At 41.2% G+C, this 252,687-nt stretch overlaps 8 protein-coding genes and 1 long non-coding RNA gene across 31 annotated transcripts; 2 read left to right on the forward strand and 7 right to left on the reverse strand.

Annotated features, from left to right (window-relative positions):
• The first annotated feature begins 25,374 nt into the window (after positions 1 to 25,374).
• Positions 25,375 to 166,557, forward strand: caska (calcium/calmodulin-dependent serine protein kinase a). 11 transcript variants are annotated; one of them, XM_044132282.1, is made up of 28 exons: positions 25,375 to 25,562; positions 75,841 to 75,953; positions 86,308 to 86,413; positions 88,202 to 88,279; positions 88,562 to 88,634; positions 111,550 to 111,652; positions 117,474 to 117,649; positions 119,029 to 119,151; positions 122,399 to 122,482; positions 122,571 to 122,670; positions 123,221 to 123,238; positions 123,648 to 123,769; positions 133,989 to 134,066; positions 137,521 to 137,601; positions 148,710 to 148,898; positions 149,041 to 149,119; positions 149,706 to 149,791; positions 152,558 to 152,626; positions 153,361 to 153,429; positions 153,992 to 154,027; positions 156,459 to 156,500; positions 156,895 to 157,091; positions 157,988 to 158,103; positions 161,626 to 161,706; positions 161,777 to 161,857; positions 161,941 to 162,143; positions 162,541 to 162,624; positions 165,420 to 166,557. In XM_044132282.1, the coding sequence occupies exons 1-28, from the start codon at positions 25,504 to 25,506 to the stop codon at positions 165,594 to 165,596; spliced, it is 2,823 nt and encodes a 940-aa protein (XP_043988217.1). In that variant the 5' UTR covers positions 25,375 to 25,503; the 3' UTR covers positions 165,597 to 166,557. The 11 variants fall into 11 exon arrangements, with proteins under 11 accessions (XP_043988217.1, XP_043988218.1, XP_043988220.1 ...); XM_044132283.1 differs by having other exon boundaries at positions 161,641 to 161,706; XM_044132285.1 differs by lacking the exon at positions 156,459 to 156,500.
• On the reverse strand, positions 67,191 to 68,800 carry LOC122840113. Its single transcript, XR_006372169.1, has 2 exons — positions 68,449 to 68,800; positions 67,191 to 67,819 (listed from the first exon to the last, which is right to left on the reverse strand). It is a non-coding gene; the product is annotated as an uncharacterized LOC122840113 (long non-coding RNA).
• LOC122840111 (probable G-protein coupled receptor 82) lies at positions 95,648 to 102,766 on the reverse strand. Of its 2 annotated transcripts, none has more exons than XM_044132293.1 (4): positions 102,657 to 102,766; positions 99,501 to 100,291; positions 97,342 to 97,476; positions 95,648 to 97,261 (listed from the first exon to the last, which is right to left on the reverse strand). In XM_044132293.1, the coding sequence occupies exons 2-4, from the start codon at positions 100,284 to 100,286 to the stop codon at positions 97,022 to 97,024; spliced, it is 1,161 nt and encodes a 386-aa protein (XP_043988228.1). In that variant the 5' UTR covers positions 100,287 to 100,291; positions 102,657 to 102,766; the 3' UTR covers positions 95,648 to 97,021. The 2 variants fall into 2 exon arrangements, with proteins under 2 accessions (XP_043988228.1, XP_043988229.1); XM_044132294.1 differs by having other exon boundaries at positions 97,037 to 97,187; positions 102,657 to 102,744.
• On the reverse strand, positions 107,168 to 113,143 carry LOC122840112 (probable G-protein coupled receptor 34). 5 transcript variants are annotated; one of them, XM_044132296.1, is made up of 6 exons: positions 113,101 to 113,143; positions 111,544 to 111,634; positions 109,507 to 109,900; positions 109,286 to 109,408; positions 107,968 to 108,532; positions 107,168 to 107,881 (listed from the first exon to the last, which is right to left on the reverse strand). In XM_044132296.1, exons 5-6 carry the CDS (start codon positions 108,492 to 108,494, stop codon positions 107,308 to 107,310), a joined length of 1,101 nt encoding a protein of 366 aa, XP_043988231.1. In that variant the 5' UTR covers positions 108,495 to 108,532; positions 109,286 to 109,408; positions 109,507 to 109,900; positions 111,544 to 111,634; positions 113,101 to 113,143; the 3' UTR covers positions 107,168 to 107,307. The 5 variants fall into 5 exon arrangements, with proteins under 5 accessions (XP_043988231.1, XP_043988233.1, XP_043988232.1 ...); XM_044132298.1 differs by having other exon boundaries at positions 109,286 to 109,431; XM_044132297.1 differs by lacking the exon at positions 113,101 to 113,143 and adding an exon at positions 112,297 to 112,410.
• A 5,935-nt stretch (positions 166,558 to 172,492) lies between the features above and the next one.
• Positions 172,493 to 178,033, reverse strand: nyx (nyctalopin). The gene is made up of 5 exons (XM_044132301.1): positions 177,943 to 178,033; positions 177,760 to 177,824; positions 175,811 to 176,097; positions 173,982 to 174,286; positions 172,493 to 173,442 (listed from the first exon to the last, which is right to left on the reverse strand). The coding sequence occupies exons 2-5, from the start codon at positions 177,779 to 177,781 to the stop codon at positions 172,614 to 172,616; spliced, it is 1,443 nt and encodes a 480-aa protein (XP_043988236.1). The 5' UTR covers positions 177,782 to 177,824; positions 177,943 to 178,033; the 3' UTR covers positions 172,493 to 172,613.
• A 2,306-nt stretch (positions 178,034 to 180,339) lies between these two features.
• Positions 180,340 to 195,606, reverse strand: ddx3xa (DEAD-box helicase 3 X-linked a). Of its 6 annotated transcripts, none has more exons than XM_044132302.1 (21): positions 195,252 to 195,580; positions 193,511 to 193,559; positions 192,576 to 192,623; positions 191,891 to 191,950; positions 190,948 to 191,040; positions 190,760 to 190,831; positions 189,037 to 189,210; positions 188,577 to 188,703; positions 187,716 to 187,823; positions 187,534 to 187,633; positions 187,323 to 187,458; positions 187,086 to 187,183; positions 186,910 to 187,008; positions 186,659 to 186,819; positions 186,414 to 186,558; positions 186,186 to 186,330; positions 185,050 to 185,231; positions 184,771 to 184,888; positions 184,533 to 184,686; positions 184,001 to 184,122; positions 180,340 to 183,412 (listed from the first exon to the last, which is right to left on the reverse strand). In XM_044132302.1, the coding sequence occupies exons 1-21, from the start codon at positions 195,294 to 195,296 to the stop codon at positions 183,330 to 183,332; spliced, it is 2,319 nt and encodes a 772-aa protein (XP_043988237.1). In that variant the 5' UTR covers positions 195,297 to 195,580; the 3' UTR covers positions 180,340 to 183,329. The 6 variants fall into 6 exon arrangements, with proteins under 6 accessions (XP_043988237.1, XP_043988238.1, XP_043988239.1 ...); XM_044132303.1 differs by having other exon boundaries at positions 189,103 to 189,210; positions 195,252 to 195,578; XM_044132304.1 differs by lacking the exons at positions 190,760 to 190,831; positions 190,948 to 191,040.
• A 3,501-nt stretch (positions 195,607 to 199,107) lies between these two features.
• On the reverse strand, positions 199,108 to 203,731 carry nup35 (nucleoporin 35). 2 transcript variants are annotated; one of them, XM_044132311.1, is made up of 9 exons: positions 203,593 to 203,731; positions 202,011 to 202,178; positions 201,797 to 201,933; positions 200,999 to 201,056; positions 200,813 to 200,921; positions 200,580 to 200,649; positions 200,350 to 200,478; positions 200,139 to 200,267; positions 199,108 to 199,368 (listed from the first exon to the last, which is right to left on the reverse strand). In XM_044132311.1, exons 1-9 carry the CDS (start codon positions 203,603 to 203,605, stop codon positions 199,291 to 199,293), a joined length of 891 nt encoding a protein of 296 aa, XP_043988246.1. In that variant the 5' UTR covers positions 203,606 to 203,731; the 3' UTR covers positions 199,108 to 199,290. The 2 variants fall into 2 exon arrangements, with proteins under 2 accessions (XP_043988246.1, XP_043988247.1); XM_044132312.1 differs by lacking the exon at positions 203,593 to 203,731 and adding an exon at positions 203,358 to 203,504.
• A 97-nt stretch (positions 203,732 to 203,828) lies between these two features.
• On the forward strand, positions 203,829 to 215,950 carry dnajc10 (DnaJ (Hsp40) homolog, subfamily C, member 10). 2 transcript variants are annotated; one of them, XM_044132309.1, is made up of 25 exons: positions 203,829 to 203,894; positions 205,882 to 206,124; positions 206,217 to 206,379; positions 206,494 to 206,544; positions 206,677 to 206,759; positions 207,487 to 207,618; positions 208,580 to 208,673; positions 209,014 to 209,091; positions 209,239 to 209,282; positions 210,075 to 210,140; positions 210,229 to 210,294; positions 210,397 to 210,486; positions 210,567 to 210,674; positions 210,743 to 210,857; positions 210,972 to 211,099; positions 212,159 to 212,275; positions 212,351 to 212,452; positions 212,551 to 212,611; positions 212,788 to 212,882; positions 213,736 to 213,869; positions 213,947 to 214,000; positions 214,560 to 214,707; positions 214,909 to 215,031; positions 215,125 to 215,232; positions 215,318 to 215,950. In XM_044132309.1, the coding sequence occupies exons 1-25, from the start codon at positions 203,886 to 203,888 to the stop codon at positions 215,327 to 215,329; spliced, it is 2,424 nt and encodes an 807-aa protein (XP_043988244.1). In that variant the 5' UTR covers positions 203,829 to 203,885; the 3' UTR covers positions 215,330 to 215,950. The 2 variants fall into 2 exon arrangements, with proteins under 2 accessions (XP_043988244.1, XP_043988245.1); XM_044132310.1 differs by lacking the exon at positions 203,829 to 203,894 and adding an exon at positions 204,493 to 204,850.
• An 11,344-nt stretch (positions 215,951 to 227,294) lies between these two features.
• frzb (frizzled related protein) lies at positions 227,295 to 244,608 on the reverse strand. Its single transcript, XM_044132313.1, has 8 exons — positions 244,251 to 244,608; positions 236,596 to 236,844; positions 234,681 to 234,716; positions 233,467 to 233,526; positions 233,129 to 233,194; positions 231,834 to 232,038; positions 231,526 to 231,589; positions 227,295 to 230,275 (listed from the first exon to the last, which is right to left on the reverse strand). The coding sequence occupies exons 1-8, from the start codon at positions 244,453 to 244,455 to the stop codon at positions 230,219 to 230,221; spliced, it is 942 nt and encodes a 313-aa protein (XP_043988248.1). The 5' UTR covers positions 244,456 to 244,608; the 3' UTR covers positions 227,295 to 230,218.
• Between the last annotated feature and the right edge of the window lie 8,079 nt (positions 244,609 to 252,687).

The following is a 252,687-nucleotide window of genomic DNA, read 5'->3' on the forward strand; positions in this document are numbered from 1 at the left end:
AAAGGTTCTTATGCGTTTAAACTTTTAACCCGAAGGGTAAATAGTTTTTCTTGAACTGCACTATATTTGAAATGACAAATCCCTTCTGCTTTAAATACTATTCTGTTCTCTGGAGAACAAAGTCGAAGTTGTTGAGCTGAGCTGCACCCACAGAGGAAGCTGAGAATATGTTGCGGCTGCTGATAAAGTGACTCTGCGATGAGTTGTTCTGTCTTATTAGACAATAGTTCTTTGCATAACTCGGTTCATTTGTCCTAATAGAGCCGCAGCAGAAACGGATCTTGTTGTATTTCCTCATTTTTTGATTGTTTTGCTGTCTGCCTGTGCAATAAGGAGTCGGAGCCGAGCAGCATCTGTGCTCTCTGTCAGACGCGGGAGAAGCCATTGTTCTGTTCCATTTACTTCACAAGTTCAGCTCCAGAATGTGAACGACTTCAGATCTGATTTAACCGCGCTCGAAACTCGAGAAGAGACACGTACAAAGTGACAAGTATTTTATCATTAAGACCAGTTTATTGTAGCTCATGTCACCAACAAGACAGTTCAAGACAAATAAACAAACATAAATAAATAACAGTAGCAAAATAGAGACGTAATGAAAAGTTGTCACGCAGACAAAAATGAATAAATGTTCCAGTTATTATTGATCAAATGCAACTAACTCTAAGCAGGTTGCCAAAGTTCCTTCAAATGAGTTAAAAGAACAACATTTCAGCTGTTTTACAGTTTTCTGGAGGTTTATTCCTGGTTAGTGGAGTATAAAATTCGATTGCTGCTTCTCCATGTTTGAGCAGAGTGACCAGAATCTGACAGCATGACCTACATTCTGAATAATTTAGCGTAAGGTTGTCCGATTATCTTAGAGGCGCTCAGAGTATTGAAATGTCTTTACCAAGCAGCAGTCAGTAGATCTCTGTTAATTCCACATGTTTGATCCCAACACACACACTATTCAAAGTGTGTGTTTCACTTTAAAAGTGACACACACACACACACACACACACACACAAACATAAAAACTTTAAAGCTCCACGAAATCTCCATCTCCTCTTGTTTAGACGTCTTTCAATATGGCAGCATATGTGGCAAGATGACAAACGTTAATATGCTTTCTTACTCAAAGTCATTAATTATTTTAAATACAAATAGCTTTTAATGACACACACACACGCACACACACACAAACCCACTTTCTCACTATTCTCTTTACTTTATTAGGAAACTGCAGGTGTTCATAAACTTTTGACAGGAATCTTTTCTGTTCCCGTGGACAAACTCCACCCACACTGAGTGACACTCAGAAGAAGTGGAGGGAAACATAAATACTCTCTTCATGACTCATTTATCTTGATTTCAATCAGCGGGTCAATTTGACCCTGAACAGTATGTGTGTCTCAAGTTCAAATATAAAGATCACCCATTGAAAAGAAATAAAGTGTAATACAAGAAGATTTTGTTTGTAGGTTTTTTCCAGTGGACAAATGAGTAAATGAGGAGGCTGTTGTTATTGATCCTTAATTTCTGAAAAATAAAAAAGCATCTTTGCACAAATATTGATTGAAATTGTTAGTATTGAAGCTAATAATCAGATACAAAAATGTTTTGGAGGAATATTTTAGCATAATTAAACACTCCCCGGGTCAAATTGACCCACGAACATCATTGCTGTACCTCATAAACGAACACAACAGGAGGGTCAAATTGACCCGTTTTAAAGTTTAACAATTTTTTAAAAATAGTTGGAAGTATATTTTTTGCATGAAACTTTTTCTATTTGTCTTAATGGGTGCACTCTACATATAATTTGAAAAGTTATTCATTTTACACATTTGTCCCCCCCCCCTTTACTTTTTACATAGATACTGTTCGGGTCAATTTGACCCAGCAGTCAAGTTAAAGTGCCAAAAAAGATTAAAACATGTCCAATTCTGTATGTTTCCTTGGAGCTATAAACCATATTTCCCCACATACGCATACACACACCACACCACACCAATACATGCACACACACACACACACACACACACACACACACACACACACACACACACACACACACTACATTTTGAATCCGAACCCTGGAAGGAGAGGGTGAGTGTGTATCTATTACCCTGTTAATTGAATTCAAAGCAGCTGCATGAATATCAAAACGTTCTGCCACATATCTAGTTTACAGTGCCTTCCATCCCGGAGCACTGATAACAGAAATGTGTTTATGGACGTCCTGAAAAGAGGAGAGGGGTGGGGGGAGCGGTTTACTCAGGAATACTGTGAAGACACAGTCAGCCATTAAAAACTGTATTGGGGGGATATCTCTTCTCCTGCCACAGAGGCTTAAAACGTTATTCTGTAGCTTAGATAGCAGCACAACAGTGCTGAAGTGTTTCTCCTGATTTATTCAAAGCCCTCTCTGGAGAAAAACACTGTTGCCTTATTCATTAGATTTCTTTGGTGGCTCTAAGTAGCCGTAGAAGCCAGAGTCAATCGAAGGCAGATCACGTTATTGGTGCTCAGACAACGCCGTGCCACAGGAGACCGCCTCAGGAATAGTTATCCCTCTTCTCTTTCTGGCCGGCTTCGCTCCGTCTCCCACCTTCCAAACCTGACCCCATTCACACGCTTCAGTGGCCGCTTGCATTGTGGGCAGCCCGGCTGATTGTCCGGAGCCCGGTGAAGCCAGGTTCACCTTAATCTCTGACTCACATGCCGGGACTAAAAGGCTGAGGAGCAGTGAGCAAAAGCAGAGGTGGAACCACACAATGAAGAGATTCACCTGAAGAATGCTGGAAGGCGGTGATTCTTCTAGCTTTCCCCCCCCCTAATGTTCAAATTTTGGTTGTATCAATCGGACCATAAGGTGTTTGAGGTGTCTACAAAGACATCTTTTTAACCAGACTGAATGTTGTTGCTGTATAGTTAGCCTTTTATTTATTTATTTATTTATTTATTTTTGACATTGCTGGTTTTCAGCAGCAGTTGGGTCTTTTACTCTGACTCAGTTTCAGAACAGGTAAACATCTGTAGTATTGATACCAGGAAAATTGGTGAACCTTCATCCGATGAAGTCAGTGTACTTTATTCTGACTTTGACAGTTTGACACCCAGTATCGATGCCTAGGACTCTTATTTTGAAGTAAAACTGAAGAAAGGAGTGGAGTAGTTCTTCTGGAAACTTTGTAGTTGTCAGCCATCTTGGTAGGCATCCGTAACCAGCTATCATGACAGTTACTATGATGATGATAAACAAGCCACATTCTCGAGTCGATAGTGACAGCAGTGATTTTTGTTTCATGTGGCTCAGAAGTGTCTATTCGCTCTTTTTGTTGGACTCAAATCCATCATCATGGCTCATCATGATTTGTGCTACTTTTGCCTACCAAGATGGCGGCTCAGTCCTGTGGGAGCTTTGTATAAAATAGAAATATCCTCTACTGTTTTCACAGCGGCACAGTGAGAGGGCATTGAAGCATCACACGAAAATAAAAGTTTTAAGATATGTAAAAAAAAAACCAGAATAATACAAGACTATAAGATACAATCTAAATCTAAAATACCTTCCATTTATATCCAGGGATTCTGCTCAACAACTTGTTATGATCCACCTGCACAAAGTCTGAAGACTTGGATTTTGATCAGGAGTGTTTAAAGCTCATACCAACTCAAAATGCTTTTACAGCGTACAACCAGCTTCACCCATCCACACTGAAAACAGTCACACATTCACACACAAGCTGGCAGTATTGTAAGGCAACATGTTAGTCTTGCTCTTAAGCACTTTGGCAGATGGCGGGATTAACTGGAATGAGACTTGCAACCTTCAAACACAAACAGTTTGTTGGACTTATTGGCCACATGTTTATTTTCATTCAGCTGCTTTTGAACCCAACATGAGTTTACACACAGATGATCTGTTTATTGAATTAAAGAACCAATATCAACAGAAACAGGAGTATGAATTCTGCATAAAAACAACTTAAAACAATTCATATGCAAGATTTAAGCAATTTTATTATTATATATCCACTAAATCAAACTCTTTAGTCCCCGTAACCATCACCATTTAACTTAGGCGATAGTTAAGTTAAACAGTATTAAACAGACTGATTTTGATATGGAAGTATGAAATATCAAAATGAGTTTAAAATCCTCCTTCCAACTCAACGAAGGAGGCAGAAATACAGTGGATGGTTTCAGCTGCATGTTTACAGTCCAGCTGCTGGAAATAACGAAGAGAAAATGAAGATTTAGGCTGTCGGTCATGAAATATCAGAGCCTCACAAATATCAACTTTTAATGCTTCAAAGTCACAGCGAACTGAAAACGTGCCCCAAGTAATGAGGAGGTGATGAAAGTGTTTGTGATTAAAAAAAAGAGGTGAGTGCTCCTACACCCAGCAGAAAAAACCCCCAACTAACTTTGATCTTGAAGCTAAGTCAAATATGGCAAATAGTAAAGTTCAGTCCCCACAATGCACCTCTGTGGAACCGACGAGGTCATTTTATGTCCTTGCCTGTACAATAGGGTTCTGGCGCTTGTTAGACACTCAGTGCTCTGGATTGGTTCAAAGTAAATAAAAGCAATTGTAATTTTTTTTTACCAAAAATGGAAATGTTTTCTTTCCAACTGAAGCTGCCTGTCAGAGATCTTTTGTCTTGGTTATGAATATGTGTGCACATATCCGGTGAGAGTTATGTTTTTTTTTTTTTTTTCTTGACTTTCAGCTGAGATGGGAAGGTGGAGGTTGAGTTTGTTATGTAGCTTCATTTTTAATTTAAATTTCTTTTTGTTGAAAATGCCATTAGAAGGGCTGAAACTGGTGAATAGTAATTAAAAAAAGCACACTGTTTTGTCAGTTTTGTATTGTTGAGTGTATAGAAGAGTTTGTGTGTAGTGAGTTGTGTAGTGTATATTCTTCTTTTTATTGATTTTAATAAAAATAATTGAGAATAAATAAATAAAAGCAATGCAAATAGCTTGACATGACCTAACACAGAGAGCTGAGAGCGTGAGGATCTCAGCTTGTTTGTTTATTCATGATTAATCTTTGTTTCTGTCTTGACTTTTGATCAGTCGTTCTCAGTAGTCATTGAGGTTACATCAAGTTACTCTTTGTCACAGTTAGATGAATGTTTCCCCATGTATTAGTGTTTGCTTTTCCTTTCTTCCCTGTGCCATCCCTCTCTCTCTCTGTCTCTAGCTCTCCCTCAGCCTGCCTTCTCCTCCTCCCTCTCAGCTGCACTCAGTCAGTAATCACGCTCCCAGAAGTTAACCACGTCTATTTCTGCGGTTCTTTCCATTTGCTCGGTGTTCCCTGGTTCCCCACAGAGTTTTTCTCCCAGTTTGTAAGTTTCTTGTTGTAGTTTTTTTTCTTAATACTCTTTTTTTATTATCGTCTACTTCCTGGATTCTGACCAGACGTCAACCGACCAGTCCACATTTACAGAATCGAATCAAATATGGTTGCAGTCAACTGTGCTATGTTTGTGTTGGTTTGTGCAGCAAAACGTTCCTTTGTGACATTATATTTCCTAAGATTAAGACAAAAAAAAAAGTTTTCAGAGTACAACTAGACATCAACCAAAACCCCCCCAAAAATGAACAAAGTTAAACAAAAGAGACATAAATTAATTGTGACATATCTATGCAGCTAAACCGTTCGTACCACAGTTGATTGACAGCAAATTTGTTTGATTTTGTAAATATGAGGGTGCTTGTTGAAAACACCAAAACAGAACATTCAGTCTGTTACAATATGCTGTCAGTCTCCCATGGCAACCATTCAAGGTGCCTAAGCACTACCTCTCACAAAGCTCCGCCCACTTCCACACAGATCCTCCAGACTTCAAGTCAGAATATTTGAGCATCAAAAAAATGTTTGTGCTGCCATCATTTTAAAAGGTTTCCAGAGGTCATGAAAGGTCAAGATTCATGACTGACTGCACCTGTTAAATTAGGAAAAGGCCTCAGAGTGACAGACTGACTTTCCCATCTGTTAGGACTTGAAGTTAGGATCTAACATTAGATTCAAATCTCCACCGTTTCTTCACATGCCACACTTATTTTTGTTTATTGTGACATTGATGTACTTACAGCAGAAATAACACAAACTTAGAACAAACTCCCTTGTACTCTCTCACCACTCCGAGTCCCTCGTTTCCAGGAAATGATCATCCTTCATCACCATGTCAGCCATAACTCCAGCTGACCTCTGTCTGCTGGACAGAGGCTAATCTGATAATGTCAATATCATCCAAGCGTCAGATAATCCTACGGATGAGCTTTGGTGGACCTTCGACCTTTGCCTCATCCCCTCGGTTCCCTTCGCTTCTCCTATAACTTCCTTCCAGTCAGCCAGCACCCCTCGTTTGGGTTCAGTGGGGCGGACTGTCAGGTAGAGGAGCTGATTAGGGAGGCAGAGCGGAGAAAACAACTCTGTGGACGGAGTCGATAACAAAATGTCGGGTCTTAATGGGGAGGCAGAGACGAACAGGATGAATTATTGGTATGATGAAGGCAAAAAGGATTAGCAGTGCAACAGTGACTAAGGAGAGAAATGATGGGAAGGAGGAGAGAGGGAAACAGTTTCCATAGTAACTTGTAGTTGTGTGAGAGTGGAGGGATGAGGCGAGATGGGAGAGACGGTGATGTAGAGTTGTCATTCTTTAACTGCTCTGATCTGCTGCTGATCCAGTGGATTCCTAAAAGTCTCTCCTCTGTGGGGGAGTTCATGGATCCAAAAGCTTCTTTTACCATGGCAGATAATGTGGCAAGAGGAGAGAAAGTCCCAGATGTGTTACAAATGAAATGCGGACATTAGAGTCAGTCAGGTCTCGGAGACGACGATTTATGTCAATGGAAGGAAAACAAAGACGGGAGATGAATATCAGAACTTCAACGTGTTTTTTGGACAGTTTTCAGACATTAAAAGTTTCTGTATTGGTATCAGAAATTACTTTGTCACAAATACTTTGTCGCAGGGCAGAGCAGGTTCCTGGGGTGGAGTTTGTAAAGTTAGTATAATAAAAATGACAGCAATAATTTGGTTTATTTAGCCTGTTGTATAGAAAAAACATGTGGATGTTCATTTTTCAGTCATACTTTGACCATGCTATTCATACATTTATAAATGTCAGAGTTCCAAAGTACTTCAATTCACAAGCTAATGCTAACCCTAACCTAAATAGTTAGTTGGCAAGCTAAATAGGTCTGAGCTAAATATTTAGCTTCCTAATGAAGTATTCAATTTAAAAGCTAAATATTTAGATTGTAAACTAAACATTTTGCTGGTGAATTAAAGTAGTTTGGATCTCTGACATTTATATATGAATGATTAACATGGAGAAAATATGACTGAAAAATCTATTACTTGATTTGTAAACTAAATATTTATCTTGTTAATTGAATATTTAGTTTGGAACTTTGACATTTCTAAATGCATGAATGACATGGTGAAGATGACTGAACAAATGAGCCTTTTGATACATTTTGTTCAACCTTGACATATTATCAAATTTCTGGCCTGTAGGTTTTTGTTTTGTGGTTTTAAAATGTTTTGTGAAAACATAGGACAGAATTTGGACAGAAGTTTAATGGTGTCTGCAAAGTCCTTTAACATATGAACATAATAAACAGAAACAACAGGAAGAATAAAAACATATTGGTGTGCATCTTTTCCTGTTTGAACAATTTTTTGAGGTAGCTGAGAAACAATACCAAAATAAAATACCAATAAAGTACGAATATTACCACGCTAGTATCAATCCGATATGCCAGCTTAGTATCAATATTATTAATATTTTGTACTGATCTGACTACTACAAGTAAATCTGAAAGGGGCCAAATGCTTTTTAACATCAGTGTGTGGATTTTCTCTCTGTCCAAAGCCGATTTTCTGAGCAGACTAAGATTAATAAGACAGATCCTCAAGGTCACTGCTGAGCTGCTATTCATTTTTTTTTTAGATTAAGAAAGGAAGAAATGTTCCTGGTGACGTGTTGGGTCCAAAAGCGCCACAATCTCAATTTGACAGCCGGTCCGAGTGAATGACTGCATGCACAAGGGGGGTCTGAGCGTCCAGCATGCGCCACCGTGTGCAAGCATGCGTGCAGTTTTTAATAGCTTTGTTCCCTTCAGAGGAAGCAGAGAGGCAGCAGCCCAGGCAGAGAGAGATAAAGTGTTTTGAGATGCAGCTATAGCAGCAGCAGCAGCAGCAGCAGCAGCAGCAGCAGCAGCAGATCTGGGCTGTTCTTACTGCTCTGCTCTGTGGAAATACTCCAGCATGGAGAATCTCCTGTGATCTCCAACGACCCTGATCCCACCTCGTTTTTGTTTTCGGTTCCGGCGCTGCTGCTTCAGAGTCCGAACGTCAATGTCGGTGTATGAAAACATTCGAACCATTCTCCTGCAAAAACTTTGATTCCTCCTTTGCATGTGCAGCAGAGAGAGAGAACGAGCTGTGATAGTTTGTCCTTTAACTGAGTCATGCTGAGCTGTGTTGCAACTGGAAGATGGCCTTGTTTTAGTTTTGTTTTTTCCTGATGCCACTATTTCCACGTTGGCCATTTTCTGAGGTAAAGTATAGAGCCTGATGAGCTTTAAAAGGTGATGTAAGCTGAGCAGCATCACTGTGTGCGTGTGTGTGTGTGTGTGTGTGTGTGAGGCGGATGCTCACTGTGGGCTCAGATGCGGCTCAGGGAGGCGAAATGTTTAAGATAATTTTCCAGCAGAATTAGCCTGAAACAATCTGAACAAAAGCTGGGAGTAATTATAACTACAGGTGGGAGACATAAACCTAGAATTTTATCGCAATAAAAGCTTGTGTTGCTGCTGTGATAATGAAGATTATGATTTTTTTTCTTAACCGTTAATTTCTTATTTCTTTAGGTAATTGTGAAGCTGTGACTGCATGGCACAACGTTCGTAGCGCCACAAGCATAAATGTTGTTCTCGGGAAAAATATTCACATTTGCAAAAGAGACCTTGTGAACACCGCTTGCTTCAGGTTGTGTCGTTTCTGTAACTGACGGTCTGACGGGACTCCCACCTGGTCCCCTGGCCGCCATTTACACAGAGAGAACAACCAGGATCTAGACTTTTGCCATGTAGCTAGGGCTTGGCAATAGATTTATTTATTTATTTATATTCAGTCATATTTTAATTACTTACATATTTGTATTATTAACATTATTAACATTTTACACCTTGGATGGAATAGCTTGTTAACTAATAAGCACTTTCCACTTGGGGATCAGGAAAGTCTATTATATTTTAAATAAATGGTAATATTTATTGCAATTGATCGTCCAATCGAATGTTCAATCATTTCACTAAACTCTGATCCAAAGCCGCACAGCATTCTGGGGGATGTAGGCAGAGGAAAGGCTTTAGCTCAGGGGTGGGCAACTCCAGGCCTCGAGGGCCGGTCTGCAACTTTTAGATGTATCTCTACTTAAATAATGAGGTCATTAGCAGGACTCTGGAGAACCTGACTGCACTGAGGAGGAGATTCAGCTGTTGGATTCAGGTGTGTTGGACCAGGGAGACTAAGAGTTGCAGGACACCGGCCCTCCAGGACCAGGACAGCCCACCCCTGCTTTAGCTGCTCAGCCTCTCACATCCAGCTAAGAAAACTTGGTGGCATCAACTAACTCACTTCCTGGTTGGTTCCATAGCAACTACCTCTTGAGTAACATGCGGTTTTGCCATCGTGATTCATCACTGCTGAAAAATAACAAACTGGCGTTGAGTTAAAACTGTGGCTAGAACAGGAAAGGTCACCTCTCCAGTTTGACAGCATTTCGGATATTTTTAATGAAAAACCTAATCAATAATCATTAATATTGCCTGATTTGAAACCGCTGTATCATTTTTTTTTTTCAACCATATTGTCCAGCCCAACATGCAGCACAACCAACAAACTCAAGATTATGAAGCGCCAACATTCAAAAGCAGCATTGTTTGTATTTATGCTGCATATGGATGACTTTATCATGTTCTTATAGCAACGGTGATGAAGGAAAAGATTTTGCAAACAGAGATAGACTAGACAAGCCTAAGGCTGAAAACATAAAGAGATAATCTCACTAAAAATAAACACTAAGATGAGTGGTTTCCCCAGGCCGGCGGTGGGTCCAAACGCATCACGAGGATTCCTCTGTAATCGCTGTGTGTGCGTGTGTGTGTGTGTGTGTGTGTGCGTGTGCGTGTGTGTGTGTGTGTGTGCGTGTGTGTGTGTGTGTGCTTGTGTTTGTTTCTAATACCTTGTGAGGACCATTTTCCTGACACATTCTATGTTGTGGGGACACACTGCTCCTTGTGGGGACCGAAGCCTGGTCCCCACAAGGGGAAACACTGTTTTTGGGTCAGGGGTCAGATTTAGGACTAAGGTGTGAATTGAGTTTTGATTAGGGTTAGGTACGTAATGGATAGGGTTAGGATAAGGGTAAGGTTTAGGCTGTAGAAATGGATGGAAGTCAATGGAAAGTCTCCACAAAGATAGCCATGCAAACGTGTGTGTGTGAGCTTTTCTCTAAGGAACATCAAGTACACCCCATCATGCCTTGGCACTTTGTTGCAATTACAGCAAATCCAATGAACAGGGGAGCTTTTTACCGGATCAGAAGACTCTAATATCATCATGTACCTGTGGCGTCTCCAGAGGAGCTATCATGATAAGGGGCTAGCAACTGAGGAAATGTATCAGAGTTAATCCTGAGGAGGAGAGAGCATCAGCTAATGGACAGACGGGGAGCAGCTAGGACTGCTCTAATGCTTCATCTCTGTCTGGGAGTTCTCAGTTGTCATTTGGAGTTTGAGTGTTTGGATGCAAGGCAGCGAGCTCTGCTGAGTCGCGGTTGAGGCTGTTGTTATGCCTGCCAGTGCAGGCGGATCAATTCAGTAAACAAGCAAAGGGGAAGGCATGAGCCGGTTGATCAACTGTTCAGTCGATGGGCCCTACAATCACCTGCTGCACAGAAATATGAGAACTGCTTTATAGAAACAGATGTTGCTCCTCTGCACTAGAAAAAAAAGTCATTTGGAGAAAAAGTGGTCAGAAGTGTGAGGCATGACTCGGCTAGCGAAGAAGAAGTGATGAAGAGAAGGTCATTGCTAGCTGCGTTTCCGTTGACCATTAGATTGTGCAATTTGACATTTGGAAAATAAATTAGCTTTTTACTTTTTACTTTAGTTGTTTTCCATTTATTGGAAACACCACAATTGCCAAAGTGTGTTTTTTTCCACATTCGTGGAATATTGACAACGTTTTGCGCACATTTGGAATGGAAACACAGCTACTGACACGATCAACACTAAACGACTAAAACATGCAGGACAATGAGGACGAGCATTCAGACTCTCTGGTTCAAAAATAAATCATCCCACTCTGAAATAAAACGGGAGAGTAAGGAGTCCTTTAGTTCTACGCAATGAAAAGGAAGTCATGTGATTTCATTAGGGCTCAGTCACTTCAGGGTGTCCAGAGGAATATTCTGTATCAATAACCATCTGACGGGAATGTTTTTGCCCCAGTAGATTAATTGTACAAATAGATACTCTCATGCTTGCACACACTTAAAATGCTTCATTAGCCTCCTCTGATGAGCGCAGCTCCAAAGGCCCATTAGCACTTCGCAGGCGGCCCACAGATGTACCAACGGCCCACTTTACCATCACTGATTTGCACACAATCACACATTTGTTGTGTTTATATATGACTCTTTTTATTTTCTCCTGTTTTTTAATTGCCCTCTCTCTCTCTCTCTCTCTCTCGTCGCTTCTCTTCCTCCACTCTTGGAATCTCTTTCGTGAACCTTTTCATTCCATTTCCATCAGTCGTTCCTGTGATCATACAATAACACGTTTATGAAGGAAAATAACGGCGCTGATTATAATTGCACATTAAGTCAGAGCAAATGAAAGCTTTTGCCGCCATATGTTAACGTCTGTATTTGTGACAAAGTGCAATGCTGCTCGCTGAAAGGAAACTTTAGATCTTAAAGTGGCAGCACCTGGTGGACTGCCAACAGATGGCCGAGCGATTAGATAATGAAATAAAGTTTTAGCTGTTTGAAGGAGAATCACTTTAAGCCTGTAATCTAACATCACTTTGTTTACTATGGGATTGTGTTTATGTTCTATAGTGTCTAGATCCAGAAGGCGTTAGTGATGTTGATCCCAGTTTTTCTTTGTGTATTTGTTTGGGTGACTCTATGCTGACATCGGCTGGAAGACAAACTGACCACTTTTTTCTCCCCCACTTTCTTCTTCTACTACTCTCCGATTTGTATTCATTTTTTAAGAATTATTTCAACTCTTAAAGGGGCAGTCTTGTGTAAATTAGACTTTTCTGAGCTTTAAATTATATTATAATATTATCCACTCTTGAAAAACATAGCTGCACTGTTGCTTTGATGCTGTCATGCATGCTTAAGAAATTCTTTAATCTCCATGACAACCATTCAGTTGTCCAGCGCTGGATTGAGGATGAAGCTCCTCCTCTGAGCTGCATTTTCCAAGCTTCTGAGTTTCCAGCATATAGAGCAGCCCTTTGCCCCCATGACCCCCAATCAGCTCCTTCAGACTAGCCAGCAGCATTTAGCAAACACCTGGTAGAAATGACTTTCTGAAGGTGGAGTTTCAGAAAGAGCAGAAGCTTCTTAAAGAGACAGAGACCCAGTTTCTTTTACGAAGCTAAATTAACAACACAATTACTTGATTGTTCTATAAAATGGCACTATGTGGTTGGAAAACATAATACTGCCCCTTTAACTCTTTGTTTCCTCTCCGTAGTTTTCTAGGCTCTGTCTTGGCCTGTGACAGTTTCCTGGAGTTGGTGATGTCATCAACTAATTGCTTCCCTCTCCTGCTCTTAACTCTTTACTTTATTGAACATCCACAATAATCCCACATCACTTCGTCTGTTTCTGTTTGTGTCTCTGCTCTGTCTCCTCAAACCTCCAGTCGGTCGTTGCAGTCGTCTGCTGGCACTGAGCCAGGTTCTGGTTCTGGTTCTGGTTCTGCTGGAGGTTTCTTCCTGTTAAAGGGAACTGTTTCTACTTCACAGTCGCTCCAATCTTTGTGATCACTGTAAAGTCAACAACTCAACACAAACGATTGTATCTTCATGTTTGTCCAGGAGTGAATCTGCAAGTCAACGGCTGGGTGCAATCTGCTGGGTTTGCTTAGAAAGAAAAGATTTTGAATAATAAACTGATTTATAGCTATAATCAATGTGTGATGGAATTGCTATGATTTTTTTTCTGTAAAGTTCTTGAAGATCACACTTGTGAATTGGTGCTATAGAACTTTTTGTAAGTTCTTCCGTGATTTCATTCTGCTACCTACTGCAGATGGTAGCAGTGTGTGTGTGTGTGTGTGTAGGCTCTTTACACACACACCCAAAATGGACATCATGATGAGAGACATTTGCTTTCATTTGGTGTTGAGTCACTGTAGGAAGAAGTTTGAGAAACGCCACATAGTGCACTTAGTAAGATGTCAGTGCTGATTATTGATTAGAAAATGTTATCAGATTAATCCGATTCTAGCAATGTGATTAATCATTATGGCTAACTCTCAAAAAGTTGGAGGAAAGATGAGGAAAAAAAACCTGTGGAATCCAATACAATTTTAAATCAAGAAATTGATGTTTTAAAAAAAAAAATTAATCTGATTTTCAGTGTTTATTATAAAATCTAAATTAAAATGACTTATTGAAGATGAGGACAGAGAATATAAATAGCTTAAATTATTGGGTATTCTCATTGTTCTGATTGGCTGTCAGTCGGATTTATCCAGTTGTTTTGCTTCTAAAGCTAGAAATGGAAAAGTTTCTCATAAGAAAAAGTCAGAAGGAACCGTCCAGCAGACCTGCTGACATAAAAAAACAAACTGTGGAGATAAAATAAAATCTGATGGGAACAATATAAAAATATTCCATATGTCCTTATCAAAACTGAGGATTGTGGTGTAAAGCTGTATCTGGTAATATATCAAACATCAGATTGATAAAGTCAGAATTTGTTACCTGATCAAACTTTTCCAGCTCAGAAATGATTGCCAACTAAAATCAGTAGGTATGAGGTTAGCTTTTATGCTAAAACAATACAATAATTATTGAATAGAAAATAAAAGTGAGGGGTGGGGAGTCGAATTCAATGTTTCTTTACACGTTTAGTCACAATGTTTGCAGAGGAGAAGCTAAAGCTGCTTGGGGGTCCGTGGCGTGGAAAAGTTTTGGAACCAAGTTAACCCTCCAGGGGAGACGAGCTTTCAGGTCAAAATAGAGAGTTAGATTATGTAACATTATCGCCTTAAAATGTTCAGATAAACCGCATGTGTTCACACATTAATGTTGACAGCCCAATGAAACCGTTTCATCTCGGCTACATAGCAACAAGCGTCTCTCTTCCATTTCGTTAGCATGTCTCTCACTTCACCCGGCGTCTTCACACCTCCAGGCTATTTTTTATTTTTTTTCACCACCGTAGGGATATTAGAAAGTAAACCGTTGGGAACCGTTCCACCTGGGAGTCGGATTTAATTCAGCAGAACAATAAAAGGTAGCACAGACACTGGTTCTGTTGCTGCCGTCCTCCGTGGACTTGACGGCGGTTCGTATTTGCTCCAGTTGCTGCAGCAGGTCGGCGGCGCCCAGCGGGCGGGATGAGGAAGAGGTTTCACACCTCTGCCTCCGTGTTTTCACCCGACCGCAGGAAGACACGACGGCCTTTGAGAAGCAAGTAGCAGCTGTCGCTGGGTGTGAAATGTGCATGACGCCTCTGCGCCTCTGAGGGGAGCCGTGATGGAGTCCAGCTGTGGACCGTGCTCTGCTGCTTGAAGAAGGGAAGACCAGTGGAATGAAAACCACGGGAGTTGTTTTTATCTCCCCCCCCAGCATTCACACGCTTGTGGGACATGTTTAGGCTGAGGAAGATGTTGCTCCTCTGGATTCCAGTGCTCTAAACTTTCTAAAGAAAAGAAAGCACACACGCCGGCGTTTGCCATTCATCTCGTTGCTCCTCCGATCTTCACTTCCGCTGATAAGCTCTCTGCAGACGGCCCCTCTGCAGCAGTCAGCCTGACGGATGAGCTGCCTGTTGCTTTTGGACTAACTCACGTCCATAAATGAACGGACGGGCAAAGCGTACACAAGCACAGGGCTCGCCTTTCATTCATGGTGTCAGCGCCACAGCTAACCCAATTATTCATCCATTCTGCGGGCTGCGAAGTCCATTGATCCAGCCCATGTTAACCAGGATTGAATTCTGCTTTTGTTAATAACATTAGAGGGGCCACAGCCCCCCTCTCCTCTTCCTACTGCCTCTTATAGCAGTCTTGTCAGGCACTGGGGATTCAGGTCGGTCTTCCTGGTTCTTTTTGGAATTTATTCATCCTGTGAGGTTTGAAAAGGAAAGCGTGGAACAAGACACAAATGTTGTCTTCTGTGTTTTTGTGTCTTTATCTTTAAAGAGGCAGTATTATGTATTTTCCAGCCACATAGTGCCATTTTTATAACACTATCAAGAAGCTGTTAGCTTCAGTTGTTAAAATAAATGCTGTATATCAAATAGGACTTAAAAGAAATGTTACTTTGTAATCTGTCGCCTTACAATTCTGCCTCTATTGCTTTAAAAACTCCAGTTTGCCATCATATTGCAATACAGCAACACACACACACACAACACACACATTCACAACAGACAATTAATCTAAGAATCCTTGCGTTCTAGGATTCTTTCAATCGTAGTTCTGTATCCATTGACCATATTGTTACAAAAATTGTTAAATAAATTTGCTTAATGGAAACACTCCAATATATATAAAAAACCTCATTTTTTAATAAAATGTTTTGTCACTGGGATGAGTTTTTTTTGTTTTGTTAAGATTTTTTGGCAAACTTGAAATTGGTTTATTTCACAAAAATTACAATGGAAACGCTTTTTCCACATGTGATCAACAACCGAATGTTGCCACTGGCACAACCACAAAGAAGAAGATGACAGGAAGTGGTTGGAGGATCGTGGCGCAGAATGTTTCTTAACAACTTATCATGTGAACTGAACCAAAACACTCTGACAATTTTACACGTAGATGAGCTGCAGAATTCAAAGTCAAGCTAGCATAACTGACCTACTTCTTCTGTCACAATTTTGGTTTTATTAAAACTTTTCCCTAGCCTGTGAAGTGTGAGATTTTGTTATGTAGTTGTCATGGTATATTGTATATTGTCTATTAGTAGCAAAGCACTATGTCACTTCTTCTTTTATATATCACACTACATTTAAGATTTAACGCATTATGTTGATCATTTAACAGCTAAAGCCAATTCTTTATGCATTATTGGTGGAGGCATTTTCGAGGTACACATTGTCCATGTCTCCTTTATTTAACCAGGAAAATAGCTCACTGAGATTAGAAACCTCTTTCCCAAGAGTGACCTGGTCAATGTAGGCCTCTCTCTTGTGTGCACCGAGTTGTCAGAAAGTCTTATGGCAGAAAGGACAAAACACATGACCATAATACCTCTGTCTTTTGCTTGCTAAGAGAAATCAACAGCATTTATTTTTGAGTGCTAAAAGCTTCAGAATCTCAATTTTCAAGGAGTGCAGAAATGGATCTGTGCTGCCAAAGTACATTTCACAGACCAAACACTAAATATATTGGGTTCATTGCAGCACTGCCAGTGAAATGAAGTTGAAGTAATCGTCTTCTTGCTCTCAGCTCTCAGACTACAGGGAACGGTCAGAGTATTAGAGACTGACACCGGAGGATGTTGATGTCTGCACACGTTGTTTTTCCTGAAGCCTTCTACTGCGGGAGTTCTGTTTATTCTGCTCCTGAAAAATAGAACAAGCTCTGCTTCAGACTTCAGCTAGAGGCAACGCTTAATGTTCCAGAACCAAACCCAGCAGAGGGCATCGTCAAGAAGATCTGATGATCTGCATCTGTGATGTGCTCCGGAGCCAGTCACGCGTCAGACGCAGCCGTCGCTGATGGGCCGTTTGAAGAGAGAGTAAATACAGTTGTTTCTAAAACAAGTAAATTAAATATTAATGCGCTGTGTGTCTGGAAACAGTTTATGCTGCAAACATTGTGCAGCATCTGGAGTCACGTTGCGCAGAGCATGAATTCTTTACGCCATGTTGGAAGCACATAATGCATTGAACTTACAAGCCAGTAGCACAGAAAGATAAACAGATCTTCCTGCGCTGTGGAGCGGCTGAAGACGTCCAGCATTCAATCAGATGAGCACTGAGGTTCGGGTTGTTTGGAATCGTCCAATCAATGTCAAGTTGTGCAGACCATATAGCTAACATTTAAAGCAGAAGTATTTTGTGTTTTCCAGACACATAGAGCCATTTCATGTGTCTGGAACTGTCACCTTCAGTTGTTATAAAAATGGTGCATATATCAAATATGACTAAAAAGAAGTTTGACTTTGCAATTTAACGGCTTGGAATTTTGGAATTGGCCCTCTGTCTCTTTAAGAAGCTGCTCTTTAAGGAAGTGATCACAACATGGCTCCTCTGTTAACCCTTTAACAACGTTTTTACCAGCGTTATACTGAGCGGTAGCCCCAATGATGAGTGTGCAGTTCCATCAGGTGTTTGCCAATTGCTGCTGGCTAGTCTGAAGGAGCTGAGTGGAGGAGTCATTTGATTTTACACAATACTGCTGCAGTCACACTTCCTGTTTTCACACTGTTCTAATTTTGCCACTGTAATAGGATTATTTCTTGGGTTTTTTTCCAACTCTACTAGGTTCATTACTTTTGTTTAGTGTTTCTCTTGGTTTATGAAATGTTTTGTTTCATTGTAACTATTTGGTCCCGACTGAATGTATGTCTGTTTTGTGCTCTTTTGTGATTGGTGGTGGTAAATATGCCCCCCTTCACCATAAACATTCATCTCCACCATCAAGATTTTATTGTAATGTTTGTAGCGGAGCCAGTCAGAACAGTGGGGATCCTTAACTAAACAAATAAACATACTGCATCGTCTGGAGGGAAGATATTAACTGCTCAACATATCTCAATAGAGCCCCACATCAGAAAATTTGAATAATCTGCTTTTCTAAAATCTTGTCTGCTGCTAATTTGTTGTATTAAGTGAAATAGTCAGTCCTCATGTTTAAGAGCTTATCCGCCCTCAGACTACACAGCAAAAAAAAAATAAAAAATTCGTGATAGTGTCAATAAAGAAACTGGTATTCTATGGTACTTTTTCTCCTCTGGCTTTAGAGAGTTTTACATTCATAAGGTTGTGTTTTCATAAGACAAGGAAATATTGCTGTGCTTCGGGTTCTGCATCTCATATTAGACTGAATAAGCAGCCTGTCAAGGAGTGATAAGTCACAGAGGTACAAAACGATTTCTTGTCAAAAAATAAATTGTGTCAGTGGACCAAATTAACGTGGAAGTGCTACAAAAAAAGGAAGGTGTTGCCAGCCGAATCTAATGGTTCACAAAACATCACATGTAGATAGACCTCAGATGACAGATTTAAAAAAAATAAAAATAGAAAAGCAAAGTGGAGCGATTGTGAAAGCAGTCGCTCCGGGGGAGCGGATGACTTCCTCCAGATCACAGGAGCGCTGAGGGGCTCCAACAATATCTGTGATCATCCTCCTTTCACATCAGACGGATCCACACAATCACCCCCAGATCTCTGAGTGGCCTCTTTAAGCAAACTGTCACTCACGTCTCTTCATTCAGAGGAGACCTGCAGCGAGAGCCGCCCAGGGCATCAGCATCTGGAGTGTGTCCTGGTGGAAACGACTTGTTTTTCATCGTTATGGCTTACGGAAAATGAAAACCTACAGTTTGATTTCTCAGGAGATTTGAATTATTTTTAAGGTGGAAAAGTTAGGCTGTGGCTGACACGGTTCTGTAAAAGGCTGCTGACTTGACATGTTTTCAGCCACCATAGAATTGCTCAAACGGAAATTAGGAGCAGAAAAAAATGCCTAGTGGAAACGTAGCAGCAGTTTTGAATAAAACTGACGTTTAAAAAAAAAAAACACGTTTTTGCGCTAGTATGAGCTGGTTTTTCCAGCCGTAACAAAACTAGTGCATTTGGCAAAACTGCAGTGGAAACACTTTCTTCACATCACACGAGTCAAATGATGCTACTGGCAGAAACGACAAAGAAGACAGGAAGTGGTAGGAGGAAGATGTTGTCTTTCAGCCAACATGCAGCTGGTTCCACCAGAGCTCTGAGTCTCTCAGCATCATACAGTTCAGAAAAAGTTGTCATTTCAACGTATAAAATTTGTTTCTCCAAACTACAATATCTCCAAAACGCCACATATGTAACCACTTCCAAGTAGGCGGGGCTTATCACTCCAATGCCTGAGTAAGACCCAGATGTCTCCTCTGATTGGCTGATGGGTGATGAGCACTGCGTTATGAATATATCTCATGTAACTGTTTACATCGGTCTCTGCTTTTGATTTTTTATGGGTTATCACGTGAGCAAACTTATTCCCATGTGATTTTAGTTTTTCTTTTAATAGAAACACCACAATTGATGGCCATCTACCCTGATCACCTGTTATAACATCTACAAATTAGAGCCGCCACTGCTGGTTACATGCTGTTGCTAAGGTACGTACCTCTTCTGGCGTTTTCAACATTTTGTTGAATTCCTCAGCGAGAGGAAAATGGATTCGTGACTGTCCACACCCCACCGGCCCAGAGACAACACTTTGTAAAAACTCTTTGCAGTAATTACAGCTGTGGGCCAAATTGGCCTTATTGTCAAGACAGAACAGCTCCTGTTCTGGAGATGGATGACCTCTGCTGGTTTGTTGCAATGTTATTAAGTCAAATCACAAATTCTACAAGAATTTGACCTCTGGGCTTTGACTAGGCTATTGCAAAAACATCTTAGCATGTTTTTTTGGGCGGGGTCAGGGGGTTTACCCTTAATGCTTGGGGCTCCTGTCACTCTCAAAGATGAAATGCATGTTGCAATGTTTAAGAATTTGCCTCTCAATATTTTAAATGTAAACACTTTCACATAACATGATACTCTCACTGCTATGCATATGTGTGGGAACAGTGATCTGAGATTTCTTCACACAAAAGGCAGGAAGGCAGATCAGTTGGGGGATCATGTGACCAAAGCTGCTTCTTCCACAGATTTATTTTGGTTAATCACTTTCTCACTCGAGGCCATGCAGGTTTTCATTCTTCTGTCCCTTAAAGGGACAGTATTATGTGTTTTCCAGACACATAGAGCCATTTTAAGCACAATCAAGTATGGTACCTTCAGTTGCTATAAAAAACCTGCTTATATCAAATATGACTTAAGAGAAATTTGACTTTGTAATTTAATGGCTTGAAGTTGAGACTGTGTCTCTTTAAGAAGCTCCTGCTCTTTCAGAAACTCCGCCTTCAGGAAGTCATAACATATTTTCTCTTTTAACCCTTTAAGAATGTTTTACCAGCATTGCACTGAGAAGTAGCTCTTATAATGAGCTCAACTGACACACAGTTCCACCAGGTGTTTGCTAATTGCTGCTGGCTAGTCTGAAGGAGCTGAATGGGGGAGGTGGAAGCTTGGAAATTGGAGCACAATTGGACCTAAAACTGGTGTGGGCCAAAATCAGTCTGGCTTTTCAATGCCAGACTGATTAAATATCAGTGATCGGCCAGAAAACTGCAATCGGTGCACCTCTAATTCTTTTTATTAATAACAGCAATAATAACAGTTACTCCATGAAAGCTGCCATAAAAACAAAATTCCAAATTTAATACATCCAACCAGCTTCTGGCCCGGCTCTGACTGGATGGTTTGTGAAACTGTCACCACTCTGGCACTGTGTAGCAATATGTGACGTTCTCCTCGTTTATGTCTAGGAATATGACACTGAACCTCAGGAGTCTCACAGCATTATGACATGTTATCCAGCCTGACCAGGTGAACCGGTCTGCTGCTGTGTTCAGCGTCCATCTGACGCTGAAGGAGTTTAGGACCAGCTCCGCTTCAGGAGACTTTATGGTTTGTGCTAAATAGGTCAAGTGCACCAATATTATTTACTGTACGTCTTTTTTATATAGTCAAAAATTACCTCTCTGGTTTTCTCCGGTGCATATTTTAAAATGAAACTTTTAAAAGCTGGAGACGTCGGTGTCTGCTCTGATAACATGCAAGTAACCGCACGTGCTTTCACTATACCGCTGTGACCCCAATATCACCCGACAAGCAAATCTTCTCTGTGTTTGTGATTTCCGACTGCGGCTAAGAACCTCCGGGTAACGCACACGCGCACATGCACACACACACACACGCACGCATACCAGCGCCTCTCCAGCTGAGACTAGAAGAGTGTGTTTGTAAGAGATAAGATTTTTCTCTGATGTCCTGATTTCTCTGCCGTCCTAAGCCAAATAGGTTCAGAGCTTACGACCTAGCAAAAAAGAATAAAAAAATTTCCCACTGGCTCGTACACGCAGCCTCCCGTCGTCGGCGAGGGCTCAGACTGCCGCCGAAGGTTTTCAGTGGCCCAAACAAAGGAACTCTGTGCTAAATAAGCAGACCCGCATCGAGGGAGCTCAACCAGCGCGTACAGGGAAACTGCTGAGGGGCTCGTTTAATTACACCAGACCCTTTTTGTTGTAAAGAAGAAAAAAAACCACATAAATAAAAGAACAAGCTCATCGTCGTTCACTAAATCTGCTTAATTATTCACTTGACGTTAATTAGGCAATCATCTGGCAATAGATTCAGAGTGAATGAAACATAAATCTATCCATGTTGTGCTTACAGTGGCTTTCTTTTAGGTCATGTTGTTTGGTGCTACGGGGGATTTGGGGGCCTACTGTGTACCCAGGGGCCACTGCAGGGAGGGGCCTCTCAAGTAATCTGGATTGAAAAAAGAGGTTTACTGTGTCAAAATTTTAAAAAATTCTAATTAATTAATGTCATGAAACTCATTCTGGCTGAACAGAATGACTAAGAGACCAGAACAAAACATGTAAAAAAGAAAAGGAAAAGAGTTGGAGAAAAGAAAGGCGGAGCTACTTTGTTGTTCCAGAATTTAATTTAACTTTGGTTAAAACTACCTTATTAATCCCAAAGAGAAATGAAATGTAACTCATGTTTTCTTCACAGAGTTGTAGTTTGAAGCTGATGCCTGTTGGCAGGAAGGTTTTCCTGTAGCAGTCTGTGTTACATTACATGTAGAGAACCCTCTGACCCTATTGTAGGACAATCTGATGAAGGATTGTCCTTAATGCCGCAACACATTATTTTCACCTTATCTTTGATTTTTGAGGTATCATTTGAGCTTCTACTATGTTAATCAGCTGCTCCCTGTTGTAAAACATCATGTTGCTATGGTAACATGTCATAACAAATGCCCAAATGTGAAACCGTAGTAGCAAAAGTCCTTCCAGCTGCACAGAATCTAAAACCAGAGAGAATAGTTTATGGTAGAAACAAGGGGATTTAAGTTTTTAAAATAGGGATCAGGGGGAATCTGAATGAAAGCAAAATGGCCGCTCCAACCTGCTGCCGCAAATTAGCGGCGCAGTGCTAGAAACGGAGGTGAGCAGCTCAACTAAACATTGACTGGCAGTGTCAAGGTGAGGCCCAACAGATTTAAAAACAGACAATGAAGAAGCATACAGAGTAAAAGTCTGCCTCTACACCTGCAGAAAGAGAGAAAAAAGAGAAACCATAGCAACAAACATATGCATATATAATATTTAACACCAGCCACCGAAGGGGAATGTGACAGGACATATTAAAGACTATTACTATTACTGTCATCAAAGACAGTTATAGTAATACCAAATGATTGGTATTGATACACAGCAGACTGTATATCAGTACTAGCCAAGCTAAACTTTGTGAACCTCATGGACTCAGTATCTGTCACAGTCACAGAGCCAGTCATGTTACGTTATTCAATTTGTTGCGATGAGTAAAGTCTGGTCATTTCATGAAGATGCCCACGCTGTGAGGGTAAACAGGAATAACCTGTCTTCAGAAGACATTTCAGACATATAGGGAGGCGGCTTTGAAAACCTGCCAACCTCGTATTGCTGTCAATAAAATCACAGAGCTAAAAATGGCAACATTGCAAACGATTGTAACGTAATGGAACCAATCAATGACTGTGTCAAATGGTGATAATATCTGCGCATCATCAAGACCAGAGAGCAGAGCCGGGTCGTTCATTTGTTAAAATGATCGGCCATTAACGGCGAACTGCGTGCACAGATGTCATTAAGCGCAGCAGTCTAATATTAGCAATGCAGTAGCAAATGAGAAGCGTGGTCTGATGAATAACTCTCCAGGCAGAAAGGCTGTGGAGGTGGAAGAAACAGCTTAAAGCCAATCGTTTCAGCGCAAACCGTAAAAGTAATTGTGTTTCACTGTTTCTTGCTAAACTAATTTGTTTTTATATATTGTCACCTCTTACCGTAAATACACGTCTATATATTTTGTTAAAAATGTATATAATAGACCATCACAAAGTAGTGCATGGTTGAAAGGAAAATTCTGCAACTTTTTTTGATAATTTTTCTGCTTCGGTCTAACAGTAAAATCCAGCACAAGCATTCACCTCATTGGAGCACACCTGTATGATTTAAAGGAGCCTTATCATGTATTACATGTACAATGTTACCTTCAGTTGGCATGAAAATAGTGTATTTATGAAATATGACTTAAGAGAAATTTTACGTTGCAGTTTGATACCTTGAAATTGGGCCTCTGTCTCTTTAAGAAGCTCCTGCTCTGGCTCCAGTATCACAACATTTCTCCATAAAGCAGTTTGCAAACATTCTTTAGACTGAGAAATAGTTCATTAATAAGCTCTGCAGATGCACAGTTACTGCATCCCACGCGGTGTATGTAAGTAGCTGCGTTTCCATTCCAAATGTGTGCATAATATTTGAAAAAGCAAACGTGGTCGAAATCACATGTGAATAAGTTTGTTCACATGATAAGTCATTAGAAAACATGCCACGCCATGATCCTCCAACTACTTCCTGTCGTCTTCTTCTTCGTGGTTTGCGCAAGTGGCAACAGCTGGCTGTTGATCATGTGACTCGTGATGTGATGAAAAAAGCGTTTCCATAAGTTTTGCAAAATAAAGCAATTTCAAAACATAAAAAGACACCCCCACGTCATTCTAGCGCCTAAACCTTTATCAAAAATCTTTCCCAACCCCGTAATTGGCATGTTTCCGTTTAGCAAATACATTTTTGAAATGTCAATTCGTACAATTATATGGTTAGTGGAAATGCATCCACTGAGAGTTGACTGAATCTTCAGGGCAGTTTTAATCCCAAAATATTTAGGTTTAATTTCATACAAAAAAAAGTTACTTTTGGAATGTAACCATTTTCGAACATATTTACGAACTAACACACCTCATTCTGTTTTGTATTAAAAATTTCTTACACTTTAGACCCTCTCAATCTCCTTTTCATAGTATACAGACCATGTGAAGAAGGTTCTTCTAAAGTCATATAACTTATTTCATAGATAACAGTTTCAGAGACTAGTAAGCGCACTGTCCCTAATGTTTCCGGGTGGGAATTCCACTTTATTCCCGTCCATTGATCAAGTCTAGAGAAACTGCGGTTTTAGAGCAACGTATATGGCGCCGCAGCTCCACCATGTTGGCTCAAATCCGTAAAGGACTGAACCGAAATCCCCGCGTATCTGGCACGCGCCAAGATGGAGGACGACGGAGCAGTTTCATAACTCCCGAGTAGGAGGAGCGTTGCTTTCTGGAAGCTCCGCGGAGCAGAGCGTCCGAGCAGCGCTCAGCCGACGGTGGTAGGACTGCGAGGTTAACCGACGGTCTGAGAAGTGCAGCTGGAGGAGCGAAGACGGGGTGTGACGCCCCCGAACAGTCCTCTGTAAAAAGGAGTTCACCCGGGCTGTGAGTAGCACGCGCGGAGAAGTGGACTGTCCGTGTATCCCGGGAAGCTGTAACGTAAAGAGCCGTGGATGTGGGGACCAGCACAGCCCACCTGGATCCGCGCTGTAACCCGACTCTGATGGACTGAGCGGCGCTGTCCGCCGGCTCCGCTCCCGCTTCCCATCCTCTCTGAGCTCCACATGCAGAGCCGAAGGAAAGTGTCAGGGAGCGGACACAGCAGCAGCAGGAGAAGAAGAGTTTCTCATGTTTGACAGCTTTGCTTTCTGAGACACCGGGAGGCTCAACTAAAGGCGGGGCGGAACCGGGGGTGGGGGGGCTCTCAGACTGGACTGCTGAGCTCTCCTCGTCCCGACACCCCAACTGCACCACAGCCTTATTTTTGGGTGGCGGTGGGTCGAATCCGGAGGCAACAACTGGGAACGAGAAACCTATCTTGTGACTCTTTCCAGGCAGCCGGTGTGTTGTCGTTTGTTATTGTGAAGCGGTCAGCCGCCCCTGGCCTCCGGAGTCCCAGATCTAGGAGCATTACCAGTTTGGGGGAACGTCTATATTTCGTGGAAGTGTGGGTGATAATTCATCCCCGGCCGGGCTCGGACTATGGCGGACGACGACATTCTGTTTGAAGATGTGTACGAGCTCTGCGAGGTCATCGGAAAGTAAGTGCCGCTGCTGCTCTCTTCCTCTGTGTGGGCGCTTCTTATAACGCAGGTCACCCGGGCTTTCTAATCAACTCCTCCTGAGGACCTGTCACGCGCAGCTCCAAAACGCACGCGGGAAGAGCTTGGCGTCAGTTCTCCTGGAGCTAGTGGTGCTGTTGTGGTTTCGTTCGCCTTAAATATTCGGACTACAAGCAGTCATTTCCCAAAAGCACCTTGAGCTTAAGTAGTGTTGTTTTGTGACAGTAAAAAAAACGGAGCAGGGTTTCATTCTGAGTTCATCGTTGCCTGTTGCAGCCGCCCTAACACACATTAACCGGCCGTAAAATGTGTGCGCTTTGACCCAGTGACAGTTGGCAGGTTGATGAAGAGATTAAAGGGGCATGGCACAAAGAACGTCATGAGTCATGCACACTGCACATCTGGTCTTCCTTAGTGACTGGAAGACTTATCCAGGCTACTTGCAGGAATAGTGACTGCAGAGAGGGAGACATGACAGTAGAGTCCGAGAGTGATGCAACTTTAACCATGTTGTTGTTGTAATCTTGTAAGAAACAAGCTTACCAGATTGTTAATATTCTCAAATAATTAAAATTCCACTATAACAGATATGTAAATAACCCCAAAACTTAAGATTTTATGGTAGTAGTGTAAGCTGATATCATAAATGATAATCATGTTCAACAAAGTCACCAGTGGGCTTGGTTAGACTTCACAGGGGCAGTAGCCCAGAGCCCCAGGTTTTGGGGGTGGCCCACAGACCTTTTCTTTCTTTTTTTTAATGAATGTGTATTTTTGCAAACATTGTACTTTGTTTAAACGTCAAAGGTGCAAATTAGGTGAGTTGTATTACCTAATGCAACCTAATCTACTTAAATAAAAATTCTTGTTTATTTATTTTCAAATACTTAAAGGAATCTTAAGTATTTGAAAATTATGAATTTATAGTGGATTTTTTATGGGAACAACATGGAATTATTGGCTAGTAAATGTATTAAACATACATTTCCTATACCTGCTGCTATGTAGGACTACCTATTAATGTACATTAGTACATTGTCATTAGTAAACACATTTTTCCTTAGTGGATGGAGCATCAAAACTGGCTCCAGTCTAAGGGGCCTCATCCTTGTAAATCCGGCCCTGCCAGTGGCACAAATGTTTGAACACCTGCTGTCAATTTTGTCTTGTAGCCCCTTCAGGTTTTTTTTTTCTGGCCCTTTGTCTGTTGATTAGATTTGTGTTGCTTTGTCCATGTGTTTTGGATCATTATCACGACTCATCAAGTCTCAGTGATGACTCGTTTGAAGTTTACAGGGAAAGTTTGTCAAAATTTTATTTTAAATCTCCTGGTTTCATAATGTCATGCATGTTAACAAGGTCTTTTGAAGCTAAATGGGTCCACAGCATCACAGATTCCCTGCCATGCTTATCAAGGGACCATGAAGTGCATTTCTACATTTTCTTTCCTTTGTTCAACCCAAACCCACCTGGGGCATCTGAATTACTTTTTTGTTTATTTATCTTTTCAAATGTAAAGTTTATCCCCAGAACCAGAACCAAACAAGGAGAAGCAGCATTCAGCATCTATGCACCACAAATTTGGAACAAACTCCCAGAAAATTGTAAAACAGCGGAAACACTGACTTCCTTTAAATCTCGACTAAAAACCAGCCTGTTTAGGATTGTATTTGAAACGTAATCAATTACAAATTTAATGATGGAACTTGACTCATTGTCGTGTTTTGATTGTTGATTCTATGTTGCATTGTGTTTCTGTTTGATTTGATGTAAAGCACTTTGAAATGTGCTATACAAATAAAATTTGATTTGATTTAATTTTTGATTTGTTAGTTAAGAAATAGTTATTTTAATTCTCTATGAGTGTGCCTAAGTAGTCACTTATTAGCACAGTGGATCAGAAATTTGGTCATGCCATCAGTTTTATGAGTTCCAAGAATCCAGTATGGTTTTTCGACATGTAAAGGTACCAGTAGTTGTGACAACTCTGATTTGGAGAATGAATCCTTAACATGGGATCTTCTTCCTCCACTGTGTGAACATGCTTTCGTTAAACTTCGAGTTTTTTAGGCTGCATTCACACCAGCTCTCTTTAGTTTGCTTTAGCCAAACTATAGTATGTTTGCCGAGAAACTCTTAATTTGTTTGGGGAGCTGTGAATGAACAATCGAACTGTAGGCCAAAGTTTAATTGAAATAAAATCCGGTGCAGTTTGAATTCATATGTGAATACAAACGGACGAGAGACCGCTCCTAAAGCTGGAAGTGGACTAAGCGCAGGGTATTATGGGTAAATGCAACCAAAACAAACGTGCTAGTCTAACTCTAGTGAGAGAAATGGCTCACTGTCTTCTGAAAAACGAGACATCTTACCACTGTTAAAATCTGACACCACTCCATTTTTTTACATTTTGTGAAGAAGGAAGTTCCACTCAGTGTCTTCTTCAGAGGTCTTTGTGTTGTTTCCTTCAGTGGTTCTTGGTGCAGCGCCAACACAGGTGAGGAGGGGAACAGGTTCTTCAAAGGGTTGGGACATTTGGCAGTGTGAAAGCGGACCCCCCCCAGCTGAAAATGTAATAAATGTTGCAATTTTGGTCCCCAAATCCAACCGAGTCCAAGAGACTATCAGCCGAGAAAATACCCTTAGTGTGAGGTTTTACTGCTGCAACAAAAAAAGATTTAAAATGGGTTTTTTTCCCATATTTTCCAGTGTTGCCAGTAAACATGTCAAAAATTTTTGCTTTGTTCAGCTGCTGTATTTGCTGTATCTACTTTACTACTAAATAGAGGTGGAAGTCTGTTCCAGGCAAAGGTGTTTCTATCGTTAGGAGTCATTCAAATCGCTGGGCTTGAACCAAGCTACTCATTGCCTGAACACATCGTTGAACACCTGATTCAGGAGGAGCTTGGCTCAGGCGCCACCATGTGAGTCAGACCATGCGGGCCGACTGGTTGTGGGACCGCTCTGTGGTGTCGCAGAGATGGTTGACTGTCTAATGGGGGCGACGAGGCCTGGAAGTCAAAGAACGTGTTTAGGCAAGCCTGACTGTGCTCTTTTCTTCTCCTCCGCAGTCACAAGCAATCTGTTTCTCACTCAAAATGCTTTCAAGTGTGGGCCCGAAGAATGAGGCTGCTCTCCCTGGTCTCTGTCCTCATGCACGAAATACAAACATATTCCTCAACAAGCAAAAAACACAACATCCTCAACCTGGATGTCGAGGAACACTCCAAATTCAAGTGGCTTGATTCAGCTCAGTCTGACGGCCCCTGAATTGTGGCCTGTGGTTGGATTTGACAGCTTGTCTGAAATTTGCGGCGTTCAGAGGATGAGAGGCTCCTTTCATTGTCCCAGCTTCCCTGACCCAGAAACAGACCAGACCGCAGTCAGGAAAGGCTTCACTTTAAAAGTTGTTTGTCTTTCGGCGTGTGCTATCTGCAAGGTTTATACCTGTGTGGTGTAGCGTATGAGCTGCTAAACATAGGTTATCCTGAGTGGTGCTTGGAAAGCGGCTCCCTGATTTTCCTGTAGGTTGTGGGAGCTGGATTTGTAGTGTCTTGAAGGAGTATTGATCTTGTACCACTTCTTTTTCATCTTCCAGTCAAGAACCTCCATGTTTTTTCTTGGGATTTTACACGGCAGACCAACACAAAGCAGGGCATAGTTGTGAAGTTGCAGAAATAGGGCATATGGTGTTACGTTTTTTAATTCTAAGATATAAAAATCTGAAAAATGTGACACACTTCCTGGATCTGGTTCTTTCAGAACAAACTCTTTGAAATAAAGCTGCAGGTCTTCTAGAATATGTTCTGTTTGCACATATGGGGACCTATAGACATGTTGCATGTTCTTGTTTATATCAGGAAATTTTGCAGCACCCAACACTGGAGAGCAAAAACACGATTCTTGTACTAACCATTCATAGTCTTTTTGTTTTAAGCTGAATCTGAACACACTAAATTCCGCAGCACATCTACATATTAAGATTGTCAAAGTCAAGCTAGCATAGTTGACCTACTTTTTTAATTAAAACTTTTTCCTGGCTTGTGAAATATGACACCATTGGACCTTGTTATCCAGCTATCCTAGTGATGACAATTATTAGCAAAACATTGCATCCCTTTTTCCTTTGTGTGTCATACATTTAAGATTTAGCGCGTGATGTTGACAACTTAACCACTGAAACCAATGGTAATCATTGTGTACAAGCGGGTTTTTTAGCCCTCCAACAGGGAGCTGGAGAGCAGGATCCTGCATGTGTGACATGCCCATTTTTGTTACATAAATTAAAGAGAGAGATATTTCATTAAAGGTAAACATTTGGACTCATCTTGTTTTCTACCAAATTACTGGAAAGACCAAGCTTGACCATGTGCAAAGTTCGCATAATGAACATTGAGCCCTTTGGGAACAATGCAAATACACGGAGCCAAGGTATGGTATACCAAACGGTACAGAGGTCTGTGCGAGGTGTTGTGTGATTGGTCAGGAGTTTGTGACTGTGTTTTACGTTGAAATGCGCTTGGACCTCAATGTTGATATTTCAGTTCAACTAGTCCACTTGCACTAATCCGTTTTTTGTATCCGCAGGTGACATGAATACAGAAGACAGGATGAGAAACAATGTACTTTCTTTTTTTTTTCAATTCTTCACTAAATAACTACAAAGTCAAAAACTTTGGGAAATTGCAACGTTCATGTGTCATGTTGCGTTCTTTTCATGACACTTCGTTAAATCAAAACGGAGGATGGAGGGAGTAATTCCGTCTAAGCGTGGATTAATATTTAAAAATGATGTAAAATTGTCACTCTACCTTGCAAAGCAGATTGAGGTAGATCACGAGGATCCTTTGCACACCTACAGCAGAAATAATTTCTTGGTAGAGAACTGGCTCTACCTTCCTTATCACCTAATGTCCAGATGAAATGAGACAGTGGTTACATAACACAGCAAAATATTTCACAGGGACAAATACTCTTGCGAGGCTCTGTATGTAGAAGCTGGACGCGCATCCTTGGTCTGTCCTGGTGGTTTTGTTTTACAGGTCCTCTCCCTCTCCAGCCTGTCACTCCAGCGCGGTTTGTGTCCCAAAAACAAGAAGGGCTCGGCGAGGGTGGGAGGAGAGTAAATGGAGAGGTTAGGAGCACAAAGACAGGACTGCGTGGAGTAAATGTGGGAGGAGGGGAAAAGAGAGAGCGGCTGCACTGGAGATGGGATGAGTGAGTGAGCAGCAGAGGTCGGGGGTACAGTGGAAGGAAGCAGTCCATTAGTTTGACTCACACATCAAGAGACACTGTGTGCCTTCAGGCCATTCACTTTTCTAGTTCATCCTCAGAAAAGAGTGATGCATTGGTGTGTGTGTGTGTGTGTGTGTGTACTTGTTTAGCTATCCTATTTAGGACCATTTCTACCATAGTTCTTAACCTTAAGACTGGTGGGTCTCATGGGGACCAAAGAGTGGTCCTAATACGTTACGTTGGACCCCCTTGTGTAGGGTTAGGGGTTAGATTTTTAGAGGTATGGTGTGAATTAAGATTCGGCTAAAGTTTGGAACAGACAGTAATGGTCTATCCCTAGCCCTAGGAAAAGTGTTTGGGTTAGGCACCAATGCAGATTCTAAACTCAATGGAAGTCAATATAAAGTACTAATATAAATGGAAATGCAAATTTGTGTGTTAGAGGTTTTCCCCCAGAAAACTTGCTGAGCTAGGGCAAGTCATCCATCGACCTGTCTTGTTTTTGATTTAAAAAGTGTTTGAAGTTGACAGGAAATGTGAAGATATCACCAGGTAATTATGTGCTTTTGGAAGACATAGTTGACAATATTTAAACAGCCTTAAAAAAAAATCACTTGCTATCATTGTTAGCTTAGTGACTAGCAAGTGAAGCCTGGTCACTGGGTCTGCCTTCATGTGGCAGTATATTACTTTTTAATGAAGGCAGCGAGGAGAGTTCAAACATCCCAGCTGAACATTTCAGTATTGCTATTTAAACCTCTGGATGCCACATATCACCATGGCTACTCCACGGCAAGTAAGAGAAATGAACCTCCATTTGCATTCCTCATGGCCTCCGAGGACACTCTGGGGTGCAGTAAGAAGGCTTAATGTCAGGATAACTCTCAGACCAAGGAGGTTATGTTAAGTGTGTGCATGCATGTGCATGGGTGTGTGTGTGTGCAGCACGTGTCACTTCTTAATTTTGTTTGGTCCACTGTGTCCCTTTCCCTGAGGTGACGGAGTAAAGCCTGAGAACTGGCCCCTGTCTCAGGGTGTGTTCACCTAATGGCCCAGCTGGCCACTTCAAATCCCCAACCTTCTTTTGTTGCTGCCTTTTCCCCCTCTAACCAGTGTTGTGCACATTTAGTCTGTTTTAGACCGAGCGTATTTACCGGCCAGGCATTTCCACATGTTCCTAATTAAACGTGTGAAACACTGACCTAGATGTGTGGAAGCAGCTGAAGCCAAGGCCCTCTCAGAGCCCCGGGGCTCTCTGTGGTAACGGTGGTTAGCTTCTCTCACTGATGATCGGCATCGCCATCCTCATTGTGTCTAAATGAATCTGGCAGAGGACAGATTCTGATGACAGCAGCTCCATTGAACAGATTGGGGGCTCCTGGGCTAGGGATTGGTATTGGTCGCACAATTTTTCATTATCCATGTTTTGTTTTTGTTTAAATTGTGATCATTTTGATTTATCTTTCTGGTGATGTTTGCTAATCCCATGACATACAGGTGTTTAGACATAAAATGTAACTATGAGGTGTAACTGGTGTTATGAAGTAGCCTGGCCTTCGCCTTCATGCGTAATTCAGCTCAGATTTTAATCTCATTTCAGAGCTAGGCCTGGACTTTCTCCCACTGACTTTCTAAAAATTAACGAACAGAAGGAGGAGTTGTGAACGATGACGTCAATTTTCTGCGTTGTTTTAGAATTGTTGTGTAGCTAGCTAGTTTTAGCGATGGCAGCAGACAAAGTGAACAAAGCCTTTCGGTCCATGTTGGCCATACTTCCAAATATTTAATTAACTTCAACAGTTGAGTCATTCAGCTCGGCACTTCTCTCTTGGCATTGGAGGATGATTGTTACTGCAGTCAATTTCCGTTAAGCTTCATACACGTTGCACACGCCAGGGCTAAATGTTAGCGATTGGGTAGAAGTTACAATTTCCAGGAAGCAATAGTTTTTCAATAGCTCAAAGTCCAGACCCTCTGGATGAAGCGAAATGTGGAATAAAGTGCTGCTGAAGTAGCCTACTTACTAATCCAAAAACTGTCCTCTGGGCTTTTTGTTTGGTTAGTTTTTTTAAGAGCAGTATTTATGAATTGTAGGGTTTTGACTGTAGTCATGTGCTGTCAGTCGTACCATCTGTTGGTAAAAAAAGACAGGGATGGATTTTAAAAATACTTTTGTCGTTACTGCAGTAAATACCAAAAGATATAAAAAGACTGTTCCTCTATTATATTGGTGTCCTGAAGAAGCCTATTGCAAATGGGAATATTTTTCAAAAACATTATTTGTGTTTGTGGTGCTATGAACGCTGTGCCAAGCAGTCACAGTTATATAGTTACCTAAAAAAAAAGTAATACATAGTCTTTTTAACTATTATCACAATAGTACCACAAAATATCCCAATAAAATTCCAAGTTCATATCACCCACCCTTATTTCAATCTATAGAAAGTATTTTTTATGAATGCACAGCTATTAAAACTTTGACCAATATCTATACCCAATATTAATACTGCTGTTATAGTGATAGCTATACCAAAATTTTCATTCAATTTCTTAAATTTGATTAGTCGATTAATTGTCAGAATAATCGACAGAGTACTCGATTTCTAAAATAATCCTTTACAACAGCCCTAGTTTGGATACATAACAAAATGATGCACAACAGTTAATCTGTATCGCTTTGCATTTGGCTCTTTTTTTTTGCCCATCTCTTGTGCTAAACCTTGTAAATCTTTCTTAATTGGCTGCAGTTTTTTAAACAACATCCAAATAGCAATTAGCATATTTTCCCCCCAATTTGTCAGCACTGTGACTGAATTGGGGCTGCGGTCTGTGGGGAATAACATACATGTCTCCGTCTCTGGGGGCCATGCCAGCTCTGTGTGTGCGTGTGTGTGTGTGTGTGCGTGTGTGTGCGTGTGTTTATGTGTGTGGGTAAGCGGCACACATTATACAATCTCAGGCTCTCCGTGGGGGGCTTAGGCGAGCAGAATCTGCTGAGAGGCTGCTTTCCGCACGCACAATTACACAGACATGATGTAACGGAGAGATCTTACTCCGAACCACTGAAATATTCATCCCTCCTCATCATGTTGGGGGTAAACACTCCCCAGCAGGCTCCAGCATCTCCGCAAGGTGCCTGCCAGCACTCCGAAGACAAAGCTCCATCCAGTGTTTGTCGGAATCTCTGCAACAATAACACCTTGTCATGGTCATTGTAAGAACAATGTTGCACTTGGCGTAATGTGATTATTGTGTCTATTTACAGTTACAAGTCAACCATGAATTTGCTCTGTTGTTGGAAGTAAATGTTTTTGGAAAATGACATTCTCCCTTCAATCCATTGAGTGCAGTTTGTGTAGAGAGTGAAAAGATTATAATTTTTTTTAAGTTGCTTGAGTCTGTTATCCAAGGACCAATTCTCCAGTCTTTATTTCCTATTTAGAGCATAGTGGGAAGTAGGAAGTAGATTTGATATTGATATTGCATATCGGTCCGATATCATTGAACAAATTAGTATCCGATTATATCAGCCTGCATCTAAAATTTCTGAAATAAGCATGCCAGTTGAAGCAATGGATGTCTTCAGTCTGGTGCTTTGGTCTCAACTAGACAGTTTTGTTTTGCAGAGACTTCATAATTGATTTTTGTTGTTCCGGTTGATTTGTTCATTTATTTTCGATAATTAAAGCGTCTTCCAGTTCAGGTGTTAAGTGTTCATTAAAGTTTAAAGTGCATTGATCTTTGAGAATGTGCTCTTTCATGAGTATGCCATTAGATAACTTGAAAATGGTTTCAAAAGAACGATAATATCCTTTATCTCAATAACTTCTCGAACTGTTGGACTGTTGAAAATTGTAGGTCTGCGCAAAACTTTGTGAATGTTGAGTGAAGTTGCATTAATAGTTGTGATCGCGTCCGCAACATCACAACTTCTGGTTTAAATTTTTTTTCTTTGAAAAAATTAATATGAAAGTCAAACTTTTAGAAAAACAAGAGATTACCAACTATTTTTTGTGAATATAGACCTGTTAGCTTGCTAGCTAGAGATAGAGCAGTCTGTGTTTTCAGCTGTCGATCCATCCCTGTCCTTTTCATTCTGGTGTTGGGCAGGTTGTAAGTGAATATTTCATTAAGTACATAAAGCATTCTTAAGGAGGTCGTTGCTGCATGCTGTGTTCAGTAGGTTTAATCAGGGCAAAGCCTGTTGCCAAAAACACAAACAAGAAAGACCCTTATCAGATTGATTTTGGCCGTCAAACCCACCTGACTGGACAAACCGAGGGACCAAACCGACGCAGTCCGGCATGTTTACTATGAGATATGTACCTTGAAGATGTGAGACGGCTCTATAGGTGAATGTTTGCTGAAGGGCTGGCAGCTGACTCACCACCCTTCAGTTGTTGTGTGTGTGTTTTTTTTTTCTCATGCAGGGATTAGGCTGCAGTTTGAGCATTTTTTTTCATCCACTTCTCCAAAGTTTGTTTACATTTTCCCTTGATTTCGTAATTAACATCCTCAGCTAACTCATATACATCCCATCTGCGCTCGTAGGCATTCTGAGAAAAAAAAAAAAAAAGACTTGAACGGCTGCCTCCTGCTTGTGGATAACAACAGGTTTGTGCAGTTTTCTAAAATCAGGATTTGTTTTCTTTTATTATACATGGAATAAACCTGGGCTGCTGCTGCTGGGTTATTTCTATCATTAAAGAAAATAAAAGTTCAGACAGCCCAGCCCATATTCTTCCATTATTTTTAATAATGGAAGAATATGAGCTGATGTAAACACAGTGGGGAAGTCCTTTCACACATTGTTTAGTGATCTTTACAAATTGTCACTTTAAAACAGCTAACTTAATCAAATCGGAAACAATCATTTCTTGGTATCTTCTGATGTTGAGCTAGCAGCTAGCTTGACGTAAGCTTAAAAGATGTCTTCTGGCATGGTTTTAACAAAGGTTTTCAGCTTTTTTTCCAACTTGCAAGTTAATACATTCTGGCGTCCAGCTGAAAGTATAATGTTCCTAAATGTGACTTTGAGACATTCTGTGTGACTCCACATTGGTGTCAGGGTTTCCCCCAGTGTGTTATAAGCCTGGCGGGCCTTCAGGCTTTTCTTGTGCCCCCACCAGGCTAAGCACTCCTTTAAGTCTTTTTAAATGTTTGCATTTTAAAATAAGAGTTTATAGTTGGAGTTCAGGCATTAATATTTCAATCCTTCAATAACACATAATTATCAAGTGATATTTTCAAATTTCCTGTCAACGTTAAAAAAATTGTTTAACTGAAAAACATGACGGGTTGCTGGATGAATGACTGCCCTAGCACCCAACCACTGGGCTTAGAAGTTTTCTGGGGGGAAACTTTGAGTATTATTTTTATGCAAACTTCTAAAGTTGGATGCACACTAGTAGTGCTTTGTGTGGCGTTGTAAAGGGACTTTTTTTTTTTTAAGGTTTACATATAATAATGTTATAATGTTATTCCTTAATCAAAAACATACTCAGAGTGTTGCCTTGATTCTTTAATGCATGTTTAAGGAATCCTTTAATCTCCCATGGCAACCATTTGGGGGTGACTAAATGCTTGTTCTCACAAAGCTCCACTTTTTACACTCAGCTCCTCCTCTGAGCTGCCGTCTCCAGCTCAGCTCCTCCAGACTAGCAGCAGCAACACCTGCACATCTGCTGAGTTTATCATACAAACTACCTTCTGTGTGAAGCTGCTAGGATTGTTGTTAAAATCTTAGTGGAGGAATGTTGTGATGACGTCCTGAAGGCGGAGTTTCAGAAAGAGCAGGAGCTTCTTAAAGAGACAAAGGCCCATTTTCAAGGAATAAAAAAACAAAGTCTAAATTTTTTAAGTCATGTTTGATATATACAGGATTTTTATAACAACTGAAGTTAACATAGTTTTATAGAATAGCACTGTGTGCCTAGGAAATATATAATACTTCCCCTTTAAGATAAAAAGCATCTCACTAAAATGCCGACGTCATTAGAAGGGATTGCTGGATCCTACACTGTGGAGCAGCAGATGGCAGCCAGATACACACTCGTGTGTGTGTGTGTGTGTGTGTGTGCATGTTGTTTCAATGGAAATGACTAGCACTGCATTTTCTGATACATGTCATATGTTGCTGAAGTGCTTTGATTTTACCATTAATGAACCATTAAGTCGGCTTGAAAGCCCAATCTAGATTCGACTGAAATCGGCGCTTCCTCTTGTTTAGAAAAAGTTCTTTCTGGGTTGCACCTCTGGCAGTGTTAGCACTTGTTGAATTTTACAGTCATTCATAATAGTTTGATCACAGACTTACTTTTCTGAACACAATTAAAAATTCAGAATATCATTTTTATGAGTTCAGTGTCTCTTAAGTTTGTGCTGTTTGTTTTAATATTGTACTATTAGACAGTGGAAAGTGCCCTGATGACCTAAAATTTAAATAAATGTTTCATAATATACTCATACAGGCTTTAACCCAGAAAATGTTTTTCTTGTAATTTAAGACGTTCCCTTGCTAAAGTGGCGTCTTCATTCTGCTAACATTATTACCATATTCTCGTAATTAATCCAAAATTCTCATCGTGTGGTCCTGTTGTACTCAGTGGTACAACTAGCAGAAGGAACTGAAATGAAAACCACTTTTTGGACATATTTTATGTCATTTGTAATTTAGAAAAGAAAGCGAAGAATAAATCGATCAAGTCGAATCTGGTTGTAATATAATCATTCTGAGGTTTTATTTTTACGCCGTATCGCTTCGGGCTGCTCCGGACGAAGACCGGTGCACACCCACTGACACGAGGCGAAACCTCCAGTTAGTTGAGCGACTCTGTGCGTGTGTGTGCGTGTGCGCTTGTGTGTGTGTGTTGGTGACAAAGTCCTTGTCGTTTGAGTCAGAGTTTGTGGTCGCCGCAGGTTTCTGTTAGCCAACAAGGATACAGCGCCTTCATGAATGCGTTATTAATGAACCATATTCCCGCTGACCCGTGTGTGTGAACGCACCCCCGCGGAGACGTGGCGTGTGTGTATAATTAGTTTGAACAGTGGGTTCACAGCACGCGCACCCACATTTAGAAAGGTGGTGAGAAGCTCAAGTCACGCGCGACAACGCCGGCGCTCCCTCTACTCCTGTTATATCTCTTCCTGCCTAAATCAGCGCCTGGATTCAGCTACCAAACGCTGCCGCGGCAGCCAATCACATTTTATCGCTGCTTTTCACTCTCCTCGGCAGTTTTTATTCTTTTTTCTTTTTTTTTTTCTTCACTTGGCTCTCGTCGAGTTGGAGTCTTTTCACTCCAAACCAGTTTCCACGCTGCGTGCCAAAGCACACACACAGTCACCTGGGTTACAGCTGCTGCAAAAACATCACCCTCTGTGCAGCACATAAGTAAAACTCCACTCCACCCCCAGCTCCACCTTACCCCCCCCCCCCCCCCCCTGACCCTTCCCCCGCTGGCCTGAAAGATTACATCCCGGAGTTTTACGGCTCCGTCCTCCCACACAGAGCAGCTGTTCTTCCACTGATCCCCCCCCAACTCTCCCTGGTTACTTTCAAAATGTTCATGTTGGACAGTACTGCTGAGGAAACCACAGATGAAGAGGTTACAGTGTCACAAAAGAGAACCCCCTATGCTAGCAGATGTTTTGAGGCCATAGAAGGGAAATTTTAGAATAATCTCCACTTTTTCTTTGCTTGATAAAGCCTATTGTTGGGTCTATAAAAGATGTGGCACACATATTTGTTTTTGAAAAAGTGAGGAATCCCCCCTTTTTTTGTTTTTACAAATAAAATAGAGGTTCTTCAAACCCCAAACGGTGTTTTAAAGACTCCATGACTCCAAGACAATGCAAGATAAAACAATCCTTTATTAGTCCCACAAGTGGGAAATTCAAGCTGTCATGGCAGAAAGAGGACAGAACAAAAGAGTAACAGAAATGAAAAACAGCTGAATAAAAAGCAGCACAGTGTGGAAAAAAAACACACAATACAAGCTAAACTGGAAATATAAATACGAAAATATCAATATATGTACAAAACAATACAGCTGTGTGCATATATAAATACATACACATGCATTTGCTGGGACTATATAGATATGTGTGTGTATATGTACACACACAAGTGTACATTTACAAATCATACATATGTGCACATACACACACACACACATTCATAGATATACACCGACAGACATGTAAATGTATTTTCACTCAGAGAAATATTGTGTAACAAGCTTATTAATTGTAATATTCTATCATGTAAATTTGACTTTTTTGAGGTTTGTTTCTTGCTGAACTGAGCATCAGCTGAGCTACTTCTCAGCGAAACGCTGGTAAAATCGTTGTTAAAGGATTAATAAAGGAGCCATGTTGTGACGACTTCCTAAAGGCGGAGTTTCAGAAAGAACAGGAGCTTCTTAAAGAGACAGAGACCCAATTTCAAGGCATTACATTGCAAATTCAAATTTATTTTAAGTCATATACAGCAATTTATAAGATCTGAAGGTAACACAGTTACTTGATTGCGTCATAAATTAATAGATAATAAATAATAAATAGATAATTTCTCTTTAGTCAGTGTAGAATTATCCAGGTTAGCGCTGACTCTTCCATGTATTGTAGTTTATTCCTACTTGTCCAATCCAAAGGTTTGCTCTATTACAAATTCTGAATACGCAACTTTTCACTTGTTAGTGGCTGATTGCCAGTGTTTGACACAACGTTGAAATTTGTTTTGGTAAATGTATAGAAACCCATTTGTCTACTAAAATCTTAGCAACATTAAAAAGGAAATAAGTACCTTTAGATGGTGGTCTGATTGTTGACAGTTTACTCAAATATGCATTAAGGAAGAACATGACTTGGATCAGCAGGCTCAACAGGTTCCAGAGTAAAACTCATGAAACATGGTCTCAAATATTTAGTGAGATCCACAAGATAAGCTTGTTTTCTGCCTCAAGGCCTCTCTTTCTTCCCCAGCGGTGGGCCCATTGCCAATGGAAACACGAAGGCCTGTGTGAATTCTCTTCCTCTACACCTCCGTTATCAGACCCACACGTTTCTTAACGTCTCTGTTAAAGATCTAATCATTCCTCTCCGTTTGTGTTTCCAGCCGGCCATCCTCCACGCTGAGGCAGATGTGTGCAAAACACAGTTTTATTTAATTAACCTTTACTTTGCGCGGCAGGTCAATTAAGATCAAATTTACACGTACAATGTAATTAGGCGAGGCTGGCTCGCGCATTCATCCTTGCAATTAAGAAGACGCAGCGGCTCACCCGCATGGCAGCGCCGCCGCTTCTGCTTTCAGCAGCCGTCGTTTGGCATGCTGCTGCTGCCGGTGGCGTTGTGAACGTGGACGAGTTTATAGGTGGTGGGATCATCATTGCTCTCAACAGCTACAGATGAGAGCAGCTGCTGAATTATTGGCTATTGGTAATGAAAACATCACCTTAAGGTTGGCTAAGAAGCTTAATTGAATGTCAGATTCACGCAGAGTCTACATGATCGTCTGAGCTGTAGCTTCCGCTGTCCTCTAGCCTGAGCTATAACTGATCCTACATGCTCCTTTGCTCAGATGGAGCTTCCTTACTGAACCTAAAAGATCTAAATCGATAGCATCGGAATAAATTATGGCATGGGAAAGTAGTTCTCCTCTCCAACCCTGTTATGCATTAATGGCTGTAAAGTAATTTGATCACCAAGATAAACCAGACTGCCATGAATTGTGCGTGTGTGTGTGCCTGGGCATGTGCGTGTGTGTTAGAACATGTTGAAAACTTCAACTGTGTGGATCTCAGAGTATCATTTTTTCACCTCTGCTGAGCCCGATGCAGCTGCGACTCAAATGTCATTGGAATGACCCAAAAATACCATTCTGATTGTAAAAGTGATGACTTGACCTGCTCTCCGATTAATTCAGCTACTATTTATCTGATGCTATTATTTATATTATAAAGGGTTGTCAAAAGAAACCCTTTGGTTTCTGGTGAAAGAAATGCTAGCTGTTCTGAACCCTAGATCTGAAGGGGATTGATTTAAGCTTAACACACTGTATGCACGATATAAACAGTATACGTTAGAAACAATAGAAATAAATATAGCCTTTGATAAAGATCTGCAGTCTGCCGGCCAACCGCAGTAATCCTTGATGGTATCTGCAGTAAGTGAGGATGTAGCTTATGAGTGTCATGCTAAAGTGAATAATTTATCTGGGAGTATTTTGACTTGGAGAAATACTGACAGGTGGACAAGAAACATTTTGTTAGCACTTTGAGAATGTAGCCACTGGCTAAACATCAGTGAAGTCTGACGCTAAGGTTGGCATCTGCTTTGGAACTTCCTGTTGCTGCCAAACTAAAGGGCTATTTTCACAATTCTCCTTAAAAATCTAAAATATGAACACTGATCAAAGCCATCCTACTCTGACCAGAGGATTTCTTTTGAAACGCAGCAACATAGTAATTTCCTCCAATTCAAGGCCCAGACCTTTAAAGTCGCAAACAAACAGAAAATAATCACAGGATCAGATTTAAAACTTCCCTTTAACCTCGTCCGGTCATGAAGTACAATCAGGGACGTTGTTGAACTTGATCCCATGTCGTTCTCCTTCTAACACTGATTTTCACTGACGTCACAGTCGAACAGCATGCCTCTCCTTTAGCCTGTGCTCTCAAAAGACACACCGCTGTAATTCCAAATCATTTTCCGGCCACCTGGTTGCTCTGAATTGCAGTTTCTTTCTTTCTTTCTCGTTATTCTTTCTTTGCTAACACTCTCCAAATTGATCTCGATTTGGCTCTTAGAATAACAAGCACTTTTGTGGCTGTTGGTACCAAGCAATGAAGAGTGAAGTCAGCCAACATATTGTGCAGTGTGTTCTCCTGCCAGCCAGGTGGTTACACACCTACAAAGACTCGGAGGCTCTAACGAGGTAGTAAACCATTCAAACCAACTGGCTGTTAATTGGACGGCGGCGCACTCGGCTCCGCTCGCCTGGGGGAGCTGTGGAAGAGTGCGATCGGGAACTGTGGCTGGAATGTTTGTGAGTCTCCGTGGGATGCGGCTCCTCCTCTGTTTGGTTGTGCTTCTCCCAGCCTCCGTCCCATAAAGCCAGCCCAACGCGCTCCCGTTTTCATCTCGCACTTCGCCATCCAGTCGCCTCCGTTCGTCTGGCTGAAAGGATGTTTTATTCGCTTCGCTGCAGATTTCAGGCTGAATTGTTTTGTGTTTTGCACAGATGGAAATATGGAGCCGCCGGCCACTTTGTCAGGCACACTTGTTCTGTTGCTTTTGTAACACATGGTAAAAACGACTTGCTGGAGATTAGATCAAGAGTTGTAATGTGGATGAAAGGAGATTTAAGTTGACATATCCATTGAGGGAAATGAGGGCAAAAATGCCTGTTTGGGGGCGTGCTCCGGTGGCGTAGAGGGTAGCGTGCCCCACGTTTGGAGGCCTTCAGTCCTCGACGCGGCCGTCGCGGGTTCGATTCCCAGACCCGACGACATTTGCCGCATGTCTTCCCCCCTCTCCTTGCCCCTTTCCTGTCAGCCCACTGTTGTATAAGGGACACTAGAGCCCACAAAAGACCCCCTGGTGGGGAAAACAAACAAACAAACAAAAAAATGCCTGTTTGATGTAAGAAGATAAAGGCCACCTGTTTTAAGATTCTAGAGAATTAAAGTAGCCCAAAAAACTACTCATCACAACAGAGGTCAAGTCAAGTTTACTAATGTATAACATTTCAGCAACAAGACAGTTCAGAGTGCTTTACACCATAAAAACATAAGACCAATTATTAAACAACCAATAAACATTACATTTTGCCATCAGACATTTCATCAAGCAAATCATCATTTGCTTGATGAAATGTCCTTCAGGTGACAGAAGGCCAACTTTGTAACCGTCTTTATGTGACTGTGAAGGTTCAGGTCAGAGTTCATCGCCTCTCCCAGGTTCCTGATCTCTAGTTTCCAGCTGTAATAAGTGAATCTGTGTGCTGACTCTAGATCGTTTCTCTTTTGGTCCAAATGAAATCTTCACTTTTGTTTCTGTTCAGCTGGAAAAAGTTCTGGCACCTCCAAGCATTGAGCATCTTTTCAGTGCTCAGATGGGCTCTGTTATACGAGGAATATCATCCATAAACACCCAACATGTGGGAGTTTGAAGCAGCAGATAGAGAATCACCATTTAAAGGTAAAACGTCATGTTTCCAGTGCTAGTGAGGTGTACCTAATAAAGTGTCCGACCTTGCTGAACGTGTCCAGCTTTGACTTGGATTTGCTTGTAGGCTGAGCCTGGTAATCTGATGCTCTGGTGCCTCTCATGCAAAATAAAAATAAAAAAATAGTTTTTTATTTTTTTCAGTTCATCTTCATCAAGTTTTGCTTTGAATAGTTTTTTTTGTGAATGATATGAGTGAACTCCAGAGAGAGACAGGAAGTGGTTATCTCTTAGCAATGCCAACCACTTCCTGGCTGATATCGATTAGATGGTAGCGCTGATTTTTTTTTTTAGGGGAATGAACGGCGTTTAGCGCCTCTGCTTGGAATCTAAGCTCCTTTTAGCTCCGCCATCAATCAGAAGGGTGTTACGGCTCCGAAAGTGATCGGAAACGCTGAGCGGCAGACGCGAAAGAGACGGAAAGGCCTCGACGTGGAGGGCTTTAACAGGCCGGAGCCGCGTTTGGCAGGGCTATTATGGCTGTGGTGACATATTGTCTGACAGATGGGCGACACATGCTCTGTGTCTCAGTGCCATTGTAAGAGCAACTGGGGCTTGGCGGCAGAGGCGCAGAGCTTCAGGAGACGCTGCGGGAAAAGCTTAGTCTCTGTTCAAGCTGCCTCAGCCTCTCAGCACAGCCTCGAAACTCTTATCTCTAATTCACCCTCTTATATGGAACCTATTTATTTTATCGTTTGTGTTAAATTGATCTTAGAGTCGTTGAAGGAAATAGCGCATGCTCTGTTTTATCAGCACTTTAATTTTTATCTGGGCCTAGAGCAGAGGTCATAACCGTCGCAATTCAACAAGTTGTTTTCGCCTTAACTGCAACCAACTCAGATCTATGTGGCTCTTTTAAAAATATGTGGTTTTATGTCTCCTGTGAAAGTGTTTAGAGGTTAAAGAACCATGAGAAAAAAGGAGACATTTGAAAAAGAAGAGGGATTTAGAGGCGGGCATTTATCGTATAAGTTATTGTCATGCATTCCTTTTCATGGTACTAATTCAGATTTATTGTTGTCTTGATGGATTTTAATTAATAATGTTCAAATCTGCTGGCCGAGAAATTGTTGCACCCCTAAAGGAAATGTTTGTCAAGAGCGATATTTATCTATGTGCTCTATTATGCATTCACAGACATAGAGAACCAGGAATGTTGCTTTAATTATTTCATGCATGTTCGAGAAATTCTCTAATCTCCCATGGCAACCATTCAGCTGTGAAGAATGTCTGGGTGGACCTAGCCCCGCCTTTGAGCACGAAACTCTGCCTCAGAGCAGCAGCTTCTAAGTTTCCGCATCATAGCGCTCCCCTGCCCCAGGACTCCCTCACTCTGTTCCTTCAGACTAGCCAGCATCGATTAGCAAACACCTGGTGGAACCGAGCCTCTGCTGACCTCATTGTAGGAGCTGCTTCTCTGTTAATCGCTGGTAAAAAGGTACAAATTTTGTTAAAGGCTTAATGGAGAAACAGTGTTGTGATGATTTCCTGAAGGCGGAGTTTCTTAAAGAGACAGAGACCCAATTTCAAGGCGTTAAATTAAGAAGTCAAATTTCTTTCAAGTCATGTTCGATATGTACAGCATTTTTAGAACAACTGAAATGAACAAAGTGCTATAAAATGGCTCTATGTAGCTGGAAAACATAATGGTGCCTCTTGAACAGAGTTTAGCCCGTTAAATACGTTAAACTTCTGGGTAACCACACATTAGTTTTCAGTCTGATTCAGAGTTAGCCGTTGTTGACACCTATGTAATGATTAAGTGTTGCATGTTATTGAACAGACCACTTCCTTTTGGCTAATTTAACCCTCCATTCTATCTTGTATGGACGCCGTCATGACATTGTGGAATTGTTGTAATTTTCCTACCGTTCTACTGAAACAGGAAGGGAAATCTATTGGCACATCAGCCCCACTGAGATGTTTATTCACCAGCCGCCACACTCCACACTCTGTGGACTCGCCGACTCTTTCTGTGCCACTCCTTCTCCTGGCCTTGATCAGAGTCTCGACTCTTTATTTGCTCTCCTTTTCTGTGTTGTGAGGAGCTTAAATGGAGCTGTCATTACTCATCCATTCTGTTCATAGAGCTCCTCTCTGTTAGACAAAGTCTCTGCAGGAAGGAAAGCAACGTAAAGGAGCTAGCTTAGACTTCTCGACGACCTGCCATCAGTGGAGGAAGACTTGCCTGATGACCACCACATCGTGGCCTGGAGACAGGAACACGCTCCCCGTCATGCTCTTGTCCTCCACAGCAGCTGCTGTTTAATAACTTCCTTGTTTCTCCATTTTTGTCGCCTGCTGCAGTTGGGATTTGTGCTTACGCAGCGGAGAGTCGGCGACAGATATGATGGAGTGCGCGAGTCGCTCGCCGCATTGACAGGCCCGCTCGGTCTCGCAGATATCCACCCTCTCTCCTCTTCCAGTCTGTGGGAACACCCACAGGCTGTCTGCTGGGGGGAGTTGAGATTCTCTCACAGAATGAGTCAATGCTAGGAGGAGGAAGAGGAGGAGGAGGAGGAAGGCTTCTGAGGCATGATCACACAAGCCTGCTCTCTGGTCAGCCGCGCTCAGGCAGCATTCAGGTGCCGGAGTCACGCGGGGCGGAGCGGTGCCGACTCGGTGCCGACTCGGTGCCCGGGTTGCAGCTGTTTGCCATCTGCGTTGCCGAGGCATCCGTAATTGCCGCGCGTCCTTTACCTTCTGAACTCCCATGTGAGAGACTGTCCGACTATCGCGAGCCAGCATGTGTCACCTGGTAACCATGGAAACAGAAATTAAAGCCTACACACGTGCGCTATTAGGGCTTTATGTCAGTCTGGCCCTCATTGCACGTTGTGCTGAGTGAACAGTGGAGGCCTCTGCTCCAGCCTCACAGTTAACGACAAACTGCAGTAAAATAAATGACAATGAACGATTTATCGTATCGCTTATCGTGAAAAATTCTTATCACGATAAGAATTTCCATTCATCGTCGTCTCGATAAAATCTGTTAATGATGTTAATAAACAAAAATAACAAAACCAAACTGTTACGTTATTTTACTGGAAATGTTATTTTTACTATTTTCTCCGCTGTTCCGCAAGTATGAATGAATTTGTGCTGCGTGGAGTTTAGATATGCGAGTCCTCCTTTAAGTAAGTAACATCTAGAAGAAGTCCATTTAAAATAGGAACGCTTTTCAAGAGGCACTATGACTGCTGTGCCGTTCATTGACAGCCATGCATTAGGCTTTCATCAACATTTTTATTATCACAACAGTAGCACAAAATTTAATAAAACTCCGATTCCCCATCGCCCCCTAGACAACAGAATTTTGTCATCTTGACAAACACTGTCAGGTTGGGCTGCTCATCAGGAACATGATTAAATGTGATCTATGAACCGAAGCACTAACCTTGATTGCTGTACCACTCAAGGCACAGCAAAGCCGATGGGTCAGTTACATTCACTGGTACATCTTTGATCTGAGTGAAGATTAGGAATGTTTGGTGAGCATGAAAAGAGCTGAAGTGATTATGTAATAGTTTCCCTCCCCGTATCACAACCAGTGCAGCGCTGGATGAACGTTAGCCGGCGTTAGCCTGAACACACTCCGCTTTAAACGACGAGGAGCATACGCTGTTTGAGCAGTTAGCTACTTTACAAGACCTCTGCTGGGTAAACAAACATTACACATGCCTGAGTCAACTGTCACACACACACACACACACATATGGCACAAAAGGCACAACTAAAGCATTGTACAAAATGCTGGGTTGCTGTCTGAGCGACCATATGGGCTTGTGTGTGTGTGTGTTTACTAAACAGGTGGAGGAGATGGAAGTGTTTATGTGTTGTGTGACAACAGGAGTTTAGGGCTGTGCTTGCATATAATCATCCAGAATCAGTAGTTAAGAAAAAATCTGGGGAAAAAAAAAGGGTCTCGATGTATGAAAGGAAGGAAAACATCTCAGTTTTTTTGGGGTGGATTGTGACCTTCCAGGTTTGAAATATCACGTTACGATATTATTGTCCACACAGCTTAACATGCACACAGAGTCCCAGGATGTCCTTCTACTTTTTTTCCCCCTCTCCCCTCAATGCGATGGGAAGTGATGTAACCATGATGTATTTGTTGAAAGGAAAGTGAAAGTCTGGCGTCGCCGTCAAACGGGGAGAGGGGATAATTGCGGAGCTGTCCGAGCCGCCGGAGATCAAAGTTGAACCGAAGCAGTAACCTTGCGACTACAGGAGAGATGAATGAGATCATAATGGAGTCAGTGATCTCTGTGATCTACTGCAGCTTCACTGGGATCAGAATGTCGATTTTTATTAGACTTTTTTATGATACAATGAGCTCCACAGGAAGGAAGGTTTCTTTGCAGCGGTGATCCCACAGCACAGAGCGAGACGGGGAAGCTTTTAGGATCATCTCCATACTGAGCTCACCGCAGCCTGCTACATTTCAATTTCTGATTTCTGTAAATCAGAAAAAAATAAAATAAATTTGCAGTCAAAATATTTGACAGGGTAAATAAGATGTAAAAAAAAAAACAACAACAAAAAATAAACAATCAAAAAACTTAAAGGAGCTTCTTAATGTGTTTTTGTTTCCCTAGTAGGCAAACAAGTACAGGACAGTTCAAAATACTTTACATGATGAAATTATAAAACAATAAGTGACATAGAAAAGAAAAGTTCAAATTAGAATCAGTGATGTTCCAGCTGAATGCATTAAAAGCAACTCTAACATAAGTGGGATTTTAGCGTTGATTTAAAGGAACTCAGTGTTTCTGCTGTTTTTCAGTTTGCTGGAAGTTCCTTCCAGATTAAAGCAGCATAAAAAGTGTTTTAAAGACTGTTGGTTATTGGGCATCAAACAATAACAAACAGAAACTCCTACTGGGGCAAATTTACTTTTAGAACAAAACAGATGCTGCAGCATCCAGGTCGTCATTGGCGAGCAAGTTACCGAGGGCAACCACGAGAATAATGATGTAGTGTAATGTTTCATTCTATGGTTAAAAAGACTAAATTTTGCAACGAAAACCAAACGGAAACACAGTTTGTAGAAATTACCATTACTCTATTTGGCATGTTTTTCACTTTTTACCTGACATGCTTAAAGATTTTCAGGGAGCAGAAAAAGCCGAGGCTGTAATAATGTTGGAAAAAAAATAAAAAATCCCTGAAGGTTCACTGCGCTTCTTGTTAGAAGTCATGTTTTGGTCTTACTGAGTTTGTGTATGTACAGAATGTGTGTGTGTGTGTGTGTGTGTGTAGTGTGTGTGCGGAGTGGTGGTCCTGTGTGTGACTTCTTGGTGTGTATGTGGGCTAATCTTAGCTTTAGCTCCGGATTAAGGGACATAAGCTCATGACTAGTGCTGCTGGACAGTGTTGCTCTGTAAGAGCAAGCTGTACCAGCAGCAGAGGTGGAGCCCTAGCAGAGGGAAGCACACATGCATCAACCGACCTGTTCTTCAATTTTAGGTCTCATTGTTTTGCGTCTGTTACAAGTCACTGTTCCTGTCTGTCATTACATTGTTGTGTTTTCTGAAAACATCAGAGCACTCAGTGTGGCCTCCTGCTGTTACGCGGCAACATTTATGCTTAACGACGAAGGGAAACAAAAGTCCGATAAACAAACAAACAAACAAATAAAAAAAAAAAAGACAGCTTGGAGTGGGAGGATTCCACCATGGTGTCGGACCATACGTCAAGCTCTGGTGATGAGGGAAGGACATAGCAACCCGCAATAATTTATTTCAAATGAGGAAAGAAAGAGACAGAAAAAGCATGCTGTGACAATCAGCAGAAATGAAACAAAGAAGACAGATGGCAGGCCTTTGCTTCCGGCCAATAAAAATAGAAACTTTTGCCAGAGTTGTAGTCTGTCCAAGATTAGAAAGACGGTTTTAGAAAGAGGACAGGGTGTTAGGGTACACTTCAACCTATCTGGTAACTGCGCCTAAAGCTAATATAGGTACAGTGCTTATAAAAGTATTCACCTCCTTGGAACTTAAATCAGTCATGATTTACAAAATTTAGCTTTTTTGAAAGTGTTAATCTTTCAATAACATGATTATCAAGTGATATTTTCAAATTTCCTGTCAACTTTAAACATTTTTTAGCTTAAAAATACAACAGGTCACTGGATGAATGACTGAGCTAACACCCAACCAACGAATTTAGCAAGTTTTCTGGGGGAAAACCTTGTCCACCACAACACAACGCAACACAACGCAACGCAACACAACACAATGCCACCAGGTTGCACTGGAAGGATTCTATCAAATCTGTTCGAGCTTTTTCCATAGTTTTTATATTTTTTAATGTAATTTTTTAAAGCTTCACATGTAGGTGGTGTGGTTAAGCAGAGCATCGACCGATCAGTCAGGCCTCCTCTCCTCTCTGTCTAATCGGAGCTGGAACCCAGAAGCAGAATAGTACAGATTCTCTTCATCTGCAGGTGTGGGAGTCGTTACTGGGACACTTGGTGAGGTATTTCAGATTTTGTTTTCATCTCTAAAAACAGGAAGAACCATTTCAGAGCTGGAGGGGAGCCTGGCTGTTTCAGACAGACTGGTAGGAGTTGAGTCTTTTAGGGCTCATTCCCAGCAGCCCTGTTTAGTCCGTTTGCCTTGAAAGTCCGGTTCACTTGGGAAAGTGGGGATGTGCAGTCGAGCTCTGATATGAACCAAAAACGTGAACTCTGATCCGCCTACTAATCTCCATTCAGTTGAAGTGAACTCTTGCATGGTTCGAATCTATATAAGTGGACAGGAGACCTCTTCAAAAACATTAAGCATACTGCAGCACAGGGTATTCTAGGTAAATACAACCGAAATAAACCTGGAAATCTTAAATGGTCAAATGGTCTTTTACCAAAGAGAAATCCTAAAACCACTGAAATATGACAATATTTCATTCTTGTTTATATTTTGTAAAAGAAGAAAGTTGTACCCAGTGTCTTCTATGGAGGTCTGTATGTTGTTTCTTTCACTAGTTCTTGGTGCAGCGCCCCCACAGGCGAGGAGGTGAAGAGGTTTTTCCAAAGGGTTTGGATCATTTGACTCTATGCAGTGTGAAAAAAGAACACAAAAGAAACAAATGTTGCAATTTTAGTCCCCAATCAAAGCAGAGTCTACCGGATTATCAGGTGGAAAAACACACTTAGAGCTGCTTCCCATACATAAGAAGTCCATCCGCAGGTGCTAACTGCATACTGTAGGAATAGTGAAATGTGCAACAACAATGCAAATCCCTATAATGATAAATTGCAATAATAGTAACAATAAAACAAAGCTAAATAAGATGGGTTCATAAATTCTACCGATTTTAGGTGAAATGTAAAAAGTTCATCAATAATGTAATTTTGACATAAAAATGTGAAGGAACCCTGGATGTTGGATCAAACCTAGTTCCTCCCTCTGCTGCCACCACAGAGCTCCTAACCCAGCTGGATGTTTCTTCTTTCTGCTTCAGGCTGCCTGCGGTCCACATGCTGCTGCCGCTAACAAGCAGGAACTTTTATCCTGACAAGTCTCTGCGGACTCTCAGTTGGCTTTACACACCACGCGGCCCACTTCATGGCAGGGATCTGCGTGTTCTGAACGCCTGGCCGTTTGGGACCTGGACCTTTGGGAAAACATAACTAGCATGGAGAGCAGTGCTAACTCACTGAAGAAATCAGGCTTGGCTTTAACTGTGGACGTCTTCCTGTCCGTCTGTGTTCCCTCTGAAGGTCATAACACCTCTTCTGATTGGTGGAAAACATCAAGCTGGTCCTCAGGTTCAGGGTTGAGGAAGGCTGAGGCACTTCCAAGTCTCCTTTACTCAACCCGGTGTTTAAAACGAGGTCTAAGCCTTCATTTTCCTGATTTATGACATATGTTATTAAGATAATGACTCAGCATGGCGGTCAGAGGTAGACATAACACCACAGCTTTGTTGCTGTTTTCTATAAAATCACATACCCTAGAGCTGTGGGCTACAGAGGAATCTCATGAGTTTCTGTGGCTTGCAGTGAGCGACCTGAACAGGACGCGGCTCTGAGATGTTGTCCAACTGGGAAGTCGATGTGAAACGTCCAGCTGTTTTTCTGCTGGGACGTACAAAGTTTGTGTATTTTAAAATAGGCCTCGGTTTGTTTTTTTATCCAAGTAGAGCAGGACAGCCACCCAGCTTGTTTCCACACCCCATAAAACCCTGAGCTTCACCCTGGCCTCCTTCTTTTGGAAGTTACTGTTTGATTGTTGTTTGGTTTTGGCCTCCATCAAAATACCACATTTTTGCTGATTAATGATACTGAAAGCATGATTCATCTACGGCAGACCAGATTTTGCTTTTTTTGATCCCATTGCGCATTCACACCTCCCCAAACAAACGACTTTCTAGGCAAACGGACTAGAGTTTGATTTAATTAGACTAAACAAGGCCGGTGTAGATGCACACTAAGAAGCACTGGAGCAATGTCATTAATACTGTTGTTATTGATCTCAATCAGAATTTAAAATTCTATCATTGATCCGTCTCCATTAGAGGAGAAGGATCTGTGTCTAAAGTCTGCGCTTTTTGCTTGGACGTCTATCTAAAACGGCTTGGCAGCAGTTCAGGCTGGTAGGATGCATCCAGTTGTAATATTTTCAGCATCAGTTTGGAAAAGATGTGATTTTATTTGTCTTTTGTGGATGAATAAATGTTGAACTTGAGATGTTTTTGGTTTTTTTTAATAACCCTAACGCAGAGATTAATCTAGTTTTCTGGATCAGCGTAACAGAAAACTAGATTAATAGACAACTGAATACTGTGAGCATTGAGAATGAACAGAAGAGCTCCAAATACAGGACCATGCAGAACACCTAGTAAAGCAAACAAAATAGACTTAAATGAGAGCAACGTACAACAGTAGGAAAAGGACGTCAAGCTAACTTCCATGAGCTGAGCAGCACCTGAGGACAGTTTCCGTTTGGAGCAGTTTGGAACAGATTGATGAGACGCTGAGCGGGTTCTGTTCAGATGTAGTGGGAACACAGTTCAGCCGCCTCTCCAGTCAGGTTTCCTTTGTCCTGGTCTCCTCTGCCTTCACCTCTTGGTGTTGCTCTCCTACAGACCACAGGAGTATCACGCGACGCTTACAGGAGAACTTCTCTCCCCGCCCGTTTCTCGGCTCTTTGCTTTCTGTGCAGGCGAGTTAGGTTTGGGGCGGCAGGATGGCGCGAACATCTCTGGCTGCTGACCAGTGAAATGATCCTCACGGCCCAGTGACTCACGCACGCAGAAATCTCTGGCAGAAGTCTGGGAGTTACGCAAGAAGGCCTTGCAGCTCCGAGCGTGCGATATTTGAGGAGACGGCGAGGAAACCTCGTCCCGTCCGCTCATCTGTGGCCTGAAATGCGTCTTCAGAAAAGTTTCTGTGTGTTGTGGAGAGAGAGGGGGAGAGTTGCGTCCCCACCGAAAAGCCGTTTGACTGAGTGCTGCTGCTGTGTGGCTGTTTCCTGGGCCACTCTCAACTTGGTGGGGTCGTTAACTTTTATGGACTGCAGCCTGAGCTCGGAGGAAACGACCGAGCCAATATGCTGACCACTGTGCGGATCCAGCCCCCTCCACCCGCCACCCAGACGTCTGCGTAAAGTCCTCAACGTGATGAATTGGCCTAGATATTGGTAAAAGACAAACCCAGAGTGGTTCTGTTGGGGAGAGTACAGCAGCTTTTCACTCACAGCTACCCATTTAGATCCTCTGTGCTGTTAATCAAAAGTTGGATTGATTTCATCGATTTCTGCGCCGCCGGAGCCCCACAGCCGGAGCTGGGCTGTTTTTTAGGGGTGGGAGTGTTGAGTACTTTAAAGGGTGCTGGGGGGATTTTTGGCACCGCGGTTTCTGCTCTTTTTGTCAGAGGACCTCACTGCTGTGCACTCTGTTGAGTGCATCTGAGCGGCAGAAAGGCTGGCGGCTGTTTGTTTTTTTTGTTGTTGTTTTTATTCCCTCCCATCCCAAAAGCTCCAGGCGAACGGGAGGTCTGACTTGGTGTAATCACACACACGCTTGTCCTACTCCATAATATGAGGCCGCGGGGCTGGCCGCTGATCCAAGAGCTTCCACATTTCAAACTATGAGCTAAATCAGCTCTGCTACTGACCAGAGCCAGAGCCATGCGGATTTCTAAAATTAGGGATTCACTAATCCAAGTTCTGACTCGCCAATAGGGATTTGAGCTGATCTTTGATTTACACCGTCTTTAGAAGCTGTAAGAAGATATTAGAACTTACAGCTGGGTGTGTTGGACCAAACCATTTTAATTTAGAAGTTTGGTTTCTAAGATAGCATCTGTTTCAGTATCATCTTAAGAGGCAAAAGCATACGAAGGGAAAAAAATGACCATTAACTGAGTTATGGAGCTCATTGATCGGCTTCAAGGTATTTCTGTTTCCCAAGCTGCATTTGAAACTGGGTGAATTTTCCATAAATAATTTGGTGTCTCGTTCCGCAGAAAGATCTTCATCATACAGTAGTGTACGTTTTCAATTTCTTATCCATATTCTAAAAATGCTTAAACATGTATTGTCTATGTTACAGAATTTTAAAAACCTATGATTATTGTGTTCATTGAGATTTTGCTTCTTGATTGGATTGATTTCTTATTTAGTCTTTTTTTCCCCTGAGAGGATGAAACCGTCTTTAGGAAGTCAGACTAGCGATTGTTGGTGTTAGCACAGTTAGCATTAGTAAAACAATGGTCTACTGTATATTCCCTAAAGAATGTAGATACTTCCCACAACAGATTGAAAGCTTAAAAGAATCTTTCAGTGTGACCACTTCCCTAACTATTAGTTTTAATTTGTACAATTATCAAGCATTTATTTGTTCTTAATGTTTCTTATGCCTCTAGTTTCTCCAGGCTACGTTTTTTCTACGTCTCCAAACAATGGAGGGGTTTTACAGTTTCAGAGTGCTGACGCAGCACTCCCATCTACAGGATGTGGGTCACCACTTCACTCCGCTTACACCTGCAGGGCATCAGGAAGCTGTGTCAAAGTGAGAGCGATTCATACAGGCTGTCTGGTTATCAGGTGTTTATTCCTCTAAAGCCTAATGACTCCACACTGTGGTCACCACCTGATCTGGGGCCAGTTCGGATGTCAGATCCCACGGCGGTGATGGATGTAGGTCCTCCTGCTGAGGTCACATCATATTATGGCGACCTGTGGAACACCTTGGCTGTCGCCCCTTGGAGCTCTAATCCATCATGGAGTCTCAGGTTCAACTGCGTCCGTTTTCAAATGTGAAGAGATTTTATGAGCCTGAGCTCCAAAAGTGAGCGTCAGATTAGAGCTGCGTTTCCACTGACCGTAAAAATCTAAATTACTGAAATAAGTTTGCTTAGTGGAAACACGGCAGCTTTGAAGAAGCTCACGTGTTTCAAAATTAGACTACGTGTTTTTAATGGCTTGTCACGTGAACAAGTTATTAAAAACGTGAGATTTTAATTTTGTTTCTTATTCAACTGAAACAACGCAATTGGTTTTTTCGACAGTAGCGGAATATCGTCAAAGTTTCTAATGGAAACCCAGCTACTGATGAGGCTTTTCAAGGCCCATGCTTCTTTTTGTATTTTTTATTTATTTGAAGTCTAAATGATTTTGACTGTTTAGGCTTTTAGCAATATTTGGAAGAATTTCAACATCATCCTGAGTTATGGATAAAGGCTGATCCCTAAGCTTTTACATGAATTTACTAAACTCTTAAAAAGTCTATCAGTTCATATCTCTGGCTAATGCATTTCAGAGTACTGAGTTCTGACATATTCAGTAAATAGGAAGAAATAAACAGATTTTCCAATATTTGACCTACCGATCACAAATCAAGGAGAAGTTAGGCTCTTCCTGTCTTTGTATGATTTATTTCCAAATGATCCATGTTAGAGGCCACATGTTCACACCAGAACACACAGCGTTCTGCCTGTGGGACAATAAGCCCATAAGTGGACGTTGGGTCATTCTAGGTTCTGTGCGTCTGCTGCTGAGGACCCTCAGTGTTTTCCTATTGGTTGTCCTATGATGAAAACCCCCCAAAGCTCATCAATGATTTAGTGCTGGGATGATGCCATAGAACTAATGGTCCATCATGGCCATTAATGATGCAGCAGATGTATATGTGCACACTGGGATCATGACATCAAGCAGCAATTGGAACATTTTATTTTCTGGGAATGTGGGAATTATTTTTTCTCTCTCTTTCTTCCTCTCCATCCTGGATAAACGACGATTTATTTGACTCTTTAAAAGAGCGGTGTCCCCTTTAAACACAATGTGCTGAAATATTATTTTATCAACCAAATCAAAGCGGTTTTTAACTATTTTCTGTCAGATTTTATCAGTCTCTCCCTCCAGTTTCTTGCAAATTATCATAGAAATTCATGCAACAATCAACAAATCACTGCACTTTACCATACAAATGCATAATTGTGAGTTTATTGCAGAGTTTTCACTAAAATGGCCAAAAATGCTGTCTCAGCGTTAATTGATGTTAGATTATAGTCCATTATTTACATGTCAAGTAATAAAAGTCATTTCCATAAGCACAAATATCATAATTATTTTAAAATCAGTACCACAAACACTTTGATTTTTATTGTACAAAACCACAAAAACAATTGCAAAATCCTGGAGGGACTGAAAAGATGTTCAGTATTGTTTAATTTTAAGAAATCATCAGTGTCTTAATGGATTTTATCGATAAATTCTGGCACAACCGGCCCTTTAAGAGCATTTCAGATCTTGATTTGGTCCAAAACAAAAATGAGTTTGACACCTCTGCCTTAAAACATTTAAAAACAGAGTTGTTAAACTTTCATACAAATGAAATATATGTTTTTTGGACATATAACTTGATTATGTACAGTACAGACCAAAAGTTTGGACACACCTTCTAATTGAATTCAGTTAGAAGGTGTGTCCAAACCTTTGGTCTGTGCTGTATGTTTTACTTTTTGCCTGTCTACATGAATAAGAAAGGAGAACGTGGTTTCATGGACCTCTGGGAAAATAAGGAAGCAAAAACAAAATTGACTTGTTTTTCAAAAGTCCTTGAAACTGTGATGTGGAGTTTCAAATCCTATTTTGACTCACTGCTGGAATACCTAACCATACCTTCCATTTCTCCTGTCTTGTTAATGAGGTACCAAACAACAAGATCTTGTTTTACCCCGCTAACTTATTGAGGACATAACAGAAGGAACTGGCTGGCTACAGTTCATGAGCTGAGCCGTCTGTGGTACAGTCATGTTGGGTTTTTGCCTGTCAGTATCGTAGCCTGCATGTGTTAGAATGTGGAGCCTGTTTGTACGGCAGCATTCAAACACCAGGAAGTTCAAAATGCTTCTCAGAAAACTAGTCACACACAGAGAAAACAATCTCATTAAAACCTAGAAATGCATCAAAAGAACAATGGTAACAATTCCGGCATCAAGTAAAAACAACACATTCAAATGCAATTTGCTTTTCAAACAAGTGAAAAGCCAAGACATGGTAGAAATGAACGACCAACTCACCAAACTCAAATCACCTCTGAATTATCAGGTCAATACAGACATGGCACAGAGACATCATATGACGTTTGCTTGCTCTCAGTAAATAAAGCCAAACCGCTCTCTCGATTTCATCCGCCATTGTACAAAGAGACTGCAACCAAGAATCAAGAGGCTTGGCCCAACCTGGGTCTTTTCTCACTTTTCTCAGCCCCAAATCTATAGCAACTTTGACACTTGATATCAACCGTTTTATTTCAAAGTTTGAGGCATTGGATGCCTTTTTGAAATGCGAAACGCATTTGACCTGAAAACCTCTTTAGGCAACAAACTCCGTCTATTTGATGTTGGGACCAGAATACAGGGTTTCCCCCAGAAAACCTGCCTAGCTCAGTGGTAGAGGCACAAGTGTTAGTCATAATTTGGAAGTAGTAACATGTCAGGTCAGCAGGAAGGTGCAGCGGCGGTGCAATTGGGGCGCACTTACCTACCGCCCAGTTCAATGGGTCAACTATGTACCTAGCTTAATCCACCTTTACTGTCACTGCTACTGGAGTATAAAAAAACCCATTTAAAATAAACAAATGACTCTTAGCCTGGTGGGGTACAGGGTTAGCCTGGTGGTCCGCCAGGCTTCTAACACACTGCGGGAAACCCTGTAGGATGTTTTGCTTTCGTTGATGTTGGTGTAAAATAAGTCCAACCATTACCTGCCAGTCTACAACCTAAATGGTCTCCGCGGTCCCCCCAAATAGGTTTATCAAATAAAAGTCCAGGTGGGTTTGCATAGGGAGGTTGTGTGAAAAACTGAGCATGAAAAGTTGATTCCATTTTCCACCCAAGCTCAAGGTTAGAGTTAGGAAAAGGAAGGGAGGACAGAGATGGAAGAAAGGTCTCTTAGAAGTGTGCCACCTGGGAGCTGGCTGCTCATTCAGTTGTCCACCCCTGCGTGGGTGGAGGAAAGAAAGCCTCTCGACTGCAGCACTCAGAGCTGTCACTCTTCATGCCTTTCTTCTCATCGGCTGGGAGCAGCATGCACACACTCCTCTCTGCAGAAACTAGAAGATGAGGCATTTTCCAACTCATGAAGCTCAGTTTTTTTTGTTGTTTCATCTTTCAGTGAGCAGAATCTTGTGGTTTTTAACTCTAGATAGACTACGATCAGAGTTTGACTGGATGCAGAAGTTCAGCCCACTCATCCAGTCAACATGGTCACAAATCTGGGCTACACACTGCCGTCCATAGAGTCACCTGGACAACTTTTGTGCTTGATCAAAGTTACATCACAGAGTTGGAGACGAAGCAAACGGTAGAGTAGACTAGAAGGTTTGAATTGGGCCTCTACAGAGACTACGTACAAGAACTGCTGGTAGTTACTCTAACTGTGCTAATTGGTAATACAAGATGAGTCCCATCTAACTGCAGGGCGTTGTAACACCTGCTGCTCTGTCGAACACACACTGTGTGACGTTGCCTCTGGTCTTGATATTCAGAATTAATGATCATTAACAGAACCGTTTCTTATGGCTCTTGCAAAGTTGCACATAGCAATAGATAAGAACTTTAGCTCTATTATATTTTGTAATGTTAATTCTTATGCACATCACATTGTCACAATAAAGACAAGTTAATTAACTATAATCTGTGTTGTTGGATCTGAGAAGAAGAAATGTAACAATGCGGATTTAACTGTAATTTGGATTTTCAGTGACATTCAGAGTTCTCTCAATTTGGGTTGTTTTGAGAAAATAGTTTTTTCCTTAAAACATTTTAATATCACGATGGTTACATCTTACATTTACCTAGAAAATAAAATGAAGCCTCTTGGTTTAAAAATTACACTCAAATGTAAAGCCTGCCTGCATTATCCAGTCACATTCAAAGTAGCATGGCCATGTATTTACTATACTCCGTTACTTGACTGGCTGAAGTCATGTAATACTCAATGGCAGAGCTGAGCGGTACAAAGGCTGTGTGAGGAAATGCTTTTAGAGGAGCTTGAGTAGAAAAGCTGAAGCGGGACATTCTGTCATAAGCTATCAGTCTCACCCATCTGCCCTTCTCTCTCCCCTCGCCCCTCTGTGTTCTCCCTGTTGCATCTTCTCTGGGTCAGGGAACAGGTAATGTGTGCACATTTGAATCTGCCGTCTGGAACTCGTTTTGTATTTGATGGGCCGCCCAGCATGTGGCTCCCTGTTTGCTCCGGCCGTGACCCTCTTTCTTTATGCTAGCAGAGATTCAGCCTGTGCTTCCACATCAGCACCTCTCCTGACTCTCTTCAGAGACTGATTAACTGGAGGTGGACTAAGAAACCATCCATTCATCCATCCATCCATTTTCTGTTCACTCTTGTCCCTAATGGGGTCAGGAGGGTTGCTGGTTCCTATCTCCAGCTACGTTCCAGGCGAGAGGCTGGTTCACCCTGGACAGGTCTCCAGTCTGTCGCAGGACTAAGAAACCAGTTACCCAGTATTCAGTTTTGACCCTGACCAGTGATTGGCCAATCATAAGTTTGAAAAATGTCTGCTCTTTATCTGAACACTGAACATGACAAACATGCTAACAAAATATCCAAAAAGGAAATAATTGTCTTTTGAACATTTTTTAACAACCCGACAAATGTTGTGAAAAGCAGCCCAGATTTTAACTACTAACCCAAAGCTGTTTTTTTCCACTATGACATGTTTAAAAGCAGCCCTATTGGACAGAAACCCACCCAATCTGGCAACACTGAACACACAGTGATCGCCATGGGAACATGTTGTTTACAAATAAAACACCCTATAGCAGGGTCTCTTTATGGCGTGGAAATAATCTTCACAATAAGAGTTTGTCTAAATTCACTGCAGTGTAGCCGCCATGTTGGAACGGCTGGACTGTAGACTTCTGCTCTCTCAATTTTTATGGGGTTTTAGTTTTCTATTATCGTTGTTCTCAGAGTTCGAATATAACTTTTTGGCCGTTTTTTTTTAACAGAGATTTAATTTTTGCTCTTCTACCTAGGTGTTTAGTTTTAAACCCCATCAGTATGGAGGGGTGCAAACAGGCAAGGTAAAGAGAAACCCACGAGTCGGCGTAAGCCTCTTTTCTGATCGTCTGGCCGCTGCAGATAGTCCTGACTCATAATTGCCTCCTCGCAGAGGCTTTACTGGTTAGAAGACAACTTTGCTGAATCACCACCTTAAGAAATCTTGAGAAAAGAGGCAGAGAATTTTCCAACACAAAGACGTAAAAGCAGAAGAGCGCCCACTCTCCTCGGTGCATGGCGGATCGGCTCAGTGATTCACACTGAACTCGTTTACATGTTTTCCTCCTCAACCCCCACCCCACATCGCTCTGTTTCACCACTCTGTGATCTGACATCAAAGCCGAACGGTTTCACAAGCTCCTCCATCTCAATCAAAAGACCTCGGGATCGGCGGGGAGGACCTCTGATGGCAAGGACGCTAACGGTTTAAAAGCCCTAATATTGTGTGTTTCTCTTGGTGTTTGTCTTCTTTCTGTGGCTGATTCTTCTCATCAGACGGTACAAAAATGCAGCTACAGCAACTTGTACCATAGAGCGTCAGCACAGAGCAAAGAAAAAAAAAGGCTTCTAAGTTAATTACCAGGAGTGGGGCAAAATCGTAATGAAATGGCATCACTGGCATGTTACCGAGAGTAGGACTGGAGCTGTAGATAAAAGAACTGGAGTAGACAGAAAAAAACCGAGCGGCAGCGTCTGTACTTCAGGGGAAATGACTTTTGCAGACGCTATTTAGTTCCTCTGATGCTCTTCTCTCTCTGCACAGCAACTTGCGCTCACAGAAGTTAGATTGGTTTTACATCTCAGCCCCCTGTGTCTGCGCTGGGCTCGTCGCACCCCGTGAAGTCTCCTAGTCAGATGTTGAAGCACACTGGAAACACTCGTCTTCCCTTAATAGCTCACTTATTCCTCATGCTTGCTTCTTGTTATTACGTCCTTGTCCTTCCCTTGAAGAACACGTGGCAAACAAAGCTGGAGAAGAAACGGGTCGTTCTTTCGTTCCTTTCCATCTGTTTCTGTTAGCTTATTAAATAACTGAGCTCGGACAAAGACGCTGTGGAATATCAGAGCTACACGGAGAAACCACAGTCCCTGTAGCTCCCCACTTAGTTCCTTCAGACTAGCCAGCAGCAATTAGCAAACACCTGGTGGAACTACACATCTGCTAAGCTCATTACCAGCAGATGTTGTGATGACTTCCTGGAGAGCTGGAGCTTCCCTTACAAAAAATCCCATGAATTTCACATGTGGTTCCCATTTTCCACGTGGGATGTCTATCACAGGGATACACATCACATGTGTATGATACACATGTGGAAATATGTGATACATGTTTTCACATGAAATATTCCAACATCACACGTATACAGGTGCTTTTAGATGTGATTCACATGCCATTCACATATGAATATTTGTGTGAACCACATGTGTGGTTTTAATGTGGTACATGTGTTTCATATGTGACTTTCACAGGAGAATTTCATGGGATTTTTTTGTAAGGGTTCTTAAAGAGACAGAGGCCTAATTTCAAGGTGTTAAGTTACAAAGTTTAGCTTCTTTTAAGTCACATTTGATATACATAGCGTTTTTACAACAACCGAAGGTAACATAGCTACTTGATTGTGCTACAAAATGGCACTGGGTTGGTGAAAAACATAATCTGTGCCTTTTAAAAGCGTTTAATTCGACAACTGTTGGTTTGCTAGCAAGACAAAGACCAGAGCATCAGAGGAATCTCCTATTTTTATAAAACGCTACGTGCCAGGTAGCACCTGGTGTCGGTGAACTTAGGTTCTCCTTCGGTTTAGTTAATGGCTCACATTTTTACACATTCTAAGTGTGAATATCCTGCGTCATAAAAAACACATTTTGGGACTGGATTATGTAATCAATCAATTGATCCGTGCAATCCTGTGGTGAATTTCAGGCCCTGGATAACAGGAAGACTGAGGACTTTCTGGAACATCTCCTTGTACAACCAAGAGGTTGCACAAGATAAATAATTAATTACTGCCAATTACAGATGTAAAAAACAATATTAAATAAATCAATTGAATGATTTTATCTAAAATTCTCCAAGAGAAGAGTTTGACCTCGGGAGATTTGAGTCCCCCCCCCCAAAAAAAAGTATTTTTGGTAAAGACTTCTGCTGAACATACTTTCAGGTACTAGAAATAATCTAGTATTTGTATAAACTAATCTGGAGATTTTTTTTTAATCATAATTTAGTCTGTCACCTGTGTTGCAGAGAAAGCAGATGAAACAGATGCTTGTTGCTGGACAGCTAGCATGTTACTCAGCATGCAGGCTCTGGCGAAGATCTGCAGAGCAGCTCCTGCGATGGGAACGCTTGTCTTTCCATCCACCTGGGAAAACGCTCAGGTTCCCTGGCAGGGACAGCAGGGAGCACCGCCGACATTCCCATCTCTCTTGCGTTGGGTGAAATTTCCCAGTGATGTTCCAGAAGGATGGCGAACGCTTCCTTGCAGCAGAGCACAGAGTTCCTTTATGGCTGCTTTAGTGATATCTGCCGATTTTTTTCTGGCATGAAATAATTTAGTTGTTTTTTTTGTTGTTTTTTTTCATTTAAAGTTGGAAACTGCAGTGGCACCATTGACATTTAAATCCCAACTTACAAAGGCAGTGTTATTGGGGATCCAGGCTGTTATCTCTTGTCGAAGGTTAAACAGACGTAAGACGTCTTTCATGTTGTCATTTCTCCGTTCCATCAGCTGAGAGATTCTTTTTGGAGTTTCTCTGCAACCTATAAAGAAATTGCAGTTGAAGATTTGCCTTATTGAAACTATTTTTCATCACTGTAACACACAAAACGTGATTTTTCCATTGGAGCCAGTCCACCACGGGTTGGGAATTATAACACGCTTCACATATGGGCCCCTGCTATGGACTTTATGCAACGCTCCTCCAATATTGCAGCAATGATCCTGTTGTGTTATTTCTAGGCCTGTCGCAATAAATCAAATGATTATATGATAATTTAAAACAACCTCATTCGTTTCCATTTGCGTGATTGTTTTTGTCTCTCTCTCTCTACTGAATGAGAAAAGGCTTCAGTCTGGTGCCTTGGTTTCAACAAGTCTTTTCTTTGAAGGACAGTTCAGTGTCTATTTTGTTTGTTGTTTCTATTGGGTTTTTTTTTATTATCTTGGACATCTCAAACGTCTTCCAGTTCCAGTGTTTAAATGTTCATCAGAATTTCAAGTTTATTGTTCCTTGAGAATGTGTTCTTGCCATTATTACTGTTATATTACTTGGAAATGTTATCGTTTATCGCGATAAGTTCTGGGACAATTTATCGTCAAGCAAAATTTGTTATTGTCACTGGTTGGAATGGGTGGAGAAAAGTGTTGGATAAGATAAAAGGCTGTTGAGAAGAATGAAGGGAAAGATCAGCAAGACAGAAGTGAGACCAGTAATGTCGACTGGTTTGGAGACCGTCCCAAACTGGGGGTTTTGGACTGACTTACTGTGCGTTTCTCATTTCTACCTCATCACTGCGTTTTGCACACAGAGGTCTGGATGAGTTGGTCACAAAAAACCCCCCCAAAGACTGGATGTGTTCAGAAAACCAACGGCACCGAAAGCATCTTCTTTACAACAGAGAAACCGGACAAGGCACCCAGACGTGACGTTAAGGTCGATCTCGTTGAAATGCGCCGACGTCCACGCTCCTTTCAAGCTGCTGGTTTCTCACCAGAGCCTGAACACCTTAGCGGGTTGTGAGGCAGTTCCTCTGGTCTGAGCATCTATTTTATGTCAGAACTCAGTGGTGTGATCCAGCATGAGTCCATCAGAGCTCACCCCACAATCTGAACGGCTGTTCTGCGAGACGTTGTAGGGAAAACCTGTCAACTGTGTGTGTGTGGACTGTCAGTGAGCCTCGCAGGTGCTGGCATGTCCTGGCTTCTGCCTAATCCTCATGGGAGCGTAAATAAGCAGCCTAGCTGTGCCTCCTTACATAACCGCTATGCCTGGGAGAAAGAAAGAGAGAGAGACAGAGATTCGAGGGTGTGAGAGCATGAATACAGGGATGGCCAGATGCAGAGAGGGACCGCCGAGGAGAAAATAGCAGCTCCGCAATTAGCTGTTAAAAGAAGGTGTAGACGCATGGCCGCAATTTCCTGATTCGTTGTTACGGCCTCCTCTCATTCCCTGCCAAGCGTGGCCGATTGAAAACATTTGATTACTTGTTGTTCTGGTCCTCACACTCACCAAAACTCTTTCTGACTCTGTCAGGGGGAAGAAATGATAAGAGTTTAACTGAATTTCTGCCAAATCTGGATCCATTTACAGGGATCTTTGGTGGAATGCATCGGTACTCGTGCGCATGCAGCCAGCGGCCACACGGAGGCTCGGATAAAGTTGGCAACGGAAGAGTGAGGCACAACTGTAAACCCGCAGAGACACAAGCATCGGGTGAAAACCAGACATCTTTGTCCTTCTGTTAAGCCAGGGGTGTCAAACTCAGTTTCATTTTAGGCCTTATCAAATACCTGACTGTTCTTAAAGGGCCGGTTATGCTAGAATGTATTGATAAAACCCATTTAACTGCTAAAATATTCATAAATAGCAGTCCCTCTTGGATTTTGATTGTTTTTGTGGCTTTTTGGAATCACATATATTGTGATGCTAATTCAGATATATTTGTAAGACATTTTTTTATGATGTTTGCGCTAATGTATGATGTTAACTGTGACTTTTTGGTACTCGCTGCATCGATCACAGTCTATAACAGCAGCGGTCATTTAAACCCAATGTTTTTAACCAACTTTGAGAAAATTTTGCAGTAACATCAGAAACAATTTGGGGATCTGTTGATTTTTGTATGAATTTTGAGGATTTGTGAAAAACTTTGGGGTCTTATTGAGGTAATCTGGACTCTAGAGGGCCACAGAAAAAGCTATGGTGGACCAGATTTGAGTTTGACACGTGCACTAAACAATTCTGCGCTGATTTGTGTTGGTCTGTCACATAAAATCTCAATAATAAATCTAAAACTGATACTCAACATTATAAAGACAGAAGAAGAGTTTGCTTCATCTCCAACAGTACTGACAGGAGTGAAGGAGATGCTAACGGAGTTTCCTGCTGCAGACTGTTAGCACGACGTTAGCAGGAATCAAACCCGTGCTGCTGGCTTTGCTAATTATTACGGCACGTACGATGGGATGATTCAGCAGTAGCTGTGTTTCCACTGACCATAGCATTACGTAAATTGAAAGTATAAAAATAAATCTGCTAAATGGAAACAATTATAAATTTTTTTTTTTAAAACTCACGTTTTTCGATAACGTTTTTCACCAGTTTGAGGTGGGTTTTTTTCCATCTGTATCAGAATAGATGTATTTCGCAAAACTGCAATGGGAACACTTTTTTTTGCATCACACGAGTCACGTTGTTATGGATGTTACTTCTGGTGAAAACGACTAGGAAGGATATTTGTAAAAAGAACAAACAACCAAACAAAAAAAAACTATTTGGGATAAAATAAGTGTATTTGAGTCACATTTTCCTGCTGTGTGATCGCAACCAGAGTTCGTCCGTCCGTCACGTTTCAAACACTGGGACTGACTGTCCCGGTCAGCATGAGCTTCCCGTTTGGTCAGTGACCAGGATGACCGTGCAGAATACCTGTCCCGCTGTTTTCTGGGTTGCTTTAGGAACTGCAGCCTCCTGCATTTTCACTGCACACCATGACAGTCCTCTGCCTTCCTAAAACACCAGGTTTCATTTGTATGAGCTGTTGAAATGTGTTCGCTTTTTGTCCCTTTTCCCACAACTTCCCTTCATAAGCGAGGCAAAAGCTCGGACGGCCGTTGAGTGAAAGCTGATTGAAGCCTCGATGTTGGCCGCTGAGTCAATTTGTGTGTGTTCCGCGTTAGCGAGAGAGAGGAAAAGAATGAGTTGTTGCCAGTCTGAGATGTCTAAAAGCTGTCAATTAAATGCTGTTTAACAATTCCTGGCGCATCAAAGCTGACCGCTCTGACTTTTCCGGGGAGGAAGGATTGCAAGCTCAGTTGGTCAGCCGTCCATCCGTCTCTTATTAGTGGCAGACTGCAGTGAAATACTGCAGAAATGTTTGTGTTCCTCTGAGGATGAAGCGCTGTGGTTCTTTCATCAGGTACCAGGATTTCTCCTGGCTGCCTCACCGCATTGTTTGGACTTATTGCTGTGAATTCACTCAGAGACTCAGCCAAATCCTTTTCACATGTTGACTTCAATCCACTTTGCTCATAAGCAATCGGCTGGCAGCTCGTTAGCCTAGCGTGGTCTGAATGACCAAATAAACACTTGCAAGTGAACTGAAAACTACGGAAACCAAGATGGGACTTTTTCTGCATAGACTTTTTCTCAACGGTTTTTCCTCAAGATTAAGAGATCATTTTCAGTCTTGTCCAGATGAATTAATTTCCGATTTTCTCAAGAGAACGGGTTAATCTTGAGAAAACAAGGTTTGTTGAAGATTAGTGTGTGTGTTAAATCAAAATGCACAGCACAATGGCATGCATTTAAGGATGGAATCTGGTTCATCTAACCAGGAATCTGGTTCATCTCAAACCATCGGGAAATAAACTTGTTAAACCATTGAGCAAAAGTAAATGTGGAAAACATTTGCTCTCGGCTTCCATAGAAAACCGTCATATGAAATCATTTCTGTAAAAGCCTTGATTAGTTTTGGTCTAATTTTGCATATCTGCACATTTTGTTACATCTGGTTTGATGAAGTAGATTTCTAGAGCTGCTTTGCTCCTGGTGGCAGCATGTTGGAGTAGCTTTGCTTCATTGAGTCTGATTTGTTTTGGTTTTTTTAGCATTAATTTATGGTTCTTCTGGTGGAATCATTGCATGTGTGGACAGTTATTCCCTCTGGTTCTGGATTCTGTGCAGCTGAAACATTACTCAAAAGTTATTTTTCACTTTTGGGTCGTTGTTATGGTGCGTATTGTTTTTACAACTGGCTGCAGCGTATTAGCATGCAATGAGTTAGTTTCCAACTTTTTAAAAGTCCTGCTATGAGCTCTGACTAGGTGTGTTACCTCCACAGACAAATGAGCTCAACTTGAACCAGCAGAAGCCACAAATACATTGTGAAAAAATAACTGTGGTAAACAATGGCGGTCACTGTGTTCAGCGTCCATCATGGCGCCTCGTATGATTGAGTAACATAGTTGCAAAGGCTCAATATTGAAAACATTTTCTCAGTGAACTATAATTCCTGAATTCACAACTGCTAAATGTTTGTCTAACTGGACCCATTCAAAATGGACCGATAAGAATTTAAAATTACGTCGAGATATTTTGTGACGATGAAAACTAACTATTACTTATTTTTTTAGGTGACTGTGTAGTTGTGACTGCATCCCACAGCAGCGATGGCTCCACGAACACAAACACTGCTCTTGAGAAACATCCAGTTGTGATCTGCTTCTTTAGGACACCAGTCACATAAAGATTGATTTGTATCACTGATCTGCACACAGTGACTGCATTTAATCATATTTTCAAATTTATTGATATTAGTTGATTTTCTTAATGAACAAACAGTGGAGAAAATAGTAAAAATAACAATCCTAAGAACACGGAAAGTTTTTTTAAACATTACTTGGAATTTAATGTGACAATAAATGTATCACGATAAATGCTAAACAATGCGATAAATTCCCACCCCTACATCATTCTGCGTCACTTTGCAGCAGGAATCCATGCCTCAGTGTGTTGCATGAAGTCATGATACAGCGTAGATGTAGTTAACCTAGAGCTGCTGCTCCTCTGAGCCGGGTTGGCGAGTAGGTGTGGAGAGGGGGCGGCTGTAGCTCTGTAACAAAGCTGCTGTAGAGTCCTGGTTTGTTTGGAGGAGCCTGTCCTGGTTGGGTTTAAATGTGTGGACAACGTTGGACTGATTTCTTCCTCTCTGGGCTCTTCCTGCTGCCTCCCGCCTCTCCTAAGGCTCCCTGCGAAGTGTAAACGTGCTAACGACATTCATTTAGCATCAATTCTCTCTAATGAATCCTCCAGGCTGAAGTTTCATTATGCCTTCAAACAGAATTGGGCCCGAATCACTTTGTTAATTTGTTTCTCATCATTCTCATTGTTCCCTTTCATTATGTCTGTTATATTTTTCTTTTCTTGCAGGCAGTTTCTGTTTCTCCAGGATTTCTTTTCCTGTATTCATGCTGGTGCTCTGTGTGCATGGGCCAGTGTGGGCCGTCTCATAGCCTTGAAGAAAAATACAATATCTTCACATTAAATTAGAAACTTGAAATAAAAGCATAAAATACGATCAAATTTCTATTCTACACAATAGAATCAACAGTTAGCTGTTTCATATTATGCCACACCATTGGTTTATTTATATGCTTGTTTGTTTTTTTAACAAATTGAGAAAAATCAAAAGTTAAACCCTACTTCAGTCACAAGTAGTTTGATATTAAAATGAGTGTTGGTTGAAATGTACACAGTGGCGAAAGACTGAAGCTAAATATAGCAGAAACACCCACTTGAGATTATGTGTTTATCGCTAGCATTAGCTTGCTAATTAGCATGGCTACGTTAGCAGCTGTGTTAGCTTGCGCTCTTCCTAAACAGATCAACCGCTCCAGATTTTTTAGTGGGCCAGTTTAACTTTCAAACTTTCGTTCTAAGATGATTTAAATTAGTCTGCAAACAAAGTCTCCACCTAAATTTACAGCCTGTCTTGGCGCGTCAGAGCTGTACCATTCTCAAATTAAAGTTAGGGGCTGGAAATGGACATTCATGGCTCAGCGACTCTAACCTTCACGTTTTAAAATGTTTGTGTATTTGAAGTGGCAGTGAAGCTCGTCCTTCTGTCTCTCGCTGTGACCTACCTGACATGCCCATGTGTTTCCTGAGATCTGTGAGAGACTGTTGAAGCGATGAAGTCGGGTCCTGCACGGCTGAGGGCGTTTGCAAATCGGGGGGGTGGGGGGGGGGTGATATAAGCGATTGATGTCCCGCGGACTGGTCAGCAAATCACCCTTTACGACATCAACACACACAGAAAGCCACGGACAGATGGCACACCCCGTCTTTTTGATGCTGCTGTAAATTCCCCGTCGTTACCCTGACAAACACGCTTCTCTCCACCAGGGTTCCCTAAATCCTCCTCCAGCGCCGGTCGCCATGTGAACGACGCCCCGCCCACCGCACCGTAAGCTCGGCGGCAGAGCAGAGAGAGTGAAGGCTGTTCCGTTTTCATTATGCGCTCATTTCTGCGAGCTGTGGCAGTGAAGGCCGTGCTCATTTACTTTTCACGCTGCTGTAAATTTTCGTCCCCATATCTGACATACCTGCACACACAGTTCAGCCCTCACAGCCGGGAGCTACTTCACCTTGTTTTACCTTTAATTAAACGTATCAATAATTTCAGAAGATCAGAGATTTAATAAAAACAAAAACAAAGTTAGAACTAAACAAGTGGAATGTTTTTGTTTATGGAACAAATCTGTCTACACAGAAACCATCCAGACTAGATCAGTTTTTACTTTTGAAGGGCAGAATTATGTTTTCCAGCCGTGTAGTATCATTTTATAGCACAATCAAACAACTGCTACCTTCAGTTGTTGTAAAAATGTTGTATATATAAAATATGACTTAAAAGAAATTTGACTTTGGATTTAGCGCCTTGAAACTGGGCCTCTGTCTCTTTAAGAAACTTCTGCTCTTATTGTAACTCCGCCTTTAGGAAGTCATCTCTTAATGGCTTCCTATTAACCCTTTAACAACATTTTTACCAGCCTTTCACTGAGAAGAGGCTCCTATGAGCTCAGCGGATGCTTAATTTCACCAGGTGTTTGCTTATTGTTGCTGACTAGTCTGAAGGAGCAGAGTGGAGGATTAGCTGGTGCTAGATCCACCCAGGGATTTCACGCAGCTGAACGGTTGATATGGGAAATTGAAGGATTTCTGGATGAAAGAATCAACCTGATATAAAGCAAAAAAAATATGTGATTTTGAGGTAACACCGCCCCTCAATCAAATATATCATTCTATGAAGTAGAACAGTGCTGTAACTTTTTTAATTATTGTGAGTATTTTTATGTAGTTATGCACACTCCATGTTTCGTGTTTAAAGATGTATTCATAACGATGGTTGAGTGATGCTTAGTTCCTTACGATTCAGCCAGTTGACTGCTGAAAGAAGAGGCAGACAATGTAAGATTCATTTCTTCCATCCAACTGCTGTTCATTGAAAACTTCTGTTTACATCAACATGTGACACGTTCATTCATTTTAAATTATAAATGAATGAAATAAACAAAACAATAACTAAATAAATTAGGTTCCTGGATAATAAATAAACGTTAGGATATTCCAGAAATACACTGCTCGCCTCCCCTTCCTGTCCACATTCCCGCTCGTTTTTTTGTTTTTGTTTCGTTTTCCCCTCCCCGCCGTTCTCTCCTCCTTCCTGTTCTTTCAGCGCGGCTGGCTGAAGAGCAGAAGCGATCGGAACAAGCCAAGTGCAGCTGACTCCCATTCAGAGCTGGAACGGCTGCGGCTGCGTGCAGCTGAGGCCCATTCAGACGCCGCGCGCCTCCTTTATGTGCAGGCAGAGTTCTTCAGAGAAACCCAGTTCCGCCACTTTAAGCTGTCAGAGCTTCAGATGGTGTTCTCTCCACTCCTCTGCACCTCCCCGTTCTCTGAGGCAGAACCGGTGCTGATGTTTCCTACTTCATCAGGGAGCTTGACGAACACAGGCTGCTTTGCAGATAGAGCTGGTATAAACAAAGTATGTTGTTTACTGCTAGTAGCTACCGTCAGTATTGTGTCAGTGTTCAATTTTGGTCTATCAACTCACTTTAATTGTCTCGGGGTTCGGTGACACAATGCTGTTGACTCAATACCACAATCAGGGAGCCTTTGAAACGTTAAGTATGAGGACAAACTGTTAATGAACTAACTTTCTCTTGCTCAAATGCAACATACATGAACATTCAGGTCATTTTCACAGGCTTGAACTGAAAACACATTCAACTTAACCTTCCATCTTTAGCCGTTTTCTCTTCCTCTACTTCACACTGTCTGTCCTCTCTAGTTGTGATACTCGGCGCTCAGCAGCCGGGTTCTCAGCCAGACAGCCAGCGCTGTTGTCTTTTCAAAAACAAAGTCAATTTTAATGTTTCATCATATTTCAATTAACTTCAAACTATGGTTAGTGTGCGGTAAGTGCACAAATAATAGAAGCCATAAAAATATTTCATTCTGAAGGTATTTTGCCACGATGAATTAGAGGTGAGACCAAGTCAGTGTTTTGCAAGTCTCAAGTCTTTATCCTCAAGTCCCAAATCTGAACATTTTAATTTCAAGTTCTTTCGAGTCTTTTTTTTCTTTCCAAGCCTCTGAACATTTTTTCAAGTCCAGTCTAAAGTCTTATTATGAATGATTCGAGTCCAAGTCATGTGACTGGAGGAAACCCTGCTGAGTCTCACGTTGGTAATACTCACATTTCTGATGGATGGAAGAGGGACAGAGATGCTGCTCCCTCTTTGTCTTTTCTAGTTTGGAGCCGTGTCTGGATGGACGAGGTGTCTGAGTCGGATACCAATTTAAGCGTCGTTGCTACCAAACATCTGACATCTTTAGAAAATCTTTAATAATTTCCTCTTCGCTTGTAATATTTTGTTTTAGTGAGTTTTCACTAAAGTAACAAGCCACGGTCCTGCTTAACTTGTGTTTATGTCATTTTCCTCTGTGTGTGTCATTAAGGTAAGAAGGCCTCACTGGATGCCGTTAACACTTAGCATCACCCCGGATGACTTCACATCTAAATTACTTCTAACCAACCTTCCTATCCGTTTTCCTCCCTCTCGGGTTCCTCTGGATCGTTTTGCCACTATTTTTTATTTATTCCGCTTCCCCTCCTTCCTCTCTTCCCCTCTGTTCTCTCCCTTGTTTTGTCCCTTCTCCTCGAGGGCTGCCTGGTATTTGCAGAGCGGTCAGCTTCGAGCGCGGCCCCTCATCGGCAGTGACGTGAAGGCAAGGGGGGGGGTTGGAGGTGAAGTGGCTGGACTGCAGCATGTGAGGCAATAACAGAGCAGCGGAGGGCTCAGCCAACATCGCAAATGACTTCTTTTTGACCCTGTGTGCCTCCAGAAAGTTCGCGGCTGAGACTCTTTCCTGATTGAACTGCTTTTCCTCTCTGTGTCGACGTCCTGAAAGTGACGGATCCATCGCCTGTACGCCGGTGTTATCTTCCAGCTGGAGAGATGGAGTTCTCCTCGGAGCCCGACTCCTCAGAGTGGAAACAGTGTTAGAAAAAGCTTATTTTCTGGCTCTTTGCTCGGTTTTGGAGGCAGAGTCTTGATGCCAGACGTCAAGATGTTCATGTTGACAGTGAGCTCTGATGTTGAGGAGGCTGTTGAACCCCAGTCACTCAGCCCTGGATAAGTGGATTAACTGACTAAACGTAAAGATTTTCAGCAGTGAATGTGGAATTTATCACCTCTGCGCCCTTCCTAAGGTGATCTTAGTTAATTGCGCTCAGAAACGGGTCGTAAACGGAACCTTTATCGCTGGACGGAGAGCTGGAGAAAAGGCAAAGTGTACAGTTAACGTCAGAATTACGAGACGACATTACGCACACTCACAATACTTTCATGGAAATGACCATAATAAAACCATGCATACTTGTATTGCTTCCAAAAGAACGCAGATAAAATCTCCACAAAGTTTGACCAGTAACTTTTATTGATGTGTTGAACTGTGACAAGAAAACAGAAAAATAGCAAATCCAAAATGACCAGCTCCCCTCTGTTTTCTTTACTTTCTGACCCCTTCAGTTAGCTTTAATTCCTCCTCTAAATATTTATTTGCCTCATGTAGTGCATTCAGTGTAGAGGGACTTCCCACATTGGTAGCTGGTATAATTAGACAAGTGTGTTTAAGGTTCACACAATAATTTAATTCCTTACTTGCCAGTGAGTCAGAATATCTGTACTGGTCGTTTGTTTCTGCCGTGAGAATTTCAAAGTTTCCTTTTGTCTCTTTCACTTGTGAGTTCAGAGGGAAATCAAAGTGAGCCTTCAGGCAGTGTGAAGTCCCACCTCACCTTTGTGACGCTAAGCCGCTTTGGCTTGATCGCCATCTGCTCAAGGAGTCCGCATTTGTGCATGAAGACTTCCAGTTGCACACACACACTTGAGCAGCCCTGGTGATGTTTGAGACGCAAACAAGTCGTTACTCCACGGTCTGCTGCAGCCAGGGGGCAGCGGTTTGTTTAGCTGTGAAATGGCAGGACTCTCACATTCAGCACCGAGGTTGTGCCGAGTGTAATTTGCCGCGGGGTGTGTAACTCGCTCAAGGTTTCAGGTCGGCGGGACCATGTGCTCGTTGGAGGTGTTTCTGTGTCTCTGCTTGTTAAATGCTGCTCCTCCAGAGAGAGCCCGGCTAACTGCTGCGGTTTTCACTTCACCCACAGGACGGTTTCCAAGCTGATGAGGCTCAGACTCGCCGGCCGCTCAGAAGAAAAAAATAATATCCCCGCGTTTGAAACTGATGATAAAGACTCAAACGTTTCTATTTGTTCCATGTTGGACCCTCCAATGTATCTGCAACCACTAATCGTGGAGGACGCCAGAATGTTCAAACATAAAATATTGTTCATTTTTAGCAGGACTGTCACAGTAGCAAATTCTGCCGGACGATAAATTAGACATTCTAATAACTTTCACAATATTAGAAGGTAGGGGTGGACATTGGTCATATTTCTCATTTAGCATAAGAATTTTCATTGATTGTTGCGATAAATTCCATTTAATTATTACCAAAAAAAACCCCAGAACTGTCTGCGTTGTCAGGATTATTTACAAAATTTTGTCCACTCTTTAATCAATAAGACTGCCAGAAAATAGAACAAAATGAGAAAGCTCTGATGAAATGCAGTGACTGTGTGTGGTGATACAAATCACACTTCTTTATGGTTCTGACGTCCTGATGAACACTGTTACGAACGGGAATGTTTTTCAAGAGCAGCATTTGTGTCTGAAACACAAATAACTTTATCTTACAGTTACTTCCCATAAATATCGCAGCATTTTAATATTTCGCTCTGCCTTTAATGATTCCATCTATAAAGGAGTGGCTGGCTCCGCGGGGGGTCCCCCATGCCGATCAGGAGATCAAACGCAGGTTACCCGCTTTACGCTGCGCCTCAGTGGAAGTGGCACTGAAGGTCGGCTTCTCCAAAACGACTCTGAGCGCTTCCCCCAGTCAGCAGCGCAATCCAGAGATGAACTCTGAAGGTCTGTGTCGAAGTTAATTGACTGCTTGATGGAACATCAGCATAATGTGTCCTGCTGCAGCTCATCAATCCCAAAGACCTAAAGCCTCGCCCGCAACGAAGCTATAAAAACCCTCGCGTGACGCCTTGGCTGGCCTATATTGGGAACATACAGGCGCTTTACGAGTGTTTCACGGCTTAATGATCTCCATTATAAAAAAAAAAAAAAAATGATGATCTGCTGTATGTCATCTGGTGAGTTAATGGCGGCTCAGCAGGAAGGCTTCCCCACCTGCCAGTCAGTGATGTAAGACATCACATTTGTAACCTGCTGCGCCGTCGCAGAGTAAACAACTATAGAAAGTACTTGAAGAGATTAAGAGCACGCTGCTGCCAGAGATAGCCTGCACGGCTATTCTTAGGCGAGATCAGCTGCTTCATTTATCTTTAAATCCACACACGCTGACATGTTGACTTGATGACACGCTTAGATCGCCACGCACTGTTGAGGCAGCCTGGAGGCCGGGGAGAGCCCAGTACCATGGTGAGGTGTGGAGCTTTATGAAACAAAAGGTTTTTTTTCTGCAGCTTGTACTTTCACCCCAACCTGTGGACCTGATAATGAACTAGAGACACTAAGTGGACTCCTTAACTGTTTAACAGAAAGGGCCACTCCCTCTACTGAGGCCCTGCTCCATTGTTTGAGTTCTCCACTGTTATCTTTGTGGATCTGGTCGGCTGCTGAATACTAACTATGTTTCCTTTGACCACGTCATTGTGCAATTCAACGCTTTGAAAACTAAATTTGTCATGGAAGCACGCCAATTTCGAAAAGTGTAGGCACAAGGTTTTTGGCCTTATTGAAATAAGTTCATTTTTCAAAACTGCAATGGAAATATTTATTCGTGTCACACGAGCCGCATGATCAAAAACCGGATGTTGCCACTAGCGCAAACCGCAAAGAAAAAGACGACAGGAAATGGTAACCTGAGCAAGTTACTCAACAGGTTGTTGCTATGGTTACCAAAAAGTCCACTAACCTTAATTAGCTAGATGTTGGAGGTTGAGTGGCTAAAGCCATTCCTCTGCCTACATCTCCCAGAATGCTTTGGTGTTCTGGATCTGAGTTCAGTCAAATTATTGAACATTCTATCATACATACTATCTGCTGATATTGATTATGTGCCTATCGCGATATATATAATTGATTAACTGACCAGCCCTAATTAATATAAGCAAATATTGCAATAATATTGATTTTGTTTGACCCAGAAATTCCTCACTCTTCTTCTTCTCTGTTTTCATAATATACACAGATCTTTCACAAGCACTGGCACCACTACAAGCTAAAATAAATAAAAAAGGATGTCTCATTTAGCCATATTTTATTTTGAAATGGAATCTGGTGGAAAAGTTGGATGAGTTTTTGTGTCTTTTCTTTTTGCCATGGAGCTCAGAACTGCTGACGTTATAGATGGAGGCCATGGATCCGCAGTCCACCATTAATACCTCTAATTTGGAAATACTTTAGACTGCCTCTAAGAACACTTATTTCCTATTTTAATAGTTCAAGCACCAAATACACCTTGATATCCATCAACACATTTACAGTCTATTTCATTTCTGCTCTTTTTGTTACAGTCAATCACTGTCAAGGAAAACAAATGGCTCTCCTGGATTGGATTCTTTGAAAATGGCGGCTAACAGCATGTCTGACAGCAACTCGCTGATGAGTTTTGGCTGCATTTTGTTCATAATAACACAGAAATGCTCTAGAGAAAGAGACGAGGCTTCACTCTACCTACGTTTCTACTGGTTACATTCATGTCTTCTCTTTTGAAACTGGCATCAGTGTCACTTTAAGCTAACGTTAGCCTTCTTTTTGGCACCAATGGCTGCTCCTCTGTGTGTTTGTGTGTGTGAAATGAGACCACTCAGATGTTTCCATGTGCTCACTGTTCTCTCTCTCTCTTTCTTTCTCACCGTCTGTGTTGCACAGGGGTCCCTTCAGCGTGGTGAGGAGATGCATCAACAGGGACACTGGCCAGCAGTTTGCTGTCAAAATCGTGGATGTGGCCCAGTTCACCTCCAGCCCTGGACTCAGCACAGAAGGTGGGGCCCTCACTGATGAAACCATCTCTACTTCCTTTGTCTTTCAGTCTATCTGTTATGTCGTGTCCAAGAGTAAAGCGTGTGTGTGTGCGTGGGTGTGTGTGTGTGGGTGTCCCATGCGCAAAATGTTGCTGAAGAAAAGGAGATAGCCATTCACACGTTTAACATCTATTCTTATGCCAAGTTAATTAGCAAGCCTCAAAATGTGAAAAGCTGTTTGTGATTATCCAGGCAAAAAAATAAATAAAATAAACATGCTGCCCTGAATCAAGCCATTTCTATCCAGAAGTAGACTCTGAAAATATGAAAATACATTTGAAGATGAAGATTATTTATTTCCTTTGTCTTACTGTTATACTGCCTCAGAAACCGCTCAAGAACTCTTCATGTTTGTGCTTTTTAAAATCTGAAGATAAAAATCCAGCTTTCTTGGTTTGTGTCATTGCTAACTGCTACGCTAACATTAGCATATCGATTTTCTGTTTTGATGTGATTCATTGATAAGATGGCCTGTTGCTCATTTTGGTAACTCTGGTCATCATTAACGTCAAAGAAAGGAAAAATAGAAAAAATTAAAATAAATACATTCTTATATGTTTTGGTCTTTCATGCACACAAAAAAAATAGTTTTATAAAAAAAAAGATTACTTATAAAAACTCAGGACAGTAGAGATTTGAGAGACATTTGTGTTTAACTGACAAAATGCAGATTTAAAGTTCTGCGCATTACTGTCTGCGACAAATAATGTGCCAACACATCCACATGCTAGCTTTGACATGTCTCTAAATCAAAATTGTCTTATTTTAATAACTTTATATTCTAATATGCCATTTAGTAATTCAACCTGTCTGCTTGACTGTCCACACAAATGAGCCTCCTAGCGTGTTTAATTCCTAACAGGAAGTCATAGTTATTTTTGAAGCAATCTGATTGGCTGACAAGTTTTAGCTTTGCGCTACACTGCCCCCTATGGGTTTGGCATGTTTAAAACAATAATCAGTGGCAGATTTGTGCTGGTTTGTGTGGATGAAGTCCTTTCTGAAACCGATCCTGCATGTACTATACGATGTAGCAGAAATTTTTTAATAAAAATCCATTTACATGTGGACAAGGTCTTAAAGGCTGGTAGAGAAAATAGTGAGATTGACATCAGTTAATTCATATTCTTGGCTTATAATTTAGTTCTGCAACTTCACATAAAACTAGGCTGTAATTTTTCTTAAAACTTTGATACTAGTCATTTTAAGGAAGCTTTGATCGGGGTTGGATTAGGACATCCGAAGCTTTGTCAACTCTGCTTGCCTTTCTACACGCTGGCCTACTTTCTCATTCACTCTGTTGGAGTTTCCCCGTTCCGTCTGGATTATTATGCTGTGATTGGACTGGTCCATTGTGGCACTGCATTGCCAAATAATACCTTGGGCACCTTAACAGCGACTGCTAATGAAACAACAGACGGTTTCTATTGACTATAAAGGTTTTGGTCAATTTTAACCAGTATTTCCCACTTTGTGTTCCACCATGGCAGACTTTATTACAGGACATTAATATAAGCTGGAGTTTAAAAAACAAACAAAAAAACCTATACAGACATTTAAGGTATTAGAAAAGCAAGAACCGTCCCTGGTTTCCTCCCTCGGCGAGTTTTTTTATTTTTCAGTTTATTACAGAGTTGTTGTGCACCAGTAATCCTGAAAAGACTGCTGAGTATCGTCTAGACAAAACATGCAGAGGACTTATCCGACATCTCCCACGGGCCAGGAGAACGATGGAGGGACGGATGAGGGAACAAAAGAGGAGGAGAGATTGAATTACAGATATTCGCAGGGTGGAGTAGGGAGCGATAAGCTTGATACAATGGAGAGGGAGCGAGGAGGAATGCAGAGAGAGCGGCCGGTCCGCTGAAAAGCTGTTTACCACAGAGTCCATATTAAACAGTTTGAGAAGCGTGGTGTCTCTCCGCATCATCTTACTGCAGTGAACCTTTTTTTTTTTTGCCTTTCAGAAAGACAGCATGTGGTGGCTAAATATTGAACTGCTCTTTGAAACGTCAACAGTTTATTTTCTTAAATTCGAAACCAGTTGTTTGTTGTTTTTTTTCAATGCTGTATTTTGAAACAGCATTGAAATCTCTGCTTTCAGGTTTCATTTGCTAAATTTGGCATCAGATGACTAATCAGAAGAGCAGATCTGAAACCGGGTATTATTAACACAGTAAAAACATTCAACTGTAATCCTCGGCGCGTCTGAGATTTTCCATCTTTAAAGCAGGAGTGAAACCATTGTTGCTGCTTTCATCAGAGATGAGAAGAGACGTATTAGATACATTACATGCAGGAGCAAATCTGAGTTTCTTCAGGATGTTTTCTTGGATGTTGCATCTCTGGATGGTCAGGTTGACCAGTTTGCTTCTCCTCTTCTCATCACATTTGGTAGGATGCAGAAATTAGTCCGATATTGCGATAAATGATCATCTTGTTGCTGTGAGACAATGTTCAAGCAATATAATGGTAAAGGCATAATAATGCAAGCACCTATTCTCCAAAGATCAATAAACTTCAATTTTAATGAACATTTAACAGTGGAACTGGAAATCATTTGAAATATCTAAAATAAACAAACAGAAACAGTCTGTAAACAAAACTCACCTCCAAAAGAAGACCAAACTAAAGACTTTTATTATCATCCAGTTTTTGATAGCAAAAGAGAAAAGCGCTAAATCATGCAAATTGAATATATTGAACTCATTTTAATTTATTATGTGATTGATTTATTGTTTATTGTGAGAGGCCTAGTAGAAACTGACATCTGTTTTTTTTTCCATGAAATATAAGTATGCACCAAATCAATATTGCAAAGAACAGAATACAATAACTGATGGGAAACGTGTTTGAAATGTCACATGCTCCTTGTCAATAAACGGTTTGAAAGCTATCGAGATGCTCACCAGATAGAGTCTCCTTGTTGTCAGACGTCTAGACCAGACTGACTGGAAGATATGACGTTAAATTACAAAGTAAAATTACTCTTAAGTCATATTTGATATTAATAGCATTTTATGACCGCTGAAGGTAACAGTTACTTGATTGTGCTGTAAAATGGCACTATGTGCCTGGAAAACACATAATACCGCCCCTTTAATAATCGAGGTGCTGGAATTATTCGATACTTCAAACTTAAATCCTCCAAGGGTCTGAATAGTTTTGCATTCGTGAGCCAGAAACACCCTGAACACAACCCAGACTAATGGAAGTGGGTCAGAATGCTTTGTGACTTGGGAATGGATTGGTCAACCGCAGCTCACACACACACACACACACGCACACACACACAAGCCGTGTAGAGGTCTGTCCGTTTGATGAATAGGTCAGCCCTCTGAAGGGATGAAAGTGAAAACCAAGATAGAGAATGAAGAAAATTCATCATGCGCCATCAGCATCTCTGACCTCTTCTTCCGTCTTCCTCCGCTGTCCTCCATCCTTTATCTGTCTCCTCCTGCCGTCTTCATGTTCTGTTTCTGTCATGGCTGCAGAAACGGACGGGGATCCCATCTGCTCGTCGCTCGCTTTCTTGTTTTTTATTTCCGTTTAGCAGAGGCTTTCTTGCTGACTGTCTCTTTCCTCCCCTTGTTTGTCCCCTAAAACAGCCCCCTGGTTATGGGGCTGAGTGCCAGCAGAAACATCAAGACTGCTACATTTAGTCGCCTCTTTGCCTTGTTTACGCATTTCAGAGAAGGAATCATATTGGTCCTGTTCTGTAGCGTCGAAATGAAGTTGCTTTAACTTGAATTAGAGTCTAATTTCACTGTGGATCTCTGCATGTGCAGCTGATTTTAATAATCTGACAACATCATATTGGGCGGAGTCCTAATTACATGGGACAAATGCCTTATAAGTGAAATAATCTGTAGTGCTTCATCAAAAATAAGGAATTATTTACTTAAAACAAGCCTCTATATCTTGCTGAAAAGTTATGTGTAAGTTAGTAGACTTGAAATAAGATAAAACTAAGATATTTGTACTAGAAATTAGACCAAAAATACAGTGGAGGGGTTTGTGTTTTTGCAGTGTAAACACCTTCTTGAAATTATAGCGGCTAACGAGCTGCTGAACCTGAGGGTTCACTTAGTTTGTCCCGTGAATGAACAGACAGATCTATACCGTCTGTCCACACTCTTCCATCAGGCGTACAGTTTTCCAGTCGGATCCACGTCTTCCCGCTTTTCTTTTAACGTTTATTTGTCAATAACGCTGTTGATTACACTTCAGCTCCATGATCAGTGGATGTGTCCTGGTTTCGACTGCTCCAACACACACACACACACACACACACACACACACACACACACACACACACACACACACACACACACACACAAACACTTGCAGACACATAAAGGCCATTTAAGAAGCAATGACAGTGACTTTCCTCAGGCAGTCTTCCGTTGCTCTGTGACACCGGCTGGGTAATTCGCCTCTCGTTTTGACGAAGCATAATTTGGGATCTCCAGCCGGACTTCCGGCGACTGATATCAGCAGAGAGTTCGTCCCGCCACAGTAAAAGCGGTGTTTTTAGCAGCATTAGCATCGTGGCAGAGCCAACGGGGGCCTAAGGCTCCTCCCGCATACTCCCTTTGGAGGACTGGCTTAATGTTAGCGCTGAAGCTAACGGCTTCAGCTAATTAAATATCACTGCGACTACATGGTGAAGCTATGCGGCGTGTTCACTCACAGCGCTGCGTGGTGTGATTACCAGCTACTCCATTGCTGCTTTGCAGAAATATCAACTGTGCTCCACCCTCCTCCTCATCAGTCCTCGTGGCTATAAATCCCCTTCAGCAGACGCAGCCAGGGACACGTGGGACATGTCCCACTGGGACTGGGGGGTGACTGGTGTCCCAGCCTTCATCCAGACTGAGCTGGTGCAGAAGTGTCAGTCAGACAGGCAGTTAATAAAGTTAAGTGCTCTTTGAATAAACTGATCAAGATTGTTCCCGTCCAGACAGGTTGTAAACATGACCTGCGTTGCTCTGCTGGGCTGTCTGAAGCTCCCACTGCGGCTGCCAACGAATGATGAATGGACGAAGAGATTGAGAGTCTGAATGGAAGGATGACAGCAAGACAGAGGGAGAGGATGTTGGTACAAAACAGAAAAACAAATAAATTTCTCACTGTTTGTCAATCATTGTGCGAACCAGGAAGAGGCGAGACGAGCTGGGACTCTTCCCACCTGATGTTGTCGACATTGCTGTAGTGAATTGGCAGGGGGATGTCAGCAGGAATGATCAGAATACCTGGAGTCAACGTTAATCTGTTGGAGATTGTGAAGAACCAGCTGATTAGCAGAATGGATAACTTTTTATTGTGTGTCTCAGTTGACCTTCATGTTTGACTTGATTTATATTCTTCTGTACATGGTTCAGTTAATCTGAATGGTCTAGGTTCTGTTAAAACATCCATATTCTGTGTTGTAATGGGGGAAATAAGAGAAGAACCAGTATGACACCCCATCGTCTCATGGTGCTGATGGTTATTGATTAGCGGCGCTGCAAGTGGAAGCAATACACATGGTGGGGTGGATTCTCAGTCATCCAGGGCCTGAGAGTCCTAAATGTGTTAGTAGAAGGCAACTGGCCTTGACTTGTTCCTTAAAGATATTTCAACTTTCATACACTAAAAAGAGGAAGTGGCTTCAGATTTTATATTTCTAACACCTACTCTTGCAGCTCTGATTAGTCTCTCCAGGCAGAACTTCAAAAATTCATGTATTGGGATATGTGACCAAAAGAACTCACATGGAATCGTTAGAAACACGTCTGGGTCATTGGATTATCCCTAATATGTTTGTGACATATTTTTAAGGGGTTTTTAAGCCCAGCACTCCACTTGTTTCATTAAACTTACTTATTTAGTGAAATAAGTAAGTTTTATTTCACTAAAACTTACTTCAATCTACTTTCAGAAAGGTTTAGGGTGAGAGTGGAACGTCTTCCGATTTGAAGCAGGATCTATTGAACTTCTGCTGATGACTTTATGGATGAATTCCCACCAGCCCTGTTCAGTTTGCTTTCATCTAACTCTTGTTCGTTTGCCTACAAAGTCCGGTTTTACTCCAAAGAAGTAAACTCCAGTCCTCCTACAAAGCTTGATCTCTGTTCAGTTAAAGTGAACTCTAGTGCTGTTCGAATGTGAACGCCAAGCAGACCGGAGACCACTCCGAAGCAGGAAGTGGACACCAGTACAAGGTATTCTGGGTAAATACAACCAAAACAAACTGGTAAAAGACAATGAGCCGTTACTCCTGTTGGTGCTAGACTCCTAAGACAAAAGAGACATATTACAACCTTTAAACTCTAACGCCACTCCATTTTTGTTTACTTTTGTGAAGAAGGGAGTTGCACACAGTGTCTGCTTCAAAGGTTTTTGTGTTGCTTCCTTCAGTGGTTCTTGGTACAGCGCCACAACAGGCAAGGAGGGGAAAAGGTTTTTGTTGCAGGGCAGTGTGAAGATGTAGCAACCGTTGCAGTCTTGGTCCCAAATCACAGCAGAGTCTGCTGGACTTTGTGTGAAAGAAGACAACTTTTATGAACCAAGCTGGAAACGGTGTTTGAGGCTTCAGTTAAAACCAGCGACTTAGAGCTCAGCTGCCGCGATGCACTGCTGCGCCTGCAGGACAGGGGAAATGAAAACACATGGCAGGAAGCAAAGTGAAAGACCTTTAAGGATCATGATGGGAGCCGAGGCTCCGAACACTGTTACTGTTTTGTTAGGGTTTATTCTTTCTCGTTGGACAAAGCTAGTAATCTTCTGTCTGTGTTTTCATCTCTCTTTCTTTTTTTTTTCTTGAATGGAGGGTAGGAATGGTGGATGGTCTCATAACTGATTTTTCTTGTGTAAATATTCCAACTTGTTGCGTTATTTCAGCATGAAAACATAAAACAACTGGATGCTAGCGTAGCTGTGTTTGATCTTTCTGAAGCAGATTCCACAAACTGCGAGTGTTTCATTTATTTAGCCTGCAGTGGCCTCAGAAGAGAATATCTCACTGTCAACACTGGTGGATTAAACAAGCCTGAAAAGAATGAGAAGCAATTTACAGCACACCATCTGAAGGAAGCGCGTAGTTTTCCACCACTCCAAGGATGTACTTCCTTCTCAACAAGCCATAGGAAAGTGAATTATTACAGATAATCATTTCCCAGAACCCTTTTTTTCCACTCCGTCAAAATCCGAACCAACCCTTTAATCCATGCCTGAATGACAGGTTATTACTGTCGACAACTTTTGATCCGTGAAGGAAAACATGTATTTTCCTTTCCAATTCTTTGACATTTTCTCCATCAAGTCCAAACGCTTCTTACCGGACACAAAAAAATCCCTTCAAATCGGCTTCAGCTTTGGTTGATTCAGGTAGAGTAAGTATACCGAGAACGGGAGAGAGTAGTGTGTGAAGGAGTTGTTACAGGTTATTAAAGTTGTCCTCCTCCGCTGTAGCTTTCTTCTCTTCGGAGCGTCCACGTGGACAGATTTGATTTAAAGTCGCTCCTCCGCTGGTACCTCTGCTAATCGCTCAAACGCGCCTCCAGACGCCACTGCTTTCATCCCATTTTACATGACAGAGCAATTTTCCGTCGGCATCAGAGGAGGTGACGGTATATTGATTCATCTGAGCTGCTGTTTTTCTTCTTCTTCTTCTTTTCCCTCTTCTCCATGCCCGCGCGAGTGGCTGTCATCGCAGATTTGCTGCCGTTAAACATCACCTGAATATCTGTTGAAGTAAAACTGTTGTTTTGTTATTTTCTTTCTTTTTTTTTCCCCTCACTCTGCTTTTGCTCTCCTGAGAATCTGAGCTGTGTCTGCTCAGTTTTTATCCCACTGTCATGTCTCTCCCCGGTGATTCCCCTAAACAAGCAGCCCGCATTGTTCTGTTCAGCTTCACTAACCCTCCTCCATCAGCCCTCCTCCTCATTACGAGCCAATTAAAGCGCCGTAGACACTCTCTGCCGGGCTGCAGCGAGACGATCTGGAGTAATGGTATGCATGCAAACAAATGGCACTTGAAAGCACATAGGGGAGCTGAGGGCTGCTAGAGTTTTTTTTTTTGCATGAGACCCCCTCCTGCCGATGAGTCATCATGGTGGGTCTTTAGGAGTGCATGCCTCATGCTGAGCTCTGCGTTTTCCATCCATAACAGCTTCCTAAAATATAGACAGCTCTTGTGTTGGATCAAGCGGCTCAGAGGAGAGGTTTGTCGGTGAGTAAACGGCATCATAAACACAGCAGACTGTAAAGCTGTGGAGACGTTTAAACCAGGTTCAGTTTATTAAAGGACAAAAAGCCACTGTGAAAATAAGTTTTAGAGAGAAATGAAGCGACACAGGAGAGACGGTGGCAGAAGGTGCTCTGACCACTACAGCGTCCCAAGCCGATACTGATATCGGGAATTGATTTGATATTGGCTGAAATACGATTGTCGGATTATACCGGCGTGCATCTAAAACCTCCAATATAAGCCTGATAGAAACACTCTGCTCCAGCATTTAGTCCGCTCCAGTGTTTCTCTCCAACAACACTTGCATCTTGCTAGTAATAAACGGGTCAGTTGTTCTCATACATACATATTGTTATTGACTATTGTTCTGTTTTTGAGTAATATCACTTGATCAATCCTTTATCAATATTCCACACTAAAAAATAGGTAATCAAAGTATTTGCCTCGGACGCGGCGGTGGAGCAGAGGTAAAACGTACGACCCAAACATGGAGGCATCAGTCCTTGTCCTGGGTGTCACAGGTTCGAGTCCCGGCCTGATGACCTTTGCCGCGTTCCTTCCTCCCCTCTCACAACCCACTTATCTGCCTGACCACTGTCAAACAAAGGCCTCTAGTGCAGGTAAAACCAAAAAAAAAAAAAAAAAAAGTATTTATGACTCTCCTTGATATGGTATTGTGCCAATATTGGTATCAACCAATATTCAAAGCTGCAATATCGGTATCGTATCTGGAGTGAAAAAAACACCTTGCAATGAAGTCAACCATGCCTAGCAACAGGGTCAACCATGCCTAGCAACAGGGTCAACCATAATTGGTAATGCTAGTTTGGTCTTGGGAAGTAAACAACTGGAGCGGATACAGAGGGTTCGGAGTGGGAAAGGAGGAACTCCCTCTGACTTCTAACGTCAGTGTCACAGTTAGACAACAGCTGACTGGGGTGTGTGAAGCAGCCAGGTGTTTTACAGCTGTTCTACTAGAGCTGTCCGAATACTGTAAATCTTTAAAGGTTCTGCTTGGTCCTACGGCAGAGATGCAACAGAAGCAACTGGAATGTGACCAGGAAACTTTGTTTGTTCAACTTTTCAACGTCTAATCAGTTTGGAGGCAGAGGTTCAGGCCTGACACACAGAGTGGAAAATTTTATTGCGGCACTTTTTATAAGGTCATTCCAGTCCTTTCAAAGGTCACAATTTACTACGAAGAAGGAATCAGACTGGTTTTTTTATGCAGGAGGAAGAAAAAGTATACACACCCCTGTCACAAGACATCAGAGGAACGTATGTAGGCTGAGAATAATTATCTATTTACCCAAAAACAAGAGCTTAATATCTCTTAATTTCAAACAATCTTCACAGCAGTCAGGTGATAACAAGCAGCTGCTGGATTGTTTTGGAGGCTCCACATTAAAGAGGCTAATGAAGTGAGATATTGTGGCACTAAACTCACAGGGCATGATCAAAGCGTTTCTCATCATATTTGAGCAAATGCTTTTGAAGTGCGTATCGCCTGTTTCTTTTTAAGAGCTCTAGTCTGCTTTTTGGGCCACCAGACCAAATAAGCAGCTGGGATTTAACACGCAGGGAAAAGTTTTCGGGTACTTCCTGAAACTTCTCGTGTCGTTGTTGTTTTGTTGTTGTTGTTTTTAGGGGGTTGTGGGAGGCGGGGGTGCTCTCGGCTCCAGTGTGTTCGATAGTGAAGCAACAGGAAACAGAGTCGTGAGAGGAGGCAAACCGAACCGCAAACCGAACCGTGACGACCGCGTCCAGAACCCAGTGCTCCGTGCAGGGTTCGCGCGCACCGCCGCGCCCTTTGGAGCTACTTTTAAACCCGGAATGTGATATTTAGTCGTTCAAAAAACAATTATCTAAGAGTGGCTTTTGACATAACTCACAAGTGAAGGCCTAAAAGATCCCAACATCAGAGATGAAGAAAATAAAACGACGGAGATAAAGTCGGAGTCTTCCGTTACATTTTTTCGACTTTATATCTCATAATTTTACTTCTTTACCCTTTTTCCAGGACGGCTCTAACAATGCCATGAGTGCTTACTGTGTTTCTTGTCTTCTTCTGTGTTTCCTCAGATCTAAAGAGAGAGGCCAGCATCTGCCACATGCTGAAGCACCCCCACATCGTGGAGCTGCTGGAGACCTACAGCTCCGACGGCATGCTCTACATGGTGTTTGAATTGTAAGCCCTCGTTACCAGGTCACATCTGAAGGACACACAGAGAGAGATGGATCAGTAGTGGGGAAGAAAAAAAAAAAACAGAGGTGGATATTACAGTGTGTTTTAAGTAAAATGAGGTGGGACTCAGAGAGGCGTCCACGCAGCCAGGCAATGGAAGAGGAACATGAAGAAGAAGCGTGTCCTACAGCGGTTTTATGTAATCAGCACGGATACGAGAAAGCTCGTTAGCCGAGGACGGTCCGCGGTGAGAGGAACGAGGAGAGACAGAGCGGCCTCGCGGAGGAAGAAAAGATAAGATTAAGATTTCGCACTCGCTGCTACCTCCAGCTTCTCTAAAAGTTTTCCCCGGAGCTCCTCCCGGCCCGCTCTCTATCTTCATCTCTCTCGCTCTTCCAGAACTAATTCCTTTATCGTGTAATTCTGTTATCGCCTCGACGGGCAAAACGCTCGCGCCGCGCCGCTCTACCACGCGCACAGAGAGGGGACTTGGAAGGAAATGCAAGTGAGCTCCATTTAAAGGGATTTTCATGCTTTCGGAGCTTTTGTGTGTGTGTGCCCGTTTTTTGGGGTTTTTTTTTTTCACATACACATGCCCCGTCTCTCCGTTCCAGATTCCAGGCCACACTAAGCTGGAGGGTGGAGGAAACAGGTGCAGCTAACAGGTTACAGAGCTGCACAGCAGGGTGCCCCGGGGCGCAGTGGCTGCAGCGGCCTCAAAGTTTGGAGGCCACTGAGCTCCACCGTTTCGCCATGAGTTCGAGTCCCTTTGCAGCATTTCTTTCTGGCCACTTCCTTTGAGATTACTGTCTATTAATCGTTGGGAATAAATAATTCAGTAAGACTTTATATTATGGCAAATGCAAAAGTAAAAATAAAATAAAAGGAACAAACGTTTGCCAAAAAACTCGGAAATGTCTGAGCTCAAAAAGTCGTAAATTTGCAATGAAAAAAGTTTGAAAAGTTAAACATTTTCAACTTTAGAGACTCTGAAAGTTTCCTGATGGGGTCAGCCATTTTTTACTAAAGTCAATATTTTTGACTTTACAAGCTCAGAAAATTTCCAAAAAATATGTCAATTAACCTTATTAATCAATCCAAAGCTTCTAGATGACATGGTGTGTTGTACTGTGACTATAAAACAATGGACAGGTCATAAACATCACTCAGATGAGGCTTAGTAATGTTATCTACTAAAATTAAACACCTTACTAAGGTGGGTGTTTAAATGATGCTCAGATGCTGCTGACATGTTCCAAGAGGTCCTTCACGCCCAAACACTCCACCAGCAGGTGGAGCCATTGACACAAGGTGGCATAGATCCATGATTTGATCTACCAGAATTTCTCAGCTGACATTCTAGGAGATTTTCGGTGGATCTGTGTGAGTGATAGCTTTGACTAAGTTTTCACACTTGGCTCTTGATTTAAAGACATTTGAAATGTAAATAGAAGTAACCAGAGAGAGGATCAATGGTCCTATTTACCTCCACAAAGGTCTGAAAATCAACCACCTCACTAGGTCACATCTGCACCTGCGTGGTTGACAATAAGTCGCCCCGCTGTTGCCAAATCAGCAACTTTGTTGCTGTATCTAACAATGTTTAGGATTTAAAAAAAAATTGGTACTGGCCAAATCTGGAACCGGCTTTGTAGAGATTGGTGATCGCCCTAAACGCAGTTCTAAACTTCAGCTCCATTAGCTTCAGATCTCATGTAAATGTCCTTTGTGGTGATTTGTCCTGAGTTCAGACGTGAGATTAAAAACGTTCCCTCTGTTTGTGTCTGTCAGCATGGACGGGGCAGACCTGTGCTTCGAGATCGTGAAGAGGGCAGACGCCGGCTTCGTCTACAGCGAGGCAGTGGCCAGGTGAGCAGCGAACTGTTCGCTTTTCCTTCAGAGCCTCGCCAAAGTATTCTTTTTTTTTTTACATTTTGTTACATTAAAACTACAAATTTCAACATGTTTCTGGGACATTTTGGGAAATGATACATGGGTTTTCTAATTTGAGTTGTAAATGAAAACACGTTAAATGTGGTGTCCATTTGTAGTCTCTTTTAATCTCTTGTTTGGATACTTTCAAGCTGTTTATGTCATCAGGGTGAACAAACGCTGAGTTGCAACACTAACTACATGACTTCTTGATTTCAGTCATTACATGAGGCAGATCCTCGAGGCGCTGCGCTATTGCCACGACAACAACATCATCCACAGAGACGTTAAGGTACCTCTGACTTCATCTTCCTCATGCTTGGCTGTCACGTTTAGACGTCCTTCGTTTCCTCTTTGCTCTTCCTCCACACATTCTGAACCATCGCATAAATAAAAAAACAACAAACATTTAAACGTAACTTTGTCGACAATTAAATAAATAAATAGTAGAATTAAAACAAATAATTAGGGAATGAGCTGCTTACTATGTGTTTATATTGCTTATTTTCAATGTAAGTAAAAAAAAAAAAACAATACTAGATTAAAACAAACAAAACAAAATGAGAAAAGTAACAGAAAACAAAGTCACTAATACAGACATAGATAAACAATATTGACGATTCATTATTATCAAAAATAACTTGCTTATAAAACCTGACTCAGCTCCTCCTCAGCTGCAGTTTCCAAGCTCCCGCCTCTCAGAGCAGCTCTACCCCACTCAGCTCCTTCAGACTAGCCAGCAGCAATTAGCAAACACTTGGTGAAACTGTGCGTCTGTTGAGCTCATTACAGGAGTTACTTGTTGTGATGACTTCCTGAAGGCAGAGAATGTTGTGTTCTGTGTTTTTCTGTATGTTTATTTCTAGTTTCCTGTGTGTCTGAGTCTCTGTGTTGTCCTGTCTCCCCGTGATTAGTCCCCAGGTGTATCTCGTTCCCTGATTTCCTCTTGTGTATTTAGTGTCACCTGTGTGTGTCTGTCTTCGTCGGGTCCTCAGTCTGTGTACGTCTAGTTTACGTCTGATGTCACTACAGTCTCTGTCCATTCTTATCACTTGTGCTACCTGTGTCGAGCCCTGGATTCAGCTCAGCAGTGCTGCCTTGTTGTTGGACGATTGTGAATAATTTCTTTATTAAACTTCATCATCACTCACCTAAGCTGGGTCTCTAGCGTCTACCTCACCACCTCAAACACCGGAAACCATGACAGGAAACTAGAAATAAACATACAGAAAAACACAGAACACAACAGAGAAGCAGGAGTTTTTAAAGAGACAGAGACCCAATTTCAAAGTTTTAAATTACAAAGTACATTTTTTATGTCATATTTGATATGTAGCATTTTTTTCACAACTGAAGGTAATATAGTTACTTGAATGTGCTGTAAAATGGCATTTTGTGCCTGAAAAATACTAATACCGCCCCTTTAACATTTTAATGGGTTTTATTGATACATTCTGGAAAACTCGGCCCTTTAAGAGCATTTGTGATCCTGATTTGGTCCGTAATGAAAATGAGTTTGTGCGGTAGAGATTCAGAGTTCCACTTTGTTGCAGGATGGTGAACACCTCTGTTATCGCTGTGGCTTTGTGAGCTTCCTGTGTTTCTCAGCGCCCTTTAAAAGCACAGACTCACATTCAGAGGGCTCACAAAACCAGACTCGTTAAATATGGATCAGGGTTCCAGAGCCGCATGAAAGTCAAAGGATTCATTTAAAGCCCCTGACGGTCATAAGTCCCTCTCTCCACTGTACTTATCTCCCCAACACGCTTTGCTGAACGCCTCCCCCCGGTTTCACTTGCGTCTATCCGTTTTCTGCCGATGTTTTCCCACCATTAGATCAGATTAAATCTGTTTAGCGGCCCGAGTCGCGGCAACCCGTTGTGAAGGTTGAACCATCTTTTTCTGGGACCCCGCGTTCGTGCTTCGACGCACCGTTTCCTAGTCAAGAGCCGAGCCGAATGTCAAATCTGGAAGTCACAGGTGCGAGGAATCTGTAAACGCTGCGAGACGTTTGATGGGAAACATAAATCCCTACAGCTCACTTATCAGCAGCCGTACTTCTTTTATCTGCAAACACACTGAGGTGAGAGGCTCTCCTGTCGAAGTACAGAGGGATTTGGATCCTATATGAACTGGATAACCAGAAATAAAACTGCGTCTGTGCAGGAGGAGGGGGGTTTGCACAACCGGTGGTTTGCGTCTCTTTTTTTTCTGCCACTAGTGGCCTTTATTTGCAGCGGCTCTCGTTGTTCTGAGTGATTTCAGCCCGCCATCTTGTTTTACAGTTTCTATTTTTTGGGGGACTTTAGCTTCCAGAAGGGATGATTAAAATAAAAGCAACTAAGAACAAGATAAAAACTTATTAAAATTGGAAATTGGACTTGGTATAAAAAAAACCCTAAAATTTTATTTTCCAAGCGTGATCGCCCAGCCGTAGCACTACCACCACCCTGTTTGGTAATTGCTTTAATGGCCATTAAATCAAAGTCTATATGTCGTCAACATCATGTTGCATTATTTAAAATTATTATTAATTTCACTTTCTACTAGTTTTTAGATATTATAGATATAACTATTTAAAAAGCTCCTCCAGGGAGAAGTGCTGTGAATGAGCTTTTGCTACAAGCGTTATGATGCTCACATGGAACTGCTGTTCTGTTCAGTTTGTCTGTGTGTCGCTGTCAAATCAACCCAAAGGAATTAATTAATCATCCACAAAGCATAATGTAACTCTGTGCTTTGTGCGCTGAGAAAACATCATGCTTTATTATTTATTTTACATTTTATTTAGAATTTCTAATTACACTTTCTGACTACAGTTTAGTTTTTGCATGTTTGACCATGCAGTCACTCTATTGTTTATGTCATTTTCAGTTTCTTTATTACTTATTTTCCACTTCTACTCCTAATTGCACTCACTGAATAAATCAAAGTTGTTTTTACGTTTAACCAAGCTTGTGAAACTTTTCGTATTTAAGTGTTGTTCGGACGCAAAGTAATCAAATAAATTTGTAAGTCAGTACATTTCTGTCCATGTTTAACAAAAGGAAATGTTTTAAGTCAGGTCAGTACTGCTGTTCTGCATCAGATCGATTTCAGCCAATACTAAACCTCAGATATCGGTATTGGAAGGTAAAGAAGTTTATTTTCTCCTTACCTTTGGCTCAACCTTGTTAATGCGGCAGCTTATTGCTGTGGAGGATACAGATGTGATGACACTACTTACATCCCCATTGTTAAAAAAATAAAATATGTGGGAAGATAAATGATTGTATTGTTGTTGGGGGTTTTTTGCAGTTTTTGAAGGCAGCAGTTCTGTGTCCCTTACAGGCCCAGCGAGGCTCAAATGCCACATTTTGCATATGAATAGCTACAAGTGTGACTGATGGCGGCGAGACGCATTTCCCCACAGAACACATGAATGTCAGCTGTTTGACAGGAGAAAATGGCCTCGGTCCAATTGGACCTCAGAGCCATGTACTGGCGCTGCTCACAGGATCGTTAGTGGTGTGTGTGTGTGTGCGTGTGCGTGTGTGTGTGTGTGATGATGGGTGGTTTTATCACGGAGCTAACGACTTCTATAATGGCATCCAATGATCCTTGAGGTGTTGACCGTGATGCTCTGTGATGGACGGTTCTCCTTCAGTCATGCATCAGGCAGGTAGGGTCAGATGTTTCTAGAAATAAACTTTGGTAGGGTGGGGATTTTTTTATTTTTTTTTATTTTCCATTGGTTCCGTTACCAATGACTTCCTGTTTTTATTAATTAATTTTTTTCTTTTTTTTAACTTATTTTAGATATCTTCCAGTTCCGATGTGGCGTGTTCTTCACTAAATTACAGTTTATTGATCTTTGAGAGGACAAACTTGCATTATTATGCTATTATCAATATATTAGTTTAAATGGTTTCAGAATGACAATATTATCGTTTATCGCAATAATTTTTGGAATAATTTATCGTCCAGATAAATGAATTGTGACAGCCTGGCTGTAGCTTTTTATGTGGCCTTCCAGACTCTATAGAGACACATAAATAAACTTCAACATAACAGTTTAAAATATTATTAAATCAAAGCAGTTTTTATCTGTATACGGCCAAATTTCAGTCAGTCCCTGCTGCTTTTTGTGATTCTGTGTATTTCCACTGTCAATGGAAAATACAGAAGAAAAAGAAAAAAAATACACACCTCAAGTTTTAAGTATAACCCTTCCCCATCTGTCAGGTTTCATCAAGCAAACAAAATGAGTTGACTCATGTTTCAGTTTAGTGATTCCTCATCATCAACCCTCTTGGTTAGTTTAATCTGCATTATTATCATTGCGGTTTATTTCACATCAGGTATATTTGCAGCTGCGTTCACTCTTGGTGGGTCAGGTTAATGGAGAACTTCCTCTTTATAGTTCTGCTGCAGACACCTTGCATAAGTATTCAACCACCTTGGGTCTTTTTGCTCCGCCTGTCATGTTACAGCAGTAAACTCCAGATCATATTGTTGGGATTTTGCAGGGAAAAAACAAACCATGTCTGTACTATTTTTATGCATTTCAACTATACACAAGATTTTGAACTGCTTGTCAGTAACTGTGTGTAGTCCTGATTATAGGGAATGTTTTACTGTAATTGTGTGTAAATACACACTTAGCAGCATAAACTGATAAAAGCTGCTTACCAGATGTTAATTGGTTAGGGGTTTTTTCAGTTTCTAAAAGTAATCTTTTTTTATTCTTAATTATATTTTTCATCATCAGAGACGAAAATGTGATTCACCTACTGACTGGAAGTAGAGTTGGTTCTGAGGATATTTAGCAGCTAAGAGTGTTTGATTTAATTAGGACGTCTGTTGACTCATTGCGTGGGCGTTTGTTGTGAACTGTTATTGTTCAGTGGAAAAGATCTGAATCTGCATTCAAATTCATTTTAAACGTTAAACCAGGGGTTGTTGGTATTTTTTGGCTCTTTTGATGCCTTCAAGTCGGGTCTGTCCTCTAAGTGTGGCTTATGTAACGACCAAGGTGCGATGGTGTTACCTGTAAATGCTCAGTTATGTCCATATGCGGCTGAATGAGTCGGTAGGTTTGAAGTGAGAAGTGATCAGATTCATCTATTAGGAGTCAAAACTGAAAAGATTAAGGTAGAAATGTGTAAAAAGCCCAAAAGTATCTTCATAATCTCACACTGAACATTTTAGAAAGATTTTGTGATTACTCAAATTTCCTGGGAACTTTTAATTGGTTTGTAATAGTCGCTATTGACCAGACTTGACCAGAACCAATATTTACATCGCCACTGCAACAGAGGGCGCCATCTTGAGTTCACTAAAGCCCCTTTTCCTTTTTTTATTTTCTAGTTTCACTCCAGCCGGTTGAAGTCTGGTTCAGTTCCACATGAAGTAGGTGTGTCTCCATTGACAGTGTGTGGGTGTGAATATGGACAGGAACATGCGGCGCAGGGTCTGTAGTCGACGCTCTGATGATTTTGCATGTGCACCCTTGGTTGGCCAGTTTCTAAGAAATCTTTGTTTAAATTTGTTCGCTGTGTGTTGTCCCATCTAGTTGACACCACATGCACTGTTCCACCACAACTGAGGTTTGGACTCAAGGTTTTGACCATGGAATTATCAGGGGTTCGCTATCTGGCCAACCCCTACAGTGTTGTCAAAAATTGAAAATGGTGTTTGAGATGTTGTTGTTTATAAACCCATGGGCTAATCAACAGATGCAGTGTGCAGTACCTTAAGCACATTACCCAACTTGGCTGGTATCAGGAAGTGTGTAGGATGGAATCTGACTGAGGAATGATGTGTTAAAGCTACAACCTTTAAAATGCTACGGGAACCACGAGAAAGCTATGAAATACCCAGTTTTAAATAAAAATCTGTTGAACTGTTCAAATCAACAGAAGAACGGGACGTCACTGAGTCTTTAGCAAGAAAGCAGCGAAGAATATGACTAAGCCAACACACCGCTGGAAATAAAACTTTCTCCATGGCGACACACATGCCTCCAAACTAAAAGTTACAGAAACCATGTGGGGTGAACAGAGGAGGAGACCGGAACCAGGACTTTGGACCAATCACCAAGGAGGAATGGTTCCAGATTCTCTCTCTTCCTGTTCCAACCTTGTGAAGCCTCAATGTGCAACGGAGTTGGACAATGAGACAAGCATAATGGAAGAAGATGCTATGCTTAGATAACATGACATGAATGGCAGAGCTTCATAGATTCCTGTCACACACACACACACACACACGCACACACACACACACACACACACACACACACTTTCAGCACATCCACACTCAGAGTAATTCCTCATTTATAATTTAGTTCCGATTACTGAACAAGCTTTGTGACACACATATATCAGATATTTATAACCTGTTTAAGTCACAGGTTAAACAAGGAGACACAAAAATGAGGTCAAAGGTCTGAGGTCAGGACTGTAGGATGGTCACCCTGAGCTAAGAGCAAATGAACTTTCAGATTATCTTTGTTGTCATCCAACAGATGCAGAACGATGCATATCAGAAACCAGTCAGACAAGCTGTAAAAAAAAAAAGAAGAAGAAAAAAATGACAGAATAAAAAAGAGGAAGCCATATAACTATTAGTGCAAACTTCCCATCTGCTTAAATATTTGAGCAGGTCGTGCAGATTATTTTGTTTTTGACATGGGGAAAAATATCTTCTTATAAGAGAAATAATCTGCGAATGGAACAAAAGCTTCACCAATATTAAGAAATTATTGAGTTAAAGCAAGCTAAATTATCTTGCTGAAAAGTTACTTGTTAGTTTTTGTCTTATTTCAAGCACATGAAAACTAGAACATACCAGAAACTAAACCAAAATCACTTGGTAAGATTCTGTTTTTGCAGTTCTGTAGAACTGAACATTATCTTCATCTTCTAAAGCTTGATGAAGCTTTCCTGTCTGATGTAGCTTCAAACAGGAAAGGAGGATGCAGGGTTTGTGTAATACTATGTACCTCTAAAGAGGCACAAACTGTGCAAAAGCAATAAAAAATAAAAAAATAAAATAATTTTTCTTCCCAAATTGTCCAGCAGAACCAGAACCAGGCCCTGTGTCCTGCTGTGTCCGACTGGAACCGGGACAGAGAGGATTCGGAAGCACTGGAGTTTTTCTTTTTCAATCCAATAAAGACTTTGATTCAACTTGTTAATAAAATTAGTAGATTAGATCAAAATGAACAAGTCGGGCACCACCTGATTATCAGGGATGTGACAGCCACGCGGTTCAGTCTCAGTTATTGTCTACAAATAACTGTCTGCTAAGGTTTAGGTATTGAAATAAAGATTAATGAAGGTATAAGCCCAGCTTTCTTCAAACAGAAATTATGATAGACCGCTCCTGTATATGAGTTTATTAACAAAAAGAATGCAATTCTTTCACAAGAATACAGTTAAAATACTTTAATAAAAAGAACTCTTGAAGCTATAGTAACAATATAAAAAAATAATGAAAACAAATAAACTACTAAAAAGTAAATACCAAGCTCTCACCAAGTCCTGTTGCCTCTCACAAGATGGCTGACTAAACAGACAACTAGAAACTAGTTTAGGCGTTGCTTTTTTTTTTTTAGCTATCTCTTTCAAGTCTAAGCACCATTTATAGCGATAATTGTTTTTGAACACTTGCTGCTTGCCGAGGCACAAACAGACATTTAGCTCGTTGTAGAGCTATTTCAGATAAGCTAGCAAAAGGAAAAAGATTTAAAAATATCAGTAATGTAGACAAGCTCATGTTACTGGACTATCAGTGATGAAACCACGCAGTGGAATCAAGTTTGAATCACTGATAGTTTTGGTTACTGCTTTCCATTAACTGTTACCTTAGTTTAGCTAGCATTTAGCGTTTCAGAAGACTGACATTTAGCTTGCTCTACGGCTATTTCATATAGGCTAGTGAAAAGAAAGGAAAGAAGAAATACCAGTAAAAAAAAGCAGACAAGCTCATCTTCCTGGACTCTCAGTATGTTAGCAAACCGGAGCCATCCATCCGGTTTGGAACAGTCTTAAGCATCGACAATGCAAAAACACAATGAAATACACAATGAGGCAAAACTTAAGTTGCTTATTCCTGACTAATTGACCTCTGTCCAGACAAAAACCTTATTCAAACAGTTTTTAAGAACCAAGGATATTTATGGTGAACATTACGGGCAAGAGAAGGGATCCAGTGGATGTTTGTGGCGCCACGGTTAGCCTCTTCTTTCAGTTCCTGTTGCTGCTCTCCAGCTAAGGGAAAACAATGGCGGCTGATGCTCAGTTGCCAAGGTTTTATTCCTTTGATGGAATAAAACAGAAGACAACTTCTTTCATGGACTGGCCTGTTAACATGATGTCACATATTCACTCAGTGAAGCTCCTCCTCTTCCTGCTAAATGGAAAGTAGGTTAATGCAATGCATTGTGGGATTCATAGTTCTTCTGTCAGTCTCTTTGATCTTCTTCATGGCTGAAGGCCCAGCACACATGCATTCTGTCCCATGTTGGACCTGTTGCATCTCTGCTGTGTTGTTGTGACATAATGAGGCATTTTGGGGGGAAACATTATGTCTAAAACACTTTCAGCTTGACATGTTGGCTCTTCTTCATGTTGTACTGGTTTTTAAATGCATAAGAAGTAGTCCAGACACATCTTACTTGTCGCACTTGATCTGTTAACTTCTTTCGCAAGCTAACACCACACTCGATAAGATCACATTTCCTTCCCCGACTTTTTCTGTCTTCTGATTTGCACTCCCTGTAGTCGTCCAAACCGTTTGGCCTTTGTTAAAGTCCAGCTTGTTATTCCTTAGAAGGCTCAGGGCCTGCTGGCGAAAGGTCCTGTCCAACAGGAAGTACATCACGGGGTCAATGGATGATCTCAGAACGGCGAGCAGAAACAGGCAGTTCTTTACCTAGAGAGAGAGAGCAGAGAGAATGTGATGCTATCTGCTCCAACGCCAGGAGGTGAGACATGGAGGTGGAAATCAGTTACCTCGATGAAGACGTTCAGGGGATTACAGGTGGTGGCAGAACAGGAGGAGTCCAGCGAAGAAGACTGATAATGAGCCAGAATGATGAAGATGGGTTTGAAGATGTGATATGGCAGCAGACACAAAGACAGGACGACCTGCACAGAGTTTAAAAAAATTGTAAAACATCACCGAACCACCTTCCTTTTCATAAAGAGATGTATACAATTTGCAATAAGGTCGAAGCATAACAAACTGTGGAAAAAGTGACGCTCTATGAATACTTTCTGGATGGACTGTATGTCTTCCATATATGGTGCAATATAGTGTAAAAGAGAAATGGTGGTTTAAAGTGTCGATGTCGTTGTTGCTTTGAATGTAGAAGATGCACAACATTGGTAGAAACACCGTTTAGCTTTATGCTCAGAGAAATGTGGAGCCACACTGCTGATGTCTTTTATCCAAACATCTCCACTCTCCAGGATGGCATCCGGAGAACATGAACATACTTCACTTTTTTAATTACTTCCTTTCTAAGCTGCCAGGATTTCTATCCATCCTACGCCGGTTTAGAGCAGATCCTTCCTGACAAAGACTTCATGTTTGATCCAGAACAAAAATGCCGTTAGTCCATCACTTGAAGAGTCAGCTCAAATCGATGGCACCGTTTTTTTGTGACTTCCCTTAAAGTAAAATACATTTTCTGAAACAGGAAGGGAAGGTTCCTTTCTGTAATATAAACTGGTTTCCAAACAAGCCAAGACTTCTCTACAGTGAAGTACAATAGATTTTCAGACTTTTTAACGCCTTTTTTAATTTTATTCTGTTGACTACGCATCTTTTCTTGGATCATTTTCCAAAAGAGGAATAGTTGGTTTCTGTAACAGATTAACTAGAATGGGGGCGGGGGAAAATGTCTGCACAGATCAGAAAGATGCAACATTTGCTGATGGTTTTTAGCTAACGTCTCTTTGCTAATCCCTTAGGAGCCAAAGACAACGATGTGTGTCAAACTATGTGGTGTTCACTATTTCTCATTGATTCAGACAAAGAAGTTGAGAGGAAATTAGTTTATTTGCGGAATAGGTCGCAGGATTATTTCTGTTTCACTTTGGGTGCATGATACCAACAGCTGCTGGAGCCACGTAGCCAGTGGCTGAACATTGACGTAGATAACAGTGAGACTGCAGCAGAAACCAAATATCTGCTGTTTCTGTTTACGTTTAAGCTACCGATAGCATTACGTTTAATGATATCGGTATTACGTAATACCATAATACCGATATTACGGTACTACGTAATATCGTATGTATCATACATACCTTCTGCCAGAAGTTAAATGAGCAGCTTAAATATTTTTTCCACGTTGCAGCTGCTTAGGCAGATAAATACTGTAAGTTCAGTTATTTATTCTGTATTTTCCTTTCTGCAGTTGGGATGGAGTGAATTTTAATTTAGGATGTCACTATGCAACATGTTGCTCTAGCAGGATTCACATGTTTTGACTGTGTGCAGAACAGCAATAAAAACCATCTAAAACATATTAGTTCTGAAATCTGACGTTTACAGAAGAGTTGTCCGACTTCCCAATCGGGAAAAGCAACTTCAATTTCTCCGAGGTTGGACTTCCCACTCAGAAAGTGGGAAAAACTCTAACTACCCTCAGTCAGGACTTTAAGGCCGCTCCTCGCGTCAACAGTTGAAAGCTGTGACGCGAAAGAAAACCAAAGTCAGTGTCACATGTTACACAATGTTACACTGAACAAATGAAAGTGATGCTTGCTGATGGACAGCAAAGCTTAATATTGTGTTCATAAAATGCAAACAATGTATACTTAGTTGTTTCCATTTTCAAATTCCGACGTGTCCAACTGTGTTAATTGGAACGCTGTTATCTATGGCCTGACCCAGCTCCTGGTTCTGTCTTCTGAGGCAAATGGAGAGCCTCAACAGTGTTGTTTCATCTCTTGCATTTAAAAAGTCGTCTGCAAGACCTTCAGAAAGATGATTGGTCGAAACAACCTTAAATGATTACAGGAAAGTGCAGGACTTTTGAATAAAAAATTGTTGAAAACTATGTTGCTTAATACTTTTGTGATTAACTCGAGACCTGGAAGTTTGACTCATCACAAACCAGAACATGATGACGATGAAACTTAGTTTTGAAAGAACTCTTAGTCACCTGGATGACCACGATGTTCCTGGAAACCCGCGCCAGCAGGCTCTGTGAGCGGGTGATGTTTGCGTTGCGGCGCGAGCGTTTGATGTGCTTCAGGACGGTGATGTACGAGACCAGCACCAGCAGGTAGAGGACGAAGAACAGAATTACAAGGGAAACGCTGGTGGTTGAAGAAACGCTGCCTCCTATTTCCACCACCGGGCTGTAGCACACCTCCTCACGTCTTGTAACTTCGTTTATGGAGTAGTAAACAGTCACCGGAACGATGGCCCCCACTGCCACCACCCATAGAATGGCGCACACCCCGTTTGCGAAGGAGACCCGCGTGAGACTCGAGAAGAAGCTGTTGGGCAGCAGTGAGATGCAGGCGCTCGGCCGGGAGGTGTGGGTGTTCCGAATGAGCACGGCAAACCGGCTGAGAGCGACCCAGGCGAGGATCAGGAGGCTGATGTAGATGTTGATGTGGAGCACAGGGGTGATGCCATGCAGGACTATCTGACATGGGATGTCCCTTATGGACCAGTGCGTGCCCTTGGCGAAGTACACCGCCAGGAAGGGCACCATGATGGCCATCAGCAGGTTAGAGATGCTCAGGTGGGTGAGGTAAATGTGTATGGGGGAGATGGAAGGGATGCAGCGCAGGAACACCCACAAAGACAGCAGGTTCCCCGGCAGAGCGGTGAGGAAGAGGAGTGCGTAGATGGAGGGGAGGAAGTAGAGCGTTGCCGCTGAGGGACACAGGGAACAGGAGGCATTATGGAGCGAAGGTTGAGACAATGGGTCCTCCATTTAATCTGAAAGATAACAAATGGAGATCAACTTTAAACAAAAGTCTTCATAGATCTTTTTAGTTGTTAAACCACAAACTTTAATATGTTTAATTTAAATTTAATATGAATGTGAGAAGCAGCTGTGATGCTGCGTGAAGTGAATGGAAAAGGATAGATGATTTTCAAAAAATTAGCATCAAAAAGTGGAACGTGCATTTGTATTCAACCCCGTTGTTGAGAAGGTTGAGAGTCGACGCAACCAGTTGCAATGACGAGTGGTGTGACTGCTGCTGCATTGGCAGGTGTGCAATCGCTGCCCTGATGGAGAAGGAACTGGGATAGGAATCCAACTGGTTCATCAAACCTGCTGTCAACCATTAGGACTGTGGGAAATGAAGGAATCTGACACAAGAAATGTAGAGAACCGGTACGCCTGACTATAAAACAATAATCGGTCTGTGCAGCTCACAGGGTATGCATGATATTCCCAAGTATGTGGGAGCCTTAATAAATGCAAAGTGTGTCAGCTAGCTGTTGTGTCTTACTAAGCACTCAGAGGTTTATAAGAGAGGCTTGGTGAACAAATATCCAACATTACCTGTCATGGAGTTGGAAAGGATCAACGTAACTTTGGCTCTTGAAGGGTTTCAAAGTAGGATGTAGTCTTCTTGTGTCTAAGTTGGACAAGTACCTGTGGTTGTGGTGAGGTCATTTCTGTATCATGCCGCGCTGGTAAAGCAGAAGTTAAGTGTGTTGAGGCACTAAGTGTCTGTCTGACCAACACACCCACATATGTTTGTTTTTGTTTGCGCTACGGGAAATTTCTTTTGTTTTTCTTCATATCGTATTTTAGATGTTTTTATTTTCCAGACTCAATTTAATTGTAATTCCTGCCTGATTTCAGAAAAATTAATCGCAAGACGTTGATCCAGGAGTTAAAGACACAGTCTGGGTCTTCTGTCTATGGCAAACCAGTGGACCTAGTGGTTGAGTTTTGTTGTTTAGCTACAGAGAGTCCCTCCATGTCTTCCTACCACCTGTCTGGAAGACTGTTTGGGTTAGCATGGCTCCTTTCCTTCCTGTTTTAGAGAAAACCTTTTACTTTAAGGGAAGTTAGAAAGACATTGCCACCAGTTTCAGCTGACATTTCGACTGAATCTTTTTCTGGATCAGACATGAACTCTGTCAGGAAGGATCGGCTCCAGCCCAACGCAGAATGGCAGAAATTATGGCAGGTTAGAATGAACGTAATTAAAACCACCAATCTTCTTTCTCTACTGATGTTGCACATGTCGTGCTAAAAAATAATGTGTATTAGCAATGTCATCCTTGTGTAATTTGTTGCCCAACATGGTTTCAGAGGGGAAGAGCATTTCTGTAACTGTAGGCTGGTAAAACCAGATGTGCACTGGACGCCTCACTAGGATCTTGGTGGGGAAAGTAGCAGCTAAGTGGTGCTAGCTAAAAGGATTGTATAATTAAAAAATTACACAAAGAAAAATAACAAAAAGCAAACACAGCGGATGACAGATCAACATCTAGTAACATGTAACTGAAGGGAAAGAAAAGGGCGTATGATTTTAAATCATCAAGTACTGATCAATGTTCTGTGTATTATAAATCAAAGGCAGATCTGAACAGGAGGGCTTTTAACCCCAATATAAAGGAACTCTGTGTTTCAGCAACTTTGCAGTTTGGAAGTTTGTTTTGGTTTGTTTTGCATAGAAACCGAAGCAAATATGCAACAAACTGGCTGTGGATGTCAACAAGAGAAACATTACATTTTGCCAAGTCATCTTTACACATCAAAATATTGCTCAGTGTTTCATTGATCCTGGTTCAAAAGCGACTCTAAACAGGTGGATCTTTTAGTCTAGATTTAAAGGAGCTCACTGTCTTGGCTGTTTTTGAGTTTTCCGGAAGTTTGTTCCAGATTAGTGGTGCATAGAAGCTGAATGCTGCTTCTCCAGGTTTGGTTCTGGTTCAGGGGATGCAGAGCAGAACCAGAAGACCTGAGCGATCTGGATGGTTGATACAACAGCAGGAGATCTTTAATGTACTGTGGTACTAAAAAAAAAAAAAAAGAATCAAGGTGTGGTGATGTCCCTGTCAAAGTCCTGAGGGCATTTTAAGTACTGTGGCCAGACGATAGAAAAGTTAAGTTATTCATAAAGAAACTATTTGTGAATGGAAGCCAGTCTGGAAAGAGCAACAAGCGAAGTATCCTAGGCAACAAGAAGAGAGGCTGCTGAAGTCAACAATAATATTCCAGTAGTTTCTGGTTCTGCAGCCTTTGAATGCTGAGGTTGTTTTCTCCCTGACCGTGAGTCACAGGAGAGTTTCTGCATTGATATAACCTGCCACCATGCAAAGTGTGGTTTCTACATACCTGTGGTCTCAGTTCGGACAGTATCCTCCCCACCTCCAGCCAAGCATTCACAGGTACAGACAGACAGACAGACAGAGAGAGAGCTGCTCAGGAGCCGGCCGCTCGACAGTGAGCTCTGAGAGCTTCTTCCTCTTTATCTACGACTGAGCATTTTAAACGCTGCAGAAGTGGGCTGGTTATCTGTAAGCCTCAACCTTCATTTCACTTCATCTAAATTTATTTCAACTTCAAACAGTAAGCAGAGCCAGATAGACCACACAGAAGACGGCTACTGAGATATTTCAGGTTTTGTTGTGCATTCTTTTTTTGTTGTTTTTTTTGTCAACTAGCTTCCTTTTGTTGCAGAATTAAGTTGTTTCCCACACACAGGAGTTTGTTTTGTTGAATTTCTGCAGAGCACAATAGTGACGTTATTCTTCCCGTGAAATGCAACTTCATACTTTTGTTTTACTCGTTTTAAAGCCCTCTCCATTACTGCTGGAACGACAATTGTTTTATACCACATACAAAAGAAAATGGAGATATCATTACTTTAACCCTGCAAACGTGCAGTGGAGAACTTTTATGTTTCCCTGTGAAGCTTCTAAAAGCAACACAAAAAAAATGGGAGTAAGATAAATCCGTTTGGTCACATTACAGTTTCCCATTCAGCTACGCAGGGGTCTCAAACTCAGTGTTGGCATAGTTACTTTGAAAAAGTAACTTTAATCGGACTACTGATTACTCCTTGAAAAAGTAACTTAGTTATATTACTGACTACTTGATTTGGAAAGTAACTAAGTTACATTAAAAGTAACTTTTTAGTTACTTTCAGCAGCTGCTAACAACAACGCTCCGCCTCCTGTGAAAATCACATTGATCTTTGCCAATACTTAATTGTAATCTATTTTATAATGGTAACATCAACAATGTGTCTCCACTGATAAGGTTGAACTGAAGAGGAGATTGTAGAAAAAACAGTACAAAAAAATAAAAAACGTGAGTAATTTGTGTGGTCCACTGTTGTCTGGAAAACTCTAAGAATGATTTTAAAGCCCCCCCCTAAATCCCCCCAGCCTCCAGGTTCTGTGTTACGGCCCTGCGTTTGGTGTCAGCGCAGCGCACAGAGCTCCTCCTGCAGCTCCACAGCTCAGATGGCTGCACAGATTTGTGACACTTATCTTAATATTAATAATTAGTTTCCATTACGTTTCCATTATAATTATTGGCAACTACGGACACGTTTATTCGTGGCTGTTTTCACGTTTATTGCGCTGTTCAAATTGGTCTCGATGTTTGCCACTTTCTGGAGCGCAACGCGAAGCTCGACGTCATTCAGAGGTAATATATTAACTTGACATTAACAAAGACACAGCGGGACGGATCATCCGGGAAATGATGGCCAGGGAGAGACTGAGTAAAACTACCTTAATGACGGACAAATTCTGGGATTTATTATGAGTCTCTGCTTATTTCCAAACCCAAATGAGCAACTTCACGTTCAAAAACAAGCCCAAAAAGGCGCAACCCGCCGCTCATTAAATTTGCAAGCGACTTAAAAAAAATGAAGCCCAAAACCGCTTATAATACTCGGATTTGGCGACAGAAACTGAAAATAGTTCCAGTTTTTCCACCAACAAAATCTCCCTCCATTGTTTACATTTCTGTCGCATAGAGCCGTCGGTCACTCGACAAGACGAGTAGAGGAAATACGATTAAATAACAAAAGAAGATAGTAACGCAGTAACGAAAAGTGATTTTGATAAGTAACTGTAGCCTGACTACTCGATTTGAAATAGCAACGCGTTAGATTACTCGTTACTGAAAAAAGTGGTCCGACGTCAGTAACGCGTTACAAACTAACGCGTTACTGACATCACTGCTCAAACTCCAGTCCTCGAGGGCCGCAGTCCTGCAACTTTTAGATGTGCCTCTGCTGCAGCACACCTGAATAGAATAATTAAGGCTCTGGAGAACTGATCTACACAAGGTGGAGGTAATTAAACCATTTCATCCCAGTGTTTTGTAACTGTGGCACATGTAAAAACTGCAGGACTGCGGCCCTCGAGGCCTGGAGTTTGAGACCCCTGAGCTACAGGAACGACGGATTTAAAGGCAGTCTTAAATTCATTAAAATATAAATTTTTGTCCCTAAATACGTTAATCGTGTATCTTAAATTTTGTGGCAGGACCGTTTCATCTTGTATATTCCATGTAGCAGGACTTTTCTGTCAGGGAAAACATTTGACATCTTCATTGCGTTCTGTGACTCAAGGCAGTTTAGGCCAAGGCTAACTAGCTGCTAACATACCATTGGTAGCTAGCTAGCTTTTTTGCATTTGTCATCGAGACGGTTATGACTACTGCTAACTAGCTACTAACATAGCCTTGCTAGCTAGACAGCTGTTTTGCATCTATTAATGATTAAGTGTTCATTTATTGCTGGTTGCCTGGACGATGTTTATCTTCTTCTCACTTTTATGCCACAATCATTCTGAGCATAAAAGCTCGGCACTACGATGATAAGACTATAGACAGCCATAAATGGTGTGAGAAACACAGGCCCTTCACAAGAAGAGCTCAGGAAGTCACATATTTAGTGTGTGACTTCCTGTGACATCATGAGAACCTAAGATAAAATAAAGAAGATAACTGCTAACCTCCACTTGTTTGGTTTACTATTAGGTTCAATCTCCAGATGCCTGAAGGACCCCAAAATGTTTAACCCAAATCACAGAGTTTAAAGGATATTCTTATAAATATTTAGGAAATGTATATAAACCTCTCAATATAAAAAGGTATTTAAAAAACTTGTAAAAATGTCTCATTAGCCTTGAAACATGCATATAAGCATAAGTTTGTTCATTCTAGTTGAGCTAAAACAGAAAACGCTGTGAGGTTTTTATTGACTGTATGCAAATATATGGTTCACATGTAAGTCCTGCTTCTCCATTGTTCCATTTTGAACTAATGACTTACATTTACTGAACATAAAAATGTGTTCAGTGCATCACCTGAGTGAAAGCTGAGGAATTTCTGTAACATCCTACCATCGTCCTGAAGGGGGCGATGATGTTCCATTTCAGAAGCACTGCAGAAGGAGTCAGTGGTGAAGAGTATCACTTTGCATTTGGTAAAAAGATGTTTTTGGATGTTTGTTCAGTCTTTATGAAATATGATCCTCTCCTTGTCAGTTTTCTACCAATACTGAAGAATATGGTTCTTTATTAACCAGATAAATAAATGAATAAATAAAAGCTTTTAGACTGAGATGTCTTTTCCATGGGTTCTCTGGTCAAGAGGTCACCTGCACACACTTCAGAAACGCAAATCACTTCAAATAAAACAAAAAATAGCAGCAATCATGTATATTGATTCCTGTAGTGATCAAATGTTTATTGCATTTTATATGATGAAATAAATTATTTTCTTCTAGTCTTTCCTCGTTTCTAAAACAAACCTGAATGATTATTCAGAGGAGAAACCTAATTGAATAATAAAAAACATTTCAGTGACCTTTCCTCCATTCTCCTACCAATAATAACCTAAACACAACCTCCTGCTCCCTCTCTGACAACATCCAAACCGGGGAGCAAAACAACTAAACATTGACTTGATCTAAATTTATTTTGATTGTTGGATTGAAGACTGGACGGAGATAAATGTTTCTGAGCAGATCTCTGAGAGCATTTTAATAATCTCTATTGTTCTCATACAGAGTAAGCTTTTAATAAATCATAACCTGTGTTTTAAAGCATCTCCAATAAATAGACAATTATTAAATCCGGGTTTGACCACTGGTCCTTTTATAGCCGCCCCCAAAAAGTTTTCTTTCTGTTTTTACTTCTGAAATAAAGAGTTAGTAAAACTCAGGTCAGGATTGAACTCATTCCTGCTCAGTCTGGTGTAAACTGTTAAAATCTGGAACTACAGGTTGATAAATGCAGCACAGACTTTTTAAACTATCAAGTTCAGCGTCATCATACAGAGGATGAACATGCAGCTAAGCTAAAGGAAACTTCTTTAGGCCCTTCTGACTCATTAAAGAAATGTTTTGGCCAAACGCATCCGTACGTCTGAAACATAAAATCCAAATACAATACATTTAATTTTGCATTTGTAATGTGATGAATTGTGAAAGTCAAGGGGTTTAAATAGTTTTGCAAGACACATTACATCATGCTCCTTCCCTATATATATGTAAATAAATAGTTATTCTAGCAATAAATGCATACATTTTGCTAATATTTTTGGTTACATGCAGAGTTTCCCCCAGAAAACCTTCTAAACCCGTTGGTAGGGCCACCAGGCCGGTCCACCAGCAACCCAACATGCTTTTGTGTTTAAAAACTTGTAAAAGTTAAAAAAATTTGGAGGTGCGCAAGCAGGCGTCATAAGTTGGAAGTAATAGTGTGTGTGCAGGTGGTCGCCCAGTTCAATGCGTCAACTATAGAACTTCATCTGTCTTTACTTTCACTGTTATTGGCATATAGCAAATACCATTTAAAATAAATAAATGACGCTTAGACTGGTGGAAGGACAAGTAAAGTCTCATGATACACAGAGGAGAAACCTTGTTGCCTTGTCCATCAGTCCCCACATTGAATTGTTCAAAGTTGAAGACAAAAACTGGGAATCCCAGTAAAGTCTCTGGATCTGCGTATTCTGCAGCTCAGCTGGCGCTTGATAAAACATCTTTTTTCTCGTCCACATTGCTGAAGGTATTCGACTCTCTCTTGTCGGTCCTGCTGTCCAGTTCGGTGCTGGAGTTAGCATCGATGGTTCCGATGGTTCCGCTGGTTTCTCGGGTGCAGAACACACTCGACATGAAGCGCCGCACCTCCTTCCTCACCGAGGAGGACAGCATGAAGAACATGACGGGGTCCAGGCAGCTGTTGAGAGCGGAAAACACCAGGGAAATCTCGTTGAACTTGTCGGCCAAGTCGCGCGTCCCAGAGGTCTCCTTGGAGATCTGGGTTTTTATGTAGAAGATCCGGAAGGCATGATAGGGGACGAAGCAGAAGACGAACAGAAACAGGACAAAGAAGGACTTGCGGGCGACTCGATTGTAGTGGGGGGCTGTGGGAAGGTCCGGTCTCCGCTGCGACCTCCGCAGGAGTTTCAGGGCGATCTTTCCGTAGGACAACACCAGAGAGATGAAGACCAACCAGAAGACAACCAGCACAAAGATGTTGATGTGTGCTTTCCACAAGTCTTCCTGCGGAATCGTCCTGTAGTGGAAACACCTGAAAACAAAAAGAAACAATCACCTGCTGGGACTTTTGAAGCAAAGCACAAGACCATTGTGTAAACTCTTCTAACTGCGACTTACCTTTTGGTATTGGGACATTTGTCATTGCTTTTACGGAGAAAGGGGATCATGAGAGTCAGGGCCACCACCCAAATGATGGCGCAGGCGGCGATGCTCCACTTTGGGGAGCTCAGCTTACGCCGAGTACGCGCGCTGCCGTAGATCTTCATGTAGCGGTCGACGCTGATCAGCCCCAGCAGGGTGATGCTGACATACATGTTCATGTAGAAGAGGTAGCCCACTAGCTTGCACATTGTGTCCCCTAGCACCCACTCATTCTCATGGAGGTGGTACTGGATCCTGAACGGCAAACAGACGACCAGCAGCAGGTCTGCGAGCGCCAGGTTCATGAGGAAGATCCATAGGGAGTTCTTCTTGGAGTGAACGAAGAAGAAAACCCAGAGAGCCACCAGATTCCCGGTGAGACCCAGGATGAAGATGATGGAGTAGAGCACGGCCAGCGGGGTCTGGAGCGTTTTGTTGTCCACCTGTTCGCTGATGTTACATAAGTTTGAGGCGTTCAGCGTCGTGAAAGCGGAGATCATCATGGCGCTGTGATTCTCAACCCTACCTACTAACAGATGAGCTGAAACGAGAGGGTTTTTCTTTATAGTTCACTTTTATTTTGTTGTGACTTTTTTGTCCAATTCAGTTCATTTTTACTTTGTGTATGGTAGTTTTTATGAGTTAAAATTAGTTAAATATTGTTTAGTTTCAGGTTAGTTTTTGTTTGTTTAATAGTAGTGCTCTTAGTTTTGCATACTTTGACCTTTTTGAATTCTGTACCTACGAATTAACCAAAGCATTGTGTTGTGATTACTATACGTCAATTGGGTAATGAATACTCACACCAATTCAAAAAATGTATTCAGTTATTGATGAGCAACAACTGACTCTGGTGTTTTATCCCAACTTTAGCGATCACCATTTTGTGGATTAATAATTAGTAAGGCAATAAGTGCTGCCAGGAGGAGCATGGAGTGCCGTAATTTGCTGACAGGTGATGTAAAATTATTTTGTAGAGGGAAAAAAAACTATTTCACATTAGTCTGAAAAATAGAGTAATAAATACAGAAACAAGGGATCTTATTCTATACTTTATGTATGTTTTAGTTAGTTTTACAAACATACAATATAGTTCCAGTTAGTTATAGTTTTTCCACATTAATTACCGTTGTCTTCTCTTTCAGTTTTCATTAATCCGTTTTAGTTAACAATAATAACTTTGCTAGTTTTTTCTGCAAGACGTTAGCTCTGTTTCTGTCTGGTTAGTCATTTATTTATTCAGAGCGCACGCAATCACTTCCTTCCTAATATCTGCTGCACTTTGTTTAGTTACCTATCTGTTGTGGTATCTGACTTTGTTCCTAATCTTGCACAAACCATCTGCAGGTTGGACTGCATGAACAAATACATTCAAATGTTGCTGTGAGGTCTCCTTGTCTGCACATCCGTGACAGAACTAATGGTAAAAGCAGAAGGAAGCTATTTTGACATTTCAACAACCTGCTTTGTATTTTTCACTGCAGAAAAAGGGGGGGAAATATTAATAAAACTCACCTTGTATATGAACAAATCCACATTTGACTTTCCTATGAGTTGAGTCAGTACGAAAAGAATCCTAAACAAAAAGACGACTCAGAAAGTTTCAGATGCATAAATAGAAGCAGAATGAAGTGAAACCAGTTCTCTGATGATTCCTCTTCGATCTGCCGCTGCCTCTCTGGTCATTGTCCCTCCTTGTGATGAGAGGCTGTGCTCTTCAAAGCATGCAGAGTAACTTCGATGTGCAGAATGCTGTGGTGTTGAGCAGGAATGAACGCTGTGAGCGCGGCTACTCCCTCCTCTTTCCTCTCACGTTCTGTACGCAGCTGAGGCATGCAGCCAGTACAGAAGGCAGGCCCGTATGTGCGGGATCTGATTATAGCGCTGATGTATTGCCTAGTGGAGACAGCTGGGAGAACATATGACACCTATCAGTGCTGCAGAGTGAGCCCATAGCAGTTAGATCAGTGTTGTCAGAGGGAAGCTAAGCCAGGTTGGAGCTGGCAAGTTGTGACAATTCATTTCCGCCCAACACACTGTGACTTTTCAAACTGTAACCTTAACAGGATGGCGGTGAAAGGTGCTTTGTAGTTTTGACAAAATCTCAAATTAGGTAATTTTATAGTTATAGTTGATACCCGCCATTGCCCAGTTAAGATTCAACAATTTCTTTGTGGAACGTAATTACTCTAGGAAAATTTCTCTGTCTGCGTTTTTTTTTTGTTTTGTTTTTTTAAGTGCATATCTAAACCATTTGAATATTCTAATAAACAATTATATACCCCTTTGTATTGGTCTTTCACATTAAATTCCAATAAAATATATTTGTTTGTGGTTGTAATGTTGCAGAATATGGAAAAATTTAAGGGGTATGAATACTATATCTATCTGTTTGTCTTGTCTGTGTGTCAGAAAATAGAAACAAATGTCTCTCAAATGTCAGTGTCGCTGCGTCCACCTGCATCATATGGCAAGTTCCTTCTGAATGATGCTGTTGCATCAGTCATTCGCATGTTTTTATCTGTCTAATATTACCATGCTAGCAGAGTTTATGGCAACGTTTACATGAGACTGCTGCTTGGAAACTGTCGGTATTTTTCGGATATCGGTTGGGAAGAAGTTCCACACTTATTAGACAGCCACGCCAAGAAACCTTGAGTCAGCCGTAGTTGTCCTGCCAGGCCACTAGATGGCCCTGTGATTTTAATATGTCATTAAATGTGTGTGAGCTTTGGACCCATTAGCTTCCACTTCATAGTAAACAGTAACCCGCCTCCCACTAACGAAGTGCTGGTGTGACACCTTTATCCCTCATCAGAAATTGTGCAAAGCTGAGCAGGTTTAAGCATCACAACACAGCGCAACGCTAACCGCCACTATTTTTAATCTGCAGCAGTGTGTCCTGCGCATGCGTGACGCTTTCACAGCCACAGTGCTAGCATAACAATTAATATATATATATATATATATATATATATATATATATATATATATATATATATATATATATATATATATATATATATATATATATATATATATATATATATATATATATATATATATATATATGATTGTGTCGAAGTGTCATCTGTATCGAAAACCTTATTAGTAACCGGTATTTTTGGCGCCGCAAGGTTTCGTTAAGGAGTGTTTTGAAGACATACAGTGTATGCAGGCTTAGAAACTAGTCGCAAACAGAAGCCACTACAACCAGAGCTTCCGTAAAACATTAATATTGGTCCATTTTACAGGCCAATTATGTTGCAGCACTGTAAACCACTTCCATCGCATTACATCATTTTCACGTTAATGCATTTCCCCTAATTGTTCTAAGGTCTTCCTACATGTGAGGTCAGATGCATATAGCAAATAATCTGTGTGACACTACACTTCCCCACTGTGATTAAACTTGTGTGAGTGTGTGAGGTCACTGTGATGGTTTGGGTGTGTCGTTGGTCACATGATTTGTGTGTTATTTTGAAGGAACTTCACCCTCTAATTAGCCAAATGCCACCATGAACTGATGAGCCTCTGTTCCTCTGCTCTCACCCTCAGCCTCACTGCGTGCTGCTGGCGTCCAAAGAGAACTCCGCTCCCGTCAAACTGGGTGGGTTCGGCGTGGCCATCCAGCTCGGAGAGTCTGGATTGGTGGCAGGAGGTAAAGTAAACGCAGCACAGTCAGCTCTCTCCCCGCAGAGTTCATAATACTCACGCTCCCATGATTTTCCCACTTTTCATGTGGGAAACTTGTATGTAAAAATAAATAAATAAATAAATAAAATCATATAGAAAGCAGGCATGTTTTCTGTGACTCCACTTGTACTCATAAGTGTTTACAGGAAGTCATCCATACAATACTTTCTGAGAAGCTTTATCAGCATTTTCCCCTTAAATTCTTCCCAGCTGTGCTTTATTTCCTTCTCCGGAATGAAAAAAGGTAAACTAAGCATGTGCGAGCACGCTCATGTTGGCTCATCACCAAGTCAAACATAGAGTTGACAACTTCAGCTGCGGAACTGAATCCAGGCTAAAGCACACCTATCAGACACTTTAGGTCTGTCTCAGATCCAGTAACTAGCAAAAAAACATTCATGTGCTTCACATGTTTCATGTCAGAGACACAAAACTTGATGAATTTTACTGGGATGTAAGTAACACAAGATACTTCATAAATGTGAGGAGAAAAAATGCCATGGTTTTCAAAATGAAATAAAAATTTTACATAACACCGTCAGAATGTGGCGTGTTTGTAATCAGTCTGATTTACTGTAATTCTTCTTAGTAAAAGAGTGAAAATCTCACTGTTCAAGTTCACATTCAACAATGGAAAGAGAATGGAAGAACTGCAGGCCGGTGACGTCTAGAAAGCGTCTGGACAAGGAGCGTCAGTCAGGGAAGAAGCTGAGAGGTTCATGATAACTCTGGAGGAGCTGCAGAGATCCACAGTTTACTGTTTTACATCTATTCTGTCCATTCTTAAAAAGTCTTAAATTCATGTATCTAAAATTAAGGCTTTAATATGTAAGTTAGCCTTACCAAGCTCCGCCCACAACCGACCGCAAGTCTCACAAGCAAAGCCTCGCGGCGCGTTGTTTCTATGTAAACATGACTCCATTAGTGCATCATTTTTACCGGATTTTCACAATATATCAGCTACTACAATGGACAGAGGAACTAACAAGTTCATGTCATCATCTGGGAGGAGGTTACTGGTTTCTCAGTCACAAGCTGGTTGCAAACCTGAGGCCAGCAGGTGTCAGTCAGTCAGTTATGGTAGATCTGAAATTTGGTTTGATGACCTCAATATGAGAAGCTACAGACTGATAGGAGGAACCAAAGAGTTCTGTAAAGGTAAAGGCAAATCTTCTGAAGCTGGGATATAATTAATTTAATGTCACATAATTACCGCGGTAGAAGCCATTTGTTTGTTAAAAGTTTATGAAATCTATTTGTTCTAGTTGATGTTTGTTGTGAATGACATATAGTCACAAACGAACGAGGTAATTAGTCCAACGTTTAGAAACTACAGCGGCTGTAATGAGCCACAGCAAAGGTAAACAAAGATAAAATAACCCGAACAGGTGATCAACTCAAAACCACTCCTACCTTTTTACTCTCTCTCTCTGTGTAGTTTAAGCACACCTGTTACCGTGGCAACCGCCAGCGCCCCGCAAGACGAGCAAAGATTACGTTAAAAACATAACATTCAGTCCGTTGCGATATCTAGTTTCCAGGCTTGATATTTATTTCTCCATTATTAATCAGCGCTTCCCTGAACACAGCGATGGTTGATTGACCAGCTGTACTTGGTGCTAGAGTGGCTAACACGAGTAACAGTTTAGTCTAAAGCCTTTTCTGCTCAAATAAAATCTTTAGTGTGTGTCAGATACAGTACACATTGTATATTGATCTGTTTAGCTAACGTAAGACTGTGTGGCAGACAGGCTTCTAGGTGTAGAAGTTGTATCAGTGCTGCCGTTATGCTGTACTTAGCTAACGGGAAGCATGTGTTTGTGAGACGGCCAATCACGTGACCACGTAGAATGGGCATCAGCCAATGAAAAGCGGCCCCTCTGGTAAGGTCCATAATTAGCGGCCTTAAATTGTATCATTAAAGGACTATTTAATCTCACGTAGTTTTTGTTCCTTGTGGGACTTTTGTGTCATGCATAATAGTTTGAGTCGCGGTCAGACATCTTCATTGCGTTCTGTGACTCATGTTGGTGGAAGTTACCGCTAGCTACTGCTAACATACCCTTGCTAGTTAGCTAGCTGTTTTGCACCTTTTCTAGCTAATGTGCTCGACACACAGGGAGTGACAAACGACAGCGACAAAAGTTGAACATTTTTCAAGTCTCTTGTGTCGTGTCGGTAGCCCACGTGTGCATATTTATGTGTACAACCACAAAATTACACACAGACGAATGCAATTGGTCATTTGTTCTGGACAAGAGCTAGCGGTTGTTGCCTCCTGTTTGGCCCTCTGGATACAGGAATCATCACTGTGTGGCATAAACTTGCATAGCCAAAAGTTTCAGACTAACATCTGTAAACCCCACAGCCAGGTGTACTGGAACCAGATGGCCTCCCATCTATCAGTCGACCATCAGCTGCTGGTGGTGCTGGTACAGGTTCTCAGGAGGAGACAGCAGCTGGTCCTCTTCCTGTTTGCCTTTATTTAACAGAATATGTGACAGGGATCAGTGCAATTTAAAAAGATTGATGCCAATCAAAAGTGAACGAGTTTCACTTTTTGTTGTTTTTTGCTATAATAAAATACTCCACAAGCCTAAAACACGTCCACGTTCTTCATCTCGTCTACTTCTCTACTAACTTCTACAACTCCTACCTTACAGTTTGAGTCGGCCTCACAATAAGGCTGACAAACTCCAGCCTCTGCTTTTCCTCTTTTTCCTACAAAATGCACTGATTCTCAGTCTTCCACAGAAAGTATTTCTAATGAGTTTTCTGCTCATGAATGAAAGAACTGAACAACCTTGTGGGTCTGTTCTGGATCATGTTACCATCGGCTTGTTGCAACCAGCATATTTTAATTTCCGTTTCTGCATCTATGAAAATAACCAACGATAATAAAGCTTAAAGGGGCAGTATTATGTAAAATCAACTTTTTTGAGCTTTACATCATGTTATAATGTTACTCCCTCATCAAAAACTTACCTGGAGTGTTGCGTCTTTCTTGTATGTTTGAGAAATCCTTTTATCTCCCGTGGCAACCAGTCAGCTGGGTGGACCTAGCCCCGCCTTCAAGGACAAAGCCCATCCTCTGAGCTGTAGTTTCTAAACTTTCAAGCTTCTGCCTCACAGAGCAGCCCTCCTCTGGGACTCCCCCACTCAGCTCCTTCAGACTAGCCAGCAGCAATTAGCAACTTTTGTGTCTTCCAGAAGTAGGCTATGTTTTCTCCTTTTGATTTTCCATTAGGTGCAGTTCCACCAGCAAACATCTGGTGGAACTGCATCTGTGGAGCTCATTATAGCAGCTACTTCTCAGTAGTTGTTGAAGGGTTAATAGAAGAGACATGCTGCGATGACTTCCTCAAGGCGAAGTTTTCAAGCCATTAAAATACAATGTCAAATTTCTTTTGAGCCATATTAGATATATGCAGCATTTTTATAACAACTGAAGGTAACATTGTTACTTCACTGTGCTGTAAGATTATTCTGTGTGGTTGTACGACACATAATAGTGCCCCTTTAAAAATGGTAAAATAGAGCTTTAAGAGGAAAATGTCGATCTGGTGAGCTGAAGGGTGGTGCAGCTCTCAGATCCTGGATCAGGTCTTTGCAGCTCTCCTGTATCCTAAACACACAACTTTCACTTCTCATGTGTCTGCTGTGGATACTTTGACACCTGGCACTTCTCTCTTTTGTTCTCTGCCACCAGACAGGGGGCGAGTTGCCACATTTCTACCTAATACCGCTTCGGAATTCACCTTGTTGTCGTTGGAAAAAAACTGGCTTCATATGCGTCTTATCTTCTAAGGAAATGAGAACAAAGACTGTCTATAATACATGCCAAACATTTTCCATTTAACTGCAGTTTTTCCTCTTTTTTGACTCTGACTTGGTTTCATATTTTGATGCCTGAAAAGTTGTCTGGTCAGTGTTCTGTGGTTTAATAAGATAATATTTCTTTGAAAACAGACACTAAGACTGAAACAATCATGAAACACGGAATAAGTATTACATTTTGTCAAATTACATTATTAAGCAAGTATTTAACAAATACATTGTACAATGTCCCAGTTACTAGGAATCAGAGGGAGCTCTAAAAAGGTTTATTTTTAGTCTTGATTTAAAGTAAATCAGTGTTTCAGCAGTTTTGTAGTTTCCTGGAATTTTGTTCCAGATTTGCTTAGAAGAAATTGCATGGGGAAAAAAAAATGTCTTCCTCCCAGTGTTGGCCCCTCCTGCTCTGAAGTCGAGTTCTCTGGAACAGATCTAGATGAACTTCCTTCCCAACAGCAAAAGTATTCACACCTTTTGATATATAAATGTTTGTGTGTGTATTTTTCACATTTTGTACCATGGCAACCGCCAACTTGAGTGTACTGTATTTGGACGTTACGTGATAGACCAACCCAAGGTTGTTCATATTAGGAAGTAAAGCAAAATGAGACGTTTTTCATAATGTTAGCTCAGATGCTAATCGTTAAAGTTTGCTGCGTAGTTTTATTCAGCCCCATTTACTCTGGTTGCCCTGAATAAAATCCAGTACAACCGCTCAGAAGTCACCTAAGCCATCACTTGTCAGACTTTAATTTGAAGGGGAAAAAAAAACACAATTACATATTTTTTTCCATCCACTTCACCATTATGTGTCGCATTGTGTCGTCCTAGCTAAGCCTGTCGTAGTAACAAATTTTGCTGGAGGATAAATTGTCCCAGGACTTATTGTGATAAATGATAACATTGTTGTTTTGAGACGATTTTCAAGTAATAAAATAGTAAGAATGGCATAAAAATGCAAGAACAGATTCTCAGATCGATAAACTTTAAATTCTAATGAACATTTAAACACTGGAACTGGACGACATTTGGAATATCTAATATAAATAAAAAAGGAGCAACAAATGAAATAAATTATTAAGTCTCTAAATAAAATTATATTTTAAAAAAAAAGGGATAGTTGAGACCAAAACACCAGACTGAAGGCTTTTATCTTTCAGTTTGTGGTAAAAAAAAAAAAGAAAAAGAAAAAAAGAGGGAAAAACAATAAATCAAGCAAATGAAAATTAGAGTTTTTTTTATCGTGCAATTAACTGATTTACTGTGACCGGCCAAGTCCTACCAGATAAAATTGCTATAAAATCCATTGACGTTTATGGTTGCAACATGATCGGATATGAAAAAGCAATATGTCTAACAACTCTTCCAAAGTATGTGTTGAAACAAGCTGGTTACTGGTAATACAATCTTTTTTTGCTTTAATCATCAGGAACTCTTCAGTCTTTGTTGCAACATAACCATCTGAAGTGATTACTAGAAGACCCCGGGTTGGTTTATATATGTTACAAAATCATAAAAACAGTCTTGGTTGTGTGGTTTGTGGCTGCGGGCAGATAAACCTCTGCTGGCTCCCACATCCTCTGAGAGTCTGCTGGAACTGGACGTCGTTTGACTCAGACCATATTTCTACTATAAGTGGCAGCAAAACACGTTGAACACCAGAGCTCAGAAAAACGTTTCAAAACGGCTGTTTGGACGGTAAAAATGAAGCTTCCTTCACGCGTTCAGGGGGAAAAAGTAGAAAGGTTTTGATTCCTCTTTCTGTCCGCCGCTCATCTGCTGTCAGCCGCTTGGCAAATAAACTCTGACCGTATCGTTTGAAAACGAGGAAGACTTCTTAATCTCTTCCTCTTGTCTCTATTGTGTAAAATTAGATGTTGGAACGGGATTGCGGGGCTGTAATTGTTTCACGTGGACGATTGTGATTTACCTGCGTGTCTCTGTGGCCGCAGGGCGTGTGGGGACGCCCCACTTCATGGCGCCGGAGGTGGTGAAGAGAGAGCCGTACGGGAAGCCTGTGGACGTGTGGGGCTGCGGGGTCATCCTCTTCATCCTGCTGTCGGGCTGCCTGCCCTTCTACGGCACCAAGGAGCGACTGTTTGAAGCCATCTGCAAGGGCAAATACAAGGTCAGGGGTCACGATACGGAACCGGCCCGAGGTCAGCGACCCGTCATGAGTCAACACACCGTCAGGTTCACCAGAACCTCCATCAGGCAGCATGTAGAAATAGAGACAAACTGTCTAATGTAAAAGGCAAAGATCCTTATAAATTATGTTATCATCTAAATAACTATTATTTATAACTATATTATTCTGAATTTAAAGAATTATTTAAATTATAAATTACCTAATTTATACTTTATAATAAATTACTTAATTATAAATTAAGTAATTTAAAATGTAGGGTTTTATTAAAAATATTATAAAATAATGTATACAATTATTTATAAATTAAATTTGTAATTAAAGAAGTAGTAGATTTTTTTTCTTCAAACTACTCTTTCTCATCCAAGTTTTTTTTGCTTATGTCAGCATGTTGACTTTACACCATGTTCCAAATTATTATGCAAGTGATAATTTTCTCAGATTTTCCTGGTCAATTCAAATGATGGTCAGTATAATTTTCAAGTCATGAACTATTACAGTATAAATCAAATTTTACAGAACAGAGCTCCCATGAGAACAGAAGGGTTTTTTTTTCAAAAATAAAAAACTCAAAATATTTCAAATTATTATGCACAGCAGATTATCTAAACAATTTATGGATTATAAAGAATTGCAAATTCTTTAAATGTGCAGCATCAAGTGGTCACATGAACTAAAATCAAAATTTATTTCAATCAAAAACATCTTAACAGACTGAGTTACATGTTAACATAGAACTTTTTGGTATCACAGAACAATTCTTGATCCATTGAACTTGTGAGTTTGTGGAAAGTTTCTGCTTGAATTTCTCTGCAGGATGTCAGAAAACCTTCCCAGAGCTGTTTTGATATGAACTGCATTCCAATTTGGAACACGGTGTAAGCTCTAAATGAATCAAATAACCAAATGAATTAATTAAAAAAGAAAGATTGAGACACGACAACAGCTGCTAACTGATTTTTTTTTTTTTTAAATACTTTATTTTTAATGATCGACTCACCAACGTTGCTTTGATTTTCTCAACTCTTTAAAGACTTAGAGCTTCCAGAATGTGCAATGCAAAGCAAAGTTTGGAGGACTGTCAACCAGGCCACCATAGAAACAAACCTGACTTCATACATGCTAACTATTACACAACCAAACGATGAACCAACTCTCAACTTACACCACCATTCATTTCCCTTTTCTCCAAGTCTGTAATCTTGTTGTGTGAACCGCTCTCACCACTACTTTTGACTTGAACACTTTTACTTTTACGCCGTGAGCATAGCAGACCTTCAGGAAGCCTTATGCTAGCGGGTGAGAGTGGAGCACGTTAAACCGCAGCACGCTGAAAATGTTTTCGTTTTGTTCTTGTATAGATGAATCCCCGTCAGTGGAACCACATCTCAGAGAGCGCCAAGGATCTGGTGAGGCGCATGCTGATGTTGGACCCAGCGGAGAGGATCACCGTGTACGAGGCTCTGAACCATCCCTGGCTCAAGGTACCGCCGCGTTCTGAAACGCTGGAAAAACAAAAACAAAAACGCTGCTCAGTGTTGGGGTTTCTTTCTCACTCTGCCGCTAAAAGAAATCTATAAATGTCCTTCCTCCTTTGGAAAAACATGCTGCTCCTTCATTCTTACGCATCGAAAGTTTGGACTTTTTCAAACTTTCCGCCTGTTTGGTGTAAAAGACCGTGGTGGAAGGGAGGCTGGCAGCCTGAAGCTGGAGTGAAATCACCGTCCTCGCTCTGTAAAGACTGAACCGGTGACGGGAAGCGGCGGCTCGGCGGATGGTGCCACTTGTCTTGTTTCTGCAGACGCTTTCATGGCGTCTCCTTCTATGGGCAGTGGCTGAGGGAGACGTCGAGATGATTTCTTGACAGCTCAGCGAGCCCAGGAGCCGCCTGACGCATCAGGCAGTCGTGAACCTCTCAGAGCCGAGTCTGGTTTCGCTTTTGATTTTTCAGCACTGCTGGAAAAGTTTCACGTCTGGATTCACAAATGTTCTGACACCACAGTTTCTGTTTTCGACACATGAGAATTGGCCAGGTTGAATACTTACCCCGTTGTATCTTTGGTACATAACAATCAAGGATTCGCACCTATAGTCCAATCATTATATACATTTTGTAGCTGCAGTGTTTCCTTTAAATAAGAAACACAATTAAAATCACACTTGAATCCATTCGTTCACATGATAAGTTATTAAAGAAGCATGCCGTGCCGTCCTGCCTTGTGTCAGTGATTCAGCCTGATGGTATCTTCATATTTTCCTTCCACCCATTGGGCCTCTTGCATTGTTTAAATACCACAGCCTTCATCAGCATAGTTTCTGATCCAGTCCATCCCGTTGTGACCACAGCAGACTGTGTCTCTTAGCTCCAATCATGTCATCTCCATCATGACTAATGAGTTCAGTGCCGTCCGGTCGTCTGAACAGTCTCAGTCTCAGTCCAGTGTGGAAGATCTGGGATGAGGTGGAACGGGAGATTCACAACGTGGATGTTCAGCCGGTGAATCTTCAACCACAGACGTGTCAACCTGGAGCAAAGTCTCAGAGGAAAGTCCCAAACACCTTTTTCAATCTCTGTCACAAAGAGTTAAGGCTGCTCCAAACAAAAAGGAAGATGCAACCCTAACATGATGATTTGATTTCTAGTTGGTTTTTTTTGTCCTTGGTGCACAGTGGAGCGTTACCTTAGATCCTTTCTTCCTGCAGCTGTTACCAACAAAATCCAGTCCCTGCTGTTATTTTTCCATTTCTTGTAGTCGGTTTTTAAAAGCTCAATTACACAAGAACATTACATTTTACAATATTAACCTTTGACCTTACTGTACTGCAGGGATGTCCAACTCATTTTCATGATGGGTCATGTCAAAAACCTGAATGTTCTTAAAGGGCCGGCTGTTCCAAGATGTATTGATAAAACCCTTTAGATTGCTAATAATAAACATCAATAAATAGTTTCACCATTCAATAAGTGTTTCTTAAAACTAAATAAGATTGAACATTTTTTCACACTGATCAGTCCATCCAGGATTCTGTGATTTTTATTTATTTATTTTTATTTTATTTTATTTTTTTGTGGTTTTATTTGCAGTGAAAATCACAGATTTTGTGGCGTTAATTTAGAATCATTTGTAAGGATTTTTTACGATATTTGCGCTAATTTGTGAAGTTAAATGTGACTTTTTACTAAACGCTGTATCGGTCACAGACTTGACATGCAGTGAGGCTCAGGTAGCGGTCACTCAAACCCAAAGTGTTTGGCAAATTTTGAGGGAAAAATGTCAGTAAAGTCAGAAAAAAATTTGGGGATCTGTTGATTTTGTGCAAATTTTGTGGATTTGTAAAAAAAACTGGATGATCTTATTGATGTAATTTGGATTCTAGACGGCCACATAAAAAAAAATACGGCGGGTTTGATACATGTGGTACACTGTCTTTATTTCTTATTGAAGGTACAGCTACATCCCCCCCTCAAAAACACTTTATTACTCTGTTCTATAGATGATAATCCACTGAGGAAGGAAGGGCACTCTGTGATCTGTCGTTAATCTCTGTGTAAGATTAGCCGCCATTACAGCAGAAGAAAGCAGAGAAAGTTCAGAGGAGCTCGATTGGTTCAGATCCTCTCTGTCAGCTTTCCATTTCAAAACACTGAGTATAAAACACACTTCGCCCTCCAGGGGAACTTTGTGCAGTGACTTTGGAGCCGAGGGTTCAGGCAGGTTGTATCTCGAGCTTTTTTCTCTGTAATCTAATGCCGGTGCCAGGTTTTGGTCAGGATGAAGAGTGAGGGGAATGAAATCACATACCTGCAATGTTGAGGTAATGCTCGAACTGCCAGATGTGATCTGTGCGACGCACGGTTTATTTTTGGATGAACTTACACAGCGATTGCTCTGTTTTGGACGTCTTTCTATAAAGCGCATCAGACCTCGGCGTGGAAAATCTATTTTTGACGGATTCATTGAAACTCGATAGAGTTCTGAGGAAGACCTCTGTTCTTCAGGTTGTGGATGGAACGACTCTTCCTATCCACAGGAAGAGAGTCATGGCTTCAGGTGTAAACTCTCACCTGAAACCAGGATCTAAGAGCCAAAGAGGAACTCATCATGACCCAGTTCTCTGGAATGGGGTCATCCTCTAATAGTCTCCTGAGTTTCCTAACTTCTCTCTCTTCCAACCGAAGCAGTTTTCATAGTAGTGAGCTCACATCGGTGTCAGTGATGACTCAAGAAAAAAAAAGTCCCCGTTGTTTAAATGCTTTACGGGTTGATGTAGGGTAACGTTTGGTAAGTTTTTCCAGCCTGGTTCATTTCTTCTTCTCTTGTCATGGTTCTGCCTCTCCTCTGAAACAGAATGCATGTTCAGCGTTTCACAAATGGCCGTGAGGGAAGAGAGAGTTGATGATCCGTTTAGGCGCATTTAAGAAACTTAAGCTTTTAAGCAAATTAGATTTTATCCATAAAAGGCGATCATTTCTAAACACGGCTAATTTGTGCAGCTGCAGCGTCTGCATGGTATTTAAATTGGCTCTAGTGAAAATTGGTGAACAAAAAGCATCACCGGCCTTTAAACTCATGGACTTGCATATGAATATTTTCCATACAGATTATAAATATTAAGCCAAATGTTCTTGTTAACTTCTTGCTGTTCCTGTTAGAGGTGGAGCTAAGAAAATAAAAGTTGATGCCAAGTCGGGAATAAAGAGGTTAAGGTTCTGCTTGTTGTTTTCTGCAGGAGAGGGACCGGTACGCTTACAAAATCCATCTGCCAGAGACCGTGGAGCACCTGAGGAAGTTCAATGCCAGGCGGAAGCTCAAGGTTCCCGTCCATCCATCCGTCATGAAATGTTCTGGAGGTTTGGCGGCGACGAGGCACCGCGGCTTTAACGCTCCCCGTGTCGTTACAGGGAGCCGTGTTGGCCGCCGTGTCCAGTCACAAGTTCAACTCCTTCTACGGCGACCCACCGGAGGAACTCAACGACTTCTCCGAAGACCCCACCTCCTCAGGTGACCCCTACTCTCTCATGGAGAACACCGCTGCCTTCCAGTGTTTATCCTTTTCGTCCTGATTGCTGCTGTCTCTATTCCTCTCCAGCTGCTCTTAAATGAGCAGAAAATGAACACAGGGGACTCTGCTCATTATCTCATTAAGCAGGCTAATAGATGCTGTGAAAGCTAAGCGTTGCTGCAGGACACGCTTTGTGTTTTTTCTCTCGGTTTTGTTTCCAAGAGTTTAGTGGCCTTTAGGAGAAGAAGGATTTTCCTGGTCTTTTCTCTGCAGTGTGCATGTCTTCATTATTTGTTTGTGAACACGACGGAAACCAACCTGCCCGCCGTTAAACTGTCACTGGTTGTACTGGTCACCTAGCTGTAAATAGTTTCTAACTAGAAACGTAGAATAATATATTCCTGGTTTCTTTCTGTATTTACATGTGCACCACAGTGGGTGCTGACGCAGCACAACGTCGATTGATATTCCCTCTACTGCAGCACATTTTCCAAAGTGTCACTTTGTTTCTTTGTGTTTCTCTCTCTGTTAATGCTTCCCCTGGGGTAGGACTTCTAGCAGCAGAACGTAGGTATCCAGGAGCTTAGCGTGTGTGTGTGTGTGTGTGTGTGTGTGTGTGTTGGGATTCTCTATATGCAGCAGAAAGTTGTCTTTGATGTTTGTTGTTCTCCAGCTTCAAGCGTCCATGCGAGTTGTGAATTTAGTCGACGTTTCAGGTGTTTAAACAGGAAACTTGAGTATTTTGTTTTGTTCATTTATGCTGTAATTTAATTGTAGAAATGATCTAAAGTTACGTGTTCTAAATATATTTTAAAAAAAATAACTCAAAAACTTTATTTCACTCCCTTCATGATTATTAACTACTTTTACTTTGAGTTGCTACAAAAACATACACTGATGTTTAGTGTTTGTTTTCTTTTTCACATGATAAAATGTGAAACGAACGCTGACGAGCCTGTGACCTCTGACCTCGCAGGCGCTGTGTCTCAAGTGCTGGACAGTTTAGAGGAGATCCACGCTCTGACAGACTGCAGCGAGAAAGACCTCGACTTCCTCCACAGCGTTTTCCAGGACCAGCATCTACACACACTGCTCGACGTAAGTGTCCCTCACACACACGGACACACACACACACACAGTGTGACATCATCATCACCAAATATATAAGCGTTCACACACTCTGACTCCTCTGAGGTGACTCACATCTGTTTCGACTCTCTCTACATCGTGATGACTGACGAACAGCTGCAGCCGCCGTCATGTGACCTCAGAGCCTCTGATCAAAGGATGTTTGAGAGGCTTGGATCCATCAAGACACTTTATTTAAACCTTTAGCTGCTTTAGCATGATTCCAACAGTCTCCCACATGTTTAGCACCAAAGAAAAGCTATTGACTCTATTTGAGATTCAAAGCTTTTATTGTTGTATGCAGAGTATTTGTTGACATAAGGATATAAAAAAAAAAGAAACAGGGATGCACCATATTGGATTTTTGGTTGATGTCTGATATGCCGATACACTAAAACTCTTTTGACCGATAACCGATACCAATACTGATATTTTTTTCCTATACCTGCTTACTGAAACAATACGGCTTTGTCTACTATGGAATTAAAATACTGCATTATCTTTGTCAGCTTGCATTATGTTTAATGTCAGATTTATTTATGACATCTGCTCTCTGCTCAGTTTTTTATGTATAAAATAGTTAAGTACTGCAGTTTTAAAGCACAGGAAAATGAAGTAAGGGAAATAATCTGCAGTGGAACTAGTAAATTTTTTTAACAATATTAAGAAATTATTGACTTAAGCAAATTTACATATCTTGTTGAGTAGTTTTATGTAAATTAGTCTTTTTCTTATTTCATATCTATTCAGATATTTGCTCTAGAAAATAAAGGAAAAATTCTTGGTAAGATTTTGTGTTTTTGCAGTGTACCTCCATCTATCCACACTTGTTATCCATCAACACCTTTTCGTCGTAGCTTTTATTTTTTTTTTATGTCTAATGAAGCAAGTCGGCCGGTTCTGTGCAGTAAAACCCTGAGAGAGAATTTCAAACGGCAGCGTCTGACTGCAGCACCTCAAACCCAGGATGAGATCATGGGAACCGAACCGACAGCAGCTTGATTTTGACGTGAATGAACCAGACCTGTCGTCAGCGCGCTGTCCTGATTTCCACAGGCAGCCAGCGTGTGCATGTCTGAGCGCAGCCTGCCGCCTGTCAGGACTCGCCGCCGTCAGTCACTGTCAGGCCGCGATTTCCGCACAAACATGTTTCATCTTGCAGCCGTTCGGCCGTTGAGGAGTTTTCGAGCTCCGTAATTTGACCTGCTGACAACGAGGCAAGTCACCCTGCTCTTCTGTCTGACTGTGTTAGAAAATGTTTTCAACAGAAGACAATTAGATTTTCTGTCAAGTCAAGTCCCACTAAACTCCTCATCTACCTCAGTAATCGTCATGGTGAACTTTTCTCACTTGTAGAGCATTTCTCACAAAGTTATAGATAAATAAAATGACAACAACAACAAAAAAAAAAACATCTGGCAATCGTCATAAAAACTGCAGCATTTGGTTATCATCATCCTTGCTCACAGTCTTTCATTTTATCAAACTGTTTTCATATCTAAATAACAGTATTTCATATGATAGACTAAGTGAAAGGATATTTTGCACATTTTGTTTTTGTCCTCAGTGAGTCAGTTTGCTGGCTCACCTGCACAGCAGGTGACTTTAAATAGGATTTCTTAAAAGGCCTCATGAAATATGTATTTTACATTTTAAACGTATCTATGAACTCAAAAGGCATGTAATTATGGTGTGAATAAAAAAAAACTAAAACAAATCAATAACCAGGAGTCAATGCATGCTGTTATTATGAAAATATGAAGAGTTTTGTGTGATTTCTTCTGGAAGGTAGTGATACCTTCCTTAGCCCTGTCTTGGTGTTCTTGCAGTTAAACCCTCTTAATCTTTTACAAATAATGAAGTTTAGATGTTTGTAGTTTTGAATAATTTAACTCTGTTTTAAGTTGACTCTGCTTAACTTCTCCACAACTTTGTCCCTTCGCCGGGATTTTATGAAGCTGTTTTAACAAGACGACTGCATTTCTACTGAATTTACACTTTGTTAGTCCATCCATGCATTTTCTGTTCACCCTTTGTCCCTAATGGGGTCGGGAGGGTCGCTGGTGTCAATCCCCAGCTGACGTTCAGGGCGAGAGGCGGGGTCACCCTGGACAGGTCAGTCTGTCGCAGGGCAACACAGAGACAGGGAGGACAAACAACTCACACCTAGGGAGAATTTAGAGAGCCCAATTAACCTGACAGTCATGTTTTTGGACTGTGGGAGGAAGCCGGAGAACCCGGAGAGAACCCACCATGCACAGGGAGAACATGCAAACTCCATGCATGGGTTCGATTCCCGGCCCGGGACCTTCTTGCTGCAAGGCAACAGCTCTACCAACTGCGCCACTGTGCAGCCTGTGAAGACTTTGTTAGTCTTCCTATTAATGTGCTACGTCTGCTAAATAATCACATAATGCAGACACAAGTCTGTGTTTGCTGTGCTTCAGCCTTATAGTCATAAAAACAAATGTAGCAATAAAATCCTCTTGTTATTTTCTCTGGGTTCCTGGCGGTCTGGGTGGGGCTGTCAGAGAGGATCTGGCATCTCTTTAAAGGGGAAGTATTATCTAAAATGTGCTTTTTTATATAGCTTTACTTCATGTTATAATGTTACTCCCTCATCAAAAACATACTTAGAGTGTTGCCTTGTTTCTTTCACGAATGAAGGCATGTTTGAGAAATCCTTTAATCTCCCATGGCAACCATTCAGCTGTGAAAAACACCGGGTGGACCTAGCCCCGCCTTCAAGATGCAGATTCTCCTCTGAGCTATGTTTCCAGGGTTCCAAGCTTGTGACCTCTATGACTCCCCCACTCAGCTCCTTCAGACTAGCCAGCAGCAATTAGCAAACACCTGGTGGAACTGAGCATCTGCTGAGCTCATTGTAGGAGCTGCTTCTCAATGCAACGCTGGTTGCTAAAGGTTTAATAGAGGAGCCATGTTGTGATGACTTCCTGAAGGTGGAGTTTCAGAAAGAGCAGCAGTTTTTAAAGAGACAGAGACCCAATTTCAAGGCATTAAATCACAAAGCCAAATTTTAAGTCATATTTGACACATGCATCATTTTTGCAACATCTGACGTTAAGATGGGTTGATTGTGCTGTAAGATAGCACTATATGCTTGGAAAATATACAATCCTGCCCCTTTAATTCCCTCACAGGCCTTTGAACAGGCAATGAACAGTGAGCTAGCTGCTCTCTGCTGCTCTCCGTGACTCAGACGTGGACAGAGGCAGCTGCTGACTGCTGACCCACCGATGCATCACCGCCTCACAGACCGTACTTCAGGAGTAGAGCAGACCTTACATAAACATGTCTTCATCTTCCTTTCCGGCTGACCCTGTTTTCCGTCCAACGTTTTCTTTGCTCAGCATTTTTTCCGGCCTGAGTGTCCAGCAGCAGGGTTTGGGAGTTGACACTGAAAACGAGACTGAGGCCAGTCGACCTGCCTGCAGTTTGTTTGTAAAATAACTGGGTTCAAACACTTTAATTGCACAGCTTCAATTCTTTTAGGAAATACATTTCTACAGCACTTGCATTGAGTCAATTCAGTATTTACGTTTCTTTACCGGGTTTTTATTGGACAATTTTTTTTATTAGAATATTACTGATATGATTTGTTCTTGAATCCAGCTAATGAGGCCTAGCCAGTGCTGTATTAAAATGGGTAATGTTCATCATCTATTTTCAATCCTTTTATTATACAAACCACTAAAAAGCAATCTTGTTAGCAATCTTGTTAGCATGTGTGTTTCCTGCCGCTGGCCTCAGTCTGACCAGCATTACAACCGCAGTCGGTCAGAGCAGAGCGTCCAGCAGAGGAGAAAAGGTTAACCACACCAAATGAGCTCTTAGAATAATTGTGAAAATTCCCACATTGAGAAGTTAATATATATCTGCAACTCATGGCTTCTTCTATGTTCATCTTTTTTTTTTTGTTTGTTTGTTTGTTTGTTTGTTGTTTTTTATTTTTATAAAATCAACCACAAAACAAAAATCAAGTGTGTGGAACATTAGTTCTAGGAAACCCACCCTTTGTCCATCCACTGCAGCAGGGCTTTTAGAGTTGCTGCGGTTTTACTCCAGTCCCTCTCGTGGCGAAATGAGCCACTCAGATATGGGTTGTTTTGTTTTTTTTCTGTGCAGGAAAAAAAAAAAAAAACTAAAACGCTTCGCTAAGAAATGAGATAAGGATGTTTGGATAGTCAAAAAGACATGATGGAAAACCTTTCTGGAAGAAAGTTTTCCTTGGGGAAAAGGCTAAATGTTTTTCTCCTTGAAGAGATTACAGTATATTTTACACAGAATAAGACTGTAAAAATAGTTTTTTCATTTGCTTTTGAGGGCTTTGATTTTAATATTTCCAAAATATAATTAGCTCATTATCTAATAGACCACTTTGTAGCTAATTGGGCTCAAGCTGCTGATGCGTTCAGTTCCTCATGCTGTCATCTATTTTGTGAAGTGCACCAGTCCCTCCTGCAGCAAAACTGTCACTTCCTTCCCATACAGTTTAGTTCTCCATTCAACTAAACAACTTTACATTCACTGTGATTTTCTGATACACGAATATAAACCTCTGGTTTCTGTAAATGCAACAGAGTGTAACAAAGTGTAACTTTCCAATAGTAATTCTGATCAACCGGGTTCCTCTTCACCATGTTCTCACTGTTCTGAGCAGAATATCTGGAATAAGTGAGTAAAGCTCAACGTCCTCCTCTCAGATGTTTGAAGCCTGATGACTGAAAGCAAAAACTGAAAACCTGGGCCTAAAATCACAAGTTTGACTAATGTAACTTTCCTCACATGCAGATTTATCCTGCTAGCCTGATAAATAAGGAATCCAGTGGCACACAGAGAGCGTTGAACAGAGACGTGTGTGCTTTCTTACAGGCTGAATAGGTCAGAGTGTGTGTGTGTTTTTGTGTGTGTGTATCAGTGTTGGTGGGAGCTGCAGATGTCTCCTTTTAGCTCTACTTTACCCCCCTCGGCCCCCCAGTTTTAAGAGAGGGGGATCAGAGCAGGATGGGACGGAGGAGAAGAGCGGAGCTTTGGTGGGAACAATGACGGCTGTTGTCGGGCCTCGGTGCCACCCGCAGGCAGCCGCCGCCGCGCTCACACATCCTGCAGCCGCCGCCGTTCGCGCTCCACTGGTGTTTGCCTGACAAACGCTCGCTGCTTTCGGGAGCCTTGTGCGTGTTTACGTCCCGTTGCTCTCTTTCCTGACGTGTGCGCAGGATCGGCGTTTTCGCTAGGCGATGCCTGGAGGTAAATTTGAAGCGCTCGACGCATTCCGTGTGTGTGTGTTTTTGGTGTGGGACGTGTATAATGAGGAGCTTTAGTCGAGCACATTTATATGTTTCTCTCCTCCCGCTGCAGCTCCTGAGGCTCCTGTGGGCCGATTGAGGCAGAGACACGATTTACCCGCGAGTGAATCTCTGTTTACGCCTGTCAGTGTTCAGTAATGAAGATATGTTGTTTTCATCTCAGAATATATGGTGCCGTTTTGGCTGTAGGCGCATAGATTGATTCATAGGAGTGCCAGGTTTTTGCAGTTTGTGTCAGTAAACAAGTCATTCTGCTTGGGTGAAAAACAGATGAGCTCCTTTCTGCAAATGCCAGGTTTCCAAAGTTGTAATCTGCTGATTATTTTTACACTTTAGTTTATTTTGGTGCAACGTGACTCACATTGATCAGGTGGTGATAATAAGACGGTATATCATGGTCCCTGCTAGTGGACATTTTCTTCCCAGTGTTGATGTTTTAGAAGCAGGGAAAATGGGGAAGCTTGAGGATCTGAGTGAGTTTGACGAGGGCTTTTCTAACCTGAGTGAAGTCAGGTTAAATTAAACGAAATCACACATTTGTGCAGCAAAAATTTTCATTTGTGCTGCTAGCATTAATAAATGTTCCCAAAGGTCAACCAGCCAGTCCACATTTACAAAGTCCAATGAAATTTAGCATCAATCAGCTGGGCTACATTTGAGTTTGTTTATGGAGCGAAAAATGATTTTGTGGCGTTATAATTTTGAGGTCAGCAGAGATAAACTGAAGCTAAAATATTTATTGCATAGTTTATTTATCATTGACACCAAATTTGCTTATTTTTTTATGTGCTGTGTCTGGTTGACCTTTGATGACCTCTGGAAACATTTTGTGAACTCTTTAAAATGATAGAGGCACAAACAAAAAACATTTGAAATTAAACCGTCCTGTTTAATTTGAAGAAAGTTGCAGGGAGCGGCGACTTCAGATGCTGATTTGTCTTGACTAGACGACTGAGTCAGACTTGGAAACTACCATTTATCCGGTTTTTCAAGTCTATTAAAATAGTCTGTCTGACCACACAGTTATGGATTTAAAGCTGAGTAATGAACTGATCTAAACCTAAACCAATGTGTTAGGAGGACATTCCTGTTCTGTATGCATTGATTGAAGCCAAGCAGACGTTCTTGAAGACCGTTCGCCTGTCATGGATCATTAGTCTGATTCAAGTGTTAAAATCGGAAACATGGAGGACCTCATCCTTCAGGATAAGCCAAATCAATATCAGAAACTCTTGGTTGTGTTTATGAAACCATTCTTTCATTTTATTTAAGGACGTTTTGTCAAAGAATGTTTCACTTTGTCAAATGTGTCAAAGTTCTGTCCACTTTGACCTGAATTATTAAAGATTACTTTGCCACTGTTGTCTTTTCCTAATATATCTTCTGGTGCCACATCCTAGTACAGAAAACAGTGACTAGTGACTGGTCAGTGACAGTGACCAGGTCACCTTCTTTCACTCCTTGATTGTCTGAATCAAGCATTAAAATAAAGTCACTGGTCGGCACAACCATTCACTTGGTACGTTCCAAATCTTGGAAATCGACAATATCTAAAAGAACTTGTTTTCCTGGAAAGTATGGAGACAAAGTCAGCACCTCACACTGTTCTTGAACCGTTTTCCTGGTGTAGCAGCATTTATTGCTTGATATAGCTTTAAAACCAAACGTTCACTTTGGGTAATTTTCTTGATACTATATCTGAGTTGAACCGTCAAACCATCACAGTCTGATCTGCGTTGAAACCTCTCACGATGTCTCTTGATCAGAAACCACTGATCTCATTTCAGTGATAATTGATGTAACAGTTCAGACTTTTATCTGAACTGGTGCTCACACGACTGCGTTAGAAATGGACACCGCATTCCATTGATTGGTTTTGGTATTTTTTTTAAACTCCTTTCTAGCATATTTATCTCTTTCTCCTTTGACAAGCACAAGTGATTCATCATACTGTGACATCCTAAAAATAGTAGCTTGCTGTCTGTGCTGTGTAATCCATGTTTAGGAATGCTCTCAGCAACAGAAAGAAACGTCAAACTAGATGTTTTAGTTTTGAAGCCAAAGACAAACGCCTCTTGAACTTTGTTCTTCTGTTTTCACAAGAAAGCTGTCAATTCTGAGAAGATGACACTCTGTAACTGGAGCCATAAATATTCCCAACATCTATCCAGAATTCCTTGCTATGTTTCCCGGGTCGATCAGAGAAATGGTGACAAACATGTTGGTGGGGCCAAGAGAGAGCTGTGTGAATCCTCTCCAGATATTTTCAGACCTTTTCAGAATAAGCCAAAAACACATCTTCTGTGCATGTTTGTAAATGTTCCTCCGGCGGGAGCAGCTTTACCACACATCTGCTCAGATTCAGCACATCATGTAGCATTACTATTACTGTGTTAGCAGAATATTTTCTAGCTTTGCTAACGTTTTAGATCTATGTTAGAGAATGACCATTTAATTATTGGAAGAAATGGGGGACTTGTGCTTTTAAATCAGGGGTCTCAAACTCCAGGCCTCGAGGGCCGCAGTCCTGCAGTTTTTAGATGTGCCACAGGTACAAAACACTGGAATGAAATGGCTTAATTATCTCCACCTTGTGTAGATCAGTTCTCCAGAGCCTTAATTATTCTATTCAGGTGGTGCAGCAGAGGCACATCTAAAAGTTGCAGGACTGTGGCCCTCGAGGACTGGAGTTTGAGACCCCTGTTTTAAATGGATCAAAGGAAAAATGTAGATGTGTTTGAGTTTTTGGTTTGGTCAAGAGCGTGCACAGTTTGACATTTTGAAAACAAATTACCTTAACGGAAACGCACACCAATTTGAAAGGAGAAAGCTTTCTTGAAAAGATTTGGTGCTAGGATGAGGTGGTTATTTTGGTTGTGAGAAAATTGGTTTATTTTTGCAAAACTGTAATGGAAACACATTAATTACGTCCCACGAGTCACATGATCAACAAGTGGATGTTGGCACTGGCTCAAAGAGAGGAAGTGGTAGGAGGATGATGACATGGGATGTTTTTGATAGACTTACCACATGAACAAACGTATTCATGTTTGACTTTTATTGCATTTATTTAATGGAAACACCACAATTGCCAAATTGTGGTTTTCAGCAGATTGTCGACAAAGTTTTGGGCACGTTTTTTTAATGGAATTGCGGCTATTAGCATAGATAAATACAGCCATTGATATCAGTATGATGTTTAAATGCAGCCACATTCATCAACACTCATTTGAACTACTACTAAAGTAAGACTGACAGCTAGATGTTACTAATTTGTCTCGGAGTGGTTACAGGTGTTAAGGTTTTATAAGGCTACCAAGATTTTCTTTCAGACGGTTTTGCCTTTGTAATCCTGCAACAGTCCTGACAAGTCTACCCTTTCATTATGACAAGTCCTGACGTTGATGTGTGATCTGTTGCAAATCCTTTCTAGAAAACTGTCAAAAGTTATTTGCTGTAGGCATTAAGTTGTCCACATCTAAATGTGATGGTGCTGCTGCTGTTAGAGAGAAAACAGAGGCGTGTTGGGTATCATTGCACTGCCTGGTACAAACCTCTGTTTATCTTTGAGTGTGGGTGTGTGTGTGTGTCTACGACTGAGTGCACTTATAGCGGCACACTGTCTGCCAATATTCTGTGCTGCAGGTCAAATGAAAATTACATGCTGCTCGGCAAACATCACACACTCGTTCCTTTTTCATGTGATAATGGCTGTGTCACTCGGCTGTGGTCATCTGCGTCCAAGGTCCCGAAGGCCGCTCGGTTTTAATTTGAGCCACAGCTGCTGGCTTTGTCTCGACTGCTTTTGAGGGCTGGTCTGTCCCTTTATGACATCTGCACCAGTATATTGTTTTAAACCATTTATAATGACTCATGTCCTACAAGCAGAGAGGTGAGAAGGGCTTATTGTCAACAGATAGGTCTAATGACAAAATGATGAATTAACAACTAGCTTTTCTAAAGACTTTTTCACCCTTTCTTTTTCTTGCAATAGCCTATGTACACATTTGGTCTTTGATACCTTTGCAGAAACATCTGGACAAACAATGCCTCTGTCAGACTCGAGTCTTTCTAATCATTTCATCCTCAAACGCAGGAGAGTTGATCACCAGCGGAGCTGGTTGTTTTGTATTTTCTGGACCAGAGTTGCTATCACTAACTAATCTCACACTAACATAGGCAGGCACATTGTCTGCGCTGATGAAAATATGCTCACCTCAGCATGCTGAACGCTTAGAATGGAAACGCAGCAGAAGACTTTGCCTTGTTTTCTTTGACAGCTGCACTTGTTGGTTTTATAATCGTTTTCTACAATCAGTGCTTGTTGTCAACAACTAACTATAATGAGGAAAAGACATTTTGAGAAACTTTTTACTCATCAAATACTCAAATATAGAATATTTTATCACCAGCTAAGCCAGGTTGTTTTGTATTTTCTGGACTAGATTGTTAGGGTTCTTAGTCTTGCTAAACCGATTTCATCCTAAGTTATGCAGGCACTTTGTCTACGCTGATGAAAATGTACTCAGCTCAGCTTGTTTGCTTGTTGGGGTGGCAACATAGCAGGGGACCTTGCCTTATTTTCTAAATAAAACAGTAACTATTGGACAACTTGGGGTTTGCAATGAACAATCCCAGACTGACAAGTTAAGTATGAAGTGAGATAGTGACGTCTCAGCAAAAGTAACTTACCCCAGCCTGACACAGTTCGACACAGAAGGAATCTTTGTGGAAAAGTACATAAAATCTGAGGGGCAATAAAAGGTCACTTGGTTTCATTTGACACACAAAGAATGAGTGGTGTAATGGATGGAGCCTCACTTTCCACTGATTCGCTCACTGGCTTCCTGCTTTCCTTTCAGCTCTACGATAAGATCAACACCAAGTCGACGCCACAGATCCAAAACCCCCCCAGTGATGCAGTGCAAAGAGCCAAAGAGGTGACTGAACACACACACTTCTGACTTTCCTCTGACTGATAACTTTGGGTTTTTGAATGTTGTTCTGTGACTGTATCAGAAACAGCAGCAGAAAGATGCCAACGAGACAATTTGTAGAAAAGTGTAAGAAATGCTCAAACTGATGGAAGGATAACAGCAGGTCACATTGACCCCTGTTTTAACCGATGCTAACAATTTAAAACTCAAACTGTAAATGTTCAAATCTCATGACAATATCATGAGATTTGAGTTTTAAATGCACAGGAGACTATTGAATTTCTTTGCTCACCGGAACAACATTCAAGTTACTATAGTAATGTTACATTTGCCCCAAGTCCACCAAGAGTGGAGTAAAGTTTTTGACTTTACTTCAGGCTGTCACTGTCATCATTTGTAAATGCTTTTTACAATTTAGTGTACATTTACTTACGATGAGTCAATACCAAATGCACCACATTAGTGAGGATACTGTTTCACAGCCTCAGTCATCAGCGCATGCTAACACGTTTAATGGATTCAGAGAAAGCCCTTTAACGCAACAGAATGGTGTCTAATGAGCACTTTCACTGCTGCTTTCATAAACTCTTCTGGTTTGTGATAAGACATAAACATTACTGTAGTAAATTTATCAAGCCTGATAACCACAGCTAAGATGCGTTGTTGATTTACTGCCTTATGATGGGGGGGGGTACTATGGATATTCCAGGCACGTAGTGCACAATCCAGTAACTGTGTTACCTTCATTTTTATCAAACATGACTTAAAAGACATATGACTTCAAAATTTAACACCTTGAAATTGGACCTGTGTCTCCTTAAGAAGCTCCTGCTCTTTCTGGAACTCTGTCTTCAGGATTACAACGTTCAGTAGATGTTCAGCTCTACCAAGTCTTTGCTAATTGCTGCTGCCACTAGCCTGGTGGAGCCTAGTGAAGGTATTACGGGGTAGGGGTGCTCGGTAATGTGGAAGCTCGGCCAGTGACTGCAGCTCCAGGGAGGAGCTTCTTCAAAAAGGCAGCGCTCTGTTACACCACACAGCCTGGTTGCCATGGGAGATTAAAGGATTTCTTAAACATGCTTGGAAGAATCGAAGCAACACCCCAAATGTGGTTTTGATAAGGGAATAGTATTATAACATCATGTAAGGCTCAAAAAAGTTAATTTTGCAAAATACTGACCCTTTAAGAAGCCAAGCCTGCTAGTAAGTCTGACTTTAGCATTAGCGCTGGTGCTAAATCAGCTAAACCTGGGTACAAACTTGAATTCCTGCTCCTACATAGAAACCTCTACAACTACAAGTCTTATAATAACTTTTTCTCAGCTCATGTATTCATTCATAATTAATTTCATATGAATATAAACTGGACCCTGACATTTACGGTGGTTAGGGACCACAGCTACCAGCAAACGGCTAAAATCCACAAATACTTGAGACCCTCTCTGAAAATGCATATAACTCCCTAGTTTAATTGTTCAAACACCAAATATACCTTAAACTTCATCAATACCCACAGTGGAAACTATCTTGGCAGTGCTACACAAGCTAGCATACAGTCTGCCTTTAAATATTAGCTACAGAAAGCTAACATCTACAGTCTTCCTGTTGATATTAGCTACAGATAGCTAACATCTAGTCTTCCTGTAGATGTTAGCTACAAAAGCTAACATCTACAGTCTCTCTTTAGCCTACGCTCAGGAAGCAGCTGATTGACCCGTACTACAATCACACTTTGAAAAAGGCTAACTCCATTCTATCAATCAGAACAAATGAAAACAAATGACTCTTCTAGATTGTCAGCTAATAGCATGTCAAACTCTTTTTGTAAGACACATTAAAAAAAAATGGGTAATGTTGTTGGAATTCATTTGTAGCTAAACACTAAATGTGCAAACTGGGGGAGTTATCAACGAGTCAGAACAGTGAGATGAGTGGGTGAGGCCCAGAGATGTAAATCCCAGAGCTGTTCAGACTGGGGAGGCCGTTTAATGGGAGGGAGGACAGAGTCTGGGCTAATTAACACCGAACGTTTATACGAGACTTTCAAGTCAGCTCACAGAGTCCGGGTCACATTTTCCTACTTAAATCAGCTGTGATGGATTTAAAGTGGTGTGCAGAACTTCAACAGATGCTGATGATTAAAGAGAAAGAGCAGATTTTACCTCTGATGTGTGTGTTTTTGCTGTTCTCTATCTAGCTGATGCTTGAAGCAAAAACATGCTGCACTTAAATGCATCAGAGAGAAACTCAAAGTGTTTTATTACCCACTGGAAACAAAGATACTCTTAGAGTTGATTACTCCTGCTGTAAAAATTAACAGGGCCGCTAATTTCTTACTGAAACTAAAATACTTTTCTTTTCCTTTTTGCGTAAGTGTCAAACATAAATTACAATGTTTAGTTGTGTGCTACATATGGCAGCCCTTTCCTGCCGTCTCCATTTTTTGCTTTTTATGACAAGCTTTCCTTACCGTAACTAAACATAAAATCACATGACCTCAAAAAGAAGGAGGGGTGCCATCCACATATAACATGTACATGATCCAAACTGCAATACAACTGGTACAGAAAACATCTGGTCCCAGCTAAAATCTCACAAAAACATCGTAGGGGAATTTGTTCAAAAGGAAACAATCTGGGGCACGGTGCTACATTTTTATTAGTTTGTTTATTGCTGACATTGTTAGTCATACCACCACCTATTTGATATTTTGTTTTTGATCAACAAGTTTTGTGTTTTGTCCCCATGTGACAAAGCGGGGGGAATTTTGGTGTGTAACCCTCTAGCTAAACACTAATTGTTGGTGTGTTGTTGTTATTATTGTGGCTTTCTTGCAAAATTAATTGCCCGTTGGGACATGACCTCAACTTTTACTTAAACGTGTAATATTGAGATTTTTATCTCAACATAAAGTCAAAGATGCAGCAAACACTCGATGAGTGAGACTAGTTTAGCTTAAAACGGACACGTTCTGCATGTGTTGCTTTATCAGAAAGTAACAGGAATATTCAAAACCAAACAACAAGCTTTAGTTTATCTTAGTAATATCAAGTTACGCAGATTATATTTTATGTTTATAAGCGTTAAATGATAAGAAAAGCGAACATTTCCGTGGTAGGAAGAGTTTTCTCTGGAATCTAATGGGTAAATGAGGCACCTGGATGTAAGAGGCTCCGCCCACCCTTCAGCTTTTCCAATAACGCAGGTTTCAGAGCAAACACCCTCTGAGAGGCCTCTCACCTCTACAATGCCACATTCACCAGTCAGGCAGGATAACCGAAGCTGACACAACACTAAGCACTATCATGAGGTCAGAGGAACCTTAAGAGGGGAGGGGCTGCAGGGCCGCTGGGTCGGTCTCTCCGCATAGTTTGAGGTCCAGCAGGTACGTCGGTGTGGAAGTGACCCGAGCAGAGAGACCTGCTTAAAGCAGACTGTCCTTTCTCTGCATCCTCAGGTCCTGGAAGAGATCGCCTGCTACCCGGAGAAGTACGAAGCTAAAGAGCTCAGACGGATACTGACGCAGCCGCACTTCATGGTGAGTGAAAAACGAGCCTGATAAACATCACGTCACATTATTGGTTTCCCTTTACGTCACTGCGACCAGAAACGACTCTTTACGTGACACAAGAGTGCCAGGGTCTTCAAAATCTCTTACTGATAAAAATCTGAAAAGTGTGGCTGTTTGTTCAGGTGGAAGGAGAACCTCCTTTTATCTTAAAAAATCCTTTAATTTTTTTTTTTTAAATTAAATTCTTGAATTTTGATTTATTGTTGTCAATGTTATTTTTACTGCTTCCTCTGTAAGGGCAGTTTAAATCACATTTCCTTGGTCAGTTTCATCAGATGGGAATGTCTTTCAATAGCAGCATTTGTGTTTGTGGCGCCATTCAGTTACCTAATAAAGAAATAATCGATTTTTATTGTCATTTTTATTGTTATCACAATAATATGACAAAATGTAGCGATCCAATGCAGAAAAATAACTGGATTGACTTAAATTGTTTCTTCTTTGTTTCTTAACTCAGACATTAATGTTCTGAATAACAAATGTATTTGATAACTCTGATCCTCTACAGCACACTAAAATGCATCAATAGATTCACAGTCTTGGTCAAACATGTAAAAACAGCACAACTTTAATTTGTTCAGTCGGTGCAAAAAGGAGTGGAATAGCAAATTTAAAGTAAACAATATAGAAACTGAAACTGATCAAAACCATAGATTGACTAATTTGGTCAAGGTGTAAAAATTAAACTGTAACAAACCTTCTTTCAAATGGTTGTTTGCAATTAGGAATTCTAAATATGATGTAAAATAAATAACAAAGCATAGAATTACACTGAGTAGATCGGGCACATTGTCACCGATATCCGATCTAGAATTGTTTTCAACATCAGGACCGATACTGATATTAATACCGGATCGGTGCATCTGTACGTTCCATCAGGTCTGTTGACTACATCATGGACAGTTGTTCTCTGAAGGTAACTGGGTCTTTCATTTGAGTAAAAAGGGGGGAATACAAATCAAAACTTTACTTTTACACGTTGATTTGTAGAAAAAAAATGATACACATAGGATTAAAAAGAAAACACAACAAATCTGGTGGGGTTACCATTAAGCCACTCCAGTGGGCCGTTACTGTCGGCTGCCTCCTTATCGCGTTAGTGCCAATGGTTTCCTCACTGATCAATGAGCTGCTCGGTATCAGATGGACGGAAAGTCACTGGGGTGTGCTGGGAAGCAAACAGAGGAGAGAAATGTATCAAAACCAAGTGAGGGTTGAGGGTGAGATTATGGTAATTAGAGAGGACGGAGGGGGGAGGACGGGCGCCGGCGGAGAGAGTCTGATGCGATGTGTCGGGTCAGAGTACCGCCACCCCCTCCCCGTCTCTCCTTTGTGGCGCTCTGGACGCAGTGACCCGTCATGTTCCCCGTTCCAACAAGAGGCGAGCTGGGAGGAACCACAGCAGGACTCCTGTTAGTGCGCCGGTCCACTTAGGGAGGAACAGACTGTCCTGGGGAGCAGATGACTCAGTATGAGTGTGTCCATCTGATTGGGTGTGCTGTTGCTGTGACATTAATGCCTGCTAAAAATACAGGCTCGGTTTTGTTCTGCCTTATCAAACAAAAAATTGTCAAAGACACGCTTATCCCGATTAGCTTGCAAGTCTCTGATGTAAAATGTTTTTCTCAGTCCTCATTTATCAAGAAAGTTGTTGCTAAAACGTTTGTATTAATGCAGCTTTCCTTCAACCTTCTTCTACCTTACCCCTCACCAGGGCCGACCCTAGAGTTTTTGGGGCCCTAAGCAGATTTTCACTTGGGCTCACACACCAACATGTCAACACCAGATCCTTCATCATTCCTAATGTACTCTATCTATGTAACACAGCTGCTATCATTAGCATCAGTTGTAGCTAGCTTACTTAACAGTGGTATCATGGCTATTCATGTTAGCCTTACAGGAGTAACAACTAAAAAAATTAATGATTTGGATATTTTAGTATTTAAGTGTGCTGTTATTTCAAATTATTTGAAAGTAACAACAGTTGATAAAAAACTAAATTTACAGTCAACAAGTTTGATATATTTCCCCAAAAGCAGGGAGATATCAACAAATATTATTTATGTAATAAAATACAGACATAGTTTTTCCAGGTGTGATAGCGTTTAGTTTGCATTATTAAATGTTATTTTAATAGTAAATGTTCTATATAAAGACATTTGATTTGAAGTAAAGCCAGAGTTCAGACTCTGGACAGATTGACAATAACAAATGTTCACTAACTATCACGATAAATGACAATATTGCTGTTTTGACACCATTTTCAAGTAATATCTTGATAATCGCATAATAATGCAGGCTTGCCTTCTCAAAGACCAATAAACTTGTAATTTTGTAAATAACACTTTAATCCATAACTGGAAGTTTATTTAGAAATCCAAAGTAAAACACGGCCACCAAAAACAAGAAGAGAAACGGGAATAAAAACCACACACAACTGAAACCATAATTGAAATGGATTGTGATGTCGATGAATAACCAGAAGGGAAATTAAATCATTTTAATTCATCTTGTGATTTATTTATTGCAGCAGGCTTAGATGGAAGCATTGAAAACTGAGTTTGCTGATGATCTTCTGGTGTTACTGCGTCTTGAGGAGCTTCTCCAGGAAAAACACATCTGGACATTTTGTGACATCACTGTGACATTTTGCGACATTGTTTTCATTTCTTAAACCAAGCAGCAAACAGGATGCGGGTAATTTCACATCTTAGTTTTCCACTGACCAAAATCAATATTGGCAGAGGGCAGAACTCAGGCTGACGTTCTGAGCTGCTCTCAACTTATGAGATTGTTAATCAGAGTTAGAGCGAGATCTAATTTAGGCTGTGGTCGCCTTCCTCTCCTTTCGCTGATGGTTTTCCTCAAACACGTTCCCTGTTTTTCTATTATTCTTTAAATTCTCAGCCAGTTGACCTGCACCGAGTCAGGCTTCAAACCCTGTTCTCATTCAGACACAGAGTCACATTTGTGCGCTCCTGTGCGTCTCAGGGCGTGTGTGATGTATTTTGACATGGGATTTGGAGAGCTGCCAGTGTCTCTGATGTGATCTCCTTCCACAGCTGTGTGTGTGTGTGTGTGTGTGTGTGTGCGTGTGTGTGCGTGTGTGTGTGTGTGTGTACAGCCAAGGGAAGCCAGTGACAGTTTCCCCCTATTGCTGATCTTTGATTGCCGTCTTCTGAAGTTCAGACTGGTTTGTTAAAGTGCCGCTCAAGGGCCCTGTGCGTCTGTCAGCCGAGTGAAATGGAGCTGTGTGTGGGTGTGAGGCGGCGCAGAAGAGTTGGGCTAAAGACCAGCGCCACATGTGGAAAACTGTGGAGCAGCGAGTTAACATAGAAATCCCTTACAAGTGCTGTTTCTCAGTTATTCCTGTTGAACAGGTCTTCAACAGGTTGTTGTTGAAAACTTTTAAAATGATGATCACGCTAAAGTTTGTTTACTCAAAAATTAAAGTTTTCTTACGTACGGATTAAGTTAAAATTTCTTGAAATCTTTTAGCTAGGTAATGTAGCATTAGCTAGCATGTTACATTAGTTAGCTATTATAACTAATATGAGTTATAATATCATATTATAATGTAGCTATTAATGTTAGTTGTTAATGTTAGCTAACATGTTTGCTAACATGTTACACTAGTTAGTTAATATAACTAATATTATGTTAGCTAACATGTTACGTTTGTTGATATAACTCATGTAACTTCAGCTAATGTTACATTAGTTAGCTAATACATCTAATGTAACGTTTGTAACAGTTATACTGCTTAGTTCCTTGTTATGAATAGGTATCACCACAAGGGGGCGCCTATTCCCTTTTCTTTGGTTGTAAGAGTGACAGAGTAAGAACTAGTCTCCTACGTGTACGTAGAGATTATGAGTGACAATAAAGAAGAGGTGTGGAAAACTTTAACAGTGCGTCGTGGCTAACCCCATTACTAACTCCTCCAGTCTCCCACCGCACCGTCACAATTGGCGCCCGAACGTATTTTGGACCTTTTCCCTCCTGGATACCGATTCAGCTTTGGACTAGAGGTGATTGCTAACGAGTTCCTTGTGGATGTCTGTTTCACGGGGTGGATACAGTTTCTGAGCGGAATACGTCGTGATCAGTGTTAAAGTTTGCTGGAAGCGTTCATTGCCGGTGTTCTGTCAGATAGCCATACATGTCAGAATAGCATACATATGGTAAGAGCGCATGCGCACGCATGCGCATTCTGCAGGAGGTCCGCCATATTGAGAGGAGTCGTCAGCTTGTCATACGCGAGAAGAGACACAATAAAAAGTAACTAAATAAATTAAATTTAATGCTGCTGCAGCTGCAGTAAACTACAAAACACGTCCTAAAACACGCCCTGTTTAAATTCACGTCCCCCACTTCCTTAATATTTTTGGGTTGGATAGCATGTCTGCTAACTTGGATAGCATGTATGAAAACGCAATTTTTACCCACACTGAAACTGGGGCAAAACCAGTGTTTCACTTTTGAAAAAAATCCTTATCTACGTCATGATTTTATGTTGCTGATTAAATAAAATCATATGGTAATGACAACGTATACATGTCTGAGCTAAGCGTATGACTATCTGACAACGTATGCTGAAACGTATCCAAACGTATGCTGATCTGACAGATATAGCCATCAGTTTGTCATACGCGTATGACGATCTGACAATGTATGCCTATCTGACAGAACACCCGCATATCGCTGGACGTCGTGATGAGCTGTCCCGGTCGGATTTAATTCCTGAGAGCTCTGCGCCTGCTAGTCTGCTGAAGAGGTTATGTTTAAACGACATGACCAACGCATGTTAACTAAATGAACTCACAATTGCTAAGGACTGGGTGAGTTTTGTGGATTATTGTTCAGTGGAGTTCAGTCATACGGACTATTTTGTGGATTTTGACTCGTTGACCAGCGGATGGATACGGACAGACAGTGCTGCACAGCAGTGGCAGCGGGAGCAAGACATCCTCGTGGGCTCGTTTGTTTCTCTGTTTAAGAATCATATTTTATATTTGGACATTTTCTGGCCTATGAGCCCTACTGCCAGTGCTGACATAAAAATAAAAGTAAAACGGACTAAACATTAAAGAACACAAACGATTTTGTTCACGGTCCCGAGTGTTTTTGGTGTGAATATTGCATCATTTTTTGGACTCTACCATAAAAGTTAAAGAAACAAAAATGGCATTTGAACCAGATTTTTCTGTTTTTGACTCTGACATGGATATTGACTCTCTTCAATTTATACCGCCGCAGCAGAGAGCTCCAGACCTCTGTCAGCAGGTACAAGAATTAAAGGATGATGTCAAGCAGCTGAGGGATGTCCTTCAAAACACGTTGTCCCTGCAACAGAAAATGCTGAATCATCTGGATAAGGTTAATTCCTGTGAGTCTGGTGGACCTTCTGCACAACAGTCTCCAGCAGCTCCTGTGGCCACCTCAACACCATATGTACCTCCTGTGAATATCAGTGCGAGGCATTTCAATGACACATGCCCTTATCCTGAAACTCAGAGGGACCTGCATAGCTCTTTCCTACAGACTCATTCAGCTGAGCTAACCAACACCACAAGAGTGATTGCTGCTGCACTACATCACGCCAAGCTGGAACCACCAGTATTCACTGGGGATGGTGAAGTGCAGGCAGAGGACTGGTTACAGGCTGTGTCAGCATACAAGTCCACTCTGAATTTAACTGATGTCCAGATTCTGAATGAGTTGCCCCATTTTCTCACGAAAGAGCCTAGTAAGTGGTTTAAAGCCCTTCGTTCACACATTAGCTCATGGGTGCACTTCTGCCAACTTTTCCGAACAGTCTTTCTGCCCACTGACAACCAGGAAAGAATTCTCAGAGGCATACTTGACCGTGTCCAGTCAGATGATGAACCACTACCGACATTTGTAGCTCACATGTTGAGTGAGTTTAATAAGCTAAGTAGCCCACCACCTGAAAAAGAGCGTATTCAATTAATATGTAAACATTCACTTGAAAAATACAGGGTGGCTTTGTATGGCTCGCCTGTATCTTCTGTGATGGAGTTGTTGCTCAGGGCTCATGAATTGCATGCTGTACTAGGACCTGATAGCCACCAGAATCTTCAAAAAAGACATTGGAAGCAGCAGAGAGCTGAGCCACGCTGTTATAAGTGCTCAAGCCCTGGATATACATCGAAAACGTGTCCTGCCTGTAATCAGGACCATAGTCAACAGCACATGTCGGCTCGGTTCCATAATGAGATCACTCCCACTACGTCCTTTGACACACCTGGAGCTGAAACAAACAATGGAAACTCCAGCCCACCTGTAGATGCAGCACCCCAAAGGCCATTGGGAAACTTCAAGGGGGGGAGGATATTTCGTCGAGGCAATCCTCCCTCCAGACGTTAACTGAGCCTCACCTTTCTGCAAATACATTCCACATCCTTGGTCATGTGGAGGACAATGAGTCTAATGCTGCCTGGAACACTCCATTTAAAACTAAGCTGAACTTTAATGGAACCTGCACCGAGGCGACTCTGGACACAGGCGCTTCACTTTCAGCTGTCCGTGCAGATCTCATTAATGTCAATGGGGTTTGTCCACAGAAAGTACGTCAGTGGCAGGGGCCGCCAGTGAGCCTAGCGGACAACGCTCCTTGCCTTCCAGAGGGTGTGGCTTGGCTGAGTATCGGCTTTATGAACAAGCGCTTTTATCAACGCTTTGCCATCATCCATAACCTGTCTTCCCCTTTCATATTAGGGATGGATTTTATGATGAGAGCCTCAATAACCATGCACATACCGACAAGAACAGTTTTTATTGATGACAGTCCCTGTCCTGCCTTGGATGAAAATGAGGAACACAACCTTGAACTGTTTCCTGTTGAACAGACTGTTATGTCTCTGAACATTTTGTCAGACACCATGGAGTCAAAAGTGGCTGAGGCGAGCCTAGCGGAAAAGCAAAAGTCAGATCTATATGATCTTCTTTCCCGCCACAGCTCCACTTTTGATGGACACCTTGGACACACTTCAATGGCAGAACATGTGATCAATACCGGAACCGACAAGCCCATAAATCTTCCTCCCTATCGCTCATCTCCAACCAAAAAGCGGCTGATTGAGGATCAAGTGCGACAAATGCTGGAGGACAACATAATCGAACCCTCTACCAGTCCGTGGGCTGCTCCAGTGGTTATTGTGAATAGACCTGGTTCTGATCCAAGATTCTGTGTGGACTATAGAGGTTTAAACCAAGTCACACAAAAGGACTCTTATCCATTACCACGAATTGACGAATCCCTCGACTTTCTGGCTAGAGGAAAGTACATTTCAACCCTGGATTTGGCTCGAGGATATTGGCAAGTTGCTGTTTCGGAGGAGTCCCGACCAAAAACGGCTTTTGTGTCTCACTGTGGCCTCTACCAGTTCCGTGTGTTGCCGTTCGGCTTATGCAATGCGCCAGCGACATTTCAAAGGCTCATGAATTCTGTGTTAGCAGGCCTGATCTACAAAACATGTGCGGTGTACCTTGATGACATCGTGGTGGCATCTCCCTCATTCGAGCAGCACTTGAAAGATTTGGAGGAGGTCCTGAACAGACTGGAAGCAGCTGGCCTCACTTTAAAACTGAAAAAGTGTCAGTTCTGTCTGAGTGAGTTCACATTTTTGGGTTATCGCATCACACCTGCAGGCGTAAAACCTGACCATGATAAAATCAAAGCTGTCATTGATTTCCAGCCACCATCCACAGTGAAACAGGTCAGACAGTTCCTGGGACTGACTGGTTATTATCGGCGCTTTGTCAAGGATTATGCCCGGCACGCTGACCCACTCCATAAGCTCACACAGAAAGACACTGTTTTTCACTGGGATGACAAATGTCAGCAAGCCATGAATGTTTTGAAAGACCGAATCACATCAGCCCCTGTGTTAAGATTCCCAGACTTTGCTAGGCCCTTCTATGTTCATGTTGATGCCTGTGATCTAGGACTGGGCGCTGCTTTGATGCAAAAAGATGAAGAAGGCCGAGATATTGTGGTCTCGTATGCGAGTCGTTCTCTACACAAGGCTGAAAAACCATACTCAACCCCTGAAAAAGAATGTTTGGCCGTCATTTGGGCTCTGGAACACTTCAGGCCATATGTTGAGGGCCTTCACGTGACTGTTTTCACAGACCACAACAGCCTTAGGTGGCTTATGTCTCGCCCAAACCCCTCTGGCCGGCTGGCTAGATGGTCTTTGAGACTGCAAGACTTTGACTTTTCAATCGTCCACAAGCCAGGACAACACAATGCAGTTCCTGATGCTCTTTCCAGGAATCCCCTGCCAAATCAAAGTGACATGCCCACTGATATCCTGCCAGAACATGCTGTTATAGGCAGTTTGGACCTCCGTTCCTTGCCCCCAGTGTTATTGTCGGATCGTTCGCACATGAGGCAGCTGCAAATGGACGACCCTGTGACGGGTCCACTCCTCAGAGACATTGAATCAGACTCATCGGTTCAAATGGACAGTGAATGCCAAGAACAATATACTGTCTATGACAGTTTGCTGTATTACAGGGACCGAAAGCCTGTATGCAGTTTACATCCATTAAAAGAACTTAAACTTTTTGCCCCAACATCTCTTCGTGGCACCCTGCTGAGCTATTACCATGACCACCCCACTGCTGGCCATCTCGGTGTTTCCAAAACACTAATGAGACTACGACACAGGTTCTTTTGGCCTGGCATGGCAGGTGATGTCAAACGCTATGTCACTTCTTGCTCGGTCTGCCAACTCACAAAACCAAGTCAACAAAAGCAAGCTGGTCTCATGGTCCCTATTGTGCCCAAGAAACCCTGGGAATACACAGGAGTGGACTTTGTGGGTCCCTTGCCCCGTACTCAGTCAGGAAATGCTTATTTGCTGGTGTTTGTGGACTATTTTTCTAAGTGGATTGAGGTGTGTGCAGTTAGAGAGGCCACAGCTCGGGTTGCAGCTAGCAAGTTCTTGAGTGAAATATTTGCTAGGCATGGTAGCCCCACCTATCTCATTTCGGACAGAGGCTCTCCTTTTGTTAGTGAGCTGTTTGAACACACTGTGTCAGCTCTAGGCTCAACACACAGACTTACTACAGCCTATCACCCGCAAACAAATGCAACAGAGCGTGTGAACAGGACACTTAAAACAGCTATCCGTGCCTATGTGAATGACAAACACACCGCTTGGGACAGGTTTCTCCCACAAATCTGTTTTGCACTTCGCACAGCCCCGCATGACAGCACGGGTCTTAGCCCATCCATGATGTTGTATGGTCGTGAGCTGGACACGCCTCTCGACCTAATCATTCAACCAAGCGCTGATGGACTGGATGATCCAGATGTGCAATATCCAGAGACTCTGAGAGCCACCCTCAGGGATGCTCATCACCACGCCAGGGCTGCGCTAGATCTCAGCCACAAAAGACAGAAACACTACTACGACTTGAGACGTCGCCATTCTGCTTTTGGGATTGGTGATCTTGTTCGAGTGAAGTCTCACCCAAGATCGGATGCTTTGGCTAATTTTACAGCTAAACTGGCACCGCTGTTCAAAGGCCCCTTCCGTGTCAGTCAGAAACTCAGCGACGTGAATTACAGACTGATTGATGTTGAAACTGGAGCCGATGCTGGAGTTTTCCATGTTGTGAACATGCAACCTTTCCATACTTGGGACTCTGCCAGCTGCAAAAAGACTGCCAGTGCAGCTGCACAGGTGGATCACATGGACGATGACCTTGAGGACGGTTCCCTCAGACTGACGCCATCCTTGACCTCCCTCCAGGTGATGTGTTTTGTGATGTGCCGAATGATATTCGCTACTCACAGGAGCCTCAAGGGGTCGGTGAGACCCACGCTGATGAGACTGAGTCTGGCCAAGCTTCAGGATGTGATGGACATTACAATCTGAGAGCCCGACGTCATCCCAGGATCACGACTGGTTGGTCAGATCATAAATGGACAAATATCTACCATACTGACAGGCTTGATAGGATGTAAGGTTATATTTGTTCAGGTTAATGCATGCCTGTGATTTTCGGTTAGATGTGTTATGTTGGAATTTTTGCTGCAAACCATAAGAAGAGAAATTCTGATGCTTTGGGATGATGTTGGTTTTGTTGTCAACCGTAGTCACATAGGAAGAATTTTGTTTGTCCCTTAATTGTTCTTTAGAAGGGTTATGTTCATAAAAAAAAAAAAAAAAAGAATTCCACACTGATTTTATGTTTGGTTTTTGGAACCTGAGCTGACTTTGTGTTATGGTTATCCACGGATATGTATACCGGTGTGATTTTATACCTGTCCCATGTGTAACTGCAGTTTTACGGCTATGTGTTGCTTTGTTAAATTCTGTACTGGTGTCTATAGTCGTGTGCGGCTGAGGACAGCCTTTGTTTACCTGGGGGGCATATGTAACAGTTATACTGCTTAGTTCCTTGTTATGAATAGGTATCACCACAAGGGGGCGCCTATTCCCTTTTCTTTGGTTGTAAGAGTGACAGAGTAAGAACTAGTCTCCTACGTGTACGTAGAGATTATGAGTGACAATAAAGAAGAGGTGTGGAAAACTTTAACAGTGCGTCGTGGCTAACCCCATTACTAACTCCTCCAGTCTCCCACCGCACCGTCACACGTTAGCTAACTAGTTCAGTAGTCTTCTTGAAGATGCCTAGCTTAAGATAAAAAATTTTTATAATACTTGACAATATTAGGTAAAAATTTTTGGATACTTAACCCTACAATGATTTTTTTTTTATATGAAATAATAAATACAGAGCTACAATCACAAGATTCTCTGTAGGAAGGTGAATCTTTAATCTGCAGGCATACAGGTAATGTATTCCAGCTGTTGATCAAAATCTCCAAATGTCACAATTGGTCGGTTCATAGTTCTAATTTTTTATACATCAAACTACTGTGTAACTTTTGAAGTTCATTCATTTTTTAAAAAAATGCAGCTTAAACTTTGTTATTCTGTTTCTGCTGAATCCTCTTCACTGACGCCCAGAGGTTTCTTGGTGTGCAGTCGGGTCTCCAATTAGCCTCTTCTTGTGCTCTGTGTGACCAACAGGCGCTGCTGCAGGCCCACGACGTGGTCGCCCACGAGGTTTACAGTGACGAGGCTCTGCGGGTCACCCCTCCACCCACCTCGCCCTACTTGAACGGAGAGTCCCCGGAGAGTGCGAACGGAGAGATGGACCTGGAGAACGTCACCAGAGTCCGCCTGGTCCAGTTCCAGAAAAACACAGACGAACCCATGGTACATGTCCTCAGAAACTCTGTACTTGGAAGGCAAACAAAATCCCAAGTTGTCCCTGTTAAGCACCACCAGCTGTCCCACCAAATCTGTGACGGTAGGAAGAAGTGCCTCTGACTGTAGGTTTGTCTGTTGAATCATGCAGGGCATCACGCTGAAGATGAACGACTCAAACCACTGCATCGTGGCCAGGATAATGCATGGAGGAATGATCCACAGACAAGGTACGGTTTCACTGCTACCTGCAGCCTAATCAAAGATTCTTCAGAAGCTTTTCACAGAATAAACACCCAAGTGCATTGTTTTCTTCTTTTTTTTGTTAAAAGGCCATTATGATGTACTTTCCAAGCACATAGTGCCATTTCATAGCACAATCTAGTGATTAGGTTACCTTCAGTTCTTATAAAAATGCTGTATTTATCAATTATGACTTAAAAGAAAATTTACATTGTCATGAAGCGTCTTGAAATTAGTCTTCTGTCTCTTTAAGAAGCTCCTGCTCTTTCTGAAACTCTGCTTACAAGACGTCATTACAACATGGCTCCTCTATTAACCCTTTAACAACATTTTTACCAGCGTTTCACTCAGAAGTGGCTCCTATAACGAGCTCAGCAGATGCACAGTTCCACCAGCGGTTTGCTAATTGCTGCTGGCTAGTCTGAAGGAACTTTAAACATATCTCATTTATAATAATATAAAAACAGGGATTTTTATTTTTGCTGTAGTGGTGATAGGAAAAAAAACAGCAGAGTCTAAAAGAGTGTAGCGTGGCTACAATGTCTCGTCTCCTCAGCTCTCGTTTCCTCTCAGGAACGTTGCACGTTGGAGATGAGATCAGGGAAATCAATGGCATCAGCGTGGCCAACCAGACTGTGGAGCAGCTGCAGAAGATGCTGGTAAGTTACTCTTCATTGTACAAATTGCTTTTTGAAGCTTCTGAAAACAGCAGAGCATTTCTGCAAATTGTCACATGCAGATCAACCTTTGAAGGCCTTAGCATTAAATCAAAAATGGAAGAAACTCTCAGCTTTAGAATCTGCAAATCATGAAGCAGTAGACTGTTTCTACTTTTTTTTCCCCCCAAAAAAATAAAACTGCTCTTTCAAACTGCTAACAAAGTGTGATATCACTACCTGGCAAATACGTTTCAGTATTCATGACCGCATCAAAATCTGATTAAAATTTTATTTGGATGTTATGTGACACAGCAAGACAAAGTTGAACAAAGTTGCATGTAGGCCTGTCACATTAACAGATTTTGCTTGAATGATAAATTGCCCCAGAAATTATTGCGATTAAGGAAGTTTTGAGACCATTTTCAAGTAATATAATGGTAATTCCATAATAATTAAAGATCAACAACATTTAATGATGTTGATGTCTCCATCAGTTTTGCGTTTCTACATGCTGACTTTTTGCCCTTTCTTCTTTTGCAAAATTGCTCAAACTTAATTATTTTGGATGGAGAGCATCTGTTAACAGTCTCCACTGGATTTATATCTGAACTTTGACTGGACCACTCATTTTCATTTCGTGTCACATCAGAACCATGGATGTCCTCAAAGTGTCGCTTCTGGCAGAATATTTTTCAAACTACCCATAAAATATTAAAACTTTCTCTAATTCTTGACATGAAGTAACATCTGTAATTTGGCACTATGCAAATATAACTTTATTTAATTTGATAAAGCAATATTTAAATCAATCACTCACATTTATTTATGTAGTGCATTTCAACAACAAGGCAGTTCAAAGTGCTTTACATCGTAAAAGTACAAAGTCATAGAACACAGTCAACAATTGAGGAAACTAGTAAACGTTAAATTTTGCCAAGTGCCGTCGTTACTCATAAAAATGTTGTTTTGTTTATTAGGTTTCTAGATCAACTCTAAGCAGGCTGGGTTTTTTGTCTAGATTTAAAGGAACTCAGTGTTTCGGCTGTTTTGCAGTTTTCTGGAAGTTTGTTCCAGGTTTAAGCACACAGCCATTCTCTTCAAGTTGTATTTATGTGGCTCGTTAGAGTCTAGAGAGCCACATGAAGGCTGGATTTGGCCTGGAGTTTGACACATGTGCTCCAAATCAAGCTGGCGGTATTGTTTAATACACTGTAATCCCTTCACTGTCGTGCGCTACCACGGTTTGTACTGTCACATAAACTCCAAGTAAAAACCTTTGACATATTAGGGTCTGAAAGGGACAAAATGCCCCAAAAGTTCAAAAGATAGAAATACTTTTTACAAGGCATTGTACATAAATCCTGTGAGCTGTGAGACGCCTGTCCAAATATCAAGTTAAGTTTAATGGGAAGTTCAGCAGTTGGAAAACACATAAAAATAAAAAAAAGTTGAGGAAAAAAAAAGTTCAGCAAGTTGAGGAAAAGCAAATGAAAGTTCAGAAGCAGAGCAGGAGACGTCTGGAGCTCCAGTGAAACATGAGGGGTGGAGTTTGTTTACAGTTTCTGGTCAGCTTCACAGCGTCGAACTGGCACATTACATTCATCACAGACAAACGTTAGCGGTCGGGTACAGTTTAAAACTTGAACACAATCCACGCCTCCAGGAATCAATTGACTCTCAGTAGATGAGGGTTGAAGTGAAGAGTAGGACGAGGGTCTGGTTTGTTTTTTTGTTTTTGTTTTTTCCCTGCCAGTGGGTCTTTTGTGGGCTCTAGTGTCCCTTATTTGAAAGTAGGCTGACAGGAAAGGGGGAAGGAGAGGAGGGAAGACATGCGGCAAACGTCGGCCAGGTCCGGGAATCGAACCTGCGACCGCCGTGTCGAGGACTGAAGGCCTCCAAATGTGGGTGGCGTTATCCCCTACGCCACCACGGCACGCCCGAGGGTCTGGTTTTTACCGGGATACTGTCACTGTACAGATCACCATCACTTTTATGTTCCTCAGCACTTAAAGGAACGGCGTTGCAAAAACGTTACCTCAACGCCTTCATCGGGTTTCTCCCTCTTCTTCTGAAAATATTTCATTTTCCTCACCTGTAGATGTAACCAGAAATGTGTCTCAACGGAAACATTTACCAAACATTTAGCTATGACCTGCTGTTCAAAACAAACCTGAAACACGAACGTCAAACTGGATTAATGAATTTTACTGCGGTTGTTTAAATACAACATTCATTAACATCAGGGCTGTTTTCATAGGTTGACGTAAAATCACACTTAATCTCTACTCCAGACTGTCCTCTCTAGTTTTGCGTCACTCCTGAAGCAGCGCAGCAGACAGTCACCGTCTATGTATCCAGACTGGCAGCAGCCGGCGGTGTTGACTTTTTAACATTTCGTCATATTTAAGTTCATTTCAAACTTGGATTATGTTTGGTACAAGTCTGCAAATACGGGCTGCACATATAAATACATATCTATCTATCATAATATGCCTTACATCGTTTCAACATGTGTTTTAAAAAAGTCAATCTGAAGGTGTGGCAGCTTTCATTGTGTCATGATCCATTACACTGGGTGTGAACAACCCTGGATTCTCCACTGGGGCATGAAGACTTATTTCTAGTTTCCTTTTCTTCTCAAGAGCCACATAAACAAACACCAGAGAACCACGTCTTCTTCACAATTATGCTCCATATTGTGCAGATCTTATGGTTGTGTTTACGACTGTGTGTGTGTGTGTGTGTGTGTGTGTGTTTTGTCCACAGAGGGAAATGCGAGGCAGCATCACCTTTAAAATCGTGCCCAGTTACCGGACCCAGGGCTCCTCGTGCGAGGTAACCCCTCTTCCTCCTCTCACTTCATCCTCATCTTCCTCTGCTCCTTACTGTTTATCTCGAGCTCCTGATCTGGTTACTAACCGCTCGCCGGATTACTGGGGGTGTGTGTAATCCAGGAATGCTGTGCGTGTGTGTGTGTGTGTGTGTGTGTGTTTTGCTTGGGCTGATTCAGATATTTAGCACACCAATTTCACAACAAAGATACCGGAACTCGTCTTTCTGTTCTGTCAGGAATGAGCCACACCTGTCTGATCCTGTCCCTGTTCGCGGACCGACTACTGGACCTGTGCACACACATCTCCCACCCAAACTGACCAATCAGGGACGAGCAAAAGACCTGGAGCAGACAGTGGGGTTGTTTCCCAGCTGGAGTTGCTTCTGTCCTCCAGGTCTTTTGGTTGTCCTGCTCACCCAGACGCCCCTTGTCGGCCCCAACCCCTCTGACCCCCGTGGCTCTGAGCTGTGGCTGTTTGTGCCAGCGATGACCTCACGCTCTGTGCTGCTCAGAGGAGAACAGCGCCCCCGTCTGGTGTTGTCTTTCAGTGCCATAGACTGTAACTGGCTGCTGGTGTTTTGTTGATGCATCTCATCACATTGGCTCTGCGGCCGCCCCAGATAGGACCCTCCCCGTCTCCTCAGACCACTGCCTGGACATGTGTGTGTGTGTGTGTGTGTGTGTGTGTGAGAATGTGTGTGTGCTGCGCGCTGCTGACCTGTGTGTCTTATTTCAGAAAGAGTCCCCCAGCACCTCCAGGCAGTCTCCTGCCAATGGCCACTCCAGTATTAACAGTTCTATCTTGGTAAGGATCCCCCTACCAACCTCCCCTACCAACCCACGTCTGTCGCCCCCACCGGTGCGTCTCATTGTCCCTCCGCCATGCCGTGGTCATCCAATACGTCCGTGTCTCCGTTAAATGTCCCCTCACTGTGATTATCTCATGTCTGTCTGGCCTGGTGACGGTTTGAGCAGCAGGGTCTCTTGACCTCCGTTTCCGATATCTGAGTTAACAAATTGGTGTGCCTCAGGGAGCCTGCACGACCCCCCCACTCTGTCTACTGCCCCCGTTCAGGTTTTGCAGGGCCTTCATTTCCCCGCCCAGGCTCCAGACAGATGCTGCAGGTGATGCTGTGACTGTTTGGCTTTGCTCCATGCTAGCTAGCTTGGTGGCTCCACAGCCAGTCCTCTCTCTCTCTCTCTCTCTCTCTCTCTCTCGCCTTCTTCACCTCCTGCTTCCGTTTTGTGTGTTTCATGCCGACTAGACCGCAGATGGTTGATGCATGCGTAGAGTTTCTTGAAAGAAGCCGCTTGGTGTTGACAGTTGACGGAAACGTGTTTCTGTAACCGTTGCTTCTACCCTGCAGGACCTGCCGTCCACCATCCAGCCCAAAGGTCGACAGGTAACGCACCGTCACTCCTGGACTCACCCCGTCCTCAAACGCTGCCCTGCAAAAGTGTTCACACCCCTTCAACAATTGGACATGTTTCATCTTAAAATGTAAACTTTGAGGTGTTTTAGGGAGATTTTATGAGGAAGACTAATAATTGTTCAGTGTGATGTGTGGCTCTTTGGCCACACCATAAGAAATGGTCAGTTTAGGAGTTTTTCTCTAAGGTCTAGTCCAAAATAACAAGCTTTTCAAAGTAACTATCTTCAAACTATTTCTTCATTTCCATATTTATAGAAAAGGCTTGCCTCATTCTATAAAATATTTTTTCTTTTGTAACATAGTATCCATTTTATTCTCAAATCTGAAAAATATAAATAAGCTTTAGATTAATTTAGTTAGTTTCGTAATAAATCATTTTATGTAGAGCATGTTTTTTATTTTGTTGTGGTGGAAACATAAACAACTCTTTGAATTAAAAAACAGATGATAGTTTCTAAAAGTTTTGATTAATAGGCATTTGATAGGTGTGGTAATCAATGCTTTATTGAGGCACATTTATCAATAATTCCAGCTGCAACACAGATATTTTTTCTTCATTTCGGACTTTGATTGGACCATTTTTTAGCAAATGAATCTGCTTTGACCTAAAATATTTCTTTGTAAACGTCTACATGATATTCAGAGTGACATGCACTCGGCGCTTTTTGTAAATGACTAATGTTCTCCACTAACCAGTAAGGTAAAGGTGGCCATCAGGATGATTCTTTTGCTGCCCAAATTTCAGCAGCAAGCGAAGGCAGTTGAAGAACAACCGACCCAGATTCTTGTCTTGAGACGATCTGGCAGATTTTACATCTGACGGCCATTTCTTCTAAAACTGTTTACATTTCAGATAATGAATTAAAATCCATTTCCTGCAAAAAGGATTTTTTTTTTTCTCTTGCTAAAATATTTGCTTAGTTTATTATTGAAAATGTAAAATCAAAATAAGCAAAAAAAACTTTTAGAAATCAAGTTATTTAAGATCCCTTAGTATTTTACGCCATTTTTTAAATATCAGCAGCACTGCTGTGCAGTATTTACAAATCAGCTAGATTTATAATAAATATATTCAACTATATTCCTTTTGACTCTGTTAGCCAATCAGGTGACTTTTGGTTTGAATACAGATGCAACTATTTTCAGATTTTGACTCTTTGGTAAAAGCCTCGCGTCGTTTCTTTCCACTCCTCGAAAATCCTGTAAAATTCACTGAAGGTTTGTGGATGTAACTCGACAAAATGTGAAATGAGGGGTGAGAATAGTTATGCAAGGCACCTTATAACACGTCCATTCCTCTGTTTGCTGTGTCCGTCCCTCTCCTCACCTCTTCCACCTGGCGGTTAGAGTGATTCAGGACCGTTTGAATGGACAGGAACTGCTCGGTACCAGATGTCTCTTTATGGTCTGGGTTAATGTTGCGGACAGCGTGGAAAGTAATCGGCTGCATCCTCTAAGGAGAACGTGTGGCTTCGCTCTGAATGCATAACTCCATCATTTGTAGTTAGAAGGCCTGCTGCCTCTCCGCTTTCAGCAGACCACAATGCATCAAGATCAATATCGCTCTGTTATCTGAAGGGGGGAACAATAACAACAAAAAAAACAGGTTTGATTGATTCTGAGAAGACGGTGCTGGGAGGAAGTGGTGCGAGGATAAACTGCATGGTGGTTAGAAGAAGCTGCAGATCCAGATGGATTCCAGAAACAGAGAACTCTCCTTAACAAGCACAATCACGCTAATTGATGCTTTCATTTTGAAAGGCTGTGTAATACCACCAGGTTGTCAAGAACTTGAGCGATACAAGACAGCTACTACAACGTTCTTCAATAAACCGTTCTGATATGATAACATGGATCAGGACTCTTTTTGAAGCAGCTCCAGTTTAATGTGAACCAGTCCCACTTCATATTTCAACTTAACACTTTTCTTAATCCTTTCAACACGTCAAAATTCAAGCACGTCCCGAGTGAGAAATGATACCGTCTGCCCTCTGTCACTAACTCGTTTCTTTCCATTAAAACTGCAGTTACAGGCACCATTTAACAGAACCCTTCACCCTTTTGATTCACACATTTTAGCCCCTCCTTGAAAAATGAAACTACTGGTTAGTTTGTCTTTTTTCAAGTGTACTAAGACGTTTGCACCAGAAACTAGACAAAAGGAAAATACTTGGTGTGATTTGGTGTTTTTGCTGTGATAATTCTCTTAATGGCCACTAGAGGGCGGCAGACGACAGGCTCACCTGAGTGGCTTGTGGTTCATAACAGGGTCTTAAACTCACCATCTATGGACCAGCAGGTTTCTTAGCTACTCCCCTCCACCCTCCTCCCCCTCCCACTGCTGTTCAGTCGTGTCGCTGCGTTTTTGCTGCATGATGCGTGTGATGCTTTCAAATCCTAGATGGGATCCAGACCTCCCACAAAGGACAAAATGTCCGTTAAGGTAAGAGGCAAACTTCCTTAAGCCTCATAGAGGCTCAGCAGCCCCCCAGCCCCCAGTCATCCCTCCTGACTAACAGACTCTGTGGTTCTGGTAGTTTCCTGGCAGGATTAAGCCAAACTTATTCAGATCTGATGGAAACAAGCAAGACCTGTACCCGAGTTCCTTAACCAACCTACAGTATTTGGGTTTATCTCACCACTGAGCCCCGCCCTCCCTTCTTCCTTGGTAACTAGATTCCAAGATGGCAACCTGGACCCCCCCACTAATGATCCCTCTCCAGCTCCCTGTCCGACCCAATGTAGCTACATCCTTCACTTCCTACAGTGCTTCCATCACCAACGCCTTTTACTGACTAGCCCAGCACTCCTCCTTCAGTGGTTTTGTTTCACCACAGATCTACGTGAGGGCCCAGTTCGAGTACGACCCCTCCAAAGACGAGCTCATCCCCTGCAAGGAGGCCGGCATCCGCTTCCGCGTGGGCGACATCATCCAGATCATCTCCAAGGACGACCACAACTGGTGGCAGGGCAAGCTGGAGAACACCAAGAACGGCACGGCGGGCCTCATCCCGTCCCCCGAGCTGCAGGAGTGGTGAGTGTGACGGAGACGGCTCCAAAAATGGGACGTCTGCGTTTACACCTGGGTCACGCATCAGGGAGACTCCCACCTGCTAATCTGTTCTGACCTACAAGCTGCGGCTCGCAACGTGCCAAACATAAGAAAACGTAAATTGTTAAAAAATAAGTTTTATGTTTAAGTACAAAAACTGCAAAGCAGAGACTTCCAGAGTCCTGGAGCTGCTGATGAGGACAGCAGGTCACCTTTGAGCTTTTAGCTTTGCACATCTCGGACAGGGTGTCTTTATGTGTCTCTGAGTGTTCAGGTCCATCACTACACCCAGTTTTCAGGCCTGATCTCTAGTTTTAGATGTAATAACAGAACTTTCAGAACCTTCACACAGCTTCTGTGCCCTTTAGACTTTTCTTATTTTTCTTATTCACTGGAAACCTTTTAAAGCCACATTGCATATCAAAGAGAAAAGAAGACTTTGGCATGAAAATAGTCACAGAAGAAATGATCAGTTTGCCTTAATCTACCCAAAATAAAGGATTAACTCCTTTCTTTTAATAAAAATGTTAATGACAAAGTCAAAAGATTTAATATTAATCCCTCAGAATACATGTGCCGTTAGTGGAGAGGAAATCCATTTAACAGGAAGAAACCTCCAGCAGAAGCAGAGCCTGGCTCAGTGTGAGCGACTGTCTGCCAGACAGACCGGAGGTTGGAGAAGTCGGAGCAGAGACGCAGAAAAGAAACAGACGTGTTGACCTTGGAGTACTTTCTATGTTAGAGAAGTGTAAGACACTGGGGGTAGTGATAGCAGCTCCTCCATTTTGGTGCCTCAGACACAGAGAGGCTCTCGAGTTTTTCCACAGCTAAACCGATTCTGCACACCGGGAAGCTCTAAACTCAGTGTGCTTTGGCAGGAGGGTGGCGTGTATCGCCATGGAGAAGACCAAGCAGGAGCAGCAGGCCAGCTGCACCTGGTTCGGCAAGAAGAAGAAGCAGTACAAAGACAAGTATCTGGCAAAGCACAATGCAGGTACAGTGATCACACCCACAGGAACTCACAGTGCTGGCTGGCTAACAGGGAGATCAGTGTGTGTGTGTGTGTGTGTGTGTGTGTGTGTGGGAGTTGAGGGTAAGCAGACCTCGTAGCTCCAGTAGCAAAGCCACAGCCAGGAATGAGAGGAAGAGATGTCAGACATACCTTAGAAGAGCACGGCGGCGACTCAGGGAAACATGAGCAGCTCGGGCGTACTGATGAGCTTCCATCCTGCTCTTCTGTCCACACACATTTAAATACGGTTCACTCCCTCCAGGATGTTGCCATGTATTTTTCATTTTTGTTTGTGATTGTCGTGGCACAAAACTACAAACTTTCCGGCGCCTTTGTCAAAAAAGTTGCTCTCATAGTTGCAGATTTTGACGTTAAATGGTCTCACAAAAAACAGTCAAATTGCTGCAGGTTTTGCTTATTATTGGGTTAAAATTAGAGGTGCACCTTTTGTTTTGGTCTTTGGTTACTAAAACACCAAGATAACAAACTTCATCTTTTATAGGAATGGTGCAGATTTCTGATTTAGTACACTTTTTAATAGCCATAAGTTCACATTTCTTAATATTAAAGGTTAATCCAGATGCCTTTGAGAACTCCTCAATTGCATTGATTGCTGCAGAAAGTTGGTTGTGTCATCTGCAAGTTGAGTTAATATGAGCTAATCACCAAAAAAGGGAGATGCCTCCTACTGCACTATTCTGAATATGATGGGTCATGAGTTGAGCCACTATCAGGAAGAGGAATGGAGAGGCTGGCCAGCCTTGTCTTACCCCCTATGAAGATTAAATCTGGGAGAAGTTCCACCTGGAAGTGAAATTCATGTAAGGATTGTAAAATGAACTGATGCTCCCTGGTATAAAACGCTTTATAGAAATCTAAGCATAAAATGGAGCCATCGTCATCTAACAAGTCAGACTAAACCACTGGCAGCAGGAGGGTGTAACGTCATGGAGTCTGTTGCTGAAACCGATGAAGAGCCTCTCAGACGTTACAGGAAGCGTCAGCGCGGAATATGTCGATGAATATGGACGCCGCTAACGGTCACCTGCGTCCGGTCATGTCGTCTGTGAACACGACTGGATCCACCGCGGGGCTCTGGAGGCTGTCAGCTGCCCTCCATGTGGTTGGGATCCTGGGTTCTGATTGGGTCCTCAGATCCCAATCAGACTCCGTGGAACAATAAGAGTCGCTTTGTGTCCATGTGATTCTAATGGGGGAAATGAATCGACTCCTCTTGGTCATGTTTCACTGCGGTGGTTTTTAGTGACCTCACACTGAAAACAGAGAAGATGGAACCTTTTATTAGTTTGTGTAAGAAATCATATTATAAAATTAAATATTAAAGATCTTTATATATTTTCAATATAAAAGAAAAGGTTATTTTAGCAGCCTGTGTTTTTAAGCAATATCCACATTGATTATCTGCAGTGGAAGGGACACCAATGCTACACAAATTTTATAACTACTAATAAAGTAATTTAATGTTTTTTAGCTCCAGACTATGTGCTTTATATTATTTAGTGGACTCCCTATTGATCTACATTTTCCATGTATACATAAAGAGCTCACTCTGCTGGTCTTTTTGTACACAATATTGTTTTAAAATGAAAAACATAATTGTAGCAACAGGGCTGGAATCAAAACGGTTGCAGAACCCTGCTCTAGAACTAATACCGAACCGTTTCCAGCTCTCAGTGGCGCCATCTAGCAGATTTTAAACCTTTTAAAACGGTTCCTGGGCTACTGGATGAGAAACAGGTCTTTAAAAGTCTTAAATCTTTATTTTATTTATTACTTTTGAAGCTTTGCAATAAAACTTTGCTTAAGGTGCACATTTTAAATGTGCAGTTGAATGACAAAGTAAAACCTGAGTTTAACAGTTGCTATGAAGACTTGGAAACTTTTTGCCCTCAGAGAGTAAAAAAGAAAGTCCAAAAAGATTTTTTTTAAAAGCTTAATATAGATGTATTTTATAGGGAATGTTTTGAGGTATCAATAATTGATAAAAGGTGAATCCGTTTCCGGTGTTTTCAGCCAGTGTGTGTGACCAGCTCAGTGTCTGCTCTGTTTCTGGAACATTTTGTAAGCGGCCATGTTTTGACCCTTGTGTTGCTCTCTCTTGCTCTCTGCCTCTGACCGGCCTCTCTACGTGTAAGTAACCACCGGCTCCAGCTCTTCCTCTTCCTCCTCCCCTTCCTCCCTCTCCTCTCCGTTCGCTGTCGCCGTTTCACTTTGGTTCCTGTTGTTTTTCTGCAAACAACAAGAAGATCTGAGACCAAAACTGAAACCAGGCAGCTTCCTGTAGCGTTTGTCACACTCCGTTAGACCATCTCCAGCCCAACACGTGTTTCTCCCTCTTGTGTGTGATGTTTGCTGCGCCCTCTGACATCAGCGCGGCAGGCTGATCGGCGGCAGCTGCAGTGAAGAACCCAGTGACTTGTGGGGATTGTATTTCACTTGTCAGCGGCCTCAGATTCACAGAGCTTCGTGTTTCAGATGCTGGGAACACACTGTACTGAGATCAGCAGCACAGACAGTCTGCAGCCCCACTCATTTATTCTGGGCTCTGTTTACATACAGAAAGATCTCACCATTACTATTATGAGTTATTTTTGTCAATTAAATCCAAAGCTGAGAGGTTTTGGGGGGGGGGGGGTTTGTTCATGACAATATTTGCAGACTCCTTCGTGGTAAAAATATTCTTCTGACAGATACAGAACAGCTCAAGCCGACTGTAGGTCGTTTGTGAATTGATTATGATTGAAAGAAACAGCAAAATTACGGAATTCCAGCTCCAAACAAAAGCTTACGAGTACCAACTTCCTAAAAAAGGTTATTATCTCACAGATTCTGTGGGACTTTCTGCCGCTTGTAAAATGATCTGTTCATAAAAATGAACAGTTCTGTTCAGAAACGTACGTTCACTCCTCAGTAGCATCACTTTGTCATTGTGTTTTGGTGTTTATTGATGTTTTGTACTTCAACCATTTCAGCACAATTTCATATTATAGCACACATGCTAAAGCAGGGTAGCATACTTCCATTGACCATATATGGTGTGTATTGTTCAGTGTTTATTCACTTGACCTTAGACTCAGCAGTTTGAAAATAACATTAGAACAACAAAACGTTTGTAGAAACGGCAACAAACCAACATGTTAGCATAAAGTGTTGGTTTGTATTTGGTGCCTTCTTGGTTGACATTTTTTTATTCATTCAGTGAAGTTACTCAGTGGGTAGAGAATCCAGAAACTTTACTCAAGTAAGAGTAGCGATACTTCATCATAATATTACTTGAGAAACAGTAAAAAGTGCAGAGTAGCAACCGTAGCATTTTTTTTTCTAAGTTACCCAAGTAAATGTAGCTGGTTACTATCCACCTCCGATCAGAACCCAAACCCGGTCATCACTGTGTAGGTCCGTCTGTCTTTCACCACACAGTTAACAGATTCATCCAGGTGTTTTTCCTCTCTGCTCACTCTTGTCTCCCTCTATCACCTCCAGTGTTTGATCAACTAGACCTGGTCACGTATGAGGAGGTGGTGAAGCTCCCTGCCTTCAAGAGGAAAACACTAGTTTTGTTAGGTAAGTGAAGCCTGGCATTAGAGTCGAGGCTCAGAGAAACGTCTCGTTTACCTCCATGTTTACCCCTCAGGCGCTCACGGAGTGGGCAGGAGACACATCAAGAACACGCTCATAACCAAACACCCCGACAGATTTGCCTACCCCATCCCACGTAAGACCTCACCACATCTACCGTACATGCCCATCATACATGTCCAAGTGCGAATACCTCACTTCCTGTCTCTGGGGCTCCAGACACAACCAGACCTCCAAAGAAGGACGAGGAGAACGGGAAGAACTACTACTTCACCTCTCACGACCAGATGATGCAGGACATCAGCAACAATGAGTACCTGGAGTACGGTAGCCACGAGGACGCCATGTACGGGACGCGGCTCGAGACCATCCGCAAGATCCACCAGCAGGGACTCGTGGCTATATTAGATGTGGAACCTCAGGTGTGTGCTCTTGGTTACCTTGTACAAGCCTTATGCTGTCCCATAACACACCTTCCCAAGTTTGGTTGAAAATGCAAGTTAAGTTTAGTTTAGAGGTAGGGTTAGTTTTAGGACATAAATGGTTGGAATATTGTTTACATTCTGACATTTTGTGCATGCGCCCAGCGCTGGTAGGCAAAAAGCCGATTCTTTTACTTGCCATTCATAGCCGTGCTGCCATGGTGCAGCAAAGCACTGAGTCCCTTTTTCTTCTCCAACATTGAGTCGTCGTCGGTTAGCAGGTTTTTGCCTTCCAGCAGCGATTTGAAGTAGACATAATGTCTTAGGGATATAAAACAAACAAACCTGTATGCTGTATCCCAGCTCTGTTTGACTGCTAACACGTGACTCGTTTCAGGCGCTGAAGGTCCTGCGGACGGCAGAGTTTGCCCCATACGTTATCTTCATAGCAGCTCCAACCATCACACCTGGCATTAATGAGGTAAAAAACACAGCAAACACACCAACATCCTTTAGCTCCATCTAGCTCGTTCGCACGGTGCGGCTCAAAGACGCGATAAAACCCAGAGGCCAAGAAGTTAACCAGGTCTTCACTCTCCTGAGAAGCCGTGGTCAGCTGACAAAACGCAGGAGGACAAATGGAAACCAACAACTCAGAACAGTAAGGAGATGAGAATGGGCCGGCAGCAGCCTGGATTTGGTCCAGAAGCTGATACCTCTCACGTCAGAGAGAATAATAGAAGTTATGACAATCAATCAACACTATAAATATTGATTCTTCACTCAAACCGTTTGCTAATAAAGTCCTGCAAAAATGATCGTATAGGAATGAAGAAAATCTAAAAGCAATGTTAAAGTCTAATAACATTTAATGTAGTATAGAGTAGAAATATCCTTTGTTGTCCTACAATAGGGGAATTCTTTGTGCAACAGCGGCAAAGTGACAAGAAGTCAAAAATAGATTCACATAGAGATAGAAATATGCAACATATAAGCACAACATATGTATAATAAGAATAACCTTTCAACACAAATACTGGGTAGTTGTGATCTGAATTAAGTCCAAAGGTTAATTAGAAATGTACCAAATGTGGAAATCCACCAGCAGGTCTGTGGTTTTAGCCCCGCCTCCTGATCACACAGTGTGTGTAAAGCTGCTTCCTCTTGTGTTCCCTTCTCACTCCTTCCTGTTGTCTTTTATTTCTGCATGCTGCATGTGTTTGCTTGTTTGCTTGGCTCTCACCTCAGCCGCCCAGGTGGTGTCGAACTCTGCCAGTAAGTAAAGTCTGGAAGGACTGAAACTGCTAGGTGCTATTTCTAAGCGGTGTGTGTGTGTGTGTGTGTGCGTGTGTGCGTTTGTTTGTAATACCTTGTGGGGACCATTTTCCTGATACATACTGCGTTGTGGGGACACACTCTCCTTATGGGGACCGAAGCCTGGTCATAAGCAGAAATCCTGTTTTTGTGTCAGGGGTTAAATTTAGGACTAAGGTATGAATTGAGTTTTGGTTAGGGTTAGGATAAGGGTAAGGTTTAGGCTTTAGAAATGATTGGAAGTCAATGGAAATCCCCACAAAGATAACCCCACAAACGTGTGTGTGTGTGTGTGTGTGTGTGTGTCTGCCTGCTATAAGCTGCAATGGAAAGTGCCTCTTTGTGTGTTAAGCCTCCATCCTCTCCAATTAGTAAAGGTCCCTGCACACTGAGCTCAACAACTTGACAAGCTTCTCTGAACTGGGGTTAAAAAAAGAGAAGCAGTCAAAAGTTTTCATACCTGTTGAACTACAACCACAAACTATGATGACTTTTATTGGAACATCACATAAAAATGTGATCGACCAACCAGAGTATGTGCAGAATTGTGATGTGTGTAATATTAAAAATATTTTTAAAAAGTGGTTCCACACCAGAATAATTCAGTCCCAAGCTGACTACCTGATAACCCCTGGCTCCAAAAACCAGATTGCTAATCTCTCATTAGTTGCCTTAGTGTCCTTGACTGTTTGTAGTAAAGAAGACCCTGTTGAGCTTGACTCTAGTCTGGCATTGTGAAGAGACAAAGATCTCTGCAAAGGAAGAAACCACACTTCAAATACAAAATGTATTTATGAAGAGGAATTACAGCATGTATTTAGTGGCCTAAACATTTTCCCAGATGGGGGATCCGTTTACAACCTAGTGGCAAATCTCAAACCGTTGTGTCCCAGAAGGTTCAGCACAGCGTCACATGGGAGAGTCACATTGTAGTGACTTTGTAAAATCAGAGAGATCAGGCTGAGGATTGGAAGACAATGACCAACATCAGCCAGATAAACTGATACATGCTGTCATCAAGTTTCTCTTAGATGTTCCAACATCCACGTTAAACTCCACAAGTGATTGGGATTTTGTACTTTGTGCCCCTAATCAGGAGAACGGTTTATTTTTTCATATACAGACCGCTGAGACTGGCCAGATTTTAAAATCTTTTCTTAAGACCCATTTTTATTCTTTGGGGTTTGAAACATTATAGAATTTGAGCTCCTTTTATAAGGACATGTATGGACTACCTTTGTGTTTTGTCTTACTTTTAAGTATTTTTTATTGTTCTTATTGTTGTTATTTTTAGTTCATTTCATTTAGTTGTGCAACACTTTGGTCAACATCTGTTGTTTTTATTTACCATATTAACAAATTGAGATGGACAGTGGCTGCGTTTCCATTACAGATGTTCTCAAAACTTTGTCCAAAAAACAGAATTTTGCTCTCGCAGCATTTCCATTAAATAAAAAGAGCAATTAAAATCAAATCAAATCAATAGATTGTTTACGTGATAAGTCATTAAAAACATGCTGCACCACTTCCTGTCGTCTTCTTTGTCATTTCCACCAGCAGAAACATCGGGTTGTTGATCATGTGACTCGTGTGATACGAAAAAAGTGTTTGCGTCACAGTTTTACAAAATAACCATATTTCGATGATGCCAAAAAAAAAACACCTTATCCTACAGTAAAAACTTTATATCAGAAAACAAGAGTTTTGTTGAAATTGGCGTTTGCATTAAGCAAATATATTTTCAAAATGTCAAACCATGTCATTTAAGGTAAATAGAAATGCAACTATTTACTTTCACCTCACAATTATGCACTACTTTTGTTGTTCTGACACACAAGTATCTGTGGTAATTTGACAAAACACGGCAAAGGTAAAGGTGTGTTAATCTTCCTGTCTTCATGCCTGTCTCACTCTCTGCCTGCGTGATGGTGAAACCTCCCCGTTTCTCTCCTCCTCCTCCAGGATGAGTCGCTCCAGCGGCTGCAGAAAGAGTCGGAGATCCTGCAGAAGACCTACGCCCACTACTTCGACATGACCATCATCAACAATGAGATTGACGAGACCATCCAGCACCTGGAGGAGTCCATGGACCTGGTGTGCACCTCCAGCCAATGGGTCCCGGTGTCCTGGGTCTACTGACCCACTTCGCCTGCCTCTCTGGTCGCTCCCGCCATGTCTGATCTTCAGCAAACAGAATCAAGGAGTAAAAAAACAAACAAAAAAAAAAGGACTGAGCTCCTTCTTGCTACTTTTGACCCAAGACTCCCTTCAGCGTACTGTGAAAGCATCAACAGCACTCACCTGAATCGATCACGGTCTTGTATAAAATCAGAGAAAACCAATATGTGAATATGGTCATGTCTGTACTAGCTAGGAGGCTAGATCTTTGTAGATGTTTTGTTTTAAAGAGACAGTACTGTGTTCCCGTTCCTCCCATGTCAGTGCGTTGCTTGCTCTCCGGACCTCCCATCTCGCTGTGGTCCTGTTGGGTGTTGTGAACCACCTCTAGTGAGACACTGGCAGTGGCTACTTTATCAAGAAACTGAAGTTAAAAGCACACAAAGCACACTGCAGCGTCTTCTCATCCGTAGATCGCATCAGCAGCTCAGAATCACTCATCTGGTTTTGGTCCGAGTCGTTTCCCTTTCGTCGGCCTTTAACGTTGGCGCCCGGTGCGGCTCCACGCACATCCATCCATCCATCCATCCATCCACCTGCCTGGTACTGTCTCTTCTAAATGAATCCACAAGTGTTTCAGACATTAGGATGAGGTTGTCATGCATGTGAACATTTTTGAGCTTCCATGCTGTCAGTCAGTCAGTGTTCCTCATGTCCCTCCATGGACTTCCATCAAACAAAAGATGACTTAAAAAAGTAAAAATTCCCCCAACATTCCTGCTGTTGGACAGACTGAATTCCACGTGAAGAAGGAGCGAGACAAAAAAAAAAAAAAACCCAGAGCTGGACGTTGACTCGACGCCTGTGCCACACCCTTGGAGTTTCAGGCGACATTTCTAAACCACAGATTTATAAAGAGATCAACCATGTATGTGAGCTGTGTTTGTAAGAAAAGAAAATCTAATAAAAGTCTTGATTTGTTTCTCTATTTTTTGATTTGTCGCACACAAACGGGAAGAGTTGGCTCCGTCGACGAGGAGGTGACGTTGAGTCTGACGGTGGACAGACGAGCCCCTGGACTCTAACAGAGAGCAATGTGTACACTCGACTTTTTGAAGGAAAAGCAAAAAAAGCACCACATGTGAACATGGTGGACTGATGAACTGCCCTGTGTGTCCTTCAGTGTCAACAGTGTTTCTTTTTTTAAATATATTTTTTTTATGTGTTGGGGGGGAAACAACAAACAATGTAGTGGCATTTTATTTTCCCTTTTCCCAGAAGTAGGACGTCATCATCTTAAAATCCAGTGATGTTCTCAAGGTTACAGATTTGCATGAAAACTAACAGGACAAATATTTGTGTCTACAAAATTTATATTTTGACTGTGTTACATGGGTATGCTGGAATATTAATATTTTTGTAGAAATACACCAAGAAATCTGCTGGTGACCAGAATCTGCCAATCTTTACTTTTATTGGTTCAGACCACACAGAAACTCAAAAATTCAACCTTTGTCCAGTAATGTATGCTTCATAGCTCATAGCTACTAAACTGCCTGGACAACACCCTTCAGTGTGGACTTTCATTGTTGTGGCATGTTAGCTAGCTTGAGTGTTAGGTAGATGTCCAAAGGTGAAGGCAGAGGAAGCAGAGACAAACTATCAAACAGGATTCTGTACTTTCTTTGTTTAAAAACATTTGTAGATTTCTCAGGCTGCGAGAAGGCGAGAGAGAGCCAGACTTGCGGAAGCTAGCAGGGAGGCTAAACAGCAAATGGAAATGTTTCTTGTTTTCAGCCTGCCGCAAACAGACAGGGATCTTGAAATACTGTTAGCCTGATGGAGAACAACAAAGCAAAAGGTAACAAATGCATTCAGTTTTCCTCATGATGGACTAGCAAAGATTCACAAATCTCTCAGATAAGCAGAGGATCTCAGAGAAATGGCTGTTTTCAGTCAGTATTGCTAACCTCACTTGTGCTTTATACCAATGGAAGAGGCTAAAACAGTTGAAATTGTCAAGTCTTGTTTTCAGTTTTTTGTTTTAAAATCTTACATAAATTCTGTTTAAGTCTAGAGTGTTGTAACAGATTTTTCTTTTTCCGTCAGAGGGACGTGGCCTTAACAGAAATAACTGATCACAGAAAAGCTTCTTGTTAGTTTTTTCCTCACAGTTACAGTAAATTAATTGATCTGACACAGATTTCTCTCAAAATTTAACTTTGACATAACTCGTATTTATTCTTGATATGATCTTCATTGAAATATTCTGTGATATTTTTTCATCTTATACACTGAATGGAGCAAAAATAGTTTTATCGTAGAGCTGTGATGTATATACACGCAGCGCAAATGAAAAACATATTTATATGAAATTGCAGTTTCATATACATTTCAAAGTACGAGAAAGAAAGCATAATAAATATAAACCAGTACTCAGCTCCTTGATGAAACTACCTCATGCATGCTGAACAGCCCAGACCAGCCTGTGACCCATTCCCTATGGCTTAGGTATTTCAGGTGAATGCACACTCTGCTCACCTCTTTGTCTGTCTGGCTTTTTTTGTTATTTCAGTTAATGCAAGTGAGTGATTAGGGTGAACTAGATCCTGAACACTGTGTTTTACTCGTGTCCCATAATCCCACACTAATAATATCTGGGAGAAAAACAGAGGCAGTGTTGACAGTGTTCTGTTTGGCTCTGTCAAAGATGACCATCAAATCTCCAAAATGGATGGCAACTCCGCAAGATGTAGCTATAACTTCTCAGACATGGAAGAAATAGGAAATTGGGCAATGACATGTCATTATATGATATTGTGATACAGTTTTAACATTTCAGAATCACTTCATTTCCACTGTTGTCTGCCTGTTTGCGATTTTGGTAACAATATTGTAATTAAAATTACATTTCCTCTTGCATTTTAAATCCGCAGTCACACAAAATAGTGCTACAAGGAAGTACAGTGGCTGTTAGCTAGTCTTTGAACCGTGTTAGCTTCCAGTTACAAAATGTGCAGTAAGCTGTTTATTTCACGGACAAGCTAGCTCTGGTAGTTTGCAGTAAATGTGTTTCTCAACAGCCCTAAAGACAGAGATTGATGTTGCAACATTCCAATGTTACAACTGAATAAAAGTGACATAATGCATAAATAATATCTTCTATTTTAGCTAACCATTTTTGGGATATTTAGCTAAAATATATGAACCAGTCTCCTCAGGGACCACCAGCAATGACCACTACATATTTTAGTATATACTTTAGTTTTCCAGGAAAGCTTCATAAACCAGATTGCTCTGTGGAGGAAAGAACAGTTTTAACAGAAGCATGCCAAAGTGACTTTTGGCTGATTGTTAGCGACACAGTATAGAATGAAATTAGCACTTTGCCTTTTCCCAAAGAGTTCCCTTCACATTAAAAGTAGAGAACCTTCATGAACGGATAGATTTCTTCTCTCTTCGGATTGTATTTTTAAGTAAAGCTGAACGATTTATCTCTGAATGTTTTCACTTAAGTGTTTTCCCAGTGTCTGAGCCAAATGAATTAATAGTATTGGAGCTGCAGCCAACTTTTTCCTTCTCCAATGTATCAGTAGCCTGTTCTAACTTGCCCTCTAGTGTACCATTAGCAAGAAAGAACGTTTTAGGGCCAAATGACATGCATTGTGAGAAAACCTTAAGTGGCCTCGCAAATAATGTGCTGACAGCTGTTGAGTTGCTGTTAAGCAACTCTACACACACTGTGGGTAGAAAAGAGAAGCCTACAGCCTCTGTTACGCAACCAAAATTTACAATACCGTAGCTTAAATTTTATTGGTATTAATGTTTGGAGAACAAGAAAGACTGTTCTGAGGTCATCAGGGTCACAAACTGATCAGGGAAATATAATTTCTGCTCTAAGACTTGAGCTTTTTAAATGAAATTTTGTCGAGACATGTCAAATTAGAGGCAATCTATAAGAGGGTTGCTACAGAGTGTCAGGGAAAGGAAAAAATCTTTTAGGTGTTCAAGCACCTGGTCCACAGACATTTTTTTTTCTAGACTTGCTCCTCTTCACTGGGCAAATCAAGATATACATTTTTGTGATATTGGCTCTTGGTTGAGCTGGAGACTTTTCTCTTTGCTGCCACTTCAAGATTCCCTTTGATCATTTAAATCTTTGACAACTTTTGGAAGCATGTTTGACTCATCTCATACTTGGTATACTATAGCTGCAATTGCATGGACCATCTAACTAAGCAAATTGGAATTGACAGAAATAAATTAGCTTATTTTAGTTAAAAGGTTTTGATGCTAACACAAAACTGCAGTGGAAACGCGTTTTTCACGTCTCAACTTGTGAACGACCAGACATAACCACTGGCGGAAACGACGATGAAGATGATAGGAAGTGGTAGGAGGAGGATGTTCTGTAAGGACCTATCACGTGAATAAATGTATTCACGTGAATATAATTGCGTTTCGTATTTAAAGGAAACACCGCAATTGGTTTTTTGCCATTAGCAGAATACCGACAAAGTTTTGTGTACGTTTGTAATGAAAACACAGCTAGAGTGTGTTTAAAACCTAAAAGGACCCAAAGCTCTGCTTCTTACGGAGCCACTAACTCTCAAAGCGGCCACACACCTCGTCATCTGCGACCCACATAACTGTTCTGTTACATCTCACTCAGCATCATTACCGGGTAGAAAAAAAAAGAGAGATCCAGAGTGAGCGAGGGGGATGAGGTGGAGCCTCCAGCCTCTCTCGGTTGTCTAACTCCTGGCCTAATCCTACATTAACAGGCCAGCAGATTAACTGGAGTTCACCTCTAAAACAGGTCAGTTCCTCGAGCGAGGCTAAAAGGAGCCGGTGAGTCAGCATGTGATGAGTTCAGTGGCAATCGTTTTTTTTTCCTTCCCCTTCTTTTTATTGATAAAAAAACATATCACGTAGCAGAACTTTGGTCCCAAAAGACCAAAGTTCTTTGAACCAAGCCAAACTATCTATTCACCGGGGTAAAAAAAAAAAAAAAAAAAAAAAAAAAGAAAGAAAAGAAAGAAAGAGAGAGAAAAGCAGTGGCTCATATTAAACAATGACATCCTTAAGCATTAGAAAATACACAACAACGTGTATAAAACAAACACTGCATTATGCTGTTCAAGATTCATAATCATAATAATAACAGTCTTTCCGACTTCGCATTCAGGCAACTGTGACTTGAACCCAGGAGACTCAGAAAGAGTTCATCCCAAGAGGCAGAAGCAGTTAGAATGTCCCTCCTGCCCTCCGTTGCGTACAGTAGAAGATTAAAGCGTGTGTGGAAAAGCTGCGGCGGCAAAGGGCAGAGAAATGAGCAAAGAGGACATCTGTCCAGGAGAAAACGACAGGAGCGCTTATCTCCTTTAATGTTACACATAGATGTGAATGAAGATACAAAAACTGAGCCTTATGCAAGAGAGAAGAGCCTGTCAACAGGCAGGTTTTGGTTTTATCCGTCTGCAAAAAAATGTCATTCGTGGAAAAGTATGGACAGCGCTGTGTAGAAGTATTTCTCCCCTTATATATTTAAACTATTCACATTTAAATTGTAATGTTTAAGATTTATTTTTTTTAAGTCATTTTTAAAATAATTTTTTAAATGATGAACTCCTCAATTGTCCCAGAGGCTTCTGGGTAGTGTGTTCTGCTCCTAACCCAGCATTTCAGAAAGAGAACATCATGTATAGTCAAACACGGCGGAGGTGGTGTGATGGTCTGTGGCTGGAAGGTTCTTGGACCTTTATCCTGTTGGAAGGACCTTAAAGTGGCAGTATTGTGTAAAATCGACTTTTTTTCATCATGTTATATTATTTCCTCGTCAAAAACACCCTTGGAGTGTTGCTTTGATTCTTTCCATGCATGTTTGAGGAATCCTTTAATCTCCATGGCAACTATTTAGCTGTGCAAAACGCCTGAGTGGACCTAGCTCCGCCTTCAAGGACAAAGCTCCTCCTCTGAGCTGCAGTTTCTAAGTTTCCGAGCTTCTGCCTCACAGAGCAGCCCTCCCCAGTGACTCCTCCACTCATCTCCTTCAGACTAGCCAGCAGCAATTAGCAAGCACCTGGTGGAATCGCATATTTGCTCAACTCATTACAGGAGCTGCTACTCAGTGTATCACTGGTAAAAATGTTAATAAATAATAATAAAGGGTTAATAGAGGAGCCATGTTGTGCTGATTAGCGGTGGAGTTTCAGGGAGAGGAGGAGTTTTTCAAGTGACATAAACCCATTTTCAAGTCTCTAAATTATGAGGAAAGATTTCTTTTAAGTTATATGTGATAAAAATAACGACTAAAGGTAACATAGTTACTTGATAGTTCTATAAAAAAAAAGCACAAGACGCCTGTAAATCACATAGTACTGCCTCCTTAAATAAGATGTTGTTGGTCAAAAACTAGAATCTGGCCGAATTTTGCCAGGTATTGCAAACACTTGATGACATTGTCATCATTACTAAATACCTCCTTATTGCTTATGGGGCAATTACTTATTCACATGAAGCCTGAATATATTTTTTTCTCTTTTATTTAAACATTTTGTTTTTACTCAGTTTAACTTTTATCTCCAACATTTAATCCCCCTGCCGTGGTAAGTGTGGTAAGTGTACTTTTTACAATAGTTTTTTTTTTGTGATTTCTGGAACTGACGGTCTGACGGAACGCCATAATGTCTACTGTGACAACTGCCTGGCTTTTCCTGAGCGTCAGGCATCAGGGATGGCTACATATGAAAGGTATACAATAAGAGAAAAACTCTATAAGGGGGTAAATACTTTTTGAAACTACCCCCTAAAACATGAAGTCCAGGATATATTGAGCACAAGGATTTTAGTTCCAATAGAAACAGTGCTTGCCATATCATATTCCACGTGCTACATGTTCTTGGGCGAGAGGAACGTCCAAAAGTCGACTCAGAGGCTCCTACAATGGACAACAAGCCTTCTGACCTCCTGGGAGAAATAAAAGCACATTTTAACTCAGAAGCGATATTAAAACTCTCGGCGCTAGAGTTCTCCTCTTCACGTACAGCAAAGACAGAGACTGGCATGTAACAGACGGAATAAACCACAGAACAGCCATGTCACCATGAAGCAGAGCAGCGATTGAACCGCCTGCGTCCCCCGGCCTCCGACGCCCGCTGACAGCTGACCCTCCTCCGGCTCCGGCAGCGTCGCGTTGCGCGCGCTCTCTGTCCCGTTCCCCATCTCCTCCCTGAGCTCCTGCTGCAGCAGCTTGGAGATGAGGCTGTTGAAGCGGTTCTCCGTGGTGGGCTGCACCTCCGAGGACGCCGTGGTCAGGTTGAGCTCGGCGGGGTCGACGCACGTGCCGTTCGCCGTGGGGAACACCACCTGGCTGAGGTCCAGGCCCGCCACGGAGGACGGCGAGGTGCACGGGATGTCCCGCACCAGCTTGTAGCTCTCCATCCACTGCTTGAGCCAGTCCAGGGCGCAGTCGCACTCCCAGGGGTTTTTGAAGAGGTACAGGTGGCCCAGGAAGTAGACGGGCTGGAAAACGCTGAGGGGAAGCGTGGTCAGGTTGTTGCTGTTCAGGTGGAGTGTGATCAGGCTGGTCAGGTTCTCAAAGGCGCCCTCCTCGATGTTCAGCAGCTGGTTCCGGTCCAGGTACAGGACCTCCAGCTCCGCCAAGTCACCGAACCACGTCTTGGACACGTTGATCAGCTGGTTGCCCCCGAGGTTGAGCATCTTGAGGCGGCTGAGCCCCCTGAAGGCGAGCCGGGGCAGGTCGGACAGCAGGTTGTCGTTGAGGTAGAAGTTCTCCAGCCGCACCAGGTCCTGGAAGGCGTTGTCATGGATCACATTGATGCGGTTCTCCTGGAGGTTCAGGTACCTGAGACGAAGAGGAAGAAAAACAGTGGCCATGTTGGCGTCTGTGGGTCAATAAGCTTCCGACTGCAAAGTTTAACAATCGCAAATGCAAGGACCCTCCGACTATTTATATTTATGGTTCAATAATCTGCATATTTGGGGGTTTAAGTCTCACTTCCTGATCAGAACATGAAACAAAGTCTTTAATTTCTTATGAATTGTTTTGGTTGCTGCCAAGTGTTTCATGGCTGCATTTCATTTACTCACTTGAGTTCTCAACAAGTGAGAACTCAACAATACTCTGGTGTTCAAAGTGATGTGGCAAAGTAGCGTTGCTAAGGCAACATCCTCACCCAACCTACTTTCACATCACAACCTTCAGTGTGTTTCTTTGTGGATTTTATGTAACAGATGAATATAAACCAGTGTTCCACGTTGAACTGGATGGAGCATGAAACATGGATTCCTTTTTGTTTTTTTTATTAACCCCATTCTGAACATATCGCCCGTTTCATTCAGATGCCCATAGAAAGGGAAAGGAACCCTGCGGGTGCTTCTCACCTGAGGCTCCCCAGGCCCAGCAGCGAGTTGTAGGCCACCGCCTCGATCTTGTTCCTCTCCAGGTAGATGTGCGTCAGGTTCTCCATGCCCCGGATGGCCCCTGGGATCCTGCGGAAGTTGTTCTGGAAGCACAGCAGCTCCGTCATGGCGGTCTGCTCGATGAAGATGCGGTCGGGGATGTTGAAGAGGTTGCAGTCGGACAGGTCCAGCCGCAGCAGCTTCTTCAGCCCGGTGAACGTCCGGGTGTGAAGGTAGCTGATGTACTCGTTGTGGGCCATTTTCAGCTCCAGCAGGTTCGAGAGGCCCTGGAAGACGCAGATTTTTAAGTCTTGTTGTTTAGATTCAGTAGTTTCGTAGCTACAGCAGAAACCGCTGAGTAAAAGGAGACAAAAACATTTTCCTCTCACGGTCTGAAGTTAAGTCGGACCAAACTTCTCTTGATTTAGTTTAGTTAGAATGATCAAAATTAAATGCCAGAAAATCAGTGAGAAAAATGTTTTAGATATTTTTAAAAATATTTTTCCTCGAATTCAAAAGCTTACACACATTTGGTCAGTATCAGGGATAACTGTCTAAGATGTATGACTTTTGGGCTTCCTTCCTTCCTGAGAGGCTAACTGTCCCATTTGAGTTAATTGGATTCACACCTGGAACTCACTGCTTCTTGGTTTGACCCGTTGGGAAGGTCAGCAGAAATCAGCCAAGATATCATGGAGCCGAACAGATACTGGTTCATCCTTGGGAATAATTTACCGTTGCTTGAAGGCGCCGCGCTCATCTGTTCAAACATTTTTACCGAGTATGGACACGATGGGAATGTCCAACCATGATGATCAGGAAGGTGACGGGTTCTGTTCTGAAATGTGCAGATTGACCCCAGAATAAAAGCCAAAGACCTCATGAAGATGCTGGCTGAAGCTGGTAAGGCAATGTTATCATCCACAGTTAAACTGCATTAGCTGAAAAGCCGCTGAGCAAGGAGGAAGGCATTACTCTATAAGAAACATAAAAAGCCAGATTATAGTTGCAGGTGAACACTGCAGTGACAAAAATCTTCATTTCTGGAGAGATGGACTGTATTCTGATGAAACTAAAGTGGAACTGTTTGGGTATAATGACCATTGTTATATTCGGAGGAAGAACTTGAATGCTTGTACCATCCTAGATTTCAGTATGTGTTGTGCTGTAGGAGGATCTGATTTGCTTCATAAAATCGGAAAGAAATTATGTGGAAATATTAAAGCAACATCTATAGACATCAGCCAGGAAGTAAAAGCTTGGGCACAGATTGGTCTTCCAAATGGACACGGACCCTGAACATTCAAACTGGTCATGCAGTTTTTGTGTTGGTTCCTGACCCCAGTCGAGGTTCTTATCAGGTCTGAAGAGGCGAGTTAGTGAAGCGGTCTACAGAATGGACTCAGTTCCACCAGTTCTGACAGGAGGAATGGACCAGAACTATAAGAAAATAGTGGGAGAAGCTCCTAGAAGGAAACCCAAAAGATATAAATGACCATGTTCATTTGTTGTCTGGAATGGTCTGGAGGAACCTGCACTCCAAAATGAAACTGAGACATGGGGAATTTTAGACAATCTCTTGATAGAAATTATACAAAAATTGAGGTTTTAGGTTCTTTATAGATTCTAAGTGAAATCTTTGAACCTGTAAACTTGCAGAGCAACAATCGAGGTTAAGGAGGAACAATCAGGAACATCTGATACTCCTTCTATCAAATTCTCATCACATTGAATTACACTTAAAACCCATCTGGCTGGCTGGAAACGGATTGCTCAGTAAGATATGGTTAAAATACGACTGAAAAGGAAACCTTAAAAGCTCCCGGGGTCATGAAGGAGATGTTGTTGTGGTCCAGAGAAAGAGACTTGAGCGAGGGCAGGGTCCCGAAGGCCCGCTCCGACAGGAACTTGAGCCGGTTCTTCTCCAGGTTGATGGCGGACGCCTCACAGGGGAACTCTCTGGGCAGCTCGGCCAGGCCGGCGCGGTCGCACAGCACGCTGCAGCTCTTCTCTTGTGTGCAAGAGCAGGATGGCGGGCAGGCCCGGACGCACGCCCACCGCGCCAGCGCCGAATGAGGCAGCAGGCACAGCACGGAGACTGAAAGGCAACAGGTGAGACAGAGCAGTGAGGCTGAATCCCTGCAGACGCTCCATCGGGGCAGCTGGCCTCCGGTACAGATAGTGCCATGAGATCAGTTGCTCCATTTTTATCCAATTTCCTCCATTAGGGAATTTTCTCCCTTATGGAGGAAATACAAGAACCAATGAAAGAACATTGGTGGGTTATGTCAGAGTTCGCTATACAGTCCTTCTTGTTTTCTCTTGTGGTTTATCTGCAAAATAGCATGATGAGGTGCAGAAGTGTAAAGTTGAAGATGTCAGAGTTTGTACAGATAAAATCTAAAAAGTGTAACATCCAAATGTATTCAAACCCCTTTACTGTGATAGTCAAAATTCAGTGTAAATCAGAGGTGTTTAGTGAGATTTTTTACCGACATAATTTTCTTACAATGCTAAATGTTCAATTTAATTTTTACAGTAAGTAGACCGATGTCTATCCTCATACTTTTACTGAAAAATTCACTTTGTTGCATTCGTATCAGGACCTGACAGCATGAAGTAGGCTCCAAGCTCTACAAAACAAAGCATCATACCCTAACAGAGGGACGTTCAAGAACAGATGAAAAACAATATCAATAAATGAATAAAACATGGAAGAGTGAAGAGACTTCCAAATGCTAACCTTGTTAGCCCGCATGGCTCCATGAAATACCAGAAAGTAAATAAGAATTTGGTCCAATCTAGAGCTAGTTTTTTCATGACATATGGATGCAAAACACAACTCAAAGTTCCTCTATGGCCATCCCAACCCCAGATCCAGAACCTGTTGAAAACCATCTGGGGTAGTGATGGACTCTGACTTGAACCTTCAGGAACACAGAAACACAGTTACAAAGTCGGCCTTCAATCACAATAGAGGACGAGTGTCTCAGCAAAATCCAGAGAAACTCCTCCATGTGTTTACCTCTAGTCACATTAATGACTGCAGCAGAGTCTTCACAGGTCTGACTAAAAAATCTTCCACTGACTCAGAGTATAGACTTTAATATAGTTAGTTAATAAATAGCTGGACATCTTTGCACCACGATGCATTAAAGATCTCCTGTTGTTGTATTGACCTTCCAGACTCCTCAGGTCTTCTGGTTCTGGTTCTGCTCTGCATCTCCAGAACCAGAACCAGAACCAAACATGGAGAAGCAGCATTCTGTGCTCCACAAATGCGGAACAAACTTCCAGAAAACTGCAAAACAGCTGAAACACTGACTTTCTTCAAATCAAGGCTAAAACCTCACCCGGTTATAGTTGCCTTAACATCAGTCAATATATTAGATGTACTTTCGGTTCATGATTATTTGATGAAGGCATTTGACAAAATGTAATATTTATTGCTTGTTTCATATATGGTTAGTGTATTATATGTTCATCATGTAAAGCACATTGAATGTCTTGTTGCTGAAATTTTCTATATTAATAAACTTACTAATAAACTTGACCACTCTGGCCCCATTTCTTAAAAACAATTAGCTGTTGGTAAATTTTTGTTTTTTGTAGTGAGATTATGCTGATGCCATAAAAAAATTGATTCATGTTAAAGCGTTTCAAACGTTCCGGCTAACGTGCGCTCGAGTCTGTTGACAAACGACAGAACAAAACAGTCACACAGAGACGCGACTCCATCAGATGTGAAGCTGGAACTGACCGGTGAAAATGAAGGAAGTCATTCCTGCCGTCTCTCATCCGGAAGATGCCAGGATTAATGGAGGTCTGGAAACGCACAAACACCAGCAATAGCTGTTACGAATCGTGCAAATACCTCATGAAATCATCAGCAGGAAGAGACACAACTGGAGAAGATGGAAGTGGAGGAGGGGGGGAGAAATACCTGTAACCCTTTCTGGAGAGCTGCATCCATGTGTGTTAAAGCTCCCTATCCAGATCCGCATTCATGTGTCCATCCTGACCGTCCCATGTCAGTCCACATTCTACAGCACGACCAGGCAAGTGGAGCAGAGCCTTTACATGAAACACTGCTCACTGTGTGTGTGTGATGGGACACACGAACACACCAAAAAGCTATCTCTTAATGGCTGTCAAATCCCCTGGATGGAGTGATAGAAGGAGGGATGGGGTTGGAGACGGCCGGTTGGTGGGATTACACAAGTAAAGAGCTCTTATGTGGAAGCACAGAGTCACAGATGTAACTTAACACACACACACACACATGTTTTCATCACTTGTGGGGATTTCACATTGACTTCCAGTAATTTCTACAGCCAAACCCGGACCATAATCCTAATCCTAACCCTAACCATCACATACCTAACCCTTGCCTTAACTTTTACCCTAAACCTAACCAACACAGAATTAAACCACTAACCCAAAAACAACAATTACCTTCATAGGGACCAAGAAAATGTCCCCACAAGGAGCGATGGCCCCCATAACCCCACATTGTAGACAGAAATAGGTTCCCATAAGGATATAAAGACCTGGTACACACCCACCCACCCCACACACACAGAGAGCTTGAAGTTAGAGGTAAAACTTCAAGTTGCTTCTGTTTTAGTGGCATATTGGCCAAGTCCACACAGTGATCTGATCAAACAGGCGATCAATACAATTTATTAAACAGATTAGCAGTTGGAGCTCTCTAACTTCACCCAACTTTAATGGCTCCATAACTTGATTTTCACAGCATGACACACAAATTATACGAAATGGGCGTCACAAACAGAGCCGTTACGAAACCTGCTCAGCAGACAAAAGCCAGTGTGACCTCCACAGAGTGAGCAAAAAAAAAAAAAAAAAGAAAAAACCTTCAAAAAGTGGGCTAAAACATGCTTTTCATTCAACTGGAATATTAATCCACTAGTTTGCATTTTTCCTGCTCCAGATGCACCGACGAGTGTCCAGAGCAGACTGTCTGGACGTTTCGGCAATATACAGGAGCAGGTTTCAAGTGATCATGTAGTTCAATATAGATAAAAAGCACCGATTTCATCCATGGCAGATTTTTTCATTTAAAACATGTATGAAAAATTATGCCAGTGGAACTGTGACTTTAGATCTATATTCAACTATTGACAATCGATAATCTTGCTGAGAAGTTGCTTGTAAGTTTGTTTGGTCTTATTTCAAATGTATTTATTTCAGCTGCACACCTGGAATGACAAACTCCATCTAAATGGGTCAAATTAGAGTTTCAGCTCTCTGACAATAGTGGAGGAGATCATCTTCCATATTTGTTCTTCCTGCAGAATAACTTCTTTCACATTTTCCTCAGCTTCTTTGCTAAACGTTCAGACTAAACGTTGCTATCCAGAAGTTGTAGCCTCACTCCACACGGGTGGCAACTGTTGCTGGGACACATTTGGATGTCTTGATGCTTTCCTCACTGTAGCTTAGCCTCTCACCTTGAAGTGTTACGATGCGTTCCAGTTACCTCGGAAGTCTGAACTGAGTTGGGTTTGACAGTAGAGAGGAGGTAGCAGGGTTTTAGATAAATCGGGATTTCACCATGGCAACATCCTGTTTGCAGTGCCTCTTGATCATCATTTTAAACTTTACTTTGCATAAGCAAACACTTTACATTTGTTCAGTTTGAGTTTCAGGTTCTACACGGAGGCCTGTGGTAATAAGCAATAAATGAATTAATTGCATAATAAATTAAAATGAGCTCAATCTCCATTTTGTTTTTTTACTAAAAATTGAATGACAAAAGTTTCCAGTCTGGTGCTTTAGTCTTAACCAGCCCTTTTTTGACTAATTTACTTTATTTTGAATATGTAAATATGTCTTCCAGCTCAGTGTTAAATGCTGATTAGAATTTAAATTTTCTTTGAAAATGTGCTCTTGCATTATTTGACCATTAGCATATTACCTGAAAATGGTCTCAGAACATCAATATTGACTTCTAACGAAGCTTCAGACACCAACATCACAAATGCTGACATGCAAATACATCCAATTGAAATAAGTAAACCTGCCATGACAAGGTGTTTAAAACCTTGTTCAGGCGATTTTAATTTAATCCTTATTTAATGGAAAGACGCAATTGCAAAGTTGTGTTTTTACATCAGCAGAATATTGAAGATTTGTACACGTTTGCGATGCATCAATAAGTGACTGTGTTCTTCTCATTAAAGGCTCGAGCCTCGTCGGCGGGCGGCGGTCGCTCTGGTTCCCCAGCAGCATGATGTCGATGTCGCCACGCATGTACTCATGGTATTGTGCAAAAACGAAGCCGATCAACTTAAGGAAAAATACAAAAATGACACAGTTGAAAGTACAAATGAAATCTTTATGCATTTTTCCTCATCAAAACAAATGAAGCTCATCCAATCCATAACAAACCGACTTTGGCTGCCTGGTGCCAACACAAAGCAGCAGGCCGCTTGCTACAAGTCTTCTCAGCATCATCTACAGTAAACAACTTCTCAGAAAACATGCTTGATTTTTCAACAAACTTTTTGCATTCAAACATTTTATTTTGGTAAAATCTTACATTTTTTTTTGTTGCACAGCTGAGTACTCTCCCCCACACTTCCTCCATGCAGTGCAGCAGCCTAGAGGCTAACACAAAAAAAAAGCAAAGTCTACATCTAAACAGCTCTGGGGTTTCTCTAAAGATTGAGCAACAAGTCTCAGGTTCTGCTTGAGATTCAGAGCTGAAGACCTGTTCCACAGCCACGGAGAACTCGAGAGGCATCATATATGCAAAAGTACAACAAGGAGAATAAACCACATGTTTGTTTCTTTAAGGATTGCCATGTGCCAGACATTGACTAGAAAAAAAAAAAGAGAAACAATCAGGTCAAATTAGACTGAAGGATTAATGCACACAGTTGGAGAATCTGAACACTTCTGCACTGATATGCTTAGGAAATTTATTTGCTCTTTTGAAAGCTTTACTCCAAACCTTGGCATGTTTGCTCAAATCCACTTTGAATTTTGATGACCAATTGGGAAATTCTAATAGATGACTGGCCATGTGGAGGCCTCGGAAACAGCTGTGGATATTTAGAAACTGAGTCCAATGGATCGTATACATTTAAAAAGCTCACACTACCCCGAAATATATAAATTTCACGCATACAGGTGACATTCAACATTCAAGTGCCAGTGTTTTTTGTACTGTCTTTTGGTCAAGTTTCTGAAACTTTCAAAGAATCACTTAGAGGCTTACAAAAATAAATATTTGTCAAAAATGCTTAATAAATTACACAAAACTAGCAGCAAAAGTAGAATCTAGAAATCTGTGCAAATGGCTAAATTCCCCCCCCCAGACTGCTAAATCCCCCTGGTCCCAAATAAATCCTGGATTTCAACGTTGAGAACCCTTCCCCCTTTGTAAACAAGCTGCGTTTTTTTTTTTTGTGGGTTTCCTCCCTCTCTTTCTCTCTCCACAAACTCCTCACACACAATATTTGGAAGCTTAAGGACACATATCAGAGACATCTATATAAAACTCTAGATGTGCAATAAAACAACTTTAGTAAAACTCGATGGGCTCGATGTACGAGGGCCTACACACACACACATATCAAGTAGCACCATTCAATCTCTCAATACTGTCAGTGCATCCGCTTTTCAGATTGAAAGAAAAGAAAAAAAAAATGAAAGGTTTCAAGGCACATCACACCTGATGAGGACTGGGGAGCATTCAGAGTTCGACTCCTGCTCCTCTTCCAGAGGAAAAGCTGCTCTGAATTTTTTTTTTTTTTTTTTTCTCTTGATACTACCTAATGTTCCGTACAGAAGGAAGGACACCTTCCGATCTTTGGCCACCTTCAGTTTTGTGTGTAAACCAAACGGCGGTGCACTGAAAAAAGTCTCGCCCCGCGCCCTCACCAAACCCCCGCCCCCGTCCTGTGCGGTTGGAGTGCTGCTGCCCAACGTAAGCCACCCCCACCCATCCGTTTTTCCTGCTGGTCATTTGAAAACCTCAGTGATTACGCCAATGTCCCGTCTCCTAACGATGAACCACGCCTCCAACGCAGCTTGAAAAAGAGAAAAATGTTAGTAATTAAGTTAAGCCTGCGACTCAAGTTCACATGTCCTTTCTCCCTTGACCAAAAAACAAAAACACTTGCAAGTGTAAAATACCCAATGTTGTGGTCCTTTTGTGCAGCCATTTTGAACTTCACTTTCAAGATGGCAGGCATTGCTTCGATACATCTTTTTTTCTTTTGTAGAGAAACGATTAAAAAAAAAAAAAAAACCTGACTGGGGTTTTTCCAAAAGAATTTGCATACGCCTCCGAGAACGTCTCAAGTAAAAAGCAACAAAAAAACACCGTTCACTGTTTTTTTTTCTTCTTTTTTTAAGTAGCTAGCGCTTGGTAACAGACTAGCTGCCGTAACACTGTCAAGTCTATCAGAAAGCGTGGAGTTCCAGCATTGGTTTCTTGGTTTTTGTACCTCAGCGATTGTTGGCACTGAGCTTAACGACTGCTGTGTTTATTAAGATTACGTCAGGAATGGCTAAATAAAAAAACCCAAAAAACAACCATGTCCCTAAACAGAGCCTGTCCAGGATAGAGTGAGCAGAAAACAAAAAAAAAAAAGAAAGAAAACACTAATGGAACTTTGTCCCCCCTTCGGATTAAAACACAGTGGCCCAGTTTTAGAGAAACTAATGGCTCCATTAGCTGTTTGACAATAGAAAAAGGCTACATGATGTTAGAAATTTGAGGTTCAAATGGAATCATGACTCCAAGAGCCACAACACCCAAGAGTTTGCCAAGGTTTAAGTCCAAGCTTATTTCAACTTCTCTAGTTTCTTTTTTTTTTTATGACTATTTTTTTTTTCCAAACTAAATCTTTAAAACAAATTTTGAGCTCTTGGCCATGTTCATCTGGTGAAATAACATATATTTCCTGGTTAAATTCAAAAAGGCACAGTACATCAACATACAAATAATCCTCAGGTTACCCAGTTTGCGGGGCGGCGGACCCCACAGTGAGAACAAAAATACTTTTTTTGAACGATGAAAAGTCCGAGGTTGCGGTCGGACAGTGCATGTAAGCATCCATGCTCGCTCTGAGGTGTGCAAAATCTCTGCGGCGCCCCCTGGCGGTCGGCACGTGCTGGTGATTTTCCTTGCGTCGTGCTGCGCTTCCTTTTGGGGGGAAAGAAGCCGGTGGCAGAGAACTGGGGTTGTAATGTACTGTCTGTCAGTGGAGCTACACAGGGAGGGTTTGTTAAGGTCTGGCTTAGGTTAACATGTGGTTTCCAGCAGGTTGGCATGACAACCTGTTCCTATGGTGTTTAGTTCCCCCACCAATCTACGCTACCAGAGTGGTTGTAATTTCCGCCGTAGCCGTCGTTGTAGAAGTTGCCGCCGAAGCCACCTGAGAGGAGAAAGTCAGGAGGTCAGAGGAATCGACTAGTTTGGGAAACAGAAAGGTGAAAGTCATAGCAGTACGAAAACACTTTAAAGGAGCAGCTTTATGTCACTTCCAGGCACAGAGAGGCATTTTACAACACAAGTAACCTCAGAGGTTATAAAAATGCTATTTATATCAACTATACTTATTTGATATAAATATCAAATATAATTTAACACCTTAAAATTGGACATCTGTCTCTTTAAGAGGTTCCTGCTCTTTGTGAAACTCCGCCTTCAGGAAGTCATCACAACTTCGCTCCTCTATTAACCCTTTAACGCTTTTACCAGCGATGTTCTGAGTAGCAGCTGGGATAAGTGCAGTGGATGCACAGTTCCACCAGGTGTTAGCCAGAAACAATTAGGAATGTCCACCCAGGCATTTTGAACAGCTGAATGGTTGCCATGGGTGATTAAAGAACTCCTCAAAAGAAAGAATCAAACACTAGCTATGTTTTCGATGGGGGAATGACAAAAAAGTAAAATAAAACAAAATAAATGGATTTTACATGATACTGCCCCTTTAAAAGCTGAGCCACATTAGCTCCCGTACCTCCACCAAAGCCACGGTTTCCTCCGTGACCGCCAGCGCTGCGTCCTGAGCGGTTGCTGTTGAAGCCTCCGGAGCCACCCGATGTCTGGCGGTAATCTCTGGCTCCGAAACCACCAGAGAACCTGCAGGAGAGAAACCAGTAAGTGTTTGCAAACGGGAACCAGATGGATATCAGATGTGGCCAGTTTGACGAACATGAGAACAGAGGTAACTAGTTATGCTTTAGGAACTTTTAGGAAATGTATTTTTACTACATGGTACTTATTACTTTTGAGTAATTTTATTGTGAAGTTTCACAACTCTTGAGTAAAACTTCTGGGTACTCTATGCACTGAACTGAATGGAGAACAGGCTTGTTTCAACCAAAAATACAAACACGCCTGCAGTTTTGCTAAAGTTTTATAGTTTCTGTTTTATACACCGAATCAAACAGACTCGAAAAAATGTTTCTTTTGTCTGATTTTCTATGAAGTATTTTTATTTTGACCTCTTACTGAAAGAATTGACATGGGACCAGATTTTGGAGTGTTACCTCTTGGAACGTCCGCGGCTGGTGCTCTTGTGCTGGTGCTCGTAGGCCAGGCTCTCCAGCCAGGAAGGAACCTCCTGCTTGGCCTCAACCAGGATGTCCAGCAAATCTTTGGTTATGTTGCTGTTTTTGTCGTTAAAGAACGACGTGGCCAGACCTGAGCAAGAGTCCACAAGTTATGTTACACATCTGTTCTTTAAAGCAAAGAGATCATTTGAAGTTACTGAGAGCGGGATCGTACCGAGGTTGCCCACACGTCCCGTACGGCCGATACGGTGAACGTACTCCTCAATGTCACTGGGCAGATCGAAGTTAATCACGTGCTTCACGTTGCTGATGTCCAGACCTCGAGCAGCCACCTGGACAGGAGGAAGGACGTTTATTTGGTGTTCCTCAGCTGGCTCAGTATCCTTACAAGCTCAAAGTTAAGCAGGAAGTATTCAACAGCAACGTTTTTTTGCCAAAACAACTCAGGAATGATTACATTTAGAGAAATATAGCACAACTAGGGATAACTTACAGCTGTAGCCACCAGGATTGGGCAGCGTCCAGAGCGGAAGTGGTGCAGAGCTTCCTCTCTGTCCCTCTGAGATCTGTCTCCATGGATGCTGGTGCAGGCGTAGCCCTCGCGGTACAGGAAGTCTTCCAGAGCGTCGGCTCCTTTCTTTGTTTCCACAAACACCAGAGTCAGGGAGTCTTTACCTGGGAGGCCATGAGGAAGCCACATGAGCGGGGTTTGAAGTGCTAAAAATCCACACGCATGCAGCAGGTACGGAAATATAACCTGAACATGTTTTACAAAAGCAGGCACTTAAGACATCACAGAGGACGCAGCAGGAAGATTATAAAAGCCCTGCTGATAAATTCCTCATTACTGAAACAGGTATTGTACTTCTTTTAATTTTACTGATTATCAAAAATCCCCAAGATCACTTAAATAGTTCTACACTCTGATTATTGGATTAAAATTCAGATAATTATGTAGGCCAGTAAAAAAAAAAAAAAAAAAAAAACTTTGTAAACTAGTCAGTTTAGTATTCACTCCAGTGCCAAACAGGTCAACGTTCCTCCTCCCCCACAGCCAGGCATGCAGGCCTTAAAACAACATGGAGGTGCTAAAGTTCTTCATTTAGTAACAGAGCTACACAACCAACACAGTTCAATTCAGTTTAAATTGTATTTTCACACTTAAGACAAAACACTGAATCAAATTCCTGGGAATATGAATAAAGTTGCACGACTCTGGTGTGAGGTGAAGCTTTCTGTAACCTGGTCATGTTCCTGCAGGGTTTCCACCAGTATATTATAAGTCTGGCAGACCACCAGGTGTTTTTTATGTCTGCATTTTGTAAGCCTTTATAGTCGGTATTCAAGCATTAATCTTTCAATAATACATCATCATCAAGTGATATTTTCAAATTTTCTGTCAACTTTAAACATTTAACTCAAAAACAAAGCAGGCTGCTTAATGAATGACTGACCTACTGCCCCAACCACTGGGGTTAGCAGGTATTCTGGGGGAAACCCTGTACTGAAATATCATTAGACTCTGCAGCCAGAGCCCAACATTAGCTTAGCATTGCAGACTTGAACAGAATGAGATTCATTCAACAAATAAAAACAGTTGTTGAATGAAGAAAAAAACATTTTTTTTACCTGTGGCATTGAGCAGATCCAGAAGGAAAGATCTCTTGTCGTTCTCTTCTACCCAGACAACCTTTTGTGTGATGTTCTCTGATGTGGAACCGACACGCCCAACTGCCAGGAAGATGTAGTCCTCCAGGAAGTCCCGAGCAAGGATCTGAAATCAACAACAGTCAACAATAAGATGACCAGACTCATTGAACGCACCGCCAAAGCGACACTGTAAGGCTGCCGTCACACCTGAATCTCTTTGGGGAAGGTGGCGCTGAACATCATGGTCTGACGGATGCCCTTGGGCGGCATCGTGTCCTGTTCCACGATGCGTCTGATCTGCGGCTCAAAGCCCATGTCCAACATGCGATCAGCCTCGTCCAGAACCAGGTAGCTGCAGACACAATTGACCTTTAGCCACTGATAGATCCTGGGGTCGAATCTTTGAATTCAAACGTTTGATCTTTCAATAGGCCAGTGAGTCAGATACTAACTTGCAATGGTCCAGACCAATCTTGCCTCTCTCCATCATGTCCACCAGACGTCCCGGTGTGGCTACCAGTAGATGGCAGCCTCTTTCCAGCTCCCGGATCTGTTGGCCGATGTCGGCGCCGCCGTACACCACACAGGGACGTACATGGGAGCGGTAGGCGAACTGGACACCAGGAACGGACAAGAGGTCTTTTGATGTCACATAACAGTGAAAAATAAGAAATGACAAACTACTTGTTAGCTCCAAACTCACCTTCTTGGCCTCATCGTAGATCTGCAGAGCCAGTTCTCTGGTTGGAGCCAGAACAAGGGAGATGGGGTACTGCTTACGACGGCCGTACCGTCCATTCTCCTGGAAGTTGAAGGAAAACTCAGGACCAACCCAACACTGTGTGGAATTATTACAACTTTATAGATTATTGCTTTTACCTGTCCACTGCCCTTTGAGGCTTGCAGTGCATCTCCTGGCCCTTCTGTGTAGATCTGACTCAGAACCGGCAACAGGAAAGCAGCGGTTTTACCAGAACCTGAAACACACATGGGCTCCATTAATAAAGATCTAAACAAAAACCACCAACAAACTTTACTTCAACTGTCTGTAAGGAATGCCATAGATGTTAACCAGTCAGACTAAATGCTAACCTGTTTGAGATCAGGGACACTAACCTGTCTGGGCGCAGGCCATCAGGTCTCTCTTACTCTTAATGATGGGAATGGCGTACTTCTGGACCGGAGTTGGCCGGGTGTAGCGGGTCAGGTTGATGTTCCCCATGATGATCTCCCCCATGTCCACATCATGAAACTGCACAATGAAACAACCATTAGTCGCCAGGCTCTTTGTCTAAAAACAGGAACGGAGACAGTGAGGGACACCTACACTCTCAATGTGTGGTGGGCAGTTGCTTCCAGTCGCCTCCACGGGAATATCGTCGTATTTCTCAAAGTTTATCCCCGTGTTGCTTCCAGAGAAAAGCTCGCTGCAAGCAGGATACAGTCAGGATTAGTCTGAATGTAACATACAGACAGATTATTTCCAACCATAAGCTTAATGTTGCTTACTTTTCCAGACGCTCATTGGGTGCAGTAGGTTTGGACCAGTCATCTTCTCCTCTGGAGTCCTCCACCCAGCGGCTGTTCCCTCCGCCGCCGAACCCCCCGCGCTCGTATCTGGAAACCGATTCAAATGTTCTGTTTAAATGTGCTGTTATGATACTGCTGCAGCAAACTACTGTATTAGCAAGTGAGTATTTCATAGGTTATTCTGACAATTGGCTAAAACAAACAGGCACATTTTGATGATTTTTCAATTAACCACTTAAATTTAAGACTCCAAAAATACATTAAAGTTGTAAACAAATTACTTTAAATACAAACTTTAGTGTCTAAAATGTGATAACTTTTTCTTTAACGTATGCTTGATCAATTGTAAAAGCATGCACCAGCAGCTAAGGCGGAGTAGTAGATGTGGATAATCCTGATTGATTAACCAGTTAAAAATGTAATGGAAAAAGTTCTTAAGTTTTGTTTAAAGGCAGAATTTGAACCAAATGAAGCTAAAACTGCCATCTGAAGAGTTCTAGGTCATCTTTACAACTTAAATCCAAAATATGTACATTTTTGTTCAGTGTTGGCTTGATTACTACTCTGTTCTTTGAACAAATGCCATATTTGAGAGTCCGTATACACCAGCTAGTGATCACTTGTTTACTAAACTCCAATAATTGATTCATCTTGATTACTTGTTTCAGCCCCAAGCTATAATGAAAACCCCAGTTAAAATTTAGCATCAGCAGCTTATTTAGACGTTTTTCCTGCACAAATGACACCTAGATGTAAAACTGAAGAGATAAAACCTCTGATGCTCTGAACGCTTCACATATTTCAGGGTTGCTGTAAGATTTTTGAAAGCATCACACACACCTTCCTCTGGAGCCAGTCCCACGGTCGTTGAACTTGGACCGATCGTTGCGCCCTCCAAAGCTGTTGTAGGCGGCGTCTCTAGGAGCTCCTCCCCAGCCTCCGTCTTTGTTTTCGTAGCCTCCAAAACCTGCGACGAGGGAAGCGAATCCCCGTCACCGACTAACTCTGAAACTGTTCTGGCACAATCAGCTGTCAGACATCCAGAGATGTCTGCTGCTTACCAAGGCTGGAGCTCTGTGTTTTCTTTAAAGCAAAAGTCCTGTTAAACCGTCAATTTATTTCACTCCTGACCTATCCTTACAGCTAAGACTGGGATGCCAGTTTAAAAATGCATGCTTACTCTCAAGAGAATATAAACAGACACTTTTTAAAAAAAAAAAAAGGGTGGGGGGGCTTATGGCAAACGCTACGCTACACTTGCGGCTACTGTTAGATATTTAAGAGAACAGGAATTCCCCACCTGTATTTTGCAATGGTTGATTAAACGAGCCTCCGCCCCTGTTACCACGGTAGGCGCCACGCCCACCTCTATCATTGCGAGGGGGTCCACGCCCTCCAAAACCCCCATTTGTACGGTTGTCATGGAAACCATTCACAAATCCGTTGGTGCGTCCTCCGTCCCATCCAGGTGAATCTTTACATAAAAGGGGGTGAAGAAAAGAAAAACTAGGTTTAGAAATGGTTTTATATCCAGTTGCTAACACTTCAAATACACACTGCAGGTTTGATTAGGTCCATCGCAACTGAACTGCAGACAACATACCAAAGCAGGCAGGTAGAAACAGGCCCCTTTGACACTATTGTTTAGTAACAGAGTAAAAATGACGGTAGCACCAATTTCAGCAGCCATTGCTCCTGCTGGTGGCCACACTCGGTGAAGGAGGAACGACAATCGTTAGTCTGAGAGTTCTGCTGAAACGTCCTCAGCCCAAATATCAAGAGCAGAAGAGCCACACGGCTCTTGGCAGACTTCCAAGGTCTTTTGTTGAAGATAAGACCTGGGAGTCAAAGTCCTCCATTGTGGAAACCATTAGTAAGCACACGACAAGCATTTTAGTAAGCGCACAACAGAGATGGCCAACACAAGCGACCACAATCCCTAGTCAGACACTGATGAGCCAAAGAAGTCTGTGTTCAAGGCCAAGCTGACTGAATGTTCAGGTTGAGAAATTAATAAAATGTTTGAAAAATTGGCCAGCTACTAGTGATCATGTTTATTTAAAGTCTTAAGAGTTCATGGGAATAATCAGAAACAATCAGTAACCAAGTATCAGAAAAATCTGTCAAAAATAAATAGCCACCTAACATTTGTTACACACCAATTTGACTTTTTTTCAAGTTCAGATTTTTTAAGTGGATCTAAAACAAAAAGGAAAAAAAAAACAAAAAAAAACTTTATGCGATAACTTAATATCTGAAAGGCACTTTGTAGTCCAGGTTGTAGACCTGAAATAAGAGCGTGTTTCTACCCTTCATTCAAACTACACAAAATTTGAGTCAAACGGTTGTGTGGCAAAAATGTTCGTTTGTTATTATGGCACAAACAAAAGAATTTAACATAGTTGAAAGAAATATTTAATTTGATTTTGTAAATGTGAAGTATCTTGTTGACCCTTGATAACAGCTGGAAAAATGTAACATTGATATGAGAGCGGCACAAATGAAATGCACAAACCAGCAGAAATTGGTGTTCAAATTAACTGAACACCATTTTTTGTTGAGTCTGAAGAAAGTGGTGGGGGTGTATTATTGGGGGTCTGCTGCCTCTATATAGTAACTTCTGGATGCCTTCCTGCTCCAGCAGACTGGAATCAAAAAAACTTAATTACCTCCTGTTTAAAGTTACACAAAATCCCGAACCCTTTGTTTGACTCGGGTCTGTCGGGGCAGAGCTGAATCCAGGATTCCAGTGCAGTGATGCTAAATAAAACGGGTCCAACTCCACAGGTTGATGGCAGCAGAGATTCAACCAGATTCTACTAAACAAACCTGCTGTGCATCCCTTTCACTCCCTACAGAGTAAATCAGCCGCCCAGGTGATGAGGGGTGACCCAATGCAACGCTGCCATGCAGCATCGTCACGCTCATTAGCAACTGTGCTAAGGCTTTCAGCTAGCTGCACACACTGTCAAGGTGTGCCAACAGGTAGATGGGACAGCATGCAAGCGGAGGTCAAAGTGTACCGCGTCGGTTTCGCCAGCCACCACTGTAGGCATGGTAAAAGGCAAGCTCTTGAGAGACCAGTCTTGAGTAACCTGAGTAAAAAGTAGGGAAGCAGGCTTTAAGATCTGCCACTCCCCACCCCCAACCCCAGGGAGTACTGGCTCATGCAGGTTTTTAAGTGTTGGGTTTGACTTTGCACAGTAGTTACCCATGGTACAGTCATCCCATCCTGAAGGACAGCTAGCTCCCTGCGCTGGCTGGCAGTCAGCCTGCCATGGTTGGGGGCACTGCTTGGGGGCGTCTTGGAGACCATTCAATGCGAGATAAACGACATCAATATTTATATGTATGAAGGAGGTGTGGGGGGGAATCCATATTGTCCATTAAAAAAAAAAAAAAAAACAGGACTATGGAAAAGGTTGCAAATAATTAAATGACAAATATCTTGCCTTAGAAAATTATCTTCAACTGCAAGCATTTCAGCAAAGAGAAGCGCAACAATTAAGAGAAGTTAAATAGGGATGCACCGATCCACTTTTTATTTTCTTTACTTTTGATATCAATATCTGAGGTTTAGTATCGGCCGGCACGGATCCGATATTGAAAAAAGTGCAGACTTAAATCGATTTTTTTAATTTTTTTTTACTTAAATGTACCAAACTACATTTTTTTTTTTTTTAAAACACCAGTGCAGCACACTTGAACACACCAACTTGCTTGGTCAAACAAGCGAGTGAAAAAAACTTTCATTTGTTCATTCACTGCAATTAGGAGTAGAACAAAAAATGGAAAACGGTAAAGAAACTGACCACCTTGGTCAAACGTGATCAAGTGCAACAAACCTTTCAAATGGTTCAAAAGATGCAATTAGGAATTCTTAATATAATGTTGAATACATAAAGCATGACGTCGCTCAAAGCACACAAATAGGCTGAATCGATCCGTCCTTGTGGAAAAGACGCATCGTCACAGATTTTTTCCCTTCATCATCAGGATCGATGTCAGTATTGGATTGGTGCATCTCTAATATTAAATTAATAGTTTTTAAAACTTCCCCCCTGTCAAACTGGCTTTATTTGTGTGTGAAATTGTTATTTCATGCATCTCTAAATGCCATTTGTCCTTAGCAAAAGCAGACAGAAGGGACTTACAGAAATTTACTGGTGCCACTGAATAACCGCACTGTTTACCAGCGGGATAAGAATTTCCTGCTGTGGAATAAGAAAAACAGTAAAAAAAAAAAAGAAAAAAGGGGGAAAAAAGTGTCAAGTATGCAGCCACACAGTACCATGACTTTTATCTTGCTTTAATCCCAAAATATGACAGTCCCAATTTCAACCTTTATTAGAGCTGCCAACAGCTAGCACTGTTCACACACGAGACTGAATGAGCCAGAGCTTGAAGTTCGAGGGACAAAATGGGTCTGTTGAATAATTGAGCTAAATTAAAGTGAATTGGCCCCATCCTCACATGTACAAGCAGTCTGGGGTGAAACCTGGAGGCTCAGGCTGACATACGATACCACTTGACCTACTTTGTGAGCACCGAAAACCCGTCCAGCACAGAAACAAAACACTCCGCACAGCGTCCTCTGTTCGTTCTGTGCGATGGAAAGGTCCTCAGTACATTTTAAACCCGACAAAAGACAACTGCCGTCTTTGACTTGACAGCTAAAGATCAATAAGTTACTATAACATACTGCTGAACGCCTCTGGTCTGTTCTCAATTGTGTTTGCTTTTGCCATGCTCTGATGGGCTTTTCTCATTAACAGAAGTTACACATCAAACTTGTGACGATTTTTCTCAGAGGCCATGCACAATGTTCAACAAACTCACCATTTTTTGCAGCATCTTTGTTCCTCAAATGAGGTGGAATGTAGCGTCCTGGGTAGAGAGAACATACTGGTGAACACTGGGACACTTAAAAAAAATACATAAAAATAATAATCCCATTCTATACATTTTGAAACCTCAATCATTATCTGCCTATTTTAATAGTCCAAACACCAACTACACCTTTAAATGCAGTAACGTGCACAGTGCACACGATCTTGGAGCTACTGCAGAAGCTAACATCTACAGCCTTCCTTATCAGCCAATCAGCACCAAGGGGAATAAAAAGTGCTTCTGGATTTGCTGCTTTGCAAAACAGCAGCCAATAGCATATCAAGTAGCACTGCACTGAGGAAAATCAGCTTCCCAAGCTGCATTTTCATTAGAGTTCTTTAGATATGCTCTGAAAAAAAAAAAACCTGGAGTATATGAATTTTCTGTGAAAAATTTCAGGTTATGTTCCACAGAAAAATTTGTGAATACATGGGGATCTACAGAAGTGTGAAAATATTTTAAAAATTAGAACATTAACCCTACATTCAGTCCTCCTGAGCCACCACACCTGAATCAAATGAATGCATTTATCTGATTCAGGTGTGTTGCCCTGGTCCAGGCCACTGCAACCTACAGCTTTCTGGAGCTAAATTATATATATTTTTTTTTAATATAGGTGCAACAAGTGCAGATTTTAAGAGTTTAATTTTTCTGCATTAAATTTCCACAAAAGACTGATGCTAAAAGCATTAGTAGTAGACACTTTTTTTTTCTTATCCTTATGTTGGAAACTGCTTTGTTTGCATCATTTTCTATGAACATCCCACAACAGAAAAATTCTCTATTCGAGTTTTGCAAATGTTTTTCCTTCAACTTAAAATCTGAAAAAAAGTGTTTTATATATCTTTTTATATATATATATAACAGTTAAAGTTGTTACTTACTGCCAGTTCCTCCGCCTTGACCGTCAGGGTTCAAGTCTAGGGCAGCAAGCTACAAGTGCAAAATAAAACAAATTAAGAATATGATTGTGTCCCATAAAAAGCCAAAGATAATACAACATTTAATTCCTGTCATTAATGTGCTTTGTCACTATAAAACATACAAATTTAAAACCTGTTGACCTGAATTATGGTGAGTTCAGTTCACTTTAATAACATGTTTCATAATAACCGAATACAGTTCAAAGTTTTCAGACGTCCCAAGCAAATGAAATCACATGCACAATATGAAAATTTTAATGACTAACCATAAAATTCATGGAAATAGTGACTGCTAAGAAAACTCTTGTGTAATAATTTAAATAGTTTAACGGTAACAACAATAACGGAAAAGTTAAAATAGCCACAAATTATCAGTGTTGGTGGTCAGAATATCCGAGTATGGTCATCTTAACGCTCAAATCAAACTCATTTTTGTGTCCTAAATGTTTAGCAAGTCACATTTCCTTTTATTGTAGCTAGGCGAAAAAGGACAGCTAACTAATAGGAAAGATTATCATCTTTGATGGAAACCAAAATAGCAACCTCTTACTAATATGGCCTCACTAAGAAAGGCAAAGCAGATTATAGTGGAATATTTTAAATCCCAAGTCGGCAACAGTATGTATGATAAAGAAGCTGACTGGCATGACTACTTTCATTTTAAGAAAGGCAAGAACAGCGGCTAAGCTCTAAAGTCCACAATAAAATAATCCAAACATCACATGTTGAGCAACTTAGTTTTGCTATAAAAAAAAAAACAATTCAAATTGTCCCAACTAAAATAAGTCGGCATCAAAACAGAAATATAGCCAAGCTGAGCTTTTGAACTTTGGAGCTGACTACGTTTTTTGTTTTTTTGTTTTTTTTTTGGCCTCCCTCCAGATTTAGAAAACAAATCTTTCAAGAGATGTTAGACACCCGTTTATGGATTTGGTTACCAAAACGACTTCCGTTTGCCGTGTTTACTACTTCTGTAAGCCAACGCTTCGATTTTAGGAAATGATTACTTGTTTTATCGAACTCAATAAGCGATACGAATTTAGGTCAAGGGAACGAGAGCCACAAAGCGCCCATTACGCGTCGAAGTGCGATTTGCGGTGTTAAATAATCGGATAAAATTTTTGAAAATAAATATTTAAATAAAAATGTTACACAAAGAACTTTACCAAATGGATGTAACTATATTTATTGGGGGGAACTGTGTAAATTCACGTCATGGAGAAGAAACCGGTCGTTCGTGGATGTTTAAACCCCGACGCCAATAATTTTTTCCTGCGCCACGTTTCAGGCTGAGCAGGCCTCATTAGCTGCGCCGCTATGCCTAGTAGAAGAATGCCGGCCGGGTCTAAAATATCAGCTAACCTAGTAGTTTTCCACTGGCTTTCACAGGTTATTAAAGCAGTAGTCGGTCAAACGAAACTGCGTTCGAATACGTTTATATATTAAAGTTGAAGAAATTACATTTTAAAAGAGCATCGTCACATATTTCAAGGAGAACTGCGGTCGGCCAGTTCGCTAGCACATCGGAACATCATGTTCCGCCATCACAATCCTCTCCACTGCGACTACAGCCTCCATTTTAGCAGCCGCTGCGTTAGCTTAGCTTGACTAGCTCCCCTCTTTTCTCCGTCGAAACTAAGGTTTACAGGAAAGAAATTCTCAAACTTCCCGAAAGAAATAAGAACAAATTGAAATTACTCACCTGCTGATCTAGACCGTGTGGATTATCAACGACCACATGACTCATAACTAAAGAGAATAGTGGGGGATTATTACTGAAGAGAAACAATTTTCTTTGTTAGCACCACCGGCTGATCTCAAACGGCAAAATTAGCTATTTTTTCCTCTACAAATTACGACGAATAAATGTAAAATAACGTAGACTTGTTGATTTACTTTAAATAAATTTAAAAAAGTTGATCGTTACAAATATAAACTTTCAATTCTATTTCCAAATGAAAAGACTAATGTAGAGCTGTTAAGCAGAAACCCCTTCCGGCAGGCAGGACCGTGGCGGAATGAGACTCCGAGTGTTCAGGTAGCGCGAGATATCACCTCTGTAACCTCAGGCCTGTGGTCTGACGACTAAATATCGCGATGCCTTTTGCATGTCCAGGAGACTAAAGAGGCAAAACATAGAACAGGTTTTTCGTGGCTTTGACTGACACATATGATATAGTTTACGATATAAAGACAGTGGAGTTTTACTTCTTTAGATTAAGTACACATAATCTATGATTTTAATATGCCACAATTTTAGTTAGGATAAATCTATTGACCAGACCTTTCTGTAGAATGAACAAAACTCACTTCAAATATAGTTTGTCAATTAAGAGAAGACCATATTATGCTAGATTTTTCTGTTTGTTAGCTCATTTGGTGTCAATATTCCTGTAAATTAATCTTTCACTTTTATTCATTATCCTGCAAAAACACTGAAAACCACATGTGATGACACAACAACGCTTAGATTGCAGGAGGAATTTGCCAATATCAAAGTCATGAAGAGGAGCAGGTCAGACTAAAATGTTCTGATTTCATTATGAGCAATCCACAGTGTTAATTTCCAGTCAGGTTATTTTTTAATAAAACTCTTCTCCTGACCGATGTATTCCCTTCAGATTACTCCCAACAATGTATAAAGAGCTCAAACCTACTAGTTAATACCAAGATGTGTGCACCTGCAGCATGTTCTGAGAAAAACAAATTGTTTCTAGATAAATGCTTAGCATTCTGGATTGTCCTTAGTTGTGTTTTACCTAAATTTAGTTAAACAGAAGCTTGACTTGCAGAGTAAGTGTACTTTAATGTACAGGACCTACTTTCAACTCGACCTGCTCTGGTTGGGTTGAAAGTAGGCCATTCAGGGTGGCTTCCCTGTCGTCTGCCTGTTTTTGTCAGGCGAGGTGAGGTCCAACTCCCCCCTGCCCCCGTCTGTTGTTTCTCTGCCAACTTCCTTTCTGCTCCCAGTCGAGAGTAGTCACAGGTTGAGTGGCCTGCTCTAATCGTTTGAGCCGCACTCGTTGCTGCAGAGACCAAAAGGAGGCCATATGTTGTTTGGGATAAGACACACCACCTGTAATTAGTTTCAGGGCTGCAGGTCGGCCGAGTGACACATTCAGACAGGGTGTGATGTTGAAGAAACGTACCACCTTTAACATTGTCTTTGTCCGCTTCCAGATTTTTCCCTGCCTCTCTTTTTTTTTCTTCAGCTCATTGTGCAAAATTTTTAAGATGAGTCAAAGATAAGTTCAGGAAATATACTGGGCATCAGTTTTCAAACAATGGTAACATTTAGAAACGAGCTTTCCAAACCAACCTCATCCTATGTGGAAATGTAGTTGCCCCCCTTGTTCAACACATACACTGTGAATAAATGTATGTAACTTTTATTTAAAAACTTTTTTTTTTTTTTACATATTTGTTGAAACTGTCACTGTGTTGTGACAGTATGATATGAGACAGATAATTTCTGAAAATTGAGCTCCTCTGCCGTTCTATCTAGAAACAACCAATCAGAGCGAGGAGGAGGGTCTTAGTGGTGTCAATCACCCTCTGTGTGGCGCTACCGACCACTGTCTGCTATGCTGCAGCTAGCAAAGAGTGCTAAAACTAGTTAGCATGGCCACTAATGATGGGGCATAAACAGTTTTCCAGAATCAATGAGTACTTTTGGCACCATTAGCACATTAAGCAGCAAGTACATGAGGTTGATTGACAGTGCTGAGCCCCTCCTTCTGGCTCTGATTGGTTGCTTTTGGTCGGGAGTGGTGCATTTTTTCAGACAGTAATAGTAGCTGTGTCCATCAGATTGGAAATTTTTACAAAGTCATATCTAAAGCTTAAGGCGTTCTAGTGTACCACAGTGTGAACTGCTACCTACAAATGGAGATAACATGAAACAGTGGGGAAGAAGAAAGAGATGGCATCCATGGTAATGTTGCAGGCTAAAACATGTGCTGACCAAACAAAAAAAAACAACAAAAAAAAAACAGCCAAAGACCCATCTCACATTTCCCAGAACACACCGGGCTTTAGGGTGACAGAATATTTACCACCATTTTGAGCAAAATGGAGGCTTGATCGGTCAAAGTTTCTCTGCAGAGATGTAAAAAGCTCATTGTGGGTTATCATTGACACAGTGCTGCCAAGGGTGAGACAACCAGTCTGCAGGTGTAGGGCGTAAACAACTTTTCAGGGCCAGGTTGGTTTGGGCAACTTTTATCCCATCAAACAGAAACTGTAATTTTGTATTCACATGCTGTCTTTGTCAGACATTAGCATTTGATGATCTTAGTGTGGAGTGTGTGTATTCAAAGACCAGAAATATGCATTGAATCCAACGCTTTATTATCCGTCCTGCAACCCACCTTCATCGTCTCTACGCTACAACAGGAACTTCAGACTCATCGACCTTCATACCTCTGCTCCAGTTTATTTTAGAATGAGCCGTAATAGATATGGTGAAACCTGAGGTTGTGGACTGATCTCGAAACATTCCAGATGCCTGAGCACAAAGCTACAGCTCCTAGTCAAAGCACCCATCCATCTACCCCTTTGGACCGAACCAGCTGGACGGTTTTCTAATCACTTATAGATCTCAGCTGGCGTCTTGGCCTACTTCCCTTTTTTGGCGAGTGTTCAATATTTTTTCCTGGTGTCGTTTCACATTATTACGCGTAACTTCATTTCTGAAATAATTTGTTATGGTTTCTTTCTATTATTCTATTTCTATGATTGTAATGTTTCTACTTTAGAAATTGGTCTGCCATAAAAAACTGCGTTGAGTTGAATGCTTCTTTTTAGCCCGCTGTGGGTCCAGCTCCGAAAACGTGTCACAACTGCAAAACTGTCAAAAAATATATCCATCCACTCAAACAGACATGTCTGATGAGGACAACATTAATCAGAGAAGAGGCTTGTGGTAACTCTGGAGGAGCTGTAGAGATCCATTACTCACATGTAACGTTTTAAGATGTAAAGACACTGGATTAAACCACTTCCACACTGTGAGCAGATTCATCAGTAGCTGTGACTCACCTTCTGTTAGTTATTCATTCAAACACAGTATGTGTCAGTATAAACAGTTGGAGCACAAAAGAGCACCTCCCTGGGAGAAAAATGTTGCTCAACTAGCTATGAAAGCTAACACAGGGTGTGACGCCAGCTCGTTTGCATTATAATCTTCAGTTTTTTCTTAAATTTAAATATTTACTTTCAGCTATTTCTCTAAGTAACTCATTTATCCTGTATGAAAATATTTTCCTAAGTTCCTTTCCGAGGATGTCTTCTTAAATGTAGCTCTCTGGTTTTCTTAACTGCCTGGAGAATGTGTCATAAAAGTTTATAGCGCCATCTACTGGACACATCATTCTTTCTAATTAAAAGGAGAATCTGCTACACCTGCTTTTCTAATCTTTCGATTTTATTTACATCCATGTATCCGTCTGTCCGTCCATCCCTTTGCCTGGTCAAGGGGGGCCTGGTGTCCATCTCCAGCGGTCACCTTGACTGCGTTGCCACCTTGTGCCCAATTAAAATTAAATGACTCAACTGGATTGAAGAAAAAGACAAACTTTATTGAGAAAAAGACATTAAAAAATCATGATAAAAAATAAGCAGACAGAGATTCTCCAACCGTCTCTCTCACACACACACACACACACCCACCTACACACACACACACACACACACTGTAGTGAATCCTGTTCTCTATCTGCATATACAGTATTCCTCTCTCATCACCAGCCAAACATGTACTCCATTGCTTTGGAAACAAAGCTGTCGTCCTTCCTGGGCGTCTGTCTGTCTGTCACCACCTGAGTGTGGACAGATGTACACAAATGTTCAAACTGAAACGATTGAGAACGATTCTGCATGCAGCAGCAGAAGCTGTGTTTCCACTACAAGTGTGCGCAAAACTTTGACGTTTAACTAATGTCGAAAAACCCAATTTTGCCGTTGCGGCGTTTCCGTTAAATGAGAATTTAAATTAAAATCACACGTGAATATGTTTGTTCACGCAACAGATCGTTAAAACCGGGCCATCATCCTTTGCTGACCCAAGTGTTGATCGTATGACTTATGTGATTTGACAAAAGTATTTTCATTGCAGCTTTGCAAAATACATTAATTTTGATATGGCTGAAAAATATGACTGTGTAGTAGAGGAAAATAAATAAATTAATGTAGATTGTAGTAAATTTCAACTAAAATACTCAGAAATTTTGAGAGAAAAAAAACTTAGAAAACTAAGTTTTCTTATTTTTTTAAAGCAAATTTGCAACTTTTCACACTCAGAAATGTCCAAGTTTTCTTTCTAGAAAATTTCTGAGATTAATCTCTTCATTTCTGCGTTCTTTCTAGCAAATTTTAGACTTTTCAAATTCTGAGATTTTCTTGTTTTTTGTAGAAAATCTCTGAGATTTTTTTTGGCCGATATGTACTCATCCTTTGTTTTTCTATGTACAATGACCCTAATACACTGACATAAAACATTTTCACTAAGCAAATTCATTTTTAATTTCAACTTGCAGAATTTTAAGGTGAATGGAAATGCAGAGAGAGTGAGATGGAGATGTGAAGCCACCTGGTAGTCGCTGCCGGAGCTCCTGTAGGAGGCGCTGAGGGGCCGGATGGCGGACCGAGGGGTGGAGGGGAGAGCAGAGGAGGAGACGGAGAGGGGCGGAGAGACGGCGTCTCTGCTCCCCATCACACTCTGGGAGAAACGATCAAGGGTCAAACCTCAAATTTAAGTGAAACAGAAGCAGACGGCATGCTGGGTAACAGCAGGAACGCACCTTGTCTATACAGGGCTTAACTCCCACCATGATGGAGTCTCCGAACACCTTCCCGTCTTTGGACAGGGCTTTCCTGGCCTGCAGTCTGGACTGGTACTGGAGGTGCATCCAGTTCCCAGGAGACGCCATCTGCCAACACATCATCAGTTTGGGTGTGTGTGTGTGTGTGTGTCAGTCAATCAGTTTGTAGCTGAGAGAAACCACTAAAACCAGCAACTAGCTGCTCTCACCGTGTGTTTGAGAATGTTTCCATACTGAGCGAACTGCAGCAGGATGTAGGACGCTGAGGCTGGAGGAAAACTGAAACACACATCAGTGACTTACCATACTGCTGCACTGCTTTCATACTGTTTTTCTTTGTGATCGTAACATGACCATAAACAAAATATATTAAAATATTTTCCAGTGATTTCTGCAAGCGACCGTAAAGCTAACAGGCTAGAACGAGGTCGAGTATGGATACCCAAAGACCGTGACCCAGGTCTGGTCCAGCTGGTCGTCAGATGACAGAGACTCCCCCTGACTGTAGAAAGGATCCACCTGCGCCGGAGAAAGGCATCCCTGCTGGAACACTGGACACAGGAAGCCCGGGTCAAGCCGGGATTCACTTTATGATAACTGAGTCAGTGAGGGGTGTATCAGTACGCACCTGCTCCTGGAGTGGAGGCCTGGCGTGCTGAGAGGGGAGACTGCATGACTGGAAAAGACTGAAACAGAACAGAGACCCAATGTTGACATTGATGTCTTAAGAGATCAGACACCAGCTATGTTTGCATTACAAATTTGTGCAAGTCTTTGTTCATATTCTGGTAATGCTGAAAAAACAACATTTTGTAAAAAAATTATATTAAAATAACCCATGAAGACACTTGTTCACACAATAAGTCAGTAAAAATCATGGCAGCGACAGATGTAAACTTTGTACAAAAAAACCCAACTACAAACTACAAAGACGACCACTTCCTGTTGTCTTCTTTGTGGTTTTCACCAGTAGTAACATCCGACTGTTACTATTGGTAACAATCGGATCATCACTGCTTGACTGGTGTGAAGCGGAAAAAGTCTTACCATTGCAGTTTTCTTTGGCAACTAGTGCACTTTATTTGAAAGTGCTAAGACCGAAAAGGTGGTAAAGAGAAATGGAAGACATGCGGTAAAGATCACCAGGTCGAGGTTGTGCTTAACCTCTGCGCCACCACAGCACACCCTCTGTTTCGAAAAACCACCTCATGTAGCTCCCTTTTTTAAAAACACAATTCTTTTCTAAATTAGTGATTTAGAAAAGAATCTGTTTCAATTAAGCAAATTTCAATTTGCGCATTACTATGATTAATGGAAACACAGCTGATCTTAGATTAGCCAAATTAAAGCCGTTTTTGCTAACTGCTCTGTTCCGGTTCACCTGGATGTCTCGTCGTCCTACTCTTTTACCTGGCTGCGTACCGACCTGCTTGAGTGCACTGAGCGGCGTTCCCGTGGTGACCAGGTCGTCGTAGATGCTGCGGACAGGTGGCGCTCCGCTCTTATCTTTTGGCGTGGGGACGACGGGCTGCGGGGCCGAACCTCCTCCACTGCTGGCGCTTCCTGAAACAAACCCCCAGATTAACACACACCCTACCCACAACAACAACAACAGCAACATCCAGCTTTGTTCTGCTGACCTCGACTTGCACTCAGGCTCTCTGCGAGGGGCGAGGTCAGGCTGAAAGGGCGGGGCTGCGGGGTGGCCGGTGCCGGCAGGTCACCCATGAGGAAACCGGGGAGAAACTGAGCTCCGGAAGTCGGCTTTGGCGAGGCGGGAGAACCCAGAGTCATCGGTTCAGAACCCACTGGAAGACAGCGACAGCAGGATAATTTTCAAGGGTTATATTCCACAGGAATCTTTCATGTTTTGAGTATCAGATAAATCAGAATGTAAGTGTATGGCATTGATGTTTAACTTGGTAGGCCACAGAGTTGGGTAATAACTATTTACATTTGCTCAATTACGTTTAGTAATTCAGTAACTCTTTTGAAAAAAACAAAACAAAAACGAAATCTACTTTTAGGAGTATTTTTACTACCCTGTACTTCTTGAGTAATTTTATTATGAAGTATCGCCACTCTGACTTGAGTAAAATTTCTGCATTCTCTATCAACTGAATGAAAAAACAAAAATTCACCTGAAAATTCACACATTTTTTTGTTAAAGTTCTTAATGGAAGAAACTGATTTGGAAACGTTCTCTCTTGACTGATTTTCATTATTACTTCACTTGTATAAATTATTTTCATTTTCATACTTAAAATACCAAAATTTCTGCTCAACTTCATATTTTGGTCTGTCTGATGAAGTAATTTTTAAATATTAAATAATTGATCATTTCATCACTTGCTCTTCTTGAGTGGACTTTTTTGTCAAATGTTTTTACTCTTACTTGAGTGATTTCTTGGACGGCTACTTTTTAATCTTACTTGAGTAAAAACATGCGGTAGAGATCACCAGTAGTTCTACTCTTAGTTGAGTATAGGTTTTAGGTACTCCACCTACCTCTGGTAGGCCAACACAAGCACTGTGAAAATGTTTGGTGTCACGAAAAGGAGTGTTTGTATAAATCTTTATGCAAACACACATTTGAAAAGTCACACATGCATTTGTATGCTGCCCCCTTCACTCTGTTGTCTCTAAATGAAATCCAGGGCAACCACAAGTCTGAAGCAGGGTTAAGTCATGAGGAAAGGTGTAATGACTCTCATTCACACTTTGTGGTAAGTCATTTAAGGAACAGAGCAAACATGTGGAAGGTGATCTGGTTACATTAGACCAAAAACAAGTCATAATGGCCTAATCAAAGACCAAATTCCAACTAAGCATGTCTGGACATGAGTGCTTTAGAAAGCAAATGTAGGAAACCAATAAGACTCACTGATAGACGGCAGAACCAAACACTTGAAGCTGATGTGACTTCAGCTAAGGATGGTTCCACCGAGTAAGGTACTGACGTAGGGAGCTCAATATTATATACTCACCTCACTTAAGGAAGTCAGTAACATTTCTAACCTCCACCGAGTTATCTATTGCGCGGAATGATCACAATTACCGTAGAGAGCAAAAATATCCCAAACGAATGAGTAATGGTTAACTGTGTGTTTCAAAGCAAGACATAAAGCTGCTTTCGGTGTTCTTGAGCACACAACATTAAGTGGAAAAACCACTTTAACACTAGCAGAGCGCGCGATGAAGATTGTATAAAAGTTACAGTACCTTGTAACTCCATTTTCTTCTTTTTCTACAGCCGCGAGTTTCAAAAGTAGGAAGTGACGAAAGGGGGAAAATAGGCCAGTGGCAAACAAACTCAGCCGGCAGAGCTAGCTCTTCACTAACAGTAACTTCCTGTTGTCGACACACAAACCTCTGATGGGTTCTTTTTATTAAATAATCTAATGTGGAGAAGTTGAGCGGGTTAAAGCCCGCTTTTTAAGGGAACCACAGCTTGTTCACGGAGAGCTGGGGTTAGCTGATGGTTCGCCTACAGAAAGTTCCGGCGCATGTAACTGATGGCATGGGTGAGATGTTCAAGTGCATCGTTTTTTAACACGTACCCGTATAATTTAAATATTCAGAAATGTTAAAATGTGTTTCCGGGCACAGTAAGATACAGTATGGTAATACTTTCCGAATTAATAATATGTAAAATAACAACAACAACAACAATAATAATTAATAATAATAATACAAAACTAAAGTACTCATATTATGTTCTACCTGTTTGAATATGGTCGCATTTAAGCTAAAAGCAGAAACAAATCCTAAAGACTTTCAAAATCCAATTGCGGTTGGAAAAATTGCGATTATGTTAGTTGCCCATGGTATTTAAACCACCTGGCAAACATGACAAATAAAACTTAACTTTCATCTTCCTCGTTTGGAGTAAAGTTTGTAAGTGTTCGAACTACAACCTAAAATCAACCACTTTCTTGCCACGGGTTTGAAACACAATCAAAAAATAACTTATTGTAAATATGTCTTTAATTTCTAATTTAGACAGACATAATTACTTAATGGGTGTATGCTTCGCTGAGTATCAGATAAATCAGAATTTGAGGTAAAATATTTTCCAAATATGAAATCGTAAACGGCACAATTTTCGAATGCACCATACTTTACGTCATCTTCATGTGGTTGCGGAGCTTCAAATTGCATCAAGGTGCCATAAATATTCGAGCTAGTTTCCGTGAGTTTAAAGGTTCTCGTGTCAAAATAAAAGTTCAAATTCAGCCGTGAGTATTTGGAAACGCTCCTGCCCTTTCTTTTACTGGCTCTTAGATGGGAAGCAAATAACTATGAATTGAACGACGCAGTCATGACTTTGTTTCAAACGTTTCGGTTATCCACAAGACTTTATTTTGATTGAAAAGAGACGGAAGTTGCTCCGTTATCGTGAACAACTTGATACCGGCATGAGCCGGATGCTGATGCGGATCTTCATCTGCAGGCTGGAAGGTGTTGAATCTCCTCGGAGGTAACAAAGCTTTGATTTTATTCACCTAAAACGTTTGTAAACATTAGAGGAAATATTCGATTTAACCACAATTCCGCACCGTCTATACCCTCTGTAGCGGTTAACAGGCTATTAAGATAATTAGTAGTTCTTGTTCCAGTTAGCTTAGCTTAGCCTTTTAAAGAAGCCTTTTTATTCTGTGAAAATAACGCTTTTCAGGAAGTTGATAAATTTATTGTCCTCAACAAAAGTTAGAATTTAAACAGGGTAGAAATAAATTGTCGTTATAACTGCATTTTCTTTCTATAACTTGTTACTGGTCAAGTAGCGAATGTACTGAAATGTTTTATTCTTGTGCAAGTAATTTTATTAGGTGGGGATTTTTAGTTTTCATTTAGTTGTGATTGATGTTTATGATTAAAAGAAACGATGTTTGCCTTTTTTGGGATGTAGAATTCGGTGTATTTTCTTCAATTAGGAAGCTGAAAGTTGTATAGTTTGTCTTTAAAAATGAGGCGTACATTTTCTCGTGCGCAAGAGATACTTTTGGTAGCCAACCAAGTCATGTTCAAAAACTACTACAGTGAATAATGGTTGCAGAAAGTAAATAAAATGTTCTGAAAACACTAAATAATGTCACTCAAAAACTCAGGGAAGGCGAGGTAGATTATATCTTGTCTAATTTCACATTATTCTGTCGTGCGCACGTGAAATTAGCTGGTGCGCACGAGAAACCAACCTTTATTTATTTTTTTTCACCCATGTTGTTAGCCAAAAACGCAAATCAAATATTAATACTAACATGTCCGTGGCGACAGTCCTTTGTTGAAAACCGGTTTTAATTATATCCACTCTTAGTTATATCCAATTGGCAAAAAATATCTTGATAATTCTCAAGATATTTCGAAAAAATATCCTTTGGACTAGTGAGACAAAAGTGAATCTGCTTGGAGGGCTTATACATTATAGAAGAATATCATATAGTCGTGCAGTGGTGGTAGAATGTTGATACCTGTATGACGGAAATGAATATTGAGGATATTCTCCTTCAGTTCCAGGTTCTAGGGGTTACAGTAGGAGGACCAGAGATGGGGCCCAGAGTCGTCAACAGGGTCTTAAGACCTGTTATCCTCACGCTGTCGCTGGTTTTCGTCTTTGCCATCTTGCTGGCGGCGGTTTGTGCTAAGGAGTCGGACTACTACGAGCTGCTGGGGGTCAGCAGGGAAGCGACGACAAGAGAGATCCGACAGGCGTTCAAGAAGCTGGCGCTCACCATGCATCCTGACAAAAACCCTGTGAGTCACAGACAGGAAAAGCCAAAAATCTCAAACATTTTGGTAGATTAAAGTCTGCTTGTCATCGTTAATGCTGACCAACGATTGCTTAGGGCGACTCCTCGGCTCATGAGAAGTTCCTGAAGGTGAATCGGGCGTATGAAGTGCTGAAAGATGAAGACTTGAGAAAGAAATATGATAAATATGGAGAAAAGGGATTGGACGAGCAGCAAGGAGGACGCTACGAGAGCTGGAACTTCTACCGCTACGACTTTGGTGAGACTCCATCTATTTTTACCAGGACTTTAAATAGTTTTTGTTCTAAACCACCAACTCCTATTATGATGTTTGTATCGTATTGCGACTAATGTATCGGTCTGTCTGTTACAGGTATCTACGATGATGATCTGGAGATTATAACTTTGGACAGCGGAGACTTTGGTAAGGTTTTAACAAAGAAAGCAACAACAAATCACAGTAAATGAAGAAGTAAACTGTTGCAAGTAAAGTGATGAGAACTGCCAGCATGTGGGTTAAAAACGGTGAGTAAACTTCGATGCCTTTGTGTTCTAGAAGCAGCAGTGAACTCTGGAGAAATCTGGTTTGTCAACTTCTACTTTCCACGATGCTCACACTGCCACCAGCTGGCTCCAACGGTAATAAAACACCAAAATAAATAGACACACTAAACACGCCTCTGGAGTCCTGCGCAAATTCAGGTGTGTTGTCTGCTGTTTCTGAACACACTTGAATTTCTAGCTGACTCTTGTTAAAACAAAAGAAACAAACAAACAAGAATAAGCTGATTTTGGGATTAAAAATTTGCCACCTTTAGTGGTTTCGATCGGTGCATGTGTTTTGGGTTAAAGAAAATAGAATTTACATTGTTATAAAGAAAAATGTTTCCTTTGCTGTGACATCACAGTCTTGTTTTATTTATTTTTGATACATATCTATCAACAGACAATCTGGGGATGAAAGCTCCGCCACTATATGGTCAAGCAATTATTAGCAGAGTTCACATAAACCAAACCGAGACCTCGGTTTGTAGACAGACCAGAGTTAGGCTTTTTGGTCCACATCAGACTTTGACTGCACATTCACACCTCCCCAAACAAACCAGACTTTATAGTGAAACGGACTAGAGTTCTATTAAATCAGACTAAACAGGGAATGCGCCCTGAGTGTGTACGCAATAAGCCTTTGACGAATCTCCAAATATTGGTGGTGGCTGACTTGGCTCCAGTTCAGGGTTCATATACTACAGCTGGATTTCTAATGAAACACAAGGCAGATATGCTGTGTTTGTAGACTTAATCATTAAGTAAACCTTTCTTTCGTCAAACCCTTAACATTGTTTTCTCTGTTCTGTATGTGACGCAGTGGAGGGAGTTTGCCAAGGAGATGGACGGAGTGATCCGGATTGGAGCGGTGAACTGTGGAGACAACAACCATCTGTGCAGGAGGAAAGGCATCAACAGCTATCCCAGCCTGTACATCTATAGAGCAGGACAGGTCTGTTTTATATATGCTTATTTATACTATTACCATACTCAATATTGTAAATTATTTTAATATACTCCTTTGGTTAAAGTAATCAAAGGAGTTGAGAAAGGAGATGCACAAGATTTACAGTGTCTTGTAAATCTTTATCAGCCATCCACAACTTCCCTTTTTCCAAGGAGTGTGAATACGATGCAACACCAGCTGCGTTTCCATCACAAATGTGCGCAAATCTTCGTCAATGTTCCATTGATGTCGAAGAAACACAATTTCACGTTTGTGGTGTTTCCAGTGCAATTAAAATCACACGTGATTTTATTCACACAATAAGTCATTAACAAAAAACATGTCGTACCAAAATCCTCCAACCACTCCCGGTCATCTTTCTTGATTTTCCTCAAGAAGTAACAACCAAAAAAAAGTGTTCCCATCACAGTTTTGCGAAATAAACCAATTTTTATTTAGCCAACGAACCTCCTTATCTTAGCGCCAAAACTTTTTCAATTCAGTTCAAAGTTCAATTAAAAAATACCTTATTGATCCCAAAGGGAATTTAGATGTTATTGTTACTCTCATTAATTCAATTAAAAATGCTATCAAACGATGAAAGTTTTTTTCCAAAATTGACATGTGTCCATTAAACTAATTTATTTTCAGTATATCAAGTTGCTCTTTTACATGGTCAATGAAAGCGTGACTACAGAGGCACATTTCTTTTAGCCACTTCTCAATCAAAGCCAATAAAGTCAGACCATGCCATTCAAGTGTAGTTCAAGTAATGTTCGTTTTTATTGTTTCAAAGCAGCTGGTTATAATGTCCCAATAAAATCACCAGCTTTCAGACAGCCTGTGGGAAGATGCCACGTTGCTGATTTGTCAATCTCCAGATCAGAGTTGCTTCTCACTGACATGCACCACAAGCAGAGTTCACCCGATGAGGACCAGCCTCTGATCGATCTGTGTGTTTCTGCAGAGGCCGGAGAAATTCACAGAGGAGAGAACCAGAGACAACCTGGTTCGCTTCTCCATGCAGTTCATCACTACAACAGTCACTGAGCTGTGGCAGGGTGAGCTCATCCTTCATCCATTTTCAGACCAACCATTTCAAAGCTGTCAACTTTTCCATCAACCATCTGTTAATAACACAATATGCATCTTTATTGTAAGTTCTATACTGCTTTCGTGTAGTAAATTATACGCAGGTTTTCTGTTTTGTTGTTTCAAGATGAACCGGTCAGAATTTTGTGGCTTTGAGTCTCTGGCTTTTGAAACGTTTTGACCTGCTGATGTCAGCTTTAAAGCTTCTCTCTTAGTTCATAGTTTGTTTCTTTGATTTCAAACCACTTCTGTACACACCTTGGAAGGAGTGTCTTTCTGTTCAGCCTCTTATTCCCTCTTTCTCTCCAGGCAATGTGTTCACTGAGATAGAGAACGCGTTCTCGTCAGGACTCGGCTGGCTTATCACCTTCTGCTCTGATACTGGAGGTAACATAGACAGCTGTCAGTGCAAAACATTAGGCTAATAACACACACACACACACACACACACATATACACTCCTGTCATCAGAAATATCATTAATAACTTTGTAGATTTCTGCTCTACGTGCTGACACGTGTCTGTCTTTCTCAGATTGTTTGGAGCCTAGGACACGACAGAAGCTTGCCGGAATGTTGGTGAGAAAAAAGCTGAATTGGATAGATTTTAATGTCATCAGCCGAAAAAAGTGAGACACAACAAAACAGTCAGCCTGGACTATATCCAAATTCTTGAATTAGTCTTTGTTTTAAACCTATAGACAAGTGATGTTAGGTTACCTTGATAAGCAGTCATAACAGTGTGTTTCAGTCGGACATAAGCCATCTTTTAGAAATGATTAAAAAACGTAGTTTTGTCTAAATTCATCAAGCAACCTCTCTTCCTAGTACAACCACAGATTTGTGTCATTTTGCATTATTTGACATTATTCCAATAAGTGTACATGAGCTTGTTTCATTTGAGGAGGTGTTCTATGATATTTGAGCTCTAAAAAGTCCCCATCTCACTAATTTCACCACCAAATTAATCATGTTTAGTGGTCTTGGAATATTTTCTATATCCCCTCTACAATACTAATCACACAGCTGTAATAAGTGAAGCCATGTGTCGACTCGAGATCATTTCTCTTTCAGTTCAAAGATAATAACTTCAGTTTTGTTTCTATTCAGCTGGAGGACTTTAACACACATGCACACATTAACTTACTCTAAGTGCTCACAGTGCTTGGATGGGTTCGGAGTCACCTGCTGACATAGTAATATAGAGTTGTGCATCATCTGCGTAGTTCACTAATTTCATTTCTTGTTATAACCAGAGCTTGCAGGAGCATGTAGATAATAAATAGGAGAGGTCCAAGGATTGAACCTTGTGGCACCCCACGAAAATCTTTGCAGAGATCTCTGGTCTGAGTGACGGTTGTTTGCGTTTAGGATGGTCTTGTTAAGGTGGGATGGATGGACTGCGCTACACAGCAACAGCTCTGCGATAGTTTTCAAGTAAGACATACCGCTGACATGAAGTAAATGTTGTTTTTTACGGTACGTGTAGTTGATTTTATTATTATTTTTTATTTTTCTATTTCAGGTGACAAGTGGAGCCACTGCTTTGTTCCCTCCTGGAAGTTCTCTGGAAAAGCAAGGCAGCGTACTGGTATGATAGAACATGCTAGTATCTGACTGACGTATCGTTGGAAATACAGTGAGTCATACTTCGGTTCATGTTGATGATTCTGTTCATGTTCATGTAATTTAGTGGTTGAAGACTTTGGATAGCAGGGAGATCTACAATCAGGTCATTGATCATCTGCCTGATCTGGAACTGCTGACGAGTGACAGTTTCAAGGTAGAAACACAACACAAAAGCAGCTGCTTAATCAGATTTTATGTTCTGTACTCTAAATGTTGAAATCTACCTATATGCAGAAGAAACTGGCCCATCATCGCTGGTTGATCAGTTTTACGTTCAGTGGCCGATCGGCCTCCAGCGAGTACAAGAAGCTTCAAGCGTTTCTTCGAAATGATCACATACAGGTAAGCGGCCTTTCTGCTTAGCTTCTAGTCTCAGCCTGACAGTCCCAACCGGCCGTTTGTCTGTCCAGGTCGGCAGAGTGGACTGCGTCGCAGACTCTGAGCTGTGTCAGACTCTGTACATCCACAAACCCTGTGTGGCTGTTTTTAAAGGACTGGGAATCCACGACTTTGAGATCCACCATGGTCAGTACCGCAACTCTTTTATTTAATCCTATTACTGCTGGTTTGCCTCTTTCAATGCAGTCAGTTTGTTTCAGAGTGTCTGAATGTCCGTTGTGTCCTGTTGTCCGTATGCAGGGAAAGACGTATTGTACAACATCGCGGGTTTTGCCAGGGATAGCGTTCGCGCTCATGTGACAACGCTAAGGCCAGACAACTTCCCCTCTAACAGGAAGGAGCCCTGGCTCGTTGACTTCTTTGCTCCGGTTTGTAAAACCTTCTGGAACTGTAGACTGAAATCATTTCTGTTTGTTAAATGTCAAAAAATAATGAGATAGGGAGTATTTTAGGGAGTTTATTGTACTTTGATCAAATTCAGATTCATTAGAGGGGTAATATTATATGCAATTGACTTCTTAGATAGTTCTTGAATAGGGATTGAAAATTATGTAAAAAAAAAAAAAAAAAGAAGCAACATCTAAAAACCCAAGCTTCCAAAGGAGACTGTAAAGATCCCGTTGTAGAAGAACAACAAAGTCAATGTTTTGGAGAGGACGACAGAAAACCTTGATCTCAGTTCCATAGAAAATGTGTGTTTGATCAAGGCAGCCCACAGACCTGATCAAACCCATTCCTGATCCATTCCTCCAGTTCTGTCAGGAGGAATGGATCAGAACACTACGAAACTATTGTGATAACCTAAAGGAAGGAAACCCAAATCCTTTGGCCCAAGTCTTGCATTTAAAAGGCAATTCTTCAAAATACTAAGGAGATCTAATATTAATATTTATTATTTTCAGTAGACTTGGTTGGGAAAATGAATTGATTATTTGTGTTATAATGTATTTCTAGATTTTTATATAATTTTGGAGATTTTTAAAACAGTTTCAAAATAGATGCTGTTGCTATTTTAAGTTGGGTTTTATCTGTCTAGTAACATGTAGGATTGTAGATTTCCTGTGGCTTTATAAATTCACAGGAAGAAACCTGTCACATGGCTGACAAGAACCACGTCATTAGCTATAAACACGACCAAAACCTTAGTGTGTTTTGTAGTTTGCAATCTTCTGAGATTCAAGATGCACCAAATCTCTGTTGGCATGATGGACGGGTTCTAGTTCTACACCCAGAACACAAACATTCACAGATACTCGTAACTGGAAATGCAAGTATTTGTGTTGTGTATATGTGATTTATATTCTTTTGTAATGTTAATGCTGAGAAGCAGTCAAGAAATATAATCATATTAATCCAATTTATATTTGACCCAAAAACAGCTCAGTTTCTACAGTTTGGTGGATTAAAAATATTCATCCTGGTTGCAGTGGTGTCCTCCATGTCGAGCCTTACTTCCTGAACTGAGAAAAGCTTCCATCCAGTTGGCTGGACAGATGAAGTTTGGCACCTTGGACTGCACCATCCACCATGACTTGTGCTCCACGGTAGGCTCAACCCTCTGGGTGTTTTGTGCTGAGGGATAAATCTGTTGGTCATCCTTTACCCTCTTTGTGTTTCAGTATAACATCCAGGCGTATCCCACCACGGTCATCTTTAATGGCTCCTCCATGCACGAATACGAAGGACATCACTCAGCGGACGGCATCCTGGAGTTCATACAGGTAATATTTAACTTTTCATTGGGTTCTGTGTTGTTTTTTTTTTACTTTTATGAAAGTAACCAGAAAGGTGATTTCTTCTTTTATTTTTGCTTCTCCAGGATCTGGTCAGCCCATCTGTGCTGGTCCTGGATCCCTCCAGCTTCACAGAGAAAGTTAAAGGTACAAACTTTAAATGAATGTAAGGAAAATTGTTCAGTCATATAAACAAGAGGTGCAAAAATAATGTGTCTTTAACATTTTCAGATCCCCTTAAAACTCACTCAGCATGCTCTGGTAGAAATGCATCAATGTCAGTTCAGTGTAAGCTTTAACCAGGTTGGGTGGTGATGTTGCAGGCAGAGCTGCGGGTCAGACCTGGGCGGTGGACTTCTACGCTCCTTGGTGTGGTCCCTGTCAGGCCATGATGCCTGACTGGAGACGCATGGCTCGGGTATGACAGCAGATGCACAAATTCAAAAGGAGGCTAAAGGGATCAGTATTATGTAAAATTGGCTTTTTTGAGCTTCACATCTTATGTTTCTGACGCGGGAGTACCACGTCAGAAACATCCCTAAACTGTTTGTTCTGTCATGCATGTTTGAGGAATCTTTTAATCTCCCGTGGCAACCATTATGCTGTGCAAATTGCCTGGTGGAACCTAGCTCCACCTTCAAGGACAGAGCTCCTCCTCAGAGCTGTAGTTCCCATGCGGCTCCCTCACTAAGCTCCTTCAGACTAGCCAGCAGCAATTAGCAAACACCTGGTGGAGCAGGAGTTCTTAAAGAGACAAACACCCAATTTCAAGTCATTAAATTACAAAGTCAAATTTCTTTTAAGTCATTTTTGGTATTTAGTGCATTTTTATAACAACTGAAGTCAGAGGTTTTTTGTTGAATTTCCTTCATGCCGTCACTCAAAATGACGGCATGAAGGAAATTCATTCACATGCTATTTTTACCGGTCAATTTTTGTAATGATGCAAATCACATATGTTATTTAGGTGCATTTAATTTTAAATCTCAATATTCAACAAGTTGAACAGAGAATCCAGGTCTCACCACACATACAGAAGATGAACACAGAACTGTTCCACAGTGACAAAAGCCACTGATTGTGGCCCCAATTACTATGAACAATTCAATTGAACAACTCCTCTTAAATAATGACAAGTTCACATCTAATGTTTTCTGGTTATTTGCATAATGATTAGTTAAAACAGCCTCTGATGGATGTGTGTTTCCCACCAGAGGAATCGGAGAGAAGAGGAAGTGCAGTGAAAGCTGTCTCTCCTTACTGTCTTGCAGATGGTTTCAGGTCAAATCCTGGTGGGTTCAGTGGACTGTCAGCGCTTCCAGACCTTCTGCCAGAGTCAGGGGGTGAGGGCGTACCCTGAAGTCCGCCTGTACTCTGGGAACACCAGGCAGCCAGACCGCTTTACGTAAGTGACCACTGTGGAAGAATCAGCCTCAGATTCTTCTTCTGAACAGAAGAACAGTGATTGGTTTCTCTCTGCAGGAGTTACAATGGCTGGCACAGAGACGCACATTCTCTCAGAGCATGGGCTCTCAGGTAGCATCTTTATCCGGCTTGACTTCCTTCCTAACAACATGCTTTTGTTCCCACCTTTTGTTCCTTTTTTTTTTTTGCTCTTTTAAGTATATTTCTGTATTCCCATATTTTCCTCTACTACTTCTCCTGCTTATATTTTAAATTATTTTTCCTATTTTTCTTCTTTCTTTCTTTTTTATGTTTAGTTCTTTCTTTCTCAAATACTTACTTATTTACTAATTTACTTAAATACTTGCTTAACCCTCCCACAGTCTTAAGATATGTGGTCATTTGGACTGAACCCACGTGTGTTTTTCCAAGATTTTATTCCGACCGTGACATTTGCTGCTCTTCTCCTGGATGTCGCACTAAGACCACATAGGGGTTAAATACTTATTTACATATTTACTTACTTAAGTACACACTTACTTGCTTGAATACTTAAGTACTTACTGACATACTTACTCCCTTACTTGCTTAAAAACATTTCTTCTTCTTGACCTCATTTGAGGTTTCATGAGTAACCCAGAGTCGTTGGTTGGTCTGTTAATGGGTTAATGGAGTTAGGTGTTGTGTGTAGTTCTTTGCCCAGAGTATCGGTGGATCTGACTCCAGAGACGTTCAGATCCCAGGTTCTTTCGGGTCGGGATCACTGGGTTCTGGATTTTTACGCCCCTTGGTGTGGACCTTGCCAACACTTCGCTCCAGAGTTTGAGATCCTGGCTCGGGTGAGACACATTTATCAACAGTTCATCCCAAAATTATTCTTACCCCGAGAAGATTTTGATTGAAAATGAGTAGTTTGTTTCTGATAGGAAACCAGATATTACGTTCAGTCTGGAGAAACATGTCGGTAAAATAAAACAAATGTGTGTGGTAACTTGACGCATAAATGTTGTTGAGTTTTTAAAGGTTCTCTGTATTCTCAGATGGTTAAAGGGGAGGTCCGGGCCGGGAAGGTGGACTGTCAGGCTCATCATCAGACGTGTCAGTCAGCTGGAATCACCGCCTACCCAACGGTCCGATTTTACCCAAACCTGGGAACTCGGAGGGTGAGGACACAGACACACCCAGCAGAGGGCGCCTGTGTTTCAACCGTTCTACTTTACAACTAGAACAATAATAACTTGTGCATGTTACTACAGTATGAACACAGTGGGGAGCACATTAACAGTCGGGACGCAAACACAATCGCTGACATCATCAGACATCGGCTAGAGAAGCTGTCGCCACGGTTACACAACACACCAAAGGTAGCCATCTTTTCTGTTACAACTCAAAGTTTAAAGTCTCTTAAGATAGAATCAGACTATTCTTCTGGCTCTGCTTGTTTTGTAGGACGAGCTCTGACAGACAAAGAGGTGCCATAGAAGCCCAACAACCTGAGGGAGGAATGTATTTGGATTTGATTGGTTCGGTGAGTCAGCACTCCAGGAGTTGACAACAGATGAGACGGTCAAGTCACCGGCTGATGTTCCTGTCTTGAATCAACTGAACTCTCTAGCCTTAATTTTATCCGCTATTATTTTGTCTCAAATGTTTGTATTTACTCTATGAAGTAAACTTGTGAGGCAGTATGGAATATTGTACATGTTACTGATACAGTTGCACACACAACCTAATGAGGACACACTACTGTACTGAAGTGTTCCTGAAGGAGCATTTTCAGAAACAACTTTGTTAAAAATAAAATTTTTGCAGCCCTATCTAGTTTTATTCGGTTTGTTTTAAACAAATATGTATATTTTTTGCATAGGTAAGCCAGACCTAAATGTAAATCGTTAATGTTTTTATGTGTCATTGTATTTGATTTTGACTCTACTGGCTCTGTTGTTTTGATGGGGAACAAAAGTTCTGGATGCCAACTTGTTAAAAAAAGTTATAAATTGACAATTACACTTATGGTAATGGCAAATTTATATAAAAAAGAATACAAATTGAAACAAATAAAACATTATTTTTTCAATGTTACACAAATTGCCTAGTTTTTTATTTACTTGTTTACATTGACTTGCAAAAGTATGTGCACCACTTAAACTTTTTACATTATAACCTCAATGAGTCGTGAAGTCTCTCACAACTCACTGAACTTCCAGCACTAGAAAACATATTCAAGGTGCAATTGACAGAAAAATTTTATGTCTTCATTTGATGATTGTGTGGCCCCTCTCTCCATCCTCAAATGCCGCCCTGGGAAACTGCCCATCTTTGGCTAGTATAAAAAAAATCACCATGGGTCTTTTTAAACTGGTTTATTACTTCCTGCAGTGCTGTGGCATATCCATAGGACTGTCATTGAACATAATATGAGGTTAAAAAATAAAAGTTGCTTCTGCTTAGGGCTGAAGGCATCAGGTTGGTGGCATTGATCTTTCATCAGATAACTTGTTTAAATTCCTGTCTCTAAAACTTTGAATAGCTGTAGAGACCAGTAGAATTTATTTGTTTAAACTGCAGTTGATATTAACAGACCATGTGTGGATTTTTCTTTGAAGGAAATAAAATAAAATTTAGATACTTTTCAAGCACTGTAAAGATTAATAATTTTTTTTGCCAATGCTCAATTTGGCCAGCAGGTGTCACCCTTTGCATTGTGGAGGACATTGTGATTGACCAAATATGGGTTAATAAAATTAAATATGTTTAAATCGAGTTATTTTCTGAATGTAATTTCAGGTAGTTGGGGTCTGATACATACTGGGAACATCTGGCTACACTGAAATGATTCATAATAGAAATATGTTCATTTGTAGCTAATGGTGCGTAAAATGCCAACTTTTCATTTAAAATTGTACTTCCACTGCACATTCGCTGGGGTATTATGTCATACTAAAATCTGCCACATTAGTCACCACTGACAATGCCAACCAGGGACATTTGTGGACGTTACCACGAACATCCAGCCTTTGCAGATTGGCGTTCTCGGCAAATTACTGTTGAAAGAAAGAAAAGGGAAAAAAAGCAGAATAGGATAGAAACACACGTTATTGTCCCACAGAAATGAAATTCGAGTGCAAAGCGGCTGTAGTTATCCCAAAAGTGTTTTATCTTTTTATGGAAAGCAGATACAAACTGACTCGTTTTATAAGTGTGAGCTTTAAGTTAGAACGTCCCTTTGATTCTGCAACTAAAAAGAAGAAAATAGAGTCCCGGGAGGCGAAAATTATGCGCTGATATTTTTTTTGTTAATTGATAAGAGGCTTTTATACTTGACGCGTACCTTGGTGCAGCTTCGAAAAGTAGATCTCATGCGAGGTTCGTATAAAGCCACTCCCAGTCGACATCCGGTTTGAGTGAAAAGGTGGCGCGTGCGATCAATGCTGAGTTTCAGGAGAGGTAGCTCGGCCCTGGTAATCAATGAGCACGCGGCGCATCCCCTCGTGGCCATCTCAAAGCATACATTATGCTTGTCAGTCTTTGCTATCAATAATTGTGTTTTCATTACATATTTTCGCAAATTTTCATCTACATTCTGGTGATGTCGAAAAAACACAATTACGCAATTGCGGTGTTTTTATTAAATAAGAAATTAAATTAACACCACACATGAGTAAGCTTGTTCACACAATAAATAATTAAAGCTAGCGCTAGCATTCATGCTAGCTAGCACTCATCATCTGTCAGAGGAAACGTTGGAGTCTTATTCAGGCCAAGACCCTCATACTTGGGAGCGGCTACGTATGCGGCGTTTTGGGGAAATTGTAGTCGGCCATTTTACAGAGTAGCTATGGATTCGACACTTTTGAAAGACACACGACTGTGCCATGCAGTGAGAGCTTTCATAAAATCATCATTCTCCTTCAAACTTCTTACCGTCTTCTTTGTGGTTTGCGCCAGTGACTACCTCCAAAAAAAAAAGTGTTTCCTTTGCAGTTTTGCAAAATACACCTATTTTTATATATAACCAGAAACTATCTTACACAAGCAAAACAATATTTTAAATTAAAAAAACAAACAAACAAACTGGATTCTCTTTTCTAATTTGCCATATTTCCTTTAAGCAAATGTATTTATTTATTGTAATTGAAATTTGTGCTATTATATGGTTAATGGAAACACGGCTAGTGTATAAACAAGCTGTGTAGATGAAATAAATAAAGGTGGCTAAAGCCAGCAGGGAGGAGGCAAATAAAGCCTGGCGGGCCACCAGGCTTATAATACACTGCGGGAAACCCTGGACAACTCTTCCCACTGAGCTCCAGCCGCCCATTGTTAGCCTCTGGTTTAGTGTTTAGTTCTTATTTCTTATACTCTGGTTTTTACTATGTTTTCTCCATTCCTGGCCAGTACAAGCCTGGCATTCTAGCTCCTAAAGTTACAGCACTTGCCGCCAGTTTGCCTTTAAGTTGCTACGTTGACAAGAAAACACCTTTTTTGTTATTCTTCAGTTCTGGAAATAAAGGCTTTTTATATGTCATTATTATTCATGTCAGCAGTGTAAATGTTACCACCAAACGTGTGGCCAGAACAATCACTCCTCTCCAACTTGCATGCAACGAGCCAAATCTCCAACCGTTCAACATGAAAAGTGCTTTATTTTATTTTATTTTTTTTCCTGACATCATCCTCCAAACATTCGCAGGACTAACAGGTTGGTTCCCACAGCGTTGGTCCAACTTGCAGCTCCATTTCACATCATGAAACAATAGAAAGACTCACACAGTAAGTGGTTCCAGTGGTTTATGGAGCAGGGCTGCGTCAATGCTGACCTCCCAAACAAAGGGAAAAGCCCTGGTCAAACAATTCCCAAGTGGGAAAGTACCTTAGGTTGTTTAGTTAATTGCAGAATAAGAGAACATTGTAAGTTCTGGTCTTTCCAGGGAGAGAATTTTTTTTGTTTTTATTTGGTTACATAACTGAAACTTAATCGTTGTCTATATTTCTATACACAAGATTTTCCTCATTCACTGTCGTTACTTATGGCAGTGAACGGAAAAATTTTAATAATGAGCCATTTTTGTGTGCTCCCACTTTATACTTTAAGTATGTAGGTAGAATGTTAGTGATAGCAATCAGCAGAAGAATAGATTGTTATGATTATTAGAAGTGCAACTTTAGCTCTGGTCATTGTGGCCTCAATTGCCATTAACAGTCACATTTTTCATAAATCTATATGCAATTCTTATTTTAAGAAGTGAAGCAATTATAAACAACAAAATGAAACAGCTCTGTCTATTTGTGACTGACAAACAAATGTTAATGTCAATTCTCTCAATTAACTATTTATAAAGGCTTTTTTGTATTTGTTTTTTTCTTCTATTCAATGTTCTATATTGGTGTTAAAGTATAAAAGAAGGTTTTTTATTACTGTTGTGTGAACATGTTTAAAATATTGATTGGCTTCATGTAAGAGTTCACCACACTGACATCACATTCACCCTGATTAGATTATCTTAAATAACTGGACTTATGTAGAAACATATTTTTAAAAATTAAAAACACATTTAATAGAATCATTTTCCTTGATAGCACGTTATTACAGAAGACATAATATTGATAATATTCCATAATTTTTAGTACTATTGAAAAGTTCAATTACTCTTCAGATGCTTTATCAAAGCCTATATTTCTGTTACTTATGATGATTTTCTGCTTATAGTGAAGGCAAACATGACATTTAAAATTAGACCATTACATCAGACCAACAAAAACTACTTTTAAAACCAGAAATGTGGGCTTAATGAGCAGTGTGTTTAATACCTGCTTAAATATTATTTTAAAATTGTACTTTTAATCCTCATCGGAAGACATATTATGATTTATTGAATGTGACTTCCAGATAAAAGCGAGGTTTATCCTGTGGTGTCTTAGCAACTAGTCGCTGTAATACGCCAACTGGCCAGCGGATGTCAGTATGGCAAAGCAGAAACTGTTCAGGGAAATTCTATAACAAATCGCTAATGTTTTATCAAAAAATTTTACAATTCGAGTTGTTTTTATTTCAGATTCACCTTTTGTCCGTTTTATTAGTCTGCCAGTTTAGATCCCCATCTAAATATTGGTTAAAAGAAAGGATCTAAGAGTTTCCATATAACAGGACATAATAAAAAAGATCTGCTTCAAAAATCATTTCAATCCATTCTTTTATTTAACCCGGTGAGTTACTAGAAACAAATTTTTATTCACAATAACAACCCAACGGGGAGGGAAGTGTGGAACCCAACAGGTTCCATCATGTCATTATTCATAGATGAGCCAAACGTTGAGAAGTTGCTGATCTGTTAGCATGGTTCAGCAGGGACAATCAGTCTGACATTCAGGCAAATTTAGATCCAGGTTCCTTTTCATAACACTTCCTCATTGTTGCAAGACCAACTTTGAGCAAAGCTTCAATTGTTCTCATAACAGTGTCCTGTAAGTGGGCGAAATGTGGCTCCGGGGGCCATTTGTGGCCCTCACAAGGATTTTATTCGGCTTCTGACCACAAGTCAAGAATGGTTAAAAAAATAAAACAACAACTGATGACCTCAAAATTTTGGAAATGTCTGTTTGTTTTAAAAAGCAACAATACAAAGCCCTTTTTATGCTTTGGCCATGTAATGAATTACAGATTTTGTAAAATTTTGTTTATTGTTGAGGAGATAAAGTAAAAAAGAATTACAATATTTAAATTTTTGCATTTTTAATGTACTTTTCCATCATGTTATTCGCTCATTAAAAACATACCTAGAGTGTTGCCTTGATTCTTGCATGTTTGAGAAATCCTTTAATCTGCCGTGGCAACCATTCAGCTGTGTCAAACGCTTCGTGGGACCGCTCCCCCCCTCCACCGTGACTCCCCCAAGCAGCTCCTTCAGACTAGCCAGCTGCAGTTGGCAAACACCTGGTTTAACTGCACTATCTGCTGAGCTCATTATAGAGCAGCGCTGGTAAAAACATTGTTAAAGGGTTAATAGAGGAGCAGTTATGACTTCCTGGAGGCGGAGTTTCAGAAAGAGCAGGAGTTTTTTTAAAGTGACAATTTCGAGGTGTTAATTTACAAAGTCAAATTTCCTTTAAATCATATTTGATGAACACAGTGTTTTTACAAAAATGGATGGTAACATAGTTATTTGATTGTGCAATAAAATGGCTCTGTGTGCCTGAAAAACACATAACACTGCCCCTTTTAAGGATTTTGTGGCCCACTAGTGGGTGAAATTTGTGACTTTTGTCACCACTGGTTCTTCAGATCCATTTTCCATAAATCCAAAACAAGCCCAAAACACCCACCTGCCCCCTTCAACCACTGCCTTACAGTTGGTTTAATGTATTTTTACTCATTTGCTGTGTTCAGTTTTCTACAAACATGCCAGAGTGCTGTTGGTCAAAACATTGATCTACTGGCTTCATCTGTCCATAGTTGTGTTGTAAGAAGTTTTGGGTTTCATGAAGATTCAATAGCTGCAAATGTGAGTTTCACAGCCTCTTATTTTTGGAGAGAAAACGCAACGTCTCAAAAATAAACCACACTTGCTCCTAATTATGCGGCCATTACATTTAAACGCTGTTTATGCATGAAACAGAACCCAGACATCTGCTGACGTCCAGGTTCAGCAAGGGGAATGTTTTGTATGCAGAATCTTTAACAAATGAAAAAAAACCCCAAAAGCAATAAATAAAATGAAAGTTGAACCCGGTAGAATGGTTATAAAGTTGATTATTAAGTTATAGTTGATTGGGAGCTTTTACACAGATGGGAGGGAGAGCGGTGGCCAGCTCCAGCTGCTGGAGGAACACTTTCTTCTCTGTTTTCTGTCAACCGTTTGTCATTACAATAAAAATAAACGGACCATTTTCCGATTTCTGTGTGATCACCTGTAAGTGGAGGCTGGTTAATGAATTGTCTACAATAAATGAAAATATATATATATCACAAATATATATATATATATATATATATATATATATATATATATATATATATATATATATATATATATATATATATATATATATATATATATATATATATATATATATATATATATATATATATATATATATATATATATATATATATATATCACTACATCTCAAGTATATTTTTCTTTGCTAGGAATCAATGTCTTTAATGTGTCACATTTAGACTAACATTGTTTTTTTTTCCATAAAGAAAGTATTCACAGCCCTTAACTTTTTCTCGTTTTATCAACTTTTTCATTAGGCAGCCTAACACACGAGAGGTTGTTCTGGATTTAACCCAGATCTTGTCTCTGCTCACAAAAAAGCATCCCCACAGCATGATGCTTCCACCTCCAGGTATCACCGTGGGTAGTAATGTGAGGTGTTACGGTGTTAACCTGATAGCCTGGTAGGCTTGGCTCGGTTCGGGACCAAAACTGCTGCTAAACCCTGTGGAAAACCTGCACCCTCACCACCCTGCCTGTGGTGGCGCTGCACCACAAACTACTGAAGGAAACCACTCAAAAAGACATGAGAGCAACAAAAATGTAGATTTTAGCAGTTGTAGGACTTCTGTCTTGTCTTCGGCTAAAGACCTCGAGTCACTTCTCCCACTAATACGAGTAAACCCAGAGATTTTAAGATTCATTTCAGAACTTTTCTAGAAAACCACTTGGAAATGTCTGAGCTTGAAAAGTCTAAAATTTGCTTGAAGAAAAGCAGACGGTTTGAGATCAATCTCAGACATTTTGTAGAAAAGTCCAGAAAAATTTTGACTTTCGAAACTCAGAAATGTTCACGTTTGTGAATGCACCCTTAGTCTTTTTTTTTGGGATGAGTTTCAAAAGTTGAAATTCTTTACCTTTTGGAAATTCTTCAGAACCTCAAATGTCAAAAAATTTAATTTGACTTATGAAATTCAGCAATGTTTAGATTGACCTCGGAAATTGCTCGGGAATTTTCTACAATTTTCAAGAAGAGATAAAGAAACGACTGAGCTTGAAAAGTTGAGAATTTGCTAGAAACCTTTGGGATTCATTTCAGAAATGTTCTATTTTATTTTGGAAATTTTTGAGTTTCAAAATGAAAAAATTTTCCACTTTTGAACTTCTGAAAAATTCCGAGATTAATCTCAGGTGTTAAAGCACCTATGGAAGGCGGACTCCTCTGACCAGAGCACCTTTGTACATCCCATTGACTTGTAGAAAACAGAAATGCTTTTCTTTTTGTTCTTGATCCACAACTGTCAGATTTGTAACGTAACAATTAGGGCTTTCCAGGCTTCTCGGTCATGATATGCCTACAAAGAGATCAGATTTTGTAGGCATATCCTACACCTAAACTGTAGCTTATCCACTATTTTTGTCAACTTTTTGCCTCTGAAAGTCAACTAAAGCAGCCCTAGTGGCTCGCCGTGAGGCCGATCGGTGTGAAAGTGTTCAGGCAGGGAGACCGGCTCACCGTGTCAGCACTCCGAAACATGAATAGCCCCACTCAGCCTCCAGACACAGAGTTCACCTTATCCCAGCGCCAGGTGTGTTTCCAGTCAGCTGGAGGAGGATGAGGAGGCGTAAGAGCAGAACATCCGTGAAAACATTTTCTCTTCTCTCTCATGGCAACTGCAGCTGAGAAAACACTGCTGTGAATTAGTAGGCAGAAAACACTGGAAGCTCGCCAACACACACACACCTGCACACACACACACATGCATACACACACACACACACACACACACGCACACACACACACACACACACACACACACACACACACGCACACACACACACACACACACACACCCCTTCACTCTCTCATGCTGCTGCTCTGTTTGGTTAAGCTCCATGATCAGGATTACCTTATTGGGGGTGTTTATTTTTTGTAAATTTGTTGAAAATATGAATATTTATGTGAACACATTTTGTTCTTGGTGCTAACTGAAGCACTCTGGACTCTCATCAGAACCAGAGAGACTTAGGATCATGGAAACAGGGAGCAGATGGGTCCACACCGCAGTCTCACGGCGCTTTCTGAAACCCGTCGAGAAATGTAATCTGCTGATTTGTGTCCCTGAACAGTCTCTGTTGTGTGTGTGTGTGGAGTGGGGGGCGACAGCGCGCGGGCCTGGAAAAAGGAGAAATAGACGAAGAAAAAAAATGCATACGGGAATACAATCATAACATTTCATGAAACCATCACAAAAGGGGCAATTACCAGCATTTTAGAGGCAGAAACACCCAACATTTAAACCCAGTCGCCAGGAAAATATATTGCAATTTTTTCCCCTGCTGGATGGAAATCACAATTACACACAAAGTCAGTGTTCCGTGAACAGATATGGCAGACCTGCTCGAATCAGCTGGGCTCCTGGGCAAATGGGACAATAAAAAGGCAAAACAAAACACAACACGGTTTCTAAATAGGGCCGATTAACCACATGTTGTTAAAATTAGCGCGGGAAAATGTGCAGTTCGAAATGCATGCAAGAGGCACTAAATTTTTCCCACCTTCTGTCGTGCTGACACCACAAATGTCCATGTTGCAAAACACTGGTGGACGTGCTTTTCAAACTTTTTTTAACAAATAAAAATCTATAAAGGTGGCATGCATTTATATTTACTTTGAAAACCAGAGTCCATATTCCTTCCACTAAACTATAGATATTATTAAGGTAACTTAAGTTTAATTGCTGCCTTAAAAACGTAAGTGAACACAAGCTTCTTCCTTTTTTCAACTTACAAAGATAAGTCGTGAAAGTTACCCCGTTGATGATAATTTAGCAACTTGATGCTAGGAGTTGATATTACTCACTGTAGAACATTATCCATTAACAAGAATGATTATTCTTAAGGTAAGTTACATTTATGTCATTTGAACTCGTGTAGTCAAGCTGTACAAGTTGTGTAATTAATGACTGCTTGTTATTTGAACTTGACTCCCCGGAGTTAAAACAACTCACAAAGTGACCTACACTGATATATCCTTTCAACTCACATGTTAAAATTAAACTAACTATATTCCTATCAATTATCTTTTTCAGTTGTCGTGTTTGTAAGGCAGAAATTGAACTTAAAATTGCAATTTAAACTAAGAAACATTTTCAAATTGAATCCCCATTCCACACTAATAATGGCAAGTTCACCATTATCCTAAAAAGAAATACACTGGATACACCACTGTGTCTTGGTCTATCACATAAACCATGAAATGAAGTATATTTAAGTTTGTTGTTCACAAATTGTGCAGATTTCCAGAGGGGTGGGTGAATCAAGGTGGGTGATGTGGACGTCAAGTTCTATCCTGATATTTCGTGGTACTTCTATTATAATTCTGTCACCTTCCGAAATGTGGTGTTCGATAAGAAACAAGCAATCAGAGCCAGGAGGAGGGTCTTAGTGCTGTCACTCATGCTTGTGTACGCACTGCTCAGACTTTTCTCTTACTCTGTGCTGCAGCAGAACCTGCCGTGAACGCTCAGGCTAATTGGCATAGCCACCTATGATGGTGGGGAAACAGTTTCCCTGGAACAATAACTCTTTTCTCCACCATTAGGACATTTAGCAGCACAGACAAGAGGTTGACTCACAGCGCTAAGCCCCTCCTCCTGGCTCTGATTGGTTGTTTCTGCCTTGGAAGGGCACATTTCTCCAGATGGCAATGCTAGCTCAGGGTGGAGGTGTTAGAGACTGATCTTCTCACATATTATCCGTCTCACAGACAATCAGGACAGAGTGACAGTTTTAACAAATTTGTAAAAACAAAAACAACCAAAAACACGTTTTTTTATGAAAGTTACACACTGCAGCTTTAAGACACTATGAACTTCCTCAAATGACTGGATTTAGATTTCATCTGAGTTGTACTTCATTGAAATTGAAATGACGTGGTTGGTAGACATGCCAGGCTGCAGCTTTTCTGCCACTCGTTTACTCCACTCACGCGTTCTGGTGAATTTATCATCTGGGGAAAGTCAAGCAAGTGTTTCTAATTCCAAAAATGTGTGCTCATTATGGCTCGTCATGAGCTTGCATAAAACTCCTTTAAAAAACCGGCCAGGATCCCACGACACAGAGCTCTCTGTTCAAGGACAGATTTCCGAGCCACTTTTTCATCTCGTTATGCGCCTGACTGGATCCAACACATGCGCCAGGTTGACAGATTGATGTTTATCTGCAGCCTGAAAATGGTTTTCCTGCCTCTGCAGCGCCTTGAAAGTATTTCAACTTCTTGAACCACATTTTGTCATGTTTCAACAAACTGGCAAATATTATGAGTTTTTTTAAGCGACAGGCCAAGAATATCTACTGTACATGTGTGGGGAGGAAGAAAATTTATGATTTAAAGAGGTAGTGTTTTGTAGAACTTACTTTTTATAGCTTTGCATCATGTTATGATGTTATTCCCTCATCAAAAACATACTAGGAGTTTAGCCTTGATTTTTTTAATGTGTTTAAGAAATCCTTTAATCTCCCATGGCAACTATTCAGCTGTCTGTGCAAAACGATTAGGTGGATTCAGCTCCTTCAGACTAGCCAGCAGCAATTAGCAAACACCTGAGCTCATTTTGGGAGCTACTTCTCAGTGAAACGCTGGTGAAAATGTTGTTAAAGGATTAATAGAACAGCGATATTGTAATGACTTCCTGAGGGCGGAGTTCCAGAAAAAGTAGGAGCTTCTTAAAGAGACAGAAGCCCAAATTAAAGGCGTTAAATCAGAAAATAAAATTTCTTTCCAGTCATATTTGATACATATGGCTTTTTTTAAATAACTGAATGTAATATAGTTAATTGATTGTACTAACACACAATACAAATAAAACACAATACTGCCCCTCTAAGCAATTTTTTTCTGAAAACGTGTACATTTCAGGCTTCGAAAGTTGAACATTGTGAATAATCATGATTAATCGCAGCGCTAAAGTGTGATTAATCCGGTTTAAGTTTTTTTTATTAATTGATGGGATAATTAATTGTCTTTTAAAACTTACAATGCTTTTATTTTAAAGGTATTGTTAGCCACACAAATATTTGAGCTGTTTGTACAGAGCAAATAATACAGTTTGAATTAGGAAAAGTGCTCAGTTTCTCATGTTTTCCAGATTTAATAGCAGTGAATCAGAGAGGTAGTGAATAAATATTCATAAGTGTATTGAAGGGTACTGAAGCATGTTTTCTAACTCCACTTCCAGTCAGATTTAACATTTGTTTCAGAAACACACATTACAAACGGCCAGAACAGACCTGAGAGTCTGAAGTCTGAACATTTGTCGTCTCACTAGAATTCAAAACACATATCCAAAAAATACCCATATTAAAGAAACATCCTACAAAGCTTTTATACTTAAAGACTGTGCGAAATCTGTGGACCATTTATTTTCACTTTGCATCTTTATTTGAAATAAAATGTAAAAAAAAAAAAAAAAGTAAAATCAAAATTGCTTAAAATTGTTTTTATTTGGTTCTCTGCATTTGCATATTCAACTTAACACATACAATCGCACATAAAAAAATTATAGAATACAAAAAACTGGTCTTATACATACATACAGGATATGCAAAAATTATATGTATACTGGATACATAACTATATATCTATATACAGGATATAGAAGAATCGAAACTGTACACATGATCTAATGAAACTATGGATCTGAAAATAATGTCAGTTTCAGTTTGACCCCAAATCAACAAAGAAGTACAATCCCAAAATAATTCCTAAACCTGGCAGATTTAGGCTTAAACAAATCTTTTAATATTAACCACAAATTTCTGCAGACTGAAAGTAATATTATTGTTTTGGTGCAGAAAGTCTGGACTTCAACCTGAGAATTTGTGGCAGGAGCTAAAGAGCTAGCTAGACTACAATTCTAGTTTATAGCTAGCTATTAACTAGTGACTTTGTTTGTTTCCTCCGCTGCTATTGCTAAAACTAGCTTGTTCAGCTAGTCTTAGTCATTACTAAAAATACGCAGGAAGAGAACAAAGGTATGCAGTCCGTGTTGACCACACTTCTAAATATATAATTAACATTAACAGCCCTTCTCTCCAATGGAGGATGGTTCTTTACAGCGCAGGCAAATTCAAATTGTTGAATGGGCGCATTACATACCTCACTGCCAAACTTTAGCAACTGGATAAAATGTAAAACTTCAACAGCGTCCATGCCTTCTGCACGAAGTGCAGAACAAGAGGCTGGTTTTTATCATGCTAACTTTATATGAAACAAACTTTTTAGCTGAAAAAAGAAATCATTTTAAATGTAAGTCTGCCAGGTCTACAGATAATTTTGGGATTAACTGTATGCTATGGGAAAAGGTAACTACCTCCTTCTTATTAAATCACAAATTAGATGTCTACCACATCCCATTTCTCATTATTGTTGGTCCTTTAGAATCAATGAATCGTCTAAACAGGACATTTGACAATATGAAAGATTTCAAAAAGCAGAATATAAAGTCCCAACATCTAAGGATTTCGAATTGTAGTGAATTGTAGTGAAGCTTCAGAGGAGAAATTTACAGCCAGAGGCATTAACGACTCATCCTGGAGGTTACAAAGCAACGCAGAACGTTTAAGCCTCAGTTAAGGTCAGGAATCATAATTAGAGGACCTTAAAATACCTTTTTCTCAAATTAAGTCCAGAGTGAAAATCTGGCCCTTGCCCTCCTTAGCGAAAACACTGAGACATTTAGACCGATCTGTATCTTGATCTATAATCTCAAAGACATCAACCATTGTGCCTCTCAGTCAACGCTGTGATGTAGTTTATTGGTTTTGTAGTCCAATGTGACAGAGAAGAAGCTCAACCTCGCCATCGCTCTGGACGAAACACTCCACTCGTGTTTTTGTTTTACGTTATTCGCATTCTTCTCATGTTTACCGCTAACCTTGTGTGGAGGCCATACGCGCATGTCCTACGCTACATGTTTAGCTTTACTTACAGGTCCAGTGAGTGAAAATCACCATTTGGGGCTGTTCCTGATGTTTCTATGTGTATAAAATCATTTCTGGAAATGATCCCATGTGGATGATAATATTTTTTTAAACTGACATGTTTCAGGTAAAAAAATAAAATTCCCATGTAAAGGTAATGAAATTGGAGTTAATAAAGATGGTTGAAAACCACTGATGTGTTAGCGCAGCTCCAAGTAGCAGCTAAATTCTTTATTACACTGAATTTATTACACAGTATCTTTGGTCTGGTTTCTTGTGAAATTAGACAAAACAAAAACACACCTGAAACAGGTGAGAACTAATTTATGAACAACTTATAAAATATTTAAAAAATACTAATTCCACTTAGAATCAATATTAAGGAATCTTTTACCTAAATAAAGCTCATATCTTGCAGAAAAGTTTCTTGTAATTTACCTTTGTTTTACTTTAAGTATACTAAGCCCTGCATTAGAAACTAGACCAAAAACACCTGGTCAGATTTTGTGTTCGTGCAGTGTGCAAACTTCAAAGTCAGGTTCAGATTTTCTACCCTGAGGCCTGTCACCCTGGCAACTGTTAAAAAACACACCGAAAGAAGTTGCCTGTGAATTGGTCTCCGTTTAAAATTCACACAGTCTGCATGTCGAACTCACCAACAAAATGAAACAACTAACTAATAAAAACCAAACAGACCAAACAACCTCACCCTGTCTAGGATTTGAGACTACGTCTGGGGCTGTATCGTCAGTTTCTGGGTCTTTGTAAATTATGAGCAGCTGGTTGTTCAGCTTTAAGGTTTCCCATGAAATTAAACAATATGAACCATGACCACATTGTAAGCAGCTGATTTAAGTTTATTGTCTACTAAAAAGGAGGGTTTCCGATCCAGAACCCAGAAATCTTTGGCAACAGTAGATGTTCTTGTTCCCGTGTTGGTAAATGCTCTTTCATCTTTAAGCTGAGTGAAGTCCAGTTCGTGGTTCCACATCCATTATGAGAAAACCCACATGGCTTTGCTGTCACTTCAATCACTGTCAATCACCATGGTAACTTGGGCCTCATCCAGGATTATATAAAATCAGAATCTGGAGGGGAGCAATCGAGCCAATATGGCTGCCTTTGAAAAAACGTTTGGTCCGAAAACAAGAGAAGAAAAAAAAAAGAATTATGCATTTGCCAACATATTTAAAGCTCCGCCTCTCCACTCGTTTGTATATACATACATACAGAGACACAATGACAAAAACACACTGAATAATGTCTGTGCAAAGAAAATGACAAGGCCAAAATCTGATACCAATCAGTCTGAAAAATGAAGAGATGAACTACATTCAGCTACGACAGCCTGTTATAGTGCAATATCAACACAAACACACACACATGCACACACACCAACACACGCATTCAGACAGAGGGTGAGATCTCAGTGGCGACTTCGGCGTGAATATGCTGAGGATGCCTGCAGGGCCTGATCCCATTTCTGGAGAGGAGAAAAAAACAAAGTGTGAAGCTTCAAACCTACAAGAGTTTCCCGTTCTTGTGAGACAAGGAGAGTCGACAGCATGAACAGGTAAGAGAGCGCCACCTGCTTACTGCTTTCAGTAGTAAGTGAAGGAGCAACTCAGAAATATAGTCTCAATATTAAACTGAGACTAAATTTGTCCTTTACTACAAATTTCCTCTCAAACTTTTCAGAACAAATATCATCTCAGTAGATGTAGTTTTCTAAGTACATGTCCTTTTCTGTGGAATGCAACTTGAAGCTATTTGCAGAAAGTTTGCCTATTGCAAGACTCTTTTGTGGAGCGTTTCGGAAATATTTAGAAGGAATGCAGCTTGGGAAACTACAACATCTAGGAGCAATGCTACTTGACATACTATTGGCTGGTGTTTCCAAAGTAGCCAGGAGTGCCAGTTTTTTTTTTCCTTAGTGCTGATTGGCTGAAGCTCGATGAGTGTAGAAGAGATGTTAGCTTCTGTGGTAAATGGTTTCCACTGTACATATTAATGCATATAGAGGTACACTGTACTGGGTTTATGTACTGTAAAAATTTAAAGAATTTTTTCTGTACTTTCTGCTTCACGCATTGCATCATGGGAAAATGAACTCTTACAAGGCGCAAAAATTGGTTTGTTGTACGGTTGGCAATAAAAGCAGCTACCTGGACAATGCACTATCGTTTTGACCTTTTTGGCACATCTGTGATATGTAAAATAAATCAAACTTTTTTTTCCTTTGAGAGAGTAATAGTTAACTGAGGTAGTAGTTGTCTGACGTTGGGAGACTAGCGTTTTTAACAGCGGAAATGTCTGCGGATGTACCAGGAGATGTGCTGAAGAAACACTGAAAATTTTAGTTTTTAATGACAGAAATGTTTGTTAATGTAACGGGAGATAGGCCGAAAAAATACAAAAAATTTTGGTTTTGGATTAACAGAAATGTGAGTAAATTCACCATGACAAATTGTTATATCACAGTAAAAATCTGTTTTAGAGTTGACAGATATTTTCAATTTTTTTTTCAATTATGACCTTCATTGAAAATGGGCTAGTATTTTTAAAAAGAAATAGCAAATATCCTAATTTATTAGGGTTGGTATGCTTAGGTACAATACTACCATATGATATTCCACCCACTCTAATTAGCCTTAACTTGAGGCTAGTTAGCTCTGCCTGCTAACTGGCTAGTGGAGAGAGTATCTTATGTGAGTAATCAAGTCCAGTACAAACCTTGACTTTCCTGCGCATTTTGTCCTTCCACTTTTGCGCAATGGAGCTATCAATCAGAAGCAACCTACAGCCACAGGAAACATTAAGAGGTAAATAAAGTTCATAGTTGGACTTCTGAGCGACTCATTTCAATGGTAATCTACAGCATCAAACATCGAAGAAGGACAAGAAGGCCAAGTGTTATTGCCAAAGAACAAAAACTGGAACACAGAAATAGCAAGGTGAATTCACAATGCATTTACTCTTTATGTGTCCAGGTTCCACAGATGTCTGCAATGATACTTTTATTATAACTGTGCCACTCGTACCTGGACCTTTCTTCATTCTCGTAGCCCATGATGATATACTCCTCCCCAGCGATGAGAGGAGGACACAGGCAGGACGAGGAGTAGTAGAGGGTCTGCATCTCCTTAGGAATGTTGACCAGGGAGGACTTGAGCACCTCCTTCACGTCCACCACCGCCGTGGGCTCCAGGCCACGATTTCTAACCTCCCTCACCCTCGCTCTGATGACTGAAGAGCGAGAGAACATAGCTAAATTTTCTCTTCTGGACAAATTCCCTCCAATATGCAGTCAAGAAATTAGAATATGTGTTCCAATGAGGTACGATTGTCAGATTAAAAGTACCTTTTGAAAATAACCTGCCATACAAGGGTAAATCAGAACCCTATGCAATGGAGCAGGATTTATTTTCTTTGACCAAATCAAAATATTATGGTCTCTTTGGGTGTGCCTCAAGGTCCCCCTGTTGGTCCCCAAAGGTTTCATTTTACATTGTTAAAAATGTCAACCAAATCCTACTGGTGTCAAATGTTAAATAGACCAAAAGTTTGCTGAAACCTTAATTTAAAAGACACATGAAACGAATAAAGGATTTTTAATGTCTTCACTGACCAACTTACTGAAACCACTTTGAAACCAATTTTGCTTTCAACAGAAAAATACACATCCATCATACTTTTACCTGATATTGGCCCAATTATTTTTCATACAGCCCTATAGAAGTGTCAAGCCCAAAGACAGAATGCATTCCTGGATCTCAGAGTGTTTTATTTAGAATGATTAGGAGTTGGAAGAGGAACTTGGAGCCTGGATGTTGACGGATTTTTGCATAGAAAAATTTGTATACTGTATATTGTATTTGTACATTGTATTACATCTTGTATACATTGCACTTGAAATCCATCCGTCCATCCATTTTCTTACACCCTTGTCCCTTGTGGGGTTGGGAGGTGCTGGTGTCTATCTCCAGCTAACGTTTAGGGTGAGAGGCGGAGTCACCCTGGACAGGTCACCAGTCTGTTGCAGGGCAACACAGAGACAGACTGGACAAACAACCACACACATTTAGAGACCAATTTACCAAACAGCCATGTTTTTGGACTGTGGGAGGAAATCGGAGAACCCGGAGAGAACCCACCATGCACAGGGAGAACATGCAAACTCCATGCAGAAAGATCCCGGGCCGGGAATCGAACCCAGGACCTTCTTGCTGCAAGGCAACAGCTCTACCAACTACACCACTGTGCAGCCCTGCACTTGAAATATTAATGATTATACATCACATTTTAAAATAACATTTTCAAGTCTCAAATCACTCACCGTAGTTATAGTTGTTGTTCACGTACGTTTTCTGTCCCATTTTGACCGTCTTACATTTGCAGCGAACTAGAAACATAGCAAAAATATTTTTATTGGGTTATATTTGGCATTCATTTCATTAGACCCTTAAAGCCTGCATTTATATTACACAACCAGATGCTAAATTAATTAGTTAGCTTGCTTTAATTTTCCATTTGCAATTAGTCCAAATTTGTTAGTTTGATGCTAATTAGCGACAATAGGCTGTTAATAGGAAAAATTTTCAAATCTCAGTCATATGTTTTCTCTCTCCTGCCTGAAATGGGAAAAAAAGAGATGAAGAGAGGGTGGGGCCTCACCTCCATTTGCTCCCTGGCAGTGAAAGTTGTTGGGGTCCATTGGAAAGTCTGGACTGGATTCTGTGATGGACAAGCAGAGTTTGATTAAGAGTCCAAACATAGCGTAGCTGGGAAAATGAATAAATTTTTATGTGATTTGACCCTTCATCTGGGATTATACCACTAAAAATTATTATTTATAAAGACTCAGATCAAAGTGGAGATTTGTGAAAACTTTGTAACTGTGTTTGCGTGTATACATGAGAGAACAGAGATTTATGGTTCTATGTACTAGAGTCTGTGATGAATAATGCGCCAATATATAAACATACTTGCTTTGTCATGGTTCCCAAATCAACATTGTCTTGTGTTTTATTAACTTTATAATGCACTTTTTAAAAGTAAGGGTGTCCCAATCTGATACTGATATTGGAAATTGGTCAGATATCAGCCAAAAAACAAAGTATTGGATTATGTCAGTCTGCATCTAAAATCTCCAATATTAGCATGGCGATAGAAGTATTCCGCTCCAGCATTTAGTCCGCCCCGGTATTTCTATCCACCAGAGCTTGTATCCTACAGAGAACCATTGGTTAATAAGTTTCTTTTTATATCTATTGTGGACTACTGTTCTCGATTTGAGTGATGCCACTTGATGACATCACTCAAACCTTTTCTAACATTCCACACTACAAACTAAATAAAAATATTGCAGATACTTGCAGATTTCTTATCGGGCCAATATTGATATTGGCTAATAATCAAAGATGCAATATTGGTATCATATCGGAAGTGGAAAAGTTGTATTAAAACTCCACCATTTAAAAATAGTTCAGTCTATATTTCTGTTCACACAAATGAACCTTCTGTGTGACATGTAGAACTCCAACCAGGAAGTCATTGTTGTTTTGAAGAATTCTGATTGGCTGGCAGGTTTTAGCTTTGCACTACACTGCCCCCTACGGTTTTGGCATGTTTAAAATAACACAAAGGGTGTATTTATGCAATTTAATGTGGATAAGACCTTTTCAGAGACCAAACAATAGTGTTTTTTAAATGATGCAGCGTTTTCCGAAAGGTCTGCCTACATGTGTACAAGGTCTATAGTTAGCACTGCTATGATAGCACTTTATATTTATATTATATTATTTTATTATCTCTTGTTGGAGGGTTCTACATAAGAAAATAATCTTTTGTTGTTTATTTATATATTTTATTCAATTTTAAAACCTCACCTGGGTTACACCTGGAGGGGTCCTGGAGGTATGGGTCTGCAGAAACATGGAGGGAAAATATTCACTTTTTCACAAAGAAGCTGGTTTTCTTCTATAGAAAAAGGAAGGCAGAACGTGTGTCCTGTCACTACACAGAGTAAATGAAATGACGTGTGACTGGTTTGGTGTGCTGGAAGAAACATTCGAGATAGATTTGATGCTAAATGTCACAGATTGATCAAAACCTGTCAGACGTCAGATCACCAAGTGACTATAAGGCACCAGGCTGCTTTCGGTTCTCGTTGGAAGAAAGTTGCTGCTCAGATCCGCCTTCTAGAAAGTCCCGTTGCAGCAACATTTTTAATCAAACCCAGAATCTAAAGAAATCCCACACACGATTCCAACCGTCTGCGCGACGTTTAATCACAGCTGCGGATCGGATCAGGGCGGCCTCGGCTGAAGCCAGATGAGCTCGGTTGGGTGGTTGGGTGAGCTCGTGGTTCTCCCCGCCGTGTTCCGTGCCTGCTTTTGGACTTCGGGGGAACACTTTGAACGTTTCACCAAATCACAACGAGAGGACAATCCAGAGGCCCCCGCCACGTCCAGCGGGCCGTGGGCGTTTTGTCGAGGAGATCAGGATGAGATTGTGTTTTTTTTAGTTTAGTTTAGTTTAGTTTTTTTTTTCTTCAGGACTCCCCGCTCCCGGCTCCGCTCGGAAAGAGGCCAAGGACAGCGAGGGTTTTACTGAGTGTCAAACGAGTGGGCTGCGACTATCAAGGAGCTCTTTGAGAAAGTCGGTGGGAGTGGAAATGACTCATGCTATCTGTTTGTGAGGAAAGCAAAACAGAGCTGCAGGAGAAGGAACGCGGCTGAAAACGCTGATAGGACTCGGTTTCTCTGGGAAAACGGGCCACGTCTGTCAGAGAGAGAGAGAGATAGCATGCTAGTTCAGAAGCAGCCTAGAAACTAACCCATAAAGGTCCTTCAGTTTGTGGGATTTACTTGAATGGGACAACTTTTACACTACAAAAATACAAAATATTCAGTATTTTTGGTCTAGTTGCTAATGCAAATGTCTTATTACACTTTAAAAAAGGGAAAGCTAAACTCCAAGTAATTTTTCAGCAAGATACTAGAGCTTGTTAATTTATTCACATTGACAAAAAAGTACTTGCTGCATTGCCAGATTATTGTTTCACCTATTACAAGGGGAAAATGTCTCGCTATAAGTGAAGTAACTAGCCAATGGAACGGGTACTTAAAAAAAAATAGATATATATTTTTTATGACTTATAAAACATAAATCCTAAAAGTGTGGTGCACATTTGTATTTAGCAGGAGTGTCCAATGTATGGTGTGGGGCCCATTAATGACTGTCTGAATTATTTTGTTTAGGCCTCAGGGGTCTGGTTGATGCAGATGGATACTTTTATTATTATTATTTTTTGGCTGTAGTTGTTTGTTGGCTCTAGTGAGGTTTTTTTTTGGCTCTAGTTGCCTTTATTTGATAGTGAACTGACAGGAAAGTGGGTACTGAGAGACTGGGGAAGACATGCGGCAAAGGTCATCAGGCAGGGAATCGAACCTGCGACTACCGCATCGAGGACTGAGGCCTCCATACGTGGGTTGTGCTAAACCCCTGTGCCACTACAGCACCCCATACTTTTATTATTTATATATCTTTACAAACAAATGAAATCATCGTGAAATAAAATAAATATTAAGTATCGTAGAAACTTTTTATGATTTACACCAGGGGTCACGTTAACAGAAAGTTTTCCATATTTGACTGGTTTTTTTTTAAAATAACAAAATAATCTGAAGTCTGTCTGTCATTTTGGCAGACTACAATTTACACCCCTGACTACTCTGTGCAGAAGATAATTTCAGAATGTCCTCTACCCATCAGCCATTTCATGAAAGATTATGTGAATACCTGGTCCGTCTGCCTTGACGATGGCCTCAGGTGAGATGCACACTCCGCGGTCGTACAGCGGCAGCTCGCTGCAGGCCAGGCTGTCGGGCCAGCTGTGGTTGTACCGCTTCATCACCGGCTCGCAGCCGGACTTCGCCCGCTCGCACACCGCCTTGCAGGGCTTGATGGGCTCATGCTGGAAGTCGATGGTGCAGATTGGGGCGTACATGGCACACAAGAAGAAGAGTAGATCTGGACTGCATCCAGTACCTGACAGAACAGGAAACCATAAAGTTTTTTATTTTATTTTTTAAAATCAACCATTAAATTGCTTTTTTCACATGACTTGATTGGTTTGGATAGCTTTCACATCCTTTATAGATTACATCATCAATTGAAAACTGCTTTTTGTATTTGCTCAAGTCATTTTTGATACTAATTACTTGGTGAAATGAAAAATTTGAAAACCTTTTTCAGTCTCTTGTTCTGCATGTTAAATTGAGACTTATTTTCCACTTTAACATCAATGTGCTTTGGGTTTCTGTGGTAAATCCAAAGCATGGACCAGGGTGATTATAAGGTAAAAACTAACTGAAACTGAAGTGGAGTTCACAGGTTCTTGTGTTATATTAAGCAACAGCAATAAGATAGAAGCATCATCCTGATAATTATTCATATGTTTTGTTTGTTAATCAAGTTTTTTCAGCAACAAGGCAGTTCAAAGTACTTTATACCATAAAAACATCATGCAGTCACCAATTATGAAGCAAGTAAAACATTATATTTTATCTAAAGCAATTGTCAAAATCAAGCAAATATACCTCAGATATGTTGGTCAATGTTCCAGTTACTATGAATCAAAGGTATTTCTAAACAGGTGGGTTTTTAGTAGGACTTGATATGGCTGAAAAACGTATCACGATATAGAGGTTCTGTATTAGTCGATAATTCTTGATTAGTTTTTACTTTTAAATATCTGTAATACCAAATTGATGACATAACTTTTTCTGTTTTATCCACAGTTTTCACTTCACGCCATTATTATTATTATTATTATTATTATTATTATTATTATTATTATTATTATTATTATTATTATTATTATTTAAAGCAGTTTTGAGGCACGGTGGCGAAATATGAAACTGCTGCTGCGCAAGTTACTCAACAGGTTGTTGCTAGGTAACTAAAGAAAGAGAGTGAGTTGGTTGACGCCACCAACCTTCCTTTCTTCTGTCAATATCCCCCAGAATGCTGTTTGGTTCTGGATCGGAGTTCAGTGAAATTATTTAACATTCTATTGGACTTATTTTCTATTGACATTGATCATGTGTTTATGGTGAGGTATATTGCTATTGATTAATTGCCCAGCTCCCGTTTTGACCCTAAGAGCGACTTCCTGTAGAGACATTGAAATGCGTCTCTTCACCTGATCTCTTGGCCTTCAAGATTGAATGAGGAACTCAGTTTTTTGTGGGGAGCTTGTAGAGCACTTCCTCATCAAAAGGTAGTCTTCCACTGAACCTCCCATTGGAGGTTTTCCAGGCACCGCTTAAAACTCGGAGGAGGGAATATTTATCCCTTCTGACCTGGGAACACTCTGGGATCCCCAAAGTGAGTTGGAGCTTTGCCAGGGGAAAGAGGCGTCCAAGTTTGCCTCAACAACCCGGTTTCATAGAAGTGGACGAGAATGGATGGATGGCAGTGAGGTACAACATCAAGAACATAAACCAACTTCCTTCCTCTCCCGAGAGGCTCCTACATCTGCTAAATGGAAACATTTTTGAAGGATGCTTACTCAGTCTCAGCTCAGTTCATTTGAACTTGAGTTGTTGGTTTTTCCCCTCAGCAGGAAGGACTTCTCTTACAGCAGAGCAGCGTGTTGCATTCGGGAACCGCGGACCGACCGCACGCAGGAGGTGCAGCGGGATGGTTACCGCGACTACCACCCCGCTGCACATTTCAAACAAGACGGAACCAGAAGAGGTTCAAAACAGGGTGGGAGATAAATCAGCCTTTTTATTGTAAGAGCATGCCTGAGGTTTGGCTTGGTTTGGCTTCACAATGAAGTCACAGAAAGATGCTGAACTCATAACCTGAAGCTGCTTCCTAAATGTTGGGTCATGGGTCTCTCATCAGGACGTTCTGATTTTAGTTGGAGTTTTCTCACTTGCAACTTTTAAGACTCGTATGAACTCAGCTGCGCTCCGCTAATCCCAAAACGTCAGGAGGGTTTGAATTCCTTCAAATTTCCACTGTTCTTCTAGAATTTATTCAGAATACAAGACTCCAAATTAAAACTTAAACCAAGGCTAAAAACCAAGGCTCGACAGTAAATCAATAACATATGTCGCCATTGACATGTGATCAATATCAATTGAAAATATTTCCAATAGGATGTTTTAGAATTTCACTGAACTTTGTGCCAGAACCGCACAGCATTCTGGGGGATGTAAGCACAGGAAAGGCTTTAGCTGCTCAATCTCTCACAGCTTGATAAGCTAGGTTGGTAGCTTAGCTTAGCTCTCTCACAGCCCCTGATGTAAACCATTTCATTGTTGCTACGGTGATATCTTTAGGATTATTGTTGTGCTGGTAGGTGAACCTCAGTCATATTCTTGGATGTTTTAAGGATTTCACCAGGTTTTCTCCCAGGACTGCTGTGTGTTTACCTCCGTCTATCGGCCCCCCAAAGAATCCCCACAGCATGATACTCCCACCACCATGTTTCAGTGAGGAGGGTGGAATGCCAAGGGTGACAGAGTGCACGTTTTCTGCGATTCACATGCAGTCCAACATGTGAAACCAGAGTTCTTCCTTCCACACTTTCTATGCCGGCAAATAGAAATTCTCTCGGCTTTCCTTCAACAGTTGCTGTGTTGTTAGTCGGTTATCTAAAACCTAAAATCTTTCTTCTTTTTTTTCCTCCTGTGTTTAACCTTTAGAGGTTAAGAGAAGAAAGGCTTTCTCCTCTTAAACAGAAGGACAAAACTGAAATGGTGTAGTTCAGTACAGCTGGTGAAATTCGCATCCAGAGAGCGGCTACCTTTTCAGTTCATTTTAAAATCAAAATATCCAAGCGCGTTGTCCGAAATGTGACAAAACAATTCCTTTTGCAATACCTGGAAGGAATTGGAGAGCACTTTCTAAAGTAATTTGAAAAACATTTTCCTTTTAAATCTGAACCATAAATGTCCACTTAATGAAAATCCCAATCCTCAAAAGTATTCGGTGCGCACAGAGGCTGGTGGGAAAAAGAAGAAAAACACACACGAGGCTTTACCGATGTTAGTGGGATTCATCCAGTAAGCAGCACGGATAACTGAACTGTATTTCCTGGCAGCTCATCCAGTTTTCTGCTTGAGGATCAGATGTTCCAAATCCAGTTGGATGTGCGCAGGCAACAGAAAACAAGCGTCAACGAGCACAGCAGACGGCAACGTTTCGTCCCCTAGGAAAACTAAAAGCCTCAATTTCTTAGCCAAATCAAGTTCTCCATTTTGTTGCAAGAGAAGAAAGTAACATTTATTATTCTCCCTGAGATATGTCCTGATAAGGAGCATAAGTCGATACAAAAACAAAGAAAACCCTCACACAGTCAAATATCTTTGGTCTATAGACTTAGCTGGTGTGTGTGCAGAATGTGCAGATCTACCCAGTATTGTTATCCAGTTTCTGGTGTAAATATCTTAGTTCACTCAAAATAAGACAAAACCGACTTTTCAACTATAAATAGGAGCTTGATTTAAGTCAATTACTCCTTAATATTGATGAAAAAGTACTAGTTCCATCGGCAGATAATTATACTTAATATGAGACATTTTTCCCATATGAGAAGTGAAATAATCTGGAAATTATTTCCAGATTATTGATGAAAAACTAGTAATTTTTCATCAATATTAAGGAGTAATTGACTTAAATCAAGCTCCTATTTATAGTTGAAAAGTTACTTGTAAGTTGGTTTTGTCTTATTTTAAATGTACTAAGATATTTACACCAGAAACTAGACTAAAATACTGAGATTTTGTGTTTTTACAGTGTATTGGCTCAAATAGCTGCTGAAAAAAATCGTCACATTCCATGTCTGTCGGTTTTGATCACTGAACTTCTAATTCCCATCCACCACTATTTATTTTTATTTTATTTATTTATTTATTTATTTATTCCCCCACCAGGGGGTCCTTTTTGTGGGCTCTAGTGTCCCTTATTCAACAGTAGGTTGACAGGAAAGGGGGAAAGACATGTGGAAAATGTCGTCGGGTCCGGGAATCGAACCCGCGACGGCCGCGTCGAGGACTGAAGGCCTCCAAACGTGGGGCGCGCTACCCTCTACGCCACTGGAGCACGCCCCAGCCACCACTATTTTAATGTGAAGCCATGCGGATATCTAAAATATCTGACCAAAAAAAAAAAAAACTAAACAAAAAATCCTGCCCATCTCCATGGGTTGGTTGCTTTTTGCTCAAGTGTGACTGAAAAGGCTGATCCTGCGTGAAACCAAAACCGGCAGCACAAAACACAGAGAAGCAGAGCAGAGCCACATGATTTATATCTGTGGGATTGGTGTAATGCATCATGGTGGCTCAGATGCTTAGTCTCGGTTTATGCACGGCCTTGTTTTCCCTGCCAGGGTTATCGGTACCTGGCAGGTTCTGAGAAACCTGATTATCTGAAAACCAGGGGCACGTTGGGTGCAGCCGGAACAAATATTCATCATGATTAATCGTGATGAATATTTGTTATTAAAGTTGCCATCAACTAATTTAGTGGCCGATTAATCGTTAGCTGAAGAACACAAACTCAATAAAAATCGGCTGTTTGCTGAAAGAACAACTCACTCAGAGCTGTGAGAAAACCAAAACTGTAGAAAAATAAATACATTTTTCATATAACAGTAAAAAACTTTCCATGTCTGTATCTGTACCCAGAAATCCTGAAGTATCCGTTTTAGCTTCACTTGATTCAGATTCAGGAAAATCTCCTATTGGATAGCACCTGTTGCTATCCAATTAGCTAATTCAAAAAAATAAATAAATAAAAAGAACCATCAGATCAGGTCTGCACATGTTGATGTTTTAACTGCAGATTTATCCTTTTCTACAAATGTTCTCTAGAAGAATGCCGTGTTATTGCATTTTAGGCAATATCATGTTTGTTTTCTTTATAAAAGCATTAAATTACTAACTTTTCATGTAATGTTAATCTGATATTAAAAAGACTTAATGGGTCAAATGGAAAATCTGCAGACTGTGTCAATTTTATTTACACGATTTAATCGACTGATCGATTAAATCGTTTAATCAATATAGATATATAACATAATGAAAAGGGTGCAGCATGTTTACCCGGTCAAAAATAACAGAAAAAACATGAATCCATTTCCTTTGGGGGTTGATTATTTTTGTCTAAATTTAATTTCCTTTTCTTAGGACGTGACTCACTCTGGATTTAATTTGCCCAAGTTTGGTTTTCAGTGAAAGCAGCAGGATGTTTGTAGTCGTGCTAACAACCAAACAGAATCACACCGGCGGTGGATAAAAGATAAAGACTTTGCACTGTAAGGCTTTTGTTTGTGTTTCATTTAAAAAGACCTCAAACAGTTGAATCCTTGAAGATTTCACCTTGAAGATTTCACCTTGAAGATTTTTTTTCCTCTGCATCGACCGCCAGAGTTGGCAAACCAGAGAAAGATGAGGCCGCCTCACTAATCCCTCCGTCTCTTTCTGTCCAAGAAGAAACAACTTCTCAGAATTTTGGCTTCCAGGTTTACGTAACAAATACGTTTCTTTGCAAAGAAACAAAAAGCTAGAATTTGAGCTACACTTTTCATTGGAGATCGAAGCCCTAATCACTTCTAACTATTTCAGCTGTAGAAATGTCAGTATCTGTGTCTGAGCTTTGACTAGGGAGGCGGCGGTAAGTCGGGCTCGTTTCCGCTGAGGCTGCCCTTTGTCACCAATTCTGTTCAAAACTTTTATGGACACAATATATAGTCGCAGCCAAGACGTTGAGGGGATCAGTCCTTTTTCGCCTCCAGGTCGTGTCTCTGCTTTATGGAGAGAATTTGGTCCTGTTGGTTTCATCAGATCAAGAACCTACACGGTCCAGAAAACTGCCGTTTCTGGATCGGGAGAAGAGGTTCTGTTTCAGGGTGTTTTCACACCTAACAGACTGGTGGACTCGGTTCCATCGTCATATTTTCTGCTGCTGCGGTTCTCTGAGTCGAACAAACCAAAGCCTTTGAAAAACCTGTTCCTCTTCTCGCCTGTGGTGGCGCTACACCAACAACCTCTGAAGGAAACGACACGAAAACCTCGCAGAACAGCTTCCTTCTTCACGAAATGTCAACAAAAATGGAGTGGTATCTGAAGTTAGCAGTTGTAGGATTTCTCTTTTGTCTTTTAGAAAACCAGTGAGCCATTTCTTGCGTTTGTTTAGGTTGTATTTACCCAGAATGCCCTGCTTTTGGAGCGGTCTCCGGTCCGGTCCGCCTGGGGTTCACACATGCAAGCGAACTGCACCGGACGTCACTTTTATCAAACAGACACAAAGGCTTGAAGTGTTTTTTTTTTTTTTTCCTCTCTTTAGTCCGCATCAGAGTTGAAATTAGAGTTTCTTTATAGAGAACCAAACAGGCCTGGTGCGAACGTCGCCGAAGTACCTCAGGATTCCTCCAGGGGGAGCTGGTCCTAACAGGCTGCTGGCCCTGCGTCCGAGCTGAGCCCAGAAATAGCAGAACATGATAGATGGACGGGTGGAAAAGTTTATAATGACTGAGTCAAAACTGAAAAATGACCTGATTTATTAATACTTTTGTATTTTGCACAAAGAGAAAAAATATTAAATGTATTTAAAATGACACCAGATAGATATTTAATTAATGCCTTGTTTACCCAGATGTGAAATTTATGTTACTCTCAATTTTTTGTTTCTGCTAACCTGAAAATCCTGTCTAGTTAAAGTTGCAAAAGGAGCAAAACCCCCCCCCAAAAAAACACCCCAAAAACCTTAGATTAATAACATTAACACTTAATATTATTTGTTGTTGTCTCATATTTTTGTTTTGTGCCTCAGTGGAAAAAAACCCCCATGAAAAACAACAACAAAAAAAGCAGTGGCCCCGCCCACACTCCTATGAGAAATTTGGTCTCACTAATAGGCAACAAAGTTTTATTTCAACAATTTCTGTTTTACACAAAAGAAAAAGCTTTTTTTTTCTTTCCAAGAAAAAAAAACAAACAAACAAAAAAACTTTGTATGTAATGTGCTGAATAAGAAAACTAGTCAGAGATTAAAATCCCAGACATTTAAAACTGGACGCCAACTCATATTTTAAAGATGTTTTTTTTTTTTTTTTTTTTTAGTTTGCGCTGAGCATTGAGTTTGTTTGGAGGGAGGAAAGAAAATACTTAGTATTATTTATTTTTTTTGTCTAAGATGATTTATGCGAATACTTAAATAATAAATATTAAGATGCCCAGCAAATATCATACTATTGTAACCAAAATAAGGAACTTGGAAGGATCTATCATGAAGAAGTTGAAGCAAACTTTGAAAACTTTTTTTTTTTTTAAACCCTAAACGTAACACTTAAACTAAAACTAAAAATATATCCAGATATTGTAGAAAACGCCTGATTTATATTTAATTGGTTTTTATGAGCGCAGCCCTGAACTCACCCAGCAGCCCCTCGAACTGCTCGATGGCCAGCACCGCGTTGTCCTGCGTGCTGTGGTGGAGGTGGTTCGGCATCTTGGTCATGTTCCACGGCATGGACCGGCACATCGGGATCCGGACCGGCTCGCAGGCAGCCGCCCGGACAGCGGGCGGCCACACGGCGCAGGACACGGCCAGCAGAGACACGCAGAGTCCCGCGGAGAGCATGACCGGGGTGGGGGGGAGGTGATGGGGCGGTGAAAAGGAACGGCGGTCCAGTCGGTGCTCGGTGAGTTTAGATCCAAATCAGGACGGGACCTGACCTGCTGCTGCTGCTCTCTGCTCCTGCAGCCGGAGCAAGGGTGGAGTTGCTTTCTTATGCAGACTCCCACCACCACCCTCCTCCTCTTCTCCTCTTCTTCAGGCCCTCCTCCTCTGCCATGCTCACCTCTCCTCCTCCTCCTCCTCCCTGATCCTCTGCACTAAAAAACAGATTCCTTTTTGATGAAAAGTCAACATTGCTTAAGCCCCGGAAAGCTCCTGGGTGCTTGTGCCATTACATCTACAGGAGTAAGTGTGGGGCACTCACTGGCTGCATTTCCCTCCACCTAAAGTTGGAGTAATCCCACTGCAGGCTGCATTACACTTATATATTCAAGGTTTATTGGATGCAGTTATTAGTCTTCTGTCTATTTTAGTGTCATGGGATATATACGCCTGTCTGTTTCCAGTTTTGCGGGGGCCCAATCTACAGTGAAGAAATTTCTAACTCCTTACGTGGCTCACTGAAATGCCACCATCGATTACATCTTAGAAGCAGTTCTATGTGTTTTCAGGCAACATAGTGCCAGTACATAGCACAATCAAGTAACTGTTAACTTCAGTTGTTATAAAAATGTTGTATATTTCAAATATGACTTAACCCACAAGGCTGCACAGTGGTGTAGTTGGTAGTAATGCTGCCTTGCAGCAAGAAGGTTCTGGGTTCGATTCCCAGCCTGGGGTCTTTCTGCATGGAATTTGCATGTTCTCCTTGTGCATGGTGGGTTCTGGCTTCCTCCCACAGTCCAAAAACTTGACTGATCTTAGCTTAATTGGTCTCTCTAATTTTTCCCTAGGTGAGTGTGTGTGTGTGTGCATGTGCATGGTTGTTTGTCCTGTTTGTCTCTGTATTGCCTTGTGACACACTGGCGACCTGTCCAGAGTGATCTGCCTCTCGCCCAGAACGTAGCTGGAGATAGACACCAGCAACCCTCCTGATCCCATTAGGGACAAGGGTGTTAGAAAAAAGATGGATGGATGGATGGATGGATGGACTTAAAAGAGATCTGATTTTGTAATTTGATGCCTTGAAATTGGGCCTCTGTCTCTTTAAAAACTCCTCCTCTTTCTGAAACTCCGCCTTCAGGAAGTCATCACAACATGTCTCCTCTATTGACCCTTTAGCAACGTTTTTACCAGCGTTATACTGAGAATTAGCTTTTATAATGAATTCAGCTAATGCACAGTTCCACCAGGTGTTTGCTAATTGCTGCCCGAATACTGGGAGCTTTGTTCTCAAAGGCGGAGCTAGGTCAATCCCAGGCGTTTTGCATAGCTCAATGGTTGCCATGGGAGATTAAAGGATTTCTCAAACGTGCATGAAAGAATCAAAGCAATAATCCAGGTGTGTTTTGAGAAGGGAATGACATTACAACATGATGTGAAATTCCAAAAGGTCTATCTTACATAATAATGCTGTTTTCATTTTACTGAGATGAGGCTGAACATGCAGCTTTGGCCCACCTGGTGGCTAGGAGGCCCCAAGCAGTCACCTAGCTTGCCTATGAAAAATGGCCTCCAGGGTCTTTTTTTTTTTTCAAATCATTGTTTATTTACAAAGCGCTTTAGATAAAATGCTTTACAGGTATACTAAAGGAAATTAAATGAAGGGAATAATAACACAAAACTGTAAGAAAACTACAAGGCTGAGATGTGTTAATTAAGTCATAACACAAAGGCTAGCCTAATGATGGCGCTATATACACCAGTATAAAAATATGAGTTTTTAAAACAGTTTTGAAATCATTTAGAGATCCAGGAAACCTCACAGATTGTTCCAAAGACTGGAACAGTCTTAAGGACGTTATGAAGAACGTCATTTTTAACTTTCCTTAAAAATCTCTGATGATAAAAAAAAGTAATAAAGATTTAATTTCAAAATCAAAAATGTAAACATGGAGAAAGTGAAACATTATGTTTTTGTTCAATAGACTCACATTCAGACACTTGCTATAGTTAAGACATTAACTGTGTTTTACGTGAATGGAACCAGAACATTTTATACAACCTGTCAAACTGAGTGGGAAAGTATCTATTTAAAAAGATGTACAGCATCTTTTTTTAATGTATCAACATTTTATCGGCTGAAAACCTACCAGAGACTGAGCAGACCAGTTGGTTTGTCTTTAAAAAGCCCTTCGGTCCACCACTCATCATCTGGATTAATTGCACCTGTTTGAATTAACTGCAAATTGACATTATGAAAATGAATTTGCTTAATGGAAACAGGGCAATTTTGAAAAGAAAAAAAAAAAAACCATAATTTTTGGGTAAGAAGTCATTGGCCTATCAAAACCATTTGTTTTCCACATCACAAGAGTCACGTGATCAACAGCCAGACGTCGCCAAAGATGAAAACGAAGAGGAGGACGACGTTTTTATTTTTATTTTTTTATTGCAGCTGGCTCCAGCAGAGCTCTGAGAGTCTCTCAGCTTCACACAGTTCGGTAAAAGATGGGTGTCATTTTAACATGTTGAATCCATCGCTGTAATGTAAAATCATCGACTGCAATTTCCCCAAAATTCTGCGTAGCCGCTCCCAAGTAGGCGGGGCTTGTCGCTCCAACGCCTGAATAAGACGCCGACTGTCTCTTCTGATTGGCTGACAGATGATGAGCGTGAATATATTTCATCTAACTGTCATTGACATGATTTTTAATGACTTATGGCGTGCACAAGCTCCTTCACATGCAATTTCAATTACATTTCCTATTTAAATGAAGTAAATTTTGCAATAGAAAAATTGCTAAATTGGCACTACCACATCTATCATTTTTCAAAGGAAGAAATGCAGTTAACCGATCAAACTCCATCCTTGTCAGCATTGGTAAGACCATGTAAGACCACCAGAGACAAGATGGTGGACTTACAGGACATAATGCTAACAGCTAACAGTTTGGTGAGAACTCAACTCTGTGTATTATTATTATTATTTTTACCCATAACCTCACTTGTGAACTTGCTTTGCTTTCTTTATGTGTGGATTACTTGGGTTTCTGCCAACATCTGGTGTGAGTTATATGCCAATGGCCCCATTAGAAATACTTAAACTGAGAAAGAGTTAACACATTCAGTACTTATTTCTTTTCACTGTATGTTTGTTTTTATGACATGGCACAGCAAACTGGAAGAGATCATATCCAGCTCTATTACCCCTTAATAGCATTGCTATGCAGACGGTGGACCTTGAGAAAATTCAACATGCACTGAGCTGCTATTTGAATTCAAAAGTCTGGGAATTGTTGCACTAGACAGTTATTTACAGACATAGAGCAACTTGCTGGTTGCCTCACAGCTAAATGAAAAATGATTCTGTGGAAAACGTCTGTTTACCTGCATTCATTTGGAAACAAATGTCTTTCCTTTAGTGTGATACAGTCAACAGATAAAATCATGAAATGAAAATATATTTCACATTTCGTAAAACACCTTAAAGAGACTATTTGTCCTCTATTATTCTAGTAAATCAAAAATCAAATCCAGATTTATTTGTATATCACATTGCAGCAGCAAGACAGCTCAAAGTGCCTTACATCAGGAAAATATGAGAACAACATGAAAGCATAAAAACATTGTACGGTCACCAATTGTGAAACCAGTTACAAACATTACATTTTGTCAAATGCCATAATCAAAATCACCAGTTCCCATCAAATATGTCGATCAATATTCCAGTTATTATGGTTCAAAAGGGACTTTAAACAGCTGGGTTTTTATTCTTGATTTAAAGGAGCTCAGTGTTTCGGCTGTTCTACAGTTGTCTGGAAGTTGTGTTACATAGAAGCTGAAAGCTGCTTCTCCATGTCTGGTTCTGGTTCTGGTTCTGGTTCTGGGGATGCAGAGCAGAACCAGAACCAGAATCAGAAGACCTGAGAGGTTTGGAAGGTTGGTACAACATCAGCAGATCTCTAATATACTGTGGTGTTTGAGTGATTTTTAAGTATTTTAGTACATCTCATGAATTAGAATATTGCGTAACTGTGCCAGAATGTCTGACCAGTGATCTCAGAAAGTGAAACTCACATATTGTATAAAATTATCAGACTGATACATTCCAAGCTTTTTTTTTTTCTTGTAATTTTTTTGATGATTGTTTCTTCCAGAGAATGAAATCCCAAAAGTCAGTCTCAGAAAAATTAGAATCCTGTGGCAAAGGTCATTAATGGAAACTCATTTTGTCACAGCCTAATCAGGTAATTAACTCAAAACACCTGCTAAGGTTTCCCGAGCCTTTAAACGGTCACTCAGTCTGGGCCAGTCAGTTACACGATCTGCTGACTGGACAAGTCCAGAGGACGGTGATGGACACCTGTAACAAAGAGGAGAACACACACACGTTCTCCTCTTTGTTACTCCTCTTGCGCAGATATCTTTGTGGGGACTTTCCATTGCCTTCCATTCATTTCTACAGCCTAAACCTTACTCTTACCCTTATCCTAACCCTATCCATTACATACCTCACCCTATCCAAAACTCAATTCACACCTTAGTCCTGAATCTGACCTCTGACCCAAAAACAGCATTTCCTCTTGTGGGGACCAGGCTTCAGTCCCCACAAGGAGCAGTGGGTCCCCAAAACGTGGTATGTGTCAGGAAAATGGTCCCCACAAGGTATTAGAAACAAACGCACACACACATACACACACAAAACCAGAGCTGAAGAAGCTGGTGGTTCACAGAGTTCTGTATCGAAGCATGTTAACGGAAAGTACAGAGGAGAAACAATGGTTCAAAGGAAGGTGTTAGAAACAGGAACAGTGCAGAGATTGGGACTGACACGTGGGGTGAAGGTAACACAGGGATCTGTCACAAAACGGTAAAATGTCACTCTGACTGACTGCTGCTGAGCTTTCAGCTGCTTTTCCTTCATCCTCACAATCTTCTGAACCCCCTGGGGGAGAACCCCCCCCCCCAAAAGTGATTAGATTTATGTGCCACCAGGTCTGGTCGCAAAACCGTCGTTCTCTCTGATTCAGGTTTTCAGATCAAATCAGTTTTTCCTCTAGTGACCGCGGGCGTCGTGGGAAAACTCCACATCCGCCTAAACACAGAAGCGGGTCAATGATGCTGGGAGGACTGGGATGAACCCGTAACTGATTGAGTGGCTGGAGGCGACCTTTGACCCAGGCAGGGCTTGTTGCATTAACAGCCCCGTTATTGGTCCATTAAACCTGAGTATGACGCAGCAAACTGAAGCACTTTTTGTGTGTGTGTGTGTGTGTGTGTGTGTGTGTGTGTGTGTTGATGGTTAGTAATGATTGTCAGATGTTGGAGGAGCTTCCCATGTTAGGGTTGAGTTACAGCCAACACACACACGCCCACGCACACACCACCACACAAGGGCATGCGTGCACACACACACACACACACCCACACACACACACACACACACACACACACACACACACACACACACACACACACACATTCACACCCTTGGCCTCTCTGGGTTTTCTGACTCATGGATCAACATGCAGAGAACTGAATCAGCACTTTGTCTTCCATCATTCGCTTACCTCTCTCTTTCTTTCAGTCTTTCTCTCTTCCACCCCCGTTCTCGACCTGTTTTTCTTTCTTCTGCATGTTCTCATGATTTAATCTATCAGTGTGTGTGTTTTTTTTTTTTTTTCTGATGTAAAAGCTTCTTTTAGTTGGGAGGAAAAACTCTTATCAGAGGAATGAACACACACATTCCCAAAGGTAAACACACACATAGACTGGAAGCGCATTCCTTTTTCCAAATTTTTTTCTCTCTGTCCCCCCCACACTCCTTTCCCCCAACATCACCTCTTCTGTCAGGTTTTTCGCTTTGTCCCGTCTTCTGCATCTCCTCATCTCGTTCTTTGGTTTCGGATCAGAGGAAGGGCCTTCTCGTATCCCTGGAATGCATTATGTCATCGATGGTCCTCTCTCAGAGATAGCTGTGCTAACGTGTCCTGGGCCAGTGCGGTGCGGGAGGGGCGGGGGGTGAGGTTGGGGGGTTGAGAAGATTCAGTTTCACCCAGAGAGAAAGCTAGTTCTCGCTGCATGTGGAAATATTCTTGGAAACTACCAAAATTGATTCCAACATAAATAAGACTGCAGCTGTACACACACACACACACACACACACACACGCACACCCACACACACACACACACACACACACACACACACACACACACACACACACACGCACACACACACACACACGCACACACTTGCATGCACACACCCACACTCAGGGTATTGCGAAGGATTGAATGTAATCTGGAACAATTGCTGGTTTTGCAGCATGTTTGCAGAATAAAGTGACTGGTGGCTGCACTGTTGGATTTACGACGCGTAGTTAAATAAAGCCAAGGCAGCGCAGGTGGACATATTCACTGCAAATAGTTTTCATCCTCCTCTAAAACCTGCTGCCCTCTGCAGCTGGAACACATAAAGTCATCTGTGAGGGTTTACCCTACTGGTTGAAGACACTGTTCAGTAGGTACCCAGAGGGCTTTCTCACCAATCAAAACACATCCTATAGGTTATATGGTGTGTTTAGCACTTAAATGCCAATATTAAAAAGGTAAATGAAGCACCATGTGCCCTTCATATGGCTTCAGGTTTGCTCCGGCGGTTAAAGGGGCAGCATTATGCATATTCCAGGCACATAGTACCATTTTTATGGCATGATCAAAAAACTGTTACCTTCAGTTATTGAAACATTGCTGTGTATGAGTCAAATATGACAATTTAACACCTCGAAATTGGGCCTCTGTTTCGTTAAGAAGCTCCTGCTCTTTCTGAAACTCCACCTTCAGGAAATCATCACAACATGGCTCCTCTGTTAAAGCTTTAACAACATTTTTACCAGCGTTCCACTAAATAGAAGCTCCTATAATGAGCTCAGCGGATAGTGCAGTTCCACCTGATGTTTGCTAATTGCTGCTGGCTAGTCTGAAGGAGCTGAGAAACATCTGCTTTGTGGAAAGGGCGGCACTTTGTGAGAGCAAGCACACCTCGAACACTCCAGATGTGTTTTTGATGAGGGATTAACAATATAAAATGATGTAAAGCTAAAAGTCCAGTTCACATGATACTGCCCCTTTAACACGGCCATGTTAAACTGTTGAAAGCTGCCTTACAGGGACCCAAACACAATTTGATTTTCAGGCATCACATCCCAGCTGATTGTTCCTTTAACTGTGTTGCTAATTACTGCAGGAGGACACTAATGCTGTCCAAAAGGAGTCTGTAATAATTCATTCCGTAATGTTGCTGTTACTTTATTATTATTATTATTATTATTATTATTATTATTATTATTATTATTATTATTATTATTATTATTATTATTATTATTATTATTATTATTTTATCCACACCGTTGAATGCATCATTTCCACTAGCAGAAAAAAGCAGCACCATTCTCACCAGTTGGCTCGGTTTTCTTGACTCCTCCATTACAGTTCTCATCACGACCAGCCTGCACCAACTGGTGCTGCCTTTATGTCAACATGAACCAAAATCCCTGAAGAATGTCCCTGAAACCTTCTTCAATCTGTGCCACAGGGAAAAGGGCCCGACGAGGTGTACCTAATAAAGTGTCCAATGTATTCATAGACTCAACCCAGTTCTACTTTTACCTCTTTACCTTGAACATAACCGAAGCATAATTAGACACCGTTACACAAAGTACTTACAAGTAATAAAATGTATTTATGTTTGAGAATAATTAAGAACTAAAATTATACACTCAAAACCTAAAATCTAAAGTAAAACTTCTGATAATTATAGCAGATAGATGTATAATTTTAATACATTTTTAAATGTACATTTAAATAATAAATTTTTACAAGAACATGCAAAGGGTTTTTTTTTTTTTAATTACCAGAAGTATAACTTTAGTAATATATTTAATTGTATGTAAAGTGTATTTTAGGAAAAATAAAAGTATATTTAAATATTTAGATGGATGGATAAGAAGCATGGTTTTTAATGTATTTATCTTAAAATCTCCTAGAAAGTACGTCCAATTGACATAATATTAGAAACGTATTTCAGAAAAATGCAGCCTACTTAAAACATACAGAAGTAGATTACTTTAAAAGCGGCGATGTATTTCTATTTCCCGTTTCTCAGGAAGCCGATCAGCAAATATAGATTTCT

This window comes from Gambusia affinis, linkage group LG11 (assembly GCF_019740435.1).
Source record: "Gambusia affinis linkage group LG11, SWU_Gaff_1.0, whole genome shotgun sequence".
Taxonomy (NCBI): Eukaryota; Metazoa; Chordata; class Actinopteri; order Cyprinodontiformes; family Poeciliidae; genus Gambusia; species Gambusia affinis.

Coding starts and splice junctions, on each gene's coding strand:
- caska (XM_044132282.1), top strand. CDS start 25,504: ATGGCGGACGACGACATTCTGTTTGAAGATGTGTACGAGCTCTGCGAG. Junction 25,563..75,840: donor CTCTGCGAGGTCATCGGAAA/GTAAGTGCCGCT, acceptor TGTGTTGCACAG/GGGTCCCTTCAGCGTGGTGA. Junction 154,028..156,458: donor TCCAGCCCAAAGGTCGACAG/GTAACGCACCGT, acceptor TTCAAATCCTAG/ATGGGATCCAGACCTCCCAC.
- LOC122840111 (XM_044132293.1), bottom strand. CDS start 100,286: ATGGAGGACCCATTGTCTCAACCTTCGCTCCATAATGCCTCCTGTTCC. Junction 97,477..99,500: donor GGAACATCGTGGTCATCCAG/GTGACTAAGAGT, acceptor AACTCTGTGCAG/GTCGTCCTGTCTTTGTGTCT. Junction 97,262..97,341: donor CCCTGAACGTCTTCATCGAG/GTAACTGATTTC, acceptor CTCTCTCTCTAG/GTAAAGAACTGCCTGTTTCT.
- LOC122840112 (XM_044132300.1), bottom strand. CDS start 108,494: ATGATGATCTCCGCTTTCACGACGCTGAACGCCTCAAACTTATGTAAC. Junction 107,882..107,967: donor AAATGTCCCAATACCAAAAG/GTAAGTCGCAGT, acceptor TTTTGTTTTCAG/GTGTTTCCACTACAGGACGA.
- nyx (XM_044132301.1), bottom strand. CDS start 177,781: ATGACTTCCTTCATTTTCACCG. Junction 176,098..177,759: donor GACTTCCTTCATTTTCACCG/GTCAGTTCCAGC, acceptor GTTGCCTTTCAG/TCTCCGTGCTGTGCCTGCTG. Junction 174,287..175,810: donor TGACCCCGGGAGCTTTTAAG/GTTTCCTTTTCA, acceptor TGCGTCTTCCAG/GGCCTCTCGAACCTGCTGGA.
- ddx3xa (XM_044132302.1), bottom strand. CDS start 195,296: ATGAGTCATGTGGTCGTTGATAATCCACACGGTCTAGATCAGCAG. Junction 187,824..188,576: donor GGGACTGGCTCCAGAGGAAG/GTGTGTGTGATG, acceptor ATCGGTTTCCAG/ATACGAGCGCGGGGGGTTCG. Junction 187,459..187,533: donor GCCCACCACACATTGAGAGT/GTAGGTGTCCCT, acceptor TTCATTGTGCAG/TTTCATGATGTGGACATGGG.
- nup35 (XM_044132311.1), bottom strand. Junction 201,934..202,010: donor GAGCCTGAGTGCAAGTCGAG/GTCAGCAGAACA, acceptor GGTTTGTTTCAG/GAAGCGCCAGCAGTGGAGGA. Junction 200,479..200,579: donor GAAACATTCTCAAACACACG/GTGAGAGCAGCT, acceptor ATGTGTTGGCAG/ATGGCGTCTCCTGGGAACTG.
- dnajc10 (XM_044132309.1), top strand. Junction 209,092..209,238: donor CTTCTGCTCTGATACTGGAG/GTAACATAGACA, acceptor TGTCTTTCTCAG/ATTGTTTGGAGCCTAGGACA. Junction 211,100..212,158: donor TCGTTGACTTCTTTGCTCCG/GTTTGTAAAACC, acceptor TCCTGGTTGCAG/TGGTGTCCTCCATGTCGAGC.
- frzb (XM_044132313.1), bottom strand. CDS start 244,455: ATGCTCTCCGCGGGACTCTGCGTGTCTCTGCTGGCCGTGTCCTGCGCC. Junction 232,039..233,128: donor GAACAACAACTATAACTACG/GTGAGTGATTTG, acceptor CTCGCTCTTCAG/TCATCAGAGCGAGGGTGAGG. Junction 231,590..231,833: donor GAGAATGAAGAAAGGTCCAG/GTACGAGTGGCA, acceptor CTGTGGCTGTAG/GTTGCTTCTGATTGATAGCT.